This window comes from Eretmochelys imbricata, chromosome 3, assembly GCF_965152235.1.
Source record: "Eretmochelys imbricata isolate rEreImb1 chromosome 3, rEreImb1.hap1, whole genome shotgun sequence".
Classification (NCBI taxonomy): Eukaryota; Metazoa; Chordata; order Testudines; family Cheloniidae; genus Eretmochelys; species Eretmochelys imbricata.
In genome coordinates, this window is record NC_135574.1 from 168,211,964 (window position 1) to 168,500,321 (window position 288,358).

The 288,358-nt window shown below is 41.1% G+C and overlaps 2 protein-coding genes across 2 annotated transcripts; both read right to left on the reverse strand.

Moving 5' to 3' along the window:
* Window positions 1–11,836: 11,836 nt before the first annotated feature.
* Window positions 11,837–16,632, reverse strand: SERTAD4 (SERTA domain containing 4). The gene is made up of 3 exons (XM_077811959.1): window positions 16,467–16,632; window positions 15,099–15,214; window positions 11,837–12,592 (listed from the first exon to the last, which is right to left on the reverse strand). The coding sequence occupies exons 1-3, from the start codon at window positions 16,630–16,632 to the stop codon at window positions 11,837–11,839; spliced, it is 1,038 nt and encodes a 345-aa protein (XP_077668085.1).
* Window positions 16,633–54,832: 38,200 nt separating this feature from the next.
* SYT14 (synaptotagmin 14) lies at window positions 54,833–227,409 on the reverse strand. Its single transcript, XM_077811960.1, has 9 exons — window positions 227,348–227,409; window positions 211,016–211,063; window positions 163,439–163,603; window positions 151,144–151,362; window positions 87,262–87,530; window positions 83,831–84,280; window positions 60,091–60,280; window positions 56,328–56,384; window positions 54,833–55,146 (listed from the first exon to the last, which is right to left on the reverse strand). The coding sequence occupies exons 1-9, from the start codon at window positions 227,358–227,360 to the stop codon at window positions 54,833–54,835; spliced, it is 1,725 nt and encodes a 574-aa protein (XP_077668086.1). The 5' UTR covers window positions 227,361–227,409.
* Window positions 227,410–288,358: the final 60,949 nt, after the last annotated feature.

Here is a 288,358-nt window from a genome sequence, read left to right on the forward strand (position 1 = left end):
ATTAACGTTGCTTGGACGACCTTTACTGTCCTACTCCATACTTTCTAATCTTTAGGATATAACTTTAAACAAACTTCCTGGTTTTCTAATACTTGTTTTCTCAATATTGTCAACGTTCCTGTTAAGGTTGTACACCCTAAGGCTACTAAGAAGTACTCTCCACTTCAAAAGGAAGCAGTCAACTTCAAATCAAGTCAATTAAAAAAAAAGTTTAAAGCAATCTCATTCCCCTCTCCCACAGACCTCTGCCAAGTTGTGTGCTTTCACAATTATATTTTCCTTTTTAAAAAAAAAGAGAGAAGAAGATTCTCTCTCCTCTGTTGCCGTGTGAAAGACACAAACAAACAGAGGAAGCAGTGAAATCCACTGTATACAAAGTGCTGTCAAATGCACATTGTAAATAAAAAAATTTATGCAATTATTTCTCTCTAATCTCTTTCAGTTATAGTCATTTAAATAGTTACTTGTAAAGGAAGTAGGTAGAATAATTCCGATAGATGGGTGAATTTTAAGTTGAGTGTCCCATTAACACCAACTTAAATATTTACAAGGTAAATAAAAAATGTACTCCATTGTAATTCATAGGTGTAAAGCCTAAACACTAGGGTGTTTTCGATAATCAGTTATAATTGAACATGCCAAATAACTTCTAAAGTCTACTGCAAATGCTTTCTTAAGAACCATAACATCTTACTGCACTGTCTTTTCTTTGTCCTCACCTGCCCAGGAACAGCACATCTTCATCTGTATATATTGCAGTAATCTATTGCATTGATTCAACAATCCTCTTGTTTAACGCCCAATCAAGGCTGAGCCACATGATCCAGTATACTCTTTGCTTCAATAGTGCCTCTGTGTATCCCTGTTTGACTAGGTTATCCCTCCACAGAGCATCTTCCTGAAGTATATTCAGGTTTCACATGAATAAACAACACAAGTGGGTGACAGGGCTTACATAGCCCCCTGCTGCAAATACATACTGCCTCGGGGGTTGACAGAACTAGTCTCCTAATCTAGGATTTACTCTTCTGCCCTGTCAGGGACTCTTGATCCAGGGATAGGAAAGGAAAAAATCTCGTATGCGGTTTAGGTTTTAAATCCCTCAGTCTGAGAGCACGATGCATCTGTGCACTGCAAATATATCTGACAGCCATTGGACCCAGTGGAGGATCAGCTTCAAGAAGCCTTACCACTGATCCCCTGCTTTTCTTCCTTCACTCTCTGCTCCTACTCTAACTCCTGGTATATGTAATTTCCCACAACAGCCAGCTTGGCAGGGAACAACCTATACAGCCATCACAAGACACTAGCCAGGTAATGCCAGCACCCAACAGGGGAAACATAGCACAGTTATGATGAGAGGCCAGATTAAAATGAAATGGGGAACTGCGGTGCATGCTATACAAGGGTCACATGGCTTTAATAACTGACTCAATCCAGAATCCCAACCGCAGGCAAGAGGAGACATGTCAGACCTTGGCTATGAAACACAAGAGACAAAGAAGTGGTAGCAGTTCTGGTGAGTGTGCCAAAGTAGCTGGCGAAAATGTTTACAGGAGACCCAGGTTAAGAAAAAAGAAATCTAGTCTCTGGGGTTTCTGGTTTGTTTAGCCAAAATAACACAAAGCAACAAAATCTCTGGCCATATTCCCTGCATGCAATGTAACAGTTTGTTAAGTCCAAACCAAAGAATATTAAGAGGGCTGCTATTGCCTTCAGACTTTTGCTCAACAAACCCCTCTCTGTGGGGCAGATCCTGAGCTGTTGTCAGTTGTCACAGCTCCATCGTCAGTGAGAATGTTCAAATTGCTTTAGCTTTTAGGAAAGGGTTTAATAAATACATTTGTCTCGTACTACCTGGAATTCAGATTTATGTAACATCCCGAAATGTGTCAAGATATTTGAAAGCTGAGAAATGCACAGTGCAATGCTATAATATGGCTCTTTGTTATGCTAATGATTTCTTCCCTGCCGCTCTTGCGAAAAGAGCCAGCCAGCCCATCAAATAGGAATGAAACCAGTGGGCAACCTTTTTTTTTTTTTTTTTTTTTTTTAAACCTGCTGCTAAAGGTTTTCTTACCACTAAGCTTGAGGGGCAAAAACCGAGTCTTTCTTGGCACCTGTAAACAAAGCAGAGAGGACAGACAGAACAGTTTCCCATTACGCACCCACTGCCACATGGAGTGATCAGTGGGGATGAAAAATGAGGCCCGCCTTTCACCATGATGCTATAATTTACATTTTTTCTCTTCTCTTCCCCCCCTCCCCAATCTCTTTATTCCCCTTGTCAGCAGCACTGAGAAGAGGCAGTGTGGCAAAACCACTTATAAAACCTCATATAATCTAGGTACTTCCGTGGCCCCCCTCTGTGTGATTCATGAAGATTTATGATTTTTTTATACTCATAATAATCTTATCCAGGAGAATTTACAGTTGAAGGATTGAGGAAGAGAGGGATTAAGTGATTTCCCCAAGGTCACACAGGGAGTCATGGCAGAGCCAGGAACTGAATGCACATCGCCTGAGTCCCAGCCCCCTAAACAATCCTTCAAGACCCCAAATATTCCACAGCAACAGAGGCCTAAATTTTGCAGCAAGGTGCCTGACTCATGTAGCACTCCAGCAGATGACTGGAAATTCTGTGGTGACTTCAATTTAACTTAAAAATGTGAGGTTTTAAATAAATTCAAAACGTCAATAAATAATCCCTAGCCCATTTCGATATTAAATTAAATTTAGTTTATACAGTTCCCACGTCTTCAGTTTTTAACAAGATTTTTGTATCGACAACACAGAACTGCATGGTAAGGGTTGACAAAGGGAAAATGTAGGTTTTGGTAGCTGTGCAGGGCCCACCTGGGTCTTTTGGCACCTTGGGAGGCTTGAAGGACAATTGGGATGATGGGTAAACTCATCTGGGTGTCTCATTTATAATGATCAGCAGTGAAATAGTTAATGTTGACAAAAGATGGTCCTCTTTCGGTATCACACTTAAGTTATTGTCTTGAATAGGTAAGTTCAGATGACATAGTACCATTGGTTCTGGCTGTCTGCAACCTAAAGACGACATCCCTGCATTAGTTTATGCTCAGTTAAAGTTTTTAATGTTCTCATCTTCACAACTATGGGGACTAAAGACTTATTTTTAAATCTTTGCTACTGGAGCACTGGCCTATGGCAAGGGGACGAGGGCAGGATTCTATAGCAAATCCCATCACTGCAGAATCACCAAATACACTATTTTGAGTTGAGCATACAAAAGGGAACAGACCTCTTTACACTAATGAATCCCCCTGTAAAACTAAGCTATTTTGCAACAGGGAGGAATGGTCCAAAAGAAGGACTATCATTTACTCAGTCTTAATCCAAAATTAAAATCTATACAATTTAAGATTTCAGAAGTTATTCAAGTTAAGTTTACAGGAAAACATCATACAGTGGAGATGTTTGAAAAATGCAGATAGCTGTAGATACATGCACTGAAATCAATTTCAGAGAAGTGTGGGGCAAGCGCGTTATTGACCTTACATAACATTTACAAATGTAACATTCCCTGTGTATATCAGCTGGCTATTCACAAAGTAAAGGACCACTAAAGTTTTAAGTCAACTGCTGATCACCTTACTCACAGAAGTGAACTTGTGGTAGCCCGATGGCTAAGAAAATGATTTGTAGGCAGTAGATCTGGTCACATGATTAAGGTGAGCAAGAATTTGCCCTAAAATAATGAAGGCTAAAAGAATGACTGATGGTGGCAAAGAGTCTCATAAAGATGTTAGGGGTATACCTCAATGAGCGAATAGATCACAGCACAGATAGCCATCAATACCTACATATATACAGACAGGATTTTGAGGTTGAAAAATAAACCAGGTGATTTTGAAAAGAATCTGGTAACTTTTCTGAATTTCACAGCAAAAGAACACCAATAAATACAAAAACTGAGCTGAGACCTGCAGGAATCTGTCTCAGAAAGCAACGAAGGTGGCATTGGTCTATGGGCAGTGTCTTTTTTTTTTATTTGTACCATATGTCTGGTTAAGAGGAGGGGACAAAAATTATAACAAATGGGCCATCCTGTCAGCTGGTATGACTAGTATAGTTTTATCAAGGTCTATGGAGCTACATGGATTCACAGCTGAGGATTCAGCCCAATACATTAATTTATCTGAGAGTAATGAATGTCCTGGTCAAGCCTATGTGATTGGCATGTTGCTTGGAAAATGGCAGTGCCTTTAACTGCTTTAAGAGGCATATAGGGCACATGAAGCAGTTAAAAGAACAGGAGGACTTGTGGCACCTTAGAGACTAACCAATTTATTTGAACATAAGCTTTCGTGAGCTTCAGCTCATTTCTACAGCTAGTGCACTTCTACTACAGCTGTAGCTCACGAAAGCTTATGCTGAAATAAATTGGTTAGTCTCTGAGGTGCCACAAGTACTCCTTTTCTTTTTGCGAATACAGACTAACACGGTGGCTACTCCGAAATATGAAGCAGTTAGTATCACAGGGTTTACTACTTACTGCTATGGCTTATGGCTCATCTGGAGATTAGTTCTCAACTGGTCTGATGTCCCCTCCTTTGGTTGTTCACCCTGCGGTGTCTCTTGCTCTCTGGATTCAAGTTACTCCCTCTTCACAACTCAGCCCAGGTCACTATCGTACTCCCCTTCTGGGGTTACGAAGGCACACCAGCCAAATGATCTATCTGCAAGCTGAGGCGCTCTTCCCAGCCACTTCCCAGATTGTACCACTTTCCCAGTAACCAGGAGAGTAATCCAGGCCCATCTACTCTGGGTTCTAACCTACAGACACTATGTCCAGCAACCAGGGTCTACTCAAGCTCTGACCCTGTAATGATTTCCCTACACTCTTTCCTACCTTTCCACATACCCTCTCACCACCAACTTCCTCTCTTTATAAGCCTGGCCCAACTCCTCCCACAGCTGGGCTTCATCAGCCATTAGGCCTTATCAGTCCTTGGCTCCCCTCCAGGTGCAGCATGTTGGCTAATTGGCCTATTTTATCTATTCAGGGTTTGTGTGGGATAGACACCCCATCACAGATGGTCATTACCTTGCATTCCTCAAGGAAAATGCTGTGCTCAGAGAAAGAATGAAATGAACAGACCTCAAGGGGTTGGTTTGTCTTGTTTCTACATGCTTGGTACATCTGAAAAGATGTTCTCTGTTGCAAACTGGACAATGATGTGGTGCTGTCAGACAGGAGTAACTAGCAGGAGAGATAAGGTGGGTGCAGTAATATCTTTTATTGAACCAACTTCTGTTGGTGAGAGAGAAAAGCTTTAGCTTCAGGTCAAGATATTACCTCACCCACCTTGTCTAATATCCTTAGCCCAACACAGCTACAACAACACTGCATATAGCAGAAGAGATGTCATTTTCCAAGTAAAACAGCATTTCTCATTGATTTTTCCTAGTACCCTAACCTGAGATCTTACGCCTTTTCACTGAGTACATTGCCCTGTTCATTATGGATCTTGAATACAAGAGCTTTTGCACCAATTTATACAAACAAGCTTGCAAACTTGCACACATGGCTAATGGGCCCAGCTGAATTTGGTGGGAGAACTTTGCTTAGTTGCTGAGACTTATGAGAATAAAGTCTCCACCATCTTTCTGGAGACATTTGCAAAACTGGAGCATTAAAACACCTTCAGCCTCCAGGCTGCGTCTGCAGTATCATAAATTACCTACAGCATTCCATGGCATAAAAGCTTGAGAAAGCAACAAAAAGCTGCACAGTTCTGACTGCAGCAGTGTCTGCATAATCACTTAGCTGAGTTCACATGTCTGATCGGAGACATTCCATACCTTACCACAGGCTTCTCTGATACAGAAAGCCACAGACCCTCTGTGGTGAATTCAACCTGGCCCCACAGCTACAGCAGCTTTGTTTTACCCACTCTGTGGAGAGCCAAAAGGGGTGGGGTTTTCATTCCAACCCCCTAATGAGTCCCTCCACACCCAAAAGTGATCTTTGCTCAGTTCACCAGGGCTAAAACACTGCCTTACATGGCCTTTGAAACATATCTCACATTTTCAAAATTAATCTGTGCTGGATTAACTGATGCAGAAGCTCTGGGCACAATGCCGGAATGATGTTTACATTAGAGAAAATGGACCTCACAGAGATAGTTTGCAAACATCACAAGGCAAACTTGTGTAAACTCCCATAGTTTAGTCATCTTTTTCCATCTGTCATAGAATTTAAAAGTGATATTCAAAAACACAGGAAATTACTGTATATTCTAAGTGCTCTTGATTGGACTCATTGGCTGTTGTGAAAGATTCACATCTTTATAACCTCCCACATGATTCTTTGCAAGTACTTCTTTAATTGTGTTCTTCTAGCAGACATACTGTCTATACTGCTAGGAAATTTATTACTACTGTTTCACACCACTGTGAAATAACTTTATTACTAACTGAGTATACTGGATTTTGTCTTCATAAAATAAGGATTGCTCCACTTCTTATGAATTGCATGGAAATGAGTGGACAATACAAGAGAACAAATACATTTGAGATCTTTAGCATAACTGTGGTATTCATTTAATAAAAAACATCTGAGATTTCATAGCAGTTTAACTGTCCATTGAAATGAATCATTCATTTTGATAACATTTACCCAAGTTTCTATATCTGGACATTGGTCTAAGTAACGTAAACCTGTGTCAGACTGGAGGGATGTATTAGCTGACCTATGCTGTCCCTTCCAGCCCTATATTTCTATGATTGTAAACTAAAAATTGCTTTTAGTTACACCACTGGATTTCCTCTTTATTTCAGGAAGCCAATGAGATTGCATAGGTGTAACTGCGTGCAGAATTTAGCCTGGTTTCTCCACTTAAAATATTGGGCTAGATTTACCAATACTAGTTTCTACCTTTAGGTCATTCTGGTAACATAAATTAGCTGTAAACCCAGTTTAGCCAGATAGTGAAACGAGCTTTACAACTACTTTGTATTGCCAGATTGGCACAAAGCAACCAGAATGTCTGGGTGAATCTATCATATCAGTTTAATTCTCCTTTTAAACACTCTAGTCTTCCTGTATCTTTGAACTTGTTCATTGTCTCTGCTGTGCAGAACTGGATCTTCCAATAAGTATGGCAGCTAATAGCACCGCACTGACTAAAAGTTCAAGAGTTTGAATCAAAGGGAAATTTGGTAAGATGGAAAATATGGTAAAAGAGGAAAAGAAAGAAGAATGACCATGGGGTGATGAAACATAAGAACATAAGAGTGGCCATTCTGAGTCAGACCAATAGTCCATCTAGTCCAGTATCCTGTCTTCCACCAGTGGCTGGTGCCAGATGTTTCAAAGAGAATGAACAGAACAGAGCAATTATCGAGTGATCCATCCCTTGTCATCCAGTCCCAGCTTCTTGCAGTCAGATGTTTAGGGCCACACGGGGCATGGGGTTGTGTTCCTGACCATCTTGGCTAATAGCCATCCACAGACCTATCCTCCATGAACTTTCTAACTCTTTTTTGAACCCTGTTATACTTTTAGCCTTCATGACATCTCCTGGCAACGAGGTCCACAGGTTGCCTGTGAGTTGTGTAAAGAAGTACTTCCTTTTGTTTGTTTTAAACTTGCTGCCTATTAATTTAATTGGGTGACCCCCCTGGTTCTTGTGTTATGTGAAGGGGTAAATAACACTTCCCTCTTCACTTTTTCCGTAGATGAAAACAGCAGTTTCTCTCAATCTTTTGCTCTGGAGGAGATCATCTCTAGTGGTGAAAGCCTAGCTCAGCTTTCATGGCTCATTCAGCTTTTGCCCCCTCTGCTGAGACTGCCCTCCAGCTTACCAATTAGTGCCAGTTATGCTGGTGATTTCAGTGATATGGACACTTGTCCTCTGCCCATAATTAAATGCTCGCACTGCATGCACTTCAAACACCTAAACAACTTCCACTCTGACTATTTTTCCAAGTTATCCTCATAGAAGTTGTACAATGTAAACTCTTTAACAAATACAATAAGTATGAATGAAGCGCAATAGTGTTACTATGTATGTTTTAGAAAAGAAGTGCAGTACTTTTTGCAGCTGAAATATACTATACCTTTCAGTGGGAAATGTATAATCTATTGGGAAGTGATCCTGGAGGTAAAACAGCACTTTTATTCTTATCAACAGTAAAATAGACATAGCAACAGAAACACCTTGTTCCGTTTCTATTTTCTGTTGTATTCTAAGACTTGAGATATAAGCATAGAATTGCCTCAATGCTTTATAATATTATATTCTATGAGTAAAGTATCTTTTGGTGCAGAAGAAAACAATTCCTCAGTAGATAAGAAGTTCTGATCAGTTCTCTCAAGCAGATAGACTGGTATCAAGTTGGGGAAGATGCATTAAGCTCCACATAAAACATAAAAGAGAAGGGAATGAATATGATCTTGAAAAGAATCAATTGTTGGAAACTAGTGCTAGGAACAAAGGTGCCTTTGGTACTGAATAGTCACAGGGAAAAGACCCTGTCTCCTTAATATAACTTAAAGCACTACAAAACAAAAATGAAACTACAAAACTCACTATGAATCTCTAAGCTGAAACTCACAACAATAGCTATTATATTTTTGACAGTTTACCCAGGTTGCTTCAGATATACTTCTCTTTTTCTCTTTAACATAACAATAGTTTGTCCCTTTGAAAAACAAATAGGAATGTTTAGTACACTGTTGAGTTCTACATATTTCCTTTCAGCACTTGTTATAGTTTGTAAAGAAGGGTCAGGGGACAGACATAAAGGAACACTTAAATTCACATTGCTGTTCTCAGAGAACGGATAAAATAACACCATCTTTGTATAAATTCTGATAGGTCTTAATTTTGTCCAACATTTAGACATACCAAGATGGTAGGTGGCTTAGAAATACATTTTATATACAGAGATAATTATAGAATTGTTTCAGATAATTCCACATTTCAACAGAGTGTAAACAAGACCCATAAATTAATGCCATGGCATTATGGCTTCATACATTGGATGCAGTTTTCTCAAATGGGCCTGACTGTGCAGAGTGCAGAATACAATGGGACTTGATGGCATTCAGCACCTCACAAGTGGTCACCACTCTGCATGACTGGGCCCTAACAGAATATTGTAGTTTGCAACGTTTGGCCCAATTCTGTCCTTAGCTCTACCCGTACAATCCCAGATGTCAGCTCCTATGCCGCAAACAAATCTTTTACATTTGTCGGCATATCTTAAAATTCTGTTCCAAAGTGTTCTAAAAATGGACAGCTTAGACTTCTGTATTGGTCTGCATCTGTGGTAAAAGAACTGATTGTAATTTAAACCTTTTCAACAATGGAACAATTTGATTAAATGATATTTCCTTGGGGAGGGATTAGGGGACGAATCCAACAGCCATTAAAGATGTAAAATCAAAATGAATTTTGGTCATTTTAATAAATATATACCAAGGAAACCTCACTTTACTACAACAACACGTTAGCATACAAGAATCTAATATCTATGCTTAAAACATCAAATGTTTATCAAATACTGAAAAAAAGAGCAGATATTACTAGACTAACTGGGTATAATACAAGAAAATCAGCTTTTAAATAATTGGTCCTTGTGGACAAACATTTAAATGATGATCCTACTCATACACTGTATGAATGAGATCTATATTTTATATTATTATTAATAATAAAAAAGCTTCCGTCTTGGAGAAATCAGGCTTAATCAATATTTTCTCTATTTGTTGTTCGATTCCTATTACAGTGATAACCCTTACAAACATGGCAGTTTTGTCTTAGATCACTAAATAATGGTTATCTCAGTTTTTTTAAAAAATTCCCTAGGAATTCAATATGCTTCCTGTAGGAAAGACTGCAAATATTGAGGTAACTTTATTTAACTACATATCTAAAGCAGTTGGTGAGCTTCCAAGAATGACCAGTGGAGGTATTGATGAAAGATGCCCAATTTGTAATCTTGACTATGGGGTACACATATTACCTGCCATAATGAAAAATAATGGCAGAGGAGGATTAAGAGAGACTCTTTGGAATCCATGGCCTACATTCTAAGAGGAACCCAATGCAGCAGTGAATCAGAATCTGATTCTGCACTAATAAACTCCATAGATATGTCAATGACTTAAAAGAGTGCTGGTCTGTACACTTAAAGTGAAATTTATCCCTGTGCAGAGGCCATCACAGGTCTGGGCACTCCTTAAATCCCATTTACACCCAATTTGGAACTGGGCTGCTTCCGTTCACAGAGATGAATTTCACCCTTAGTGAACAATGGACAGCATGAGCACAGCTAATTGTTCCTAAGGCAAGAACCAACGAGAAAGCGCTATTGTTTGGATTCACAATGTCCCAGTCAAGAACAGGTAGCAATAAGGTGTCATCTATGGTTTGGATTTGGCTGGTATGCACAGCACATCCACAGTTGTTCAGGTGGGTGTGGAACCCAAAAATTAGATGGATCCAGGACCCAACATATTCTTAATCACCCCCTGAAAAATACAATGTGTATGTTTTTAAAAATGTGCATTTTAAAATGATGTACCTAAGTATGTCCAAATTTTTTGTCGTTAATCATTGAAAGTTCAAGCCCTGTTTCTCCAAAATCATCTTTTTTAAAATTAAAACATTTATTTAAGATCAAATCATATCGCCACGTTATTGATTAACATTGTGCTTTTTGTTTTGTTTTAAATCAACAGCAAAAGTTATATAAAACCCCCACATGCTTTTGCAGTCTAAAAGAGAGAAATTATGCGAAACAGAATAAAGTATAAAGCATGCCATTGGTTCATGAACTTCATTATATGGAAGAATTAAAAAAAAAAGGATCCTCAGCAACAGACAGTTGCCATAGAAATGCTCAAGCATCTAGTGCTTGTTTACAAGACACGTCTCTCTATTGTTTCTTAAATCCCTTCCTAAGGATAGCAAATCAAAAAGCAATCGAGCATCAAAAAGGAAGAATAGCGATGGTTGAATAAGAAGTTGAACTCAGTATTTCAAAGATTACAGGTTTCTAATACTATTGATCCATCCTGTTTTTCTCTGCTTAGGTTAATAAATCCCTGCTGTAGCTCAGATTTTATACTTAATTTTCACGCTGGCAAAAATTAAGATAAAAAGTAAGGCACCAAAAAAACCTGCCCTAGATAATAACAAACCACCATAAGCCTCATTAATTATTACGGCTGAGCTGAAAATGTGCAAGTGATTGAGCTGTAGGTGGTATTTCTGCTTAAGATCCCATAAATAGGTATTTCCTTACAATACACCCTATCTTTGTCAGTTGTACAAACCTGTTAAATACGTGAATTTAACAGTGTCAGTATGAGAGTGTAGAAACTGTTTAATCCCAGTCCATAGTATCCGGTCTTTTATCACAACAAATATTGTGTTACAAGAAGCAGAGCACCCTTGCTGGTAATATCAATCTGTTTACCAAACATCTAACTAATTGGTAAACATAATGGAGGTTCCTCTTAATTAATGGCAGACTCCATGTGGGAGGGCATATATAAAAGGGTATGTTTTCCCCATCTGGTTTATTGGTATTTTCAGTAACAAAAAGCTAAACGATAGTTGTAAGCAGTAATTCAACTGTGCTCTTTATGAAGTCTCCATCTTTATAACTAGCTCACTGATGCAGATCATACAGATGCTTTATGCAATCTGCTCTCCAGTCATTTAAAACTATCTGCAATGTCTGTGGCATGATTGTATCCGTTGTACAAAACTATAAAGAATCCATTCAAAATACAATTTTGATAGATAACATGCTGTGCATGCTCCAGAGTTACAGCCAAAGAGGTGGCTCATATTTTACTTCCTTTGCTGCAGCACATTTTATTACTTGGCAAAGATTCCTTTCCCCTTAAGGACTTTTTCCAAGATTCATTTATGTTGCTCTTGTCATTACATCCAGTCTCAAAATAATCATAAAATTTGCCTTTACATTCAAGAGCAAGGTCGCCTTTCATAGGTTCACAGTTTAGAGTGATACCATCTTGATCAGTTTTGTTACCTCCTTTCTCATCATTTAATTTTGCCTTTTCCTGATTACCATGAGACTCGGCATTAGTAATGAATATTTCGTTAGCAAGAACCTGGTCGTCACGCCTGTAAACAGGGGCGCTGCCGATGCCATAATCCACCTGGTGGGAACAACTTGGCAAAGATATAGGGGAGGAGGAGGAAGAGGAGGAGGAGGAAGAAGAGGAAGAAGAAGTCTCCCCATTAGTATTAACAGAGAAGGGTAAATTTAAATAGTGACTGCCACATTCTTGATAAAAGCAGCAAGTATGGAACTTTTCACACTCCTCTTTTGCCATCCGAAGACGTTTTCTATAAGGACAGTCTTGAGCCATAAACCACTCTTGCGATGAGGGACCACCAAAAGAGCAAGCAGAGAAGCACCAATTGTTTTGCATGACAATTTCTCCATGGATTCTCTTCATTAAATTGTTTATGAGGACGGATCTCCGTAGGTAGACTTCGGGATCATCGATAAATTTCAGTTTTTCCAAAGACATGTAAAGAATGTGTGCCCGCTCCTCAAAAACAGAAACTGTCTGAAAACGAAAGAGAAGAGGCAAAAAAAGGGGTTAGAGTGTTTTGCTTTATGCAATAAGAAGAATATTGAGCAGCCTATTGGCAGTATGTAAATCCAGCTAACATTTTGGATAGGCCAAATTTCCTCGGGGATCTCAGCTTGGCCTCTGAATTTGTGCACCCATGCATTTAGGGACCCTATTTTTCATGGCCAGAATGTCAGATGTGCACCCATACTGGGGAGACAAATAGCTAAGTGTTTGATATGTGTAGGCAAACATTATCTGCGTGCACAAATCCAGGTTTGACTGACCCAACATTGAATGTGAAAAGCTGGCTCTTTAGTTGCATCCTGTGTAAACTGTAAAGCTACTGTGCAATTTCTCTGAAATGTTTTAGCTGATGTGGTTTTTTATGTGAATGGAGCAGGGAGCAGGCCCTATCCACTGTTGGGCTTCACCAAAGCCACCAGACTGAAGGGAGGCTTCCTCCTGCATGCCCTCCATACCAAAGGCCTGCTAAGGAGAGCAAGGCCAGCCAGTAACAACAGTGCAGATGGAATGAATGTCAGAACTGCCAATGAAATAGGCCTCCACAAGGAGGAGTCTCTATTAGTCAAAACGCTTTTACCACGCTATTGTGTGGAAAAATGTTGGCCGTGTGGTAAAAACAATCAAATATCACTGCAGCATCTGGAGTGCAGCTGTTGAGCTGAGTACTACACCCAACAATCCCTGGGTCTAGTGGGAACAAGGTCAGGAAACTAGAAGAGGCTGGGGAATTATGGAAAACTCTGGCCACAAGCACACAGATTTGCTCTCCCTTCTAGGCTCCTGCCAGGATTTCCTTCTCAGCATTGGCAGCATGGTCAGGTTACTACTCCCAGGAGGCCATGGGCTCTGCTCTGTGACCTCTACAATGGGAATCAAAGTGCAGAGGGGTAGTGAATGTTACTCCCAGTAGTATTAACTAATTTCCATTTTTAGCACAGAATTTAATCTGCGTAGGAGTGAAGAAACACATCACACAGGCTGCTCTAATTCCCACCATCTGCAGGGGCAGCAAGTTATATGGGCCCATGGTGCCTGGACTCCAGCAAATTCAGGGCCCAGGGGCCCAGCTCCACCAATGTTCGGGGCTGGGTCTCCTCCCAGCCCTGGCTGCCACCCCAGCGCTTCCCCCGGAGTGTCCCCCGGCCCCGCCTGCTGCCCCCACGCACCTCCCCAGAGCATCCCTGCCACTGCCGGCGACAAGGGAGTGGCGCTGGGGGCAGGATGAGGCGGCTGCTACACCTGCAGAGGGAGGAGGCCCATATCATCCCTCCCACCCCTGCCCCAGCAGGCAACTCCGAGTCGACTCGGGTGGGGACTTTCCTGGCTGGACGTCCTGAGCAGCAGCCTGTGGGCGCTTGGGTGAGTGTCAGGCCAGGGAGGGAGGGCCCCGGGTCTCCCCCTCCCCCAGAGCTCACTGCGGCTGGCAGGAAGAGGGCTGGGGGAGTCCTCCTCTCTGGCCCCCCACCCCAGTCCCAGGGCAGCCTGCCTGCTACACCCCAAACTCCTCATCCCCAACCCAGCACCATGCCCCACACCCCCTCCTATACACCAACCCTCTGTCCCAGCCCAGAGCCCGCACCCAGCACCCCAGTGTTACACTTGCTTTAACTATTCTATAGACAGAGAGAGGGCTTCAATTTCCAGGACTGTCAAAGTGGTTCCTTTTACAAGCACTAATTCAAACAGATTTTACAATAAAAGAATATATTGGGGGAAGGTTTATCTATATCTCAGCTATTAAATGTACAATGTAGCACTGCCAGAGAAATCAGTCATGATCCAGCAAGGTGCAAGGCAGGGAGCTCAGTACCTTGCAGGACTGAGCGCTTAATAAGCAGGAGCATAAACAGTTTCCCATGAATTGCTAAATACCAATGTATGTGGTCACGTGTCAAATGTAATCTATAACCCCACCCAGGCCCCTTTCGAGAAAAAAAGATGCTGTCTGGGGTTTTAATTTGTTGTTTTGAATTAGGGTTTTTATTTTATAAGTAAGATTCAATTTTGGAGTAGAATATCCTCCCCTTTCCAATAATTCTGTTCCTGTGTAGGATTTACACACCCACCAGGGTATGCTGAGCCGAGCAATCCTGGAAAAAGAGTACTGAAAAAATGGGAGAGCCTGGAGCTTACTTTTGTTAAATTTACATTATGCATTTTTGGTGTGTAAGCTCTAGAGTAACCTCTGTAAACACAGTTTAACTGTTTTATGAATAAAACATGTGAGAAAAGTAAGTTATTCAGAGTGTTTATATTTACTGTTATTATAGCTGAACAAACCCCTTTGTTTCTTAAGCTATGTGATGACAATAATAAAATACAACCAAAAAAGTGTGAACTATTTGTTTCTATGCAAACAGCTGGATTATTCTCATCATTTGGGTGGAGTATGTCAACTTCTGGAAATGAGTCAAGCAAGTGTTACTAAGTATCTGAAATGCTCAGTACAAAAAAAGTCTATTAAAAAACATACTTTATGCGTACAGCTGCTGAGTGGTGGATGAAAATCCTCTTCTTCCACATATTTCCTTTTAAAGTATGTGATCTTGGATGTTGTTATAGGATTTGAAATTCCCCTGTAATGTGATCCTGTGGGTAATAGATCAGATATGACAAATGACATGTGGTTTGCCTGAAGTTCTCCAAACAAAATACTTTTCAATTCCTTTCTCACTACAGGATAAGTCTACCACGTTTGTTTATATATATTTGTAGTGATCACAAATAAACTTTTTACCTTACTAATAAATAACTTATGTGATGCAATAGCATGGGCAATTGAAGATAGACACTATAGATACATTCTGATAGACACTATAGGACATTAGTGCATTTGGCATACTTAGACATTCTCTGTATATTTTTCTTTAATAAAACTTTCATTCTGAATTTACAAGCAGTCCAACAAGTAGTGGCATTCTCCAGTGTATCATGTTCAGATTCCATGGACCGTGATTTACAGAAGAAATTTTATTTTACAGTTCCTAAATATATTCCATACACCTGGAAAAATATTTAGTAGCTTAAAATAATTTTTCAGAAGTTGATCGTTTTGTGTAAAGCCAGAAGTGGACATGTCAAATTACAACTGACTGTAGCATAGATCAGATCAACAAAAGGTAAGAGTCTGTTTCTACCTTTCATGAGAAAAAAGGTAACATATCTTCGGACAAATACATTTTATAGCATCACTCATCATTACTCAATAATTTATTAACTGGCACCCAGAATAGTTACAATCCAAATGTTTATAATATTTTATCTTCACAAAAATCTAAATAAAGATGGCCATGCTTGGACCCCCTTCTCTTCCCCCACCCCACACCAAAATAGACACCATCTCCATAGGAAGCCCAAGCCCTGTTTTGGCCAATACGAAATTTATTTATGACAAATGCCTTGTTATAATGACCAGTTATGTGCAGGGTTCCTTAAGATCCATAGACAAGAAATGACAACTAGCCAGAATGGCATGACTTTTATCCCTTTGGAGAGTGACTGTCGTATAATATTTCCTGGGCACCAGTCCTCCAATCTATGCATATGCTTCCACAGATGAAATTGAAATGACTGTCCGTTTAATGTAGCCATCTATTCCCCCCCACCCAGCCATTGCTTTAGGATGAATGAAGGCTTTGCCCGATAAATTGCTGCATGTGGAAGCTGGTTCGAGTGGATCCAGTTCTCTGCCAAAAAAGCCCTGGCTTCTTGAATATAGTCAATACCACACTAATGACATTCATTTTGCCCAGAGTACTTTTCCCGTCAGGGGACTGACAGCCCACCCCCACCGTTTGGCCACTAGCTCAGCTGCCACAGAGAGGCAGAAGGGGAGCCATACCTGCCGGAGAATGACATGGTGCCCTGTCTCCCTGCTGCTGAGGATCCGAGGGGCTAGTCTTGCTGCCACAGTGCGACCCCCACAGGGTCTGGTACTCTGCGATCTCGGCCGCTCCTCCCGAGACAATGGGCTCGCAGAATCTCTGCATGGACAGCACCAGAGTCATTGCTGAGCGCCCGAGACCTGCAAGCAGAACACAACAGCCCGGTCAGCCCGAGCAGCCCGGGGCATGGGCGAGTCCCCCGGCACCGCGGAGGGGGAGCACGGCTTTCCAGGAGGGACCGTCACTGCTTCGCCATCCTCTTCTTTCCCCCCACTTCGTCCTGCCCTCCCGCCACTGCCTAGCCGCTTGCTCTCCCGCCGCGTAATTTCGCAGCCCCCAAACTCTCTTGCTCGCACCAGTGTAGGCTCTATCTTGCTGCAGCGGGTACGTCTCTTTCTCCGGCTCTCTCTAGTCCATTGCTTATTGTTCTCCGACTCCCCTCCCCCCGGGCTCCGTTGATCCAGGTGCCTTTTAAAATTACATTTTTCATCCTTTAGCGGGGAAAAAAAAAAACCCGCTACTAAAAAGAGGGACCAGATCACACGCATCGAGGCTCCCTCCCTCCCCTCCCCGAGATCCCCCCATGCACCGATCCTTCCCTCCCACCCCCTTCCATGGAAATAAATCAAACGAGCAGATCCAAACGATGCTCACAGATTGTATGTAACAAATCAGTTCAATTCGCTTCCCATGCTCTCCTTCTCAGCAGCCCGGCCTCGGCAGCCACATCGCGCGCGGGCGCGTGTGTGTGTGTTGTGTGTGTGTGTTGTGTGTGTTGTGTGTGTGTGTGTGTGTGGTGGGTTTGTTTTCTGCTCCCCTGCTCCCAAGCGAAAGACACAGAAGAGACTTAGGTAGTTGTTTCCACTAGCCCCGATCGGACTGAACTGGATCTGCCTCCAGTCAAAACACTGTGAGATGAAGACAGAAAATTGGCTCCCGTTTCAAGCCGTGAGTTGCAGTCCCACAGGAGCCAAGCACAACAGCAGCGAAGCAGGCAGAATATTAAGCAGGAGCCGGGACTCCAGGGCCAGCGCCAGGCAGCGATCTGCCTCCCAGTGCAAACGCGAAGCGAGGGAGCAAACTTCCTGAAAGGGGCAACAGCTCAGCTCACTTTCCCCACTTCACCTACTTCTTGGCACAGGAGTACAGAACAATGCACTGAGACGCAGCCTGGCCCCTCCCCCTCCTCCTCTCTCCAAGAAACTGGAATTTAGTTTTCTCCTCCTGCGTGTCTCAGGTCGGTGCTACTGCAGGAAGACAAGGACCCAAGGGGAGGCCGGTGGGGAACGGGGAGAGGGCGGGATGTGGTCCCAGCAATTCAAAGTGCGAGCAATTAAACTCTGCCTGGCTGGAGAAAGATATCAGAAGCAGCAGAAGTGAGCGATTAAGAAAAATAAATCGTCAACATCTGTCAGATACCTCAAGAACGAATCCGGAGTGCCACTTTCTTCAGAAATGGGCGAGTGCTGGCTTGCTGGATAACACTGTGGCTCGATCCTGTAGCCCTTACTCAAGCAGCAAATGTACATTCACTTCACATTGAATAGTGGGAGTCAGGTGGGGTTTCAACTAAAGTCTCTGGGAGTTTTGGCTGAGGAAGGACTACAGAATCCAACCGTAAATGTGCAATTTCAACTTCCCGCTATGAAACCAAATTATTATTTGGCTTGGAACTCCCTCCGGCACGGGGAAACACAACATACAGAATACTTTTAGTCCGTATTCTCATTGGTAGCATATTAGTTAAGCCTTTCTTTTTCCTGGAGAAAGAAACAATGCCCCCGCGGGGAATTATGGCCCACGACCTACCAGCCTCGTCGATTATATTATAGCTGTGAGTTACTCTATCTTATGTATTTACCATTAGAGTGCTCCCACATGGCCAGAGTAAGAGTAGTTCAGTCTCACCCAGGACTGAGAACCAGCTAAAAATCAAATGTATGCGACCGAAAAAGATTATGCTGTCATTGGAAAGCACCCATGGACTGATCTACTCATTAATCTGCCCTGAGCAGTCACTCACAGTTAGACATCAGTCTCCTGATGCTGGCACCATGTCAAGACTTAGCATTTGTCCTTAGAGAAAAGAGGTTGGAAGAAACCCTCTGCTGCTTTGGAGAAGTCAGGATTTCTTTGCATTTAATAACGTCTTATAAATCAGCATCTCTCGCGGATGCCTTTTTCTGACAGATGTTTTTATTAGCATAAAATTTGGAATCAAAGTTTTCAGTCCTGCTTTTTTTTAAACAATATTTCATTTCAAAGGGGTCTTTCTGTGTTTGAGCACAAACACATAGACAGCACACATGGAAAGAAGAACGGGCTGGGATGCTTTCTGCGCAGTTCTCAGAGTAGAAACAGATTAATCTTGGAAAAATACAATTTTGCAGACTGTTTTTAAAGTAAATTAACTGTGCCTGCTATTTAGAACATATAAAATTAATAGAGGGAAGTTGGTTTAACTTTTATATACAGCTACTGTCCATGAACAAAATCTGTTCTCTGTAACGTTTTATAACATAATAAAAACATAAATAATCATCCATAGCATTTAATCTGTTGATCTCAAAGTACTTTACAAAGGTAAGTGTCCCTATCCCCAATTTTGCAGCAGAGAAACTAGTTTACATGCATAGAGGTTGAAGCCCAACATTTCAAAAGGGGCCTCTAATTTGGGGTGCCCTTACTTCCCACAAGTCCACTTGTCTTAAAAGAGAGTTTCGGGTACTCAGCACCTCTGAAAATCAGGCTCCAGGGGTCTAAAGTTGGATCCCAAATCAAAGGTAATTTCTGAAAAAAAAAAAAAGTTTCTAAGCATCACTTTCTGCCATGTTTACTCAAGATAAATAACACCTGACTGCCCACATAAGGACTTCAATGTGACTGCTTGCAGGTTAGGATACTATTCATCATGATTAAGGGTGACAGGATTTAGTCCAAGTGCTTTACCAGTCGGACAGCAAATCAGTGGCACAACGAGAAATAGAACCCAGGTCCCATTGTCTCTTAGTCACATTCGCAATCCATTTACACTACATTATTGTATGCAATATCTGGATTCAATCCAATTCGCACTTATTTCATTGAGACTTTTCAGAACAACATATGAATGGTGAGCTTCCATTAACGCGACTGGATATAAAAGGATAAAATATGTATACTGAGTGCACAGTACAGTCACTGTACAAAACTGCAGCAAAAGGTTGACATTTAGGGCTGAATTCAAATATTTTTAAATCCATTTTGGAGCCTTGTGTGGGCTTCAGTGGCAGTTTTTACTGAACCCAGCCCTTTATCCGTAGGCTACCACAACTTTTCCACGTTGTCAGCCAAATGCATGCAGCAGGAGGACACCCTGAGGCACCTACAGCAGCCTGAAGGTTAAAATGCCAAACTGTTTCTGCACTCAGTTTTATATCGTAAGACTACTATACATTGCTACTCGATTCCATTTGCTAGGATTCTCACTCACTATGCCTTCAGATTCATTATGATGTTAATGAGAGAACTCTAATGATGCCATTCACTTTACAACAAGTCTGATGCAATGTCAATGAAAAGGGCTCTTTGTACAGTTCTGGAATGCCTCTAAAAACAGAAGTTACATTTAAAATGCTTGTTACAATAATGCTGCAGGGTCTCGCTCAGATCAGTAAAGACAAAACGAAATAGACTTCCAGTGGCTACTCCATTCTTAACTCCTGAGCTTGTACTGCTCAGGTCTCACTATTTACCATATATTCTAGCAATCCCAAAGTACAAAGGCATGATTTAAGGACAGGAGGGCTTTCTAAACACTGTATCGCCTTGCTTTTCCTAGCTGGATTAAACAATTGTTGAGCCATGTACTCAGGAAATAAATTTGCCCAAATGTTCTGGCTGTACCTGGTTAATATTTACATCGCTGTGGCACCCAAAAGCCCTATTGTGCTGGGCACTGTCCAACCATCTGCAAACCACAGTCCCTGCCCAAGGGAGTTTACAATCTCAGAAAACAAGTGCCAGAAAAAGGGTGGGGGAAGAGAAATACAGTCAAATATATGCTATGTTTATATATACATTTACAAAAACTAGAAATAGTGTAAACGAGTCCCTCCCCTCTTCAGCCTCGCCATTATGAATTGGCTGCTTTTTTGTAAGCAGCAGAGGGGGGCATTGGAGAGAGGCTGAAGGAGGAAATGGAAGTGCCCTTACAGCTCAGGCAGGGAGGGCTTTCCATGTGTAATGGCAAGATGGGATGCTCATGTGAGAAGTTGGCACATGGGTAAAGCAATGCCGGCGTCATGGCTGGCGTGAGGGACGGACGACACCACACGAGAGGAGTGGGTCGGCAGGAGGCAGCAGAGTTGGGAAGGTCTTTGAAGGTGAAGCAAAGAAGCTTGAACTGGATGCAGGGAAAGAAGAAGGAGACAGTAGAGGGATTCCCTGTGGTCAGGGCAGTGAGCAAGGGAGATGATCCCTCAGCAGCTGTGTTTGAGCAGCTCAGACTGGAAGGATGTGGGTGTATGTCTGGACGGAAGCTACAGTAAGGAAGATGGGAGATGCTCAAGGCCTGGAGGACACAGCATGATGAGGATGGGTATTAGGAACGTCATGGCTGCAGCAGGAGCAAGATTTGTCCATAGCCTAGATGCAGCAAGAGAAAGGGAGGAGTCAAAGAAGATCCCTACGTTAAGGGTTTGGGTGACAGGGAGAATGGTTATGTTATCCCCAATGACCGAAAATGAGTCCAGCGCCCAGGGTTTGGTCATGTTAAGTTTGGTAACAGCGAGACTTCCAGGAGGAGAGAGCAGAGACACAAGTCAAGATGTGGGATTGCATTGGGTGGGGGAGGGGGACCCATCAGAGTGGGAAGGAATTTCTGTCGTACCTGCTCCTTCTTTGTGATTATTAAATAATATTAATATATAGTAGCATCACAAATGTACCCTGTTTTATACATACAGATTCAGAGCTGGTCCCTACACTGGCCAGCTTTCTGTCAAACAAACAAACAAAAAGGCACAAGGCAAAGTACTTGACAACGGTTAAGGTGTGGGGATTATTAATGAAGAGGAGTAAGCAGGAGTTGACTGAAGAGGTTAGTTTGAAAGAGAAGATGCTTCACAGATCAGAAGGGAGACTGTTTCAGACAGAGGCAGCCTGATAGAAGGTATGGAACAGAGTGTGGAACAAAAAGGTAAAGGGAGAAATAAAGTGAAAGGGGGGGAAAGTGCAAGGAGGAGAAGGGGAAGAAGGAGAAAATGAAACTAGGAATGTAGATGGGAACAAAATCATTCAGGGCCTTGCAGATGAGTGATTTTCCATTCATTCATATGCATGCTGCACTGGAAATGTAGATAAAAGCTACTGGGCATACATATGCATGTGCCAACAGCAGTGACAGAGTTAAGTCAGGTCTGAAATACCTAGACTGCCAGAACAACAGATCTACACGCCAACAGGGTCAATTCATCTCTTCATCCCTCTGAGGTAGATAAACTACAGACCTGCCAAGTCTAGTGTTTTTCCCTGTCGTTTTTGGCCCTTAATTCAGGGAAACTCAAGCAATCCACTATTTTTTTCTGATGCCAGACTCCCAGCTCAGTGCAGGGGGAATTCACATGAAATCAGAGAATGATTTGTGTGTTTTAAGAAATAGCTCTGGCATGAAAATGCTTCTAAATCATCATCTGCTTCCTTGATTTCTCTCCTAATTTAGATTATCCAAATCCAGATGCTCCAGCCTCTCTCACAAAACCTAATTCTAAGAATATTTTCTCCCATCTTTTTCAATGGACGCGTGCCTCAGATTTTTCATTTAATTCCCTTCCTCCTGGAATTTTCCTATGGCAACTTCTTGGGGCTACATTTTGGGGGTTTCTTGGGGGTATTGAGTTGTTCCCTGAGTTTAGACAGCAAACGGTTCCATAGGAGAAAAAATGCACTTTCTGGATTTTTGATTTTTCAGTGTATAACCTTAAGATCTTATTACCACTTATTTTCAGAAGCCAGAACACAACTGTTTTAAATGTTTTGACTTCCTGCATTTCCCTTTGATATTTTGGGATTAATTAAGTAGTATTAACAGATACTCCTCCCCATCTGTTTTCTTACTACTTGTCACCATTAAAGAGAAGAAGAATGGCAAGGACAGCTTTTTAAATTATTTAATTATTGGGATTTAAATAGAGTATATTGCACCTCTCAGGTGCTCCCTCCAATTGTGTGTAAATATCTTGCCACTGGGGTTCATTACAGCTAAACTTTAAAATGGGAAGGCATCTGTTTATGATGGTCTGTACCTGGATTTATGTAAATATATGACAATGTATGCAAATTTGTGATTTTTTTTGGTGAGAGGATTTTTCTTCACACAGCGCCCAGTCAACCCGTGGAACTCCTTGCCAGAGGATGTTGTGAAGGCCAAGACCATAACAGCGTTCAAAAAAGAACTAGATAAATTCATGGAGGATAGGTCCCTCAATGGCTATTAGGCAGAATGGGCAGGAATGGTGTCCCTAGCCTCTGTTTGCCAGAAGCTGGGAATGAGAGACAAGGGATGGATCACTTGATGATTACCTGTTCTGTTCATTCCCTGTGGGGCACCTGGCACTGGCCACTGTCAGAAGACAGAATACTGGACTAGATGGACCTTTGGTCTGACCCAGTAGGGCCATTCTTATGGTCTTATGATTTTAGCAGGTGTGAAACCAGATTCCATGAAGTCTATTATATACTTTTTTCCCAGATGAGCCCTTAAAAACCAGGGTCCTGCCTGTTCTATGGGAACAGTAAGATTCCATGGTACTTTGTTAAAAATAAGAATAGATGTTTCTTCCAGTGTTCTCAGCCAAAATGTCCACTGTCCTCTGCCATATGCCTCACCACCACCCCACTGGTGGCTGCGTGATTCTTCCAGGTCTATAGAACCCCTGCCTGCCTCCACTGAAGTCCAGGGAAGTTTAGTTCGCAAAACACTTTGGGATCCTGGGTGATGAAAGACGCTCCCGTACTGTAAACTATAATAAATGTTATTTTAACATAAGGTGGTTTTTTTTGTAATTAGTATTTCTAATTAGTTATCCTTTGTAAAGTCTGTTGTAGCTGGAAAAGTGCTAGACATTAATTATTATTATTATTACTGAAGTAACAGAAAGAAAAGGGGTCAAGCAAGTCTGGATGGGTTGACAAAGCGAAGCAGTTTAATATCACAGAGTTCCAAAATCACAATGCGGTTCTCTTTATTTTTTAAAGACGCACCAATTAAAATTGCTTTCCCAGTTCGCTTTTCACTCCAGTGCAGCAGTACACGAATGTCGCTGGCACCATAAATTAGATGTTTTATGGAATTAATTATATTGCCTTCTTCGCTTTTGTCCGCTGAAGAAAGTAAACAAAAACAAAAAAAGTGTTTTGGAACAAAGAGCAAGTTGTTTGCCACTGTACTGTGTGCCACTTTCCATGAAGAATAAGAGCTATTATTATTCTTTTACAAGTTTCCTTCTAAGGGAAATAAACACCAAAGGTAGGATTCCAAGGAAATGACTCACAAATATTGGCAACAGGCTTCGAAAATTGGATCCAGTCTTCGCAAAAGAATACTAACCCTTCTTATTTCAAAATAAACGTTTCAAATAGGAGATGAACATCAGCTGTGTGTGTGTAAGGAAATGGAGACAGGAACAGAACCCATTTTTCATGTCTCCCCCGCCTCCCCCTGGGGCATGGCTTCTGATGCCATTTTTAGCTGAAAGCTGGAAATTTTTAATGATTGACTGAGTCATCCTCGGGGAGGGGGGGGGGGGGAATGAGACTGAAGCTCACCTTCTTGCAACGTGTCATATATGAACACCTCCGACAAGTATTGCGGGATGGAGAGAGGGGTGCACAGTGGAATCGCTCTAAGTAGCATCCATCCAGCACTCAATACCTACCTCCGCGTGCGGTGAGTCAAGGGGAGAGCCTGGAGTCTCCGATTTGCCTTTCCTACCTGCTTTTAAGTCGGAGCCTTAATACTCCTGTTACATATTTTTGCTCTTTGTGTGAAATTCCCCGGGCAGTGTCTGAAGGGTGACAGGCTGGACCAATGGCTGGTGTAACTGCACAGCTGTATTTTAGAGCCTCAGAAGCGCTCTTCCCCCGAGATCTAGGTGCCTGTGTCCCCCCCCTTCCCCCTCCCCCCCAAGCCGCCGAGGGGCTGGGCTGTGATCAGAGAGTGGCCCGAGCTCTGCAGGGCTCCGTGGAGTCTCCCCTGCACGCGGCGCTCGCTAGGAGCCTGGTTCTGCTGAAATGCAACGACCTGCCGGGGCTGCACGATGAGGAGCTGGCAGGTCCCGCCCAGGTGGATGCCGAGCGCCCTTTGCCCCCCCCCAGACAAAGCGAGCCGCGGGAGGGAGGCAGAGGATGCCCCCAGCTCGGCGGGGCGCTGGGAGGGAGCCAGGCTCGCGCGCCTTTCCCCTCCCCCGGCTGCCCCTTGCAGCCGGTCTGCGGCCGGCGCGCCCGCCCCCGGGAGCTCGCCAGGCGCCGCGCGCCGTCCCCGCGCCCTGCTTACCCGCGCGGCCCGCCGGGCAGAGGCGGCGGCGGCGGCTCCCTCCCACAGGATCCCGACGGCCGCGAGGCGGGCCCCCGAGTGCCCTCCGCTGCGTGCGCCGCCCCCCGCCTCCCCGCCCGCGGCCGGCGGCTGCAGGCGGAGCGGCCGGGAGCGCGCGGAGCCCGGCAGCCCAGCTCGGCGCTGCCCGGGGGCCCCCAGGGCGGCAGCGGGGCCGTGACACGCAGGGCAGGGAGCCGGGCGAGGGCAAGGGGCTCGCAGCCTCCCCACCGCCCCCGCCCCCGCCAGCAGGGGGCGCCCGCACCCCCCCCCAGCAGGGGGCGCCCGCACGGGCTGCCTCGCCCCTTGCCGGAGTGCGGCCCGCCGGCCTCCCTGCCCCGCGCGCGGGCTTCGCGGGCAGCCTGGCCCCCGGGCGCGAGGGTGGAGAGAGAGACTTGGGGCCTCGCCCCGGCGGCTCCCTCCCCGCCCCGCGCGCTTGGCAGGTGCCGTTCAGCGCTAGACTGGTTGGGGCAGGGAGTGTCCGTGTTCCTACAGCGGGGCGGCAAATCATGGTGAGTCAAGCTGGAAATCTTGGTGTTGCTGGAAGTTAAATTGCAACTGGGGGGGACGGGCCCCAAGGGGAGAGGGAATCCAACCAAAGCTTCCTAAAGACACAACTTGGCCCCTTTCAAAAACCATTTCATGAGGAGACAAGGTGCAGGGTGGCAAGACTTTGCAAGTAAAACAATGATTTAGCCTTAGTTTTTAAATAAATAATCCATGCACACTACCCTCAGCTTAATCTATAGCAGGGAGGTAACTCCCACTGGGTTAGGTACATTGCTACATATTCCTTTTGACTTCAAGAGCTCACAGACAGAGATCTCGCTACCAAAGCACGGGTTACAGCACACAAATAAGTGGCTATAGTATTTCTTCATGAATATTATTTATTATTTGTATTTCTGTAGCACCTAGGAGCCTAAGTCACGGGCCAGGATACCACTGTGTTAGGTGAATGTACAAGCAGAGAACAAAAAGATGGACACTGTTACTGGTACTGTTGCTTACTACTTTTGTAAGTAGTACATCTATAAATCTCAAAGTGATTTACAAAAGAGGGTAAGTACCATTCTCCTACTTTCATAGAATGAGGGAAATTAAGAGTAGTGAGTTTTTAAGGGCCTGTTTTTTTTACCCATTAAAGTCACTGATAAAATGCCTACCCACTGAGTTCAGCTTTGCAGAGTCAGTCACCAAGTGACTTAACCAAGATCACAAAGTTACTACAGGTTTCAGAGTAACAGCCGTGTTAGTCTGTATTCGCAAAAAGAAAAGGAGTGCTTGTGGCACCTTAGAGATTAACAAATTTATTTGAGCATAAGCTTTCGTGAGCTACAGCTCACTTCATCGGATGCATACTGTGGAAACTGCAGAAGACATTATATACACAGAGACCATGAAACAAATGGTCTCTGTGTATATTATGTCTTCTGCAGTTTCCACAGTATGCATCCGATGAAGTGAGCAGTTTCCACAGTATGCATCCGATAAAGTGAGCTGTAGCTCACGAAAGCTTATGCTCAAATAAATTGGTTAGTCTCTAAGGTGCCACAAGTACTCCTTTTCTTTTAAAGTTACTACAGTTTCAGATGTGTAAAAGGCAACACTTCTCTAAAGCACCAAGACTCATTTTTCTTCTTAACCAGGTACCCCAGGAATCAGGAATACAGACCTTGAAAAAGTCAGACTGAGCAAAATCAAGGTAGAATTTCTAAAATTGTCTGATTTGCATAATTATTTCTCAGATGTTTAAAATATAGTATCATAAATGAGTTTTCTACACCACTTGTAATGCACACATTCTAAAATGTTGGTGCACTCTCATGTTGGTAAGTGGTTTTATTTTTTCTTAATGCAAATACAGTTAATTAGATAAAAGTAACAAAATTTGATAAGTTAAAATAATTTGTTTTGTATCATAGAATCATAGGGCTGGAAGGAATCTCAAGAAGTCATGAAGTCCAGCCCCCTGGACTGAAGCAGGAAAGTAAATCTAGACTATCTTCGACAGGTGTTTGTCCAGCCTGTTCTTAAAAACTTCTAGTGATAAGGATTCCACAACCTCCCTTGGAAGCCTATTCCCAAGCATAACTAGTTTGAAAGTTTTTCCTAATATCTGACCTAAATCTCCCTGCATATTAAGATCATTTCTTCTCCTACCTTCAGTGGCCACAGAGAACAATTGATCACAATCCTCTTTATAACTGCCCTTAACATATTTGATAGCTGTTAAACCCCTCCTCAATTTGCTTTTCTGAAGACTAAACATGCTCAGTTTTGTTAACCTTGCCTCATAGATCAGGTTGTCTAAACTTTTATCTATTTTTTTTTTTTTGCTCTCCTCTAGACTATCTCTGATTTGTTCACATCTTTCCTAAAGTGTGTGGCCAGAATTGGACACAGTAACCCAGTTGAGACCTCTCCAGTGCCGAGTAGAGTAGGACAGTTGTCTCCCATGTCTTATAAATGACACTCCTGTTAATATACCCCTCAGTGATATTAGCCTTTTTCTCATCTGCATCACACTGTTAACTCATATTTAATTTGTGATCCACTGTAACCCCCAGATCCTTTTCTGAAGTACTGCCACTTAGCCAGTTATTCCCCATTTTATAGCTGTGCATTTGATGTACTTGTAAGTGACGTGCTTCGCACTTTATTGAATTTCATCTTCATGGGCAGCTGGTGACCCGGCTGCCCAGGGAAGCTAACCCCTTCCCTTGTGCCCGAGGCCCCGGCCCTCCCCATCTGCCCCCCCTCCCCGTAGGAGCCCAAAGCATCCCCATCGCAGCCCCCTCTCCCCCGGGGACAGCCACACAGGCCGCTGCTGGAGCAGCTTTGCAGCCAGCTGCTCGGGCGGCCCTGCAGCCAGCCGCACCCATCAGCTTGGTGACACCTGGCCAGGGCATCAAGGAGGAAATTAGGTTGGTTTGGCATAATTTGTTCTTTCCAAATCCATGCTGGCTATTCCTTATAACCATATTGTCCTGTAGGTGCTTACAAACTGATTGTTTAATAATTTGTTCCAGTATCTTTCCAGGTATCAAAGTTAGGCTGACTGGTCTATAATTTTCCTCTTTTTTCCCCTTTTAAAGATAGGTACTATGTTTGCCCTTCTCCAGTCCTCTGGGACCTCACCTGTCCTCCATGAGTTCTCAAAGATAATTGCTAAAGGTTCTGAGATTGCTTCAAATAGTTCTTTAAGTACCCTAGGATGAATTTCATCAGGCCCTGCCAACCTGAATACATCTACCTTATCTAAATTTTCTTTAACCTGTTCTTTCCCTATTGTGGCTTGCATCCCTTCACCTCTGTTGTTAATATTAATTGTGTTGACTATCTGACCACCATTCACCTTTTTAATGGAAAACTGAAACAAAATAGAAATTAAACACCTCAGCCTTCTTGATGTCATCAGTTATTAGCTCTCCTTTCACGCTGAGGACCTTCACTTTCCTTCATTGTCTTTTGTTCCTAGTGTATTTAAAGAATCTCTTCTTATTGCCTGTTACGTTCATTCCTAGGTGTAACTCATGTTTTGCCTAAGCCTTTCTGATGTTGTCCATACATACTTGTGCTGTTATTTTGTATTCATCCTTTGCATTGTGACCTTGTTTCCACTTTTTGTAGGTTTCCCTTTTGATTTTCATGTCATTAAAGAGCTCCCGATGGAGCCATCTTGTTTTCTTACTATTCTTCCCATCTTTCCTTCGTATTGGGATAGTTTGCAGTTGTGCCTTTAATATTGTCTCCTTGAAAAACAGCCGGCTCTCCTGCACTCCTTTTTTCCTTAGATTTTCTTCCATTGGGACCTTATCTACCCATTCTCTGAACTTGCTAAAGTTTACTTTTTTTAAGTCCATTTTTCTTATTTTGCTGTTCTTACTCCTTCCTTTCCTTAGAGTTATGAAATCTGTCATTTCCTGATCTCCGATCAGTACAAGGTCTTGTGTTTTGAATATTTCCATTATTTGTTCTAAAAATTCCTCATCCACCTCCTCTTCCTGATTTGGTGATCTATAGTAGACATTACTATGCTGTCTCCCCGATTATCTTTACCCAGAGACTTTCAACTGGTCTTCCTCTTACCTCTTTCTGGACTGCAGAACAGGTGTCTATATTCTTGATATATAATGCAACACCTCCTCCCTATTTCTCTACCTGTCCTTTCTGAATAAGCTGTCGCCCTCTATACATATATTCCAGTCATGAGATTTTTCCTAACCAGTCTCAGTAATACCAGTAAAATCATAATTTGGCTTATGTATTAATACTTCCAGATCTTCCTGTTTATTCCCCATACTCCTTGCATTTGTGTATAGATGTTGAGCAGATTCCTCCACTGACTTCCCTCTTGTATTTCCTATGACCCAATTATAAATTTCCATATCCCCCTGCCACGGGGTCCACTCACCCTGCTAGTGATGCCTCCTGCTGATTGCTCTGGGGATTAGCTCCTTCCAGGTGCCGTGCCCTCCTATCACAGTCTCTTCACTTGTGTTCTCTCACCCTGCGGCCCTTCTTGCTCCAGGAGCTGCCGCTTCCTCTTCGTGACTTGGCCCTCCTGCCAGGTCACTATAGTCCTCCCGTTCCAGGGTATCAAAATCTTTTGAGGTGAACTGTCCCAGGCAGTCTGCTGTCCACTGTGTGGTCCGTGCCACTTCCCCAGTGGCTGACAGGGGAACCCGGACCTGCCCTCTACTCCATGTTCCAGCTCAGGGGCCCTCTCTTCGGCAGGCAAAGTCTGCCCTACTCCATAACTTGTTGCTTTTCCCCTGAGCCTTTCCTACCTTTTTGGGTCCCTCCCATGCTATGAGTGTGCCAGCCCAAACTCCCTCCTCCCAGGGAGTAACTGTAGGTTACCTATCCCAATAGCCCCAGACACACCTCCCTCCTTCCAGGGCGTGACTGCAGACTACTTCCCTGCAGCCCCCTTCTGCTCTCATCTTCTAGGCTTTATACAGGCCCCTCCTGTGCAGGTGCAGCAGAGCCTCATTTAATCTGGCCACCTGATCCCCTCCAAGTCTGGTGTGGAGTGGACACCCCATTTCACCCCCACAACATCTAGCCTCCTATTAAGGTTGTCTTTTTTTATGTTTACCTGTGGGCTTTTGTCACTTGACCCCTTTGAACCTAGTTTAAAGCTTTCCTCACTAGATGGGCAAGTCAGTGCACGAATATACTCTTCCCCTTCATGGTCAAGTGGACCCCATCTCTTGCTTCCTGGAACAGCATCCCATGGTCAAGGAAGCTGAAGCCCACCCATTGACATCATCTGCGCAGCCATGCATTCATCTTCAGGATGCATGTGTCCCTGCCTTGGCCCTTACCCTGAACTTGGAGGATGGATGAAATTCCTTTACCCTGCTCCCAGGGCCCTGTAGTCACTGCTGATCCATTCAGGGTCAGGCCTGGCAGAATCATTAGTGCCCATGTGGATGAGCAGCATGGGGTTGTGGTCTGAGGGATTGGTGAGCCTCTGAAATCTTTTTGTAATGTCTCAGATGTATGTTGCCTGCTGGGAGCCTGCTTCCTGGGATATCATATCAGGTCAGTGGATGCCTCCATCCCTCTCAGAAGGGAGTCCCTGGCCACCAGCACCTTATGCCTCCTCCCCTTGGGTATGGTGGCTGTGAGCCTCTCAGCCTTCGGGACAGGTGGCTCCCCCTCCTCAGCCACTGGCATCTGCTCCCCTCCTCATGTTGCCAGTACAGCATACTGGTTCTTGAATGCAATGGATGGAGGACTGACCTGTGGGTGGGGGGTGGAGCCCTTTCTACACCTTTAGCTGGCTAACATCCTGTCTCCTCCCCGTAGAGTAGTTAGTTGTCCTTCCTCCTCTGTTGCCTCTGTAGTTGGCTAGCATCCTGCATTCAAGATGTTTCCATGTGCACCCTATCAATGAAGTCCTCATGCTCTGGGGTGCTATGCAGACAAGACAGCTCTTCCTGCAGTTCTCTTACCTCTTCCTGACGGACTCCACCAACAGACCTCTCACCTGGGGTGGTTTCCCCCTGCCTGGCTTTCTCCGGCAGGGACATGCAGGCTGCAGTCACAGCAAGTCAGGACCAGGGCCTGGGTGGAAACCTCCCGTAGTTTTGTGAGTTAGCTTCCTCCAACAATGTTGTATAGCATTAAACTGTGAGCAGAGGCCACTCGAGACAATGTGCTGCCCTACACACAACTTCAGAGTGCCACCCACCTCCTCACAAGCCTAGGACAGCAGATTTGGCCCAGCCACCCCTGCATCATGACAGAAGAGGGGGTGGGCAAAATCTGCCACCCCAGGGAGCTGCCTACTTTGCCTATAGATAGCGCCACCCCTGATTCTGAGGAATTTATTCTTGCTGGGACTAAAATTGATAATCCTATGATCTACTGCAGTAGTTCTTCCTCTTGAATTGAAAAAGGGTCTTTGTTTGTTGTTTCTACCATTATTCAGGAATGCTGTCATTACCATGATATAGGCAAACATAAAGAGAGACTGTTGTATGCAGTGTTGTTGTAGCTGTGTGGGTCCCAGGATATTAGAGAGACAAGCTGGGTGAGGTAATCTCTTTTATTGGACCAACTTCTGTTGGTGTGAGAGCCAAGCTTTCAAGCTTACACAGAGTTCTTCTTCAGGTATTCAGGGTATCTCAGCTAAATACAAGGTGGTCCTGCAGAAAATCCTGGAGCAGCAGGACTAAGGATTTCCATTAGGCTGACCTTGCAGTTTCCTTTGCATGTTCTCACCAGAAAGAGAAGGGTGTAGGGATTTGTAAAAGAGGTAACTGACATGGACAGTCAAGCCTGAAGAACCCAATTATCTGCAGGGAATTCTGTTTCTTCTCTGTGGGTATGTCTATCCTGCAATAACACGCCCCCACACCCCACCCCGCAGTCTGGCCAATGCCAGCTGACTCAAGCTCTTGGAATGCTGGCATGGGGCTGTAAAACTGCAATGTAGTCAGGTTTGTGCTGGAGCCTGGGCTGTGGGACTCTCCCCCCACCTGGGGGTTCACTCAAAATGTAAAAGAATGGAAATAAGTCAAGGGGAAAGACTTGTCCATTGCTTTCCATCTTTATATTGCCAATGGGAGTTAATAATGCTCTCCAACACTCCATATGTCTTTCACTTCCATTTCCCACAGATGTCAAAAAGCAATACATAACCCATTTTCATCAAACTTGCGCTCCAGCGTAAAACCTACAGATGTATAACTGATAGTGGAGCAATCAACATGCCAGGAGCAACACTGTGGCCAAAGGACAGGTCCCAGGGTGCTTTAGATGTCTTGCAGGAGGGGTACAAAGATGATCCAGTGAAAAACTGCCAATGTGGCAATTTTTATAGTCGTGTTATTCTCTATCAATTCATTTTCATCAAATCACCAATTGACAACAGCACTCACCGTTTCTGTTCCATGGCTTTATTTTATAAAAATCCCAGTGACATGGCAAAAAGCAAGGTTTAGATCTTCAGTTAAAAACTGACCTCTAGCACAACTACAGTTCAGCTACTGCTGTATCACAATTAACTAAAGGTTCCAGTCCCTCCTAGCTCCACATATGATCACCCCACTCCCTTCTTCCATGGCCTCTGTTCTACACATGCTTCCCTATTTTTTCCCACAAAAGAGAGAGAGAGAGAGAAAAGTATTTCCTCTCTTCCTTTCCAAGGACCAGATTCTGCCAGCCCCATGGAATCGTTCCTCACGCCATCTCACTCGCTGAATAGTTCCAGTGACTACACTGGGACTACTCAACCGGAGTCAATCTGGCAGAATCTGTGCCCAGGAGTAAAAAGCCAGTGAGTCCAAAGACAAAACAGACAGTCAGGGTACAAGTCCATGGGGCACGAGCCCAATTTGAACACGGCTGAAAACTAGGTGCCAAGTTTCAGTCACAGGTTTGGGAGAGGTTTGTGCAAGGCTAGAGGAAGAATACTCAGAGCTGGCGAGGGGGATTGCAGTCGATTATGAGCTCAAGCAATTTGTTACTCTGCAATAGGACAATATACTCCATTTGTATTTAATGCGATGTACAGCTCTACTTCTGGTTTTTTCCCTTTAACTATTTATTTATTTAGAAAGTTTTAGCAAGTTTACAAATCCTTGCCATGTAAGTATCGGAAACAAAACAATAATTACAACAGTTAGCTTTTGTTTAAAGAGAGATTAGCCAGGAGTATAGTCATCAGATCTGTTTGTTTAATAGGGTGGTACCATATTACAGCCTGAGCATCATTACAACACCTATTGTTTACAATAGGGGTTTCAACCTTTTTCTCTCTGAGGCCCCCTTGACATGCTATAAAATTTCCAAGGTGGGGGGGGGAAGGGGTATCGCGGGGTGGGGCCCTTGGGCATAGATGAAGTTTGACTTCTATTTGGGGGGGGGGGGCACGGGCCAGCAGGGCTTGAGCCACCTCCACATGGCGGGGTCCAGGGAGGGTGCACCACCTGCTCCCCCGGACTCACCTCAGCAGGCCACCAGGCCTGTCTCAGTTGGCAGGGGGGAAGGGGGAGGGCACAACCAAAAATTATAACTCAAAGGTGCGGGGGGTGGGGGGGGCTTAGCTCAAAAAGTTTGAAAACAGCTTAGGGTGCAGGGAGGGGGTAGCTAGGAGCTGTTTGCATACAGGGGGTGACTGTGAGTGCAGGGAGGAGAGCAGCTAGGGACTATGTGTGGGCAGGGGGGGTAGCTCAGGGTGCAGGGAGGGGGGATAGCTGGGGCTGTGTGCAGACACGAGGTAGCTCCAGGTTGTAGGGAGAGGGGCATTAGGGGCTGTCTGCTGGGAGGACTCCCCTGCAATCCTTGTTCCCGAAGGGGTCTGCCAACCACGGAGCTGGGTCTCCCGACCCAGGCAGGCTCTTAGCGGCTGCCTCTGTGGGAGCAAAGGAGGCTGTGAGCTGAGGGGCAGCTTCAACCTGGGGCACCAGCAGGAGAAGAGGGAACGCTGCCGCTGCCTGCGCCATGGCACCAGCCAGTGCAGCAGTTGCCCCCCACTGCCTGGCTCCAGCTTCCTGCCTCCGACCTGGCCACGGGGGCGGGGAGAGGAGATGGGGGGAGGGAGGTGTGGAGCTGCCCCCCAGGACTGTCATGCTCTTGCACTGCAGTTTTTTTCCGGGGAGGGAGAAATGCCCTCCATGTCCCCCACTCTGCCCATGGGCTCAGAGCTTCTGCCCCACAGAGAGCACCAGGACTTGGGGCTCTGGGATTCAGCTTCACACCTCCCAGCTTCAGCCCCACATGGGGCACGGGGGTGGGTGGGTGGGGGGAACACCGAGGTTTGGAGCTTCAGCCCTGCAGGGGGCGCCGGCGATCGGGGCTTCAGCTGTGGGACCCCGTAGCAGCCATGAAAGAGCTTCCAGACCCCCGGGAGGCCGTGGACCCCCAGTTGAGAACCACTAGTACACAACACAGTTTCACAACAAACAGAGCCTCAAAGGCTAAAGATCTGTACTTTTAAAAGTACATCATTCTGTTGGAGAGTATATACGGAGTCTCTTGCAGTGTGTGTGGTGCCACTTTCAAAAAAACATCTGCACCTTCCTGCTGCCGCATAGCATCATTTGAAGAGGGCAATTTTTTACATAAAAATCCTGTTGTGTCTCAAAATGTATAGAAAGACGACTGACACTTAATAAAAAGAAAGTTTAGGAAACCATTTCTCAAGTGACCAAGACAGGAGGCGTGGGGTGGTGGTGGAGTGGATGGGGTAGGCAGGAAAGAAAGCATGATCAAGGCTGTGAAGTTAAAGCAAAATTAACATGAGAGCCAGAGCTGATCATAGTAAATATAAGGTGTAGGCTAGAGTTGTTGATGCAGTGGAAAAAATATAAGAAAAAAAGAGTTATTTTTACTTGGATCACAATTGCATGTCTTCTTGAATAATTTGACCATATGTACAGAATCCTTTCTGTGTGTATTCCTAGTATTCAAGGTAGAAAGAAAATGAATGGGAGGATTCATGTAGTAGTACAAGGCACATCTAAGCTGTGGAAAATTTGAACATTAGCCTTGTCCCAATTACAAAAACAGTGGCTGTTCTGCATTTCATAGTTTAAAAAGTGCTGAAATAAAAGTTTCATATGCAGTACATATACTATATGTGTTGTCAATCATGGTTGACTTTTACCCTCAGTATCTCACTCCTTGTAACATCTGATGTATCTTATGTTCTAACATACGTGGACAATAAATTACGTGATAGACGTCTGAAGTTAGATTAATGAATCTGAATATGAAATTTTGGATCTGGATCATATACACAGTGTTTCTATTTGCTATAAAAAGCGTGGAAATGAAAGGACAGTGGACTGTCTTCTACCTTGTGCTTATATAGTATCTAGAACTGTAAGGATAAGGCCTTTTCCTGTAGCCATATTGTATGGCCTAAGGCTTTCATCTGCAGCCATATTAGGAGAGCAGCAACCATGAGCTAAGAATCAGAAAGTCAGAGCCTCACATTCCATCTAAATTACATTAAAGCAATGTAATATTGGGCTGTTAAGAAGGAGATCCTGTCCTAACAGTACCCACCATTACCTAGCTTGACCAGATGTCCCGATTTTATAGGGACAGTCCTGGTATTAGGGGCTTTGTCTTATATAGGTGCCTATTACCCCCCACCCTGTCCCGATTTTTAACACTTGCTATCTGGTCACCCTACCATCACCAGATAGAGAAACAGATCTTAAGGTGGTTAAAGAAAACTTAGTTTGATTGCTTGCCAGACAGAATACTATCACTTATCAGTAATTGTGGTTGTAAAATCCCCATTTCTTTACTGTTTTGTCTTTATGGTCCTCACTTCTCTACTGTTTATCTGTATGGTGTCAGTCTGGTTCTTTGATTATGTAACAGACAGAAACAATTAATTTTGCTAGGTGTAAATTAATTAAGATAGTGGGGTAGGATTGGTTAGAGCATTTTGTTACACTATGTTAGGATTGGTTAGTAAAATTTCAGTAAAACAATTGGTTAAAGTACAGCTAAGCAGGACTCAAGTTTCACTATATAAACTGGGGTCCAAAAGGAAGTTCTTGGGAACCAACTCCAGGACACAGGCACACATTCCCAAGATCAGAGCTGCCAGATCTCAACACTGCCAATGACACTGTGCAGAAACTGGAGTTCCCCAGATGACCTGATCCTGACTGGCCATCAAGAAATGGGAGAGGTGAGCATTGTATGTTTAGCGTATGCATTTTTTTTGGGGGGGGGAGGGGGGGGGAATTGTTAATAAATAGAGGTTAAGTAGGATATTACTGTGTAAGGCTCTTTCACTGTTAAAGACCCCGCAGAGTGTAAAGTTATGCCCTGAGCCCACGGAAGGGTGAGGATGGGTGCCTAAATTAACAGGGTTACACCTGAGCCCTAGGAACTGGGTAAAGGTGGGTGCCCTAGAGTGTGGGAGTAACAGGGAATTTTGTGCGGGTAACAGAACAATGGAGCCCCATTCTTCGGTGGCCCTGATGCACTCCTATAATAAACATGATTATTATTATTATTTATTAATCATCATCGTGCAGAATAAAAAACATGGTGATGCATAGGTTGGACCTTAAAGTGGGTGTAAATCATTAAGGCTCTTTACACTGCCAGAATGGTGTAAAGGGCCCTTAGCATAACTGAGAATCAGCCCTTGTGTGTATATATTTTTTATTTTACCGGCTTATTGTCAGGTTAAAAATCGTGAAATCAATCAATTCCTGACCCCTGTTATTCTGCTAATTTAGATTAATAAAACTGATTTAAAAAATTTCATTTGAATTCGTTTACTTTTTGCACTTCACTCATTTTAGACAATGAAAACAGTCAAGTCAGTTTCACTCTACAGTCTTTCTGGCTCTCAGGAACTAGCACAGTGCTTCAGTTGCAAGTTCTACAGAGGAAGGTTTAAACACAATTAAAAAGTTATCATTAAATTATTAAAACCCCTTTTTAAAATACAAGATCATTTTAAAGTCTGACATTTTAAAGTCCGATGCTTTTAGGAAGGCTTTTGTTTCCATTAGTAAGGTTATCTTGTACTGCAGGTGGTGTTTAAATAAATAAAATAAAATGTAACTTACATTCTGGGCTTAGACAGCTTGCCAGAATCCTTTAAACCACAAGAAAGACAATTCCAGTACCAGTGGGACGCAATAAAATCAACTCTGTTCTGTTTTATGCTGGCAAGACCTCTTTCTTCAGCCACATGCTCTCCAAAGTTGGAAGTAATAATCTCAAATATACAGACAGTCTTTGGGGAGAGGAGCTTTATGGACATGGAAACAACATCATTCCTCCCAGAAGGGAAGCAGCAAGGCTAGAGAGATCTTTCCTGAGGTATACTCTGTCCGGGCAACAGCCTGATATAAAATCATTCTGGGAACAAACAGGGTTTCCAGGCTACAAAGGAAGCAAATTAACCATTCATCTGTGTCTGACCTATTAAGTTACTAAGTAGCTATTCCTCAGTATTAATAAGAGGGTTATTATTAAAGTACAGGCCCCAGCTACTCCTCCTAGAGGCCAATTCACATCTATGTTGGTGCTGCAGAAAGTGATACTGGGGACTCAGTAGGTCGCACTCGTCTTTCAGCCAGCCTGGAATCAGGGCTCTAGAATGATGATGATAGGGAAAACTGGAGGTGCCATCTTTTGAATAAGATGTAATACTAAGATCTTGGTTGCTTGTGTTCATTAAAGATTCCCTGGCGTGTTTTATAAGAGTAGACTTGTTAACTCCAATGCTCTGGCTAAATTCCAACTCCATTTACCAACCTATATTCCCCCTGAAATTTCAGTTGGTGTGATATGTGTCATCACTTCTTCCCCCAAACTGTTATGCAGAACTGCTGTATACTATTAGGAAGCTTCTATGGTCCAAACTAGAACTGGCTGCATTGTGGGGTGGGTGAAATGATCTTTGTATATTCATTATCTACTTCCCAGGGTGTTTTGAGGGTTAATTAGTGTTTGGAAAATGCTTAGAGATCCTCAGATGAAAAGCAATATAGAAATGAAAGCATTTTGTTTATTATTAAAGGGCACATTGTACCTAGCAGAGTAGCCAGAGGAGACTCTGCCCATGGTCTTGCTCAAAAATCCATAACAAACAGTAGCATAGATAGGTGAAAGTGAAGGAGATGCAAATACAGACCTTCATGACATTTTAAACTGAGGTTTTAAAAAAATGTGTAAAATATTTATATACTGTATCACTTCTACTTTTCATGCCCTCGATAAATGTTTGTCGTGCAGTGTTCCTGGAGATATGCATTGTAAATTTCATTGCATCATTTTATAGCTTTTGTTCTTTTGATTGCTGCATTTGCAAATTACATTTAATTTGGATTACCTAGAATGACAATGAACAGTTTAAGTGTATTCTGCACTTCACACTTTTGTTGTAATAGATCTTATGCAGCATATCTACCCTTTGAGAAAACTTACTGTGAAATTTTATGCATAATTAGATAGGGTAGGATATAGACCAAGAGAAAAATCTATTCCTTAAAATATTTCTGCCAGTAAAAGTCTTTGCCTCAGGCCAGATCACCCCATCCTGCAGAAGACACTTGGAAGGAGGCGGGGAGAAAATCTCTGTGAGAGATTAGCCAGTTTGGGCTCTAGCATATTTGGATCTGGAAGCTTCTGCCCTCAAATTAGCTTCAAAGTTCCCCTATCTCCTCCTGCTTCCCAGTAGTGCAGCTCCACTGGAGCCCCCACTCCATGCTGTATTACCCCCCAACTCCCAAAGTATTCTCCCTAGGATCCAAGCACAGGAAAGGGGAGAGCTCTGTGCAGACAGCCCTTCTGTGAAACAATTCTCACAGAACAGTCTAGCCCAGGGGTAGTCAATAGGTAAACCATGGGCCAATCCAGACTGCCAGGTGCTTTTTCTTTACTTATTATCATTAGTATTTTTTATTAGTTTCTCTGGAGTCTGGACCTTGACCAAGAAATTTGGACCTTTACAAAAAATAATTGACTATGCCTGATCTATCCCCATGAGAATAATCAGCAATTTTTATTTTTAATGTTTAAGGGTTGGAAGACCCCTTCTGAGGGAAGTCACATAGAATTTAATTAAAATGTTAATCATTGTATACACTCTTTGCAGCAGTGCGTAAAACTGAATAGAGAATTCTATCCCAGCTGTAGACATCCAAGTCAAAAACCTATAGAAAGAATGACAAGGTGGGTGAGAATAACTTCTGCTGGTAAGAGTCAAGTTTTCTAGCTTACACAGAGCTCTTCTTCAGGTCTGGGAAAAGCACCAGGCCACGCCATAACAACAGATGCAAAATCTGCAGAAATAGCTCCACTATTTCGATGTTCAATAAACCTTCCCCCAACTCGCCTCTCAAGATCCATGGGTCCTACACATGCCGATAGCAACATGTAGTGTACCTCATCCAGAGACCCAATAAAAGCCCAAACAACAACGAGGTGGGTGAAACCAACCACAACATTCTGAATGAATTCAGACAGAAAAACGATAAAAGACAAAAACACCAGATCACCTGTGGGTGAACACTTTTCCCAAAGCGATCTCTCCATATCTGACCTCCGAGTCCTCATCCTCCAAGGAGAGCTGCACAGCACCTTCAAAAGATGAGCCTGGGAGCTCACATTCCTGACTTTTTGTTAGACACTAAAAATCATGGCCTGAATAGAGACACTGGATTCATGCACAGGCACTGACTGTGTTCTTTCCTGGGGGGTGCGTGACCCCCACTCTTCCCCTTCCCCCAAGCCCCCACCCCGCCTCTGCCTGCCCCTGCTCTTCCCCTTAAACCAAGCGTGACCCACCCTTGCTCCTCCCACACACTGCGAAACAGCTGATCCACAGCGGGTGGGAGGTGCTGGGAGGGAGGGAAGATGCAGATCAGCAGGGCTTGCTGGTGGGAGGGAAGTGCTGGGGGAGGGGGAGGAGTTGATAGAGGAGCTGTCCATGGGTGCTGAGCACCCACCATTTTCCCCTGTGGGCGCTCCAGCTCCGGAGCACCCACGGAGTCAACGCCTATGGATTCATGGCTCATGGCAACAATTTATAACCCGCCAAACCTTTGTCCTGTCATTGCAGAGGCGTTAACTGCCCACTTCACCTGCAATGGTCTCTTACAACATGTTAATTCCTTATGCTAAACAATCTATTATTCCATTTGGTGTTTAGCTGTAAGACTCTGAATACCTTCCCAGATCTGAAGAGCAGCTCTGTGGGGCTCAAAAGCTTGTCTCTCTCACCAACAAAAGTTGGTCCCATAAAAGATATTACCTCACCCACCTTATTGGTCTAATATCCTGGGACCGACATGGCGACAACAACACTTGTCTTTCTATAGGTATTTAAGAGCAATTTCTGTCAAACCCAATTACATTTGTGTTGATTTTATCCCTATTTTTATAGGACCTTTCCATAAAGGTCTAGATGGATTCCTTACAGGCAGGAGGCTTCAAGGTAAAAACCTGTCCAAATTAACATGGTAGGAATCATACAGTAATTTTATTTATGATTCTTGATTATACTGAGGATTACTGAGAGATCCTATACTGATCTATTTAACATTTTGGAAATTAAGCTTACTTATATTGTGTCTTCTTAGGTATAAGTAAATGCAGGATATACACTACTTTTTTAAATAATAGCACTTATACATTAGCTTTCATGTACAAACACTTCACAGACTCTCTTGTTATTAACCTTTGAGATAGGAAAGTATAATTATTTCTGTTTTACAAATAAATACACTGAGGCAGGGAATTTAGGGTTGGCATTCTGTTCTCATTGACAAAATTCCCATTGCCGCCAATGGGATCAGAAGCAGGGCTAAAGCAATCTACCTGAGAGCCAGTCAGTGTCAGAGCTGGCATTAGAACTGAGGTGCTCCTATTCCCATTTCCATGCTCAAACTGACAGCCCACGCCACGCTCACATCATATCAGTATTCCTGAAGGAACTAGATTAGCATCTTCAAATCATTTTAAAGGATATACACAGCTTTTAGAAATTACAGTATATATTAGCTAGCAAGCCATCATGATGCTTGTTCCGATTTTCATAGTAAACTTTTGCTTTACTTCTGTGAAGTGCAGTTGAGTTCCTGCATGCTTGAAATAAGATGCTACATAAACCTGTCTATCCCCCGAATTCTCAACTTGGTTGTATTCACAGCAGAGGATGAGGACTGAATGGGCCATAGAGACTGAACTATTACAGCTCTAGAAGTGGTCACTCCCAAATAGGCGCAAGGCATATTGGCCCTAGGCTGTGTTAGGAACTACTCTGGATTTACACTGTCAAAATTGACAGGTTTCAGAGTAACAGCCGTCAAGTACTCCTTTTCTTACTGTCAAAATTGAGAGCAGAATATGGCCTTTTGCATAGTGTAATGAAATTATTTAAAAGGCAATATTCACTCCTGCCTTAAAAATGTACATCTTAGTGTCAATATGATCTTACCCACTTTGACAAGAGAATTTTTATTATTAATAAGATGAAATGTAAGGCTTCTAATTAAGTGGAAAACAAATCACTGTAAACTATGCTCACAACACATAACCCTATTAAGGTCTTGTTTTAATAAATAATTTATCTAATAGTCAATTTATTTATGATATGATTTTAGCTGATGACATTTGATTTCATCCACGCATCTTTTTTTAGTCTCATTTATTTCCTTCCATCATAATGTTTTTCATGCTGATCCAAAAATAAATTTGTTTTTAGGATTACCATGTTGAAAACTAGCTATTCAAAGTAATTAGGCAAGAAAATGTAGCATCTCCTTTATTATTTTTTGGGAAGGAGGGGTATAAATTTACAAGTAAAATTAAATATATAATATATATCAAGTGACAAGCATTAAAGTACAACTGCACCCAGTGGAGTGTAAAAATCCAAACACTAGAGAGAAAAGAGTATGCTACAAATTTGGACAGCAAGAAAATACTAAATAGCCCTTATTCACCAGAGTATCTGGAGCCAAGTAATTTGCTATTTTAAAAAGACTAACTTGGAATCCATCACATGAATAAAACTGTGTGACAGTTTAATCCTTTCCCAAATAGAAGGTATATCTGTAATTTTATCAGAAGTAAACGAAGTTGTGTCTGATAGGATCTGTGTATAGCTATCGCTAGTACTGTACACAGAGATATTCAATGATCATGAGCAGTACCATGTAATTCTGCTCTGTTACATCCATATAATCCCACTGTCCATAGGAGAATGCACAGATGTAACTGAGGGCAGAACTTGGTCCATGGAGAACAATACACACCCTATTCATGATCATCGCTCGCGGCAGTGATGAAGATATTTAAATTGAACACATGTAAACCAACAGCTTTCATACTGAATTTTTTATTCACTGCATCATGAAACTTTTCCAATTCTCCACCTTACATATTTTCAGAGCATCTTAAATTTTCTTTTTTCTTTATACTTAACTTACAGGAATATAATGGGTCACATGATCACATCATTGTAGATCTTATGTCACAGACTATGTTCAATTATGAACCCAAGGCCAAACTTTTATTAATAAATACAATAATGATAATAGTTTGTTCTTATACTGGATGGCTGGAGGCATGAGAAAGCTATGCTGCAATTTGAACCACCTGTCCTCTTTTCTTTCCATATGCCAAAAAGGAAGGGAGCCAATAAGCAATGCACAGTCCCATCCCATTCACATGTCCTACTGAGCACATTATCCCCCTGCCAGCTGTGAAAATTGGTTGATACACCAGCTGTGTGATCTAATAAAAACCACATTACTTACTGTATGTTTAGTATTTGTAATACTTTTTTCTACTACTAATTTTTCATACACTACTCACCTGCAACGTTGCCGACTATCATCCTCTATAATGGTCCAGGGCTACGTTCCCCCACTGGCTGCTGGTCTGCTTTCCAAGGTCCACCACCACCACTTGGTTCTATAACCCCCTCTTGCTCCTAAGCCCTCCTCATCCTCATTTGCTGGGGGAAAGCATTTACATTTGCCTTCTCTGGCAAAGGTATTGCATGTCTGATGGCTAGGTTGTGCAGAGGACTTGGGCAGGACTCATAGTCGTTCTGAAAAGCTCTTTATCCCAAAACATGCACCAAACTTCATGTGGAGTAACAGGCCACTTGCACTCACACAAGTTTTGGAAAATTTCAGCATTAACACTGACAAGATCAACATTAACATACTTGCAGAAGTCCTGTGGGCTGAGATGATGATGCTGTGGGGTCTGGGAAATGAGGAATGGTACAGCAGAGACGCTTTCCCCCTTCTGCACTCTCTCCTGGCCCAAGCTGCCAGGATTGTGCCATTTCCACCTGCAGAACTGGAGAGAATGACAGGGCTCCCTATATTAAGTTTTCCTATCTTTTGGGTAGGGAAAATTTTGTTTTTGTTTCATTTTAAACATTTTAACTAATCAATTGTTTTGTTTTATTTTTTGCATGTATGTAGTTTTGGTAGAACCCCATGATTAAAAAGTATGTACTCCCACACTTTCTAAAGCAGAGCTATCGTGATGGCTCCAGAAGTTTTGTTCTAATGTGCATAACAAAAATCACTAGAGAGAGTGCTGTAGAGCACTTGTGTGTGTGTGTTATTGAAAGTATAACCATCGGTAAAATGTTTGAGCCAAACCCCAACTAGCTTAGGTTATTTAACTCTGTCTTTTAAAAACTTCCTATAAGTTAAGCATACAGCTGTTCTGTGAAATCTGTAGGTAGAATAAATTCACAGACATCTAGATGAGGTCTACAAAATGCTATGGGAGCCTTTTTTGGAGGGCAATCAGAATAGTCACCTGAATGTCCCTTTATTTGCATTTGGAGGATATATGGTACCACTGGGCTTTAAAAATTCTGTAGTTAGAAGATTCAAGACACACGCAGAGCCTATGAGAGCTTCCAAAAGGAACTGAGGGAACTCTTTAAAAAGCTCAGAAATAGCACAAAAGGGGGTGCGTTGTGTCCAGATTCAGCTTCAGGAAATTAAGATCTCATCCTTTCCCTAAAACGCAGACTCCATAGAACTGTCAGCCTGCTAGTACTATTTGCTAAATAGTGGGGTTCTTTACACAAGACCCAGTGAATTCCAAGGTAAAAGAAACCTAATTAGCTTCTGCAACGCATTTTTCTTTCAAATATTTTCCAGCGATTAAGGTTCAGATGTGAAAGGTTGGATTCCTTGAATGCTTTTTAATTAACAAAGGATACCCATGCAAATCCAGGACTTCGCAAAAATGGTTTACATAGTGATCAATAGAAACACAAAGAGAGAGAGAGAAGGTAGACAAAAATTATAAATCCTTAATTACACAGTCTCAAGCATGTGAACAGCCGCCTTAAAGCTGTCGTATCTACACGAACTGTATCTTATGGCCCCGTTCACAGCTAATTGATGAGTTTGAGTTGTGTGTGTTTATGGGTACGGGTATACCTACAAATACATGATGGAAATTTTCCGTAAACCCTTTTTCTGAAACCAGGAAACGTCTATTTTAGCAGCAACAGACATGCTGGAACCTCTTCTGCTTTTTATAAAAAGACAACTTGACAGCAGTAACTTTTTATGCACATTGGAGAGGTTTAGGGTTACTGTAAGCAAGTATCAAATTGTAAAGTAGTTTTTAGCTCGCTAATGATAAGGAAAGGAAAACAAAACAAGAAATTTCTGACAACACTCAATTTGAGATACTGTGATACAGCGTGACGTTTAATTATAAATCCTTCTCCAACATAAAATATTACTAGCACCCCACAATTTGATACATGATATGCAGAGCTGCACATTCACTGCTAGAACTCCATTTTTGTCTACATCCAGCTGAAATGCTATGAGAAAAGGAGTCTTCATCTCGACAATATCTTTTTCAAAGTCCTAAATATCTAATAAATCATGTGAGTAGTTGAAAAAGGAGTCATTCATTTTTTGTTACTGTCAGAATATAAAACAAACTGATTTACAGAGAATGCTAATTTCTGTTTATTTGACCTAAAATATAACAAAGGAAAAGATGGGCAAGAAAGTTTGATAATAAAGGGCAAATTCAGTTTCAGGCGTCAGTTTAGAGTCCTTGTTTCTAACTGGAGATCAAAGCATAAAGATGAAGAGTTCTTTATGTTTCCATTTCTAGTGTCAAAAAAAAGATAGCCCTTTTTAGGAAGGGGGGAAAACCCCAAATCACTAATTGGGCATTGATGTTTCACTTCAAAAAAGTTAATCAAGAAGGCTTCTGGTTAATTCATGGAATTATGGGTTGAAAGGCTGTCAGTTTCTTGATCAGAATGTACTGATTTTAATTTCTGTCATTTTTATAGTCTGATATTTAAAATTCTTTTTCATGTGCTGAATAAGACTTGGAAAGTATGGTATGTTCTCTTAAATTGCTTTTGTTGTCGTAAGTCTTTGTTAAGGAAGTGCAAACAATTTGCAATGATAGAAGAAAATGGAAGATGAAAACCCTGTAACTTTATAGACGAATCATCTAATGAAAAGAATTTAAAAGGAAAACATAATGGTTGGAGGTTTTGTTATATTATGAATATTAACCAGATGTATGTTTAGTATGATATGGATTTGTCTTGGTAAGGGCAGTACAGGTATACAGCTACATTATGCTATCAGGGCTTCAGACAGGAATAGGCTTGAAATTACCAGGCTTCTTGAAGTTGTACACTCCTGACACAGGCATTAAATGGGTAAAATATGTCTGCACTGTTTATTTGTATTTTTGTTTGCTTTGTGGGCACATTTGATTAACACACACATACAGATACAATAATGTACAACTAGTCAGAAAAAAAAATCTATTCCCAGCGGTGAATCACATTTAGATATGTCAATTTTATATTAGTTCAATGAGATCCATATTGTCACTTCAGTAATTCTATGATATCAAGCCCCAAAGTTATTTGTCCAATGAATTAGAAACAGGGCTGGTTCTTTGGTTAACACCATGTGACTAACATCAGACACGACAGTCTGTTAAGTACAAACAATCATGTGAAGAAGTTTCTTGGGATGCAGCTGAGAAAGGAAGAGGGACAACTTTTAACCTCTCAAGAAAATGTGCTATGTTAAACTGACCTGCCATTTAAAACCTTCTGTACTAGAAATAATCTGGTTAAGACATTTCTCAAATTACAGTGACATTGTTTATACATGATAACATCAGTTTCTCTACATATTAGTTTTATACAAAAGAAACAAGGCATCGAGTGTAACAGTGGTATACAAGCAGTATAAAAGTATGTGAATAAAATGCTACATACTATATATTTAATACACTCATATAAAATTTGGTGGCGGTGTGCTCTCTCCATACAAATACTCATTCACAAGCCCATATTTTTATATATTTTAATGAAAGAACGAATTACAATGTGAAATAAACACATTTTAATAATCTGGCTAACAGCATAATTCAATACAGTATTTGAATTCACTAAGAAAGATTAATTATTAGTTTATAGTCACCAGCAAACAAGTTTGATATCATTTAAGATGAAGGGAACTATAATCTATAACCACAATTACGGGGCAGACCCTGCATCCCTTATTTGTGGGAGAAGTCCCATTGAAGTCAATAGGACTGCTCACTGAGGGCTCAGTTCTGCCACTGTTAGTCATGCACCTTGCTCTGTGAGTGGTCTCGCTGAAACCGGTGGAAGTACTTGTGCAGTAAGGTTCTACTCAACATGAAGAAGTGTGGCAGAATCAGACCGTGAGTAGGGGCAGTGGGTTCCAGCCCTTAATCATTAGTACAGCACTTTAGATTGGTTAACAGAGATGTAGCTTTGCTCATAGAGCATTTAACTTTACATTGTTAGATCAATTTTTATAAAAATAGATAAGAAAGCTCTGTAAGAAAGTATATATACTGTATAGGGAAAAGCCTCTCCTTAAAACAAGCAAAGAAAGGAAAAAAGTAAATAAAAGATTTCCCTAATTACACTTGGTCAGGAAAATTACATTAAAAACAGTTGTAATAAATGAAACAGTTCCAAGCATTAATGAACCTTGTGGTTTACAGGAAAGGACAGCAAACTAGCTGTATTGTAATAAAAGAGCGTTGCTTTTTATTTTTTTAATATTTCTTAAAACATTCAAACTGCTTTAGAAATTTTCTTAAAATATCATAATGAACCATAGCAAAACTGACTATCAAAACTTGTTCAAAGTTCAGCTCCTGACTGTACCATGTCTTAGAAATTTCCCTGTATCCCAATGCCACACTAATGTTTCTAGCTCATTTGGCAGATTCTTACAAGTTTGTATAAGTTTATATTTTGGAAATCAATCAAAAGTTATAAATCAATCCACTCTAGGTATATAATGGCTGGATGTAGGATTTTGGACAGCACACTGCAACAGTTAACTGGATGCAGTGGGCCAGATTCATCTCCTTGGACACAAGAGGAAAGGGGAGGTACAAATTACATCCCCCCCTGCACCCAGGAGCTACTCATCCTTGTTGGAGGGCAGGTGATAGTCCTGCTGCCATTCTCCCTCCAACAGATTTCTGCCATGGCTGGGCAGCTTTAGTTGATGGCTGGAGCTCCCTAGGAACTCACAGTCTGGGTTGCACTAACAGAAGCTAGCACTGTTCATGGAGGGACTCAGACACAATATTTATATAGGGCCAAGTTATGCACTCAGTCACACCATTTTAAATAAGAAGTAACTTCATTGAAGGCCATATTTACAAGGCTGTAACCTAGATCTAAATAGTAGCTGAGCCTGAAGAGGTTCTACAGGGCCTATGGCAGGGAAGAATTCCAGCTCCTAGGGTACAGAGGGGTAGCAGTAAGGCTGTAAAGTTGCAGTAATCCCCACCAGTCAAGAGGAGGCAACAGCCAGTGGTACACACTACAGCAAGTCCATGACCTCTACCCCTCCCACATCCCTTAAATAGGGTGTGTTGGGACCCATAGAGCAAAGTGTGCCTTTTAAGTAGTGTAGCCCCCACAAATCCTGCCCCCACTGCACATCAACACGGCATTGGTTTTCCTATGTCTGGGATCCAGGGACTAGACTTTCTTCTGAGAGCAGAATTTGACCCATACAACAAAAGGCTGTTTAATGCTGTCAAACTTATTTTTAATTCTCATACTCTTTGCTGACATCATTTTATCAGGCATTCATTCAGTGACAAGGAAATGCTTCCATGGATCTTCCCCACAAAAAATACCACCAAAAACAAAACAAAACATCTACCTACAGTATGTTACAAAACCTGGTAACAGATTTAAGAGATTACAAGATATAATACATTCCTGGGGCAGTTTACTTTAGCACTGTACTTTTCTGAATGCTACAGTTAAAACAATCAAAATATATGTGGACCATTTTTATTAAATGTGAAGTTAATGCTAAAGTAAAAGAAAGAATCCAGAAGTTGGAACAAATAGAACCAAAGAGGGGAGAAAAAGATTCTTTAAATACTTAAATTTGAGACTCAAACGGTCTCCTATAATTGGCTTTTACCTCCATTCATAATTGAAATCACATTTGGTTGTGTTGCAGGTACCATGGTATATCAGTGCTCTAATCTGATGATCTTATTACTCTTTTGGGTTTGGGTCTATTCTCCCATTAATGTCTGTGAGTTCCTCTCATTAACATTAATAGGAGTTAGGCATGCATTTCAATAGGCAAATAGAACCCTTAGAGTATATAAATGTCTAGCTCTTACTGAAAATTCAACATAAGGAGAGAGGATAGTCTGCTTTACTTACTCCTGGGGAATTCTGCGCCAAAAAATTAAAAATTCTGCACATAATATTTTAAAATTCTGCAAATTTTATTGGTCAAAATAACACTATATAATCATGCCAGTTTCAATTATTTTGGTAATTTATTTCAAAATACCTGTCAGCAAATATGGCTGTCACAATACAGACACACAAAAAACTCCCCCAGGAATACAGAGTTAAAGAAACCCCTATGACAATTCCCAGTTCCTGCTTCTCTGCCCCCTTCCCTCCCCCAGAGCCTAGTCAGGGGGCCAGACACGCACACCCCCTACACCCCAGAGCCCAGCCATGGCCCACCCAGCCCAGATATTCATATCCCCTTCCTCGCAGCTGCAGCCCCCCCAACCAGATGACTCACACACCCTCTCCCCCCAGACGCCCGCTGCGGGGCCTCCCCAGCCCAAACACTCACACTCCCTCTCTCCCAGAGACCAGCTGCTAGCTCCCTGCCCTTGACCCAGACACTCACAGACCCTACCCTCTTAGAGCCCAGGGATCCAGAGGGAGAAACAGCTTGATGCTGGGTCCTGGGCTTGCATGGAGTTTCCTGTGCACTGCCATCTCCTTCCTTCAGGCTGTGCTGGGAACTGCAACTGCTGGGAACCCTCCAGGTCCCTCTCCCTCCCCTCCCCTGGCCTTGTCTTCTATTTGTGAGCAGGGTTCTGCCAGGTCCTGTGGCCCCTAGTGGCAGCCAACATTTCTGCAGCCCATTTCGGGAGGGGGGGGAGAGCAAAGAAAATTCTGCATGCACAACATTAATTTATGCAACATTCTGCATTGCACAGTGGCACAGAATTCCCCCAGGAGTATTTACTGACATGCCATAATATTAGAGAGCTGCTTTAGACAAGACTGCATTCCTACAGACAAGTGTGATGGATAGGTAAAGAGTCTGATCCTTCTCTCAATTAAGTCAATGGGAGTTTTTATTGTATTAAAAGATAGAGTTTTTCCAAATTCCATCCTTTCATCTCTTTGAAGCTCTCATGACTTTGTATTTCACCAGCAGTAAGCTACAAGGGTAGTATATATAAAAGAAAGGGAAATTCACAACAATAATCTAGAAGGTAGTCATAATGTAGGGGGATGACTGAATCATAGTAACAGGGATTATTTGGTTTTAGTTTGGGAGACAATTTTTGAAAACATAATGTTTGTTGAGTACAGGTCGTCTACCGACTCTAATGCTGCAAGGCACCCAAAATTGAGTCAATTGCCTTATTTTGCACTCCACTTCAGTGCCTTGTGATGAGAGGTGCCGAGTGCCCTCGTTGTCAAAGGCCAGTGGCTGAGGACAACAGAAGTTGAGGGTGCCTATCATCTCACAGGACCAGGCCCCTAAGTGAAGGCAGAGAACGGACAGACTAATACAGAAACACAAAGTGGCGGAGGTAGGAAAAAAAAGAACCCCCCCCAAAAGTGTCAGGCGGGAAAATAATAAAAACAGGCACTATTGTAGCCAATAAGAATGATTGCAAGAGTTTATGGGTGAAAGTCTCTAGAGTGCCGAAAAACTGTCCTCTTCTATAGTACCTGCAATAAAACCAGTCGGTGGTCTGGGTACTCTCGCCGACTCCATTATAGCCTATGGACTTGTTCAGCTGATATAGAGCCTGACACACCAGTAAAAGGGCATGCCTTAATTTCCAGTAATCACTGTATTTTGAACCTTCATTTTATTAATATGCTCTGAGGATTTTAATTATGTTTAGCAACTATGCTCAGTATCTGTCAAGTAGCTGAATCCATAGCTCTTGCATGCCAGCAAATCCTCAGCTGCAGCTCAGCCAAGAAGCTAGACTCTACTTTAAGGCTGAATTGTGGCTTTGCCACAAGCCCAGCCCAAGGGGCAGCATGTAGATGTGCTGCCGCAGGAGCAGCCTGGGAACCAGACGGTGACTGCACGTGCCATGTCCCCTCTTGCTCAGGGCGAAGTTCTCTGCACCTGGCACAGATTCACTCTCCCCAGAGCATGTTCTGGCTGGCAAATGGGGGAATGGAGCCAAGGCTCCCCTCTCTCCACTCCCCACCTACCTGCACAGGAGGCTGTTCTCCCTCTTGCACTGCTATATTACTGGCCAGTGCAGGGGAGTAATAGGGCACCTGGTAACTTCATATTCCCTCGTATTGGCCGGTTATGTCACAATCTGGCCCTTAATCTTTTGTGAAAATTCAAGTATGGAGCCAATCATTCTCTTTCACTTTTGTAATCCTATTTGTAAGGAGCCATATATAGTATGGAAGATTTTAATCCTTTTTTCAAATATGTAGGTATATATATTGCAGAAAAGATAGAAAACCATTTTAAGGGTAGGTTTCAGAGGAACAGCCGTGTTAGTCTGTATTCGCAAAAAGAAAAGGAGTACTTGTGGCATCTTAGAGACTAACCAATTTATTTGAGCATGAGCTTTCATGAGCTGTAGTCTCTAAGGTGCCACAAATACTCCTTTCCTTTTAAGTGTAGTTTCTCCAAGAAACCTTGCTGTTTTATGTCAACCCAAGGGGTAAAAAACCATTGCGGTGTTGTAACAAAAACCAGTATCAGTTCAAGGATTGTAATCTCTGTGGAATCCTGATATACAGGAGAAAAATAGTTTAATCATTTGATAAATTCTTATAAGGGCTGACTGTATCTTTAAAGCAGAAGTCCGAAGGGTAAACAACAACAGAAAAAGTCAAGAGAAAATAGAATCATGCACAATTTTGAGGCCAGCACAAAGCCCCTGTTCTGATTTCTTTCTCCTACATACCAGGGTTTTTGTTCTTTGGATTGTCTGTTCCTTGGTTGAGGTTTGTTCTATCTGAATGCATACAAAAGACTCTGTGCATCAGCCACTGGGGTAAGGTTTGCACAAAGCTTTTTCTAAAGGCAGATTTAGAATATGGGAGTGTAGATTCACATTAAGCAATTAACAAAACAAAAACCCCAGCAAAACCACAAGTCATAACACTGACCTGGGAATAAAGAACAACATAGCAGTTACCAGAGCTACCACCAATTTATAAAAATTCCCATGTGAATTTCAGTGGATGATGATGTGATTAGTTTTGAAAGACAAAAACACCTGACCACATTCTATTACCTGTATATGATGTCCATGTAAAATTAGAAATTCCTTTAAGCTCTTCATATACATTTATACTGCATGAGCCTAAATAAGTAAGACCTTTAACTTTGTGATACACTTGTTGAATCTGGAGTCTATGAAAATCATATATGAAAATCTTGGAAAAGCATCACGATCTAACAAAAATAATCTGGTTAGATTATTAGTACTCAACATGCATCTAGACATGTTTTGTCTAAATTAATATGTTAATGTCTTATATGTCAGAATTGTTAATATATGAAAATGTCATTCCTAAACAATATCACTTTTCCAAAGGAATTTGATTGCTCACATTGTTTAGTGTAGTTTGGGTTCCTTTTCCAGGTTATAGACTCACCAAGTTTAATTTGTAATATAGTCTGTGGTGACCTGAGATCTTCCATGCTCTGCAATGGAATTATCTTGTTCAGTAGTTACTGTGAAATACTGTACACCACTTTATACAGTGAAACCTGTACAAGAGACAACCCTTGACAGACAATATTTGATCTTAGAAAACTGCTTGAAAATATTCACAAATATAAGTGGTTCATGACCCTTGAGAGGTTACGTATGACATATTTCCTGGTAGTAACTCAGTAAATAAGTTTGTCTATTGTAAGTGAAACCAAAATGAGCTGGGAAAATTGAGGTGGTTTTTCTTATTTACATAAAATTAACGTATTTTTTATTTAAACATTTAAGAGTTTGAAGTTGCACCTCACAAACTGAGCAACAAACAGAACTGGAAGGAACACTTTATACTGTACTGCTACTTACAATGTTTCTGGCTAATCAAAGTTCTTGGATGTTTGAATTACCAAAATGAAATTTATTGTGCCTTACATAAAAAACAACATGCAAGACAGGAAAGAAAATTCCTGTGGCAATGTTCTGAGAAATCCTTAAGCCAATAAAAATTGAAGGCCCAGTTCTGCAAATATAACCATCCGTTTGTATTAGCAGCTTCAACTAGTGTGATATGAAAGGCACGAAATAACATCAATTCAAAACTATAACTGGAGATTTCTTAGGAAAGGGGTTATGAAATCATTTAAGTATTGTGAGTATCTGAGAGTCACATGATGTATCTTTAAGTTTATACACTTGCTGTATGCAATCACACAGTACCTGACGGTCTTTGTATCCCAAAGGTTGAACTGTTCAGAGGTAACAAGAAAGAGTTTCTTTCTTTACCCAAATTCACTACAACATCAATAATTCTCACCAAAAATAATACAGCGATCGCACCCTCCTTCTCAGTGAATGCTGCACTGGGGGGGGTCTCACATTAGTAAGACTTAATTACTTTTAAGAAATAAACTTTGGTATGTTTGCTCACATATGGTAGAGTAGCAATTAAGATGAAATGAAAATTATCGTAATAAATAAAAAAATACATTTTGAGAATCCTGACTTTTTTTTTTTTTTTTTAAAACCGGTGTCATTACTGACTCAATAATCCACAATATTTAGTAATCTGAATTGGATGTGGCCGTCAGTGTGAATTAGTGATACTCTACTGTACTTACGGTACTTAGGCCCAAACCTCAGCTCTACACACACACACACACACCTCTTTGATGTCAGTGGAAGTTGTGGGTACATATCCAAAGGCAAAATTTGTCCATTATGCTGCAGCTTTTTCTTTTTTTACCATGATGTTGCTATGAAGCCAACCGTGCCAGCCTTAAATACATGCAGAGCAAATGGACCCATACATTTGGGAGTTCAATGTTCCATGCAAGCCCTGACAACTCAGGGGTTAGCCCTATTTCTCTCTGCCTCCTGGAAAATAGAGAGGAAATAACTCTCTTCTAGATCCCCGGTATTCGTCCTCCAACAAGACTAGAAATTATGGTTCTTGAAACTCTGCAATTCACATGACCAGCCATGGAAACAAAAATATCTTTCTTTTCCCCAAAGTCATAGAATTGGTCCTTTACCTTAGCAGTTTAACTACTACTGTTTCTTCTGTGATCTTTCAACATAATCTTCACAATATTGACATTTTAAAGAAATGCATATCAATTGGTTTAATGAAAAGATATTTTTAGTAAACTCACGCTCTAGGAGCTTCCTATATTGGAATACATGAATACAGGAAGTGCTTTCAACAGAAAGTTACATAGTTTTACAGTACAACCTGTCTCAACAGACTTGCAAGGGACCAGAACAGTGATCTGGTCTCTTTGGGTTAGGCACCAGCACAGGCAAATGGGGAAAAACCCAATTTATGCCACAATGTGGAGCTTGTTCCTATCACAGATTGAAGAAACATTTATTTTATGTCAAAGTTCACCTGATTCCACTGAGTGCTAGAGTTTTTCAAACTAATTTCACATCAGAAATGAAAAGTTAATGCAACTAAGTGCGTAAAAAACAAAATCAATCTAAAATAGCAATATATTCCCTATTAAGCTTTCTTTCCAAGTCGTGGTGATTTTTTGTTGTTGTTTTGTTTACTTGTGTCATAGTTTAATAATTTGTTTCTTGTATTAAAGGCCGATGTCTCTAAATTGGGATGTTTGCAGGTCAGAAACTAAAATATAAGAGCACTAAAAAAATCCAAGATGATAGGAGGATTTTATAATAATTTGGGAATTTTTACATAAGATATATTTGAATTGCTAAATTGAAAATAATCCCAAACCAAACAGTACTGAAAGCATCAAGGGGATGGAGCGATTGCTATCTCATCTGTGTACAGAAAGGTTTAATGTGACACTAGTGAGGTGTCTGACAAATTAATTGAAGAAAATGTGTAAAATGTTCCGCTCCATCGCACACTGTGCATTCTTTAAGGTGGAATGTTGAATTTGTTACTTCCATAACAGATCTCTTAGTGGTGACTAAGGGACAGTCTTGTTAAACATGGAACTCCCTGGAACCACAACTGACCCTTGGTACTACCTATTAAGACTCTAGTAATGAGTGCCATCTACATATTTGTTGTCCTTTGGATTCCTTCATTTCAGTCCAGTGATTTAGTTCCTCTTCTCCTGAGCTGTTGAGACCTAGAGAAATCCAGCCTATCATCTCTTTTCGTTTCATGCTGCGTTTATTATACACAGACAGTATGAGTGTCACATCTGAAAGCTGAAATAGTGCCACTTGAAAAATGAAGGTTTCTTTGTATACTGGATTTGGCTGCCCTCGGCGGATGGACGTCTTGCACTTGGACATCTCCTGACCCATGGAATTCAGCAGTGTTAACTTAACATATGTATCTACAAAATAAATAACATTTTGGAATGTTAACTGTTAGACTAGGACTTTTTGCTAACAAGATATAGAACGACATACTACATAAGGATACGGTGTATACCATGTTGACTGAACATAGCTCAGTTTGGACATACATAGTTATAATGTGAAGAGGATGATAAGTAAGCAAAAATATTTTTATTGCACTAATGACATAGCTGGTATTTTCACTATGTTAATGAGTTTAGTTAACGGTATTCCTCATAATCCTTCTCTTTCACACCACCCCCAACGTCTGTACACAAAGCAGACTGGTATAGCATTAACACTTAGCAAGCTTCAACTAGCCACAACACTGAAAAGCATATCACTGAGTTTTCAGAAAATAAGAACAAACAAGTGGAATGAAGACAACTAATGAAGAGGAAAAACGAATGTTGGTGTGCAGCAATGACATCAAAACAGCTAAGGATGAAATGCTTTAAAAAAAAATCTCTGCATGGATGTGGTTTCTTACTTAAGACTTTTTGATTTTGTTTACATTTAAAGACCAAAATGTAGCCAAATGTATTAAATGGTGGATATTTACAAAACAGATTACATCTCTTTTGTAGTTCCTAGTTTCATGCAAGATTACATTTAATGTGTTTTTGGAGAGAAAAATAAATAATCTTTGCACAATTTAACATGGTTCTTTAAGATGTGGCTTGCCTAGTGCTTTAGGAAATACTTTCAAAATGCTGATGTAATGTTTAAAATGTATACTGTAAAATGCATTTAACACACCATGAGTTTTAGTATTTGAGTGATAAGCCTTTTATTTTTAAAATTGTATTTTTTTGTTTGTCATGACACCTGCATACTGTATAAGCATTTGTATTTCATAAAGTTATTACTCATTTTAAGAAGTATATAATTGTCTGAAAAAATCTGCTTTTTTATTCCTATCGTATATATGACAAGAAGATTATTAAAAGATTAGAGCTTGGTAGAGCATGCTCATTGCATGTTTTCACTTTTTAGATACTCTGAATACCATCATCCATAATCAGAGATATGTGCTACCACTATTTTTAACAGTGCCACAGATAATAAATGTACATTTTGGAAACTACATGGTGGACAGCCGTGGACAGCTTTACTGCTGGCAAGTTTCCTTTTGCATGAAAAAGACAACATCCAATTAGTCTCTACAGGAACTCACCTCGGATTATATAAACCTGTCCACCTATCAAGTGTTTTAGACAACAGAACAGTCCGTCTGACAACAGGGGGTGGAAAGCAGTAAAAGAAATAATGACCAGATGTCAATAGTTTGGTGAGAGAGGGTCAAAGGTTAAAGTTTAAGAGGAAACACTGTTCACTGGAGCGGAAGAACACAAAACCTTAGCAGTTCTGTTCAGATAGAGGATGGAACAACAGGATTGTTGGGTAAAATTTAATGAAACGAGAATTTTGTACATTCATTGTGTAATCTTTACCAAAAAAATTACACTTAAATAGTGGGAGATCTTAATATTAATAGTTATTGGATTTAAAGCACATTGAACATAGAAAGAATCATGCATGTGATCAGGTTATAAAAGACTAGGTTGATATCACTGTATCTTCTTTATCAAACCTTATGCTTTTTCATGCAAACTCCAGCATATTAAGTAAGACTACACACAGTAATTATGCTCCGTATATTACAAATAATAGAATGAAAGATTATTGACCTGAAAAGTTAATCCTAGAAATGTATAATGATCTTGATCAGTCATTATATTTAATGTTACTTTGCGACTGAAGCAGAGATGAAGTTGAATCACAAAGTGAAACTGATCTAAACTTCCGCAAAGTTCACAGATGCTCAGACCTGGGATTCAAATGTGGATCCATCTCTAGTTTAAAATTTAAACAACTCATTAATTAAAACTAATGCATACAATTATTATATGAAAGTTTATGCACTACTTTATAATTTTAAATTATAATGGAATTTTAAAAATACATAAAAGTTCATCAGGATTAGTACACTCATCTTCATCACACTATAGTGATAATTATACTATAGATACTATATCAGATCAAATTCCAAACTCTGATTGTTAGTATAGGTCAGTCTGTAGCTTGATAAATTCACTACAACTCTTATAACAGTAATAGAGATGCAGGAACCCTTCCAGGTTTGGTTTGCAAGGACTTTGACAAATTTACATGAGTTCACAATCCCTAATCTATGAAAAGGGTCATGTCTGAACAAAACCTTACTTTTCACAGTTGAATCTCATTGTGATCCATGGGTGAAACTGGGATTCTATGGGATCATGAGTGTTTTAGCACTCACATCAGAACTAGAAATTAGATTACATCTCAGCTTCATGGAAACAACAGAACTCTGATCTCATGTTTGCACATATAGAATTAGGCCCTCATTATTATACTAATCACAACATAAAATAATAAGGTAATTCCCGATAACTGGGAAATGAATGAAAGTAAAGTATTAGGGCACTGCCAGACTTGCCAGAAATAAAACCCCCCAAGATCTAATCTGCATAAAATTTGTACACTAATGTATTATAGGAAACTGTAGCTTATTCCCTCTCTCCAACACCTTCAGGGGCAGCTACCTATTCTTTCTTCCCTAAGGGAACCCAGGGTCATCTCTCCCCTACCTTGATTCTCACATCTCCACCTCCATCCCCTCACTCAAACTTCCATTGTCCCTCTCCACACTCATCTCTCTTGCCTGTGAGATCCCCATCTCTCCATGCATCTTCTGGTCTTCTCCCTCATCTGGGGTCTTTGGGTCCTTCATGTTTCCCCATCTCTCTCTCTCGCTCTCTCTTTCTCCAGCCTTTCCTGTCTCTCTAATCCCCAATCTCTATTAGTTTTTGACTCCAAAGAGATGTCTCTGGAGCTGCTGCTTGGCAACACAAAGGCAGCTAAGATTACGTCATACCCTTCTCCATCCATGACCACCAAGCTCAGCTCCATCCCTGCAGAAAGATATTCAGAGAAGGAGATGGAGGAGAAGGCTGAGACAAAGGTAATGAATGGGATAAGTAAAGAGCCAGGGAAGGGAGAGGAGAGAGTCTCAAGCCTTAGTGTCCCACTTATGACTCAGCTGCTAAAGAAGAGAACAATCCCAGAGATGGATAGGATATGAACACAGCTTTTTTAATGTTGGCAGCCTGCCAGATAAGCCTGCAAAATGGTAGGAAAATTGCGGACTGGGAACAGTGTTCCCTCCAATTTTCTCCACCCATGTGTGGGATGAATTTTGTTATGTGCACCAATATGGAGGTGATGGCATGACACATTTCCACATTGGTGCACATAACAAAATTCATGTGACAGGGTGGGACCGAGGGATTCGGAGTGTGGGAGGGGGCTCAGGGTGGGGCAGAAGGTTGGGGTGAAGGGGGTGAGGGCTCTGGCTGGGGGTTGTGGGCTCTGGGGTGGGGCCAGGGATGAGGGGCTCAGAGCTGGGGCAGAAGGTTGGGCGGGGCAGATGAGAGCTCCGGCTGGGGGTGCAGGCTTTGCAGTGGGGCTGGGGATTAGGGGTTTGGGGTGCAGTGGGGCTCCCTGGGGTAACGATGGGGAGAGAGGACTCCCCCCGCAGCTCTCTCTCTCCCTGCAGCAGCACCTGGGCTGGAGGGGAGAGGCGCCTCTTCGCAGCTGCTGCAGGTCTGGGGCTGGGCTGGGCCAGGCCGGGGGAGGAGCTCCTGTCCCCTGGCTGCAGCAGGTCTGGGGCTGGGCTGGGCTGGGGTGCCTCTCCACCATCCTAAGCAGGTTTGGGACTGGGCTGGGTCAGGGCTTGGGGAGAGGCATCTCTCCCCGCTGCAGCCCTGAGAGCCTGCACAGTGCTTAATAAGCAGCTGTGTGGCCACGCAGCTTAGAGGGAACTTAGATTGGGGAATAATGTGGCCAAGGTCGGAGCATCCAGACATATCTTGCTATAACCTGCTTGAGTCAGACAGACACCTACTGAATTTTGCCAAGTCAGATCAGAGAATTAGAATGGAATCACATAGGAACCAAATAAAAATGGATTCTGATTAGCTGGGCTTATTCTCCACATCACATGAGAAGGAGCAACCAGTCAGGGATGGAGGTACGGTTGCCAACCCTCTGGGATTGTCCTGGAGTCTCCAGGAATTTAAGATTAATTTGTAATTAAAGATTATGTCATGCGAGGAAGCCTCCAGGAATACATCCAACCAAAATCTGGAACACTAGACGGAGGAAAAATACCATCTGACTTATTCCATGTGTCTTATTTCAGGAAATTATGCTCAAACTCAAAATACAAATTTAGAAAGTTTGGAGATATTTTTAGACACAGGTTCATCTCAAACCAAGGTTGATTTTGAGTCAATTTTGCAGAATAAGTTAAAATAAAAAAAGTTTTCCCAGCTCCATCCAGTGATGAATTTTCCAAGTTAAGTGGTGATCTGTACTGCATCACATGGCAAAGGCTAGAATTTGCCTTAGAGTGTCTTCTCTGAGATTTCAAAAGTTAAATATAACTTTTCCAAATATATCACATATATACACAAGTCCATACACAATTAAAGACTGTAGCATCAGTTCCCTAGTAACAGCAACAGCTTCACCATATTTACACTAGTGTTAGTTGGCACATACTGTTTCTTTAAAAACGGTAACTTTTTATTCCTGGCCTGTGATGTGAGGCATTAATAGTTCAGCAATTAATCATTATAATAAAGGTAATTTATTAGTCAGTCATCATGAAAAATTAAAACAGTCTTGTCAACTTATAACTAATATTTTGAATTTTAGATTTTTGCTATTTCCCAACGGACTAGAAATAAAAACATGAAACAGATTAGTTGATGATTGCTCTATTTCATTTGGACTGGGTAAGACTAAATGATAGGATTGACGTTCCCACCACTGAGAGCCCCACAAGTGCAGAAGTATTAGGATGATTAAAAAAAAAAAAGATTATCACTCACTGGGTGGTCTGTTTGCTGCCAAGTTTTTGAAGTGGCTGCCTTTTATCACTTCTGCTGATAGTCTTCCAGTTGTGGCATTATAAAGTAGGCCGATGAGGATTTCTGGAGCTGAGCCATGTACTAGGGACTGACAAGAGGAGGTACTTTCACTGCAGGACATTTCTGACATGCTTATTTGAGAGTCACAGCCCTGTAAACAGAAATGAAATATTTTAAAGTATTTTACAGAGTGAAGCTACTTGAGATCAATTTTTAGTGTAGCACTTAGGGAATTAGGCAAGCAACTTTACCAATAACAGGAATTGCATGCCTAAAACCCTTATGCACCAGATGAGAAATGTAGTCCTTTAGTGTATTTAGTGTAGTGTGTTTATATATACACCTGAGGTAACAAAGAACAAAGCAATCTGGAGACGAAGTTATTAATATTGTGTTTTCATTATTAAATAGTCAGGAAAAATAAAAGGACCAAGTCAAACACAGCATTTAGGGTCTTTACTTACTTGAATTGATAAGGTGAGACATACAGTGTAGTTTGCTGGCATCTTAGAGCCTACTAAACTTAGGATATTTGCTGTTTTTCCATAGATATAAATCACCATTTGAACTTGGAACACAATAAAATACAGGGAATTTTTATTTCTCCTTTGTAAAGGTTATTCGCCAGATTGAAAACTCATGAGCATACAGTTAAAGACACAAGGAGAAACACAAACACACACTGCCAAGAACCAGTTTGTTTAGTAGGGCAGATTAATTGAGCCAGGCATATGGAATGTAACAGGCCTCTGTGCCCTGAGTGGCAAGGAGGGAAAGTCACGTCAAGGGTGGGCAGGCAGTGATATAGTGTTTTCCACCTGGTTCCCGCTGGGAGGAAGCTTTAATTTCCACCATGGGAGCCTCTAAGAGGATGCACATCTCCCAGCCATTATGACTGTGTTGCCTCCTGATCCAGGCTGCTCACACCCACCTTGGCCCCTTTCAGCCCCTCCCCCCGGCAAAGGAAAGGTTACAGCTACTTTACGCTACCACATTTATTGCCCCAGTGGACTTCCTACTCTGGGGACTATATGCATATAGTAACTCTAGTGCAAACAAGGCTCTGGGTTATATTTGGCCCAACTGCTATTTGCTTGGAAGCTGTGGAGAGAATTTAAAATGCCCAATTTACTCCTTTAAATTCCTCCCTCAAAGATCCTAAGGGTCTGTCTACACTGCAGCTGGAAGTGAGCCTTCCAGCCTGCGTAGACTGACTTGCACTCGCAGGACTGAAGCCCACACACTAAAAATAGCAGTATGGACACTGCCCCTTGGGTGGAGATTTGGGCTAGCCACCTAAGATCATGCCCCCGGCCACACACCTTTGGGTCTGAGCTCAGGTAGCTAGCCCAAGTCTCCATCAGAGCCATAATATCTACACTGCTATTTACGGGGTGCTAACTTGAGCCCTACTAGCACAAATCTGTCTACCTAGGCTGGGAGGCCTGTTAGTTGTACCCATCTTTTCATCGGTCAAAGAGAATTTGGGGTGGCTCCTTTCAGACTCAACATTATTTAAAGGAGTTGCTGGGGGACGGATGGAAGGAGGGGGATTGGATCCATTGTTCTTTAAGGTGGCTGCTTCTCCAGTGTTCAACACATCCACACCCTTTCTAGAAATTGGTGATAAGGGACAGTGAGATCAAGCCTCGGACCATCCCAGGCCAAGGTCAATCTTAAAGCAAATGAAAATTTTACTTTACTCGTAAAGCATGAATGAAATACAGAAGACCAAATTATAGCACAGGTATTACTTTAGTCTATGAGATTGCATTTGAAATTGAATCCTTGTCCTAATTCTCGTCAACAGAAACAATACGTCCAAATAAATGTAAGCATGATACAAGCTTCCCAAAGCTTATTCCAAGAATTCCAGTCCTTATATGTGAATGCATAATGGTGTTACCAAATACATTCCTGCTGGAGAAGGTCCTAACCCAAATCCTCAGATCCCAGTCCTCTGAACCATCCCAATTTGCATTTTCAGCTTTTGATAATTCTTCCCAATGCTCATTATTTAGGGCTGAAAATGAGCTATGAAGTATTTTTTAATTGCATTTACTCTCTGCTTCTTTGGTATACAGCAAATAAAACCCCCACATTCCTCAACCTAAACTATGAAGTACAAAGTGGAATGCTGAAAAGGAACATGACTCAGCTCCAGCAAGCATTGTGTACACTGTGCATTCCAAAAGCGCCGGCTGTCATGAAATGGATAAAATCAAGGGTTGGCCAGTCTGTTTTTATAATGTGTTTTCACAACTGCAGGTATGGCATACAACAACATTTTTTCACAGCTGTTAAAACTATATAAAACTCTCTCTTATTCAGATTGTCTACTTAAGCTGGAATTACACCCCATGATTGCACAATACCCACGATCAGTCAGTATAATAGACAGTAGTGTGAGCCTATCAGCAGCCTAACCGTTGACAAGTTTTTGTAGGCATCAGGGCAATGGAGAGTTTTAAGGAGGGATCTGAAGGAGGATAATGAGGTAGCTGTGCGCATATTTTCCAGAGCCCCTTTCAAATGGTGGGATGCCAGTGGTAAAAATGATGGGGTAGGAAAATGTTTTTGCAGCAGCATTCTTAAAGGGTATGAGTGGGGCAAGTCTGCATTTGTCAGAGCCAGAGACAAGGATGTTGCAGTAATTGAGATGGCAGATGATGAGAGCCTCGATGAGAGTTTAGCTGTGTGGATGGATAGGTATGGCCATATCTTAGAGATATTACTCAGAAAAAATCGGCAAGATTTAGACATAACCTGGATATGAGTACCTAGAGAGAGGTCCAAGTCGAAGATTACTGAGTGACAGGCAGAATGGTGTTGTTGTTGACAGTGATTGAGAAAGAGTGGGGAGAGAACTTGCGGGGCAGAAGATAAAGAGCTCTGTTTAGCCATGTTGAGCTTGGGCACACAGCTAGACATCCATGAGGAGATGTCAGAGAGACAGGTCAAGATTTTAGTTTGGACAGAAGGAGATAGGTCTGGGAGTAGAGAGATAGATCTGTGAGTCATCAGAATAGAGATGGTAGGTGAATTTGTGTTTACAGATGAGATTACCAGAGATAAGATATAGATGGAGAAGAGAAGGGGACCAAGGACAGAGCCTTACAGAACACCCATAGGAAGTTGGAGGGTGATGAAGAGGATCCTCCGAAGAACACACTGAAGGAGCAATTAGAGAGACAGAAGGAGAATCAGGAGAGGACAGAGACATGGAAACCAAGGGAGAACAAACTGTCAAGAAGGCGGCCATGGTCATTAGTACGAAAGGCAGCTGACAGGTTGAGGAAGACAAGGAGGGAGTACTAGTTCTGAGATTTGACTAGGAAGAGGTCATTAGAGACTTTACCAAGAGCCATTTCAATGGAGTGCAAGAAGCAAAAATGAATGGTAGGGGATCTAGGATAGAACTGGAGGAAAGGGACTCCAGACAGTGATTGCAGAGAATGCATTCAATGAGATTAGAGATGAAAAGGAGAGGGGGCAGTAGCTGGAGGTAAGTGAGGTCAAGGATGACTTTGCTTTAAGAAGGGAAAGATTAAAGAATGTTTATGTTGTGAGGGAAAAGAGCCAGAGGAGAGTGAGAGATTAAAAGAGAAGAGTAATGCAGGGTATGAGAGTGGGAGCAAGGGAGATCAGGAGATGAGATGGGATGGGATGGGATGGACTCACTGAGGCAAGTGGAAGTGTTAGAAGAGGAGGAGAGCAGATGAAAAACCATTGCATCTGTTACTGTGGAGGAGGAAGAGAGTTGTAGGAGGGAAAGGGAAGGGAAACCAAGGGGAGAGAGAATCATGTCATAGGTTGTCAGTTTTCTCTTTGAAGAAATTAATGAGATTCTGTGCAGAGAGAGACATGGAGACATGAGGAGGGGAGGGTTTGAGGAGTGAATCAAAGATAGCAAAAAGTGTCTGGGATTGCGGGCATGGGATTAAATTATGTTGGAGAAGTAGGGCTGCTTATCTAGCAAGATGGCAGAACTGATAAAGAGAACAAATCTGTAGTGGAGGAAATCAGCCTGGTCACAGGATTTCCATAGAAACATTCTGCAGTGTGAGAGCAGAAGTGAAGGAAGCAGATGTTGGGGGGTGAGCCAAGGCAGGATGGACCTTGTGATGGGAGAGAGAGGCCAAAGAGTCAAAGGTGGAGGAGAGTGGAGCATGGAGATAATCAACAACCACATCAGTAGAAGCAAGAGAACAGAGGACAGGGAGGAGAGAGCTGAGAGCAGATGAAAAATCATCAAAGCTGATGGACTGGAAACCATGGAAAGGTTGAGTGACAGGACAAGGGGAGGGGCTGATGGGTGATGTTGAAAGGGACCAGGTGATGCTCAGAGAGGGAAAATTCAGCAACAGAGATCAGCGAGAGAGAGAGCAGTGCTTGGTGAAGACTTTCTACACATATCTAGCAGCACGGAAAATATCACAGACTAAGGACTGGAAGCGTTTTCATATATGGCAATGGCAATTGTCCACCACAATAACCATTATGAAAAAGTCCCACAAAACACTATAGTAAAAAACTCAAGAATAGTCTATATTAGCAGGATTTCTTCTCTACAGTATTTTCCCCAGTGTATGCTGCCCTATTTGAGTGTTGATGTAGAGATCTACATTGAAACAGATCCATTTATTGCCTTTCAAGTGAAGCTCTTCTTGGTAGCAATGGCTACTGCTATTTACTCTGACTTAGTCCCTAGTCTGTACATTGCATGAAGATTTTAAAATGTAACAGTATCACTGGGCTCCTTTCCAAGTCCTATCTTGTTTTTACTCTGTGCACATGGTAGAAAATCCAAAAAGAGGTCACCAGTCTTTTCAAGAAAGAGTGCGGAAAGAAATGATATTGTATTTACCGGCCTTCGGATGGTACTGATATTTTGATAAATAAAAGCACAATGATCAAGTGCCAACTTTTAAAATATTCATTATGAAATTGTTAACCAATACAACATGAATATAAAGATAGACACAATAAAGCTTTAATCTTATGACAATAATGGAGTGCTATTTCTGCTTTTCGTTGCCATCTAAACCTGCCTTGAACCTACCTATAAATCAGCGTGGAGGCCATTTCATTGCAGCAGTTTCCTTGTGAGTAAGATAAAATAAATTAATAATAATACCTAGTGCTTTTTATCCACAGATCTCAAAGCACTTTACAAAAGAGGGCAGTATCCTTATTCCCATTTTGGGGATAACGGTGGCACTGGGAAATAAAGTGGTATGCCCAAGGTCATCCAGCAGGCCGGTAGCAGAGCTGAGAATAGAACACAGGTCACCTGAGTCTCAGTCTAATGCTCTATCCTTAAAACCTGTCAAAACAAGTTTATCTACACTGACCTATTCAGAAAGGTGTTTGTTTGCATAAGATAATTACATTTTTCCTACATTAACTGTGACAACAAATATATTTTTAGTACACTAAATACAAAATAAAAAATGCTAAGTGGTAAAACCTTTTCCAAGCATTTAGTCAGAACGGCAATATCTTTACATTAAAATGCCCAGATTTCTAGCTCTCTGGCTTTATACGTCAGAGCTATCATCCCCTGTTGATCTTTAAATCTTTTCTGCATACACCACAAGGCTGGTACTTTACTGGAAGGTCTCTCAGAATTGATTTGATCAACATCATTAGAATGGGTGAATTTACATCTGATTACAAGATTAAAATGTACTGTGTATGTACACATTTGAGATTAAGACACTGTCTCTGTTAACTTCTTTGTGTGTATCAAATAGAAAACAAAATTGAACCTTTTAAAAAGAATCCCTAAAGGAATATATCAGGTATAGGAATGTTTCTATTAAACACATTATAACTGGTTCCTACTGCACAACAAACAATAAACCAAAAGAAATACAAGACCTTTTTTCCTCATATAGAGGAAAATACGTATAGTGCTCAGTGCTGGCATGCTGAACTGCTGAGGAACGTTTTCTTACTATCTGAACCTTAGCCCTGTGGCACATGAGAAGTGACTCCCTACTCCTGGGGGTTCAGTCCCATCTTTTTTCCTAGGTTTTTTCCCCATCAGCAAACAGAGCTAACTGGATCAAATTAAACAGCAGACATTTATCCCTAGAAAGCATTAAAAAAACCTGGTATTTCTTTTGTATAACTTGTGATATCCTGGGTCTCAAACTCAGGCCTGGGAGTCGCCAGGCAGGCACCACATCCTGGCCTCCACCCAACGTGTTCTGAAACCTGGTGGGCCAAAAAGCTGGTAGGACTATAGCCTCAGCCAAGGCATCACCGACAGAAGCCCCAGTTGGAGGATTGCCCTGCTCCAACCATGCTATTTAAGCCAGAAGTCAGCACTGGAAGTTTGTCTGAGCAACAAGCTAAGTTCCTATTGTGGCTGCATTGGCCCCTGCTTGTGCTGCCTCTTGCATCCAACTCTCTTCCTGATTTCTCCTCTACTTCTGGCTCCTACTTCACCCTTACCTTCACTCCTGTTCCCACTATGCTCCTGTTCCATGCTTGATTCTTGCCTCTCCTCCAATTCTTGATCTTACACCTCGTCTCCAATCATCAGTTACTAGTCCTGGCTCTGACCCTGGGCACCAACTTCTCACCCTGACTCTGGCTTGACCCTGGGCTCTGGCATTTGGCATCTGACTTCGACTCTGTGACACTCCACTTTGATTCCTAGTTCTGATTCTGGCTTGCCCCCTGGCTCTGGTAATTGGCAGTTGACTGTGGTGCTGACCCTGGGCTTCGTTCCCCAACCTGGACACCTGCTCTGCTCACTAGACCTGACTCCTGCTCTGACTACTAGGCCAGACTGCCTACATCCCAGTCCATAGCATAACTTCATCTGTCTTTCTTCATTTTTTATTATTAATCACAATTTCATGGAAATAGCATGTTTGTTTCTTACATGTTCATCTCTTCCTGTGACTTATTCTGGACTTGTAGTCATAGAGATCAATTCTGCTCTCAATTCATTTGAGGTCACACCATAAGTGCAAGTACCGGGGAAGGGATATTCTCCTTCCCAATATTTTAGGTAGGTCATTTGTCACAACTCTTACCAGGGCTCATTTGTCATATAAAATGCTAATCCTGATCTGCAAGAGTGAAAGAGGTGCTGAAGTCTCCTGGCTGCCCAATATTCTAAAGAAAGAAATCTCTTTTGCTTTGCTAAACCTGAAGTAGGCTGTGTGGGGAAGAAGCTTTGAAGAAGGCTGCGTTTGGGGTGAATCTTACATGGGTTCTACTTCCCCATATTGCTGTTTTGTTTTTTCCTTGGCTTTGTTAATGGTGAATATTTCATAGAATCATAGAATATCCTGGGATCAACATGGCTACAACAACACTGCATGTAACTATTGTAGGTTATCACCAGAAAAATAAATGTATACACCTCTATTTTATTTAGATTTAAAAAAAAAAAAAAAGATCTTGAGTAATGAATTGGCGGATTAGTGGGTCATCAATGGGATGATTTAGTTGGGGATTGGTCCTGCTTTGAGCAGGGGGTTGGACTAGATGACCTCCAGAGGTCTCTTCCAACCCTAAACTTCTATGATTCTATGAAATGTAGGGCTGGAAGGGACCTCCACAGCTCGTCTCATCTAGCCCCCTGCCTGAGGAAGGACCAAGTAAACCTAGACCATTCCTGATAGGCATTTGTCTAACCTGTTCTTAAAAAACTCCAACGATGGAGATTCCACAACCTCTCTTGGAACCCTATTCCAGAGATTAATTGGTTAAAGTTTTTCCTAATACCTAACCTAAATCTCCTTTGCTGCAGCTTCAGCCCATTACTTCTTGTCCTACTTTCAATGGACGGAGAACAATTGGTCACAGTCTTCTTTATAACTGCCCTTAGCATATCTAAAGACTTATCAGGCCCCCCTGCGGTCTTCTTTTCTCAGAATAAATACGCCTAGTTTTGTCAACCTTCCTCATATGTCAAGTTTTCTAAACCTTTTATCTTTTTTTGCTCTCCTTTGGACTCACTCCAATTTATCCAGTCTTTCCTAATGTGGCATCCAGAACTAGTCCCAGTACTCCAGCTGAGGCCTCCCCAATGCCTAGTAGAGCAGGACAATTACTCCCCATGTCTGACATACGACATTTCCGTCAATACTGCTGTGAATAATAATAGCTTTTTTTGCAACTGCATCACATTGTTGTCCCATATTCACTATAACCCCCAGACCATTTTCTGCAGTACTACTGCCTGGCCGGTTATTCTCCATTTTGTAGTTGTGCATTTGATTTTTTTTCTTCCTAACTGCAGTACTTTCCACTTGTCTTTTACTGAATTTCATCTTGTTGATTTCAGACCAATTATCCATTGTGTCAAGGTCATTTTGAATTCTAATCCTGTCCTCCAAAGAGGTAGCAATCCCTCCCAGCTTGGTGTCATCTGTAAATTTTATAAGCATACTCTCCACCCCATTATCCAAATCATTAATGAAACTATTGAATAGTACCAGACCTAGGGCACATCCCTGTGGAATCCTGTTAGATACATGCTCCCAGTTTGACAGCGAACCATTGATAATTACTCTTTTTCTGCACCCACTGATAGTAACTTCACCTAGACCAGTGATTCTCAAAGCCAGTCCGCCACTTGTTTAGAGAAAGCCCATGGCTAAGCTAACATGATTCACAGCATGTTAGTTGTGGAAATGTCTAATATTAAAACCACTTAACATATATTGAATTGTTTGGGACAGCTTTTGATTTTTATTAGTATTGTATCAATATAATGTATTGAAATACCAGCCTCAGTGACTAGCTCAACTGAATTTGATATTGTAACTTTCATTTGTTTCAAGCATTCAGCTCTATATGTACTATTATTGTATGCTTTAATAGAGTTAAGTTGGACAATGCTACTCCAAACAGTCATAGATACTCTCTCAAGACCTGTATGTGGTATACACATTTCTTGCAAGCTTTGTTTGGGCAGGGAAGAGAAAAGTGGAAAACATGAAGTTGTGTTTTTTTTTTCCAAAGGCGAAACTGTTCAAGTAAACACAATGTTTTTCAAACTTTTGCAATGTACCAGCAACTCACAATTAGCACAATAACATGGTCTCTATTTGATACTAAATCTCCAAATTCACCAAACACTACAGATTTAGGAAGGAAATTTAAATTCCTCATTCCCCTTGATCTCTCAATAGTCTTCTGTGCCCAAAAGAGGATGATCTGCTTTTTCTCAGTGGCAAAGAGGAAAATTTTAGAGCACATGACAGTTCAGGAAATCTGCTAGATGGTACAATATACATCACTTCATCATCATATATTTTATAGGGCTAGCTCCCAGGAAACCAATTTAACCTAATGATAATGAATGGCACTGACGGCTACTTAACTGGGCCAGTATTAGCATAAATTCTGCTTAGTGGGAACATATTCAGCAGATCCAAAGAGTTAAGTGATGCTTATATCCTCATGTTAAATATGCATGAAATAATAAGCTTCACTCTGTTAGTAAAGATGTTGCCAAATAGCAGTTAAATGAAGAAATAAAGATTAAATGTAATGAATACTCTTTTTAGTCTAGGTGTGCTTTTTTTTTTTTTTTGGCTAGTACAGCATTTTGTCATTTTACAACTTTCAAAACTTTTTAAAAAATGCTCTCTCTTAGCTGACTGTCCTTTTGCTTATCTACAAATGGACACTCACAAAAGTTAATTGAAATTAACTAAAGGTGTGAATTTAAACTGGATTAATAAAACCACATTAAACCCCTGTTTGGATACACTTATTCAGAATTAAAATGATATTAATTTGATTTAGTTTAATTCTCTTTAAAAGTAAATTAAGCTAAATCACATTAAGGCCAGTTTAATTCTGAATGGGAGTGTCTACAAAGGGGTTTAATGAGGTTTAATCCACTTCAAAAAATTACTTGGATTAATTTTCCTAAGTATCCTGATTAGACAAGCCCTAATACTTTTGAAACCTCCCAACACATTGTGGGGGAAATCTTAACCCTACTGAAGTCAATGGGCATTTTGCCATTGACTTCAGTAGGACCAGGATTCCATTCTACGTGTGAGCAAAAAGCTCAGGAGTTAAATTTCCAAAGCCTATGTCCCACTGATTTTCACTTTGGTGTCAAGCTGCTGCTCCCCAGAAATTAGTAGACTAGCTCATGTGAAAACCAGCCTCTACAGGGTGCAAACCATGAGCGCACTAGGAAAAGTCAAGGTTGGATGCCAAGCACTGAAATTTATCAATCTTCAGGGACTGAAGTTGGACCAGAAGCTGGAAGTTGTCAAGTACAGGCAAGTTCCCAGTACAAGATTCACATCTGGACAAAGTGACACAGGAACTGGGGACAAGACAGGCTGGGGATTTAAGCACATAACCTTAGACAGATCTGCATGCAGATAAACCACTATATCTGGCAGAATAGGACTGTACGCCTTGCTGTCCAACATTATTCATTTTGGAACTATTCATGTTATAAGAGACCTTTTTAACAGGATATTCTATTTGTAAAGTAGATGTAAAGTTAAGATTAAGGTTAATAATATTCAGAAATTACACACGGAATTAATCTCTAATATTCTGTGGTGTTTGTTTACATGAATAATGTTTTTCAGTGGCAAAAGATGTTAATGAAGGCCCCAATCCTGAAAACATTTAACCACATGCTTAACTCAAGCACCAGAATTGTCCCATTGATTTCAGTATATACAAGTAAGAAAATTTACTAAATTGCAGTTACAGTATGGTAAATTAGTAGAACATATGGTATCACTCTTGTGATTCAAGTTGTTTTAGATTATACGCCTGCTAACATGTATAAAAACTTTAATCACCTGACAAGGCTCCAATTCAAGACAGCATTCCTGATCAGGAAGCGTGCTTAAGCACATGCTTTAACTGGTTTCCTGAATCAGGGCCTAACTAAGCATACTGCATAGTCCTATTCATGTGCTTAAAGCTAAGCTTGCAGAGTTAAGTCCTGAATCAACTTAAATCACTGGAGAAATATCAAATGTTTTACAAATGTTACCATTGTGTAACTTCAGTTTATGAAACAACATTCTCATTTGTGTAAAATTTAATACTTTAAATGCTGGCATGTTTTCTGTTTGCAAATCCCAAAATAAGACTTTATATCAACTACTATTCCACATTAATATTCACATTAAATGTACAATTGTTTTGATGGTTATTAAATTATCATCAATGTGGTTATAATCAGATTGCCTCAAAAACTGCTAAAATGATAACTTTTCATCAAAACCTTTTCCCTTTGCTTTGTTTTTTGCTCTCAGGAGAACAAACTACTGAATGTACTATTCAAAAAAGCTCATTTTATCATGGGCAAAACATTTGGAAAGGGAAATCAAATGAAAAATATAATTCTTTCATTTGTTATAGTCAAGGGACTAAAACTCTCATGTACAGCCTTAATTTATCACTATGGAGGCTATAAAGTTATATAAAATGTCCTTACTTGTATTTTAAACAGTTAGAAAAATATGCACAGCCAAATTAATGAAACCAGAAAAATGCCATATTATTCAAAGTTTAGTTTTGTTTCCAAACTCAAGATATCATGAATAAATTAGCCATAAAATGAAATGACAAAATAGAATGTATGTTCTCAAAACTGGCAAAACAGCATTCTGTCTTCCTGAAAGACTTTGAACAAGCCAAGTAAGAGCCCTGTGAAGCTTTTCATATTTTGAGAACACTATTAGTGCTCAGTGTACAGTAAATTTGTAAGTCTCATAAAAGATTTTTCATACTAAATCCTAAAGAACAAAATGTTAATATGTACAGAAATAGTTAAACATTTTATTTCATTTGGCCATAATGTGCATCTGTTTAGACTAAATATTTAAATGATATCTTTACCTTTCTACCAGAGTACAGAACAGCATCTAGTTGCTCCAGAGTTAAGGATCTAGCTAAATTTCTATTTAAAGCTGAATTTCATAGCTCCTCTAAAATCCAGAAGAAAACTCAGATTAGCTTGTAAATTTGTAGGGCATATCTGGGAAAGGGAATTTAGAGTCATTTGCACTAGAGATTTCAGAGAGAGAGAACACTCCAAAAAATATCTGTTTGTAAAGTTGCAAAAGTCTTAACACATTTTCCACAGACCTAGAAATAAAAAGAGCAAAAGAGACATAAAATGTATATCACTCAACTCTCCTTGCCGAGTCTAGCGTATAGTGCCCCAAAGATGTGTAATTTAAACTACTAAATGCTATTAGACCTTCTTTTTAGAATTACTTAGTGGAACCATGAAGTATTGCTGATCCACTTATGGACTGCCAGCACAATGCACAGACTTCTCAGCTACATTCCTGACAAAGCTAGAGCTACCAACTCCCCCACGCTTCTTTATCCCTCTGAAGATAACAGGAAACGTGGGAGGGATGTTGGAGAGAGACCTGGGAGCTGAAATTCTGTTGAGAGTGCAGGTAACAAGCTCATCTCTCCCAGCAGATTTCCCAAATAGCAAACTTCCTATAGATGACCAGCTCATAACCTGAATCTGATGAACCAAAGCTGGGTCCTCAAGCCAGGACTAGAGCTCTACAATCTACTCCAGCTGCTCCTCTCCCTATCTCCTTGTCCCTAGGTAAGAAGAGACAGGGAGAAGGCAAAGAGGGGACAAGAAGATGGAATATTTGTGGAGCAGACACACAAATTCCACTCCTGCTGCTCCTACCTGTCCCCCCAACCCCCGTTCTCAGTAGATGGAAGGTGGATTATTTAAGGTTGCTGGGGGCTGATGGGTACTTCTGTCCCATCATCAGACTCACTGCAGTGCCTGTAACTTTGTCAACCAACATGGCATCTGACACAGGCAGAATGGGTCCAGCAGTGGAGTTCCTGTTTCAGCTGCACAATTTGGTCCAGTTGCTTTCCTCCCCATTTCTCTGCTCTGTCCTTGCTCGGCCTGACCCTTGGGATCAGGGCCAGCTCCAGTGTTTTTGCTGCCCCAAGCGGCAAAAAAAAAAACCCAAAAAACTTGCCGCCGAACAGGGAGGCGGAATCCTGCCCGCCAAACACGGAGGTGGACTGATGGCGCGGCCGCTGAATTGGTGCCAGCGACCGAAGAACAGTCGCGTCCCCGCCACTGAATTCCCGCTGCTGCCGAGGGCAGATTGGTGCCTCAGAGCCTGACCTCCTGCTACCCCTTTATATTTGCTGCCCCAAGCACTTGCTTGGTTCGCTGGTGCCTGGAGCCAGCCCTGCTTGAGACAGTGAGGATGGGAGAGGAAAGTGGGAAGGGAAGTACCTGGAGTTGGTTGTAAGGCCCAACCTCAAATTCCACTGCTGGGCCTGTTCCCGAAAAAGGCAGGGAAGGGAGGACAGTGGCTTTTAAATTGGCTCGGGAGCAATGATAGCAGCTCCATCACTGACACAACTTTTCCCCTTAAAGATCCAGGTCTTGGCCAGTGGGTGCACTGTGCCAGTGGGAAGTCACATGTCGTTAAAAAATTGGAATTCAGAAACAATTGAACATTTCTATTTCTGACAAAGCAAGGAAAGTTTGGCCCAGGGCTGCCACTGGCTGCCATTCTGAGGCTGGGAAAGTCAGGATGAACTAGAGAGAGAGTGCATTGCCTAGAATGTCCTTGATCCATGCAACATAGATTTTGTCTAGGTCTAGGACTCGGGTTTCAGCTTGGCTAGAATTGGTCTCTCTGAGCCAGATGACGACCCGTGTGGACTTCAACTAGATATGTTCATTTTTTTTCTGAATTCCAATTTTTTCAGCAAAATTTGACTTCCTCAGCTCAGTGCCCCCACTGGCCAAGATCTGGATCTTTTTTAAGGGAAAAAGTTGCTTCAGTGATGGAACTGCTGTTACTGCTCCCAAGCCAATTTAAAAGCCACTGCCTTCCCCTCCCTGCCTTTTCCCACCATCTGCCCGCTCACTGCTGCCTGTTGTGGGTAGAGGAGGTAGATAAAATGTCCACAGAGCTCCTTAATCATGCTGGCCAAGCCACTCTTAACGCCACAAATTGCTCCCATCCTCAACTGAGAGAATCCAAAACCCAGTGATTTTATCATATCCTCACTCCCTTTCTAACAGATACATTCATTCACTCATGGAACAGAAACAATACTGAGTGACTAGGTTACAACTGAACCCAGTTTGGGAGTAATCTATCGGCTAAAATTTGTTTGTATAAAATATTCATTGAATCATTCTGGATAATGAACACACTTGCAATATTAAAAATCTGTTCACAATACAGAAAAGGAGGCAACGTCTGTCAATTAGATTGTTTGCTCTGAATAGTTCACCCAACACTAAAAAAGGCTGCTAGTGGTGTCCCACATGATTTGTTCAGGTCATGTTAAATCTCCTGGACAGAGGATCCCGGATGTTTTGCAGTTTGGAAATTATCTGCTTTAGTCTTACAGCTATCAAGTAAACTATAGAGAAGGGTAAGAAGTGAAGATAAGATGGATTCTCTTGGAATCCAGCTGCCAGTTGATTAAGCACATCAGAAAGACAGGAAGTGTAGTGTGAAATACACAGCTCAAGGTCAGAATTAGCTGAGAGCCAACACTGACAAGAGGCTAACCTGCTACGGCTATAAGGATCCTTCTTAAAGGGGTTGTATACATGGAAATGTTTAATCTAAAACAGGATGAAGACTGCAGGAATAGAAAAAAGGAATGAAAATCCTGAGGTCTGAAATGAAGAAAATAACCCGTAGTTTTTATGTTAAAATGTACGATCCAAGGAAAGGAGAAGTGCCCAGAAAGCCACAGAGGACAGAGCATGTAAACTGAAAATTGAAATCACAACACAAGAAAGACATAAATCAATTAGTTGAAAGGCAAAAAGAAAAGAGGATGCATATAGACAATTTATTTTGTTTGATTAGTGTCACTGTTAATTCCTCACTCCAGAGCTACCCCTCTAGGCACAAAGACTAGGGGCAGGGAGTTCAGGTGCTTTGGCTGGGAAATCCAACCCTAAATTCCACCCACTTGGCTTCCTGCTAGAAGAATACTCCTGAAGTTGCAAAAGATAATAACTTGTTCCAAGTTAAACAAGCATTAGCTGTGAAACTTTTGGGGGGCAGCCAGCAAAGGGGAAGGAACATACATACACCAAGCTTTGGAAGAGGGCAGAAATGAAAAAAAGATGTCACTAACTGCTGAGTTTATGGATGGTTTCAGATTAGTGGAAACAATAATCAAAGAAAGAAAATAATCAATTAACAGTGTTCCAATTCTTCATGTCTCCATTGCTGTGGGAAGTAGCAAGCAGTGAGAGAAAATAAAATAGAAGTTGGGAAATTGAGATTATCAGCATCCCTAAGGGAAATGGAAATTTATCTTGGAACCATGGACTGGAGAATATGCTTCCTTTGGAAGATATGCCTGAAGAAGTCTTAAGGGTCAGTTTGTTGTCTTTGAAAGTAGAAATTTTGTCTGGTGTTGACCTTGCAAATCTTCAGCTAAAGCTCTATCAGGATGTTGTTGGTAATTTTAGGTATGGCTTACCAGCTGCTCTATATGGTTCTTTGATACATCATTTAATCCACCCAGCCCTGATTTTGTGGATTTAACCCCTATGCAATCTGAGTAGAAGAAAATAAAGAAGGCTGAAGATCTTCTGAAATCCTTGGTGCATTTTAAATACATCTTGACTGCTCTTAGCCTGATTCTTCATTCCAATACACCGGTTTTATGGGGTTTAACTCCACTTACTTCTCCACTGATGTAGGTCAATAAAACATTTTCTAGACCGAAAGCTTCTGTGATTGAAGTAAAAATTTACATTCTGAAGTGTGATTTTTTTTTTTATATATCCTCACATGAAGGTGCAATGGAATCATTCGTGAATTTTACGAATCAGATGGATTCAATTTGCTCCAAATAGGCTATATAAGGGGTGGGCCTTTCTCAAGGCCAGAGGGAGCAGGTGACTGGGATACAGGAGGGAAAATCCTAGTTTAAGGTTTGATAGCTTTTAATTGATTTATCAGTAAAACCTAACTCACAGTAAAAGGGTAAATTTTCACTTTGTATAGTACACATGTGCTTTGTTCATAGTGTGGGAATTCCATCTCCTTTCATCCCCTCTTGGAAGTGTCTCACCAAATACTTTGGCTCCTGAGCATTTTGAAGAAATTCTTTGTCTTTTGAGTACCCATGGTTTTTAAGGATGCTTGGAAGACAGCTGAAGGAATGTTTGAAATCTCATTTCTGAGTTCCTTCAATGTTTCCAGCTTCAAATTCTTTTGGGGAAAAAAAAAACACCTTCCAATAAAATAACCGTATCTATGGTTAATGAAGCCACAATAGTATCAATTTTAGGAAGAGAGATTAAACTAGATTTTGGCCCCGATTCTATATTTTCATGAGATGGTAGCTGATTTTTTTTAAACATTGTCTAGCTTTTCCCTGTCATAGGTTAGTCCTTCCTTACTTAGAAGTGGAAGATAGGCAACCATACATCAAGTAATGTCCCTTAATACTGAAGCACTTATCCATGGTCAGTTGTACCAAAAGGTCCTAAGAAGGCCAGAATGCTCAAAATAGCCAACTGACTCTAATCTAAAACAGGCAGATCATCATTCATAATCATGACAACCAGGGTTTAAATTAAAAAGGAAGGCTAGAAATCCAAATTTAAATCCCTCCCAGAGTACCAGTGATGTCTAAGAATGCTGGGCCTGTTTGAATCCTGGGGAGGGATGGACCTAAATCTTCACAAAAAAAGGTGAAATTTAAGACCGAACCGTAACTGATAAGTAGTCTGATATTAGAAGATGATTTCTTGATAAGGGAGTATACCTCAGCTAGTAGCTCAAAAATTGTAAAGAAAGAATGTTTCGTTTCTGGAACACCCAAAGCCATATACAGACTATGTTCTATAACTCTTCAAAACAACCCTGTATTTCAGAAGTTTCAAATAATCTCCTCTATAGTATGATGTGGACTCGAGACGAAAGCTTCCTTTGTTAACCTTTATATAGGGGTTTCATAGACCATGAGACAAATTCACACTGACAAACAGTTGGCAACTCCACTGAATAAGGTTGCCAACTTTCTAATCGAACAAAACTGAAGTCTCTTGCCCCTCCCATTCCCGGCCCATGCCCTGAGGCCCTGCCCCGCCCTACCCCTTCTCTGAGGGAATGATTTAATGGAGATACACCTTCTTTCTGACCTCCAGCATCCTTGGCATTTGAGTTAAGAGCCAAAAATGCCGCATGTCCTACATCGTGTAATTGTTTTGTGACATGGAGAAACTACTACTAGATATTGTTGCAGTCTGAGACCACTAAACTCAATTAGAGTGAAATTCAGTTCAGCATATAACCTAAGTAATCAAGCTTTATGCAAGAGAAAGGCACTCTAAGATGGAGTCAGGATACAGAACTGCAGCACCACCGTACGCATCTACTGCCCCATGGAGTGGGATAGTGGCTGAATGCCTTCCACATGATTCTACTGGATCTGAATAATCATTGCTCCCATTGATCTACTGCCAGTCTTCAAAGCTGACTTACATGCTGCAGAACACAGAATTAGTACAGAGGTCCCCTGATGCTCTGCCCCATGTTGTCTTACCACGGAATTTAAGTGGTGTCGAGAACTGTGCACTAACTGTCCACACCAGGAAGAATTTCACCCTAAATTTTTGACTAAAATCAAACACGAACCAAGGCCTTCAGACCTGAAAGATCAGTGTCTTACGTCCATGCACAGCATGCATATATCTCCCAAGAGCTCCATCATCAGAACCTTACCCAGTATGCAGAGACTGTTCTTATACCTTATAATAGCCTAAATGCACAGTATCATCTTTTCTTTGCAGATCAACACATTTTAAAATTTCCTAACTAGATCTATTCAGTTTTCCTGGTTACAGTCAATACCATTTTGAACAACCTAGAGCTGAGCTGCCTTTTCATATAGTACATGACAAAGTTCTGTCAAATTAACACAGCCTTAGCTAAAGATCACAAAATCTTTGGTTAAAATTTGGAATCTGAAAGTCTGCTTTTCGTCAGGTATGATGCAAAACTGCCATTTCTTTTGCTTTCTTTCCTTTGATTCATCTTAACTATATCTTATTGTAAGGCTCACTTTAGACCCAGATTTATCTACATATCAACAAACTCTGTCTACAAAATACCAGTAAGCACCAGTAATATGAAATTTTGAAACTGATATTAAAGATGACAACCTCTCATTATCCCAAGCTTCTGATATTCCTTGTCGCACCACTGTTTTAGGCTTTTGTCGTGCACATTAAAAAGATCAGTGTCTCACAGGAAGCTCAAGGAGAGCTCACAGCCCTATATGTTTGATTTAGCTCAGTCCTGTTAACGTTTGGTCTGTTTTAATCCTCTATTAAACCTTGTCAAAGAAACGACAAGAGTTTCATCGCTGCATTATGAACTTCCATGCCTGATTCTACTCCTTCATATTTTATACCAAGATAACTGAATTAATTGAGTTATTCCTGATTTACTCCAGTTTAACAGAGATGAGAATCAAGCTGTAACAATCATAGTATCTTACACTGGAATCTGATTTTCTATTTTCAGGATTTCCTTCAGCAACTGGATAATTAACAATTGGAATCTTACACTCTTTTCATACAGATCTCTCAATCTCATTGACACCAGTTCTCCCAATGACATGTTATGTATTTGGAGTTGCCTATAATAATAATAATTATGTGTTGAACTCATTAGTGTAAAGTTTACTATACGCATATATTGAGATTATTCAGTAGAAAGACTGAGATAATTCAGTAGTAAGGAAGTGCATCCAGGAAGGGGGGAGTGGATCCAGATATATACTTGAGGGATAATGCAAGAGCCATGTGCTTTGAGGCTGTGGTGCAACCCCCCTGATGGACTTGCCAGATTGGTCCTGGAGAAACCTATCAGTCTCCGTGAAGGGTGAGGTGTATCAACGGAACTGGGGGGGGGAGGAGCGGGCACGGAGTTTAGAGAGATACATAAGCCTTCAAAGACAGAGACAGGGTTTTGAGACTGAGAACCCGAAGTTTTCTGCATGCTGGTCTGTGAGAAGTCAGACCTACCAGGGTCCCTGTCAGAAGGCTGGATAGAGCATATAGGTAAGACAGACATGTGTATAGGTCTTAAGATCCTTTTCTCTGGAATGCTTTGTTTGTATGGCTAAACGAACAATACTTTTGTTTTGAGAAGTCTGATTTGGGTCATGATAATCTGTTGGTCACAGGCTCCCACAGGGAAGAACCATAGATACCAAACCTAGCCAGACCTGAAGGGTAAGCACTGTTGATCCACAGGGCAGTGGGACCTGTATGAGTACAGAACTGAATTACATGTTTACAGCACACAGCTTTCTGTGCAATTTTGAATTATTATCCATTCTCAAAAAGTGATTATTAGAGAAAAATCTGTTGGATAAAGTAGACTTTGTGGTCCTAAATCAAAAATACAAAAATATATTTTTGAATTGTTCAGTGTTTAGTGATAACTGAATCTTACTTTGGTAGACATGATTATATAAACTACATTAATGTATTTATGCAATGTACCATAAAGTTATTGATACTTAGATTAATTTAATTTTAGACAGAACTTAAATTATATAAAATATTATGAACAAGATCTTTCATTTGAAGTTGGTTCATTTACTGTAAATTGAAATGGCTTAGTTGTTTTCCCCCTTTTAATCTATTAAGCTAGGCGGCCACCTGCTAATAATTAAGATAAATCTGTGTGTTCAAATTTTAATATTCAACTCCAGATTTCTAAAATAGGACAATTAATGCAATGTATTAGGGCAGGGGTTCTCAAACTGGGGGTCGGGACCCCTGAGCGGGTCGCAAGGTTATTACATGGGGGGTCGCGAGCTGTCAACCTCCACCCAAACCCCGCTTTGCCTCCAGCATTTATAATGGTGTTAAATATATAAAAAAGTGTTTTTAATTTATAAGGGGGGGAGGTCGCACTCAGAGGCTTACTATGTGAAAGGGGTCACGAGTATAACAGTTTGAGAACCACTGATTAGGGGAAGACTTAGTATGGGAGTACAGTCATCCACAGGTCTAAGACACAACCATTTTTATTAGGGCTGTCGATTAATCACAGTTAACTCACGCGATTAACTAAAAAAAATTAATCATGATTAAAAACATTAATTGCAATTAATCACAGTTTTAATTGCACTGTTAAACAATAGAATACCAACTGAAGTTTAGTAAATATTTTAGGATGTTTTACTACATTTTCAAATATATTCATTTAAATTACTGTACAGTGCACACTTTATATTACTTTTGATTACAAATATTTCCACTGTAAAAGTGACAAAAGAAATAGTATTTTTCAATTCACTTCATACAAGTACTGCAGAGCAATCTCTTTATCGTGAAAGTGCAAGTTACAAATGTAGATTTTTTTTTTTTGGTACATAACTGCACCCAATAACAAAAAAATGTAAAACTTTAGTGCCTACAAGTCCACGCAGTCCTACTTCTTGTTCAGCCTATTGCTAAGAGAAACAAGTCTGTTTACATTTACGGGAGACAATGCTGCTCGCGTCTTAATTACAACGTCACCTAAAAGTGAGAAAAGGCATTCACATGGCACTTCTGTAGCCAGCATTGCAAGATATGCTAAACATTCACGTGCCTCTTCATGCTTGGACCACCATTCCAGAGGACATGCTTCCACGCTGATGATGCTTGTTTTAAAAAATGTGTTAATTTATGACTGAACTCCTTGGGGGAGAATTGTATGTCTCCTACTCCATGGTTTTACCCACATTCTGCCATATATTTTGTGTTATGATAGTCTAGGATGACAACCCAGCATATGTTGTTTGACTTAAGAACACTTTCACTGCACATTTGACAAAACACAAAGAAGGTTCAAATATCAGATTTCTAAAGATAGCTACAGCACTCAACCCAAGATTTAAGAATCTGAAGTGCCTTCCAAAATCTGAGAGGGATGAGGTGTGGAGCATACTTTCCAAAGTCTTAAAGAGCAACACTCTGATGCAGAAACTACAGAACCCAAACCATCAAAAAAGAAAAGCAACCTTTTGTTGGTGGCATCTGACTCAGATGATGAAAATGAACATGCATTGGTCCGCACTGCTTTGGATCATTATCGAGCAGAATCCGGCATCAGCATGGATGAATGTCCTCTGGAATGGTGGTTGAAGCATGAAGGGACATAAGAATCTTTAGCACATCTGGCACATAAATATCTTGCAATGCCAGCTACAACAATGCCATGCAAACGCCTGTTCTCACTTTCAGGTGACATTGTAAGTAAGAAGAGGGCAGCATTATCTCCTGCAGATGTAAAAATCTCGTTTGTCTGAGCAATTGGCTGAAGAAGAAGTAGGACTGAGTGGACTTGTAGGCTCTAAAGTTTTACATTGTTTTATTTTTGAATGCAGGTTTTGTTTGTACAGAATTTTAAATTTGTAAGTTCAAATTTCATGGTAAACAGATTGCACTACAGTATTTGTATTAGGTGAATTGAAAAATACTATTTCTTTTGTTTTTTACAGTGCAAATATTTGTAATCAAAAATAAATATAAAGTGAGCACTGTACACTTTGTATTTTGTGTTGTAATTCAAATCAATATATTTGAAAATGTAGAAAACATCCAAAAATATTTAAATAAATAGTATTCTATTATTGTTTAAACAGTGCGATTAATCGCGATAAATTTTTTTAATCGCTTGACAGCCCTAATTTATATAAAACTTGTCAGCCTCAGTCCCCAGTGGCCATGAATCCTATGACTGTGATGAAGTTTAAAAGTTTTAGTTTTAGAATGCTTTTCTGAAAAGGTAATGAGTTGACAAATGTAGCCCTACTATATCCTGCAGGATTGCTATATAATGTGTGCTACAGGTAAAGAGCAACATGAAACAAAGGCACAATGCATGAAGAAATGTATAATAAATGAATAAACATCAGCTTCTAAACTGATAAATATGAATGCCTTACTGCACTAAAAATAACTCGAACTAAAATGTTTCTTGCACTATTCCAGAGGCCAAATTAAACATCTTTTCACAGATGTTTGATGCACATACACCTGCCCAGTGTCTAGTCACTACCACTGGGATCGCATCCAGTATATCCAAGGATGGAGAGTGAGAAACTTAAATTGAATTCTTCACAGCGAAATGACTAGCACAGGGATGTAAGGTGGAAGATCATTAGGCCTACGCATTAAAAGGCACAACAGGTATACACACAAGGAAAGTCATTTGTAAAGTACTGCAAGTGCTGTCACCTCTTTCTCTGTAGAGAGTTTTAAAAAGTGATTTGGATTGCAAAGTTGGATTAGGTAGCTCAATAGTCAAAAAGGTGCTCAAGTGTACTCATATAGGTTTGCAGCAAGTTGAATCTGAACACCAACCCTTCCTCCACCTCCAAGCTTAGGTCAATTTACCATGGTGTCAACAGGAGATGCTCTCCTGCCAACTTACCTTACTCTTCTCAGGGAGCTGGAGTACCAGAGTCAACGGGAGATCCTCTGCCATTGACTTAGCAAGTCTTCACCAGACCCACTAAACCAACACTGCTGCATCGATCGCAGCAGTGCCGATCTACTGGTTAGTGTAGACTGGCCTTAGAAAATACGTCAAAATTACTTCTGATGAGCACATGAGGTATATGCTCATCTGGGACCTGATCCACTGCCTTCAATGAACTTTGAATCAGACCCATAATCAGAATTTCAGCCATGTGAAAAAACCCAACCCAGTTTAAAAATCAAAACCTCATCACAAGAAAGCTCTTGTTGACATCCAAACGGCATGGGGGAGCGGAAGGAATTCAACCTCAGCACAATTTTCACGGACACAAAAATGTTGCAAAACATATTTCATTGTTGCAGGACCTTCAAGAACTTGAAAAATAGTAAATTTAGAGTATTTTCAATTGTGTTTCAATTTTCATTGCTCTTGTATTAAGCACTTCAATAGTAGGAAAGTTTACTTAAGGTAAATGAACAGTATTTGTCCTCAGAAGGCACTACCCAGGATTCCCTTGTGTTCCTTACAGAATCATAAAAAATGGGAGATGATAAAGTCCTCTATCATCACCTGTTCCATCACCAGGACTCCATATTATATTTTTTTAGCTGATCCTCATTTCAAATCCCAACAGATTATTGTCCTTTATAGATTAATGCAACTAAAAAGAAATTAAACATTTTATTTTGCTTGTCCTCTGAAGTCCTTAAATAAGGGTTTCAGCACCTTCAGGTTTCCTATTTCCATTATTCCTGGGAAAGCAAAGCATGTGTATTATATTACAAACTGGATTTTATTACAAAAGACAAAAATCACCGACTAATATAGATATTTTAATATGAAAGCACAATGGTTAACAGGTTGATAAATCAAAGCTGCAAAACTAAGCTCAATATAGTAAGTTTATCCTCCTACTACTATTATAATATTTTATAGTGGAAATACCAAAGTAATCAAAACGAAAAAGTGTAGGCAGCTTCTACACATGAGAAATAAATGTACCTAACAGTAGCTAATTGGATCTTTGAGCTGTAATGACCCCCTCCCCCAAACTATTATTTTGCATAAAGTGTGCATGACAATGGGGAGGGGAGGCGTCAGTGGAAGTGCTGTCTCTATAAATATATAAACTATTCCTAATAAATTCAGGACAATTTATATAATTACATTCTTATTCTGCTTTGTACAATACTCACAGAAAGACTGTAAGAAGGCTCCATTATCACTGGTACTGACATCTTCCCTTGAAGATTCAATTTGGTTAAGTAAAAAATCTTTTCCCCCACAATCCTCTCTTTTTTCATGCGACGTACACCATACAGTCTAAAGCGAACTGCATAATTCCCAATCATCTCAGATTCAACATGATTAAATTTGAATGTCTCTGCGAAGACAGGGCATGGTCCCCGCTGGATGCTCGTTTTTGCTCTCTGTTTCTTTATAGGTAGGAGAACTAGACGTACTTGCCATGAGTTTCCGCCTGTCCTGTTATATGCTGGGATGTCTGTGACAGCTGTCACTGTTACTAGAAGCTTCTGTTCTTGTGAGTCATAGTCAAAAGTCACATCTAGCGTGCCATATTTAGCTACTGGCTCAGGATCAAAAGGTTTAGGAAGCTGTGAAGATGATCCTCGAGCTGACATATCCTAAGGAAGGAAATATAAATACTTTTATTTAAATTTATTTATTTATTTTTGGTATTCTATTATTAAATCTAGCATGGAAATGCATGGTTTTCTCTAAGCAGCATGATGGGACTGTGATCTTTTTGTTCACTTCATAAACAAGGTAATTAAACACTGAAGAATGAAGAGGTGGCTGACTGGCAACCAAAGAAAATCAAAAGCTACTTCCAGCTGGTCAAAATAGACAAACCCAGGCACCAACTGGAAAAGAAAAAGCTAGAACTAATAAAGTGATATTAATGACTTAATTTTTTCAGTTCCACATAAGCTGAGATAAACTGTCATTCATTGTGAGGTGCAATCCAAATATCTGAGTCAAGTGAGGCGTTCTGCAGAATTAAAAAAAAAAAATCAATACTCAGGTTTAACATATTTAACACATTAATACCTGATTTGATGGTAACAGAATAGTGTGAAATATATATGACTAGAGCAAGTAATGGGCCGAATGCTGCAGTTGGTTGCACAAACAACTCCCACTGCAGTCAGTGAGAGTTGTGCACATGCAGCAGATGGCTAATAGAGCCTGGTATATGTAACTTCCTTAGAAGTATACAAAAAACATACCTATGTCAGAAATGTCTTCTGTACTTGCCATATACAGTATATCAGTTCTTAAATCAATTATTGCTAATGCTTAATTTCTAAAATCTTCAGTGTTCTCATTAGGTGTGCACTTATAAATTTAATAGCTAATAAAATGGTGAGGATATGCTGTTACTTTCTGTTTCAATTAAAATTGCTTTGTTTGCACAATGAACCCTTCTTTAATATGGGTTGATTTTTCTCCCTTACAATATAAATAGTTTACTACAAATTTACTCCATTTACATGGTATTGGTAGTTTAGTGAAAGTTAACCTAGCTGTACCTACAAATATATTCTAATCATGGGGCATGATTAAGGCTGTATTTTTAAAGAAAATAAGTGCTATTTTGCGTGAAGCAATGTGTCAGATTTCATAGCACAACTTTAAATTTCATAAATACAGTGAGTGCTGAATATAGTGCTAGAAATGTTTCAGTATATATCTATCTATCTAAAGAAACAAATAATTTCTACTCACTATTTGACAAAATAATTTTATTTTTAAAAAGTCATGTATAAAGAAATAATTTGTGTGCCTCCCATTCAAACATACAACAATATTTCAGTAAAACCAACAATCTGGAACTCCTACTATAGAAAGTGTTTTTTTCAGTGGTATTCATTCAGACATAGCATGATGTATAGATGAAAATTCTCTGGCATTTACAATTCAGCAGAACATGAAAAGAATCTTTTAACACATGCACTGTGGGCTGACCCAAAAGATGACTGACTACTAGGGTGACCAGATGTCCCAATTTTATAGGGACAGTCCTGGGGCTTTTTCTTATATAGGCACCTATTACTCTCCACCCCAATACCGATTTTTCACATTTGCTTTCTAGTTCCCCTTCTGACTACAATATTTGTCAATCTGTACTTTTTTTTTTCCCATTTGGGAAAGCCAGGTTGCCCATCTATGCACCTATGTTTTCTTTTCCTGTGATTGTCCAGCGATCGCTGGTCTGTGTCAGCAGGCTCAACACAAGTAAGCCCAAAGAACAGGCCAGCTATTTCCAACAAAGCCCTCCCCAGCTACCTCCTGTATTCACAGCCCTTTGTCAGCAATATTGTTTGTTCAGTAACAATCCACATCTCTCAGGTTTTTCCTCTCTGCATTAGCACTATGTTTTTAAAAAGGGGGGCATAAAGTTTCCATGCATGTTTTACACAGCAAATTGCCAACTCCACATTTTCCATTAGATCTGTGATTACCATGAAAATAATACAGTCATAGTCAAGATCAATGACCTATTTCTAAGAAGACATCAGGAGTGAGCAACAGGTCCTCAAATCTCCTGGATATCATTAAAATTACATTCATCCCCATTTATTTATTAAGGAATGGGAAAATTCTAGATCACGGAGGGAGCCATTTGACCAAAGGTTGGGCCTGAATCGAATTTATAATACAAAATAGTTTTGATCAAGATAAAGCAATGGTTCCATATGCTTGCATACTGTACCTCAATAACCTGAGTCCAAGGACTGATACAATTAGCAGCTAAAGAAATGCAATGGCTAGTGTGGCAAAAAGGTACTGTATGAATAAGAAATTTTTGAAGTATAATATAGATCATTGTATTATTCATATAAGATGTATTTATTCCAAACATGTAAAACCTCAATGTAAATCCTGAGGTCCTTTCATATGGCTAAAGATATTACTTGTTCATATCAATGATAATGTAGCTTTTTTTTTTAAATCTAAAAATTGTTTGCTTCTGGTTTAAGAATTGATACTATGGATTGTCTTTACACATTTTAGACATCTACATATTAAAAATATTAAAAATTCTGTTTAGGAAGAATAATCATTACAAATTACAAAGGGAAAAATGAGAAAGTAAGTGTATCATAAATCTATTACATTATCCATAATAAAAATATTTCTTTAATCTTAAAACAACAAGGATTTTTAATCAAGATTTTTCTTCAGTTCTCTAGGGAGTTTAATATGAAAGGCACTAAGAGAAATATAATTTTGATTGATTTATTACTAAATTATTAATTGAAAATTGTTGTGAGAAGCGAATTGTTAATATATAGTTCCCCATGATAATGTATATCATAGCTTTTACTGGTTTAAAAAATAAATCATTCCTGCTGGGCTGTTGTTTTAAAATGAAGTGTCATTGAGGTCATTATACAGAGCAAGTTAAAATCTTATTGCTATATTATTTGGCAATATACATTTTTCTTCTTTATAACAGACCATTGAAGTTAACGTACACAGTCTCTGTAAGATGTAAATTAGAAACAAGATATTTATAAGATCTACAAGAGAAGTTAAAATACTATTGTGTCACATCCAAGATACCTACAAGTGTAGTGCTAGGCTGTATTTCATTTACCTCTGGGCTAAGGACAGCAGTACTATCACTGGGTACATCCTCTTCATATCCTTTGTTATGGAAGCTTTCTATTTCATGTCCAGTGCTTCCCTCACTTGGGCACTTGTATGAACATCTTGGACTGTTGCTACAGTGGGAAAATTCACATTTACTGTCATCAACTTCAGAGGGTGTACAAGAGAGGTGAGGAGAACCACTATCATCCTGATACGGCGGAGGCTGCAGTTCATCCAGTGGAGGTGTTCTTCTCATTCTTTGAATACAGTTTGCTGTGAATAAGTGATAGATCTTTACTTATACACTTTCTGAACTGAAAATATATGGAGCATTTGGTTATTAACTGCTCAAATATTTCTTTGGAAAGTGACTGAATTCAAACATCTGGACACAACATTTAACTACAATTATCTTCAATTTCTTGATGTTTCAAATTAAATAGGATACTCCTGAAGAAACACTATATTAATAAACAAATAACTCATCTATCTCTTTTCAATACAGTGTATAGGAGGGAAAAGCAAATTACTTGAATACATTAATTGTATGTGCATGACATTAATATTTTATACAATATAAAAACTCTGGCCCTGATTGTGAGATGTGCTGGGCCCCTACAACTCTATTAGGTGCAATTCACAAAGTCAGAGTTTTGGGAGCGTGAAGCAGATGGGCAAATGAAACCACTCCCAACCCACAGTGGAAGATTGCCGAGTAGCTCCTATGTGGCTGCTATTCCAACATGCTGAAATAGCGACTACAACTCCTCCATGTCAGTTGTGTGAAGTATCAGGGACAATGGATCCATGTAAATGAAGATCTGCAGCCCCTCTCCTTGCCTACTGGCAGTGTGGCTTAGTATACCATCTTATGTACGGTTGGCACAAAGGCCTTTTTTCCATGGCTTGTAGGGAGTGCATTGGCACCCCCTGAGCAGGTGCTCAGTCAGTGGACTAACTGTTCAGCCTTTACATAGAGTTTAAGTAATGCAAAAGACTAGCAACATGCCCCTTCACATAGGTGAATTTCACCCACTGAATTTAACAAACTTAATGGTTTCTCGGGATCATATCCTCCATTAGTTATTAAAATCAAAGGGCTCAACATTTGGGTACCTGGAAATTAGACACTGGTGCCTACTCACTGAAGCCATTGGAAACACTACTACTGACTTTAGTGAGCTTTAGATCAATCGCCAAAGAGACTTGATTTTCCAAGGGGCTGAACATCTTCAGCTTCCACTGACACCAGCTGGACAGATGGATCTGTGTCTACTCAGCACCATGGAAAATCAAGGTGCCTGAATAAAAACTGTAGACGCCTGACTTAATGCACTCATTTCAAATTTTAGCTTATTGCTTTACTACTTGGCACTACAAAATTAACTGCAGATGGGAAAATAAAATATGGTCTGTGTTAGCAGAAGCAACAGAAATTCCAAAGACATAGGTAAAATATGTACCATAGAATCATAGAACTATAGGGTTAGAAGGGACCGCCAGGGTCATCTAGTCTAACCCCCTGCCAAGATGCAGGGCTTCCAGGCCTATTGATGGGTCTTGGTAAGGTTGTTGAAGAACTGGCTGGTACATAACATCAGTTTTCATTCAGCTGATGGTAAGGGCAAAGTTATGAGCTGTTGCAGTTTGTAGGATCTTGTTTGACACAGCCAAAGCCACGGCAACACAAAAACTTCTGACAATGAAGATAGGCCATAATCATATTCTTACAAGAATTCGTCAAACCAAAAGATTAGTGAAAGTACAACTGTTAAACAGTATGAGATTTTATTTCAGCAGTGATTATCTGAGAGACTGTATCTCCACCCTGTGTAGGGTTGAAGTTGGCTTTAGCCCACGAAAGCTTATGCTCAAATAAATTTGTTAGTCTCTAAGGTGCCACAAGTACTCCTCATTCTTTCTGCTGATACACACTAACACGGCTACCACTCTGAAACCTGATATTATGTGAGTTTCCCAAGTTTACACCTTCTTATTTGACATGCAGATGCTGGAGGCTGGATGTTTTCAGTGAGAGATTCTCAAAGTGTGGAATACTCTTCCTGCCTTAGTTCACCAAAACCTGAATTTGCTGACCTCCAGGTCACACTGTAAAGCAATTTGCTCTACATTTCTACCTGTCTTCTGTTGTCAGGGGATTATTAATGGAGTACATGATGGGAAAGTTTTGATTGTGAAGGGACCATGCAGAACCTGGGAAGGCTCCATTTGTTGAACATTAGACAAATTTTTGTTGTTTCTATAGTAAGCACATGTACTTAGAGAACTGGATGGATACATTATTTAAAATCTAATGCTTTTGCAGTATCACTCAACTATCTTTATTATGTAAGTAGGGCTTCCATTTTGCAAGCAATGACCGCACCACACCTAAAGTGGGGGGGATATTGTCCAATCTTGCTGGAGGAAGGCAGAAGTGCTTTATGGTGGGGGGGAACAAGGTCAAACTGCTGCAAAAAGGTGGGTGGTGGTCGGATTTGCAGCACTGACTCACCCCTGGGAATGTAAGAGTGAAAGGCTTTAAAGGTGCAAGCCCTGGTGTTGGAAACCTCTTTCTCCATGCAGCAGGCAAGGTAGCACCCACCCTCCCCACCCTTGAGGTGTGATTATCAGGTGGGGTTTGAACCTTCTGTGGGCATTGCGCTAGTCACTCCTTTTTAGGGGGGCTGGGAAGGAATTTTTCCCTCACCACCATATTGGCTTTGGTGGAGTGGGGTTTTTTTGGCTTCCCCACAGTGGGTGGCAGGGAAGACCTATTATGGTGGGCACAGAAGGTGGTAGGCTTTATGTCGCAATTTATTTTGTAAGTGTGGGGCGGACGTCTAGTGCAGGTACTCCATAGGTAAGGTATTCAGTGACCAGATAAATGGCCTGGTAAAGGATTTTAAAAGGAGGTGCTGGTTAAAGGAACAGAATGGTGTGGAGTTTGGGGCTCCTATGGCTGGAACAGCAGGGAGCCAACCCCCCCCCCCTTTTTCTGATAGCTCACCTTACCCCTCCTATGGGGGGGAGGGGTGGATGGTAGGGTTCTGGCAATAGATTTGCTGGAGGGACCTGGATGGAAAAAGAGGGGTAGCTGGTGGAAGTCCCTTGGCTAAGAATGGAATAAACATGGGGTTATGTGCATTGTACACTTTTATCTGCTGGGTAGTCCCAGACATCTAATAATAAAGTTGTGGCCTGATTAAATCCATATGAAGTATCTCCTTCTTTTGGTATAGCCGGACAATGTCACTAATGTTATTTCAAATCTAAAGCAATAGTTTCTGCTCAAAATGGCAAAATGCCCACAAACAACATTAACTGAGACAATTACTACCATACAGCTATGCCTCAGTTTTTTAAAAAGTTGCAATCTACAATGACAATTTTTTTCCAGTAATTTGTGCACAATTTAGAAAAACGAAAGTATGTCCGGATAGCTATTAGCGCCATTATTGTCTTACATGAGTAAATAAAATGACTATGTGATTCATTTTTTTTTCACTTTGATGAACCCTCTCATATGTCCCTATGGGAAACCTGCATAAGGCTGTGTGACAGAAAAGGTGCTCTTAACGTAGGTGGAGTAAAAGTGAAGAGAAGAAAATTCCTTTTAAGCAGCTAGAGTGATCCATAAATGTCAGAAAAGCAGAAACATAAATGCAAGTTTTTAACTATTTATTTTTGAAAACTTACTTAGCAAAGAGAACTACAATGTAAACTATTAAAAACAGGTTTTGAATGTCGATATTAAGGATCTAAATACACATTTGTATAATCAGTGTAAACAGGCACAAACCATTTCAGAATCAAAAAAGCCCTTAACTCAACATAAAGAGGTAACAAAGTTTTTAAAGGAATTAGACTGAAAATGGTTTTTGAGGTAAAGTATTTTTCTTTTAAATAGTAACAGTGGACCTTTTTGTACTAAGAACCATCTAATATTAGATAGACCTTTCTTCGGGTTAACTTTTATTTCCCCTATGTGCACACACAGATGTAAATGATCAGTGCTGCAGAATACATATCCATACCTCTTGTCCAACTCTTAATCAGAGAGGGCAGAATTTTCTGAGATACTGAGCAACTGCTACTCCTCTGACTTGAGTTGGAACAGCAAGTAATCCAGCACTTCTGAAAATCAGGCCCATTATCTCACAGCTGCCTAAACTCTTTCTGAGCAATTGTGCCTGTTCTCAATTTGTTTAAACCCTTGCCCCAAAGTTCAAAGTCAAGCAAACAGAAGTATACATTAGTAACAGCCCAGCATTGTAGGTCTAATTCATTCTGGATGCAATTCCACTGAATTCAATGGAGTTACACCACAGATTAATTTGGTCCTGCATATTTCTACTGCAAGAAGCCCCTCCTTTACAAACCAGTGGTATAGAAGCATTGCCAATATATGCCTTTCCAATCCTACATATGTTTGTATTCCAAATAACACTTCAGTAGTCACTGAAATGAAGTAATATGGGTACTTTCCTCAGACAATGCAGGTCACACAGAAGTAGGAATGTTAGAAGACCATTTCAGAGAAGGAATTCAAATATAGCAGAAGCCATTAAAAATTTACACTTGCCAACTGGTACCACACAGTTACCATGGATCTCCCCCACCCTAACGATAAGATACTGTGGTAGCACAGAAACCATTGTGTGTTAATTTGGCAAATGATGGTTTATAAATGGCTATCACTGTTGATGTATCACTGCATGCACTAAATGCACAGCAGGAACTCTGTGAAAAGACAATCTAATTGTTGATGGGCATCAGAAATCAGTGAAATCACATGGAATCGTCGATCAAAGATCAAATAAGAAGTTGGGCATTTTCCATAAGAATTTAACTAGTAAGAAGCAAAATTATATAACCAAAAAAAATTTGTATTTGATCAACTTGTGTATAGATCGAAAAGTTCTATAAAAATTAAAAAAACAATGTTTGTACATGTCGGCCCTTTCTGAGAGATTCTATTGATTAAGCATGATAAGAACTATGGATAAGAATCTATGAACACAAGCAGATGATGGACTGCTGGTACAATCAGCAGTCACACTGAGTAAATGGCCATTAGTGGACTAAAGTCAGAAGTAAAGATTTTCTTTAAACTCTGTCCGTCAAAAGAAGGATGTTAGTCTATTTTCAAGAGTCCCTCTCTCTGGGCTTGATTCAAAGCCCACTGAAGTCAACAGAAGTCTTCCACTGACTTCAATGGGATTTCCATAAGTCCCCATAGAAACAACCTATGCCAGGCTGATTACAATAAACATCCCGTTTATAATTACATGAACTATGTGAAAATTTTCACAGACCTTTTTCAGAGAGGAATCATGCTTTAAGGTTTCAACAGCTTGCTGAATAGAATGCTTTTCTTCTCACATTTTTTGTTGTTTTTTAAAATGCTTCACTCCCAATTTTGTTAATTTTTTCCACTTTATTCTGGTCCATTACCTTCCACTTTCGTCCCAACAAAAGTATCCTTTTATTGGTAAAGCTTCTTTCTGTGTTTGCAAATGTAGGATCTTAATATTTCAACTATTTCCCCCCAAACGGTCATCATCTCCACAATCCTATCATTCTTTTATTCAAATTTTTCAGTCCACTTCCAAGAATGACTCTCTCATTAACATTTGGAAACTACAACCTTATTCCTGTGGTTGTAATTCCCTAGACATATAAACAAACAACCACCAAAACACACTTTTGTAAGTTAGCTTTGAACATTTCTTGTACATTTTTTCTTTAAATATTCACAATACTGTGGGAGACAATCTTTACTGCAAACTTCATAACGAACGTGGTTCTGAGTTTCTTTAAAACAATAAACTTTATATAAATCCAGACTTTTTGCAAGTCATGTTTTGTAGTTTCCATGAATATCTTTACACACAGTGGCATCTTTCCTTCCTCTGCAATTTTGCTGCATACAGTATTTTTCATACTTCATTTTTTAATCTAATATAAATTTCAAGTTTTAATCCTTCAAGGGGTTCTATGCAAATGTTAAGACAATTTTAATAAAACATAAAATGAAATACATGTTTAAAAATTAAAGAAATCCTTTTTTCATTCTGAATGATTAAGCACCCTTAGCTGTTTCTGGTATGCAGCTCAGACAGTTCAAATGTAATTTTCACATTTCAATATTTTGGATGGGAGGAAAGTTCAACTGACTGAATAACCCTACATCATAAGGAGAGGATAAAATATAAATATATAATATTGAATGAAGGGCTTATCTTCCCTTTAAAATGAAGAAATTATGTGTGTGTGAGAAAAAATGTTATTTTACTATGAAGCAGATTTCTTGGCATTTTAATTTTTACAAAGGAAATTAGGTACATGTGGATTCAACTACCAAAATGTGGGGAATCTAAGGTCAACATGGAATGTATCTGCACATTGGGACGCAACCCCCCTTTTAACAATCTTTTTCCAAAGGCCATATATTTTGGTTTTTATTCACCATACAGTCATCTCTGATTATCTTTTCAAATTTAGAGGTTCTTAAAGTAAGCTGGAATTGACAGAACCAGTATTTAATCTACTATACATGCTGTACCAGAACATATGAATTATTTTGTTAATGGTACCTTTTCTTTGCTCCCAAATATTTAAAACATCTTATGTTCATACTCATTATGGGCTTGATCCTCTGCCAGTGGAAATGTTGTTGGCATTCACTTCCTTTTCAGGATCGAATCCTATATCACTACACTGCATTTTCATTACATTCCAAGAATAGTTTTATTAATCACAGATTAATATATTCAATATTGATTGCCATGTGATAGCACAATTACTTTGTGTTATTAATACACATGATTAGAGTATAATTTTTATCTGATAGAATATGAGATTCCCTAGAAGTGTTAAATGTCATTTATGTACATTCTTTAGAGCTACTTCCAAAATTTTCTCTCAGGAGAAGTAAAAACTCCCACAACTGAGACTATTGTTGCTGGTATAGTAAATTCCATTAAGCTTGTGCTTGTTTACATTGTGAGCCAATAAAACTGTAGTTTGTTTTGGTTTGCTGACAAAATGTGGCAACCTGCAGAGTCTACTGTACTTTTCTGTTAACTGCTGGAACTGCTGCTTATTATTCTGCTGCAACTGTTTTTGACCTGAAAACTATTCCATTAGTTTGACCAGAAATGCATCCCTTGTGTAAGAGATAAACAATGATCAGTGCTGAATTAGGGAAGTGATTCCAAGCTTTTGGGTGCCAAAATGGACTAAAAATAGAATATTGTTAAAAATAGAAGTACATTATAAAAATGAAGGAACTAAGAATGGCTATCTACTCCTTATTTTAAAAATTACATTTATCATTGTCCTGTTTCTCACTGTCTCTCTCCATCCCTCCTCCCTTCATCAGAAATGAATCTTGGTATGTGTCTTGAACTCATCTGCCTTCTACTTGAATAGCATTCCCTGATAACTTACTCTGTCTTTATTAACTTGTGTATGCAATGTTTGAGTTCCCATTTTATTCTTATTTTCTTAAATAATATTTAACAATTATCCTGTATAGTGCTTTATATTGTCAAAAGTCTACCCAAATACTTCTTGGATGTACTTATTTAAATATCTAATCTTATTAGTGTAACCATTTATATTGATTAATTTTAGCAAACTCTCTCAAGTGTTTTAAAATTTCTGTTACATGAGCTCAAAACCTCCTCTTTTTCAGTGAGATTATGCACAAATCTCTAAAACTGTTCCTTGTAACAGAGATTCTAGAGACTTGAAATGATATTAGTTGTCTTACACTGTACCCTTAATAATATACATCCTTGGGGATAGTAACGTGTACTGTATATAGTTCTTCAGATAGTGTTGCCTTATGCAGTAGTACTTCTTGTTTTGTATTCTCTTCTTCAGTGGATACAATCTAGACTCTGGCTTCACCTTTTTAACTAGGGTTGTGCACAGCGTCAATAACATTAACTATTTGCACATATTGCTTTCCAGAATTGTGTACTAAGTTGACTAATTAGTATGTATTCCTTGGGTTGCATCTTTGTTCTACTACTAAATTGCGTTTTCAATTTAGCAAAGTTTCTAGATGCTAGTTTGAGAGAGAGAGTTTTGTTTCTGAAACAAAAGATGGACAAATCAAAGATATTCACAAATTGGCACAAAACGCTCATGATGGCCAATAAAGCCGCTCAGTTTCTAGAGTACAAACAGGGTAAGTACAGAACTATTGGTGGTACTGGTTGCACTGCCTATGAATAACATTGCCCAGCATTCCCCCATTATATGATCCTGTTTTCAGTTGTTTATAGTTTTGCCAAACTTTTACTATTTGTCTGAAATTTTCCATACTGGGTGCTTACTTTTGCCTGAATTGCATTTGACAAATTTCAGCCAAACACAAGTGAAATTCAGCCAAAATTTTGGAAAACAGTTTTGCCATTTCTAAGAATGAAGTTGGGGAAAAATATGTTGTTTTGCCCATGTTAAAAAATTCTAGCCTTTTCTTTTAAATGGTTTAGTACCCCAGGCTTTGGAACAGGGACTTGAAGTTAAGCAAAAACTTATTCACGTTTAACTTTGCACACTCTGAATAGTTCCAATGACTTCAGTGCATAAAGCCAAATTCGCGTGTTATGTCTGCAACATCAGGGGCTTGGTGTGTCTTATTTTAGTACCACATACGTAACATTGCTGTATGTTGCCGAAATTATTGATGTGTGTCCCTACATAGAGATATCTATCTCAAGACTGATCTCTCTCTCTCTTATTCATACCTGGAATGCAATATCCTTTGATAAATCAAATGAGATACACATAAATCAATTATTTGGTAAGAGATGGATCAGTTATATTCCAGGAATGAAATAAAGCAAATTTTAAGGTCAATGTTGATGGAGATATTATTTATAATTTATTTTAAATTGCATGTAATTTCTTATTAGAGAAAGACTTCAATGAAATTTTTTAAGTGTTTAGAATTCTAGAAAGACAGAATTCTTAGAGAAATCTTCACATTCACAAAAGAGTTTTTTTGTAATTTGCTTTTCCCTTAAAGCAAGCAAGTTTTTCATCCAACAGTTCTCTGGCAGCATCAAAGTCCCAAAATAGAGACTTTGTGCCATATAACATGAGGCTTAATTTAACTGTATAAAGTGCTGGAATGTAAAAAGGCTATCTATGGGTCCAAAATCTTATTTCAGCAATGCAAAATGGCACTCTCTCTACTGATTACTCCAGCATAGTCTGAAAACCCATGAATGAACTATACAGCAATGCCCATTTTTTGTCACTGCATTTGCTCCAAAACTTGGTCTCAAAGACAAGGAAAAGCAGATATGACAATTAATGTATATAACTTGGTTCTTAAATATTTTAAAATGTGGAGCTTGTTTCAGAAATGTTAACATGCAACTTGACAAACATTATCAGGATAAAAATCTTTTCCAGATGTCACAGAGGAGTTAAACTTATTTTTCAGTAATTGAAATTAATAAAAATATATTAATATGTAATAAATACAATCCAGACAGCAGTTCAAATAGCCACACTTTCCTTAATTCCAGAATTCCACTATTCTTACATTTTAGCTGATTTTCCATATCTTCAATTTAACAAGACATGTAAGTGTTGTCTTTAAGAAGAGCTGTTGTTACAGTTTAATATATAATTTCCCTTTTTATAGTTTCTTGGGAACAACTCCAGTTTATGCATTTAAGACTGTTACCATGGCAGCTAAATCCTGAAGTTGTATTGTGAAAAGTAACTCTCAAAATGGCAATGTGAAGTTCCACATATATTACACCCCATTCATCATTGCCTTGAGATTCCTTTGCACCAGACAGACTGGAGCAAAGCGACTGTAAAACAGCTGTAAGCCCCCCATATTCGCCTTCCGAGGTGGGGGCTTCAGTGCCAGATGCAAAAGCCTCAGGTGCAGGGGGCAGTCTTTGGCAAGACGGGAAGAAAATGAACATGGACCAAAGGAGAGTTGGGGTGTGCCTGGAGTGGACATATGTTCCCATGATTCAATAGCCCTAGAGTGACCATTACACTAGAGCAAAAGTTAGGTTTTCTAGCTGTCTACTAAGATACTTATATAGTCCCAATTTCCACAGTATCTGAACACCTCACAGTCTATAACACAGCTAATGCCACACCACCCCAATTATTCCCATTTTACTGACAGGGAACTGAGGCATAGATAGACTAAGTCTTTGTCTACACTAGCACTTTTGTTGGTATCATTTATGTCACTCAGGGGTGTGAAAAAACACCCATATGAGTGACAAAATACTCCAAAAGAAGTGCTGGTATGGACAGCACTATGTCAGCAGGATATGCTCTCCTGCTGACATAGCTACCCCCTCTTGTTGGGGGTGGTTTAATTATGTCAATGGGACAGCTCTCTCCTGTTGGCATAAAGCGGCTAAATGAGTGATTTTACAGCGGCACAGCTGCATTGGTACAACTGTGCCACTGTAAGCTTGTTAGTGTAGACATGGCTTAAGTGACTTACCCAAGGTCACACAGGAAGTCTGTGGTGGAATAGTGAATTGAATCCAGTTTTCCAAATTCAGAATAGCACCCTAACCACTGGACCATTCTTCTTGAGGGTAGTCCTCCAGGGAATTTTTCTCCGCTTTTTGTCTCATGCCTTCCAAAAACCAAATAATCTCAAATTCACCAGAATGTCCATAGAACTGTGTATCCATGGGGGCCTGGGGCCCTCTAGGCTCCTAGCTACTTTATGAGATTTGCTGCAGCAGAATTTCCCAGGTTGTCGGCTATCCACTGAAGGAGCGGGGAAGAAAAAATATAGAGTGAAACCAAGGGAGCAGATTAGGGGGAAAGAAAGAGGGAGGGACTGGAAGAGACAAAAGGAAAGGGGAAGAGAGAGAGATATGCTGAGTGATTTGGAAGAGAAGGTGAAGAACCAGGACGGAAGGTGACTGGGTTGAGAGAGACTGAGAAGTGGGAGACAACTTTGACAAAGAAGTGAGTAGTGCAGAATTCAGAGAGGCAGAGGAAGGAAGGTGCAAACTGGGAGAAAGAAGAAAGAGGTAAGAATCAGAATTTTTAAAAATGGAAAATTAAATATACACATAGCAAAGAAAAAAGAGAAAGATACAGAAAAAGGAGGGAGGAAGAATGGACATAAACCAGATGAGATGCATCAATGACACACAGGGATGCCTATGGCCACCCAGATCTGCCATAGGTGACGCCTCCAACATAGGAAAGTTTGGAACCACTCACATACAGGTGCATGTATGCCATGACTTCTGCCAATCATATTGTGAAAATAATTGATACCAACACTAACAGAAATCTGAGTTACTTCTTATGGGTGTCAGCAAAATCGAGAGAGCACAGCTAGTTGCCTTCCACTAGAAGAAGCAGGATGGTTCTCAGACTGATCATCTGGAATTTTTCTTTGACAAAATATTAATTTAGCAAACTGAAATTCCAGATGGGTTTGAACTCTCTTGCCTACTAAAGTATCAGGAAGTACCTGAAATAAAACCCTTTAACTCTTTCACCTGGTGGCACAGGCTCGATAGATGTCTTTACCAAGAGGAAATTAATTTCCTGAAACATCTCTTCGTAAAAATGGGCCTGAAAGCATTCTGGAGAAAAGCAAAGTGAAGGGCTCGATTCTGTTTTATAAACCAGATCTTGTAGCCTCACTGACCAATAGTCAGGACCCATGTGTCAGAGGTCATAGGGACCATCAGAGTAAAAACTCTCCTGATCTCCTCCTAACCGGGTGTTCCTGGTAGGCTAGTAACTATGGCAGACTAGTTATAAGCTTCAGAGCCCTTCAAAATCTTTACAAATATTAATTCCTGCTAAAAGGGGGCTTAGGAACCCATGGCTTTTGGGGCCACTGTTAATGTCAAGTGTCCAGAGAGAGAAATGGGCAGCAGACACCTTTAAATCCAAAGGAAAACACATATCTTGACATCAAAGATAGTACCTTTCCTTCCTATTAAACTAAAAAGAGTGGGAAAGGGAGGGACAAGACGTTGAAGGTGGCATTAGTCTACTCTGCTTTCTCCAAAATGGCCCCAACCTGGTTCCAAAAATGTGTTCTCCTACTTTGAGCTTTTTTCTGGTGAGAGAAAGCAGCAGATTGGGTATTCTCCCTTTCTCTATCTCCTTCCTGTGTCTCCTCATAATCGGATTTTTTGCACTTTCCTCTGATTTATATGATACTTGCCATCGTCAGAGACAGAATGTTTGATTAGATGGACCACTGGTAAATCCTACGTTCCAGCATTCCCCACATACCTCAGAAGCCAGTGATAACCTGAACCTTGACAAGAGTAGATGAAATTGAGTCTGCATAGTGAAGACAAGTACACTAAACTGCTGCAGCTGCCATCAGGGTGCAAGGCTATATGCATGTTAGGTTGGTGAGAACATGGGAGAGGTGGGGGAGCTAAAGATAAGAGCATGTGGTGTTTACACATGCTACAAGAATGCTACCTCAGCCTTGTTCATACTATAGGGGATTCAGTGAAACAGGAATGCCCTTGATAATCAGGGGGTCATACTACAGCCTTTTCACTTGCCATCTATTTAACTCATGTAGTTTAACTCACAAAAATAAGAGTTGGTGAGTACATTAGTCAAGAGGTGATGATGTATTTACTTATCAGGCTGTGTGACAGACTAAATGTATACACACACATAAAAAGATTTTGCTGAAGGAGCATCTAAATTACCAAGATGTTATAGACCTAATTTGAAATTACTGTTTGGTACTGCTTGTTAAATAAGAGATTTGAAGGTGGTGCACAAGCAGGTAATTAGTAATCAAAGTCTGACAGCTACAGTTGCAAAATATTTGTATGATAATTTCAAAATTGAAAATGGCTTATTGCACTCCACCTGACATTAATGTACACCCATTCAAAAGCTAAATAATTATCTGGAGAAATACCAGTAAAACATTTCAGTACTTTGCTGCAAGTCTAGCAGCATAACATCATTTTGGTTCAATCAGTGCAGATCAGGCCTATCCATGTTCTACCAATACTATTTGGCTGTGTAGATGAGTCTTCAAATCATATTAGCCAGAATTATATTAACACTGGTTTCAAATCTCAGTGTAAAGTGAGCCTAACTACCTTATCAAATGGTTTACAAAACCAACATTACATATTATATATTGTGTAATACAGTATAGGGATCTCAAAATGTCTGTACAGCATGTGTTTAAAAACACTTGAGATAGTTCAGCTCCCCATGCAGTTAACTATGCAGCTCATTTCTGATCTGCAGTAGTTCTATTCTATTCCTGAACCTCATCTGAATCTACAAGTCATGCTATATTCTACAAATCAAACATATTGGTAGTTCTGTCATATGAAAAAAAAACAGGGACTAAAAAAAGACACCTACTTCATTAATATTTATGATATAACCTAGGGATTTTTACAAGGTCAAGCGCTACTACGATAATTCTTGCTGTGAACTATTTTCAGACTGAACATAATATCACTGAGAATTTGTATTGTCCAAATTAATAAAAGACATATGGATTTCAGATAACAAATTTAATAACTCTGTAGTTTTATACTTAATATAACTAAGTCACCATATAGCCAAGCGCTTCATAAATAAAACTCAGTATTAAGAACAATTTAGGGTCTATGAAGTATTAACATCAAATATAACTAAGATTAGATTTATGAAGTTGCAACTATTACACCATGCTGATATTGGATAGCAATTTATAATTCAGCAAATAAAAAAGCCTTAAATTTCTTGTAATTCAAATTTCTACGATAAGTATGGTAGCTTAGGCTACAGAAAGTGATGAATGCAAAAAAAAACCAAAAAACCAACCAACCTCACATTAACATTTTGACCAGTCAGCAATTCACCAGTGTTGAAATGTGTAGCTTAACTCAAAATCAGATGAAGCAATTTAATAACTTAAAATAAGAAATAAGTACTGAAATGTTAGAATGCTGATAAGTGATCACAGCTGCACCAGAATTAGTTGCTATAGCAACAGAGAAGAAATAATGTGATGAATTGCACCGCAATACAAAATGAATTCTTTACAAACAATGTAATTCAAACAGAAAACTTTAAAGAATTCACTTTATTAAAAAATATTAATATTATTATTGAAGTATATAATATCTTACACTTCTTTATCCTTTCTATTTTGTTTTTCCTGGAACCAATTCTAACCCATCCATTCAAATTTCCAATGACATTTCCTACCCATCATTGCCACATGCACCCTTTTAAAAAAGAAGTTAAAGTCATATTAATCTAAAAATATGGATTTTTAACCTTAGGCTGATCTGCATTTTTCAACCATATCTCTTGTATTATTCCTGCTTAGAGGCACATATTAAATGTACCTTTCCAGTAATACATTTGTAAAACACAAAGGAAAGCTTTAAAGATGATATTCATAAGAAGCTGCGTCATAGCTATGGGAATTAACATTGATATCCAACTTCTAAAACTTGCAGTCATGAGAAGTACGCTCTCTCATGTCCTAAGCATGATTAACAAACCGTAACAAATCTATTAGTATTCATAGTCTGCATACCCTTAAGATGGTAAGAGAAAAGCTAAGCACATCTTTATATTTCAAATGTTGCCATTTCTAAGAGTTATATTGTTTCACTGCATCTTTTCTGTTTCTAGCTATTTTTGGAAACTAATTAAAAGCATATACCTGAACCTTTTATGTATTTTGCCCTTATAATGAGACCTATTACTGTGGCTTACTCTATCCCTCTGAGTTCCAAAGTATCTCTGAGTTACCATGGATACGAATGAGATGCTTTCTCTCACAACTGCTTTGTGTGTCTTATCAAACATGAGAAAACTGACACACTAGGAAACTGAGACATCTATACAGCATGAATATCTAATCTCTTCATAGCACTCCTCATGCTTTCAAAAATAAGAATACACCATTCTTTAAATTTTTAATGAAACATACCAGTAGGTTGTTTCCTACTTTAAAAACAGTACTGTAGTAGATTTAAAGAGAACTGAAGTGAAAGTGTTGTACATACAAAACTAAAACTAACCTGATCAACTCTAACATAGAGTTATAAATGGTGTCCAATGGAAAATCAATTACTTTAAACAATTTTGGGTTTGCTGTTCATTTAGAGTGGAGAGAGTTTAAGCGATACCCAATGTTTCTTGTGAAATACAATGTGATGCAAGTTTCAGAACTCATCACAGGAATGGAGACTCATTGGGCCAAATTCAGAGATGATATATAAGGTGAGGTAAGTTAGTTTCCTTTAAAACATAGATTAATACTTTTAGACCTCTTCACAGCCTCTTACTAGGTGTATATGTGTTCAAGGGAGTCCAAACTAGTGTAATTCACATTTCAAGGAGTCAGAAGAATGTGTAAAAAGCTGTATATTAACATAGTGAATGGTCTGTTAGTTGATTTTCTTGTTACACTCCTGTCTTCTGACCCCTCTTCATGTTAGTTACACCAATTTAGACTCCCTCACACAGGGCCGTCCCTAGCAATTCTGGGACCCTACGTGTATAGGTAAGGGCAGCCCTGCCCTCACACTCAGGCAACCAAATTCAGAGGTGATGTAAAGGCAGAGGGTAACCTAGTCTAAGACGATGTAATGTACTTGGGTGGAGGGGAGGGGAAAACAGAAGAAAATGTTAGTTACACTAATTTAGACTCACTAAAGGCTGATTCAGAATCACCTCTAATTTTGACCCACTGAACTCAAGATTATGGTAAGGTGTTGGCTGCAAAGTGAGTATAGCAAACACAACAACTATAAAGTCAAAAAGGAAGGGAGGACACTACTGTGAAACATTTCAGAGTAACAGCCGTGTTAGTCTGTATTCGCAAAAAGAAAAGGAGTACTTGTGGCACCTTAGAGACTAACCAATTTATTTGAGCATAAGCTTTCGTGAGCTACAGCTCACTTCATCGGATGCATATGAGTTGTAGCTCACGAAAGCTTATGCTCAAATAAATTGGTTAGTCTCTAAGGTGCCACAAGTACTCCTTTTCTTACTGTGAAACAGGCATTCCAAAGCAGAATAACTGGGTGACAGCTTTAAGGCATATATTCAAAGCGGATAACTATTGCCTAATCACGCTTCAGAATGGCCCTTTTAGCCTTCTCCTCTTTATGAATCTGGGGAACTAAAGATTTTGTAAAAATAACTGGAAGTAAATATTTTAGACTTCAACTTTTAATCACACAGGATAGATAGAGTTTTAGAAAGTTTCATTTCTTTTTTTCCTATTAGAACTCTTTGGCAAATGGAACTTCTGTCCAGCAAGAAATTCTGATATTTTGACATTTGTTTTCATCATGAAGCAGGACAAAAGTCAAAATATCAAAAAAGTTTCCAGGACAGAAAGTTTTAAAATTGTATGTTAAAGTATCAAAATGAAAATAATTGACATTTTTGATCAAAATGAAATATTTTGTTTCAAAATGTTGATCTGAAATAAAATGTTTCCTTAAATTTTCCTATCAAAAATTAAAATATTTTGTCAAAATTGAAATTTTTCTGTGAAAACTGATTGTGAAAAACTGCAGATTTCATTGGGAATTTTTTTCAGCTGAAAAATGTCAGCCAGCTGTAGTTCACATACATACACTCTTATTATTCGTATTAGCTTCCCAGGTTTTTTCTCCCATGCTTTGGTTGAAGGCTGTGGGGGATGACAGAGCATTAGTACATGTGATGCCACAGTCACTGCAGTGTTTTTTTTATTTAACAATAAGAACTATAATGATATTATAAACAAAGAGAACATACACCAAATAGGGCTTTTCTGCACACAAAGTGAATTTAGATCTAATGTTTACATACAATAATTCATTGTATATGCAATGGCCAGGTGCAAGCTGGCTCTCCGAGCTGGGGAGCACGAAGTGGGAAAAGATCAGATTTAATAAAATAGCTACACTGGAGGCAGCAATGGCTAAATCTGTTAAAACAGTAAAGCAAATGACACCTTCTCCTGCATTCCCTAAGAGCCTCTTGAAGTATTATACTTTTAAAGGCTAAACAACTTCAGGGAATGCAGCCCTACCAGTTCATCTCCCCAGGCTTTGAAGGCGCACCCAAAGAACCTTAACTCTGCTCTGCTATAGTGACATTATACAAAAACCATACAATTATGATTAATGCATATTAGTGTTTGTGCCCGGACCTTGGAGGAAACTAATTTTAAAGATATATTCATGTTATCTCCTTTCCCCTGCCCCCACCGGTGTCACTATAGGTCAGAGTTAATAAAAGTCGAATTTACAAGTAAATCAGTCCTTCAACATGGATAGAAGGATAAACTTTCAGTTATCAAGAATAAGGGGTAAAATGACGAAGTGCTAAACTTCTTAAATGATCCATTTTAAAATTAATATTGATAGCATAAATTAACTGATTTACTTGTAAATTCTCATTCAATTCATGCTATACTCAAAGAATAAATATTATAATTTTGGAGAAAATACACTGAATTCTTCACACATAACACAGTAGTTAAATACTTACCTTACATGAAAAAGTCAATTTGACCTTAAGTATGAAGCTACAAGTAGGCATCTACATATTAAAGTAATTTTCACTGGGTGGTTTTAAGTTCAGACAAAATTTGGAATCTTTCGACTTTTATTAGCCATTAGACCAGGACCTATGAAAGCAAAGAAACTCAGGAGTCTTCATAGAGATTTTTTACATTCTGAACATCACTGTCTTGAAGGATTGTTAGTCATTCCACCTTTCAGGCTATTCAGGTGCAATGAAAATGACATGAACACTTAAAAGTTTTTATGAAAAGTGACTTTAAACATTTAAGTATATAGTATAGTATTCTTCATTTTTGACTAGTCACCTATAAAATTTTGTTTTTAAAATTTAACTATGTATTTGAGTTACAAGAACACACACAAAATTCTCTTCACAACAATATCTCAAAAATTACTTATTTTAAATGATACTAAAAACTGTGTTCTCAATGCTGAGACCTTCAACACAAAGTTTCAGATTGTGTCATACTTTTACTGTCAAGTTGGGGATGTTTACAATACAAGAGTTTACTGGGAGAAAACACACTGATCATTAAGTATAATGAGGCAAATGGAACCACTGAAATACATTTCTTAAATAAAACAGCAAGTATCAGGACCTGTGAGCCGAAGCAATCTTGAGTATATTCAAATATCAATTTTAAACAATTCCTTGAGGATCAAGAGAATTTCCATTCAAGTCAATGGAGTTACTCTTGATTTACACACTGAGAGAGCAGAATCTGGCCTTCTGTCTGCAAAAAGGTAACTACTTCTTTCTGATCTATTACAAGTTTTATAATCTAGTGCTGAATAATCAACCAGTTATGATAAACAACAGTAACCTTTCCCCCTGTTCAGGTAGTAGGCTTACACATAAGTCGTAACTGTTTCAGCTGAGTAACAGCAACAAATAAAGAAAAATAAATTACAAAAAAAAAAAGTTATTATACACAAGAGTCTGACTTCAGGTGTATCTACACAACATTTTGGAGCGAGTCTCCCAGCCCAGGTTGATGACTCAGGCTAGTGTGGCTCAGGTCTTCACGACTGGGGTAAGTCGACCTAAGTTAATGCTACTCCAGCTATGTGAATAACGTAGCTGGAGTTGATGTAGCTTAGGTCAACTTACCCCAGTGTCTCCACTGCACTGCATCAACAGGAGATGCTCTCTAGTCAACTTACCTTACTCTTCTCGGGGAGCTGGAGCACTGGAGAGCGCTCTGCTGTCAATGTAGCGGGTCTTCACCAGACCTGCTAAATCAACACCTGCTGCATCGATTGCAGCAACATTGATCTCCCTGGTAGCGAAGACAAGCCCTCATTCTAGTGCTCTAAAAACAGCTATACAGACAGCGCTTTGAAGATGCGGCTCAGGCTACAGCTGGGCTTCTGAAGCCCCCAGCCTGAGACACAGCTTTGAAGTGCTGTCTATATAACATTTTCAGAGTGCTAGCACAAGCCCAGCTGGCTTGACTCTGTTGACCTGGGCTAGGAGGCTCCCTCCAAAATGCTGTGTAGACCTACCTTTAGAGAGATCATCCTTGTATAGTTTTATTCCGCAGGATTCACATTTTCCAGATATTCACTCTCTTATTAGCTCTATTTTTAACCTGCTGCTTATATAGTATACTTAACATTCAGAACATGTTTACATTACCCATCCAGCAGGCTAATGGAACTGCACACCAGACAGTTATGAATAATTCAAATCAATATCCTCAGGCTTGCAACTCTAAGTCAAAGCTGCCTTTAAATAAGCTAGGGTGTGACTTTAACATGAATAAAGTGTATCTAATTTTTAACTTTATCTGACAAATTGATACACTTTGCAAAGGCATGTCATAAATGTGCTGCATCTGTATAATAATGCATTTGTAAACTACTGAAAAAAGGATAAATAACAAAAAATAAGATACCTGTAAAATAATCTTAGAAAATGAGCTCTAAATGTAACAATGTAGAGTGGTTCAACAAGATTCAAATACTAAAAGACAAAAGAAGATAATAGACAAGTTTTTACAAAATGGTCTGTTAATATGCATAAAAGTTAGTGTCAGAAGTTTAGGTGGTATAGAGGGTGATTTCTCCTTTACAGACCAGGAATGAAATGTGTTCCATTTAATTGGCATCAAAACCCTATGCCCAAATTCATATGACTAGGATAGGCTGAGAATTAGAATACCGGAGGTGAAATCCTGGCACCACTGAAATCAATAGGAGTTTTGCCATTGATTTCCATGAGGCCAGGATTTCACTCCAGGAGCCAGATCCTCAGGGTAAAATGACAATTCATAAAAATGAGGCTCTGCCCCCAGATGTCTTACAAATCATGGAGGTCCCATGTTGCCACTAGGAAAACAACCCTGAAGTTCTTAAAGTAAGGTAAATTTCTAAAACACAAGAAGTATTGCACCCAAATTGGAGCAATTATATATTACACCTCATTCTGACAGATAAAGATGAATTGATCACTGATCTAAAAATTGATGGTTACCTAGATGCAAGTGATTATAACCCAATTTCATTTGTTATTTGCAAACACAACATAGTCCCAACCAGTAAAACAAGCACTAAAAATATCAATGGAAATAAGCTGTGGCCAGTAAAGATAAGGAGAGTAAGAAGGAATTATTTAAATATCAGGAACAAATGAAATCCTAGTGACAATATAGGTCTGATACTAGACAGCAAAGTTGTCAATCATGATGTAGAAAAGGCAGAAGTATTCAATAAATGTTTCTGTTCTGTATTTGTAAAGAAGCACGTTGATGTAGTCATATCTGACAGTGATAATGAAATACTTTATTACATCAATAACTAGTTACCTATTGAAGTTACACATTTTTAAATCTGCAGGACTGGATCAATTGTACCCATGAGCATAGAAAGAATTGGTCAAGAGAGCTCTCTGAATCATTAATGTTGATTTTTAAAGATATCTTGGAGCACTGGTAAAAAACGAATATAGTACCAACATATAAAAAGAGTAAAAGGGATGACCCAGGTATATAAGCTAGTTAGCTTGACATTGATCCCAGGTAAAATCACGCAAAAGCTGATTTGGGACATAATCACTAAAAAATTAAAAGATAATGTAATTAATGCCAATCACCATGATTTTATGGAAAGCAGGCCTCATCAAACTTGCTATTTTTTGATGAGATCACAAGTTTGGCTGATAAAGGAAATTGTGTTGATATAACATACTTAGACTTCTGTAACGCATTTTGCCTTAGTACTTGTCTACACGGAGAAGTCGGTGCGCAGTAACATAGGGTTTAAATTTAAAGTGTACTAACCACTTCGCATTCACTCCCCGTATTGGTAGCTTTACTGCACACTGAAAGTACCATCAGGTGATTTAACTTAATGCACTTCTAAAATATATTAAGGCAGAACTATTGTACACAAAGGCACTTTTAGGGCTTCTCTATACAAGGACACTCAGGAAAGTTAATCCAAATTAACTTTTAAAGTGAATGAATATAGATCAAATTAAGGCCACTTTAATTCTGAATAAAAGCATCTGCACAGGGATTTAATGTGGTTTAACTAATCCACTTTAAATGTACACCTTTAGTTAATTTGGATTAATTTTCTTGAGTGTCCCTGTATAGACAAATCTTTATTGTGCAGTAAGAGTGTTCACAAGAGGTGGTGCGTACCAGTTAGTGCAATCTTTTGCCCTGTGTAGAAAAGCCCTTAGTCTCACACATCATGAAAAAATAATTAGCACTATACAAAATCAATGTACCCTACATTAAATTGCTTAAATGCTGGCTAAGTGTTAGACCTCAAAAAGTAACTGTAAATGGGGTATAGTCATCCAATAGGGGCATATCTAGTGGTGTTCTTGGCTGTGTGCTACTCAATATCTTTATCGATTATTTGGAAGTATTAAATTGTTATTGGTAAAATTTGTGGACAACACAAAAATTGGAGGAGCGGTAAAAAAAGATGGAAACAGGTCAGCTGAACAGGCAAACTTGGATTACTTGGTAAGGTAAAGCTCATTTTAATAAACACAAATGAAAGCTCATACATCTAGGAACAATAGCAGAGGACACACTTACAAAATTACAAATTGGAAAGAGTTCAAAAAAGAGCTACAAGAATGATTCAAGATCTGGAAAAACATACCTTATCATAATGACACCTCAATCTATATGGATCTCAATTTATTTAGTTTATCCAAGGGAAAGTTAAGAGGTGACTTGATTATGGTCTACAAGTATTTATGTGGGAAAGAGTTTTCTGATAGTTTTGATAGATCTTTAATGTAGCAGAAAAAGGCATAATGAGATGGAATAGCTGGAAGCTGAAGCCAGACAAGGTCAGACTCAAAACCGGCTCTTTTTTTTTTTTTTTTTTTAAACAGTGAGGATAATTAACCTTTGGAATAACTTACTCAGGGATCTGGTGGTTTCTCCATCACTTCAAGTCTTTAAATCAAGATTGGATAAATCTCTCTAAAAGATAAGCTACAGGTCAAACACAAATTATGGGTTTGATGCAAATTTTACTGGGTGAGGTTCTTTGGCCTGAGTTATAAAGGAGGACTGTCTATATACTGATCCCTTCTAGCCTTAAATCCTATTGGCAGAGGTGTGTAGGAATATTGTATAGGACCTCATACGACACTTGATTCTAGCTTCTTACTTTCATGAGCAATAACTATGCACTATTAATAAAGGTAAACAGGTCTAAAGCTTGATGCTTGAAACAAATTAACGTTTCTTCGGATCTCCTGAGAGATGATTTTGCTGTTTTAAAACCACGCATCATGCCTAAAATCAAAGGATAAATTGGGACAATCTAATTAACCCCTTTTCCCCATAATATTATAAGATTTTTCAACCCAAGCCTGGACCTGAGCAACAGAAATGAAGATCATCATCAATCTGGCATTTCGACATTATTTAGGAAACTCCATACTAGTGTTGCTTTAAATTAAAGAAAAATAGGATCACTGTTAGATACTACTTTAAATCTATTAAAGAGGGTCACCAACTTGTCCATTAAAAATAGAACATATAAAAAAGTTTTAAGAAAAACTACTACTACTGCTCAGATTTCAAGATGAAAACTTAAACACCAACATTGTGCACTTATGAAAGGTTGATGTACAGCAGAACTGTTTTGGTGGTGCATTTTCCCCCCTCCCTTGAGGTACTGTCAACCCTGAAAAATGTGAAAAAGACTCCAGGTAAGACTGTGGTCTAGACATCAGAATCAATCTGGTTCAAGTGACTGGCTAAAAGAAAAAACAGAAAAGATGCATTGTTTTTTATAATGTTGACCAGAGACTAACTTTTTAATTTTTCATCTTATGGTAACAGAGACTGTATTCTTCTGATAATACCATACAGTGGTTTGGAAATGCAGAAACAGTGAAAGCACCAGAAAAATATGCAGAAGAGACTGTTGCAGGACAAGTGAGGGTATCTACTCTATTCTCTAAATCTATAAACCCAAGTAACATGGCTGTATTCTGCGGAGGTACATGGGGAAGTGGGTATATGCAGGGGATTGAAATCACAGTCAAATGAAGTAAAAATCTTAAATGAACCAAACTGTACCACAGAATCTCTGTGGATAGTAATTCCATGCTTGAATAATAAGAATATAGCGATAGGGATATACTACCGACCACTTGACCAGGACAGTGATAGTGACTGTGAAATGCTCAGGGAGATTAGAGAGTTTATAAAGATAAAAAACTCAATAATAATGGGGGATTTCAACTATCCCCATATTGACTGGGTATATGTCATCTCAGGATGGGATGCAGAGATAAAGTTTCTTGACACCTTAAATGACTGCTTCTTGCAGCAGCTAGTCATGGAACCCACAAGAGGAGACGAAATCCTTGATTTAGTCCCAAGTGGAGCACAGGATCTGGTTGAAGAGGTGAATATAGATGAACTCCTTGGTAATAGTGACCATAATATAATTACATTTAATATCCCTGTGGTATGGAAAACACCACTGCAGCCCACCACTGTAGCATTTAATTTCAGAAAGGGGAACTACACAAAAATTGGAAGTTAGTTAAACAGAAATTAAAAGGTACAGTGCCAAAAGTGAAATCCCTGCAAGTGACATAGAAAGTTTTTAAAGACACCATAATAGAGGCTCAACTTAAATGTATACCCCAAATTAAAAAACATAGTAAGAGACCCCAAAAAGTAACACCGTGACTAAACAACAAAGTAAAAGAAGCTGTGAGAGGCAAAAAGGCATCCTTTCAAAAGTGGAAGTTAAATCCTATTGAGGAAAATAGGAAGGAGGATAAACTCTAACAAATGAAGTATACCAATATAATTAGGAAGGCCAAAAAAGAATTTGAACAGCCAGCCAAAGATTCAAAAAGTAATGAAAACAATTTTAAGTACATCAGAAGCAGGAAGCCTGCTAAACCACCACTGGGGCCACTACATGATTGAGATGCTAAAGGAGCACTCAAGGACAATAAGGACATTGCAGAGAAACTAAATGAATTCTTTGCATTGGTCTTCACCGATGAGGATGTGAGGGAGATTCCCAAAACAGAGCCATTCTCTTTAGGTGACAAATCTGAGGAACTTTCCCAGCTTGAGGTGTCATTAGAAGAGGTTTGGAACAAACTGATAAACTAAACAGTAATAAGTCACCAGGACAAGATGGTATTCACCCAAGAGTTCTGAAGGAACTCAAATGTGAAACTGCAGAATTACTAACTGTGGTATGTAACCAATCATTTAAATCAGCTTCTGTACCAGATGACTGGAGGATAGCTAATGTGACACCAATTTTTTTAAAAAGGCTCCAGAGGTGATCCCGGCAATTATAGCCCCATAAGCCTAACTTTGGTACCAGGCAAACTGGTTGAAACTATAATAAAGAACAGAGTTATCAGACACGTAGACAAATGTGATTTGTTGGGGAAGAGTCAACACAGTTTTTGTAAAGGGAAATCATGCTTCACCTATCCACTAGATTCTTTGAGAGGGTCAACAAGCATGTGGACAAGGGGGATCCAGTGGATACACTGTACTTAAGATTTTCAGAAAGCCTTTGACAAAGTGCCTCACCAAAGGCTCTTAAGCTAAGTAAGATGTCATGGGATAACAGGGAAGGTCCTCTCATGGACCAGTAACTGGTTAAAAGATAGGAAACAAAGGGTAGGAATAAATGGTCAGTATTCAGAATGAAAAGAGGTAAATAGTGGAGTCCCACAGAGTTCTGTACAGACACTGTTCAAAATATTCATAAACAACCTAGAAAAAGGAGTAAACAGTGAGGTGGCAAAATTTGCAGATGGTAAAAAACTACTCAAGATAGTTAAGTCCAAAGCAGATTGCGAAGAGTTACAAAGGGATCTCACAAAACGGAGTGAGTGGGCAACAAAACGGCAGACAAAATTCAATGTTGATAAATGCAAAGTAAGGCATATTGCAAAACATAATCCCAACTATTCATATAAAATGATGGGGTCTAAATTAGCTGTTACCACTCAAGAAAGATCTTGGAGTCACTGTGGCTAGTTCTCTGAAAACATCCACTCAATGTGCAGAGGCAACCAAAAAAGCTAAAAGAATGTTGGGAATCATTAAGAAAGGGATAAATAATAAGACAGAAAATATCATATTGCCTCCACATAAATCCATGGTATGTCTACATCTTGAATACTGAGTGCAGATGTGGTCGCCCCATCTCAAAAAAGATATACTGGAATTGGAAAAAGGTTCAGAAAATGGCAACAAAAATGATTAAGGGTATGGAACAACTTCCATATGAGGAGAGATTAATAAGACTGGGACTTTTCATCTTGGAAAAGAGACGGCTAAGGGGGGATATGATAGAGGTTATAAAATCATGACTGGTGTGGAGAAAGTAAGGAAGTGTTATTTACTCCTTCTCATAACACAAGAACTAGGGTCACCAAATTAAATTAATAGGCAGCAGGTTTAAAACAAACAAAAGGAAGTATTTTCTTCAGACAACACACAGTTAACCTGTGGAACTCTTTGCCAGAGGATGTTGTGAAAACCAAGAATATAACAGGGTTCAAAAAGAACTAGATAAATTCATGGAGAATAGGTCCATCAATGGCTATTAGCCAAGATGGGCAGGGATGGTGTCCCTAGCCTCTGTTTGCCAGAAGCTGGGAATGGGCAACAGGGGATGGATCACTTGATCCACCCCTGTTGACCTGTTCTGTATCACTTGATCCATCCCCTGTTGACCTGATCTGTTCATTCTCTCTGAAGCACCTGGCATTGACCACTGTCGGAAGACAGGATACTGGGCTAGATGGACCTTTTGTATGACCCAGTATGGCTGTTCTTATGTTCTTACTCTCTGCATACAGACAATGGAAGTCTGTAATTAGGGTTAAAGAAAATGATGCTTCCTTTTTCCCATCCTTTGTCTTATTTTGACTACAAGCTCTTCAGGGCAAGGACAGTCTTTTACTACATGTATTGTGGCAAATTGCTGGTACGATTATGATGGGAACTGCGCTTCCTCTTCTTGGCGGGGGTTCAGGGCACAGTTTCCTGCCCCTGAACTAGAGTATTTATTGTCCCACTAGTAACCCAGAGAAGGTTAGTGGAGAGGGAGGGACCCAGGCCCGCCCTCTACTCCGGGTCCCAGCCCAGCAGCCCTAGGGATAGTGGTAAACCACTTGAACTAGTGCTTCCTTCCCCTGGGCTACTTCCCTCTTCTGCTCTTCAGCTTGTGGGGCTTCCTGCCCTCTCTCTCTCTGCACAAGCTGGGTGTCTCTTTACCTAGGGTCTTGGTCTTCTAGCCTGCCATGGCACTTCTCCAAAATCTCTTCTACTTCAACTCCTTCAAACTGCACTCTACTCCAACTCCTTCCCCAGGCTAACTGAAGCAGGGGGGTTTTATAAGGTGACTACCTTCAGGTGCTCTAATTAGCTTCAGTGCTTTTAATTAATCTATAGAAACCTTTCTTCCCTCTACAGGGAATAAGGCTTCTTCTCATCCTGGGACTTACATATCTCTCCTATATCACTCTCCTGCTGCCTTCTGGCCATGCTGTATCACAGTATGCACAGTGCTTACCACAATGAGTCCCTGATCTCATTTGTGGCCTCTCAGCAGTACCATAATAATAATAATAATAAACAGCCTCAAATATTGCACACAGAGGGGTGCCCTCTCCTCCACAGCTCATACAGAATATGGCTTCTCCAGGGATCAGGTGATGATGTGTTCATAGGGTATGTCTACACTGAAAAAATTTGGTGGCAGTAAGCCTCGGAGTCTGAGTCAACTGACTCAGACTTGCGCCAACGATCTAAAAATAGTAGCAGACGTTCCCACTTGGGCTGGAACTAAGACTCTGAAACCCAGTGAGTGGGGTGGGTCTCAGAGCCTGAGCTCCAGCCTGAACCTGAATGTCTACACTGCTATTTTTAGGCCCATAGTGTGAGCCCAGGGATCCTGAGCAAGTTGAACCAGGCTCTAAGACTTGCTGCCAGTGTAGACATATCCTATGAATATATCAGGCCTGTGCTCAAGTCCCTCCACTAGCTCCCAGTCAGCTTCCAAAGTCAGTTCGGGCCTTAGTCCCAATTTTCAAAGCAATTAATGCATCAAGCTCCAGCTACCCCAAAGACAAAAATTTAATCTATGAACTCCTGCGACAGCTACACTCATTTGGGAAAATGCTGATCACAAAGCCCAGGACTAAGCAGCAATAGCTAAGGACAAAGTACTCTCACGAAAATCCAGCTACGGAACAATCTTCCAGAGGAAATCAGGCAAATCCAAAATCTGACAATTTTTAGGAAACTTTTCCAAGGCTTCCTCTTTTCACTATAAAGGATACCCACAATTTCTACAACTCTTTTAGTCCCAGAACTCTCTACTCCCCCCGCCCCGCCCTGAAAAAAAAGCCCTACCTCAAGCAGAGTTCTGACCCAGTAAAGGAAGAAGTGCCAGAGACTCCATGAAGACCACTAAGGACTTTGCTATTGACTTTAAGTGGAAGATGCTCAGATATTACAGTGATGGGTGGCAGAATACAACGGATTATAGATTAGAGAGATCTATTAGATACTGTCACTTGTCTTGCAACAATCTCTTCTGCAGATTGTTCTGTTTCTAGATTTTCAAACCACTGTATGGTATTTTCACTAGATATGATGAACTAGGATTCAGGGTAATATTTTCCAAAAGTCAATACACTTGTATTTTAAGAACAAAATGTTGAAACATACATACATCTTTCTATTTCATGTAGAATAAGGTGTTCAAGAGAATGATTGGACATTTATATTACACCTAAAGTTTCAAGGTTAGGTTTTGCAGGGCCCTTATATGAACAAACATTTTAACATTTCTGCAACACTGACAATCATTACAAGCTTTTATGTTACACAAGTGAAAGAAATACATCTAGTTTTCAGTGTAAACAACATATCAACAAAATTCTTGGTTCTTCAAGAATGTGTTCTTTTACACTGATATAGTATTACATCTGTGTTTGTATTGCATCTGATTTCTGTGCCTTTTTAATGTTAAATGCTCACATATAGTATGATATTAACATTTTCCACTTTAGTCCAATTATTCACATAGGCTTTGCCCAGTTACTTACAGAAATCACAAAATGATCTCATTCTCAACCCTTTGAGAAATCCCCCGATCCAGATGAGAGACTTATTAAATGAATAAGTTTTAAATTAAATGAAAACCTTCCTGTAATTATTAATGCATGGTTTCCATCATTTCAGGGACATCCCATTGCTAGGGGTGTATTTCTTCAAAGACTCCACATCATTGCAAAGGCTATTTCTTCAAAGACTTCAGAATGCTGGCAGGGGTAGCCTATTTTGGGAGATCACTTTGCTCACTTGCATCCATCAGAAACAAAAACTTTACATCAGAGTGGGTATCTCTTCTGAGATTGTTGTGTTGGGAAGGAGGATTCTCTTGTTGACAATTTTCATATCACCATCACGAAACTTTGAGCTTGATTACTACTTTTTCTTTGATGATCATCTATTGTACATATTGTTCAATACTTTAAAATGACACCATCTACCATCTCTGCTGTTCATGACCAAGTAAATGTGTGGCTTCGGGGTAAAGTTTTGCGTTTATCTGAATTTCCTTCACATGTATCAACAACAGACATGCTACTCTTCTCCAACAAGAGATTTTTTCAGTCATTTTTCAACTAAGACATCTCTATTTACCTGTACTATCTTCAAACTTGATACTAACCTGACCTTGGATTCTCTTCCTCCCACCACCATCTCCCATGTCTGCAACTCTGCCTACTGCTATCTCCACAATATTACCTAGGTATTCTACTGTGTAATTTCATCTCTGCTGCAGTATTCATCTTTGCTTTCAATTTCTCTCCATTTAATTACTTAATTTCAACTCCTGTCTATGGACTTTATACATTACAGAATTCCAGATTCCAATGTGTGTGGCAAGCCTGTATGCTACTCACTCATGCATAGATGTGCAACCACATCATGACAGTATCACACAATTTGAGTGGCTTTCTATTCATTTCAGAATCCATTTCAAAATTGCCCCTGCCCCTTTAAAACAAAACAAAAAGATCACCGTCTGTGGACTTGCTCCAGCCTGCCTCACAGCTCATTTTATTTCACTTATCTCTTGGATCAGTGCACTCATCTAGCTCTAACCTCTTTTTCTTTCCTCTATAGCCGTGTTTCCCAAACTTGGGATGCCCCTTGTGCAGGGAAAGCCCCTGGCGGGCCCGGCCGGTTTGTTTACCTGCCACGTCCGCAGGTTTGGCTGATCGGGGCTCCCACTGGCTGTGGTTCACTGTGCCTGACCCATGGGGGCTGTGGGAAGCGACGGCCAGTACATCCCTCAGCCTGCGCCACTTCCTGCAGCCCCCATGGGCCGGGACAGCAAACCGCTGTCAGTGGGAGCCGCGATCGGCCAAACCTGCGGACGCAGCAGGTAAACAAACCAGCTAGGCCTGCCAAGGGCTTTCCCTGAACAAGCGGCATCCCAAGTTTGGGAAACACTGCTCTATAGTTCATATCACTGCTGGCCTGAGAAGTTTGTCCACTGGAGTTCTTGCAACCTGAAGCAGACTTCTCATCTCTTTGCTTCAGGCTCTCTCCATTTCAGATCTCAACTGTAAAGAGAAAATTACCTGTTTGTAATTCAGCTTCCCTAAAGATCTCTGGTGGCTGGATCCCTACTCTTGAAGATTGTGCTTTTTATGTAGGACAAATGAGCTCTAGCTCTCAAAGTTTTTTGGCCCTTGGAGGCACCAGAAACTATGTGTTTTATTCTGACCAACTGCTAGTGCCTCAGTATCCTCCTTAATGAGTGGGAAGCAAAGTGGCTTTCTAACGGCTTCACAAAATTTGTGTCAGAAAAATATATCTATATCATCGGATGACCACAAATCCAGTCACTGGAAAATATTGTACCTCCCAACTCTGAAAGGAAGGAGAAAGGATGAGTAGAAAGCCAGTAAAATGATACCTTCACAGAAATCAAATTACAAATTAGGAATTTCACTTTTTCTAAAGATACCGTATTGACAGTATTTAAACTTCTGGAGACTAAAAATCTCAAAGAAAACCTCAAAACAATCGTACTTTTTTGAATGCTAAAGAACAAGAAGCCATCTGTGGTGGTTTCATATATTTTGGATAATTGTAAGTGCCTCCCAAAATGCATTCCCCCAAACAAAAGGTTGGACAGTTAGGGAGAAAATACTGAAGACAAAGTCCAATTTCAAAAAAACTCTTGCAGAATCAACATCTCCAGACATTTTGAGCCATGATGTTCAATGGACTTCTGGAACTTACTCTTGGAAAGGTTTATTGCTCTTCAACTGGATAACTCAGGTTCAACTTTAAAGAGTACGGTTAGGGTCTGTCAGCATCTATCTAGCCATTCCTTTTTATTTGCTATGCAGAAAGACATCTGTCTGAATCACTGATTGTTACACATAATAGGACAGCAGCAAGCGACGCAGTAGACTTTGAAGGGATCTCATAGAAATTCCAGCATGACCTGCCAAGAGTCTAGCTGGAAAATGTGTACCTCTGTTTGGCTGTTTACCACATTACACAACTACAAGCTAACATTGGGGTGGTTGTTATAAGTGCACATTTCTGAACATATATACAATGGAAATGACATATTGTATCATCAAATTTAAATAAATTAATGAATTACCTGACCCTTTAGAATGAAGGATTACCAACTTTTCTGCAATATGGGGAATGGGGAACAATTGTAAACGTACGAAAACCTAGCATTCTAATTAGAAAAGTGCTGAAAGTATAGGTTATGCTATTATGAGGTTATGGAGAATATTTTCTGTATGGATATGGAGATATAATCAGATGAATATCAGAATGTTATCACTGTATTTGCACATATTTTATTAAAGAACAGGAATAAGTAATCTAATTTGTCAAATATAATTTTATCCAATACAATTTCACTATTGCTACCCAGTGTTCCCTCATTATTTTCCTGTATGCAGAATAATCAGCACGGACAGAGCCGGCCCACAACATTTTGGCACTTGAGGCGGGGAGCTCAAATGATGCCCCTATGCCCTCTCGCTTGGGCCAAAACTTTGAAAGGTCTCAATTCTGCCTTCTTCCTGTTCTATTCCTCTTGTGGTTCTGCTCTGCTACCTACCCCAATAAAGGAGAACTAACAACTTAAAATGCCTTGTTCAAAAATTTTAAGTAACACTTAACTTTCAAACGCCTGAACAGCAAATGTAACTTTTCTTGTCTGCATAGTAAACACTGGCATTTTTATCTGTTTGAATAACCAAAGTGGTGCTTTCCGTACCTTCTTGATTGCTAAGATTTGAACTGCTTCCTGAAGGTCCACAGTCTGGGCCAGCTCATGCTCTATTGAGATGGTTGCAAGGACAATCAGCCTCTCCTGTGTCATTGTGGAGCATAGATGTGTCACACTGGCAACTGTCACAGGAAGTGTTAGAAGTATTCACAGAGCAACAAAAGTATTTGGAAATAGGGTGGTCATCTTATTTGTGCACACATATTCCAGAACAGCCTTTGGAGTTGATCCTGCTGAAATGTATCTTGAGAGCGCTTTCAGTTCATCACCTAAATCACTCGCATCAATATCGCGCATGTCATCATGTGTCAACACTGTCTCTAGTGACCTGCATTGCTGGTGTAGGTCTTTTTTGGGTATAGTGGGGAGTTTTGGAATATCATACAACATCTCAAATATACTGCTGTGTTCCTTGAGCTGCATGAAACGTTCTTCAACTGACTGTATTGAACAGTCTAGCACCTGGTTAAAGAATTCAACTTTGAATTGTTGTTTGGAGTCTCTTACGGGATTATCCCATGCCTCGTAATCAAAATGTCATCTTCTTCGGTGACTCTTGAATTATTGAATGGATGGGAAAATAGCTTCAGTGTGAAGTTCCTCTGCCAACTTCTGTGCACTCTTCAGAATGTTTTGAAATCCCTCATCTGACTGGTAAGACTGTAGGTATGACTTTGCTTTGTCCGGTTGTTCCATTGCTCCAGATATATCAAGGTCAACACCTTGAAGTCTCTTGTTTACAACATTTATTTCAAACAGTATGGCATGCCACAATACTAAGCCACACAGAAATTTGAAGTTATGTATGTTTCTGGTGATTCCATTTTCCTCTGCCACTGTTCTGCCACGAATAGTTCCTGTCATAGCATTATCCTCCATAATTGCAACTATGGCATCATCTATCTTCCCAATTTGGCGTTTGATAGGCTTTATCGCCTCCACTCGACTTTCCCATCATGTGGCACTCAGTGGTTTCAGAGTCAGAGAGGATGGTCCCAGATGTTGCTTCAAAATTTGCCATCAATGAGTTGATGCAGAGAAAAATACATAGATGCTTTGAATTACATTAAAAAAATTCAGCAGCCTCACTAGATGCTGATGCTGCATCACTGACCACCAAGTTCAATGAATGAGAATTGCATGGGTCAAACAAAACTCGAGGGTTTAACTCTCGGATCCATGTCTACACTCCTCTGTTCTTTCCTCTCATGTTGGCACCATTATTGTAGCCCTGACCTCTCATGTCAGTTATCGCAATTCCCGTATCTTCCAGCTTTTTAAGAAGCACATTTGTCACACCAGCTCCTGTAGTTTCATCAATGTCAGTAAATTCTAGAAAATGCTCTCTGACAGTCACCACTGCAGGGACATTTTCTGTTGTTGTTACAAAATGCACCATTAAAGTAATTTGTTCTGTATGGCTGATGTCAGGTGTGCAGTCCAGAATAACAGAGTAATATCTTGCTGACTTCAGATCTGCCACAGTCTTCTGTTTGACTTTTGTTGCCAGTAACTGTCTGATCTCATTTTGAATTGTTTTTCCAAGGTAGAGGTGTGTGTACATTTCTTGCGTGGTGACTCTTCTTAGATGCTCCTGGAGTACAGCATCAAACTCAGCCATCAGCTCCACAGTTTTAAGGAAGTTTCCATTGTTTGAAACTTATATAGTATAACAATAATACAAGAGCTGATCTGAAGTGCCACACAGTGCTAGTTTTGGGTAGCAAGCATTCTCACAATGGCAACGAGCCTTTTCAGAACATTTTGCCAGTAAAGAGACTCTGATGCAAGCTTCTCTTGATGCTGATCATCTATGGTGGCCTTTAACCTTAGTCTCATCTCAAGCTCTTTCCAGTCTAATGTTCCAGTCCTTTGTGCCTGTAGAACCCATTAGACTGGAAGAGTTTGCAACAAAAACAGTATGCAGCATTCTGGGTTTTTTGAGTACATAAGCCATGGCCTCGCCACTTCGTCACAACTGGGGATTTCATGCCAGTAATGTGTTGGATGGAAACTTCTGTTTTCACTGTCTTTGGGGAACATGAAGTTTTTCATTTGCTGTGGCCCATGCAATACAAGGAAGTCCCTCAGGCTACGCTCAAGTGGGTCCACAGTCCTGGATCGTCTAGACTTAAGGAACTAAACTCAGCAGCAGCTGTTTCTTGCGCCTCCACCGCACTCTTCTCTGATCTACACTTTTCTTCAGGAATGTGCATGGTTACATCCATTTGAGATGGAGATATGGATGCTGCAGTAGCTGCCAGGTCACCTGCACTCTAACTCGAAGATCAGGCATCTCCTCAACAGTCACATCCTCACTGGAGCCGGAAGGCTCACCGTGAACATTTGTGTCTATGTATCTCAGGAGAGCTCCTTCCTGCTTAGATAGAAAAGCTCCCTTTGCTTTCTTTCTTTTTCTGAATGCTGTCCCAGAAGGCATTTTCTTCTTTCACTCATGACTGCTGTTCTCTGTTAGCTATAGTGGCTCTCCACGCTCAGCTGAAGGGGACAAATAAGCAGGCTGGTAGCAGGGCCTGAGTGAGGGAAGAGATCAGCGTCTTAGGGGCCTAACTGGCTCCTACTACTTCAGTTGACTGCCTGTTCTCCTCAAGTGGGTTCAGGGAAGCAGCAGGAAACAGGAAGCTCCCTGAAAAGCGGGTGTTAATCAGTCCAGGCTCCTGGGGGTGCTAGAGAGGTACATAAGACACTCCTCCTCCTCCTCCTCTCTACCTGCAGCTCCTGCTGCTTTCTGTTATTCCCTTTCACCTTTTCTTCTCCCTACCTGTTATGTCTCTTGTGCCCTCCTTCCTCCAGCACAGCACTCCACCATCTCTGTGCATCTAGAGCAGAGAGCATACATATGCACCAGCAGCAGACACAATTTTCTACACTCTGGGTCCTAGTGGCACCCCTCCACAGCCTGGCACCTGAGGCGGCTGCCTCAGTTCTCCTCATGGCCAACTCTGAACACTGAGAGCACAATTTTAATACCTATGAACACTTTGTGCATCACAAGAAATAAAAAGCTGTTCATACATTCGCTCTTGGTACAGGTGCTCCTTTTCCACTGGAGATAGAAAAGGGCATCCCTACTGCCACTTTCCCCTCGTGGCCAGTAGCAAGATGAACAGAAGAAGAGGGGGAACCCTGGGTGCATTTTTCCCCTTCTGACAGGAGCTGAAGGAAGAGGAGGCTGCTCACAAATCTTTACCACATGGAGCAGAGTGGCAGGTTCAGAACTCTGCATGATGCCTGCCAGTAGGGAGCAGGGCTTAGCGGGAACACGGTTCACCACATGATCCTATCCTCATATCAAAACACACAAAATATGGTAGAAAACATTTTTCAGGCAGTCTTAGCTAAATATAAATATACTACAGACTTTAGACTTCTCCAGGAGCAGAGAGTCTATTGCTGCTTTTAACTTGGCAGCTTATACTCAGAAGGCAGTGGAGTTTTTGAAATAGAAGCAGTTGGGGAAGAAGAGAAGACATTAAGTTATCACAAAAGCTTTTTATTTTTATGGCTCCTTTTTTCTTGTTTTCAAGACTGCGCTGACAAGAAAACTGCCTTTAAAAAAATACACTCTGTTTTCTTCCAACTATGTCAATTTCACACACTCATTAAAATCAGAGCCTTTCTACCTGAAGCTGTTCCTAGGCTAAAAGCTTCTACATACTCCAGACTTCTGAAGGATTCTAACACTGCTGTGAACCTACACTAAGTTAAACTAAAAACTAAAATAAAAATAGTAAAGAAATAAATACAAATACATAAATTTACTGCACCATATATAACTATTTTCCCTCATCATTTTCTAACTGCGAGACCCAGTAGACAATGGAGTAAACTCATAAGGAAGACCGCTAAGGCAACATCACTGATGTGTTCACATACAGAACAAATGAAACATTACGGCCAGAATGTTGTCATTTTTATGCCATTCACTTTAGTGGAACTGCATCAGGGATTAATTTGATCCTAAAAGCCACTTTCTAACCTTCTGGAGATTTGTTTATGTAAATACAAAATTTCAGCACATCTCTGTACATTGCTAGCTTCTAGCAGACTGAAAAGGAGTACTTGTGGCACCTTAGAGACTAACCAATTTATTTGAGCATAAGCTTTCGTGAGCTACAGCTCACTTCATCGGATGCATACAGATTCCTAAATAGAGCTGATTCTGTTGTATCACCTGTTCTTTTCACTGAAGCTCATGGGACCTTAGGCATCCATGGTTGACTGTGCTGTCCCGAAGAACTAGAAGATGAGCTCTCCCAAGACTGTATGGCTCAGTAAAGTTCTGGTTAAGTTGATTGCAGGTGACATGCAGCCAGAAAGCAGATTTGAAAGCATTTTGGCAGGGATGATCCTTTTATTCTGTGTTTCGCAGTGCCTGGCACAATGGGACCTTGGGTCCAGGATTAGGTGATAAATGTTTATCTCTCCACAGAGTCTCCCTCTATGTCAGCTGCCAGAAGCTATGTAGGGAGATAGGCTGACACAGAGGGAGACTCTGTGGAGAGATTGTAAGGAAGCTGGGCCTGGAGCTGTCTGGTCACAGATTACCAGTCATTGGCTCAGTCCCTGCAGTTCGGTTCTCTCCTGGAGCAAAGTCACTCCTGCGAAGATAATCATTTATCACCTAGTCCTGGACCCAAGGTCCCATTGTGCCAGGCACTGCGAAACACAGAATAAAAGGATCATCCCAGCCAAAATGCTTTCAATCCGCTTTCTGGCTGCATATCACCTGCAATCAACTTAACCAGAACTTTACTGAGCCATATAGTCTTGGGAGAGCTCATCTTCTAGTTCTTCGGGACAGCGCAGTCAACCATGGATGCCTAAGGTCCCATGAGCTTCAAATATACTATACTAGGACACTGCATCTATACAGGCCCAATATAAGACTCTGGCTCAGAAAGCAATGTATTCTTAGCAGCATGACCCTGGTTGTGGAATGATTTTAGATGTAACCTGACCATACTATGATCTAAGTTAAAGAATTACTTCTTTCAAAAGGCTTTCCCCCAGTAAAGTCATCTCCTCACAATATTTTTCAGAAGAAAGTAACCAGACAAGAGAAGGAAGAAGAGGAGGAAGAGAAATAGGATGAAAAGGAAGAAGAAAATTGCCTAGAACATGAAAAGACTGGGAACTAACTCCCCTTTGGGCACAATTATACTACTTTTTGTATTTTGAGCACATAGATATTGAAGAGATGTGCAACTTAGAAATACCACAGATAAATTAGGCATTTGTGTGTATATTATGAGCCTCATTCCATCTCACCAATGCAGACCATGCTTCCCATGATTTTTTTTTTTAAATATATTCACTGTAACATAGACATAGAGCTGTGTACTGGTAACCTATTTATTAGGTCTGGACACTAAATCCCACTGGGAGTCTCAGACATCTGCATTTTCTGTTAGTGCCAGATTTTGTATTTAGATCTCTTATTTAACTGAAAGACATTTATAAATTCATACACACAGACGGCTTTCTAATGCCCCTATATTAAGAAGCTCAAGAGCATAAACTGCTCTCAAAAATCCATAGTATGGAAATGTACATTCTATTTCTCTCACTGGCACAGGAATAAACATTTTTTGCCTTAAAAAATACACCCCTAGTTATCAAAAATAAGGTGGATCTGAAAAACCACACCAAGCAAGTCATTTCCTGCTCTCTGATTTAAGAACACACACATTAAAAATATAAGCAAAAGTCTTATAAAATGAGCATACAGTATCAGACAATTAAACCACTAAGAAAACAATGAATAATATTCTACAATTTCTAAATTTACAGAGAACAATGTACTCTAATTTCTCTCTCGCACTTGTTTCAACCAAATAAAACAAAAATCAGAACCAACTCACTCTTCATGTAGCAGCCACTTGATATTTATTCTGGATGACAAAAGCAAATTCAGACTAATCAAATTCTGCATGTCTATCTCTTCCAACCAGCAATACCTGAAGCTGGGAATCCCTATTCACCATTCACTGTAGATATCTTTATACAATTTTCTCCATTTAACTCCTGAATAGGGAATTTGCAAAAGAAATATACTAGCATCAGAATTATTTTTATTCATGAAAATGACAATTGATGTAGCTCCACTGAAGTCACTAGAGCTCAGCTAATTTACACAAACTAAAGATCTGGCTCCAAGCATCTTTAAATGAAAAAAAAATGAAATAAATATACTAATTTAATACAGATGCATCCAGTTTAAACTTCACGTGTCCACTTCGGACAGCTTTGAGATGAAAAGCAGAGCAAAGCAAGGATGTGTTCTTGCCCCTACACTCTTTGGAATCTTCTTCTCAGTACTCATGAACTGTGCATTTAAGGCCATGCAAGACAGAGTGTATCTCCACACAAGATCAGATAGGAAACTCTTCAACCTGTCCCAACTTAAGTCAAAGACCAAAGTCAAAAAGGTGCTAATCGGAGAACTTCTATTCGCTGATGATGCTGCCCTCATAGCCCAGAATGAAGATCTACTACAAGAACTCATGGACCACCTTTCAAGTGCTTGTCAGGCATTTGCTCTCACATCAGCATCAAGAAAATGGTTGTATTGAGGATGGAGCTAGGCTATTCTAAGTGGTGGCAGATGACAAAACAAGGAGCAATGGTCTCAAGTTGCAGTGGGGGAGGTCTTGGTTGGATATTAGGAAAAACTATTTCACTAGGAGGGTGGTGAAGCACTGGAATGGGTTACCTACGGAGGTGGTGGAATCTCAATCCTTAGGGGTTTTTAAGGCCCAGCTTGACAAAGCCCTGGCTGGGATGATTTAGTTGGGGTTGGTCCTGCTTTGAGCAGGGGGTTCGACTAGATGACCTTCTGAGGTCTCTTCCAACTCTAATCCTCTATGATTCCATGTATTAGGATGGGGGTTCCACAAGATCCTTCAATTACCTTAAATGTAAACTGGCTAGAAGTAGTCCAACAGTTCAGCTATTTAGGTTCTACAGTGACCACCAACCTCTCACTGGATGAAGAACTAAATGTTCGCATTGAAAAGGCTGCCACCACCTTTAGCAGATGAACTAAAAGAGCAACTCAACTCAAAGCTTACCTTCAAGACCAAAATGCTAGTGTCCCAAGCTTGCATCCTCAGCGCTCTCATGTATGGTGGGAAAACACGGACAACTTATGTTCATCAGAAGAAAAGGTCAAACAGAGACATTGTTCTAGAGACATTGTTACGCCACATACTCAGCACCAAATGGCAGGATAAAATCACCAATGCAGAGATTCTTCCAAGGGCTAACTAACCAAGTGTGACAGCTCTGTTCAAGCAAAGACAACTGCGCTGGCTGCGCCATCTGAGTAGGTTGGAAGACGGACACATACCCAAGGACATGCTACATGGGAAGCTATCAGAGGGAACAAACAACAGGACATCCCAGGCTTCGCTGTAAAGACATATGCAAGCAAGATATGAAGGAATCTGGAATTGATCCTGACCAATAGGAAATCTTTGCAAGTGATCATAACAAGTGTCACCATTGTCTCCATCAGGGTATCAGAGTCCATGACAGAAGCTGGCTCCTACATCTTGAAGAGAAAAGGGTCCGCAGGAAGCAAGCAGCTCCCAACCAAGAGACAAACATTTGCAATAACTAAAGATCATGAAAATCTTGGATTGGACTATTCAATCACATGAAACATTGCAAACCAACTACATCATAGGCTGCAATTCCAACCGTCTCTTGCAGACGAAAGAATGCCAACAGCTATCCAGTTTAAAATTCAAGAACTACCATACACACTCTCCATGAACAGATGGAAAACTTAAATGAGTGCTCTATGAGTTTACAAGATTAAAGACATTTTTGTTTCATTTCAGCATGGCATGCTTATACTGAACAATGAGACCACCATTTACAGTAACAGGAATCACATGCTAAACTGAAGCAATACCCATAAATTTAATGAAGCCTTATAAGAGCACATTAAAACATTTTGCCACTTTTTTCTGCTACTCAGGGAGATGGTCAAGCAAAGGAAGTCTCCAGTAGAGTTGGCTGCAAAATGACGACTCCACTTCATGGCAACTATTGAGGTTTCAAAATTTGTTTTTGTTCCACTTTGAGTAACACCAAAACCCTTTGAACCTTTCAATGAAAACAGAATTCTGGGTGTGGTCTGGTGGATAGGACACTGGCCTATGAGAGACACTGGAGTATGAGAGACCTGCTTTCAAGTCCTTGCTCTCTTGTCTGATTCAGAGCAGAATTTTTCATCCCTGATCACTCTGAATTAGGCAGCAATGATTCAAACCTCATCCTCACATCCCAGGCCAGTGCCCTAACCACCAGGCTATAGGGTGCAAGTCTCTCTTGTGCTTTCTCAAACACTATCAAAACTGATATGCCTCCACAAAACATTTTGGCATTGGTAAAAAAATATATAATTTCAGCAAAATTTCATTCCAACAAAAATGTTCCGAACAAGCTCATCTCCAGGCCTAAAGGTGGAATTGATATCAGGTCATGAGGGCCTGATAACTGACCGTATGAATCCCCAATGTACCTGAGAACATTTTTCAGCCCAAGAAACCAATTGTTCTGGCATCTTTATCTGATGGCTGAGAGCAAACATGAGCCCTTAGATGTTTCACCAACTAAATCAACAGATAACTAGGACTAAAGTGCAAGAAGAAACATTGAAATCCATATTGTAGAAACTAGTATACAACCCATCTCATCTCTCTTGACAGCAGGTACCAGACAGACATCCCTAGCTATGTCAAACAATCTTAGTGAGACCCTGAATGATTTAGTTCTATCCAGGCAGAAAAAGGGAGTTCTGAGTACATGTGCGTCTTGCCTCCCCTTCATCAGAGTGAGACTTAGTAAAGAAAACAGGTGAGAATATGATCTGGTCTGGGCAAATGTTAGAGATCATCTGGGGCAGAAATTTTGCATGGGGATCAGGTGTAACCTTGACTTGTGGAAAACCTGTATGGTGAGCCCATGAATGCCTGCAATTCTCACACCCTGCAGGCTGACATGACCACTACTAAGAAGGCTGTCTTCAATGAAAGATAATATGAAAAGCATAATGCCAAAAGTTCAAAGTGGGGAACCATCAACCCAGCTAGAATGACATGGAGATCCAAGGAGGAAGAGGGGTCCCACACAGGGGAAATACATGCATTAAAGCCTTTAAGGAAGGAACCCAACCATTGTAAGGATGCAAGAATACAGCATGATCCTGTATAGGGGGGATGGTGAGCTCATACAGTTGCCAACTAACAGAAAGTCCTCAGATTTTCAGTGACAGAAAATAGTCTAAAAGAGGAGGAATCTAAAAAACTCTGTGGGAGAGAGGTGACACTGCTATATCCAAATGGAGCATTTTTTCCGCTTGGCTGCACAAATCCTTCTTGTAGTCTTTCCTGCTTTGGATCAGAATGTTCTGGATAATTCTAGAACAAGTTTTCTGCAGCCAGCATCCAGGCTGTGAGGTGCAGAGTCTGGATCTGGAGAGATTGTCCTGCTCTTGAAAATTATGTCTGAATTCAGGGGCTACGTTACTGGAGATCAAACAGAAAAACTGCATAACAGAACTGTGTGGGCTACCCTGATGCTATCAGGATCATTACTGCAGCTTCTTGCCTGAGCTTCCTCAAAACCCTCAGTATCAGAGGGACTGATGGGTAAGCATGCATCACTCTTGGAGTTCAACAGATGAGGAATGTGTCTGACTGTAAACTGGGGCTCAGACCCCCTCCATGTATGACACATTCTATTCAACTTAACTGCCACAGAATTTATAGATGACTCCACTTGTCACCTGAATGAAGAGTCCTTTACTGGCTGCTCATAGCTGCATGAAATCTGCTCAGGAGTTTTGTAATCCCAGAGGTGTATAGTACTCTTGAGGTGAACTGATGGTGGATGCACCGATTCCTCTGACAGACCAGATTCGCAGCATAAAAGGCTCCTCCTTTTCTGATCACATAAAACATCACCATGGCATTGTCTATCATTATCTCAATTATTTTGCCTGACTGAGAGGTGCAAATGTTACAAAACCAAATGTATTGCCTTGATTTCTAAGACATATGTGGTGCAGAGTCTTCTCACGTAACCATAAATCCAGAGTCTGGTGTTGGTCCAAGTGATGCTCCCCATCCAAGGTTGAAAGCATAATGTTACTACAGCCTATGTAGGCAGAGATGGGGCAAATGGAACTTCTCTGCATACCTATCAGAATTCTTCCACCAATTTAATGATATACACTTTCATCAGGAATTTGTACTGTTATGTCCATGTGGTGTTTGTTTGGGAGGTAGACGCACTTCAACCAACCTTGCCTACAAAGTAGGTGAACTCTGGCCAACATGTATGAGACCACGTGACTTAGCAATCTCAGACACATCCTTAGTGTTGTCTGATATAACTTATAACTCAGTTAGACTAAGTTGTAACTGAGTTATAAATTCTGCCATGACCTCAAACGTCCTCTATGGTAAGTATACTCTTACTGTTGTACAGTCTAGAAGTTACACTATAAACTCTATCTTTTGGGTTCACACAAAAGATGACTTTTCCTTGTTGATCCTAAGCCCCAAGGTGGTGAAGAGCTACAGGAGGTGATGAATGTTGTCTGTGACCTGTTGAGTTAAGCTCCGTTGAATGTGCCAGTCGTCAAGGTAAGGGTAACCTTGTATCCCATTTCCTTAAATGTGCCACTACTACAGCAAAACACTTGGTGAAGAATCTTGGGGCTGCCAATAATCCGAATGGCAGGACTCTGTACTGAGTATGTGAGATACCCGCTAGAAAACTTAGGTATTTCCTATGTGCTGTAGGCATTGATATCTGGACATACATGTCTTGGAGGTCAAGAGCTGCAAACCAGTACTGTGCATCTAGGAATGGGTTTACTGAGGCGAGGGCTTCCATTCTGAATTTGAATTGACTAGCAAATGCTTTGGGGTTTCTCGTGTCCAGAATCAGGTGCCATCCTCCTTTTATTGACAGTTAGAAAATAATGGGAATAAGCCTGCATCCTCTGTATTAAAGAGGACCTTCTTCTATTGCTGTAACACAGAAGGGTCCCTTAAAAGATATGGGGCAGGCAGGTGGCGGTAGGGAGAGGATGGAACTGTATAGAATACTCCACCTGGATGATATCCAGGACCCAGCAGTCCAAGGTGATTTGCTTCAGGCCCCTTGAAAATAAAACAAATGGTCCCCAAACAGGGTGGAAAAGGGATATAGAACCTTCAGATGTGGTCCCAGGTGGCCCTCGAATTAACATCAAACCAGCTCTCAACATGTTCACAGGTTGCACTGCTGCTGAAGTATTAGTAGCTGAGGGCCTTCCTCTACAGAATCTTTGTTTCTTCTTCAGTGGCTCTGATGGCTTTTGGTATAACTCACAGTAAGAAAAAGGTGTCTGCCTTGAATAGGTCTGGTGTTTTGTCTGTCCTAATAAGCATGGCCAAAGAGTCTTTTAAGGAAAGTAAGACATGATCAATTTTACTGATGAACATATCATAGCCCTCAAAAAGAGATCCCCTACTGTAGTCTGCACTTCCCTGGGGATCCTTGAGGATTGCAATTATGACATTCACTTCACAGTCAAAGCCATACCGCAGTGTCATCAGGCAATGATGAAGAAATGGCAGCTGAGACAAGTTCAGCATGATGATGGTGTTCATCATCAGAAGCTTGTAACTGGTGAGGTTCAGCATGGGAAACCTCGGGTAGTTGACACCATTGAGCCTTCAGGGACTGTACCAGGGAGGTGATCTAATCCAGTAAATGGCAGAGGAAGAGGGCCTTCTAGCATGTTGATGACCCCCTGGCATCCAGCAGTGAGCCAGAAGCAAAATGAGTAGGATGCATGGTAGGGAGTCCCTCCCTATATCCCCTGTGACTATGATGGTAGTTTTGGGTTCTGAAATCCCTATCAAAAGGCTTACGTTTCATATGAGCGTGAAGTATGTAGATGAACTCTCCTACTATGCTGTGAAACTGATTCCAGTGGTGGAATAGACTTGGCAGAGGGTATCAGGGCATGACCTGAGAAGATTCCTTGCCAATACCAAAGATGCACCTGGTTCCACGGCTGTTGGGTGGATGATGCTGATGGTAGTATCTTCAGTAGCAAAGATTACAGTAGTGACTTGGGAAGGACAAATACCACTAAATCACCCACCACTATCAATCTTGATACTGAAAAGCGTCAGTACCCTGAGCAAGTTAGAACCTGTCAGCATCAAAGAAGATGGTCGGAGAGGGGTCTTGACCTGAGAGTTTGGTCAGTAACCTGCTGGAGCATGTGATGAGAAAGTTTTCTTTGCAATTAAAATAGTTATTTTTAAGTAGATATTAGTACGCATTTTAACTTTCTTTTTCTTGTAACCATTAATTACTTTTATGCCTTATTACTTATACTCACTTAAAATCTCACTCTTTGTAGATAATAAACCTGTTTTATTGTTTAATCTAATCTACTGTGTTTAAATTGGAGTGTCTAGTCAGGCTATTTAAAATAGCAAACTGGTATATTATTCCCTTAAAGAAATAATGGACTTGATATATCTGTGCTGTCCAGGAGAGGGCAGGCAGTACAGGACATACATTTCTGGAGGAAGATCCAGGACTAGGGGTGTGTTGGGGGTTACTCTGCAGTAAACCCAAGGCTGGTGAGAGCCAGGGTACAGCTGGCAGGTTGCAGTTACACACAGACACTCAGGGTATGGCTTGCATGCTGGAAGGCTGGTTGTGAGCATCCCAGGTGGGAGCTACTAAAGCAAGGTATTGTAAGGTACCCAAGGTTGCAGGAAAGAGGTAACACAGCCTCTCACTGGTCTGGGCTGTACCTCTGGTATGTTACAGCTAGTACTTAAAGCCCTGAATACAGTACCGCATAGTCTGTGCAAGAGACAGCATGCAGAAGCTTTTTAGCAGGCACTGAAGCACAGAGGCCGGGGCCTTTTTTGGGTGCCAGAGGGACCTATATGAGGCTTTGTTCTACTTTTAGATGCTGCAGAATAAGGTGATCTCTGCCTCTTTCTTATTAGTTAACTGTTTTTGTGATCTGTAGAATACTGCTGTGTCCTATCTCTATCAATTGATGATGACTTCAGGGCAGGAACAGCTGAGTGTTTTGAGGAAGCAGGAACCTGGGAATTAGCCCCAGAGCCAACACTCACATGTGTACTTCTGCAGGAAGGCTGATCTAGGACAGCCTTTCTGGAGGAAGCCTGATCTAGGCTGGACCTTGTTTACCTGGATCAGAAGCAGGTCTCATGGAGTGGTCCCAAAGAAAATGTTTTAGGTGAGCCTCTCTTGTTTTTGTGTCTATTTAGAAAATAAATGGCTAATCAAACACTTCTCAGGGAGATGTCCATCGCCAAAGCAAACTAAATACCTTGAATGACCATTACTGAGGGCTACAACTACTTCATATGAGGGCCAATATTTAAACCTTGGATGTTTTTGCTCAGTCGTAAGGACTGAAGCCTGGAACTCAATAACTAAAAACACAGAATAAAAATACTTGAACAGAAGTATCGCAATCCCATGCTAACAACTAAAAGCTACACTAAAGGGATACCTATATACAATTAAATTTGTTTAGATATGCAGGTGTGCTCACAGTTCAAGCTTGCAATCCTGGGCAATAACTGAGGAACAGTTGGCCACACTCCATCTCTCAAGTCCTCGGAAAGAGAGAGGGGACATGTGGGCACAACAGCACTCAACGTGCAGGCCTGGTCCCATTGGGCACTGCTGGCCAAAGGAGTCCAATCTCAAGGGCATGGCGCAAACACACATCAAGAGTGGAATATGTATGGACACGCTTTTGGGATTATCTCCTAAAAATCTTCTGCAGTATAAATTTCTGCAAGTTCATCTCACTTTCATTGGCTGCATGTGTTTCAAGGGTTTTTGTGTGGTCTGAGACCAGAGACTTCAGTATTCTAGGCCATAGGAGAAAATTCCTCAATCTCAGAATACAAGACAAAACGTCTGTCTAGAGAAATGTACTGAAGCATAAAAGCTCTGTTGAACTCCTCAAGGTGCTTCCTTGATTTATACATCAAAGATATCAACAAACCAGTTTTTCTCTTCAAAGCAGAGGATTCCCAGGCAATTAATTTTGTGTCAGGAGTTCTACAAATCTTAGAGCTCTGTAGCCAAGTCCTGACTCAATCTGATAAAACTAGTACTCCGTTTTAGGAAAAAACATTTAGAAAAGACTGATAGTTTTGTTTGTGGTTAGGTGTCACACTCACTTCCAAGACCTGATATCATGGTGATGAGTGCAGCATAAACATTTAGGTTGATTGCCAGACCCGAATGCTCAAAACATCATATTTAAAGATAGCCACATCTACACTAAGAGTGTGTTACCAGTACATGAATACCGGTACACCAGTGATTCCCAAATTATTTATCTTTATTGGCCGCATATGTGTTACATGGACCACAGGTTGAGAACCACAGTGTCCCCCCAAAGCCACCCACAGCCCAGCACACCCCGCCCAGAGACCCCTCCACAGAGTGGGGCCAGGAGTGGAGCCCTGAGCATGGGACCGGGCAGCCAGACCCTGCACCTCGCATAGCAGGGCTGGGCAGCTGTACCTCACACCCCATCCTATAAGGCCGGGCAGCTCAGAGCCAGGACCCGGACCCTGCCACATGGGGCCGGGCAGCCTAAAAGTCCTGCCGCGTGGGGCCGGGAAGCCTAAAACTTGGGGGTGCTGTAGCACCCCTAATACCCCTAGGTCCTAATGCCCCCCCCCACACTCACTGCCTAGAGCGTCCCCCCTCCCCACAAACCTGCCCAGAGACCCACCCTCCCGCACCCTACCCCACTACATCACCTACATCACCAACCCCCTACTGGCAGGACCACTCCAGAAGGCTGCCAGATGCTATCTCCCCCTCAGCTAACACCATCCCCTTTCTGATCAGAGCGGCAAATTTTGATTTTTTTTTTTTTTAGCACACAGCTGGGCCACAGCAATACACCATACTGGGAAAGCTCTCCTAGTGCAGATGGAGCCCTACTGGCAAAGCTGCATTTTATACCTACATAATACATGGATGTGTGTATATACCTACCAAATAGAACACGAGGCAGTTTGGAACATTTGACAACTGCTCCTCTAGGGCCTCTCTGAAAAATTTCACCCTATCAAATGTGTGTGGATGAGGTTATTGATAGAAGCGGTATCTGTATGCAGAGCCTGAAGCCACATATGGAATTTCTTCATGCTAGGATGTTATACAAGAGATGGATGATCTTAGGTTATCACAAAATATATCAGTAGGGAAATCTAATAAGTTATTGATAAAGCCTAGCTTTTTCTTAGATATCTCTGATACTATCTGGGATCTCTTCTGGGAGCATAATAGCGATGAATAGAGTTACAGGGACAAACCATCCCGATGTGTAGAAAGAATAGTAAATATGGCAGGTGACCAGCTTGGCTTAACAGTGAAATCCTTGCTGATCTTAAACACAAAAAAGAAGCTTACCACAAGTGGAAGATTGGACAAATGACCAGGGAGGAGTATAAAAATATTGCTCAGGCATGCAGGAGTGAAATCAAGAAGGCCAAATCACACTTGGAGTTGCAGCTAGCAAGAGATGTTAAGAGTAACAAGAAGGGTTTCTTCAGGAATGTTAGCAACAAGAAGAAAGTCAAGGAAAGTGTGGACCCCTTACTGAATGAGGGAGGCAACCTAGTGACAGAGGATGTGGAAAAAGCTAATGTACTCCATGCTTTTTTTGCCTCTGTCTTCACGAACGAGGTCAGCTCCCAGACTACTGCACTGGACAGCACAGGGAGGAGGTAACCAGGCCTCTGTGGAGAAAGAAGTGGTTCGGGACTATTTAGAAAAGCTGGACGAGCACAAGTCCATGGGGCCGGATGTGCTGCATGCAAGAGTGCTAAATTAGTTGGCAGATGTGATTGCAGAGCCATTGGCCATTATCTTTGAAAACTCATGTCCAACAGGGGAGGTCCCGGACGACTGGAAAGAGGTTAATGTAGTGCCCATCTTTAAAAAAGGGAGGATCCAGGGAACTACAGGCGAGTCAGCCTCACCTTGTTGGATCATATTAAAGAAGTTCTGTATTAAAATCACAAATGAGTTTGATTCCCCATAGTTTAAATTCCAGGGTATTACTAATTAAGAGGTCTCTTGGTTTTTGGTACTGTTTCTCTCCCTCTATGTGTGAAACTTGCAAGCTGCTAATTGCGTTAGTACATTCTAAGACAGAGTCTGTTCTCAAAGCAATTCACACAGAGAGAGACTCAAAGCAATACTCTAACAACAGAAACAGCACCCAGAGACTGCCCGCCCTTTTGTTGTATTAACAATTGTGATTAAAATAGAGATAGAGGATGTATGTGGATGGATGCTTGGTGTGGATAACAACTGTATGATCAGGGAGGTGCCAGCCTAAGAATCCAGTGTTCATCGGCTGAAGAAGGCGTCAAGTGGAAATAATCAGAGCACCCCCCGGAGGGCAGACTGGAATCCACCCAACAGCCTCAAGAATGGGAGAACCAAAGAACAAGATAATATCTGGCAGCACGGAGCCATCAGGAATGTGCTATCTGCTGATTGATTCAGCAACAGCATGACGAAGCAATTCCCATAGACTGGCATAGGAAGAAATTCCTGTAAAAATAGACTCTAGAAAGTGAGAACTTTGAGGTCTGATTCTGCAAACCAACTTCCAGGAGCATCAGATGAGCATCTGACAAGGCCCTGCTCCCTCCTCATGTCCAGGCCACCTGGCCAGTGGCTTGGCACGAGCAACTCTAAGGCTGGTAACTATGAAAACAACCTTGCAGAACGTGTGTGTGTGTGTGTGTGAATAAATATGAGACTGAATGGAATGTTATAACTATAACTAACTGCTTATTATGATTCTTTCTGTATTCACAATAAATGTGGTATTTTGCCTTTTTCCCTTTAATAAGATCCTGCTGGTTTTTAATTTATTGGTATAACAACCTCAGTCCCTGGAAAAATTATGAAGCAGGTCCTCAAGGAATCAATTCTGAAGAACTTAGAGAAGGGGAAAGTGATCAGAAACAGTCAGCATGGATCCACCAAGGGCAAGTCATGCCTGACTAATCTAATTGCCTTCTATGACGAGATAACTGGCTCTGTGATGAGGGGAAAGCAGTGGTCATGTTATTCCTTGACTTTAGCAAAGCTTTTGACACGGTCTCCCACAGTATTCTTGCCAGCAAGTTAAAGAAATATGGGCTGGATGAATGGACTATAAGGTGGATAGCAAGCTGGCTAGATTGTTAGGCTCAACGAGTAGTGATCAATGGCTCCATGTCTAGTTGGCAGCCAGTATCAAGCGGAGTACCCCAAGGGTCAGTCCTGGGGCCGGTTTTGTTCAATATCTTCATTAATGATCTGGAGGATGGCGTGGATTGCACCCTCAGCAAGTTTGCAGATGACACTAAACTGGGAGGAGAGGTAGATACGCTGGAGGGTAGGGATAGGATACAGAGAGACCTAGACAAATTAGAAGATTGGGCCAAAAGAAATCTGATGAGGTTCAACAAGGACAAGTGCAGAGTCCCATGCACCGCTACAGACTAGGGACCGAATGGCTAGGCAGCAGTTCTGCAGAAAAGGACCTAGGGGTTACAGTGGACAAGAAGCTGGATATGAGTCAGTGTGCCCTTGTTGCCAAGAAGGCCAATGACATTTTGGCCTGTATAAGTGGAGGCATTGCCAACAGATCATGGGACATGATCGTTTCCCTCTATTCGACATTGGTGAGGCCTCATCTGGAGTACTGTGTCCAGTTTTGGGCCCCACACTACAAGAAGGATGTGGAAAAATTGGAAAGAGTCCAGCGGAGGGCAACAAAAATGATTAGGGGACTGGAACACATGACTTATGAGGAGAAGCTGAGGGAACTGGGATTGTTTAGTCTGTGGAAGAGAAGAATGAGGGGGGATTTGATAGCTGCTTTCACCTACTTGAAAGGGGGTTCCCAAGAGGATGGATCTAGACTGTTCTCAGTGGTAGCTGATGACAGAACAAGGAGTAATGGTCTCAAGTTACAGTGGGGGAAGTTTAGGTTGGATATTAGGAAAAACTTTTTCACTAGGAGGGTGGGGAAGCACTGGAATGCATTACCTAGGGAGGTGGTGGAATCTCCTTCCTTTGAGGTTTTTAAGGTCAGGCTTGACAAAGCCCTGGCTGGGATGATTTAGTTGGGGACTGATCCTGCTTTGAGCAGGGGGTTGGACTAAATGACCTCCTGAGGTCCCTTCCAACCCTGATATTCTATGATTCTATGAAAGACTAGAAAGAACCATTCAAGCTAACATCACAACGTGCTAAAGTGACATGTAAAGTAATGAAAAAGGATGCATATAAAGCAGCTTTCAATCTTCTGGTCTAAAAAATAATTTACAGCTCCTGCTCCACTCACTGGGATCAATATCTTCTTTGGCTGCAACAATCTGGGCTGTAGCATAGAAAGGATCAATCAATTTTTGGTATGGAGAATAATTTAGTGGCCTTGTTCTCCAGAAGTTGCTCCAGTTTCTGAGAGGTCCTACAAATGGAAATCTTTTCTTGCTGGGTTCAATTATTCACAGTCTTCTAACACAACTAGAGGTTTTCACAGCACTGCGCTTTCTTCACTGTATCTTGAAAGGATCCTGGGCTGGTGGAAGCTAAATTGCTGGAGGGTGAGTCAAACAGATCTGCTACACTAAGACCTCCATGCCATCTTTTTGAAATGGTGCATTCTGAGTCAAAACTCAGAGTGGTCTGAAAGGAAGGACATAGGAACATAATTCTGGAAGGGACCTCCCGAGTCATCGATTCCAGTTCTGTGCTATCCCAGTCATATAATCCTGTTCATGAATTTATCCAATTCCTTCTTAAAACTAGTTTGGTTGTTTGCCTCCACCACTCCTACTTGAAGGCTGTTCCAGAACTTCATTCCTCTGACAGAAGTCTTCTAACTTCCAACCTAAATTTCTTCCCCCTGTCTAATCTGAGTCTTGGTTCTAGTTTAAATGGTACTCAAAGGGTGAAAAAAACCTGGAACTCTGTTGAACATGTATCTGCTCAGGAAAAGCCCCAAAACATTGTTTCAGCAAGCTGGGAAAATGAATAGGATTGCCAGATTGAGGTGCTGTGAAAAGGAGCTTTTTGACATTAGCACTGGGGAGACAGTGCTAGGCAAAGGGAATTTCCAGCTGTTCTCCGGGTGCTCCAATGAAGGCACTCTCCCTATAATATGGATGCTTAGCTAAAGGAAGAGGAAGAAAGTGCAAGAAGAAATAGTTACTTACCCTTGTGCAGTAACTGTGGTTCTTTGAGATGCGTCCCCCTCTTGGTGTTCCACACTAGGTGTGCTAGCACCCCCTGCACCTTCAGTCAGAGATTTCTCATAGCAGTGTCTGTTTAGCCCACGCATACATGTCAGTCAGCCTCGTGCCCTGTGCCATTGTTATATAGCACTGCGCGTGTGAACCGAGATGTGAATACACATCTCGAAGAACCACAGTTACTGCACAAGGTGACTAACCATTTCTTCTTTTTCCAAGTACTGTCCGCGCAGGTGCTTCACTCTATGTGACTACCAAGCAGAACCCTGTAAGGTGGAGGGGACTTCAGAGTTGAGTCCAATACAGAGAAGAGTACCAACAAGCAGAACACAGTATCAGAAGCAGAATCATGAGTTATAGCACAGTGTTCGATGAACGAAAGTACAGGTGCTCAAGTAGCGGGTTTACAGATATCAATAATGGGCACGTTCTTGGGGAAGGCATTAGAAGTGGCAACAGATCTTGCAGAATGAGAGCATATATTTGAAAGTAGTTGAATATTGCAAGACTTGTAACAAGAGTTAATGCAGCCTGATATCCACTTGGAAAGCTTCTGGTGAGACATTGCTGACCCTTTTAATCTATCTGCTAGCGAGACAGACAACCTGTGCGTCTTTCTGAAGGACTCTGTCCGACCGAGATAAAAGTCCAGGGCTCTCCTGACATCAAGAGTGCCTCCTGGTAGCAATGCCTCCTGGTAATCTAGATGTGATTTGGGGTGGAAGACAGGCAGGTGAATTGTCTGATTGATATGGAACTCGGAAGAAATTTTGGTAAGAATTTGGGGTGGAGTTGCAGTGTGACCTTGATCTTAAAAATGAAGAAGGGTGCCATCAGAGCCACTATTTCTCCAACCTGTTGTGCCAGTGTAATAGCTATCAGAAAGCAGGTAACCATTGGTTCAAACGGTGGTCTTGTGAGGCACTTAAGGACCAGATTAAGATCCCATTCCAGAGTAGGGCATCGGATCGGTGAATAGAGGTTTCCAAGCCCTCTGAGAAACTCACTTTGGTTGGTGAGCAAAGATGGAATAACCCTCTAACGGGGGGTGGAAAGCCATGATGGCTGCCAGGTGGACTCTTGTGGAGTTCACTGACAGTCCCAAGGTTTTTTAGAGTTAGGAGGTATATCTGGAAGTGATGAGGTTATTGATGAAACATGCTGGAGGTCACACCAACTGTCAAACCTTGTCCATTTTTAAGAGTACATGTAACAAGTAGATTGTTTCCTGCTGTATAATAGTAACATTTTATGCCATCTGTGCAGGTTGCCTCTGATCCCGTGAATTATTGAAGAATTTGAAGAAGAGACCTATGGCCTCAGAGGTTGCTCAAAACGTCTGTTCCAGGGAACAGCTCTTCAGCAACCAATCGTCCAGGTAAGGGAATACTAAGATACCTTTCCTGCGGAGCTGTGCTGCTACTACCGACATGACTTTCAATAAGACCCTCAGGGCAGATGACAGGCCGAAGGGGAGCACTTGTATTGAAAGTGGTCATCGCCAACAATGAAATGTAGGAATCATTTGTGGGATGGGTGAATAGCAATATGGAAATACAAATCCTGAAGGTCGAGGGCTGAGAACCAATCCCCTTACTCTACTGATGGAATTATTGCTGCAAGTGTCACCATTTTGAATTTCTGTGCTTTCACGTAGGTATTGATAATCTCAGTCTAGGATGGGTCTCTAACCTCCACTCTTTTTTGGTACCAGAAAGTACCTTGAATAAAACCCCTTCCCTCTGTGCAGCTGGGGACTGATTCTATGGCTCCTTCTCTTTCTTGATAAAGCAAGCTCTCATACGAGAAGTCCCTGAAGAGTGACAAGCAAGGGGTGGGGTTCATTGGTGGATGTGCAGTAAAGTGGATGGTGTATCCTGGGAAAATCATGTCCAAAACTCACTAGTCCATAGTGATCAACTCTCAGGAGCACCTGAAGTGGTGAAGGTGTAGCCAAAGGGAGAAAAGATGGTGAATTGGTGCAGCTGAAGAGGTTGAGAATAGCAATTAGAGCCTTCAACCAACCCATCAAAATTGCTGCTTGGAAGTGGGTGTGTGCGTGAGGAGGAAGGCTGAGAGGCAGAAAGTTTCCTTCTCTGGAATCTCTGCCTCTTTCGATGACATTCATACAACCTCTGAGAGGTAAAGAATTGAGCAGGGCAGGATATCTGGGCCATCTGGAACTTACCGTGCTCCCTCTTGTAGGTGGGTGTGTAAATGACAAGAGAAGGTAAGGTAGTTCTAGAGTCCTTTAATGTTCGCAGAGACTCATCCGTGCTATCTGCAAACAACTTAGACCCATAAAAAGGAAAGTCCTCTTCTGTATTCTGGACCTCTTTTGCTAATCCAGGAAGTTAGAGCCAGGAAGCGTTGAATGGGTGGCAGTATCAGCGGCATCAAGGAAGGCTTGTGTGAAGTTATCTGATTAAAATATAACCATGTATATCCTTGTTGCTACCATTGTTGTATAATTGCAACAAGTATGTCAAGCAAGGTGTCTATGGAAAAGTTATGATTTGCTGAATATAATTATGGTATTTGTATGCATGTATCATTTTTGTATTTGAAGTTATGAGTATTGGCTCTATATCTGTATTTCAAATATGTGGTAACGCCCACAAGGTATTTAGCCTGCACATCTTGAAGGGCCTTTTCAAGTTAAATGGCTCATCAACGAACACAACTCACAATGGACCATGGGAGACACCTATCTATACTGAATCAACTTTCCTGTGTACATTCCATCTGGAGTATAGGTAATGGCTTCTGCTATGACTAAGCAAAATCATGCATGGACATGTGACTTGCCCGTGTGACCCCAAACACCATCTTGTTCCCTGTAATTTTCCCACAGTGAGAACAATGGGTTTCTCTTCACTTGGCAGAGGCTATGAAAGGTGCTGGAAACATATCCATTTTGCCTCTTTCCTGCTCAAACCTCTGGACTATAAACTTATACTAATGGGAGCATTCTAACCTTCCAGTGATTTGGAACCAACCAGAGACTTAACAAGCGAGCAGTTTATTCCATCACTTCTACAAACCTGATCCAAGAATTTTGCAATTATTATATGTATTTAATTCCTTTAACCAATTTTAACTCTCACCTTTCTTTCTTTCTATAAATAAACCTTTAGATATTAGATACTAAAGTACTGGCAACAGAATGATTATTGGGTAAGATCTGAGTTATATATTGACCTGGGTATGTGGGTGGTCCTTTGGGATCAGAACCACCCTTTTGTTTGATGAAATAGGTTTTAAATAACCCCTCATCATGAAGTCTAGTGTTTTTGGTGGTGACACAAGAACTGGAATGCCTCAGGAAACTGCTTTTCTGACTTCTTGTTAGCCAGTGTGGTGAAACAGAAGTTTACGTTTGTTGCTGATTTGGTATATCTTATGGGAGAATAACTACCAGTTTTGGGGTGTTTCTGCCCTATTTCTCAGAAGTTTGTCCTGAATCTGGTATTCTCAGTTGTGACCCACAGAGGCACCATGACAGCTTGCAGAGTTGTTCTGGCAAGGAATTGGCCCTCCATAATAATTGCCTGGAACTGTTCCCTGTGCTCTGTTGGTAGGTGGTCCACAACAGGGTTCAGTTTGGTATAATTGACATAGTTATATTTTGCCGTAGACATCTGATAATTGGGGATTCTAAATTTTAAGGAGGCCAAGAAATAAGACTTCCTCCCCAGTAAATCTAGATGCTTATGATCTTTTTCTTGAAGCATGATTTTAGCATGGTGCTGCCTTCCACTTTCATTAACTGAGTCAACTACCAAGAAGTTAAGTGAGGGACGGGAAAATAAGAGCACAGTCCTTTGCCGGGATGTAATACTTCTTATCTTCTCTTTTCCATGTAGTTGGAATAGAAGCTGGGCTGTGCCAGATGATCTTTGCTGGGTCCAGAAGAGCTTTGTTAACAGGCAAAGCTATGTGGGCCAATATGGGTGAACAGAGAATATCAAGCAGCTTATGATGAGGCCCTTCCACGTCCTCAAGAGGAATCTGCAAGGAGTCTGCAACTCTCTTGATCAGATCCTGGAAGTGTTTAAAATCATCTGCCAGGGATGGAGGAGGAGGCATGACTGCTTCATTTGGAAATGAAGAGGAGATGTTGGCCGTAGAAGAAACCTCTTTATCAGCTCTAGCTTCCTGCTCCTCAAAAGATTTATTTTGAGGGTCAGGTCTCCTGGAACGAGCAGGTGAAGCAGGATGCCCCTTTTTATGATGGGTGGTTCTGGATGCTCTGGAAAATTGTTGGTGATAAGCCTCCCAAGGGTCCCAATATGGGCAAGGAGGAGGTGCATAAGGCATAGGAGGTGACACCCAAGGGTGCTCAAACCAATGAGGTGTTGGTGGTAATCATGAGCCACAAGTAGTTACAGCTTCAGTTGAGGCTTCTGGAAAGGCGCCTCTACAGGAGTGAGGGGGAGAACGCAGTACTGACACCTGAGACACCAAGGCAAGGTCTTCGTCCAAATCCTCTTCCTTAAGCTAACTCTGGAATGGTGGAGTGCCTGGAGAGATCTGAAATGAAAACATCAGTACAAGGCGAATTTCAGACAATCTTGATGTTCTTGGTACCAACAGCACATCGGAGCCAAACAGCAAAGAATCAGGCATCTCAGATACAGCCAGGTCCCAGGGGAAATGGAACTCCTGTCATACCGAGGGTGTTATCAGTACTGTCAAGGTTCCTCCCCCACTCTGAACTCTAGGGTACAGATGTGGGGACCTGCATGAAAAACCTCCTAAGCTTATCTTTACCAGCTTAGGTCAAAACTTCCCCAAGGTACAAAATATTCCACCCGTCGTCCTTGGATTGGCCGCTACCACCACCAAACTAATACTGGTTACTGGGGAAGAGCTGTTTGGACGCGTCTTTCCCCCAAAAATACTTCCCAAAACCTTGCACCCCACTTCCTGGACAAGGTTTGGTAAAAAGCCTCACCAATTTGCCTAGGTGACTACAGACCCAGACCCTTGGATCTTAAGAACAATGAACAATCCTCCCAACACTTGCACCCCCCCTTTCCTGGGAAATGTTGGATAAAAAGCCTCACCAATTTGCATAGGTGACCACAGACCTAAACACTTGGATCTGAGAACAATGAAAAAGCATTCAGTTTTCTTACAAGAAGACTTTTAATAAAAATAGAAGTAAATAGAAATAAAGAAATCCCCCCTGTAAAATCAGGATGGTAGATATCTTACAGGGTAATTAGATTCAAAAACATAGAGAACCCCTCTAGGCAAAACCTTAAGTTACAAAAAAGATACACAGACAGAAATAGTTATTCTATTCAGCACAATTCTTTTCTCAGCCATTTAAAGAAAGCATAATCTAACACATACCTAGCTAGATTACTTACTAAAAGTTCTAAGACTCCATTCCTGGTCTATCCCCGGCAGAAAACAGCATATAGACAGACACACAGACCCTTTGTTTCTCTCCCTCCTCCCAGCTTTTGAAAGTATCTTGTCTCCTCATTGGTCATTTTGGTCAGGTGCCAGCGAGGTTACCTTTAGCTTCTTAACCCTTTACAGGTGAGAGGAGATTTCCTCTGGCCAGGAGGGATTTCAAAGGGGTTTACCCTTCCCTTTATATTTATGACAAGTACCAAGCCTGCAGTCTGCACTGAGGTGATCATAGCTGACTGTGGTGACAGTACTGGAGATCTCGGGCACTCAGCGGGAAGCACGGTTGCTGATGGTACCAAAGGTCTCGAGAGCTCCAATGAAAACACAATCGGAGCCTGAGCAGACTTCTTCAGTACTGAGGAAGCTGAGGAAGAGCCCTTCTTGCTGCTTCGGTCAGTTAACAATACCTCTCGGGGCCCAAGGCTTTGCCATCTTTCGGTGTAGTCATGCCCTGGTTCCCTGAGGAGCCAGCAGCCTTGTGAGTACATGATTGGCGAGCTGGTGATGTTGGGGTAGCTGATGATACCAACAATTTTGGCTTTTTAGAGGTAGATTCTCTACCTTGTGAGCCAGGGACATGTTCCACTGAGGATTTACAGAAAGAGTCCTGTGTCTTCCTCTTAGATGCCCTGGAGGTGTGGGGCATAAAGGTCATGGAGGCAGCAGATTTGCTTGGAGACCGGCACACCTGAAGGGGTGGGGGAGAAAGGGGCAGGAGTGTCCATTGGCCTGGGTCAGAAGATAGGCATAAAGTTCTCCATCATGAGCTTTATCTCTCTGTTTTTTCTGGCTCTTGATTTCATTGCCAGACAAAAGTTACACTTCTGGACAACATGTGATTTCCCGAGACAACGGATGTAGTGGGAGTGCCCGTCGCTGACCAGGATTGCCTCCCATCATGACAGACAGCATCTGAAGCTGGGAGAACTGGGCCTAACCTCCCAGTAAAAGAAAAAGCTACCCACTTGCTAATATCTATCTAAATATAAAGAAAATTAAATATTATTTTAAGAAAAAATAAGCTAAAAAATTACTATTTACTAAGTATAGAAACTAATGCTAATACTACTACTGACTATTAATAAAAGAAGTGGAAAGTTGAGGAAATCTCAACGAGACAACCGCCAGAGCTCTGTCTCAGGCAGAGGTGGTTGAGAAGGAACTAAAGGTAGTTCACCTATGCAGTGCTATATAACAACGGCACAGGGCACGAGACTGATGGACACACACACACAGGCTGAACGGACACTGCTATGAGAAATCTCCAATCAAAGGCACACGGGGTGCTAGCACACCTAGAGTGGAGCACCCATAGGGACACTACTGGAAGAAGAATCAGAGGTCTCAGAGTTCCAGAGAAACCTCTGCCTTCCTATTCAGAGACAAGAAACTGAGCAGCAATGTGGCTGCAGTCCAACAGATATGTAAAAATGCCATGCTGATAGCCTAGCTGGGGAAAAGAGAAGGAGAAGCAAGAGACCCTCTTGCTCTACCTTCACAATGTACAAAAGGCCAATAAAAGCCAGTACCATACGCCTGACAGAGCAGCAGATCCTCATTTAAGAGAACTTCTGTTTTCTTGCTGTAATCTTTTAGTACTTCCATATGTTTCCAAAAACCCTTGTGAAGAGTAAGACACAAATTAATCTTACAGACCAAATCTTTGAACAACCTAGTCTTTAGCCACAGGACTATTGACTGCAGTGTTGTTAAAAATACTTTAAAATAGGATGGAGATGGAATCAACGGTTGTACTGCACTGGTAAGTGTAGCTAACTTGAGAACACCTAAATATTCCTTAAAGCTTTCTTTCTTTTTCTTTATGTTGCCACTGACTTTGTCTCATAATTCAAACTATGTTACCACATATCAAGTGGTACTGAGGATTTCCCGATACAGGCAACAACAGCAGTGTCAATTTTGGGAACTATGCCCCAGATTTACTGGCTATCATCTGGAATTAAAGCTGATCAAGAGATTTGGGAAAGTATGCTTAGTCAGGGGCATCCAAGGTGTACTTAGACATTTTTGCAGTTCTCATGAACATAAAAAGCAAAATCCTTTTCACTCTTTTGGGTAACTCGGATTTAGAGAATTTCTTGCTTTAGAAACATGGAAAAATCTAGGGCTTTTGACATCTGTCTGCAATGTCTCAGTTTCACCACGTTTTTCTTAATATTATCAACTTCAAAAACTTATCTTCAGGAACCTCAGGGGACTGTTTCTCTAAAGAAAAAATGCTGCCCTCTTCTGTAGAACTGTTAGAAGAGGGCAAAGGCATGACAATTTTTAGATTTAATAAGGAGCTACGACAGAATATATTAAAAGGGCCACTGTGACAGATTAGATAATGTTTGATGAGAAATCATATTTCCGGTGAATTGGAACTAAGAAAGTAGGGTCACTTTAAAATTATGACAGAGAGATACTGACAAATTGCCTTAGGTTTAAACACATAAAAGGACAGTCAATTTAAAACTAATTGTTGTAAACAAACAATTCTTTATTTATATTAATAATTAGCTGCTTGGATTATAAGAAATGAAATAATTTATTTACTTTTTTTAAAAAGAATTTTAATGAAGTATGAAATATTCACTCTTTGTGCTGAAATAAAGAATTTTTCACATGTAAAAGTGGACCAGATCCTGCAAATCAGATAACATTGTGTAAGGAAGATTACTTTATATGTAACAGGATCATAGCTGCATTTGAAATGCTAGGAAAAATAATTATACGTACAGTAAAGAGAGGATATAATTAAAAGTGATATGGCAATCATATTGGTATAGGAACAAGGAACAGAGATTACTTCACTCTCCCTGAGAAAACATTATTGTCAAGATGTTAATGCCACAGATACTTTCTTGGTTAATATGATGAGTAAGTAGACACCTGACCACATAAAAAGAGGGTATAACAGTATGGCAAAAAAAAGGAAACTGACATTGGGATCTGAATAGATATCTAATATGTCATGGAGAATGGCATATGTCCAAATCCTGGTGAAACTGACAGAGGTCTAGAAATGTAGGCATTAAATTTGCTTATCTCTTTTCTGTGACTTCAACAATTTGGGCCTATCTGTGCAATGTGAGGGAGTTTCAGGCCTAGGTACATCTTCTGTGCCTTTTAACTTGCTTTGACTTGATCTTTTCTTAATTTTGTAATAATCTAGGGTTTATTTAAAGACACATTTGTATCTTAGACTGAGGTAGTTCACTACAGCTTGGCAGACGAGAGGTAAAATTATCATTTGGCCTATGCAGAAAAGCGTGAATCTAAACCCAGCTCAGGTCAAACTTCCATTACAAAAGGTAAATTTTGATTCTGCAGAATCTTAATATATCATATTTGCTACAGAAATACAAGAAACAAGACAGATCCAGCTCATAAGCTGTGTTTGACCTCCTGGAATTAGAAGAACACTATTTTTCTAACTAAAATTCTTAACGAAAGATTCATGGAGCAAATTAAAATGGAGTCATAAAACAATGCAGGTAAAAACAAAACCAAAAGTAATGTTACAAAAATATTGATAAGTTGTTATTACTGGTTTTCTCCATTTGAAGATTATTAGACATTCTATATAATGATAATATGTCATTTCTACACAGTACTTCTAGGTGGAAAGAAAGATTAATATGCCACCTAGAGGACAAAAGAATGATAACAAAATATGCCACATTCTCTTATGTTTCCAAGCTTCAAAATAACAACTTTTCAGAATATATGCATCCTGTAAATGTGAAATTAAATACAATATACTGGTCAAGTATTGATACATGTTTTATAATTAATGTCAGTATTATATTAATAGTGTAAGAAGATTTTAGGATATTATCATTGAATTTTTACACTTTGGGATTACAAAAATCAGGTAATATATCAAGCAGTGCAACCTTACTTAACCTCATGTGTTAAACACAAGATTCTGTTTCTTGCCTGTCCTGTTGTAAGATTGTGTGTACATCATGTTGTTTTTTAAACAAATAAGAGCACGACTAGCCAAACAAAAAAGTAAACAAAAATATAAGTAATTGTAAAAGTGCAGAAAAGACAGCTATTGGTAAAAACACATATATGGGTCCCTTCTTTGAAAATATATAGTAGGGCATATACAGTCTGAAAGAACTACTGATTAATTGCTTCCCCAAAAAATAGCACACATTTCTAAAAATGGAAAACCCCTGTAGTTTTATCAGATCACATTGCTCCTGACCTATGGTGGAATTCCTGTTGATTTCAGTAGGAGTTATGCACAGGGATTGAAGGCTTTAATGTTCTGAAAGTGGGACTAAAATATCTAGGGTGTAGAAGTAGAAAAGATTACACATTTGTGAAATTCTAAAAAGATGGGGAGCGAAGATGTTACTAAGTACTAAAACTGTTTATTTCTTATGACATTTTCCTTAAGTACACAGAGTAATGTTCCTTTTTCCAAAGAATTAAGAAATTTCTCTATTATTTGTCTTTACATCATCTATATTTATAGTTTAACACAAAGTTATATCAAATAAACTAAAACTAAACTATTTATTGAAAACTATCAGTTAGGATTGCTGTGATGCCTCATAGCATTAAGGATTCATGTCCAGGTTTCAGAAACAGTAAGACTTGGCATTGCATAATTTACACTGAAACAAAATGACTAAAAAGTTCCTTGATGTTCTTCACTTTTAATCTGACACTGTAACTTCAAATGTTTAAACATATTGTTCTCTGAACATGTCTGAACTGGCTGGTTGTACGCTCCAGCCTCTTTTTATGAGCTGCCGGTGTTCTTTATCAGGTTCCCACTTTCTTTGTCACTAAAGCTCTAGGATGTGAAGCTTGCCTTTCTTGGTGAACAAAACGCAACCATGCATACTCTTCCTTGTCTTTTCCTGTATTCAGAGCAAATTTGTATGGAACATATTTTAATAATAATGCAAGGAATTTGCTGTTGTGTTTGAAATTGTTTTGGAAGAACTACAAAGTATCAGCAAAATATATACTGTAGTGTACCACCTTCAGGTCATAACATATTACAAAGAACACTATGATAATTTTTTTTGTTAACTTGTGTAACATTATTGAGCAGCATCTCATGGAGACTAATGGCTACAGAAATAATTATAAAACATGGCCCTGATTCTACAAATGCTTTGCTCATAACTGTAACACAACTGCAGGTTTTCTGGCAGACAACACTACTGGAGCTCAGCTCTTGATGACAGCAAATGCAAAATAAGTATTCAGAAAACTCTGATAATTACTTTGACATTTTTTCTGTAAATTAAAATGTAGAACATATATGCAAATAACCTGAAATTGAACATATTTTAAATCAAACTTTTTAATATTTCCTTTTTTTTCTGCAAACATTTCCATTATAATAAATTAGTCAATTTACCACTTAAGTTGTTGACAGTTTTTTTTGTGATAATTATCCCATTTCTTGAATGGAGACACTGTCTGGAAGCATGGGCACTGATGATATCTGCAGCAGGCTGGCAGACTCCTAGCTGCTGTGCTTAGAACCTGCCAAAGATGGCCCATCTGTCATGGACTCCAGTCATGTTCTAAATTTCCAGCTTGAGGAATAAGGACTCCTGCTCAGGGGGAAGCCAGCACAAGCCCCAGCTTTTTGCCCCAGGACACAAAAGAAGGTGGCTGGTAAAATCTCACTGCCCCTGCAAGACAAGCTCAGGAGCAGGGAAGGGGGGGAAAAAATTTTAGGAGATGGGTTCAGATTCAAATCTCAGAAACTTTGAGGTAGGAGGAAGTGGGCAAGTGGGAGCCACTTGAACGGAAAGAGGCAAACAGCATTGAGGCTGCATTAGATTCTGTATCTTTCTTCTCCTATTTGCTGATGGTAACATCTCCCTTTCCCACCCCCAGCAAGTATCCCCTATAATTCTCCCTTCAAGTAGCTCCAGGTGAAGCTCGCTCCCCACATAGCATGGAGTACATAGGTGTTGGGGGGAAAGGCAGCAGGGTAGGAGAGGGAATGTAGATGCTGCTGTTGGCAGGTTTAAGTAGATAAAAGGAACTGAAACAGAAAACACATCCTTCTACCCTTACTCATCTTTGCCTTTCTCCCAGGACTTCCTGAGCAAACAATAACCATCACTTCTCCTTTTTCCTCCCTAAATGCTGAGACTCAAGCTCGCCGATCTCCTAAGATGTGGTTTTGAAGCAGAAGGACTGAGGAATTTAGATGAAGACTAAAAGAGAATTATCTTACTCTGGTGCGAGCTTCAAGTATGGTGTACCTGTTCTATCTCTGTGTCCTGCCATAGGAATCAGAGTACCCATCCAGGCCCTGTTTCCAACGTAAGAAGTGGAAGAAAGGGTCACAAAAATAACATCTCTTTTAGCTGAAGTGGTAAATGGACATTTTTCCAAAACAAAAACAAATTGGCTCTCGCATTATGAAAAGAATTTCCAAATTTGTAAGGATGTTTTTAGGTTGCAAGCTACACTTAAATGTAAACCCTAGTACATGAGATGTATTGCTGTTTGCTAGGAAAAATTATTTAATTTTTAAAAATATAGTGTCTATTAAAATACACTTGTATTTTATTACATATACAATTAAAATGTCTAATTACTCCATCAAGAAAGTCTTACCATTGCACCCACATGAAAAATACAACCTGGTTTGTTTTGTTTTGTTTTTTTAAACTGGACCTCAGCCAGAGCTCCATTTTTATGCTTCGAAATGCTTACAGATACAATTTTGCACCTGGAACTATTTCCAGATGCAAATGATATAATTTTGACATCTCAGTGACTGTGTACTTAGCTATTTACATGGCAATCATGCGGGATGATTGCAGCTTGTGTAGACATACCTTAGCTAGCGTTAATCTAGCAAGTTTGGATACCAGTAAAGCCGTAGCAGCACAAGCTTCAGCACGGCTATACAAGCCCACTCAGAACCCTGGGTAATTATTCAGCTGGCTAGCCTGAGCTGAAGCCCAGGCTGCCATGGCTTCACTGCTAAGAGTACCTGAACTAGCTAAATTAAAGCTAGTTCGGGTATGTCTACTCAAGCTGCAGTTACACCTCAGAATTGCAGTGTAGGCACACCCTAACTGACATGAACTGAAGATTCAAAAATATGCCACAAAAAGGATCTATTTTCAAAATTTGACTTTTAGGTATTTTTATTAACAAAACAACTTTTTTTGGTTCTTAACTCCTGTGATTTAAAAGACATGAGACATTCCTGTCATTTACGTGCTAATAACATAATAGAATAAATTCCACTGAATGATAAGCTATACTTTAGAGCTATAAAAGTCAACATATGTATAAAGTATACCTCTGTACAAAGGATCCAGCAAGTCTGTCTTGTAATTTTGTACCTATACTACTTCATCAGGAGCCACCATGTTTCCCTCTTAAACCCCACAAAAATCAGCTTAAAAGGAGTTCTTCCAAGAAAAATGTTACTGTTGGTAAAGCTGCATGATATTAATTCCTCCCATATTAAATTCCATATGCAGTGCTTTTGGAAAGGACATGAAAACATGTTGGTACCCATCTTTTGTAATGAATGCAGATATAGAAAAATATTTTAGAGTTACTAGCAGATAGTGACTATTCCTAAGCCAGACTGTCTTTAACTGCAACATTCTTATCCACAGTGTAACCTGAAGGTGAGGAATGACGGGAGAAATATTGTAAATCACATCTTACCTTCGTCTATTGAGGCTTCACTACTGTACCCATCATACTCTGCAGACAGAGGGCTATATTTTTGTCTAGTTTCCCAAATGTAATTTTTTTGCTGTCTGCTATCTACCATTGGTGGCCTGGAACTTTGTGTTCTGGACAAGGCCTCATGGTATTTACCCACTGCCTCGTCTTCACTTTCAGAGGAGGAACCATTCTGGTCTTTATTCATGTACGAGTTGTCTGTTTGAAGAAAACAGAACAGTAAATGACAGATGATAGCTTGAGAGAGTGAAACAAATTAATCAATACAATTTAAATATTTTCAATGTTTACTGAAATTTTTTGAGGAAAACAAAATATATGTAACCAACTTTTGTCATCATTTTACATAGGTACTAGATTGAACCGCAATACCTCACAAATTTTTATTATTTTTTACAAATGCAGAAAAATTACAAATTCCTAAATATTATACAGTATATTTAATGGGAAATAAGCTATGGGGGTTTTTGAGGAAGCACACTTACCCAATTTCTTGAATCTCCTTATTTAAAAAACAAAATTCCCAAAGATTTTATGTAATCACAGACAACATAATTTAATGTCATATTTTAGATTACTGACTCATATTAGAAATTCAACTCCTGATTCTCTCCTGTCAAGGGGCTTATGGTGTAGAATATGGTATATATAAAATTCTGATGTCAAAATAAAACAGATGACAAAATTACATAAAATATTTCAGGTTAATAACACCTAAGGGAAACAATGGTACAGTAATACCGTTGCTATGTTTTAAAAGAAAATCTAACAAGTTGACCAATATGTTCATAGCTAAAAACAGAAGTTTTACAATACAGGCACATACCAATAGTTGTGAAGGATGTAGAAAAGTACTCAGTTAAATGAAAATCAAAATGGACATACAGAATCTTATTTTACTTGAAACAACTGACTATTTTCCTCAAACCTGAAATTAATACAGATTCTCATAGCAGCCACTTGGCAATAGTTAAGGTTGCATAAAAGTTTATATTCTAACCTCTGTTTTTATCCAGTCATAAATTCTGAAATCATCACATTTGTGTTTAAAATTAGTGTCTTAAGGTTTTTTGTTTGTTTTTTAAAAGTTTAAACAAAGATTCAGCTGTTTTCAGAATGGAGTGAAAAATGAACATTTTCCATTTTAAAAAACCTACAAGGTTTTTAGTTTGTTTGTTTCTTAAAAAATCCTCCACTTGAAATGGCTACAGTTTAAAAGTTGAAATTTAACAGGAAAATAGCTCAGTTTAGATGGCCAGTACAAGGTCTATACTATCTTTAAGTTCCACTTAACCCCTGTACAGAAATATAACACCAAGTAACTATGAGGCCTTAAACAGAAATTATGTAGTGCATTATGTAGTGCACTCTACCCCAAGTGAATATCCAAAAATAATAAGCTGGATAAGTACTTCTCAAACAGACTTAGTTTCACATTGAACTGGCTAGTAACATAAATTGTTGCATATTAATCGGAATAATTAGGGCTGAGACTTTGTATGGTGTGCAAGGGCCGGGGAAAGACTCCTGCAGTTTGCTGCGGGCCGGCACCTCCTATGGTGTGCAAAAGGATTAAGGCAGGGTTCTGACCAATTTTGTAAACTACACAGTAGCTGAAGCAAAGGTTTGTGTGGATCTTAAGGTCTGAGAGGGATAAGGACGGGCTACCGAGAACCTGATAAAGGTCAGCAGGATCACTGCCTGCAACTCCAATGAACTGCATGCGGTGAGCAGAAGCCGTTGCCCCCTCCTCACTTTGGTAGCTCCACAGATGGGGAAGGCATTTCGCTGAAGGAAATCCTGAACAGCTCTTTTCCAATGGAGTTTAGGAACGTAGCCAGACTAGAATGAAGTCTTCCCCAAGTGTGGAGTTCTTAAATTGCACAGGAAAGCCGCTCTCTCCTGTACATTTTAGCATACCCACCTGAGCTGCACAAATAGGTTGGTTGGGGCTACATGCATTACTAACTTAAGTGCACACTAGCCTCCTCAACTATGATTACAATTTAAGCCAAAGTTTATCATTTAAATTGGTGTACGTGGGCAGTGACTAATTTGAGCAAATCTCATAAACAAAGGAGAGGGGCATTCTAGTGGTATAAGTATGGCCATACTGGATCAGACCAAAGGTCCATCTAGCCCAGTATCCTGTCTTCCGACAGTGACAAATACCAGGTCCTCCAGAACGAATTAACAAAACAGGTAATCATCAAGTGATCCATCCCCCTGTTGCCCATTCCCAGCTTTTGGCAAATGGAGGCAAGGAACACCATCCCCGCCCATCCTGGCTGATAGCCATTGATGGACCTATCCTCCATGAATTTACTAGTTCTTTGTTGAACCCTGTTATAGTCTTGGCCTTCACAACAACCTTTGACATGGAGTCCACACATACTTCCTTTTGTTTGTTTTAAACCTGCTGCCTATTAATATCATTTGGTGACCCCAAGTCCTTGTGTTATGAGAAGTAGTAAATAACACTTCCTTATTTACTTTATCCAGACCAGTCATGATTTTATTGACCTCTACCATACCCCCCTTACTCGTCTATTTTCCAAGATGAAAAGTTCCAGTCTTATTAATCTCTCCTCTTATGGAAGACGTTTCATACCCCTAATCATTTTTGTTGCCCTTTTCTGAACCTTTTCCAATTCCAATATTTTTTTTTTTTTTTTAAGATGGGGCGACCACAGCTGCACACAGTATTCAAGATGTGGATGTTCCATGGATTTATATAGAGGCAATATGATGTTTTCTGTCTTATTATCTACCCTTTTCTTAATGATTCCCAACATTCTGTTCACTTTTTTGGCTGCCACTGCACACTGAATGTTTTCAGAGAACTATCCTCAATGACTCCAAGATCTCCTTCTTGAGTGGTAACAGCTAATTTAGATCCCATTATTTTATGTGTAGTTTCCAATGTGAATTATTTTGCATTTATTAACATTGAATTTCATCTGCCATTTTGTTGCCAAGTTACCCAGTTTTGTGAGATTCTTTTGTAGCTCTTCGCAGTCTGCTTGGCACTTAACTATCTTGAATAGTTTTGTATCATCTGCAAATTTTGCCACCTCCCCATTTATCCCTTTTTCCAGATCATTTATGAATATGTTGAATAGGACTGGTCCCAGTATAGACCCCTGGGGGACACCACTATTTACCTCTCTCCAATCTAGCCAAGAAATTCCATATTACAAAGTCCCTGCCTCATTCACCACACACCATCCAATTTCTGCAACAAATGAGGCAGAAGTACTAAAGGCCTCTTTCACTAAACAACCCTGCATGGCCCATCCTGTGCTCTGAATCAAACAGCGCTTGTGGAAAAAAATAGCACGTGACCATCTAATTAAAGACTGTATCACAATGCATATGCACAAGGGAGCCAGATTAAGGTTGCACAGACAACTTTAATACTGACATTTCCTACATTTTTTGCAATCTTAACGTTTTTTTCTACATAAGGTTTTTTTATGTGCAACTTCCCAGGTTTCTGAAAAAGTAACCTGAAATAACAAATTCCACCCTGTGGAATCATACTGACACCCACATGAGTCATCAGCAGAACTGAAATCCTTAGATTCACAGCACAGACCTTTGCCAGTGTAGCTAACAGAGTTATGGTGGCAGCAGCAGAAGGTTCCCATCCTCTGTGCGGACCAGCCACTAGAGGAGGAGGAGACACACACTTTGCCAGTGGATTTCACATACATTTGTGACATTCTAGGTTCTGAAGAGGAGTGTGTTCTAGTGATCACAGACCCTTCTCCCCACTTTTCCCCAAGCCTGACCCCGTCCACCCCATTCCCTCTACTCTGTCCCTCTCTTGCCTCTTCCCTGCCCCCATCTCTTCATCCCAATTCCCACCACTAGCCCCTTGCCCTAACCGAGGTCTTACTGCTTAGCCAACCCCCATTCCAGCCATGAGCTCCTCATCCCAGTCCCATTCTCCCTACCCAGTCAGTCTCCCTACCTGGGCTTCCCATCTGAGTCTCTGTATTCCCTCCACCTCAACTCCTAGTTCCAGTCAACTGCCATGGCCTCCTTCTCTCCTCAGTTTCTTTGCCCACCCATTCCTGGAACTCACACCCCAGCTCCACGTTCAATCTCAGTCTCTATAACCCAGCCCCTAGCTCCCAGTCTTCCTAGTCTAGTCATTTCCCATTCCCACCCCTACACCGCTCCCAATCCCAGTCAGCTTCATCCAGTGGTCTCTGCATTACGCTCAGGCAGTTTCTTCATCTACAAAATCTGAGAATCAGCAGAGGGAACACTGAAAACACAGGGGAGAGAATCTCCCAATTGTTAGTTGTGATGCCTGACCCCAAAATAGCCCACAGAACTCAGAAGCAGCAACGGCTCAGAAAGTCCTGTTTGGCCTCTACAGCCCTGGAATGGAGCATGCCCAGTGCAGACAGAGTCTTACGAGAATTTAGCTCACAGACTATAACAAGCTGTGATGTTATCTGATTAAAATATGACCATATAGGTAATTGTTGCAACCACTGTTATATATTTGCAGCAAATCTTGTACAAAGGTTGTCAAGTGAGGTGTCTATGAAAAGGTTATGATTTGCTGGTTATGCTTATGTTATCTGTATACATGTAACAGTTTTGTATTTGAAGGTATAAGTATTGGCTCTATACCTGGATTTCAAATGTTTGCTCCTGGGGTACTGCCCACAAGGTAGCTCGCCAGCACATCTTGGAGGGACTATTCAAGTTAAGTGATTCATCACTTGGTTGACAATGGACCACGGGAGACGCCCATCTACACTGAGTGGACGGTCATGTAAATGTGCTTCCCGCTTTCCCGACTAGGGAAATTGGGTGTGAACATGTGACTTGCCAATGTGACTCCAAACTCCATCTTGTTGCTGTAATTTTCCACAGTAAGAACAATGGAACGCCCTCCACATGGCAAAAGCTATAAAAGGCCCTGGAAACTCCTCCACTTTTCAATTCTGCTTATTACCTCTGGAGGAACTTTGTGACAAACTGAAGCTCTGAACAAAGGACAATGACCCATCCAAGCTGTGGATGTACTCCAGAGACTTGACTTAAGCCAGCAGTTTATTCCATCACCGGTACAAGCCTGAACCAACAACTTTGCCATTACTTTATGTAATTGATTCCTTTAACCAATTTTAACTCTCACCTTTTTTCTTTTTATAAATAAACCTTTAGATTTTAGATAATAAAGGATTGGCATCAGCATGATTTTTGGGTAAGATCTAAGTTACATATTGACCTGGGTGTATGGTTGGTCCTTTGGGATCAGAAGAACCTATTATTTGATGAGACTGGTTGTAAAGAACCACTTATCTCTGAAACCAGTGTTTTTGGTGGTGATATAAGAACTCGAATGCCTGAGGAAACTGCCTTTATATTTTCTTGTTAACCAGTGTGGTGAAATGGGAGTTTACTTTTGTGGCTGGTTTGGTATATCTTATAAAAGAATAACCATCAGTTTTGGGTTGTGATTGCCCTATTTCTCAGCAATTCGTCCTGAATTTGGCATCCTCAGTTGTGACCCACTAAGGCATGGTTACAAAAGCCTCTATTGAGTACCTACAAATTGCAATTTTCCCAGAGGTTTATAACTTAGTCTAATTTGGGCAGTTTTTCCACAGAAACAGCAAAAGGCACTTCCCATATACCAGAACAACCTCCCCCCCGCCAAATTTCAAGCTCTTGCTCCATAGCAGGGAGGTGCAAAAGCATCTCAGTGAAATTGTGATAAGATTTTTTTTTTTTTAACACGGGCCAATTTATTTTTCCCTAATCTCATTCCTGGAACCAGCTGAAGTGTTTTAGCTGAAACTTAAACAAAACTATACCAAGGAGGCATGGCTTCCCTCTGAGACTGACAGGGAGGGACCACAACCTGCCCTTTGGTGGGCTGAGCCGGGAAGGTCACGCCCAGCCCACCAGAAGCACAGGGGCAGGACAGGAATCAAAAGTATAAAAGGCAGGGCCTTCAGCTCAGTTGGGCTGGAGCTGCCAAGGGAGACAGATGCAACTCATATGAGGCTGGAACCTGAAAAGGATTTCAGCCATACTGAGAACTTGCTATAGCAACCGGCCAATCAAGATGCCGAGGGGTTGCTGTGGCTACCACTGGCCACCTGCCCTAGGAAGACAGAGGACACCCACAAAATGGAGGTACCACATAAAAAGGATGTAGGAAGTAGCACAGGCAAACTAGACTACAGTCTGGTTGAGTCTTGGCTTGATTCTAGATCAGTGTGTTGTGGGCAGATCCCCACTGACCCAGTGGCGGAACAGTCCGCCACTAGTATTGCCCTGGACTAGGACCCAGTAGAGTAGAGTGGGCCTGGGTCCCCCTGCCCACCCACCTCTGGGATGACAACCTCTCCATCTTTAGGCCAGTTCTAGGTTTTTTGGCCATCTGCTAGAGTAAGGACGCCTGACTATTTGATGCCCCACCCTGCCTGAGGGCCTGGGCCCCTAGACTTCTTTGCTGTTCTGCCCTCACTACAGACCAGAGCACTAGATTGTTTGGTGCTCCACCCTACCTGGGGGCCTGGGCTCCAAGACTCTGTATTGCTCTACCCAGACTGATTGTTGCTCAGCCCAGCTTAGAAGGCCCAAGTATCACAAACTGCTAATTTCCTCCTTTGATAGACTGCCACTCTAAGGGTGTGACAGTGAGGAGGTGTGGCCTCCCTCTCAGACTGACAGGGAGGGATGGCCATACACGCCAACAAAAAACAAAAATCTGACTAAAACAGACACACAGCATGGAAAATTTTGGCCTAAACAGTAGAAGTCTGGCAAAGTTATAAGCAACTGAAAACAGAATCTCATAATGGGAATTGTCAGGCAACTATCCTATCAGTGCTATCAGCTCCATTTACGATATGTATCTATGACCATCTCTTAAGTTAGCATTTATTGGGTGAGTTGATGCCTTAGGATATTGCTAATGAGCTACAGCATCTTTAATCTGTAGATCACTAGTTTGAATCCAGTCAAGCTCAAATAGCTTCAAATACCCCACCCCTTCCTACAGGCTCCACCCATTCCCTGCCCTTCTCTGAGGCCCTGCCCCCACTCGCTCCATCCCCCCTCCCTCTGTCGCTTGCTCTCCGCCACCCTCACTCATTTTTAGCGGCCTGGGGCAGAGGTTCAAGTGTGGGGGGGGGGGGGGCGCGAGGGCTCCAGCTGGAAGTGCAGGCTCTCGGGTGGGGCCGGGGATGAAGGGTTTGGGGTGCAGGAGAGGGCTCCGGGCTGGGGTCAAGGGGTTGGGGTGCAGGAGGGGATGTGGGCTCTGGGGTGGGGTCAAGGATGAGGGGTTTGGGATGCAAGAGAGCTGGGACACGGGGTTGCGGGGGTGCAGGCTCCAGGAGGAAGTCTGGGTGCAGGAAGGGACTCCAGGCTGGGGCAGGAGGTTGGGCTGCAGGAGGGGGTTTGGGGTCCTGGTGGCGGTTACCGTGGCTCCTGGGATGTGGCCGCCAGGTCCCTGCAGCCCATAGATGCATGAACAGCCAGGGAGGCTCCACGTGCTGCCCTCGCACCTGCAGGTGCTGCCCCCACAGCTCCCATTGGCTGTGGTTCCCAGCCAATGGGAGCTGCGGAGCCAGCCCTCGGGGCGGGGGGCAGCGTGCGGAACCTCCCTGGCCATCCATGTGTCTAGAGGCTGCAGGGAGCTTGCCTTAGCCCCGGGCCCCCACTGCGCTGCTGACCGGACTTATAACGGCCAGGTCAGCAGTGCCGGCCGAAGCTGCGAGGGTCCCTTTTCGACTGGGCATTTCAGTCAAAAATCAGACACCTGGCAACCTTACCTATATGAAATCAGTTTTGTAGGTTCCAATTCCATCTCCCACATCATAAACTCACCAGTATGCTTTGTGCTAACTGGCAGATACAGTAGAGAACTGATGACCTGCACAGGACATAGAGAAGGACCCTCTGCTATCTCTAAAGAAAGTCCTTGCCTGCCCCTCCCCCAGATCAGGGTTGAAATATGCTGGCAGAATAATATGTGTAGGACATTTGCCCAGCTGCTCCCCTGTAGATAAACATAGATCTTCATTTATCAGGCTGCCACAATCTAATGCCTTTCACCAGCAATGAATCCACATACTTATAAGTATAAACTTCATCTTAAAAATTAAGTTACTTGCAAATATGAAAATTAGCTCATTAAATAATTTGCATCGTGTCACATATGTACATATTTATAAGCTTAGTATGTTAAAAACATATCACAAAGCATATTTACCAACAGCACATATAAAATCTCTCTGTGTCAGACTGTAATCTTCCTTAAGACAAGCCGAAGAAACAATTTAGTAAAGTGCCCAGCTTTTATGTCTACAGGCTTCTTAATTACCTCATCAGTGATTATTCTATCCTAAAATTACTGTGTTATTCAACCGGACAACAAACTCGTGGTAGAAAATTTCCCAAGTACAAATATATCAAAAATTCAGTTTTTTATCGTATGCCTTCAAAATCCCATCCTGAATGTTTTCTGCAGACCTTAAACTGTTTTCTAGATAGTCTTAAAAAGTGCACATAGAATTTAAACTGCTTTCAAAGAATACATGGAAAATTAATTTTGGATTTTTGTTGTTGAGAGAATATTGTAATTGCAAATAAAGTGTCAGAAAAATAAATTCAAATCTTAAACTCATATATATGTGCCCTGATCCACATGCAGTAAGGGCAACACAGATGCTTTGAACCTGTTCCTAGACAATATAGTACAGCTTGCTGCACTAAGTGTTCTCTTACACATTCTGACCAGGACCACTGAAACAAACAGATTTTTAGTAACATTCTAGAGCCAAACAAAGACTAGAGAAAAATTCCCAGTACCCAACAGAAACCACACAAAGCACTTCAGAAAATGCAAAATAGTGTTTATTTGGAAAATAGAAAATTTAGAACAAATGTCAGAGATTTAATCATGAGTACTAGCATAGCCTCAAACTTGAGGGTCAGAGGTGACCATCATGGTCATCTAATCCAACCTCCTACATACCCACTCATTCCAATAATAGACCCCTAACCTCTAGCTGAGTTTCTGAAGTCCTCAAATCATAGTTTAAAGACTTCAACTTACACAGCATCCACCATTTACACTAGTTTAAACCTGCAAGTGCCCCATGTTGCAGAGGAAGGTGAAAAAACCCCAGAGACTCTGCCAATCTGACCGGAGGAAAATTCCTTCCCGACCCCAACTATGGCGATCAGTTAGACCCTGAGCATATGAGCAAGACCCACCAGCCAGACACCCGAGAAGGAATTCTCTGTAGTAACTGAGAGCCTTCCCAATCTAATGTCCCCTCGTCGGCCACTGGAGATATTTGCTGCTGGCAGTCGCAGATCGGCTACATGTCATTGTAGACAGTCTTATCATACCATCCCCCCCATAAACTTATCAAACTCAGTCTTGAAGCCAGTTATGTTTTTGCCCCCACTGTTTCCCTTCGAAGACTGTTAACAGAACTTCACTCCTCTGATGGTTAACAACCTTCACCTAATTTCAAGCCTAAACTTGTTGATCGTCAGTTTATATCCATTTGTTCTTGTGTCCACACTGGTACTTAACTTTAACTCCTCTTCTACCCTGGTATTCATCCCTCTGATGTATTTATAGAAAGCAATCATATCTCCCCTCAGCTTTCTTTTGGTTAGGCTAAACGAGCCAAACTCTTTGAGTCTCCAATTATAGAAAAATATTAACTGGTTTTCAATAAATATTGCAATTAGAGAATAAATTTCCTAGAAAATAAAATACACTGTAAAGTGATCTCATTTAAAAGGAAAAATTGTTCTAGTGAATTCTGTAAATTAGGAGGTAAAAGTAGTATGTAGAAAAAGATGCAGGAAAGGCCTAATGGAGAAAATTTGATGAAAGACACCTCACCTTTTTCTGGTGTCTTCTTGCTACTTACTTCTCTTGAAATCTTTTCTGATTCCTTATAGTTTCTCTTTTTACCTTCTTTAGAAAATGTGGTTGTTGCATTTTCTTCATGTTTCACTATGGTTTGTTCGTTACCATCAGAAAAAGTTTTGTATTTCTTTGTTTTTACTTCATTAGCACAATCAGGATGATCACTCGGTGCCTTTTTAAAATTTGACTCTGATAATCTCTGCTTTGGTACCTCATTTGCTTTTGCTTCTGAATCCTTGGATCCATCTGTACAGGGCTGCTCTTTGGGGTCCTGAAAATCAATCACTGAAGACCTGGATTTGGCTTTTCTATGCAAGTGATCCTTAGAATTCTCCAATACTGCACGTAACCCATTGCCTGGATCTTTAATAATAGATTCATCTGTTACAAATTTATTACTAGTCAAATTATTATCCTTTGAAAACTTTTCGTTTTCCAAGTATTTATTTCCAGTGGCTCCTTTGCTTTTAACATGTCGTCCTACTTTTTTCATGTCTCCAGACACTTCCATATTATTAAAATGTTTGTTAGCATTTTCCTTTTTTAATTGATTGTTTCTTTTGTCCTGGACATGAACTGACATTCTAACTTGATTGAACTCTTGTTTTACAGAATCTGATGAATCAGAATAATGAGTCTGCTTATGTTTATATTCAACACATCTTTTTTCCTTCATATTAGTTTCCTTAGAATCTGCTAATGATATTATATTTTCCTCTTTAATAGGCATAGATTTATCCTCTTGCATTTGAGAGTTTTCATCTTCTGTGCGAAGGCCATTTATCATGCTCGTTACCTGTTCTGTGACCGAATCAGCTACAGTATAGCTGACCTCTCCAACAGCACTGGTTAGATCATCTACAGCATTACTAAGAGCGTCAACCAGAGAAGACACAGAAGGAAGGCTCAGATTTTGTTGAAAGTTTTTGAAAAATGCCATTTCTCCAATCTTAAACAAATTATTTCTGGTAGAAAGGTCTTCAGTTTTGTGAATTTGTCACCCACCCAAGAGACTCAATTTTACATTTATCTAGTTTTGCTGTCCAAAAACCTACTATATAACCTGCAGCCACTGCAGCTTCGTTCTTGCCCAAAACTCTATATGTACTGAAGGAAATAATAAATTGAAGTAAAAAATCTTTGAAATGAAGCCAAGATCAACTAGCTCAAAACAATATTTTTCCATTGCAAAATAAGTAGTCTTTCATCAAAGTTCAGTATCAACTAGCCATAATACGAGTATTTGTTTTCAAAAATACAACTAAAGAAGGGGAAATGTGTATTTTATTCAACACCTGCAAAGAAGAAGTTTTAAACACTTTAAAATTATGTACTTTTACTAAATTAATTCATACTGCAAAGAATTACTGTAGATTAACATAATAGCTGCACAATAGCACATACCCCAAAGGGTTTCCTCAGCTCAAAACATTTGTTGCTTTTTAAGCAATGAGAGATACTTTGGGCCACAGACAGTTGTTCCACAGCTGGAAGGAGAGAAAAAAGCCCTAGCCCCTGTCCCAGAAAACAAAGCCTGCTCCTCCCTTTTGGGAAGCAACTTTCAAGAAGGCAGGAAAGAAGAACAGCCCAAAGTAAAATAAACGTACTATCTCCCACACTTTATAGCTCCTTATCTCAGGCCTGTCTCTTCTTTACAAGAGAGCCAACAAAGCCAGCTGGAATTCTTCCAGCCCAAAGGCCATTTTACCAAACTCCATTCCCAGAGAAATACGAAGTTCATAACCCTGATCCCTTTGGAAATTTGATAAAGTAGTTCCCCTAATTATTTTTTGACAGTCTGGATACTATCTTTGGCTTACTGGATCCTATCTTCCATATAGGCAAGTTCTAGAAATGAATTATTAGCCACCGAAGAGAAACCCTTATGTTTTCTGGTGAGTGATTTTTTTGAAAATTCTTCCCTAACTGAACGAGCCACCTCCTGTGCAAGGACACTGGAGGACTAACTCAGCATGCTGAGTGCAATCTTCAGCAATGTGGTTCACCTACATCTATTTGAGAAGGGCAATTATAGACAACCATGCAATATTTCAATTGGCATTATACATCCAATATTAAGGAGCACAGGGAGGGAAAAGTATCTTCTCATAAACAAAGATAATCTCTTTAGCTATATAGCCATTGAGACCTGTAGAGTTTCTGGGGGCAAGCAGTCACAGAGGCTGCCTTTCCTCCAAATAGGTCCCAATCATCATAAATTTTTATACATATAACAGGTCTTTCTCATTTGGTCCAAGTATTTGTATATTTTGTGTTACTCTGTGAAAGTCTCTATTAACTTTTACAGAATTAAATTGAGTAGAATATATTTCAGATACTTACAAAGTTTGTCTTGTGAAATCTTCCTTGCATTGTATCCTGAATCAAGGTCTGGGAAGCCACCAACATTTTCAAAACACATCTTCTTATTAATATATAGAAAAAGAAGCAACATGAGGATAATGACCACTCCAACAGCTGACAGAAATCCAACTGCCTCAGGAGATACTAAAAGAAATAAAAAGAGAAAAATCTAAAAATCGACAATAGATTTCAGAATATGACGGTTCAATAATCAATACCCACACTGTCTGTAATTTATGTGAAAGATATTACTAAAATAAAATTATACTACTTCAGTTTGCATGTATTTTGGACACGGTGTTAAATTTAAAAGTGACCAGCTGACTGACCTACAAAAATATTTTCTTATAGTCACCCAACACGTTCTAAATTAGTTCTTATGTCAGAGATGTCACATAGATTTGCCAAAAATAAAGTTATTTAACATCTCTGGCATCACTTTGAATATTTGCCTTACCATGTCATGTTATACAGTTTTTCTTCACATCTTGATGAACTTCAACTAGTCTACCAGAAATTGAAAACAGAATCATCAGCTCCTTTCACATTGATCACTGTGTGCACAAACATGATTTTTTTAATTGGAAATAAAAATACAGGTTGTCACTAAAAAGGTACATCCGTACTGTGGAAATTCCAGAACAATGTACATGTAGAAAAGAGACCTGAATTCTGTAATGATTATATTGAATAGGAATGAAGGAAATGCTGAACTTCAAGAAACCCAGCTCATACCTACCAACAGCCAAGGTATGCTGAATCAGAATGTTTGATTGATTAACCTAATGAAAACGTTACAAAACATATGAGCTCTTTTCTGAGAGGAGAGCTTACTTACCTGTGCCGTAACTGGAGTCCATCAAGGTGCGCATGTACCCAAATCATCTTCAATCAGAGATTTTTTGTTGTTGTTGCCGGAACTGTCTGCTTAATCCACGCATGTGCCTTAAATATCCTCAATCACTTTATCAAGGGTACATAGGCTAGTGTGGGACCAACTGCCAATCCAGTTCCTTTTCTACCATGGAACCCAGCCCAAACTAGGGACTTTGAAGCAGATGGGAGGGAGTGTGGGTTGTAGAGCACGATAAGGATAAGTAACCACTCCTCTGCTTGTTCCTGTGGGTGCTCTATTCTAGGTGCCTCCCACGCAGTGATTCAACTATGAAGGTAGGTGTTTCAGAGTTCTATGCAAGATAGACTATAATACAGCCACCTCAGATGAAGCATCTGCTCTAGCAGCCTGTACACGTAGTTGCCTTACAGATGTCAACAACAGGAGTTTTTCCTCAACAAGGCTGTTGAAGTGGACTGAGCTTGTTGAAAGGGCTCCAAGGTTAGGAGGGGAATCTAGGTCATGATCTTGTAACATGTCTTATACACCCTGAAATTTACTTAGACAGTCTCTGTGTGGAGATAGGGACATCCCTAATCCTTTCCACAAAGAAAATTAAAAAGCCTCACTGAGTTTCTGAAGGGTCTGTTCTTTGAGGATAAAAAGCCAACACAGAACGTCTAATATATGTAACCTAGCTTCCTCATGACTGAGGTGAGGTTTGGGAAAATATTGGTAACTGAGAGCATGTCTAGACTATCAAATTTTGCTGACACAAGTTATGTCAGCATAAAGTCACCACGGTCAGCAGATCGCTTTTGTGCATGCATAGTTGGCTCCTTGCATCAGCGCTGAACTTTCTCACCAGAAGTGCTTGTGCCAGTGCATAGCGCAGTGCACCATGGGTAAGTATCGCCGTGTGCAAGCCACCGCCATCATGTGCATGGTCTTTTGGGAAGCTTTGGCAATGCATGGTGAGGCACTGGCAGAAACAAATGGCGCAGGGATGACTGAGCAAGAGGTCAATTTCCCAGCATGCAAAGAATGGTCTCAAGAGCGCCAAAAGGACCAGATTAAGCTCCCAAACCAGCAAGGACTCCGAAATAGGTAGAGAAAAATATAATCACCTCTTAAGAAAACTAGATGTTGTACGTAAGAAAATATGGCAAAGCTTTCCAATGGATGGTGAAAGACATGCCAAATATACCCTTATGAAATGTGTGTATGAAGAGTTCTTCTGCTGTCTTGATGTAAAAGACTGGACAGTGCTGTTAACTACATCAATAGTCACTCGGAGACCAAAGGATTATAGTAAAGATATGGGCCAATTTAGCCTATATAACTGCTATACTAGTTGTACTTAATGCTAATTTATACTTAATGCATACTAAATGTATATATGGTGCAGATATTGATTTTTAGTTTATATATAGCTATATATATGCTAGTCAGCATATATTGGTCACCAGGCCCCCACTTGTCACCTTACTAATTGTTATAGCAAAGGTGACACCTTTGCAAAATTAATATGTGAAACAGTGGGGAGGGCCTTTAAACATCATTTAAAATGTTTTACCCCTGCATAAGTGGCAATACGTAATTAACACAGCTAAAATTAATACACCTTGAACCACAAGTAAAGCTTTAAATGCAACTTCTATCCAAATGAGAAATTAGTATTTTAAGATCCCCATCATGGATAAGATCATTCAAGACTTGTTCCAGCTTGTGCATGTCATTGCTAATTTAAATAATGTGTATGTCTTTTGTGTCTAATAATGTTTTTAAATTTAAATGAGTGAATTAATATGCATGTTAAAGATTCACTTTTGATAAGTTTTATTTTGAAAAATTGGGATAGGCATTATTACAGTGTCCCCCACAGTGCTACATACATGAAGAGTAAAACAGAAATTTGTAGTAGTAACATTACAAGTCAGGCCTCCATACTGTCCATCCATCTTACAGAGTACCCTTATTGCTGGTTGTCGGCATCTGGTAAGCTTCACTGGACAGGAGACAGGAGCAGCTACCTTCTCTGTTGCATTGGACCGGCCTGAACCATTATGGCCCCATACTGGAGTTGCAATGTCAAAAACATTGCATCGACACATGTAGTGGTATCTCTTAGTGGAACACGCAATGTGTGGTGCTCTCCAGGTTTGTGTTGCTGTGTGATACCACCCATAGCGAAGGTAAATCCAATCACCCCTCGTAGATGTCATCTTTTAGGTAACCTACTGAATGGACAGTAACCAATTTATCAAATATTGTAGTGATAATGTAAAAAAAAAAAAAATACATGGAATCAGACACTGAGCAACACTGTTTTGAGTAACATGTGCCTTGATTAGGATGTGATGTCACTGACATCAAATTACAAATAGGCTTTTACCCAACCATTGAGTCTAGTACATGTTCCTGATAAGATGCTATGTTAATTAACAAAGAATACAGTAATGGTACATTTGCTTTTACACAATAGCGAAATTCAGTCACATTCCACTAAGAAAGGGAATTTGCCTACATGATTCAACGTACTACCAATTTACCATAGTTTTTGTTATACGCTGAGGGAAATAGCAGTTAGCTAACTGTTCATCACTAAGGTCAGGCAGTTTTCCTTTCTCAATATTCCCTAATGAATTGATTATGGTAGTTAACATGCAATTCCCATAAGCAGTACAAATATTTCTTTACCTTCCTGATTTTCCTTTACATTTTTATTATTTGTTGGAATTAATTAAGTTTTGCTTGTGTTACGTTAAACAGGTTATCAATGTTATGCATATTGTATACCACATATGGTTCTTTTTGTTTTTAGTAGCTACACCTCAGTGCCAGGAATTATGGGTTTAGAGATAGTTTCCAATTCTTGATGCTCAAAACCACTAATGTGGGTGGGGTTTATACATACATATTTTCCATATTACCCCTGTTCCAAATAGATATTCCAGATTCAAATAATCTTGAAATGTAAACAATAATTCGATCTAGATTGTGGAGTCTCATATTTTGAAAGATACTAGACTGCTGAACAGTCTTTTGCCCAGCCATTGAGTCTTGTTCACCTTCCTGATAATATGCCATTATATAATTATCGAAGGATACAGTCATAATCCATTTGCTTTTCCACAATAATCAAATTCATCCATATTCCACTGAGAATGATTTAAAACTACAGGTATATGCATAAACTCACTTTGCTTAACAATATACAGTTTAAACAACAGTTAGACCTGGCTGGGCTAGTGGTCTTTGTAACGTCTCTAAAGTCTATTGCATACTCAGTTGTCCATATACAGTATGTTGAAGTGTAGTTGATCAGTCTTATTTATAACACACTATCTTTTCTTCTTCCAATGCCTAGGGCATCTTCACTAATATCTTCTGGTGTCTTCTGGCAGTGGGATGTTGGTTAACATGTTTTATTTTTTAAAATTTACATTTCCCTTGTTTTCAGTAAACCAAATTTATATGCAGATTAATTTAGTTCATTTACAATGTAATAGGGATCAAGTCATTTATAACACAAACTACGCTTTGGTACAGCATATGACAGAAGAATGACCTGGTTATGTTAGTCTAATTTTTTTTCCCAATTATTAAAATATATTTCAGCTTTTTATTCTGATTTTTTCCAATTCTTTAGCACATATTAAACATGTTTTAGATGCTTTTTCAGTTTTTGCATAAAAACATTAATTATTACTTCCTCAATAGGTGCATTACTAGTTTTTAACAACAGATATAGTGCTTGACTGCTAAAATAGATGATCACCATCTTCTGTGAGAACATGTATTGCTCTCCCCTGTTGAGCACTCCGTTTTAGCAAGGGAGTTCGCCACAGAATTTTTACCCAAGCTTTTTAGAATTAATCTGTTTGTGGTGGCAATTTAATTTTTGTTAAATATTTGAAAGTATAAACCTTATAACCAATACTTTTTCTAAGCATAACACAAAATAGTATAAAAATTAAAGCAAAATGAAGTTTAAATGCAGGTTTATGCAAGCACTTCAGGGTATTAAACTTTCATGACATTTGCTCGTGCTTAGAAGACAAAGTTAGAAACCTCCTGAAATTGTTTGGTTAGCTCTAACATTTCATAACATAATCAGACATAGCCACAATGTTGAACAATATCTATTATTAAATATTAAAATATAGATATAAATGTGATAAAGGGCCTAATAAGTTTATAAAAGCTTTCTTAAAATATGATTGTATTAATATTACCTTTACATTAATGTTGAGGTTTTTCCCCTACAGCAGCATTTCTCAGACTGGGGTCCGTGGACTTCTGGGAGTGCCCAAGGGTACTCCAAAGGGTCCACGGACCCCGCTTATCAACTCCCCCCCCCCCCTTCATCTCCCGGAGGCTCCTGAAGCCAAACCAGGAGGTTTTAGGTGCTAAAAGTCCGGCAGCACAGTGGGGCTAAGGCAGGCTCCCTACCTGCCCTGGTTCCACTCTGCGCCATTCCCGGAAGCAGCCACCAGGTCCCTTCGGCCCTCTGGCCCCTGCCCCCACCCCGAGTGCCAACTCTGCAGTCCCCATTGGCCAGGAACGGGGGGGGGGGCAGTGCCTGCAGGCAGGGGCAGTGCATGGAGACCCCATGCCTAGGAGCTGCTGCCAGGGAGATGCGTCAGTCGCTTTCAGGAGCCGTCTGGGGTAAGCACCACCCAGCCCAAGCCTGCAGTTCTCACCCCCTCCCGCATCCCAACCCCCTGCCCCAACCCAGATCCCACACCCAAACTCCCTCCCACAGGCTGCACCCCAAACCCCCTCCTGCACCCAAACTCCCTCCCAGAGCCTACACCTCTCACCCCCTTCTGCAACCCAACCCCCGACCCCAGCATGGTGAAAGTGAGCGAGGGTGTGGGAGAGCAAGCAATGGAGGGAGGGGGGATGGAGTGAGCAGGGGGTGGGAAAAGGTGGGGTGGGGCCGGGGCCTGGGGTTCAGCGGCAGGACTTGGGGGTCCCCAAAACATTTTAAATCAGAATGGAGGTCCTTGGGTTGCTAAAGTTTGAGAACTGCTGCCCTGCAGGGTTTTTTTTCCTTTGATCTAAAAGCCTTTGATTAATTAAAAAACCCTTTTTGTTTGCAATTGCATTATTTATTAAGGCTGAAATAAATATATATTAGCTATATATGTACATATATCACTGAGGCTTTTCTGAGCTTTGCAGAAAAATTTAAATGTAATGATGGTTATGATCCAGCCTTAATATTAAATAGTATGATACCACTTACGTTAATTTTTTAAACTATGAGTATAACATTGGCTTTTGTTGCAACAAAACAAAAATTAGTCATGTGACACACAACATAGGACAATATACATGACAAAGGGCAAACTTACAATTAAATACGAATGGTGCCAAAACTATTTATAACAATGCAAGAGAAGGCATTAAAACTTACAGGTATTAAGACAACTCATTTCGGAAAGCAAAAACGGTAAATGAAAGAACTAAATATTTAACCAGGCAAGTTTTTATTTAAACTTGTAATAAGCATTAATAAGAATCTCTATTAAGCTATTTGCCCACTTTGTTGTACAGTACTAATTTAGTTAACTTAAGGCAATTTCCATTACTTGTTACTTTTATCTTAAGAATACTGCTATACAAAAATATGGAAAACCCATGTTTCTTATATTAGTGGCTAGGATTTCAAGCAGAGTTAGCATTTCTGTTGCTTGGCAACTATATCTTCAAGAAGGTTGAGTACCTTCAGCTGCTGCATCCTTGAAGGGCTAAAATTATTTACTGGACTTACAAAATTTTTACCTTAACCATTTTGATTGTTTCTTTGGGTTTTTTTCAGCTTCTGCATCTCTTTGTGCAACAAGGATTTCTGTAATAACTATAATTTTTAACAGAAAGGGAGGGCAGAAATGAGGAGAAAGCAATGTAGGAAGGGAGAGTGACATCCGCCAAAAGAGATTAAGTGAGGGCATTTCCAAGTACAGGCAGCAGCACCAAGTTTAGCAAACTGAGAAAGGACAAAAGAAAAATTGGACCTGTATTGAAAAATATTGGAGATAAAAGTTTATTACTAGCTCTAATGTATGTCTACACTATGAAATTAGGTCGAATTTATAGAAGTCAATATTTTAGAAAGCTATTTTATACAGTCGATTCCGGGTGTCCCCACACTAATGCACTAAGCGCATTAAGTCAGCGGAGTGCGTCCATAGTACTGAGGCTAGTGTCAACTTTCGGAGCGTTGCACTGTGGGTAGCTATCCCACAGTTCCTGCAGTCTCTGCCGCCCATTGGTATTCTGGGTTAAGCTCCCAATGCCTGATGGGGCAAATATATTGTCGCGTGTGGTTTTGGGTACATGTTGTCAGTCGACCCCCCCTCCGTGAAAGCAACAGCAGACAATCATTTCGCACCTTTTTTCCCATGCGGGCGCCATACTGCTTTCAGCAGATGGTGCAGTAGGACTGCTAACCGTCGTCATCCACCGCTTCCGCTGCCACTCTGCTTTCCTGCTCTCCTGGTGGTCTCACAGGGCTGCTTCCGCTGCAACTCTGCTCAGCTGCTCTTGTCTCACCATGCCACGGCAAGCATGCAGCCCGCTCAGCAGTTGTGTCCTGGCAGCAGACGGTGCAGTAGGTCTGCAAAACTGGTCATCTAACCTCCACTTCCCCTGCAACTCTGTGCTCCTGCAGACACCATATCATGGCAAACATGGAGCCCGCTCAGATCACCATGGCAGTTATGAGCATTGTAAACACCTCATGCATTATCATGCAGAACCAGAACTTGCAAAAGCAGGCGAGGAGGCGATGGCAACACGGTACAAGAGTGATGAGGACATGGACACAGACTTCTCTCAAAGCATGGGCCCCGGCAATTTGGCAATCCTGGTGGCAATGGGGCAGGCTCATGCCATGGAACACCGATTCTGGGCCTGGGAAACAAGCACAGACTGGCGGGATCGCATAGTGTTGTGGGTCTGGGATGATTCCCGGTGGCTGCAAAACTTTTGCATGCATAAGGGCACTTGCATGGAACTTTGTGACTTGCTTTCCCCTGCCCTGAAGCTCCAGAATACCAAGATGAGAGGAGCCTTCACAGTTCACAAGCGAGTGGCGATAGCCCTCTGGAAGCTTGCAATGCCAGACAGCTACCGGTCAGTTGGAAATCAATTTGGAGCAGGCAAATCTACTGTGGGGGCTGCTGTGATCCAAATAGCCAATGCAATCACTGAGCTGCTGCTATCAAGGGTAGTGACTCTGGGAAATGTGCAGGTCATAGCGGATAGCTTTGCTACAATGGGATTCCCTAACTGTGGTGGGGCGATAGATGAAACGCATATCCCTATCTTGGGACTGGACCACCTTGGCAGCCAGTACACAAACTGAAAGGGGTACTTTTCAATGGTGCTGCAAGCACTGGTGGATCACAAGGGATGTTTCACCAACATCAACGTGGGATGACCGGGAAAGGTACATGACGCTTCCATCTTCAGGAACTCTGGTCTGTATGAACAGCTACAGCAAAGGACTTACTTTCCAGACCAGAAAAACAACTGTTGGGGATGTTGAAATGCCTATAGTTATCCTTGGGGACCCTTAATGCCATGGCTCATGAAGCCATACACAGGCACCCTGGACAGTCGTCAGGAGCTGTTCATCTATAGGCTGAGCAAGTGCAGAATGGTGGTAGAATGTGCATTTGGACGTTTAAAAGCGCACTGGTGTAGTTTACTGACTCGGTTAAACCTCAGCGAAACCAGTATTCCCATTGTTATTACTGCTTGCTGCGCGCTCCACAATATCCGTGAAAGTAAGGGGGAGACGTTTATGGCGGGGCGGGAGGTTGAGGCAAATTGCCTGGCCGCTGATTACACGCAGCCGGACACCAGGGCAGTTAGATGAGCACAGCAAGGCGCGCTATGCATCAGAGAAGCTTTGAAAACCAGTTTCATGGCTGACCAGGCTACGGTGTGACAGTTCTGTTTGTTTCTCCTTGATGAAAACCCGCCCCCTTGGTTCACTCTACTTCCCTGTAAGCCAACCGCCCTCCCCTCCCGCCTTCGAACACCACTTGCAGAGGCAATAAAGTCGTTGTTGTTTCAAATTCATGCATTCTTTATTAATTTGTCACACAAATAGGGGATTAACTGCCAAGGTAGCCCGGGAGGGATGGGGGAGGAGGGAAGCACCAGGTGGGGTGCGGGAGAAGGACAAGGCCACACTGCACTTCAAAAAACTTATTGAATGCCAGCCTTCTGTTGCTTGGGCAGTCCTCTGGGGTGGAGTGGTTGGGTGCCCGGAGGCCCCCCCTGCATTCTTGGGCATCTGGGTGAGGAGAGCGGCTGGTTACACAAGGGCTGCAGTGGCGGTCTGTGCCTTTCCTGCACCTCAACCATACGCCGGAGCATATCAGTTTGATCCTCCAGTAGCCTCAGCATTGCATCCTGCCTCCTCTCATCATGCTGCCGCCACTTTTCCTCTTGATCCCGCCACCTCTCCTGTTGCTCCCGCCTCCTGTCCTCGAGGTCATTTTGTGCTTTCCTGGACTCTGCCATTGTCTGCCTCCACGCATTCTGCCGGGCTCTTTCAGTTTGGGTGGACTGCATGAGCTCAGAGAGCATTTCATCGCAAGAGCGTTTTTTTCGCCTTCTTATCTGCACTAGCCTCTGGGACGGAGATGCTAGTGGCAGCATTGAAACATTTGCAGCTGCGGGAGGAAAAAAAGGGAGAGTAAAATTGGAAAAAAAGACACATTGGCCATTTAAAAGGAGGGGCTGATGATTTCGGCTTAACATGCAGCACAAACCCAACTAACCCTCCCGCACACCCAATTCTCTGGGATGATCACTCTCCCCACCCCGTGGTAACGGTGGGGATGATTTCTTTTCAGCCACAGGCAAAGAGCCCAGCAGGAACGGCCACCTCTGAATGTCCCCTTAATAAAATTCCCCTATTTCAACCAGGTGACCATGAACGATAGCACTCTGAGGATAACACAGAGAGATAAAGAATGTATATTACTTGAATGCCAGCAAATACCGGGACCACACACTGCCATGCTTTCTTATGCAATGATTCCAGACTACGTGCTATTGGTCTGCCATGGTAAAGTGTCCTACCATGGATGACACGATAAGGCTGCCCTTCCCAGAAACCTTTTGCAAAGGTTTTGGGAGTACCTCCAGGACTGCTTCATTGAGATGTCCCTGGAGAATTTCCGCTCCATCCCCAGACAGGTTAACAGACTTTTGCAGTAGCTGTACTGGTTGCGAATGCATCCCAAGTCTTCAGGGCAAATTAATCATTAAACACGCTTGCTTTTAAACCGTGTATTATATTTACAAAAAGGTACACTCACCAGAGGTGCCTTCTTTGCCTTCAAGGTCCAGGAGCCCAGATTGGGAGGGTACTGTCTCCAGGGTGATAAACAGTTCCTGGCTATCGAGGAGAACCGTTTCTCCACTTGCCTGGTGTGCGCTATCATCTTCCTCGTCCCCAAAATCCTCATCCCTGTTGCGTGAGACTTCCCTCTTGCAGGAATCCACAAGTCCTCACCTTGCAGGGGTGAGGTAGTTGTAGGGCACCCCCTACAATTGCATGCAGCTCATCGTAGAAGTGGCTCTGACCCCGAGCGGGCGTTTGCCTCTTGAGTTTTTTGGTAGGCTTGCCTGAGCTCCTTAAGTTTCACACGGCACTGCTGCGGGTCCCTGTGATAGCCTCTGTCCTTCATGCCCTTGGAGGTATTTTCAAATATTTTGGCATTTCGTCTTTTGGAATGGAGTTCCGATACCACGGATTTGTCTCCCCATACAGCGATCAGATCCAGTACCTCCTGTTCGGTCCATGCTGGAGCTCTTTTGCGATTCTGGGACTCCATGGTCACCTCTGCTGATGAGATCTGCACGGTCACCTGTGCTGATCAGCTTGCCATGCTGGCCCAACAGGAAATGAAATTCAAAAGTTTGCGGGGCTTTTCCTATCTACCTGGCCAGTGCATCTGAGTTGTGAATGCTGTCCAGAGCAGTCACAATGGAGCACTGTGGGATAGCTCCCAGAGGCCAATACCGTTGAATTACGTCCATACTAACCCAGATTTGATCCAGCGATGTCGATTTCAGAGCTAATCCCCTCATCAGGGAGGAGTACAGAAACTGATTTTAAGAGCCCATTAAGTTGACAAAAATGGCTTAGTTGTGTGGAGAGGTGCAGGATTAAATCGATCTAACGCTGCTAAATTCGACCTAAACTCCTAGTGTAGACCAGGGCTAAGAAGGGAGTGGGGGTTCTGTGGGTTAGAGTAGGGGGTAGAAAGGAGGACCTCTCATTTTTAAACCCCCTCTGGTGAAGAGTGGGGCTTGCTACCTGTTCCCACAAAATATGAAATTGTTCCCCAAGTGCCTGTTGCTTTTGTCTGCACTTTTAATGGATTACAGAAGTGCTCTGCTCCTTACTGTGATTAACTGATTTTGGGCAACTCAGTACAGCTTTAAGATTTTTAGTCCGTCTTCAACAGCCTGATTTTCCACCTTTTTGTTGGCTGCATCTGGTCTGACAATTTCCTTGTCTTCCCTGCATTTCTTGTGAACTGTGAGCAAGAGGGGTATTACAGATGCTTATACCTTCCTCTTGCTGTTCTAATTTCCTATTTTGATCTTTTTCTAGTTTTAACCCTTCTCTTAGTTCTTTGATTTGTTTTACTTCATCTAATGAATCCTGGGGATCATTTATGTGCCTCATGTCATTCATAAACGAACTGCCCCTATATTTAGTTACATTTTGTTTTACAAAAATTTTAGTAGCTCATTATTATTTATAGCTATCATAATTGCTAATTCTTGGGCTTTGGCACTTCACCATTTTAGCCTTTGCTGTATCTGGGTGTTTTGCCCAGAAAATTTCACTTGTAATTAATCTTTATATATTCTTAAAGAATGACTTCTTGCCCAGGAATTCTTAAAGTATTGGCGTTTTGCCTAGACTGCTTTATCATGCACTTTCTATAAAACCAGTTACTTTTGAATAGGCGTTCCACAGAAATAGCACTTATTATATATTTTGTAAAATCACAGTAGCACCTCCTGTGCGTACTGGAATTGTGGGAGCACTTAGCATTCATCGGCCCGGCCAGGGCTGGCTCCATCAGTGTACGTGAGATTCATTAACACTAGAGTTCCACGTCTCACTGAACGTTATCCCCCTCCAAGCAGTTAGATCATGACCTTGCACTGCTTGGTTCGACTGACTAGATTTTGGCTAGATTGTTTCTGGCTAGGTTCACCACTTTGTTGATAAACTGTATAATCAATTGCTTGAACACACTTTGGTTCAGTATGAAATATACTCAAGAGACAAATAAATCAAGGTTAGTCAGGTTTATTGCTATAAGCCAATAATAATACAATACAGGGAAAAGGTTCTATACGATACCAGTCTTCAAGAAGCCATCGCCTGCAGCTATGTTACTCTCACCTTATTCTGAAAATATGCTCCCAAAAGTACACAGTTCATCTGGTATTATTTATGATGATTTTGCAAGTTATACATCTCTTTACACATCACTAAAATCCAACCCATCAGTTTGTCCCAGTTCCCTAGCTTGCTGTTTCATTCCTTCCTTATCTTTGTTTTGGATACTAGCATTCCAGGTACTGGTTTGTGTAGGTATTTCCCTAGCTTGTATAAAGACATAGAATGAATTTATCTTGATTTTGACATGTTTCCTATCTGCTTGTGCCAAAACTTACTTCAGCTAATGCAAGGTGTTATGGGATATTTAACATAAGAGAACAGGATTGTAGCAAAGGTATAGGCTAATTGTAGGCCTTGCTTTATAACTGCTATGCTATTTGTGCTTAATGCAAACTAACATATATATGCTGTTTATATATAACATATATTGGTCATCACTGCAATGCAAAAGGGACAAATGCCCTAAGTCAAAAAGCTTACCAACACTCAGGTTATTGATAAAAAGCAACAAGGAGTTGAAGTGAGGTTTTTACCCATGAAAGCTTATGTGCAAATAAATCTGTTACTCTTTAAGGTGCCATCGTACTCCTTTTTGTTTTTGTGGATACAGACTAACACGGCTACCCCCTGATACTTGACAGGTTATTGATAGCTTTGCACGCAGGGGGTTCCTAAATTGTACTGGGGCAACTAACGGGACCCATGTGCCTACCATTTGCTCCCCACCCCTCCACCAGGCCTCAAGTCTATAAACAGAAAGGGATATTTCTCTACAGTGCTACAAGGCTTGGTTGGTCACTGTGGCAGGTTCACAAACATTAATGCAGAGTGGTCTGGAAAGGTTCATTATGTTAGGATCTTTTCAGAACTCCCAACTGTTTGCCTTAATGAATAATGGAGGATTTGTCCCCAGAATCACTACCAACATTAATTATGTTGAGATTATCTCTATCATTCTGGAAGACCCCGCTTATCCTCTGCGTCCCTTGCTGATGAAGCCATATAGGATAGAAGAAAGGAACAGTTCAACTATACCTTGAGCAGTTGCAGGATGACAGCATGCATTTGGCACATTGAAAGGCAGGTGGTGCTCTCTCATGACAAGGTTAGAGGCTGCAGAGCAAGACTTGCCTCAGATTACACATGCATGCTGTATTTTGTACAAAAGAGAGAGCAAGTGGCAGAGCCTCAAGAGTAGGTGAGAGGCAATGGTGCAGAGGTTTTCTAGGCAGTCTGAGCAGCCAGTAAGGCATCTATTGCAAAGTGAGAATTGCCACAGCACAATATCAGGCATGTCTTTTGCTTTTTCTTTAAGGTTGGGGTTTGAAAACATTCTGCTGTGCCCTCAGTAGTAATTTAGGGGAGGGGAAGCATTGTAGGTTTGTTGAGTACTGGAGAGGATTTTATGAATTTTTATAAAGTCATACAGTGCTGGTGTGGCACATTTAGGTTTTATCATATATTTCACATTTTGAGGAGGCTCCTATGATTTTTTAAAACCAAATATAGTGCTCTTATGTGGAAACTGGGAGTCTTGGTGTATTCCATGCATTGTAGTTTCTTTAAGGTACATTTAATGGTCGTTATTGTATAAATTGTGCCAGTACAAAAATATAGAAAAATAAAATTTGGATAACATTTCAAATTTACAAACAAACTAACATAATATACAACTTGAAAGTGACAATGTGTGACTAGTGAACATTTACAAACAGTGCAGTGGGAAGGAGTCATCAGATAGCAATGGGAAAGAGGTAGCACACACTCCTGGTCACAGGCATATGAAGGTCTTAATTCTCCTTCTGATCACCCTGCCTTAAGGGCTAGAGTGGTGTGGGAGAACAGTCTCTGTTGCAGTGGAGAGTTCAAATAAGCTTGGCTCTCATGCACTGCTGTTCTTGCCACCCAGTGCTGGGACTTGAGAAGGAATGGCCACCGACTACAAGCTTGTGGGGCAACCACAGGGTATATCTGCTGCTGATCCCAGTAATCAGTGTTATCTAAGGGTTGGAGAACATGACAACGTCCTGCTTGAGGATCCTGCATTGCCTGTTGGCCTAGCAGTAATAATATGTTCCAGCAAAGTATTTTGCCTGTTATTTGCCTCCAGGAGCTGCCTCTGCGTGTCTCAATCCTTCTCTACAGCATCCTTGGTCAGGGCAATGCTAATCTGGGTCAGGTCCATGCTGTCTCTGGCCAGCTGCCTATCCTTCTCCTACTCGACCAGCAAAACACCCTTCTGGTGTGTAGTGGCTTTGCACTCGTTCTACACTGAAAATTTATATCTATATAGCTACATCTCCCAGGGGTGTGAAAAATCCACACCCCTCAAAGACATAGCTATGCCAACCTAACCCCGGTGTGGACAGTGCTAGGTTGACAGAAGAATTCTTCTGTTGACCTAGATACTGCCTCTCAGGAATATGGATTAACTACAGTAAGGAAAACCCCTCCTGTTGCTGTAGTGAGCGTTCACACTGAAGCACTGCCACTGCAGCATTTTAAATGAAGACATACCCTACGAGTCCATCAGGAGAACTCCAAACGTCTCCTCCTCTGACATCCATTTCTTCCCTCTCAAATTTGCCAGATGTTGATAAATGCCCTGTCCTTGAAGGTCTCACCAAATCAGGTGCAATAGCTGGGGGAAGGGATTAATAAAAAAAAACACACAAATAGTTATTGTTCAGATTAGTACTACTTCAAAAGAAGGAAAGCATTCCCTCCATTTCTGAATTTCATCTCAGTTTTGGAAGACATCAGAGAGGGTAAGTCATGTTCATCCTTGTTCCTCTTATGCATATGTGTCCTACTGTACATGTCATAGTTTTGAGGATGTTTGGGGAGGCGACTGGGTGTGTGTGTTTCCTGGGTTAAGTCTTATAGTTCATGCTGAAGCTTTGCAATAAGCGTATGGATGGGTGATGTAGATGAGTAGGGTACGCGTGTATCCTAGGTTGGGTCTTACAGCGTATGCTGTAACTTTATGTTAAATGTCTGGATGGTGGGTGTAGACAACAAGGGTGGGAATGGCTAGGGTGTAAGAAGGGACTGGGCAGTAATCCCCTTTCAAGGCAATCTTGACTCTTGGTGACGTTACATTGACGTAGGTGACTAGAAGGCAGAGAAGGAACTTATTCAAAAAGGCAAAGGGCAGACCAGCAATATGGTGATGTTATTCACCAAGATGGACCCCCTAGAAGTGCTGCAAGAATGGAAGGGCAACCATGGAATGTCCGTACCAATAGAGAGCACCTCTTTGCCTTTAATTCTGCTTTAACTCCTCTGCAGACATGAAGAACGTGCAGCAAGAAATAGATTGGGGTTTGCATTGATTGTCTGAAACCTTAATGGCTCCCAGTCTTTCTATACAATGTTATGAAATGTCATTATGTAACATTTGCCTAATTGATTACAGTGAGGAAAAGGTACTTGATATACCGGAGCTAGTGGCCTCAAAAGCTGTAAATCTATGCAATCCCTTTACCTACATATTCTTCTTGTACACTAACTAAGCTAAACTGAAAACAAAACTAACCTAAACTTCTTTCCTGTATGAAATGCTGGTTGCAATGTTGAAAAGGGTATTTGATGTGCCTCAGCTGGAAGTAATAGCCTAAATAGCTGTATAGGTGTGTAATCCCATATACCCCTCATGTAAATTGTGAAACCTAACCTACCCTTTTTTCCTGCACTGATTGTTTCAGTAAACTTTTAAAACTTTGTACAACTACAAGGTTTCATTATTTGAATCTACTGCCCAAGGGGAGACGGGTTAGGGCCACAGTATGTGGGTGCCAGTTTGGGCATGCAAATAGGGCTGCTGGGTAGGGGCAGGGGGGGAGGAAATCAGCATTCACCACGCAGGAGAGAGGCAGGCAGGGAAAAGGAAATAAGTAGATGGATATATGCCCTCCATGCCATGGGTATGTAAACAATCAATGTTTGGGATGTCAGTATGAGTTAAAGGCTGAATACCTGGCCCAGTTGCCATTTTCAAAATGTGTTTGGTGGGAAGGGGGAAGAAAGGGAGACACCGCTGGGTGAGGGAGAGAGGGAAGCAGCAGCTAGAAGCTCAGAAAGGCTCCCAGCTCATATCCATTATAAATGGCAGCAGCCACCAGGTACAATAAGTTACTACCGCTGAAAAGCATAATAAAATAAAACAAACAAAAACAACAATAATAAATTATAATGATAGATACTTACATGCTGAGGTCCCTTCAAAAAGGATTATCATCCTGTGTCCTGGTTTGAGTATCTGGCTGGGGTATCTGGCTGGACACCCTTAGGGTTCTGTTGGAGAAGAGAGCCTTTGCTGTTTGGGAAGATCTCCTCATTCTCTTCTGAATCTTGGTCTTTCTTGGGATTCAGTCTCCTTGCTGGTGGCAGTGACAGTGTCAGCACTGTCCACACATGAGCTGAGTTTGATAGTGGTGTGCCTAAAAAAAAACATCTTGTCCACCTCCCCATAAAATGGACAGGATACAGGGGTATTACTGGAGATTTGATTTGCATCCCTGGTTTTCTCGTAAAGGATTCTAAGCTCTTTGCTCTTCGCTCTTCAGATTACACGGATTAGTGTCCCAGCTGTGACCCTTCACAGCCAGCTACTTCACAAAAATCTATGGACATGTCTTTATTGTGGTGGTTGATGGCAAGAAATGGCTGCACTATTGCGTCTCCCCAGATGGCAAGATCTCTGCATGGCTCTGAGTGGATGCATAAGATATTGTGTAGCACTGCTGTAATAATACCACTGTAATACTGATGTATTCAAATCCAGGAACAAACGTACAAATCCTGGCCCCATGCCAGATTTTAAAACAGGGAAGGGGAGATCAATTTGACCCCGGAGCAGTGGAGGGCACACAGGTGAACAGACAGGTTGGTCACAGCAGCACGCAAAACAGTGTGGGATAGCACTTGGAGGACTGATAAAGTAGTGTGAAGGAGCATTCAGTGCACTCAAACACTTAATTTGCACTAACTCAATTTGCAAAGAACTTACTACACTTTCAAAGTGTATTACTGATTGCACAGTTAGGGAGTTACTGTGCTTTTCAAGGGTTTGTGTTGTGTACATAAAGGCCATTTCAATGTGCACAAACTCAGGTTAGTGTGTAGTAACCCCCCGTCCCCCACCTATATAGACAAGGCCATAGAGTACTAGCTTAATATGGTCATGAAATGACACATCACTTAACAAGAGGACTACTGAATTTTGCATTAGTTGCAGTTTCTAGACGGATTTAATATGTAGCCCCATGTAGAATACATTGCACTAGTCTAATCCCAAGGTGACTAATGCATGGAATACATAAGTGTACGCTTCTGGACAGCAGAGATGAAAAAAGCCAACCTAACTGTAGCTGATCCTCTTCTTCTAGCAGAGGTTGGGAGTTTAAACCTGACTCTCAGCTTGCAAACTCAATCTACAAAATAGTACACATACTTCAACCAAAGAAGGCTGATATTATTTCCTGCCATATCTTCTGGCTGCTTCCCTCAACCAACCAAAATCATTTTCATTTTGACTGGACTGAGTCTCAGCCAGCTTTCCCTCTTCCATATTTCAGTCTGTCTTCCACAGACAGTTAGTAATGCATCTGACCATTACGGAGCTGAGGTGGAGACAAAGTTGTACATCAGAATACTGAATACAATACAATCCATGTCTCCATACTAACCCTCCTAATGACCTAGTCCACTTTTTTAAGCATGTGATGACAAGATGGATCCCCTGAAGATCCACACAGGAGAGCACATTCATATTGGAGAAGTAGCCTACCACCACCCTGTGAGAGTACCCACTAAACAACTCAAAAGCAGCCTTCTCCACCCCACTTTAGTTCACAAATAAGCCAACAAAACCTCGTGGTTAATTGTACTGAAGAAAACTAACAGATGTAACAACATCAGCAGGGATACCTGACCTTCATCCACCACTAGGAGAAGATCATCAAACACACACAACCATAGCCACCTCTGTTGTACCCAGGTCATTAACCAGACTGACAAAGATCAAGATCCAGAGGAGGTCAGAAGACCGCTTACATTTCAGGCTGGATGCATACAGCACAGTAATACACCCTCTATGCTGATACTTCTTTGGCTCACGCCACACCAAGCACCCAGCCACAACCAACCGTACTAAAACTGGTTCAGCAGCATCGTTCAATCATGTCTCTGATCCATTATACATACAAAGTCAGGGGCCTCATGTTTTGCCAAGTTATAAATTGTTGTTACCTTACATTAATCAATCCTCTGGTATGCTGCTATCTATTTGTTTAGTCTGCTTTTTTTTTTTAAACTTCTCATCAGAAAGCTACAAAAAGGGAAGGAGACTGGGCAAGCAGAGTGAAAAGGGCAAATGGCCGAAAATTACACAGGCCTTGGGTAACTGGCCAGCTACATTTTTATTATTTTTTTTTTAAAAGCATCCTGCATGAAAAGCACATAAGCAAGTGTCTTGTGTCTTTCAATGTTTAAATATGCAGACAGCACATGGATGTCACCAGCAGAAGGAAAATGGACTCTTATTTGCCAAGTCTGCAATTGTTTTTCTGCTGGTTAGTGGGTTTCTGATCAGTGCCCCCACATGGGAGAGAGGGTATGAAATAGTTTGTTGTTTTTATTTTTAAATTAGAACTCTAACCATCCAAGCTAACTACAATTATTTCATCCTAAAAGCAAAGCATATTTTCAAGTATTATGCACCCTGCTATTTAAAATTAAAACAAAACAACTGGAAGTGCTTGTATCAAACACATTTATAATGCACAGACCTATTCCCGTCAACCTCAAAGGTGATTCTGATCTATTCAACATGAACCCTGAAACAGAAGTGAACCTATAATAAAGCGGTTTATTCCACAATACAGTAGGCCTAGTATTAAATGAATTAGTCAAGCAGTACTCAAGAAAGAAAATAAAAAACGCTGTAAGTGAGCTATGCCGCTCTCTATGGATATACAGTACCTGATGACATCATTCTGAAGTGAAGAAAGCACAGTATCTAACCTTACAAAAAGACTGAAACTTTAGCTCCAGAAAGACTAATTATTAATGTAATTTAATACCACCATTGGACTTTGATACGAAAAAGATAATTTCCAATTTGCATACATGTAGGATCTTAAACTGCTTGTACGTGGACTGAATATATTATCGAGTTAAAATATTTTTACTTTTTAATGCTATTATAAAAGCCATAATAAAATAAGTAAAACTGTATTGCGTTAAAACTGTATTTGATCTTCAATACTTTTGTGAAGGTATGATCACTAACAGTGTAGTATATTACGAATAATGATGACTGGATAAATCCCTAAATTAGTTTCTCATAGTTCAAGTGTTAACCAGTTGTGCTCCCTGGACAGAAAACAATAAGAAGCATCTTACTATGTGTAAGAGATGGTCTTTAGCATATCTATGCATTAAATTCTTTTCATTCAGAATATGTATTCACATAAATTCTAACTAACAATCCAAATGGACATTCACTGAACCATTAAAAGTGTAAAAGAAATAAAATTGAGAGTTTCCAGTGACTATCAAACTAGAGCAGAAAGATGGTATTTTTTTTTAAATCAAAATACTTTCTGTAAACTGATCAAATTCACATATTTTATTTCACTAACTTGATAATCATCCTCCTCTTATATGCTAGACAATATAAAATAATGGCTGAAAAAATGGTATATGGTAATTAACGTAATAACGCTCTTTCAACGTATTAAAAAAAACTCAAATGCCTTACCACAAAGTTGGTATTATGACTAATGTATTCACTGGCTGTGAAAATTAATGTTATAGAAAGTATACTTAGTTTACAATAATATTATGGAAATATTACATTAATACATTTTGATTACTAATTAGCACTAAATCAGAGTACAAACTTACCTTATTTTAGCTGAGCTGTCTTAAAACATGAAAATTAGTGCCGCTCTCTCAAATCTAATGTCTATTAAAATATGTTACAACAAGCAGTTTCAAATGTACTATACAATTCTCCTTATCAAAAAAACATAATCATCTTTAAATATATCTTGAAGTCAAATAAAAATGTAGATCTTCAGATATATAAAATACAAAACAAAACATTTTTTTTTAAAAAATGGATTAATTTAGAATGTGTAATTTAAGGCAAATTATTTTTGGAGCTCATGCAATGTAGTGTAGTTCTCACCTGTCCAGTAATGTATGAAGCCATATGGTAACCTAACTCTATGTTAATGAAGCTTTAATTATTTATTTCACAGATGAAATCTTACCTGCTCTTTGCACAAATTAAGTAACTGTGGGCTTGATCCAAAGCCCATTGAAATCCATGGGAGTTCAATGGGCTTTGAATCAGGCCATATGTGAAAAGCAACTTGAACAGAAAAAAGTATACCTGCTTTCTACTTTAGATACTGGATTTTTTTGCAGCAACTTTTATCTAACAGGTTCTAGCCTTTGTTTTCTTCATTACTTTAAATTTAAGTGCTAAAATATCTGTTCTGAATCAGTTCTTAGAAAAATCATATTAATTTTTACATGTGTATATTGACATTTTTAAAATGTAATTGTCTAGCTGATACTATTCTAGTGCAAAGATTACTCATTGTAGTGTCATTTTAATCAACTGTCTTTCTGAAGTTACATGTGAACTTTCCCTCTTGCCATACAAAATGCATACAATGAATGACAAAGTGATTCAGATCAAGATTCATCCTATCCATCCTTTATTCTCCTCCACATACTGGATATATATTTCTTGCCAACAACCCATATCACAATGAAACTCCATCAGAGTTAGTTTTTAAGTGAAATGTCAAGATTGATTAGATAGCAATAAAAGCTATAATTTTCTATGTTTGTATCAATAAAGTAGTTTACAGATAATAAAAATATCTTCTTTTACAGTTAATTATAACACCAATGATATTGATCACTTCTCTAATACCACGCAACTGACCCTGAAGGCTATCTTAGTATTTTAGTCTCTTTAAAAGATAAATTGTTGGTTGAGAAAAGCAAGTTAAATACACAGGGCTTCAAAATATGGAATTATTATTCACCTGGGTAATACTGTACTTGTAGCAAGCTACTATACAACAACATCTTTAGTTTACCATAAATAAAATACCATAATTAAAATGGTAAGGTTTTATTCAGCCTTCTGCTCTAATGTTTCCAAAGTGAAAAAATAGATCCACTGTTACTCCAACAGTTTTAATATTCTGGATTAAAATATATGATAGAACACACTCTGTATTTTAATAATATTCAGGTGTCACCTACTCACCCATAGAAAAACAAAAGTGTCAAACAGATATTGAGTTCAGGGCCGTCCCTAGACATTTTGGTGCCCTACACAGCCCCCAGGCCTCTGCGGGGGGACAGGAGCAGGTTTGGGCAGTAGGGGGAAACCACCCCCCCCCGCACAAGCCAGCAGAGCGGCTTGGGGCCGGGTCGCTCCACTTCCTGCCGCCCAGTGAGTGCAGGGCAGGCCCGACCCCACACTCACGGAGCAGCGGGAAGTGGAGTGACCCGGCCCCAGCCCGCTCCACTCTGCTCTCCTGGCTCCTAGCCCTGGGGAGCAGGGGAACCACCCCCCCCCAGCACTCACCAGTGGCGCAGAGCGGGCTGGGGCTGGGTCACTCGACTTCCTGCCACCCCATGAAAGCGGAGTACGCCCAACCCCTGCTGCAGTCCCCTGGGATGTTGCTCAGGGGAAGAGGTGGAGCAGGGCAGGGGTGGGAAGAGGCGGGGACAATGGGGAAGAGGCAGAGCAGGAGCAGGGGCAGGGGCAACTTTCCTGGGCAGCTCAGCCGGCCGGGGGAATCGGGCTGGCCATTGGAGCAGCACGCAGCTGTGTAGTGCACAAGGAAATTTGGGGCAATTTGGTGCCCCAAATTTCTTGGTGCCCTACGCAACTGCATACTTTGCACATGGGTAAGGATGACCCTGATTGAGTTGTTTTGCTTCCACTTAAGTCAGTGGGAGATCTGTGAATAACTTTAGGGAGAGCTCTTTCTAAAAAAGTTTTGCTAACCTTTAAAAAAAAAATTATAAAGAAACATAAAAATTTGCAAACATTTTCTTATATTTTGTCTCCCTACTTTACAGTTCCTTCCTCACATTTAATTGGAAATCGTGATATTAAGCAACAGGACAAAAGTTTTAATCCTTGCTGTTTTACTAACACATATAAAAACTTCAGCTGTAAGAACAAGCATTCAAAACTCAGGAGCTCCCACACTGAAGGTTCTGGATGCAATCTTAGGTCCTTGTGCTTCATCCACAGGCTAATTATATAATCACATATTATTACTCACTTTTTTTCCCCTAAGAAACACAATATATATTTAAAAAGAAAAGGAGGACTTGTGGCACCTTAGAGACTAACCAATTTATTTGAGCATGAGCTTTCGTGAGCCACAGCTCACTTCATCTGATGAAGTGAGCTGTGGCTCACGAAAGCTCATGCTCAAATAAATTGGTTAGTCTCTAAGGTGCCACAAGTCCTCCTTTTCTTTTTGCGAATACAGACTAACACGGCTGTTACTCTGAAACCTGTCAATATATATTTAGCAACTTGTAACATTTTCCCAATTGTTGGACCCTTATACTGAGCTATTAGGCAATGAAAATCAGGATAAGGGACAAATTCTGGCCCAGACAGTATGTGACAGATATTGCAACCAAGAGTAGTATCTTTGGGGAGCATATTGTATTATATCTGCAGCCTCCCCGCTCCACTCAAGCTTATTCAAAACACGGCTGCTAGGATCATCTTCCTGGTTCATCATTCTGCCCAAGTCACTTTCTTTGAAAATTTCCACTGACTATCCCTTTCTCCATTGCATGAAATATAAGCTTCTTGTCAATACCTTGTAAGCTCTTCAAGATTGAGACCAGATGTACTTATCAGCTCTACTGTCTATCATGACAGTTGATCTCCTGCCTTCATTTTACCAATAATGCCCACCTTGATTGGCTAGTCATTCGCTTCTCTCATAAATGCCTCCACAATTTTTCCACTTATCCCTTTCCATGCCACCCTTTATGTGTGGGGGAAAAAAAAAAAAAAAAAAAAAAATCTATAAAGCCACTATTTTATCTTTCTTAAAATTTAACTCTGCCATGAAGCTTTCTGGATACTGCTAGATAATAATGGCTCAGTATGAGGTGAGCCGTGACTACAGCCTACTATGCAAAATATATTCGTTCTATGTAAAAATGTAAAGCTCTACAGCACAGGAACTATGTTCTTGTTATTTGTTTAACTAGTACCTAGCGTAATGTTCTTTGACAAGGGCTATGTGCTATTGTAGTACAAATAATAAATATAAAAGAATAATATTAAGTCCCATTCTCAACTTGTATACAGTGCTCTAGGTTAAGAGGGAATTTTGGTGGGGAAAGAAGCAGCAGCAAGTTTTTTGGGGGGTTTTTTGTTTAAAAAAGGTTTAGCATTTCTCAGAAACATTTAGAAATTTGGTTTGGATGCTTTGGAATATTTCGGGGGACTAACTAAAGTAACCAAGCATACACAGCAGAGCCAAGGTGTATTTATAATATTAAACATTTGTATCAACTATATTGCTCAGGAGTGAAGTATAATTTTCAAATGGATACAACCGTCAAGAACAAATTTCACCATAAATAGGACTACTACCATGCCAAATTTCAGCTCTATATTCTCTACTGTTTTAGCAATTACAGCTATTAAAGTCACAACTTTTTCTCCTTCATTTTTCTTTAATAAATGAGAAAATGGATTTCCCCATGCACATAAACTACTTTCAAAGTTCTGTTGTTTTTTAATTGCTCAAGCTTAAGAAGAAAACAAAACCTTCAGACAGAGACTCAGGCTAAAAAATTTCAGCCCAAAAAGTTAAAAATTTGGAAAGTTATGATAGATTGAAAACATGGCATCAGAACAGAGCTTATTCAACCTTAACTATCAACTCCCCTATAATTAACAGCACTAACAGTTAAACATGTTGTTTGGATCAATTAGTGTGTTCAATAAACAAAGTGAAGACAACATGCATGAGGGACAGTCTATACTATATTACACTGAAAAAAAATATAATACTCTAATAATGCTTTATGAACACTGAAAATATTCAATTACTACTATATTACTATATATTGCAATACTACTGACAAATATCACTAAGGAAATAGGTCTTACTTCATTCAATCACTTAGAGCTTGCCTACACAGGGAAATTTACTGGCATTACTATACAGGTATAATTATTCCACGATAGTTATACCGATCAATTCCCCACTGTGGATATTCTTATTCAGAATAACAGTGGCCTTTTTTCAGTTTAGTTCAGAGGTTCTCAAACTGTGGGTCGGGACTTGCTGAGGCCCGGGGCTGAAGCCTGAGCCCCACTGCCTGGGGACAAACCTGGGCAGTAGGGCTCAGGTTACATGCCCCCTGCCCGGGGCTGAAGCCCTTTGACTTGGGCTTTGGCACCCTCACCTGAGGTGGTGGGGCTTGGGGCCCCCCCCCAACCTGGGGCAGCAGACTCAGGCTTCGGTCCCCACTCCTGACAACAAAAATTACAACACGACCCTAGAAGGGGGTCGCAGTGCAATGAATTTTGAGAACCGCTGGTTTAGTTTATGTTGTTTTCAAAGTACAAAAAAGGAAAATGTAAATATAGAATTTGATATGAAGTTACCTTACCTAATAGACGGTGCCATCTAATGGCTAACTTATAAAACATGTACAATATGTCTAACATGTCACTAAATAAAACCAAAATCTAAAGGCTTGTCCACACAGGGAAATTTACTGGCATTACTATATTGGTATAACTGCACCGTGTGCTCTTATTTGGAATAACAGCAGCCTTTTTTCAGTTTATCTTATGTCACTTCATGTTGGCTCAGTGACTCCCTGTTACTGCTGTGAAGATAAATCAGATATAGGATTTATAAAATGAAAAATCTTGCAACTACAGCCGAGAGAGTATTAAGATAGCAGAAAAAACAAAGTTGGCTGCTCTTCTTACACATCATGAACAATATCTAAAAGGGCAAAAAGTGAGGAGGATTACCCATGATTTAACTTTGCCTGGATTCTCGTTGCATCCACTTTGCACTTAATAAATACAAACAACATTTTGCATTAATATAGTGATCTTCAACAATCTAGCCTTGCTCCACCCCAAGACTTTCACTAGAAACCATCAGAGACAACTGCAAACAATTGAAACCACCTGGAGATGAAAAAGGAACATTACGACAGAGAATCGCCATGACTATGAATAAAGATAAATGACTTTCAGTGTAACACAAGGTGAGGAAAGGTACTCTATCCTTTTACTGAGGAGACATCTTGTGGTGTTTTCATGAAAAATTTGATCCTGGTTCCTGTGAAGCCAGCCAGCTCTGTAACAGACTGAACTTTGGGTGGGGAGAGGGGAAAACCTACTTTACTAGGCTGAAAAGACAAGTGTAGACCCAAGTGTGTGTTTTATGATTTTGTTTGTATTGTAACCAGTTTTTTCCAATCACTCCTTCTTATTTCTAATATAATGTCTATCCTTTTTTAAATAAATTTTCTTTTGTTTTATTAGTGCTCACTGTTATGAGCAGGGGTTTAAGGTAAAAGTGGAGTACACTCTTATCAAGGTTCCTTCCCCACTCTGAACTCTAGGGTTCAGATGTGGGGACCTGCATGAAACACCCCCTAAGCTTATTCTTATCAGTTTAGGTTAAAAACTTCCTCAAACTTTGCCTTGTCCTTGAATCCTATGCTGCCACCACCAAGCGTGTTAAACAAAGAACAGGGAAAGAGCCCACTTGGAGACGTCTTTCCCCCAAAATATCCCCCACAAGCCCTAGACCCCCTTTCCTGTGGAAGGTTTGATAAAAATCCTCATCAATTTGCATAGGTGCACACAGACCCAAACCCTTGGATCTTAAGAACAATGAAAAAGCAATCAGGATCTTAAAAGAATTTTAATTAAAGTAAAAAAATCACCTCTGTAAAATCAGGATTACAGGGTAATCAGATTAAAAACAGAGAATCCTTCTACGCAAAACCTTAAGTTACAAAAAGACATAAAAACAGGAATATTCACTCCATTCAGCACAGCTTATTTACCAGCCATTTAAACAAAAGGAAATCTAACGCATTTCTAGCTAGATTACTTACTAACAAGTTCTAATACTCCATTCCTGTTCTGTTCCCGGCAAAAGCATCACACAGACAGACACACTCTTTGTTCCCCCACCCCAGCTTTGAAAGTAACTTGTCTCCTCATTGGTCATTTTGGTCAGGTGCCAGCGAGGTTATCTTAGATTCTTAATCCTTTACAGGTGAAAGGGTTTTGCCTCTGGCCAGGAGAGATTTTATAGTTGTGTATACAGAAACATGGTTACCCTTCCCTTTATATTTATGACAACTCTCCTTTGGGGGCAGAGTATCTGGGATTTCTGTGAGCAGCCAATGTTAGAGTTTGGATGTCACAGGGGAACACTTCAAAGGCACTCAGTTACTGGGGTGCACCTATCGTTAACCTGCATATTGAAGTCAGGGATGGAGGAGAGCAGTCAAGTGGCTGATAGCTCCCTAACACCACCAACCTAACACCCAGCCACCACAGGCGAGATTCCCTCACGCTGGAGGCGGGAGGTAGCAAGGTGACCCCAGTCCTGGATGCCCTGAGAACCATCACAATTGTCTACTGGAATTCTCCTTCTAAAAGGAACAGAAGAATTCCATGACTGCTACTGTAGCCTTCAGACTGGAGCAGCACACAGATGAGGTACACACCCTATAATGTACACAGGATATGGGAATGAGGAAAAAAGCCAGCAGAGCCATGTAGTGATTAATCCATTGGCCTCCTCCATCAAAACTCATGTAGTCTGAGGGACAGCAAATCCCAGCTGAGTTGTTCAGTTGCAGACTGGTGTGGACTTCCTCATGAACTCTAAGGACTCGCTCCTCCCTAACATAAAAATTCACAACATCTAGGACCTTCTGCACCCACTGACAAAGGGGTGAGGACTGGGTATAATCGTTATATGAATTAATTTTCATTAAGATTGCAAACAGATCAAAACCAGAATTTTTACTCCATTACATTTTCTGTCAAAGCATTTATTATAGTTTATCATATGGCTCAGTCATAAGTACAAATCTATGACAAAAAAGCTAAACTAGTTCCTAAATTAATTTTATGAACTATTCACTAAAAGTTATTTGGTTTATATATTGTATAGAATTTATACAAATTATTACAAAGTAAAAGTCTTTCTAGGAACTGAGGTTCATAACTCAATGTACATCAGTTTACACCCTTAGTACCAAGTGTTTAGTATACAGCAGTAAGTAATTCTGTCACAGAAATTCAAATAAATAAGCTTTCTAGGGAATCAGCAAGGAGAGAAACATTTTTTAGAAAGTGTTACAATATTAATCTACTGTGTGCTTGCAAATTTAAGTCATCATTATCTATGCCAGATTAGATTTAAACATATTTAAAAAAAAATCAAGAAGGAAAAAAAAAATCACCTGTGATTTTGATCTTTTATATTTGCTTTAAGAGAACACTGCCCATTAAATTGGGGCTGATATCTGACCCATTCTAAAATTATTATAATCTGGAGGGAATTTCCCTCCATTTTAAAATATTTTGTTTTTAAATCCACCACTCATTTTTATTTTGCACTCCTTTGTGATATTTTTCAATAAATTTTATAGGCTGCATGTGACTATTGTTATTGTTAATACATACCTCAATATGAAACTGAAGTAAGAGTGTAAACTTTCTATATAAGAAAGAAAAATTACTTGCCTATATAGCAACTGAAGTTCTTCAAGGTGTGCTCATATATATTTTCCATTCTTGGTGCACACATGGACAGCAATGCCCATTGGGGCTGCTCATGCATTGACTGTCCTCCTGTACAGAGGACTTAAGGAAAGAGCAGGCCCAATCACTACTCAGTTACTTTACCACCACAGAATCCAAGCATTATAGGCCTCCATAGTAGTAGGGAAAGAGGAAGGGTCACGGAATATATAAGGACAATACATGTTGAAGAACCCCCAATTACTTTAAATTTAAATAACTTTACCTCTTCAAGCACCCATCCATATGTATTCCACTCTTGTTGACTCCCAAACAATGACCTGCTATGAGGAGCCAGGTGTTTGGAGTCTACTTAAACAATGTTTGCAGTAGAGTTCTGCAAGAGAGGCATGAGACTTCAAGGCTTCTACTACGGAATAATGTTTAGTAAAAGTATGGACTAATCCCAAATGGCTGCCTTACAGAGATTTGAAGTTGGTATGCTTCAGAAGAAAGCTTTAGAGGCTGCCATGAGTCCTAGTAGATTGGAGCCCTAATGTTAGCAGAGTGTTCTAAACCAGTGGTTCTCAACCTGTAATCCACGGACCCTGGGGGTCCGCAAACTATGCCTAAGGGGTCTGCAAAAGAAATATTGAAAACTGACTGAACAGAAATTTTTTATATATATATTAGATAGATATAGTGATGGGGCAAGGCCAGATGGCCATAGAAAAGTAGTGGGAGATAGATATATTAGCTCAGGGCTAAACAAATCCCTGGTACCAGGATAAGTGAAATGGCAGCTGCTCCAGGTCAATTAAGACACCTCGGGCCAATTAAGAACTTTCCAGAAGGCAGGGAGAATGCTAGGTTGATTGGGACACCTGAAGCCAATCAGGGGCTGGCTGAAACTAGTTAAAAGCCTCCCAGTTAGTCAAGTGGCTGTGCATGTCAGAAGCTGTGGGAGGAAGTTGTGCTGTTGGAGAGACTGAGTAGTACACACTGTATCAGGCACAAGGAAGGAGGCCCTGAGGTAAGGGTGAAGTGGAGCTTGAGGAAGTGAGGGCTGCTGTGGGGGAAGTAGCCCAGGGAATTGTACATGTCATGTTTCTAAAAGGTCAGCTACCATAGCTGATACTATTAGGGTCCCTGGGCTGGAGCCTGGAGTAGAGGGTGGGCCCGGCTTGCCCCCCCCCCCACCTTTGCCCCCTGATTAATCACTGAGACTGGGAGACAGAGACTGTGCAAGGAAGGATAACTTCTCCTCATCTCCCTTGCTGGCTTATGATGAAAATGGCTCAGTAGATTGTGACCCTCGTCTCTAGAGAGAGAAGAGTTACGTGGAGGGTCACAGTGAGCCTCTGAGGCTAGCGATATCCGCCAGGAAACGCGGGACCCACAGAGGCAAGGACGGAGCTTTGTCACATACATACACACACGATTTCCAAAGGGGTCCACATCTCCATTTAAAAATTTTAGGGGTCCACATATGAAAAAAAAAGGGGGTGAGAACCACTGTTCTAGACTAACTCATGAAACACTAATACACCCTGATAATCTCTGGGCTGGAACAGGTTGAACCTTCATTCTTTCAGCAAATACTATACAACAGTTATGAGGAAGCCCTGACGGGTTTGGTTCTTTGCACATAAGAACAGCCATACTGGGTCAGCCAATGATCCATCTGGCCCAGTATTCTGTCTTCCAGCAGTGGCCAATGCCAGGTGATTCAGAGGGAATGAACAGAACAGGCAATCATTGAGTGATCCATCCCCTGTTGTCCACTCTCAGCTTCTGGAAATCAGAATTTAGAGACACCCAGACCATGGGGTTGCATCCCTGACCATCTGGCTAATAGCCATTGATAGACTGACCTATCCACCATAAAAAGCTAGGGCCCTATAACCATCTAGAGTCTCCTTGATTAGAATGGGTTTGGGAAACAATAGAGGCAGATGGGTCATTTCATTTAAGGAAGGTCACAGACTTCATTGGGTAGGAGTTTGGCGTGGGGATTGAGAGCCTTTATCTGCATGGAATACAGTATAGGGAGGTCCTGCCATGAGAGCCTGTATCTTCCCAATTCTTCTAGCTGACATAATTGCTACAAAAAGAGATCACTGTAGTACAGAACAAGTTGCTAGGAGGTTCAAATGGGGGACCCATTAAACCTGCCAGAACCACATTAAGGTTCTGGGTGCTAGAAGCAGGAGGTTCTCTCACTGGTGAGAAAACCTGAGTAAGGCCCTCAGGAATTTAGTCATAGTGGAAAAGTCCTGGAAAAGACTGTGTAGCTTTGGTGGTAGGGTGATATGCAGAAATGTTCTTCAACAGAGCTAATCAAGAGTCCAGGTTTTTTTAAAGAGGAAATAGTCCAAGATAATAAGAATCTGTGAGTCAATAAGATATAACTGATGTTGTTCATATCAAGATACAAAACTTCTCCACTTAACAGTATATGTTTGTCTGGTGGAATCCTTCCTCCTATTAGTCAAAACGTTCTGGATATCTGAGGAGCATGACCTCTCTATGGTCTGACATCCATACAGTAGCCAGGCAGCAAGATGGAGAGAGACTAGGTTCAGAAATCAGATCCTGTTTGTCCTGGGATGTCAAGTCTGGTAGTAGGGGTAAGGGTCTTGGAGGATGAATCACTAAGAGCATCAACTCCAGGTACCAAAACTGCCTTGGGCAGGCAGTCTCATGATGAGCCAGACAGCAACTGGTCTCATCTTTCCGAGTACCTTAGGAATCAGATAAATTGGTATGCATACATTCAGTACTGAGGCCTAGTGAATGAGAATGCATGGGATAAGAATCCTGGACTCTGACCCCATCTGGAACAAAAACTAACACACGTGTTGCTTTCATCTGTCACAAACAGATCTTTTGAAGGATTACCTAAATCCTGGAGAAAAAAAAACCACACACACACACATTATGGGTGAATCACAGAATCTTTCATTGTCCACTTGTGGTCTGCTGCAAAATGCCTGCTCAGACGGTCTGCTAGGGCATTCTGGAGACCTAAAAGGTGAATCTCGTGAAAGATACCTGATGTCATATGTACCAGTTCCACAGCCAAAGTCTGCATACGGAATTTTAACTTTCTGATATAACTCTTCAGTTTCTTCAGCATATGATGGGGTGAAGGCTTTTGGGATGAATACCTTGAGTGGTACTCTTCCTCTATGCTGCTTTAGCATTTTTTTGTCGGTTCCCAGCCTTAATAAAGGAACCCATCTCTTCTCTGAGCAGTCTCTCTCAGTATTTCAGAGAGATATGAAAAGTAACAGGAAGGTGGGTTGTGTGTGGCTTGGAGTGGAACCAGGATCATATAATCAAATTGGATTATTTCCGAAATCCAACAATTACATGTCACATTGCAAGGAAATGAACCAATAGTCCCCTAATGGAGGGAAAAAACAAGTAGTAACTGGAGTGAAGACTCCTAATGGTCTCTTGCTAAACCTGCCAAATCTGATGGCATCAGGGCACTGAAGAACCTGTCTCTATGGGCTTGTGGCATAAGCGCCCACCATATCAAGCACTGACCTGGAGAATGGCCTTCCCTGAAGCAAATTAGACAAGTGTGTATATTGGACTGTGGAGAGATGTAGGGGTACTATGAAAATCATTTAAAATCAGCCTTCTTGGAAGCTGGGTCAGCCATGACATCCAGAACTGAACCTGAAAAACTCTAGGAACTAATTCTGCAATGGCTCAAATGCTACCTAAAATTTATCTAAAACTAATTCTAATAACTATTTACACAAATATATTCGGGGGGGGGAGCAAGCAGGCAGGAGGTTAGACTTGGGATACGGCAACATTCCTATACCTGTAGCTTGCTGTAGAGAATAAGGAACTGAAATGATTGTGGCTGCATGGCCACAACAGGGACTACTTACTGGAAGGTTCAAAAGCTCCGCAGCCTCAGCAAGAATGCACCTCATATGTGGGATATGCAAGAATGCCCCTCAAAGAACAGTATGTGTGTGTTTCAGGTCACTATTTCACTGGTCCAAAAATATTTGGATATAGATTAGTTGTTCCATAGCGTCATATTAAAACAGTCAACAGCAAAACAGAATTTAATATCTTAATATTTTTAAATCCAAAAACTAATCTTCAATTTTCTAAAGGTTTAGTGATATTCTCTGAACAACATCAAAACCTGAATTGTAGGTTTGCTACTCATGGGATAATAGTTATAGATTTTTATACAGGACATTTATTACAAAGACAAATCTAGGATAGATTTCTGCTTTGCAATCATCTAATGAACCAATTACTGCTGGCTTCTAAAAGTGTTAAGATTATTATTTCGAAAATTGTATTTTGTTTTTAGTTCAGGGGTTTTTATCCATACTTAAAGCAACAGAAGAAAGCTGGTAACCTTTGTATCTTCAATATTTATGAACTACAGACTGAACAGTAACGTGAGATAATTACATTTTGTTTCACGTTTTAGTCATGTTACCTAAGTTAAAGAAGCTTGTCATGCTCTGCAGTCTCCTCTTTCTCTTGAGCTCTAACTATAAGCGCCAACTGAATGAGAGGGAGGGGAAACAAAAGGAAGAATTACTTTAAAAAAGTCTTTTTTTAAATGTAGACTGTGTCAAAAATAAAATGCTTTTTGAGTTTCATAAGTAGTTTAATTCTTTCACTCAATAAATGAAAGTCTCTAGTAATAAAGTGAGATTCACAAAGAAGTGTGAATGGATTTTTTCTGTACATGTTATATATGAATGAGATGAAACAGAGATACATCTTGGTAACTTAAACAACCAAAAAGGATAAAAATCAGCAAATAATATTGCCTTGAATATTTAAAGGGACAATGACTACTTAAAAACAAAATCATGCTTCAGTTGGATTTTATTTCAAACAGATATTGTTAAGTGACATTTAGGATTATGTTACTTGAGTGAAAGAAATTAGTCTTTCAGTCTTTTCCCAGCTTCTTTATGTTGTGCATTTGACAGCAGTGTGTGTCTATCATCAGTTTCACGGTTTCTGCTCTACATACAGTTTGCCGAAGTTTCTCCCACTTGTGAAGGTCTCCCACAGCAACAGAAAAGGCCAAAAAATAAAAAAAAAAAAAAAAAAAAACCCACCACCACCACCACCACCCCCACACACACACACACCCCCAACAAAAAAGGGTACTAAAACCACAAAAATTCGCCAAGGTACTCAAGACCTGGTGACAGACCCAAACTACTTTTACCTCATTCATTAAAAATTGACTACATTTCAGAATTGATAGTGTTCCTTTAAATCTTGGAGAAAAAGTCATGAAAAAAATCTATGATGGTCACACATTGTTTGTTTTTAGAATAACTTTCATGGGGTAAAGTAATAGTTTGTAAAATATATTTATCATTTTATTTATTTACAATCCAGTAAAAACAAAACAGCTTGAATTTCACACACAGTGAAAAAAGTGTATGAAAGAGAGAGTTCAATGCTTAATTAAAATACCAGTGTGTCTTTGTCACATACCTTGGGGGAGCATCCTGTAACCCCCATATTTCTCATTTATATATAATCGTGATATTGCATATAAAACAGGCCATGTGAGGTATCAGGCGAAAGGTTATGATCTGCTGAAAGTCACTGTTCTATCTTAATATGTATATCAGTGTATATGAAGTTATGAGAATTGTGTTATACGGTAGTCACTAAAATATGCTGTGGGTTTGGGAAGCGCCCAGATACTAGCTCCCCAGAGATAATGCCAAGGAAAGTAACCAACGCCCAGGCGGGTGTCAAACAACCCATCAACAGCCATTGTCCATCAAGGGAGCTACAATTCAACTACTCACCTGCATAAGACCACACCAGGCAAATTGCTCAACCTTGCCTGGGGACTCAGCAATGCCCCCAGACATGCCTGGACTTGTGTTCTCCAAGCATATGGACTAAGGGTATAAAACAAAACACAGGGGCCCCATACTTCACCCTTCTCCTTCCACCACCTATGCTACAAGCAAAAAAAAAAAACAACAAAACAAAAACAAAAAACAACAGGACTGAAGACTCCAACAGAGGAGACTGGCCCAGGTTTAAAGGACAAACCTGTATATTAACGACTGCAATATCCAATGGGGTGAGAAAAACTGCTTAATCTAGATGCCCAGCCTAATAGGGTTGAGAGTTTAGACTGCGTGCTTATATTTTCTTTTGGTAACTAACTAACTTTTTGCCTATCACTTATAATTACTTAAAATCTCTCTTTTGTAATCAAACTTCTTTTACTGTTTATCTTTACCAGCGAGTTTGCCTGAAGTGTGTGACAAATCTGCTCCGGTTCGCAAAGACTGGTGTATATCCACTTTCCATTGATGAAATGGTGAACCAATTAATAAATTTGCACTGCTCATCTTGAGCAGCGCAAGACGGTATATTCCTGAGGTGCAAGGCTGGGAGCTGGGGGGGGATTTGGCTGGTGCCTTTCTCTAATTAGTGAGTGGCTCTGGGAGCATTCATGCAATCTAGCTTGGTGTGGGGCTCCACATGCTGTTATACTGAGTGATCACAAAGCCTGGAGGAGTTTGCTGCTTGTCATTAGCAAAGCATTGTGAGAGACAGCCCAGGCTAGAGAGGTAAGGGGGCACAGTGGTCCCACAGTCCCAGGCTGCACCCAGGGATCCGGTCACAGTCTAATAATAGTTAACTAAAAATTGGCCAAACAGCCGTGCTGCAATGCAGCATACAGCCAAGTAAATATCCAAGTTCTTCTCAACCTTAGTCTTGAGTTCCCTGAACAGGTAACGTGCTTGGGACCTAGACGAAGGCAGCATCTTGCATAATTCTCAAGCAACCACCTATGAAAATCCCAGAAGCCATATTGCTGGCCTCTGGAGGGTGTTGGGAACATAAACCATCTAAAACAAAAAGGAGGGAGGATTGGATGGATTAAAAGGCAGAAAACATTTCCAACAACACACAAAAAAACCACAACCTGTAATATCACCTCTGTTAGCTCAAGAACCCCAATTAATTTTGAAAAGAAGCTGTACCACCATTCTTCAATGTCTAACTTAAGCCACGGTATCCCTCTGTATTATAAATTGTATTACCATGGCAACAAAACACTACTGATCAAAAATAATTGATTTAATGGAATTATGTCTTGAAAGTGAATATAAACCAAAGCTATATATTTAACATTTATTTAAAGTAAAAAAAAAAGTTTTACACCGTTTTGTTAAGTTCCAGACACAACTGTACAGCTACAATAATATACACTGCTGTATTTTACCAACCTCCCCCAGGCTCTCTCATCATCACTATCCCTGGCCTGCTATTCTGCTCCTCAGGCTGGTCAGTTCTGGACTGCTGCTTGGCCCTCAGCTTCTTGTCTGTCTCTACAATTCTGTTTTTTCTTCCTCAGCCTCCCCTAAGAACCTGATCTTCCTGGTGCTGGAAGTACAGAGAGAATGATACTTTGAGGGCCTGACCTATGGGTTATTGGACCCCACTTCTATTACCTGCACACGTCAGAAGCTTGACCTTTAACCAGTTTTTCTTTTCTGTTCTCTCACTTCCTAGAGATTAAAACAATTTTATTACACCTGTTACCTAACCAAAACAAATCCCACCACTATTATAATTAAACATATCAACCAACTGGGAGGCTCTTGCCTGGAATGAAATAAATCGACCTATTCACATACAGTACCTCCTAGCCTTGTTCACCCTTGGGGGCTTCACAGCTTCCCGCCACAGCCTGCGTTGCAGCATGTCCAACCATACAACTTTCACTCCTGGGAAAAGTTCCAGGATCTGCCCCAAGTCCCTCTTAGCTTTGATCATTAAATCTACCCATTCTAAGAGTGATATCAAGTCTGCTTTTTGACAGCTCCAGTGCATCCTTCGGACTTAAATCCAAAAAGATGCTCTTTTAAGGGACAATTTTATTTTGATAAAGCTATGCCCATGGGATGTGCAATATTCTGTTCAGCATTTGAGAAATTAAGTACAATGCTTCACTGTTGCAGCGGTGCAGAAAGTAGTTTACAGCAAGTAGTTCATTACTCAAAGAACTTTTTGTTTGCAGGCAGGGTGAATTTGGATGAGTGCATTAACCTGATGGAACACCTTTCAGGCCCTTGTTTAAAGAACCGGTGGTACCCTAGTGGAGGAAGAAAACAGAGGGACCTTCCATTATACTAATCTTCCTGGGGATTTAGATAGACGCACTGGCAGGTTTATCGCTACTCCCTAAGGATAAGATTCAGGAACTACTGGTCTTGATTAGGAGAGGTAGAGGGGCCTGTGACAGGCGGGGCCTGGCAGGTCGAGCTGGCGTGCCCCCATCAGTCCAGTATGTGGGTGGCCCACTCCACCACTTGGACATGGACTTCCCCGTTAAGCAGGTGATCTCTGCCAAGTGTGTCCTGGCCTCTGGACGGGGTCACCTGAACAGGTGGCCTGTGGATTCCAAGCGGCAAAACCATCAGTCTGTTGGATTAGCCCCCTGGGCAGGGTGAAGCAGCAGAAAGCAGGCTGCATCCCCAGGGAGGGGCCAAAGTAAGAAGTCTCTATAGCCCAGCAGCCTCCTGCCTGGGGCGGCATACAATCCAATTGTCTGGGGAATTAGCCCCCTGGCCAGGGCGAAGCAGCAAGCAGGCTGCAATCCTGGGGCAGGGCAAGGTAAGCAACAAAAACAATCTATAGACCTCCTGTTTCTTGGGACTGGGGCAAAGTTTAGGCAGCTTCCTCAGTGGGCAGGGGCTCGGCTTCCACGGCAATCTCCAAGGCCAGCAGGTCATCTGGCGGGTAGTCCAGGTCCCCAGGCTTTACTGCCAGGGCGCTACAGGTACCCCTGCAGGAGCCAGTAGTGTGCTCCCTTCCTCCCTCCCCTTGACTGGCTTGGGCTGCCTCCTTTTATGAGTTCTCTGCTGCACATGCTCCAAATGGAGGAGAGGGTGTGGCCTCCTGGATCCACAATGATTGGTGCACCCCTGGTGGCCCAGTGTGAGGCTGGTATATCCCATCACAGGGCCAAAAAGGAATACTCTGTGAGCTGCAATTATTGAGCATCTTAACTTTACCTGAGGGGTAGTAGCCCCAGCGCAGGCATTCTGTGCTTGGGTTGCAGCAGTCACTGCAGGCATAGCAAGATCTCTCCATTTTATATGAGTTACTGGAGAAATGAAGGATTTGGGGGTGTAGGAACTGTTTGAGCCATTTTAATGGAGGGAAGAATGACCAGACCTTCAGATCACACAGGGTTATGAAGTTGGTGAGGACATTTGCACTACAAATGTTTAAACTTTAAACATCCGTTTCTCTTCCAAGCACATGCCACAGGTGATAGCTGGGTTTCAGTGGTGAAGCAGTCCTGAGCTGGCATGGGAGGAGGGGCATGTTATGGGACCAGCTGATGCCCCTTCTGTACACTGTGGAAGCGTGTGAGCAGACACCACATATAACAAACTATAGCTCAGCTTGGGGAAAAATGATTTGGGAATGCGTAAAGTGGTAGACTTAATCAGAGCTAAGAGGGACTTGGGGCAGACCCTGAAACTTTTCCCCGTTGTAAAAATTGTGTTCTTGGACATGCTGCAACGCAGCGTGTGGTGGGCAGCTGTGAAGCCCCCACAGGTTAACAAGGCTCAGAGGTATGGGAGTAGGCATGTGGCCAAATTCATGGGTGTCAAAGGAGTCAACATTTTAGATATGGTCATAGCATTTGGAGCACCAGAATTATTCGGAGAGGATGGGATCCACCTGTCAGACTTGGGAGCTGACAAATTTTTGGCGAATATTAAAAGGGGGCATTAGGAGATGTCTGGGAACACAGCCAAGCTAACTGCTGGCACCTCTTTGTGATGGCTGTCCAGTGCAGGTACTCCATAAGGAAAGGATACAGGGATCAGATAAAATTGATTGATAAAGGATTTAAAGCAGGGGAGGGCAAACTACGGGATCACTGCTGGAAGGAAACACCCGTGCAGAGGTTTTCTAGTCTTTTCCACCAGTGTAGGGAAGCTAGAACGTTGGGAGGAGGAGTCTGCAGCATCCCTAAGGTATGTCTGTTGGGTTTGAAGTTGGAGTTGAGCCAGCCCTGAAGACATCTCATGTGTAGCCTGGCGAACTGGACCATGGAAGCGGTGGCTGCCATGTGACCAAGGAGCTGTAGACAGATTCTTGCCTGTGTCCTAGGACGACTAGAGAGCGTGCGTATAAGTTGTGGGATACCGAGGAATCTGTGATTTGGGAGCGAGGCTCTGCTTCGGATTGAGTCCAGATGAGCTCCAATGAACTCTGTTGTGTAGGCATCAGGGTGGATTTTTGGATGTTTGTTTGGAGGCCTAGGCTGTGAAAGAGGGAGATGGCGAAATGGGTAGCTTGAAGTGTCTCGCCCTAGGAGTTGCCCTTGATGAGGCCATCGTCCAGGCAGGGGAAAAGCATGATCCCATGTCTGTGGAGGTGAGCCACGACCACGGCTAGAGTCTTGGAAAAGACTCTCGGCACTGTGGAGAGTCTGAAAGGAAGAACTCTGTATTGAAAATGGCTGTGACTGATGGTGAATCGTAGGAAGCATCTGTGAGCTGGATGAATGGATATATGAAAATAAGTGTCCTGTACGTCGAGGGCTGTGAACCAGTCCTCTTGAGCCAGTGCAGGAATTATTGTGCCCAGTGTGACCATCTTGAATTTTTGTACCCTCACGAATTTGTTCAGTCGGCATAGGTCTAGTATAGGCCTCCATCCCCTGGTCTTTTTCTGGGTCAGAAAGTAATGGGAGTAGAACCCTTTCCCTCAATGTTGCGTCAGCACAGGTTCAACTGTGCCTAGTTGTAGAAGGTGCGCCACTTCTGCACAAAGTGTTCGTGAGAAGGGTCCCTGAAGAGGGAAGGGGAAGAGTAGGATTTAAATGAGATAAACTAACCGGACTGAACTATTTCGAGGACCCAGCGGTCCTGTGTAATCCACTGCCAGGCATGTTGGAAACTCTGGAGGTAGTGGCCAAATGGGCAAGTAGGCGATAGAATCAAGGGGTAGTCGTGCAGACCCTCAACTAATGTTTCAAAATTGTTAATTCCCCGACGGGTAGGGGGTGGTTGCTTGAGCTTGGTTTTGTCTGTGCTTAGGGAAGGTCTAGCGTGATTCTTAGGTATGTTGTATGGTTTGGGTTGAGGCCGATAATACTGTTGTGTCCATGGTCTCTGGTGGGGTTGGTTTGTCTCCTGGGAAGAGATGGGTGAATGCCCAGGCTGTGCAGTGTCACTCTAGGATCTTTCATGGTGTGGAGTTTATCCGTTTTTGAGGGAAAAAAAAGTTTCTTTGTCAAAGGGGAGGTCCTCCGCTTCGGTCTGCAGATCTTTAGGGATGCCAGATACAGAAAGCCATGAAGATCTGCATATAACCACAACAGCTGCAGTAGTACGGGCTGCTGTGTCCGCCGTGTCTAGAGATGCTTGTAGGGCTGTTCTGGAAATCAGTTGGCCCTCAATCAGGATTGATTTGAAGTCTGTTCTCCTATCATCTGGAATGTAGGAGGCAAATTCAAAAAGTTTATTGTAATTATTGAAGTTGTAGCTAGAGAGGAGGGCAGAATAGCTCACAATTCTGAACTGAAGAGTGGACGATGAATAAACCTTGCAACCCAATACGTCAAGACATTTAAGGTCCCTGTCTTGCAGGTTGGGCCGATATTGTGGCTGTTCCGTCCTTTGTGCAACTGCATCCATGACAAGAGAGTTCGGTTTCGATGACAAAATAGGAAGTCAGCATCCTTAGCAGGAACATAGTATTTACGTTCGGCCTCTTTGCAAGTTGGTAATAAAGAAGCTGGAGTTTACCAGAGAGCATAAGCTCGTTCCAGGAGTGCTTTGTTTATGGGGAGCACAATCTTTGAGGGTGCAGATGGTTGAAAGATTGAGGGGTCTGTGTTGTGTCTCTTGAACCTCTTCTAAGGGGATGTCTTGACTGAGTTCCACCTTCCTGAAAAGTTCTTGAAATTGTTTACAGTCATCCACGTTCTGTAGGAACGGATGGAGAGTTAGGGGTCTGAGAGTCAGGGTATGGTGCATAGCTCACATTCTCAGGAGGGGGTTCAGGTACTCTAGAAGTGGACAGAGCTGGAGATCAAGGCACGAAGGAGGTAGTGTTTTGGTGAAAGGGGTCTGAGGATGAGTGGTAGAAGGATGTAGTCAAGGGCACCACTGAGGCCAAGGCATAGGGTAGGAGAACCCAGGTGCTGCCTGGGGCGGGGAGGAGTGGGGGGGGCGGCAAAGTAGGGAAACTGAGGCTGGTGGCTGTGAGCTGTGACCTGATGTGGAAGAGGTGCTGGTGGAGGAGAGGCAGGTGGGGAGAACTCTGCCTGCTGCTGTATATTGAGTTCACTGTCAGTAAAAGTGGACAGTTCAGGTCGGAGAGCGGCTGTTCAAAAAGTGAACCCTGTGTATCCAGGAGTAGGGAGTTAGGCTCAGGTGGCACTGAGAGGTCACATGGAGTGAGAAACTGTTGCTCCTGCTCCCTGGGCTGCGCTGAGCCTGCTCTGTGCTCTAGCGCGTTATCAAGTGAAAGTGTCAGCGGTGCTGCGGAGCGCTTGGAGGTGCTTTGCAGGGGATCTGCTGCTGGTGCCAGGGTGGGAGGCAGGCTCGGTGCCGACGTTCTTCTCGGCACTGGGGTCGTGCGCGCTGTTGGCACCGCATCTGTTTTCGGTGCGGAGGGGACAGGTGCCGTGGAAACCTTCCCGGAGCGGGAGGTCAGGTCCCTGCCTCTGCACTCTCCGGGAGCCGTGGCTGAGGCGTTAGAAAATGCTGAGGTGCCTGCCTTTGGCGCTGTCAGCACAGAAGGTAAGGCTCTTGCGGGAGACCCTTTTCCCTAGTTAAAGTCTCTCCTTTGAGATGGTTGTGCTTCTTGCCTCTGCTCCAGAGAGGGTGAAGAAATGCTCCCAACTGGTTCGGATCTGGCTGGGGAGCATGTGGGAGCAGGTTTAACTTTCCCCGTCTCCAAAAGCAGCTGCAGGGATTAGAAGCATTTTAAGCCGCAGGTCCCTGTCGCGCTGAGCTCTTGACTTGAGGCTCATACAGTGGAGGCACTTTGCGGGGACATGAGTTTCCCTGGGGCTCTTCACACAACATCAGTGCCCATCCAACCGTGGCACGGAGTCCTGACAGGAAACACACTTTTTGAATCCTGAAGCCTCTGGTATTATGAATTAGAAAAGGCAGAGGAGAGTGTCTCAGCGGGAGACAAGCGTGAAGCCAAAAAAAGTTGTTTTGGGGGAGGGGTGGGAGGGGTTGGTTGTTGGTTTTTTTTAAAAATTAAGTAACTAACTATGCAACTACACTAAAAGAAGGGAAACAACTGGGATGTAACTAATAAATATTTCTATGTTCTTTGTTACTGTTTCCTACAGAGACCAGGGAAGAAAAGTAGCACTGCCCCAAGTCCCGTCTTCAGCAGAGGACGGTTGAGAAGGAACTGAGGAGGGTGCGGGATGCACGTGCTCAGGAAGATTCCAACAAGATGGGAAATACCAACTGAGTGCGTGCATCCCGACCAGGCACTGCTACCAAAAATCTCTGATTAGGTGTTGGTGTGTCCCAGTGCCGTTAGAGTGGAGCACCCACAGGGACAGCACTCTAAAAAGAATGACTATTCCTCAAAATGTTGAGAAACACAAAGCAAACAAACTAAAACTGAGAATTTTCTTTCATCTCTTAGTTATAATTTATCAGAGCAGTGGATAAAATATTTTCACAATCATGTGCATATCGATTTTTAAGTTGATGGTATTTTATGGCCCTGATCCAATTTCTAGTCAAGTCAGAGGAAAGACTACTATCAAATTCAATGGTATTGGATAGGTTCTTAAAGAAACACAGATGGTATTTCACTATGTATCTCCATTTACTTTTAGCATATCTGCTTTATTTCTTATGTGCTGGCTGTAAAGCAAAGCAACATAACAGGTTCCCTTTAATATCAGTTCCCCGCATACCCTCAAAAATATCAACTGAATTCACAGGAAGAAGAGGGGTAGAGGTGGGTGGGTGTGTGTGTGAGAGATACACACACACACAAAATTATAAGCATCTGCAAATATTTCCATTACAAAAAGTATAATGATAAAGGAGTAAAACCTGAGCTCTGCACTAAACTACAGGCTTTCTATTGGGTACCAGGGAGACAAATTTCTGACACACATTCATAGATTTCAGAACACCAGCAGGGCTGCTTAGTGACTACTAATTTAATCACAGGACTGCAATGGCGTTCTGTCTGTCCATCTAAGGTACTTATCACCGTGTCATACAAGAACTTCCAGCCCACAACACTTTTCTCCAGTTTTATTCAGTGAATTCACATAGTGGTGGGGCAACTGGCCATACTCATCCTGCTTCTCCACCAGCCTGTCTCTGCCAGTAAAATCCCCTCTATAGTGGCACAGAGAAAGATGCCATGCAACAGAGTTCTGTAGGATGATGGAGAACAATTATTCTTTGCGGTGACTCTAGGGCTAGTCAGAAAGCTCTCCAAGTTGTACATCTGTCATCCAATGAAACTAAAAAACAGCATGTTTAAAACAAACAACACACAGTCAACATGGGGAACTCATTGCTGGGGATGTAGTGAAGCCCAAAAGTATAACTGGATTAAAAAATAATTAAGTTCACGGAGAATAGGTGCGTCAATGGCTATTAGTCAAGACGGTCAAAGATGCAACCCCATGCTTCAGGTGTCCCTAAACCTCCAACTGCCAGAAGCTGGAAGTGGACAACAGGATGGATCACTTGAAACCGCCTTATTCTTTCCCCCTGAAGCATCTGGTACTAGCTACTGTCAGAGACGGGACACTGAGCTAGAGGGACCACTTGTCTGAACCAGTATGGCCATTCTTATGTTCTTATCTGCCTAAGACTGTGCAGAAACTAGTGCACATACACCAATGGACAATAAGAGACTTGGCCAGTTCAGATTAGGGGGAAATAGTAGTAAGTAGTGGCAAATAGCGCCCCTGAATGTCCCCTCTAGCTATAGAAATGAGTAAAGGTTTATGGATAAAAATGCAGAGAAAAACAGTACCAAATCATAAATATATTTTGAAATATGGTCTATGAAGTTAATAGAAAATCTGTGTGCCCACTGTGCCAAAACACTTAACTGTGTTTAACAGGAAAATATCTAACCTGCAATACCATTAAAAAACATGCCATCCTAATGTTTGCATATTTTAATAGTGTACAGTGATAAATGTGTGTACATGGTGTATATATATTTGCCTCCTGTATTTTGTCTAGGTATCTTTGATAGCCACATAAATTTGCAGCACCATTTGATAAAAAGCAGTTTTGATACAAAGATTTTTCTTTTTAAAACAAGTAGAACTTCACACACCGGGGGAGAGGGGGGTTTGAATCACATGCTTCTCCCCAAAGACAAAATTTCCTGCCAAAACCACACTTGTCTGAGACACATGATGGGCAACATTCAACTTTGGATCAATGACATGTGTAAGATTTAGTAGCTCACAAACTACAAGAGGTAAAACCAGATATTTTTGTACCACCAGAATAAGAGCTCTCACTTTCCAGTGGTATGCAGCATTTGTTTCAAGCTCTAGTAGGTGTTATGAATTATACCTCACAGGTCACGCACACAAACTGCTGCAAATTGTACCTCAGCTCTAGTAGGTCATGAAGTATTAAATCTTACTTCAAGTTGAGAGCTTTCATTATGAAATTCTGTTTTCAATAAACTTTGGAGGTTTTGAAAATTTACTAAATTATAATGTTTCTCTTTCTCTGAGGTTTGAATGGTTACGTCATGTCATGGTAATGAAGGTTGCCTGATGTCTTGCATAGAGCTTTGTTGTTTATAGGGCTTTTCTTCAAACTGAAAAAATGTTCATGCACTTAGAGAATGTCAGATGTGCACACTACATAAATAAAATAAGTTTGCAAGCATGATAATATGAAAAACAGTATCAATAAGTATGGTCATAAGGACACCAGATTAAGAACTAGACTTAGGGTATGTCTACACAGCACAGTTATTGCCAAAACTTTTTTCTTTTGCAGATACTTAAAAAAAGCCCCCCCCGCAAAAGACAAAAGTTTTGCCGACGCAAGCAGCAGTGCGAATGCAGCTTTGTTAGCAGGAGTGCTCTCCTGCTGATAAAGCTTATGTTGCTCGGGGGGGGGGGGGGGGGGGGACTGGAAGTATTTTGTCGGCAAAAGTGCCAGGAAAATAACGCAGAAGAGCATTCACACTCGCTGACTTTTAGCGACTAAGCTGTGTTGACACAGCCTCATCGCTAAAAGCTGCATAGCGTAGACAAGCCCTAAGATCACCTGCACAGTGCACCCACAAGCCAAAATACAAAACACAACTTCCAATGACTATTAAACTAAATGGAACAACATATTTCAATACAGAAATAAAACCACCTCTGACCCATACCCCTAGTTGGCACCTACCACCCAACACTGGAACCCAGATAGGGTTGCATCATACAAATACAACTCCTCCTTGATGGTGACTCCATCCTGAAATATCCTTTCCTGAACCCCTCTTCGGTCCTTCGAAGAACCTCACAACCTCTCCAAGTTAATCACCAGAAGGAAGCTACCCACAGACCAGGACACACTAACTCAAAGCGGCACCAGACCCTGCCAGAACAGATACAAAACCTGCAGACATATCTCCACTAGGGATGTAAAATATTAAATGGCTAACCGATAAGCATTAATCTTAACGTTAACCCACCCTAAACATTAACCCCCCAGCCCTGGGCCATGCCAGCCGGAGCAGCCCCAGCCCCAGCCCCGCCAACCCCAGCCACAACCCCACAGGCCGGCCGGAGCAGCCCCAGACCCAGCCTCTGACCCCAGCCCCTCTCCCTTTAATCAGTTAAACTATATAATTTTAATTGTTTAAATGGTTAACTTTTTAAATATTTACATCCCTAAACACATCTTTCAAAATCCAGGGGTCCTACACATGCCTATCACAACGTATGGTATCCAGTGCACTAAATGCTCAAACAGCAACTATGCTGGTGAAACCAGACAATCACTACACTCTCAAAATGAACTCACACGAAAATGATAAAAGACAAAAACACCACATCACCCGCTGAACACTTTTCATAAAGCAATCACTCTATATCGGACAGTAGTAGAAAGAGAGAGCCTGACACATGACGCTTGGTATAAGAGGCCTGAACTAAAACAGTGGTCAAGCCTTATACACAGAAGCCAAAGTTAGCAAAAGTCAGCTGTGAGTAGAAATCAGGCCCTGTTACAAAACATGCCTGCTTTCAAGTTCATAGAACCTGGCAAGAACTGGGCTGGCATTGCAAAAAACACATATTCTTAAGTAGTGCTAGGCACAGGACACTCATGGAAACACATTCCAGAAGGGTGTTACCAGAACACTCCGATACAGGGTTATGGTGTAAACACACTCCCCGAAGATGACACAAGGACACACTAACGCTCTCTTAAAGAAAAGGTTACGATGACAGGGTGATGAATAGAGATGTTTGATTGAACCAACATGTATAAGGTAAAAGGTGGTAACTAATCACCTCAATACATCAAGTTGGCAACATGTAACTTGTTTGCATCAGTATATAAAAGAAAGGTCACAGAGGGTGCGTCTTTGGCCAGCCAAGAAGGGAATGGAAAGTCCCACCATTCACCAAGCTGCGTCCAGTGCAATGGGCATGCATGTGCTAGTATAACTGTAGACACTGATCCGGGGAACTAGGACCATGCTTCATTGACAATAAACCTGGCTAGGTGCCTTCGTTACCAAACCAAGTCTTGTGGTCTGATTGAGAAGTTGGATCACAGTCTTCTGTATGGCCTATCTGGCCAGAGCCAGTGCAGCATGCAGAGAGAATACACAAGCAGCCTAAGACTTACTACACAGACTTATCAGTCCTCATCCTCAAAGGAAACCTGCACAACACTGTCAAAAGATGAGCCTGGGAGTTTAAATTTATAAGTTTGCTAGATACCAAAAAACATGGACTGAATAGACACACTGGATTTGTGGCTTATTACAACAATCTATAATTCATTAGCAACTAGCCCCAGCTATTTCCCCTGACCCTCTCCTTTCTTCCTATGACTGGAGGGGTTTTAAAAGGCCACTTCACCTTGAATGGTCCCTTGAAATATGTGTTAACTACTTATGCTAAACAATCTGTTCCATCTTGTATTTAGTTGTGACACTAAGGAAGGCTATGTCTACGCCGCCATTAACGTTGGTCCAACTTATGTCGTTTGTAATAGAATGCTAGGCAAGAGCAGCTGGGCACACACTTTGGTCATGGCAGCTCCACTCAAACAATCCAGAATGGAGCTGGTTAAACAGAGTGTGCCTAATTGTTTGGGGAAATAGAGCTGGAAGGCTAATTAAGCCATTAAGCAGAGGCTATAAATAGGCATAGGAAGAAAGTAGAAGGTGGCGAAAGCAGACAGTAGGAGGAGTAGAGAATTTGCTCTTCCCTGCTTGTTGCAGGAGCTAGGGACTCCCTAGGACAGTTGGAGCAGAGCCATATGTGGTATGAAGCAGTGGGGAACCCACATTGTAAACAAACTACTCAAGGTGTCGGACCAGCACAAAGGTCTGAGCGGTTTGTGGACCAGAGCAGAGGCAGGAGTCAGAGGATCCAGTTACATTGCTCAGGGATGTAAATAAACCACACCCCTGAGCACCATAAGCTTCACCAACAGAAGCACCAGTGTGGTCAGCACAAACTGCTGCTGTTCGTTGGGGGTGGATTAACCTCCCATCGTCTTAGAGTGGCTACACTAGATAACTCCCAGTAGCGCAGCTGCATCAGTGCAGCAGCACTACTGAAAGCTCTCTAGTATAGCCATAGCCTAAGGCTATATCTACACGAGCACTTTTGTCAGTAAAACTTTTGTTGGTCAGGAACACCCACACACACCTGAGCGACATAAATTTCTTCGACAGAAGTGCCGATGTGGACAGTACTAGGTCAATGGAAGAGCTTCTCCCACCAACATAGCTACCGCCGCTCATTGGGGGTGGATTAATTACGTCAATGGGAGAGCTCTCTCCCCCATCAGCATAGAGCAGCTACATGGGACACCTTACAGTGGTGCAGCTGCAGCGGTACAGCTGTGACGCTATAAGGTATGTAGTTTAGACATAGCCTAAGTTTCCCAGACCTGAAGAAGAGCTCTATGTAAGCTCCAAAGCTTGTCTCTCACCATCAGACATTGGTCCAATAAAAGATATTACCTCACCCACCTCGCCTCTCTAATATCCTGGGACTGACATAGCTTCAACAAACACTGCATACAAATTAAACAGAAGTAATTTTACAGCAATTTGAAAGTATAGCATAAATAACCAATTTAAAATATTTCATTGTTCCCAAAAGTTAGCCTTAAAATTAAACACCCATTTTAAAAAATTGTGTACCTTTTCTAATGCAGATTAGCTCATGTACACCACAGGTTCGTTCTCCACCTATTTGAGAAAAACAACATTAGAAAATAGGAAATAGATATTATGAAATGTATTCTAATATTTAATGAGTTTTACAAACTGCAAAAAAGATAAAGGGGGAAAACTGAGTGTCACTTAATGAGGACATTCCAAAAGAATAAAACAAGTTCCTTTTTTCAGAGGATATTATATGTAAATAGGAAATATGAAAACTCAAACAGTTCTTTGGCATTACTATTCTACTAAAGATGTAATTATTCATGCACTGGATTCAATGTATTAAACTGAATATTAAATTATCCCTAAACTTTTCATGTGGACTTTACACATAGAAATCTGTGAGCTAGTCACCCCAAACCTTTTCCTAACTATAAACCAAGTCCTCTAGTTCTGAAAAGTTGGTGAGCCACTTGATCAGCACATGGAGTTTCAGAAAGCCAGTTTTAGAACATCACGTTGACACTCTGTTGCAATGTCTAATTGATAAGTTGTACAAAACAGGTTTTATCCCCTCAGGAAAAAAACATAGAGGTTATTGGTGTTGTTCCCATCATCCCCAGTTTTATCAAGTTTTTCCATTTGGCGAGGGTTTTTTTAAACTTATGTTACTTTAAAGTACTTAAATGGGCATAACATATACAGTACTTGAAAGCTCTTTGTTACTAGAAAAATTAGGCTGTAATTTCAGACTGTGAATGAAAACTAACTATTCCAAAACGTTCAAAGGGAAGCAATGAGAACAAACTTGTTATGCCTACTAGGGAAAGTTAAGAATTGTCTAGAAGCCTAGAGAAAAAGAATGGGATTAGTTATTGGTGATGAGAGAAAGGCTTGGTTATTGGGTGAAATAAAGTGCCATTAAGTGTTAAAAAGAGGGGGGTGTGTGTATATATATATATATATATATATATATATAGTGGCAAGATAGCCAATACTAGTATGGTGGGTCCTGTGCTTTTCTTGGCAGGGGGCTAAGATGCCAGCCCTTGCCCCTACTCTTGGGATGCTGAGGTCCCTGATAGTGGGCCAAGAAGGTGGTAGAGAAGGGAAGCGGGGGAGGGGTCTGGGTTTGCTCCTCACTCTGAGCCCCAGCCCCTCTCAACCCCTGCAGGTTCCTACCCTCTTCCCCCTTCAGTGGGGAACCTTTGGTCCTTAGATGTTGAGGGAGGAAGTCTCCCTCCCCTGCTGGGGCAGGGTCTCCCCTACTTCGGTTCTCTGGTTTATCAAATCTTACAACACACCTCCAAGCTGCAGTCCTCTTTCCTTCCTCCTCCTCCCCAACCGCCTGAAGCAGGGGGTTTTATTAGGTTCCTGACAGGGCTTAATTGACTACAGGTGCTCCAATCAACCTGTAGCAACCCTCCCTAGTCTACAGGGAGCCATGCTTTAATTAGCCTAAGGCTTATATATTTCCCCTGTACCCCTGCTCCCTGACTATGTCTCTCCCTCCGAGGGAGAGCGCTGGTGCTTAACCAACTAGTCCTGTTCATGCTCTGGTACCGGCTCAACACCCTGGTCCTGGCCCCGGGTTTCCTGACCAACCTCCGGACATCGATTCGAGTTCTTTTGGTCAGGAATGCACTGGGCCCCTGTTGGGGTTCTTCATCTAGCCCTGAAGGAAGGAAGACAGGGACTGAAGTGTCTGCACACTGAGGTCCGTGTCTTCCGCCTCCAGGCCCTGCAGAGGCTCCTCTATAGTGCAGGTAGTTCGACGTGGAGCAAACTAGCACACTCCTTCCTGCGCCGCTTCCAAGGGCTCCGATACGACCGGCAGCTCTTTTATCTCTGTCCGAGAGGCCTTCCGCGAGACCTCTCCAGGCTGCCGGTCTTCTGCCAGGACCTCCTCCTGACCTGGAAACTGTTTTCAACTACCACGTCTGCAGCGGCCACTGTGGGAGCGGCTCTCCTCGCGGAGCCCCTGCTACACAACCCCCAGCTCCATCTGCAGGTGGCGGAGTCCCGCTCTGTGCACCAGAGTTTGGTCCTGGCAGAAGTGACGAGAGTCGGAGACCTCCTGGACTACGACCAGGGAGACTGGCTGGATCCCCTGACACTCACTCAGCGCATGGGGCTCTCCAGACCTCGTACCCCGCAGCGCATACTTCAGGAGGTGAAGGCTGTTTTGACGCCTGCTGCTCAGGCTTATCTCAGCCGAGCCCTGCGTGAGGGCGCACCCTGCCCACCCTCTACCCTAGGCCCGCCGGACCTTTCAATTGGGCCCCTACCCCGTAGATCCCAACAAACCCCTCACCCTTTCACTGTGAGCGGGCTGCATGAACTGCAGCCGGTCAGCTTCCAAACTGCGCCAAGGAAACATCTATACACACTCACGCTTCACACCCTCACACTGGTGTCCCACCCCAATACAAAGTGGCAGGACCTCCTGCCACCTTTGGAGGGTGAGCAGCCCTGGTGGGCCAGCCTGTATTCCACCTTGGTCCTGAGGCCCATTGGGGACATTAGTTGGAGGCTCCTTCACGGAGCTGTGAGCACGGGTGTGTTTTTGACGCAGTTCACCCCCAGCCCGGATACTTGCCCTTTTTGCAACGTGAGGGAAACCCTGGCACATGTATATTTAGAGTGTGCCAGGCTGCAGCCCCTTTTCCGGCTCCTCACGAATATTTTATTACGCTTTTGGCTGCGCTTTTCCCCTCACCTTTTTATTTACACTCCTCATCCATGGCCCCACAAAGTTGCAGGATCTCCTGGTTAACCTCCTCCTAGCCCTAGCTAAAACAGCCATCTATAAAACTAGAGAGAGAGGAGGTTGGCCAATGAAGTGTCCTGCAACTGTAGGGCAGTTTTCCGATCCTCAGTACATTCACGTATCCGGGCGGAGTTCCTCTGGGAGACGTCCACCGACTCCCTTGACGCCTTCGAGAAGCGGTGGGCGCTGTCCGAGGTTCTCTGCTCGGTGACCCTGTCCGGTTCCCTCCATCTGACCCTTTGATTGAGGGGAAGAGTGAGAGGCCCCAGCTACTGCCGCTGTGGATACCATCATCACCATCACCTAGGAGGGGTCCTATCACACGTGGGTGTGCGTTTCCCTCCCCCCCCCAAACTGCCCACCCTGCAGCCATGCCCATCTTGTTGGGCACTCTCAGGAGAGGAATAATTGGTGACACTGGGTGTGGTACTAGGTAACTCGAGGGGGTGGAAGACCACGAGTGTCAAGAAAGCCCCCCTGCTCTGGGCCCAGGCTAGCCTGAACACTTCTCCCTCCTGAAGGCTGCTGTGTTATACCTTACGTTTGCTTTGTTTTAGTGCATAGTTTTGTTTTTTCCTTTTTGGTGATTCTTTGTAAGTGTTATGCAAATAAATTTTTTTTTCTTTTTTTGAAGCAAAAACCACTGCTCCCTGGCCCTCCTGTATCACAATATACTCGCTCCATTTTAAACAAAGTTTTTATTTGAGTTTGACATCATCCAAACTCAAACACTTAAACTCAGGGTAATACTAAGTTACAGGACATCTCTTAACCATATCTTAATACCCATTAAACATGTTTCCACTCAACAGACTGTGTATTCACAATGAACTTCTTTCTGACTGCAAATGATAAGGAAATATACATAGAATACATTAATCTCCCTCACAGCATAATGCAAAACCTTAATTAGACCCTCAGCAAACATTTAGTGTTGACAGAAAGTGTACAGGTTAAGCGTGTGGTGTGTTAAGTGTTTAAGGGGGAAGAGTGCATGAGACTGTAATTAATGTTACCTTCTAAGGGAAATTAATGTGTTGTACATAGTACATTTTCTTATATATTGGAGACAAAATATTCCTTACGAAAACAGAGTCTGTTCCTGTCAGTGTACAGATGCTGTGCAAACATTAAGGTATGGTAAAGAGATATCCCATTAGTAGGCATTTTCTTGAATTTTAGAGCTTGAGTTGGAGGGACCACTAACCTCAAGACCTTTTAAACAAAGTTTCTGTTTATGGAATTTCCCAGATTTTTAATACAGCAAGTATACGAGAGAGGTTTTGTTTATTTTTTAAGGGGGGGGGGGGGGAGGCCCTCGACTTCCCCTATGGCATAGTCTACAGAGGGAGGGGGAACATTTGCTGTTGGGGAAGGGGGAGACAGCATGCATGGTGAGGAAAGGACTAACTGTGTTAAGAAAGGTGGGAGAGAGAGGGGACAAAGAAGGCCTTTCTCTACACTTCCAACTCCAATACAATAGCTCCCGTATTCCTGAAAGTAGGGTAGGAGATCTTGTCCCATTCTGGATTTGCTCACACTAGAGCTCTAAAAATAGCCGTGTATACAGTGCTTTGAAGCAATGACTTGGGGTAGCCCAAGTCTGTCGACCAGGGATCGGAAGCTCACTTCCATAGGCTGTGCAGACATACCCATAGTCAGAGGTACAAAGCTTTAACATGGCTGGAGAGATCTCAGAACTGGAGCTCCAAATTCCTCTCCCCCGGAAATGCTAGTCACTGCTCCCCAGTTGTGCCAAAGTTACGGTATACACCTTCTCCTCACAGTTTCCCAAATGTAGACCACAGGGAAGGACCCTTTTCCCTGAGGATAGTTTGGGGCTTGTTTCTGGTGGGACTGAAAAGACCCAAGAGATGGCAATTTTGACTAGAGGCAGCCTCGTTTTCACATGGCAAGTGAGCACTTAAGTATACTAGATTACAGGTGAAGTAGATTCCCAGTTTTCTGGGGGATGGAAAGGTAAGGAAAAGCTCTCCATCAAATTATTATTCAGCCCTGTGAAAGATGTACAGAGCTGGGAGCCAGAAGACCATGAGTTCAAATCTCATCTATTCCATTCACTCCAAAGACCTTATTATTGAGCAACATCTCATATCCCTATATTATGAGGTGGCAAAAATCATCCATGCTTTTCACATATGAAATAACTGAGAGGTTGCACAAGGTCATCTCTAGCAGAGCTGGGACAGACACCAGGTGAGAGTCTCTCCCCTGCTCTTGCCACTTTATGCTGGGCAAGAGGGCTGGGAAACAGCCTAAAAAGTCTCTAAAAAGATCCATTTCCTTCCAGGAGATATTCATCTTGATGCAGGGACTGAAGAAGACAGCTGCAGGCCATCTTCCAAAGACCCCCTTCAAAGTCCTTGCATAGGGGCATGCCAGAGATAATATGGCTGTGTGTGGGAGGAGTACATCAGAAGTGGGGCTGAAACATGTAGCACTGCAGAGATTCAGGGCAGCACTGCTGCCCATGGGCAGCCAAAGGCAGGCTAATATAACTTAGATGCAACCCCCTCCTGGCTTTAAAGCCACCTGAATGCCTCTTCCTCCTAGCCTGTTGATTCTGTGCTGCACCTCTCAATTCCTGTCATTGATTCTACCCCTCAAAAAGCATTTGCCAAATCTATGTGCTTGGCTATGCTATCAGTAACCATGGTTCTAACCACAAGACTATGCACCTCTCAGAATTAGAAACAGAACCCAGAATTCCTTACTCCCAATCCCCTGCACTACTCTAACCTGAAGACCATTATCCCCTCCCAGCTGGGAACAGAATCCAAGAATCCTGATTCCTAGCATTATATTGCTGTCTAGCAAATAACCAACCCACTGGTTAAGTGCCACTTCTCCTTTTGGGGACATCTCTTCCACAAATAAAGTAGTGGCCATCTTTACTGAGGCCATGAGTAATTTCATACCCAATAGGTAGTTTCAGTCCCACTGTAAATTATGGAACATGGTGGCCATTTTTAGTAGTGGAAAATTGTGAATGTGATGGGAAAGACAAGAAAATACAATGGTTAGAACTTTGCTTAGTTACAATCTATTTTTATTAAATGTACATTCAAGGAATGCTGGCAATAACTATATAGAAAGTGTGAATGATGATAAAACCACCATTTGTTAGCAAAAGGGATATGAAGAAAAGTCAAACACTAAAAGTGTTTCAATGTCCCATTTAATTTTAACTCAAAGTAAAAGATTTAGTTTAAAACACCTCTGAAAATGCAGGCTTTACTCAGACTCTGTGCTTGAAGCTTGGGGAAGATACAATGTATTTTTCATGCAAATCAAAGAATGAATCCTTCCCAAATTAAAAAAAAATGGAACCCAATCTTAATTTAGAGGTGATGCCACTCCTCTGTAGAAGGGTATCTAGCTCATCGATCTTCAGTCTCAACAGGGTAATTTATTACGTGGTCATTTCTCATTTTAAGTGTAGTATATGCTTATACTGCTGCTGATCAATACGCTAAAACAATTACTGTTAATGATTCCTTCATATCGGCATAAGAATTTATCTACTCGACATGAATGAAGATGAAAGAAATGGTAGAATACGAAGGATCAAATAGATCAAAGGAATAAAACCAGATAACTTTCACACTAAAATGCAAAAACGGTCAAGAATTGTTAAGTAGCAAGTTAGAAAGGGGCCATGCTCATCTTAAAGTGCAGACAATCTATTTCTTCTGATTCATCAAGCTCAAATGTGCCACTGACTGGCAATTCATCTACTGAATGGGAAAGATAAAATATTGATGAGTTTGATGATCCTGCAAGAAAGATTTTTTTCAAGGTCACCGCTGTTATCAAAATGTAGCTAGAACGATCATTTAAGTCCCTGTTCCAGGTTTTCCAGAAGCTTTTCAACTTTAGCTTAGTTTAGGAATTGTATTTTTGTCCTTGACACACAAAAAACTGAAAGAATAATGAGAGATTTGGCTGTTTTTATGGCATAAAGGCTCAAACCAGAAATCGTTAAGATAAGCATAGGCAGAAATACTTCTCCCTAGATAGATTTCAACTCACTGGTGAAGAAAGAAAATTATGGAAAGAGCTAAAAGAATCAACATTGACATTAGATGGTAGGTTGAAAATGAGAAGTCATTCAATAATTACCACAAACATTTAGTCAAGAAAAGGAGTACTTGTGGCACCTTAGAGAGACTAGCAAATTTATTAGAGCATAAGCTTTTGTGAGTGAGCTGTAGCTCACGAAAGCGTATGTCCTAACAAATTTGTTAGTCTCTAAGATGCCACAAGTCCTCCTTTTCTTTTTACGGATACAGACTAACACGGCTGCTACTCTGAAACCTGTCATTTAGTCAAGGAAATGTATTCTTGTTTAATGCTATTGATTCTACACATGAAAATAAAAAACAGAATACCATGTCCAAATTGCTGAAAATCCCATCCAGAAATCCAGAGAAAAAATTAAACAAAAAGAGGTCTTCACCAATTTTCAAAAAATGAAAATAAATTGAAAAAAAGATGAGAACTGAAATCATCCTGAAGCAACATACTCATATTCAACACACTACTTGACGCTTGTTGAGAATAAAGTATCAACTAACACAGTTCAAAAGCATTAACGCAAAAATCACCATCACTCTCCTGGTTGATTGGATGAAACTGGAAGACTGATGTCCTAACTTCTCAATTAAATTTAGTAGAACTGAGAAAAACTGTGTCTCTACAGCCAACTACCATAAGTATGCTGAAATTTGCACTGAGCACAAGGAAAACAAAACATATTTTATACAAGAAACTCTAGAAAGCCACTAAATCTATTTTTAAAAAAAAGTGAAGAATTTACAGAAACTTCATAGATATGAGGGAGAGACCTCAATATTGATGCAAAATTATATTAATAAAAATTTGTTTTTATTAGATTATAAATTTGTCTGCATCTTTACTGAATATTAAGATACAGCTACAAATGTATTATAGCCAGAATGCTTGAAAGATATCTGTGGTATGTTTTAGTTAATTATGTTATAAAAATTTCAGGCTGGCTAAAGAAATTACAAGAGGTTTCTGCTTTCTGTCTCCCAAGAACAAGCAAATGGCCTCAGAAGATTATTGTACCTTAGCCATAGAGCCATGAGTGTTATACAAACTAAGAAAAGCTGCATTTTAAACATTACCTTGCTTTAACTTTTATACTATGTATTTTCTTTTGTTCTATGTTTAAAAGATATATTGGTTATTTAAATTTATGCTTTGTACAAAATATCCGAGACATTTAATTGATATACCAGATAGACTGTAACTCTAAGGACATTGGGTAAAGAGACAAACACCTGGCTGCATATTCAGAAGCTGAAGGTAGCACCTAAGCCAACCCCAATGGCATGAAGCCAATGAAAAGATGACAGCAACAAACTTGGAATCTAAACAAGCCTGAAAAAGATGTCTTCCTAACTTCACGGAAACAAAAAGGAAGAGTATTTTAAAAAAAAAAAAAAAAAAAAAAAAACAAAGAAAACCCTCAGAGGTGACACACACACACAAATCCTGTGCTACCCTACTTAAACAGCAAGCATTCATCAACTTATCTTTTCCATCTCTATAAGAAAGCTGACAACAACAACTAAGGAAAAACAGAGAAGGCTCAAGGGAAAAAAAAACAAAACAAAAAAACCCCAAAGGATAGCTCCTCAAGATTTCAACATGGATTGGTGAAAGAAAGTTAACTAAGACACTGCCAAGAGATTAAATTTAAAACTCTTCTAATGATTTTATTGGGATATGAAAATGCTGTTATAAATTAAACCATTAATAGTTGCTGCTGTTAATCATCAAATGGTTAGACCACATACACCTGAAGAGGAGTCAGGGGCTTTACACTGGAAACAAAGGAAAAGAGGGATTTAATTGGATCTAAGATTCTTAATATTGGTCAATTGCCATGTTTCAAGGCAGCTCTTTAAATGGCTTCTGCTCTATATCACCGATTTGAATACCTCCTTCAGTTTCATAGGATTGAGTTAAGATTGCTTACTTTTCCCAGTTATAAACGAGCTGATTATTAATAACTAGACAAGTTCTATCTACCCTTAAACAAATTATTTTGTCCATACATAAACAGCTTCTAAGTATCTAATAGATACTAAGACTGGGTTCTTAATAATTTGGGAAAACAAAATACTTTGGTTTTAACTTATCAAATGAAGAGCATCCCCAGTGGTGGTCCACTCTCAAAGGTAAATACATCTGTAAAAGCTCTCCATAGACAGATATACAGAAGAGATTGTAATGAAAGTAGCCAATCACTTGTGTTTTATCGTTTGTGTTTTAATATTTTCTTTTACTTTCTTCAATAATAAAATATCCATGGTTAATAATTCTGATTATTTTACCGGTTTTAATCCTGGTGTCCCCTAAGGTATGTAAAAGAACCCCTTTGAGTAAAATAGTGGGAGTCAGAATGATTGATGCAGGTTATTCATTACCCTATCTTTTGATTTTGGGTTTCCCTGATTTGTCAGTAAGACAAAGGAGCTGGTCTACCACTTCTTGTTTCTCTAGACTACATTTTTCAGTAATTTTTAAAATAAAATTACTCTGTTTCCAACAATTTACAATTATCCCTTTCTACCCCACCCAGATTACAGGCTGGTGATACTACTGCTGAAATGCTGTTAGAAATTTGGCTTGATCTAACTAATAAAGAACTGGAACCACACAAGAACAAAATCAAAACATGATTCAGAGAAGCTATGGAACCTTTCCATTATTTAGCCAACATGACTGATCGCAAATATAAAGATCACATGTTGAATCCAGCACACGAAGAGGTAGCTGAAACATGGCTGATGGAATATAATCCTCTCTCGTCATTTTAAATTGAAGATCTAGATTTCTACCACAAATCTGTGTGTCTGAGTTTGTATTCACAGTTCTGACTGCATCAAAAAGTAGAAAATTGTCCAAATAAAGTCACAGGAGACAGGACAGTTGAATTTTATCAATTTTTAAAATCTCTGCATTCCCAGCCTATAAACTTTGCATCATATGATCAAGTTTAGCTCATTCAGATAGATTTAGCTGAAACCTTATAATAGACTAGATGTTGAAAAAAGAAAGTTGGGAAACATCACTCTTCATCTTGTATGTACAACCTTAGTTCTGTGTCCATGCATTACAATAGCCTTTAGTTATATGGCCAAATGCTATTGCTCAAAGTACAATATATCATACAATTTCCTCTACATCATTGGTTATACATCATAATCAACTAATATCTTTCCTGACAGACTTTTTATATGATAAATTTTGTTCTCTGTGAGGGATGTATTTTAATAATTAAGGTTTTACCTTACAAACCATCACCTACAATATATAACTTCACTCACTTGTGGACCATATGAATGGATGGACTGTGAATGGCAGACAGTCAAGGAAATACCATTATACAAAAACAACATATATACTACATATTAAATCTAAAACAACAATAGTGAAAATCTTCAGGTTTCTATAGGACTCCAAAGCCTACTTCAGAGCAAACCACTTCATCCCCTTAACTGTACAAGGAAGACTTTAATACTGGATTTTAAAACATACAGATGCAAAATATCCAATACAAATGCAAACCTCTAGATTTACTTGCTTGTGTAAGATATCTCAGAGCAATGTGCCCTCCTGCAAACTTCATATACAACACAGAAGCCCTCCCATACATTTATATGAAAAGCATATTGAAAGTGTAAAGAAGCTAAGCATTCCTCTGGTATCCCTTTTATGGATGGGGGGGGGAAATCAGTGCAAAATGTGCATGCAGAGCATGACATTTTCAAGGGTAATAAATCCATCAAATAAAAAAAATAGAGTTTACAAGAACTCACAAAAGGCATTTATCCTTACAGAGGATTACTCAAATGCCAATTTCAGTGTTTTCCAACCATTTTGGCTACAAAGCTGTGAAAAACATGGCAAGATTTTATTATGGGAAAGCATAACTGATTTACTCTTTTAGTAAAATCAGATGAATTGTTTTTGCTCAAATAAAAAACAAAATCCCTTTTGGGCTGAAAATAAGCCTGGAAAATTTCAGCTTATGAAGGTAAAAGTTTCATAAAATAAAAAAAAAGCAACTGGCAAGGGGCTTGGTATTGAACTCATTAGTTATCCTTAACAGTATATATTTAAAATTATTACTGGTTATTAATTTAAGGATCCACACTTTTCTCTTCTCTCTGTCTTCATTTCATCTTATCAATGGTTGACTTGCAACTTCCATGTTCTTTTAATGTAGTTTTTTTGGCTATCACTATACTGTTCACCATTTGCTGGTATTTGTTTGATATTTTGATAAACTTGGTAATCTACTACACAATTCAGTTCTTCTCTTCCAACTCTTGAATGCAACAGTAGCTTAGTGTGTCAACCCCCTTCTAATGTATGAAAGCCTCTGCTTCCTATAGAATCCAAAACATTAGGGTCAGAAGAGACAACTTGAATAACCCAAATTAATCTCTTGCATTTTGCAGAACTATTCTCTGTATCATTCCCATTAGGTTTCAGCTACACTAAGATTTTTCTGAAAATCTTTTCTTGGCACTCATGTTGTTGTATTCATGCAGCTCTGTAAGTGGTACCACTAATACAGAGTGGCTCCTAACTTTTTTAAGCACCTTGTCATCCAACCCTGCAGGGTGGTAACGTGAGCATTTGATCTATGTTAGTACTCCAACTATTGCTAGCACCAGTGGAACTAAAACCAATTCCACAGTAATGTTGGGAGATTTGAAGAAAAAACGCAGTGTAGGGAAGGGCCAGTATATGTAGTCTAACCTGATCTTAAGTACTCACAAACATGGAAATTCAACCATCTCCCATGATAATCTAGATCCCTGACAGACTGCTCCTTATCGTTAATAACATTTTCTGAATGCCCAGTGTAAACTTTTCCTTCCTAACCTTCAGGACATTTGTCCTCGTCCTGCCATCATCAGTAATTGATTTATTCCTTCCTTCATTTATACTGTTACACAGAAGCCATACATGAAACTAAGTTGTACCCTGTCCAAGCCTTCTTTTAAAGTAAGCAAATTTACCTCTAAGCACTTCCTCATATGCCCTTGAACCAAATTATTTGTTCTTACTCTAGTTTTAGATTTATCCTTCCTATTTTATGGGGAGCAAAACTGGACACAATAATCCAAGTATAGTCTCACCAAAGCTATGCAAAGAAGCACTATTATCCCTCTGGCTCCTTACATCAAAGAAAAATACTGTTATTTGGTTAGTATTTTGTAAAAAGCACTGCAAGCTCAGATTGAGTTTGCTATTTCTCTGCTAGATTTACTGTCTACTGTCCTACAAAAGGTGTTTCTCAGACTTACTAGTTTCTAACCAATGATCCCTCAATTTGAATCTGTGCTATTTACTTCCTTTTCATGTTGCATAGTATACCTTCATAATTATTAATATTAAACAACCTCCACTCCTCCCAGCAAAACCTGCAAGAGTCAGTATAAATTTAAGGTTTCAGAGTAACAGCCGTGTTAGTCTGTATTTGCAAAAAGAAAAGGAGGACTTGTGGCACCTTAGAGACTAACCAATTTATTTGAGCATGAGCTTTTGTTATCTACCCCTCCTCCCACCAGCAGGACAGTGGGGTGGGAGGAGGTATTGTTTCATATTCTCTGTGTATATATAAAGTCTGCTGCAGTTTCCACGGTATGCATCCGATGAAGTGAGCTGTAGCTCACAAAAGCTCATGCTCAAATAAATTGGTTAGTCTCTAAGGTGCCACAAGTACTCCTTTTCTTTTTATAAATGTAAGAACTCAGTGAGTTTGAACTGGTGAATTTCTAGCTGCAGTCTCACCTTGGGGAAATCAGGTGTACAACTTTAGAGAGTGAACAAGAGGGGAAGGCCCAGAAGGGTGGCAGAAGTAGAGGATTTACAGAGCTATCCAAATGCATCATCTCAGATCATAAAGCATCCATTCTGTCCCTGTACTTTTCCCTCCATACTTCATGCAGCATGGCTAAAGAGATGCTATCATCAGCTTCTCAACTGGGTCCTGTTTCACCAAAGCTCTTTAGCATATGTCTGAGCTTAGCCCTTTCTCCAAGGGGGGGAGAAGGGAGTGCAGGTGTGAAAATGAAATTAATGCTGCTATAAGCAACATTAACTTATGCTGTGAGAGTATGAAAGAAGCATTGCTCCTCCGTGGTGCACTCTCCACCCACCCCAGCACACTGCCTGAAATCCCAGAGTCCCAAACCCCAGTGACCTGTGGGAAAGCAACCCTAATAGAGTCACAGAGTGCAGTTAATAGGATACATTCCTTTCAACTGCTACTTTTGGTGACTTACTGCTCCATTTTGCTTCCAATTTTCCCCTCTGATGCAGCCCACTGTTCCAATCTTTCAGTCACTTTTCCATTTGATACCATCATTGATTGAGTTTGCCACTCCTCCAATTTTTGTGTTGTCTGAAATTTTTATTAGTTGAAACTTTAACTTCTTCTATTATTAGTGGAAATATTAAACAATGTGCTTCCTGTATCTACCCCTCCAACGTATCTTACACTTGACACTCTGCCTTACTTGTTTTGTCTGAGGAGTGAGAAACATACGACAGATAAGGTTGTCAAAGTAATTCTGTAGTCCCATTTCAGCCTGCCCCTTTCCTAGTTGTCCTCTGCTGTTTCCTGGTACTTCTGGAGTTGCTCAAGCCAAACCTAAACTATCTACCTGATATTTAAAAAATATGTTAATGTATTTTTTAAAAATTACTATCTCCACAATGACTGGAATTTCAGCTTCATATTGACTTTAAATGATTTTATAACAATATGTTTATTTTGAGAAATCATCTCAGCAAGTTTTATAATGGTAGCTACTAGTAGAAAATGTGACTTCCCAAACTTCACCTCATGAAGTACTACTTCATTTTAAAAGCTTTGTCAGTAACCAAAATTTCCACACTGTACAAATGTAGCTATAAATAATTTCACTGATCAAAATAAATTGCACTTGCTTTCTTCCTTACAACTCTTAATATAAAGAGCTTTACATGAGAAAAACAACTTAGGTTTTTCAGTTAGCACTGATGTAAACTGGCGTATATTAACATGACTGACATAGAAAATATCTAAAATTATTTTAAATACATTAAAAGTACTTCTTTACTAGAGCTAATAAATACTATTTTTAAGTTGATATTTTAATTGTGTAGATTTCAAATGCTACTATAATTACTTTGTTTCAAATGTTTTAAAAAAAAACAAACCCTTTGATATTTATTCTAAATGCTGAAATTTTTAACCTTGCAGATTCCCTGCTACATCTAGTAGATTTGCTACATCTATAGCAGGGGTTGGCAACCTTTCAGAAGTGATGTGCCAAGTCTTCATTTATTCACTCTAATTTAAGTTTTCGCATGCCAGTAACACATTTTAACGTTTTTAGAAGGTCTTTCTACAAGTCTATAATATATAACTAAACTACTGTTGTATGTAAAGTAAATAAGGTTTTTTTAATTTAAATTAAAATGTAGAGCCTCCCGGACCGGTTGCCAGGATTGGGGCAGTGTGAGTGCCACTGAAAATCAGCTCACATGCCACCTTTGACACACATGCCATAGGTTGCCTACCCCTTGCCTATAGTAATGAAATTCATTTCAACTCCTGCCTTCACCAAGAGAATTAAATCAATACTTAGCTGCTCAATTTCATAATGGGATTTGCATCAGATTTTCAGGAGATCTCAGCTCCTGTTTAGGCCACTTTATTTAAGTGTCCAAGTGGAAACTGAGCTCTTTTGAAACACTGGCCCCGCACTGCAGATAGTGAGCACTTTTGAAAGTCTGAATCTTTGGGTTTTTTAACATTTTTAGTAGTATTCTTCTTTCTACCACTCATCTTTCAAAAATAGATTTCAAATACAGAATTCAAAGGGTGATAAAAAAATATCTTCAGATCCAATAAGCTCTGATGCATTTGGAGGAGATTCTCCATTTTAGGGATAAAAGTTAAGGCACTGTTTTAAAGGACACTGTCAACTTGATTTTTTTTTTGAATGACTAATTTAAAAGATTCCAATTAATGATAGCACATCCTTTATATTATATAGGAAGTCCTGTCTCTCCCCCCCATAGACACCTGAGAAGGGATTTTTGTCTACCTCTGTTTAAAGGGGGCTTTTCAGCATGGGAGAATTCTACTGACCAATTCTGGTTCCTATGTTGCAAGCTACTCCATGTGGGTGAACCCCTGCACGCACACAGGGCCCCCTGACTCTGTGTGGGGACTGGAATCTGCTTGCATAAAGCAACTTCCACAGTTATAGGAAGCCAAGCCCCTACCTTTCACAGTGAAACTGACTAAAGTGCTGGCAAATGTACAAAATAACCAAACTAATAAATAGTTTTGGAATTTTTTAAATGATAGCTTATTTCAGCTACAGTAAGGGAAAAAAATTTTGACAAACGTTCTGAAATTGACAGTGTACCTTTACAGTCTCCTTCACCGGAAATTACAGTTTGGGGGTTTGTGAGTTTTTAATTATATTTATATTTTTTTTTCTCAAGATTGAATGAGGTTTCAAAACAAACTGTGCGGATTCAGGAGTGGCACCCCTTTCAAAACAGATGGTCATCTTCCAACACTACAACAAGTGTCTATCATCCCTTGTCCTCCCAAGTGCCCACTCCATTTAAAAAAAAAAAAAAAAAGCAAGTGATGGTGTAAAGAACCTGGAGCAGACACAGACAGCCCTGCAAGTCTCACTCCCTGGGCAGTAGAGAGAAAGAGGGAGACTCCATCCTTTGGGGAAGGAGTTTTAAAGCAACTGATGAAGTCTCCCCAGGGAGGAAGAAGGAGGGGGGAGGTTGTGCTGCGTGGGTTTCGATGCGATCCACAATCTCTGTGACTGAAACCTGAGCCTCTCTTTCCAATGGGCTTGCAAACAGCGGCAGCCCCCCCAGCAGGCTGCGTCCTGGGCTCCGCCTAGCACCTATTGGAAAACCAGGGAGGTGGGCGGGCGCAAGACAAACCCCACTGGCGCCCCGCCCCGGGCCCCTGCCCCGCGGCAGCCCCGCACCACGGTGGGGGGCGCTCAGACCCTGGGCTAGTCTCCGTCTTCTCACAGCCAGCAACCGGCGAGAGGGGAGCGTGCAGCGAGGGGAGGCTTCACCCCACCCCAGGCGGAGTCCTCGGCAACACCCGCCCGGTGGCAGCCGCCTGGCACCCCCGGGGATTATTTATTTACCTACTCAGACTCCTCGGCGCAACCACAACAGGGTGGGGAGAGGCCCGGGAGCGAACAGCACCCCCCCCCCCGCGTCCCCACCCACCTCTAGGGTAGCTGCCCTGCTGCAGCCACAGACGCCGGGCACCATAGGCTGCAGCCAGCCAACCCCACGGCGCAGCCGGCCACCCGGGTACCACCGCGACCGCTCGGCGCCACAGTCCCGCTTTGCCAGGGATTATTTACCTGAGTGGGGAGTGAGCCCCTCCGCCCCGCTGGTCCCTCGCCCAGGGGAGCCCCCTGCTCCCCATGCCCGCTGGGAGGAGGATGTTCAGGAGGAGGGGAGCCCGTTATTGGCCTACTTACCATCAATCGCCATGATCTTCCAGGTGGGCCGTACCAAGTGCAGCGCACGCAGGAGACACACCGACAGGCAGAGGCTAGAAGAAAGAAGCAACGGGAGAGGGGGGCCTAACAGGGGAGGGAGAATGGCGCGTGCCAGGGCAGTGGAGCTGCGCGTGACGCCGCCCCCTTTCCCCGGGCCAGAGGCGCGCCCAGATTCGAAAGGGCGGCAGTTGGGTGGCGGTGGTCGACGCCGTCCCGACTCCGAGGCCAACGGCCGTCGGTGCCCTGGGTCCCGACCGCTGCTGTCAGCGGCCGCCAGCGACCCCGGGCTGCGTTCCATCCTGCTGCTGCTCCAAGCCTTGCGCGCGCTCTTCCGCCCCCTGCTAAGTCCCGGCTGCCTGAGCCCAGGGAAGTCCGTGAGGTTCGTGCCTGTGACTCCAATGGAAGCAGGATTTGGCCCTGTTAGGGGGTATAATGGTCATTTCTGCTGCGCAGCCAAGGAATCGGGGCCCAAATCCCTGAACGCACTACAGCTTGTTGGGAATTTTGCCCTAGCGTTCAGTAGGATCAGGATTTGGTCCATTTAAAATTCGGCATAAAGTGCACATTCTTGCCCAACTGCCAAAAACAGTTGATTTTTTTTTTTTCCAGCAAAGACAGAACTTTTCCCATCCAAAATAGGCAGAATTTTGAAATTTTGCTCATCTGGTATCAATAGCTGATCATCCTTGAAATTTTAAGACCGTTCCAGCTATTGTTAAAAATTGTATCTTTTCAAATGGGGGGTGGGGCATACAGTTGTCCAGGTTTTGGAAGTTTTATTTGTTTAAAAAACTATGCATTGATTCATATAGAAGACTTAAAATGTAAATACATTCCCAATTTTACATACACCACGGTAACTTTAAGCATGTGAGCACATGAGCTTTATGCAGTAGGTAAAGGTATGTCTGTGGGATCAGGGCAAAAAAAGTGAATGAGGTGGTCTTAATTCTGGCATTTCCTTAACTTTAAGGTGCCTCATTTTCCAACATTAAGATTACATAAACAGTACAGTAGAAGGTTAATTTTTAAAAATGTAAAAGTCAAAATAAAATCAATTATGTAGAATCATACTGACTCTTCCCCCCTCCCCCCCATATGGGCCATCAGCAGGGTTTGACTGCATCTGGCAGTCAGAGGCTTAGGGACACCCAGAGCATGGGGTTGCATCCCTGATCATCTTGGCTAATAGCCATTGATAGATAAATTCACGGAGGGATAGGTCTATTTCTTTTGTGACTCCATTATACTTTTGTCTTTCACAACATCCCCTGGCAATAAGTGCCACAGGTTGACTGTGTTGCGGGAAGTAGTATTTCCTTATGTTTGTTTTAAACATGCTGTCTATTAACTTCATTGGGTGACCCCTGGTTCCTGTGTTATGTGAAAGGGTAAACAACACTTCCTTTTTCACTTTCTCCACAAAATTCATGATTTTATAGACTGCTATTATATCCCCCGTTAGTCATTTCTTTTCCAAGCTGAATAGTCCCAGTCTTTTTAATCTCTCTTCATATGGAAGATATTCCATATCCCTAATCATTTTTGTTGCTCTCTCTGTACCTTGTCCATGTCTAATATAGGTGAGATGGGGTAACCAAAACTGCATGCAGTATTCTAGGTGTGGGTGTACTATAGATATATGTACTGGCATTAGGATATGTACTATCTTATTATCTATCCACTTTCCTAATGGTTCTTAACATTCTTTTAGCTTTTTTTTTTTTTTTTTTGACTGCCACTGCACAGTGAGCAGATGTTTTCAGAGAACTATCGACAGTGACTCCAAGATCTTTCTTGATCAGTAACAGCTAATTTAGATCTCATCTTTTTGTATGTATAGTTGAGATTATGTTTTCCAATGTGCATTACTTTGCATTTACCGGCATTGAATTTCATCTGCCATTTTGTTTCCCAGTCAACCAGTTTTGTGAAATCCCTTTGTAACTTTGTACTCCTCACTATTTTGAGTAATTTTGTATCATCTGCAAACTTTGCCACTTCACTTTTTACCCCCTTTTCAGCAGAGGGTGTATTGAGAACAAAAAGAGATACAGTCTCTCTGCTCTCCCTTCCTGTGCCTGGTAGCAGACAGAAGGAGTAACTGCAGGCAAAGTCCTGCTCAGCTCCTACAGCCCAAGGCCAGAGTATATTCAGTTGCTATGTAGGGATGGCACATGTATAGTCTGGTTGAGGTGTATGAAGGGAGGGAACATGCCCATTGCAGATGGATGTTCAGAGACTGTACCTGCCAAAATCTGAGTCTCTGAGCATGTGAGAACTGAGATTTTTAGTGGTTTATAATTTGGGGAAATTTTCACAGGGGCACACCCCGGCACAAGTATACCCCAGTCAAATTTCAAGTCCCTGCTCTCAATCATGGAAGCACTAGATCTTCGCAGCTAAACCATTCTAAGAATTTTTTTAAACGAAGGCAAAACATAATTTCCCCTAACGTCACTCTCTGAAATGGCTGAACCATGTTAGCTTAAATTAAAAAAAAGCCTGAGGCAGACACCCAACAAGTAAAATTTCAACTCAAATGATTTACATTTAGCCAAGTTATCAGCAACTGTAAACAGGGTCTTATAATGGAAAGTGTCAGGGAACCTTAATTATAGGTGTCACCACCTGAACTGTTTATAATATTTACCTCAATTCTCCTAATCACAGACACAACAGGAGACATAAGGAAAAATTCATAACTCCTCATCCATTCACCGTTCTATATTGACCCTCAGTTAGCTTTCCATATATCTATCAATGTTAACTTATTTCCTCTCTAAATTTATTTTTTTGCCTTTTTAAAAACTGGAACACACACACACAAATAACAAAAAACAGATAATGTTGACTAATGGTTATCACCAAACAGTGCTACATACACTTTCTTCCTGAATATTTCCTGTTTTAATCACACCACACTGTCTCCATGCCTTCTTTCATTTGAACGGTTAGCCTGGGTACTATTTTTATCTGAGTTTGATCCTAGGAGAGACTGAATTTATATCTGATAATAATTTGTTGTTTTGAACTTTCAGAAAATCCTTAAAAAGAGGCTGTGAGGGGTTTGGTTTGGTGCTGTAGGAAGACTAGAGTATATGCTATCCCTAAAAACTTCCATGCAATTTGACTTTGGTTGTTAAGAACCATCTTGTTTGACTATATTGTACGGCTGGTTCTGAGTAGTGGGTTAAGGAATCTATTGGATCCAAGTATCTTTCACCTCTGTTAACGTTGTTATTCATATTTTTTTCTAGCAGTATCTCCATTTTGTTGGGGTAATGTCATGTCACATAACCCACAGTGGGGCTCCCGCTGGGTATAGGAGTCTATCCCCACAGGTCTGGGCTCCAGTTTGAAAGACATTAATCAATCATCCCAAATTTGTGGGTGGCCTGCAAAAAGTTATCCCATTGTCACATGCTTGCACACCATTAACGTGTTGTGACACACAAGTTTGTCTCGTTGGACAAACGCCGATAAGTGGCAATCCTTGTGGAGGCTGTGAGTTAATTGTTGCTTGAGTCACAAGTAAAATGGTGATTGGAAATCTCATCCCAGTCCCCATTTTTTCACATCAGAAAATCTCCACACACTTAATCCCAATTAGCTGTTTGCTCAGGAAAGAGTTCCAGGACTAAAATAATAGGTGTCACTCCAGGTCAGCAAAGAGTTATATTGGCAGAGATGTGTGAGGAAGCATGAACACTGCTTGCCAGCACTATCCCTGGCTCAAGTCAAAATTAATACAGTCACATGTACTATGTTTACATTTTTTAATCTTTATACTAAATCAACAGACCATAGAATAATGTAGTGGTGGTCAGCAATGTCCTATTTTTTCAATTGCAATGTTACTAAAAGAGGGACAAAACTTTAAATCAAATTGCAAAATTAATTCTTTGTTTGGGCCGTATAAATCAGTTTTCTTTTAAAAATAACGTGGATGCTTGTGACAAACCGAACTTTGTCTGAATACATATTTCCCTTTATAAAAGTAATATAAAGGATCTGCTGATGTGTAAAATTCTCTCTGCCAAATCCAAGGAGCCAATCATTTTGTTGAGAGTATTACTAATTATTATTATTAAGGCTACGATTATGTCACAGAAGTCATGGAATCCATGACTTCCAGAGACTGCCATGACGTTTTCTGCTTCAGCCCTGGAGCCGCAGGGCTGGAGCTGTCAGCCAGTGGGGGCGCCAGAGCTCTCAGCTGCAGAGGCCCCGCAGCTCCCAGCCCTGGAGCCCCGCACAGCTCCCACAGGTGATAGAGGGTCTGCAGCACCCAGGTGCCTGCCTGAAGCTCCAAGCCATGTAGGGGGGCCCCTGGAGCTTTGAGCTGCAGCAGGGGGCCCCTGGTGGGGGGCCCCTGGCAACTCCTAGCCGCCACTCCTGGAGTGCCAAGCCTCCATGGGCAGTCAGGGCCAGCAGCTCCCAGCTGCTGTGAGCGGCAGCAGTGGTGGGTGCTAGACCCCCATACACCCCTTTTTATCAGGGTTATTTTTAATAAAAGTCATGGACGGGTCACACGCTTCCATGAATGTTTGTTTATTGCCAGTGACCTGTCCGTGACTTCTACTAAAAGTTACTGTGACAAAATCTTAGCCTTTTTTTATATATGATGATGTTGGTCTCTTATTTGTACAGGAGGGCATTAATATACAAATGTGCAGCCAATTTCTTATATAGATTATAAGATTACAATTATTATAAGATTTTCAGCAACTATGTGAGAAAACAGCACAGTGACCCACAAATGCACTAAGTGAAAGCTGATTCATAGGTTAGCAATAGGTTTAATACTGAAAGAATAAACATGTGTGTGACTAATCCTTCACTCACACTAACCTGCCACAATGATTCAAATAACTGGCAAATTATAGAGCACTTTTTAATCCCATAAGTCCCAATGCATTTAACAAAACTATCTACATAGGGATCACTTCACCCATTATTGAAACAGCCAATTCTGGGATGAAAAAAGCCTTTGGAAAGTGCACAACAGAACTGCATGGTAATCTTTCAGTTTCCATTCCAGATCTCTACAAAAGGGAATTTTTGATAATCAGAATGCAGTTACCTAATTGGAGTTGAGGCCTGTACTTGAAAAATGGTCCAGGAGATTTTTAAAATGAGTATTAAATGGACAGAACCTAAATTCACATTGCTTATGAAAGATGACGTCTCAACAGCACAGAGCCCCTTATCAGACTGGGTCATTGGTTAAATAGGAAAGAATGCCACTTACTGTATCACAACGTTTCCTGCACCAAATAGATTTTCCTTACAGGTTACCCATCCAAGTAATAAACCCTACCGAAGTCTGCTTAGTTTGTGAGATCTGTTGAGATCATAGCACAAGGAGGTATGGATGAGAGATAAGTAAAAGGTAAAACAGCAGAGGAAGGATTGTCCAGTGGTTAGGACACTAGTCTAGGACTTAGGAGATCTGAGTTTAAATCCTTGCTCCACCACAGACCTCCTGTGAGACCTTGAGCAAATCACTTAGCTGGCCTGTAGGAGGCTATTTAATTGACTACACCACCTGAGTGGTACCACAGGCACCGGCTTCTAATTTTCCCCAGGGGTGCTCAACCCCTGCTCAGGCCCTGCCCCCACCCCACCCCCCAAGGCCCCTCCTCTTCCCACCCCCACCCCTTCCCTGCCTCTTTCTGCCTCCTTCCCCCAAGCACACCCCATCCCCGCTCCTCCCCCTCCCTCCCAGCACCTCCTACATGCTGCAGAACAGCTGATCTGTGGTGGGTGGGAGGCGGAGGCGCTGGGAGGGAGGGGGATGAGTTGATCAGCTGGGCAGCCAGTAGGGGGGAGAGAGGGGAGCTTGGCTGCCAGTGAGTGCTAAGCACCCACTAATGTTTATCTGTGGGTGCTCCAGAGCTGGAGTCGGCGCCTAGGAGTGGTACCAGCTCAGCAGACTGGCTTTTAAGCCCAGCTGCAGCAGTTCAATGGGTGGTCAAAGCATTTACCCATGGCTATGCTAGTTCCTGCCCTACTCTACTCCGTTCCCCTCCACTCCAGGTAACCCAGTTCTGACCCTCAGCTTGGATTTCTGACTTTGGCTCTGACCCTTTGCTCTTGCATCAGGCCTCTGATTTCTGGGCCCTTAAACTAGCTCTAACGACTGGGCTCAATGCCTGCTCTCACCACTAGATACAACCACCCACCTCCCAGGCACTGACAGATTGTGTCACTTTCACCTAATTTTTGTTTTAAAAGAAAAACAAAAAACCCCACATTTTGATAAAGTCAAAACATTCCATTCTAAAATGTAGTATTGACTGTTTCATTTCAAAGTGACTTTGTTTTGAAAATTTCTTTATATTATAAAAAAATTAAATATCAAAATTGAAATGAGATGTTTTGATTTTTATCAAAACTAAAATTTGGTTTGGGTCAAATGTTTCTTCAGAAATTTCATCTTGCAGGAAATTTCAAAATTTTATTTTTGTTCTCAATCAAAAAAAAACCAAAACAAAACAAACAAGTTTCAAATCTGCAGAATCTCCTGCAATATAGAAATTCTGGTTCCCACACAGCTCTAGTCTTCCAGAGTCCCAGCAAGAAGCAGAACAACGTACTGTACAATACCTTTCTGAACTCTCCCACTATGGGGAAATGGGTTGTTCATGGGGACTTGAAAAATATCAGACTTTAGCAATACCATCATAAATAACATACTAACAAAGAAAACACCAGACCTGTTCAAGACAAAACCTATCTTCTTCCTGTGACAGAGCCAGACCAGTGGGGTAGAGGAGTCTGATAGAAGGCAAATATACTAGCCACTGGATGAATTGTTTTCTGTTCTCTGAGTGACCAGATCAGAGGCTGCTCTAGAACAATCAGGAACCTGCTAGAACCAATTAAGACAGGCAAGCTAATTAAGACACCTGGAGCCAATTAAGAACTTACTAGAATCAATTATGGCAGGCAGGCTAATCAGGACACCTGGTTTAAAAAAGACCTCCCAGGCCTGGGGGGCAGGCATGCAGGGAGTGAGAAGGCGTGTTGCTGGAGGGCTGAAGAGTACAAGTGTGATCAGGAGAAAGATCCTATAGTGAGGATAAAGAAGGTGCTGGGGAAAGGCCATGGGGAAGTAGCCCAAGGAGTTGTAGCTGTCACGCAGCTGATACAGGGGATATTGTAGACAGCTGCTATCCACAGGGCCCTGGGCTGGAACCTGGTGATTGGACACAGGAGGAGTTGACCTGGTCTGTGAGAAACCCCAGAAGGGAAGGTCTAATTTGGAAAGGGATCTGGCCTGTCCCTGACCCACTAGGTGGGACACAGAGACTGCAGGGATTGTTCTCCATTTCCCCCATGCTGGCCAGTGATGAGGTTAGCTGAGTGAATGGCAGGTTTGAGCCTCTAGCTGAAGCAGCCAGACTGAGGGCTGCCATGAACCTCTGAGATTAGCAAATCTACCAAAAAGCGCAGGACCTACCAAGGCAGAAGAAGAACTTTGTCACATTCCATATCTTCAGAAAAATTTCCTCCCAGGGACATTATTGCACTAGCAAATGAAGAGATGGTTGAAACAATTATGATACAGTGCTATGCCCAAATTGATTTGGAATCTCAGTTTACATCTTTCACTAAGAATTTTTGGCAGCGATGTTGTGAACACTGCCAACTGGAGCTGAAATTGATGTCCATTCAGATTAGTTTCCCATGAAAAATGTCCCTATTAGGGCATTAACAACTTACCTTCTAATTTGAGGGTTTGCATAATCATTTTGTTGCTACCAAAGAAAGTTTGAGTGAATATCTGTGGCTCTTAGTCTTTGTCCCTTATGGTTTCTGAAAGCTTCCCTCTACTGACGAAAATTGTTTAGCTCCCTTTGGTGAGAACAATCTACCAGCCACCATTAAGAATGAAATAATTTGATCAGTGCTCAAAAAGATTACTCTTGAAGCAAATGCTGTGGTCAACTATGCCCAGTGTCTAACTTAGCATTAATGAATAAATTGATTGAGAAAATAAAAGGAGAGCATTTCTAATAACACTTAACTTCTACCATCATCCTAGACTCCATATGGTCAGGTTTTCAGTGAGGATCTGGTACTGGTCAACAATCGCCTATAAGCTATGGCAATGAACAAACAGTTATGATCAGGGTTCCTATTGCTAAATCTTTCAGTATCATTTACCTTCCACACATATATGAACTAAAACATTTATGCATTTTATTTTATTTAGTGCTCCATTATCCAAGTCCTGTAACAAAGCACTCTTCTGTCCCAGATAGAAAGGATAATTAAACTTACTGGTATACTCATAAAAAGCCAGACCTGCTCAAGTTACCAAAGTAAACCTTACTCCACAGTGTATACTATACTTTACATTATAGAGTTCCAAAACAAAGAATTAAGTTACAGTTAAAGTTTTTAAGTGCAATTCAAGAGAAAATATACCAGTAAATACATACTTTTTACACACGTGGGCACATGCATGTACACACACACACACACAATGATTATGTAAACAATTCTGGCACAAAATTAACACAAAATTCATGCACACCCATACCACTGAACAAAACATATCTCCGTGGCCACCTGCAAACAGCCATAACTCCATCCTGTAACAAAATATCCACAGTACTTATAGTCTAAATGAACCATTCATCTCAACTTTCAAAATTATGCATAAAATTTAATACAATCTCTACATGAGTAAGAATAAGGTAATAGGTCTGGCATGTCCACAACTATAAGTCACAGTCACATCCCTTATAGTATGTAAGCACATCCAAATAATAATAGTTTCTTGCTGAGAAGAATAATTCGGTGTACTTTTAATTAGACAGATATTAGAGATTAGCAATTGTGTGACTGATGTACTATATAAACACACATCAGATCATAAAACCATGTCCATTATTTAAAAAAACAAACTGCTCTTGTCATAAAAAGCCATCACACTTGACACCATAGAACAAATGTATGTGCTTATTCAATTAAGCATTTAGAAAATGTTAAGAAGGTATGTAAGGGCATTGTCCAACTCACATTAATTGATCAGTATTAAAATCAAAAGAAAGGCTACCATTGCCTTTCACAGAAGCTGAAACAGGCCCTAAGATAGTAGTATATATATAAGATAGATGTATATATATACAATCATAGCTCTGTCCCTATATATATAGGGCTTTCCACTTAGACTTTCAAAAGTGTAGGAGAAAAATTTTATTTTTTCTCCTCCCTTAGAATAATGAAACCATGTTATTACTAATAGTTCTTTGTTATGAAAAATTAAAAAGGTGGAGGGAGAGTCAAAATATTCCTTTAAGAATTTTCAGTGCATCTCTAGAATATATTTAATCAATGGGTTTTTATGGTTCTTACCATTTCTCATTTTATGCCTCATGTTACATAATTTTCCAGAGTACATGGAGAGTAATGGGGAAGGTATTGGAAGTGGACTACTGAGGTTGGTCCACGGGGGGAGAGTGGTGCTGGTGCCCATGTCCACCAACCCCTAAAGCCTAGGGCTTGTCAAGGGGATGTTTTCAAGGGCAGTAGTGGGGTTGCTGTGGAATAATTTGGAAGTGAAATTGATAACAGTCTCAAGGTATTTTCTAGTGTTAGTAATTTACAACTGTGCAAATCCTGTTTACCTTGAACAGCATTGGGCAAATATAGACACAGTTTTCTACTTGTCCAAACCCCAGTTAAGACACCACTTGGTCAGCCCTGATTGTCAAGAAACAGCTCCCTTCATTCTCACTCTTGGTGTCTGTCTCATTGCTTTTAGTGCCCTGTCTCTTTGTATATTCTGCCTCCCCCTCGTCCCACCCTGATAACTCATCAGCTCAAAGCCAAAAACTTTGGACAACATGGGTGAGCTTTGTGTAGCTGCTCTGCACATAAAGGAACCTCACAAAGATTTGTCCACAGAGACCAATTCCTCTGATAGTCTGTATTAGACAGAATTTACCCACTGAATCCCCTTAGCAGCCATCTGGGTGCAGTTGCAGCTGCCAGACCTTAGAGTAAATACTTGTATGCTTAAAGCATTTTAAGCAATAAGAGGTGTATATGCAAATGAAATGTCAACTGTGTTATGTGATTGAGTTACTTTTGATGCTGTAGTCCCAACAATGCTAATTTGGCATCTGTAAATGGTTTAAAGGAAAACATTGCCTATCAAGCTGACCAGTATTGTCTCATTGTTTTCTTGTACTCCCTATCTTTGTATCAGACTGTAAACTTTGGGGCAGGGACTGTCTTTTTGTTCCATGTTTGTATAGTGCCTACCACAAAAGGGTCTTGGTCCATGACTGGGTCTCCTAGGCACTACCACAATACAAATAAATAAAATTATCTGTATACTGTCAACTCTCACATTGACAGAAACTAACCCTTGGGATGGAATGGAACTTTGAGACAGAATGTTTGCTGGTGTAACTGAGAGGCAGTCAGACAGAAAGAGCAGCAGGGCTGACAGGAGAAGCAGCACTGTGGAATTGAAAGTCATAAGGAAATTTGGCCCTTTCTTTACGGGATGCACTTTTCATGTAACAGAATTATTCTGTGGTTTGTATGTGTTTATACTGCCAGAATGCCCTTTTCATTACAAAGGCTATATAGCATAAATTCTACACTGGAGGCATGTTATGAAATTACTGTACAGGATTGAAGTAAAAACTTAATGTACTTGATGCAGTAAAATATATAGTTTGATAGAGTTGTAACATAGGAAAGCCATGCAGTTACAGTTTGAGATTGAATTAACTATTTCAGATTAATGTATATAAAGCTGCCCTGCTGATTTGAGTTAACAAATGTGTAATTCTGTGTCTTGTTATTAAAATGTTATTAAAATACTCAATTATCAGTTTTGTTTATACTGAGACACATCTTATAGACAGAGACACGTGTTATGCTGATGGGGAATATTTAAAAAACCACAACCAAACCTATTCAGGTATTTCTAATGCAAGGTTCCTAATGCTTATGAAAAGGTGTGATTACCAAATTAATTTTTCAAAATATTGATAATAATACCTAACTCTTCTATGCACTTTTCTTCAGTAGATTTCAAAGTACTTTACAAAGAAGGTACTAATTCCCCCATTTTTAGGATGGGAAAATAAAGGTAAAGAGAGGTGACATGACTTACCCAAGGTGACCCAGCACGACAGTTGAACAGTTGGGAATAGAATCAAGTGTCCTGAATCCCAGTTTGGTGCTATATCCACTTGGTCACATTGCCTCCAAACAAAACATTGAAAAATATTGCTGTTTCTTTCACCAGTTCTAGCTAATATGTAATTATTTTAAAGTAGGAGAGCCATATTTCCAACATATTTATACCATTAATGCTCTCAACTAGGATAAATAAAAAACATTTTAAAATTAAAGAAATGCATTAGTCCTCAAAGAACACTATAAAACCTGTCTGAGACAAACTTCAGCAACTTTTGCTGTGGCCCTGTTTCTTTTTCTGCAATACTGTTCACAAAATGTTTTTTTACAGTGAGAATTGTCTGATTTGTTTCAGTTCTCCCATAACTCAAAAATAGCTGATGGGATTCTGCTCAAAATTTCCACCAAAAATTGCCACTGACTAAGATCAATCATGGAAAATTTCAGTTCAAAATGTGAATGTTCCAAAAAGTTATGAGGATCTAAAAATTGTGGATTATAGTAGAGCTTACTAGCTATAGCAGGCAGAGGCACTCACTATAATTGCTCTTTGTGTTAACAATATAGGGTTCTATTCAGTTAAAACAATTTATCATCCACCATGTAAGAAGTCAGCTGCACCAAAAAAGGCAATTTTTTAAAAATGACTTATTTTATCTGGCAAAGAATGGACCAGTAAAGCATAATTCAGTTGGAACTGGGCAACAAGGCTCTTCTGAAAATCCCACCAGGAACCTAAAATCCTTTATAAATCTAGCTCTAAGCTACGTGCCCAAGGTTACACAGGAATTCTGTGAAAGAGAAGGAAATTGAACTCAAGTCTCTCAAGTCCTAGGCTAGTTCTCTGGATAATCCATCCTCTCTCAGGCATCTAGGGAAGATCACTTCTAGGAATGAGAGGGCTGTTCAGTTTCTGTGCCAATTCATTCCTGGGCAGCTCAGGCTGAGACTGCTAATACGGGTGCAATTTGGTACCAACTGTGGTGGTGGTTTTTATGATGAGAACAGAACCAAAAGAAAAATGCCAGATGTATTTTGTAATGAAATTAGTAACAAACTGATCAGAAGTTTAGACTGAAGCCACTTTGTAATAAAGCTCCATGTACAGGTCAAGTATTTTAAAGTATTTAGGGCCAAATACAAACCAAAATGAAATTTCATTTACATTAACAAGGTCTAAATATGGATTTTGGTATCTGCTATACTTTATTTAATACGAGCAAAACGCCATAAAAAACCCTACCAATCTCCTGCATAAGAAGCACAGCAAAGTAGTATACATACCAGAGATTGACACATCCACAATGCTAACACTACATTGCTCAAAGATCCTCAGAGATAGAAACATTGACTAATAACACATTATAGTTCACAATTCTAATATTACAAACATATATTTGTTGTGATGGGTGAAGGTTCCTAAGGGGAAATAATTCCAGACTCAAAAATCACAAACAGCGGGAAATAAAGATTAATCCCATGGGAGGGCATAGTTAAAATTTTTGGACAAGATCTTAGCAATAATGCTTGAGTAAGCTTGATTTGGTAGGGGAATGGATGGTGTGTGTTTGTTAGCATCTGGCTAATAGTATATGAGGGAGAATGTAATGCACATAGCTTTAATTTGTATTTTCTGGGTATTCTGTGGTTTTGAGTATGGCATAATTGTCCTTTAGGAACCTTAACTAGTTTTCACAAAGTATCTTTTATATCTGAATTTTCCTATTTTGATTTTTTAAATAAACATTATTGTTTGGCTTCATTTCAAAGTTTCAATTTTTGTTTTAATTTCCACCTGATACAAACAATTTGTTCCCATTTCTACAAAAGGCAAACAAACCTGCATCTTTAGAAAAAACTTTTTTTTAAAGAACAGACAAACCATGTAAAATGGGAAAAACATACTCTGACTCCATTATAGAAGTTGAAAATTATCCAAAGAACCAATTACTAGGTTTAGATTTTGTTGCAATATTAGATGCAAATTAGACATTTTTCAACAGTTGTCATCAGTGGTTCTAGCACTTTGCCTCTCTCATATTCAAGCTTGTTTGATTCTTTCCAGCTGCATATTGTCCCCAACTGGAAACTCTACTCCTGATAACAATCTGTTTAACTTCTCTGCCTTGGCAATCCCTGTTGGCTCCTATAGCTGTTTGCGAGTCCAAAAGGTGATCCAGATGAAAGCTGTGTTCTCCATCACTGTCCTCTGGTACAATTCTCCCCAAGTTGTTGGTTCCCTGTGTGACACTGCATCCCATATTCTTCATAGTGATATTATTATGCTATGGTTATAGCATAATTATGATGCATTTTATGCAAGATGGGTCATGTGAGATGTCATTCAAAAAGTTATGATTTGCTGAATATGATTATCCTATTTGTATGCATGTATCATTTTTGCATCTGAAGTTATAAATACTGACTATGTATCTGTACTTCAACTGTAGTTACACCTGAGTAACACCCATTAGACAAGATGCTTTCAGTCCAGAGAGCTGGTTGGGAAGGGCCTATTCAGGGATTCAGCCATTAGGGAAAACAATAGGCCTTAGGAGAAGCTTATCTCCCACCTGGGGAGCCTTCCTGAGAAGCTACAGACAGCCTGTGAGTGACAGCTGCTGTGACTCTACAAGGACATGTGACCAGGCCACATGATGCTGGACTCCATCTTGTATGTCAGTATTTTTTCACAGACTGGTCTGGGAACCAAGCTGTGGAACAATATTATTGCCCACTTCCTCAGGGCTGTGTTGCCCAATGGCCAATGGGGAGTAGTGAGCTGCCACCTAGGGGTGGGTGGCAGCCGGGGTAGGAGGACCCAGGCTGTCCCTGCTCCACCAGGTCCCAGCCCAGGGCCCTATCAGTGGTGGGAGTATTCACCACAGATTCAGCAGGGACCCTACTGAAACACACTGACATCCCTCAGCACAGTGGCTAGTCCCCCCAGGCTACTTCCTGTGGAGGTCTGTGGAGGTCTATTTTTGTGGAGGTCTATTTTTTTTTTTTAATTTCAAAGGCAGTTTTTGTTGTCATTGAAATATAACTAACTATCCAGTCTCTAGAAACTCCTTTATGTACATCCTAAATTTTTATATATATGTGTGTGTGAGGATGTTGCATTTTCATCATTTTAAAAAGAATCTGTAATGGGCTGCAAAAGAAAGTTACAAAGACTAGCTCTTTTAACAAAAAAGATACACATTGATTCTCCAGTATTTTCTATTTGGGAAGATTAAATTCTATTTAAAAAAACGCAGTTGGGAAAAAAAGACTGTGATGAGTTCTTTTGAAAAAAAAAAAAACAAATCAAATCAAGTTGTCAAGACTCAAAGTATGTTAGTAAGGGTAAATCACATAGGGCAGTGATGTAAATGGTGCTGCAAGTTACACATGGTGTAGATTGGTCAGAAAATAGACCTCAGCTGCAAGGAGCAAAGTAGCATAACTTGTAACAGTTTGGCATTCAGTGGGGGTGCACAGTGAGTGAAACTTACATGGGGGAGGGAGTTGTTACATTTAAAGCAATTAACATAAGGGGGTAGGCTAAAGTGTGTTCCCCCCAAACATCATGATATGCACCTACCATAGAACCTCAGAGTTACAAACACTTTGGGAATGAAGGTTCTTCGTAACTCTGAACAAAACATTATGGTTGTTCTTTCAAGAGTTTACAACTGAACATTGACTTAAGACAGCTTTGAAACTTTATTTTTTTAGTAGTTTCTAAGTTTAACACAGTACTGCACTGAATTACTTTTTTTTATTTATTTGTTTATTTTTGGTCTCTGCTCCTGCCTGATTGGATACTTCTGGTTCCAAATGAGGTGTGTGGTTGACCAGTCACTTCGTAACTCTGAAATTCTAGTGTACCTCTCTATCTTAGGTACTTATACAGCCCCCCTTACCGTAATATTCAAGGGCCTCAATCTTTAATGCATTTATCTTTTCAACACCCCTATGAGGTAGGGAAGTATAATTTTCCCCATTTAATAGGTGTGGAACTAAGGCAGAGAGAGACTACACAATTTGCCCAAGATCACACAAGCAATCTGCTGCAAGCAGGGAACTGAGCCCAGGTCACTGTCTACCACCTGCGACATTGGAACATCTTTCCTCACCTACCTTATCTTAACATATGCCTATTATTTGTTTTTCCTGACTCACCACCCCCTTCTGTGCTCTGCGCATGAATATTGGTTCATGGAACATTGCTTGGTTTTACACACACACGGCCAAATGCCATGCTCTATCCTGCTTACACTAGCTGAAGTAACTCCACTCAAGTCAGTAGAATTACCGCAGATTCGCATTGGTGGAACCGAGCAGAATCTGATCTAATGTCACTCATGGAAAACATCCTGAAAAGAGCCATTAGTTAAAATGCGATTTCCTGTCTGAATAGGTAACAACTATGTAAAATAAATGTATACTTAACTAACTACACCAGTAGTTCACAAGCTTTTGGAAACTGAGGATCTCTCTTCCCCCAAGCAGGGATTTGAATCCCTAAATAAATCTATTGAACGGTCTAAATGTGCTGGGTTCATCAGTTTGCCACCATGGTGAAAATCCAACAGTCAGCTTCATCTGCACTAGTTAAGTGCATCATACATAGACAGATCATCTCTAGAATGTAAACTTGGCCATGAAAGTTCAAATCTCAGGAATGTTGCTGCTACAATGACACCCTGATAAAAGGCAATTCATACTCTGGAAAAGGACAGTGTCTTAAAACAATTTGCCTTTGTTCATTCTCTCTGTAGAAATGTGACTTTCATATACCATTAGGATTTTTATTTCCAAACATATCTCATTTTAGGCAGTATTTCTTTGATTAGCTGAATTTTAGAGACTTAATGTTCCTTGAATAAATAATTTTTGTGAAATGTGGTTTGCTTTTTGGAATACAAATTCCTAGCTTGAGGTTCTTAGTTTTAACAGAAATAGATATACACAATAATCATATAGGTATTAAAAAGTAAGCTGTGGGATTCACAACTATATGAAATATGTGGTTCTGTTAATGATAGATTCCAGCAGGAGTTAATATATTGAAATTATTGTTGTATGGACACATTCTAATACTCAGCTGTATTTCAGCAATGATGGCAAAAAAACATTTACTGCTGGAGCAAACCAGTATGATTCATTATGTCCATCCAGATGAATAATAGTACTAGATATTTTCGTTGACACAGACAGAGTGCCATTCCCTTAGGTGGGGCTAATCTGGCAAGTCTAGGCAGCCAACATTAAAGTGGAACCTTTCACTACAGTTCCATTTAGTGTGATATAGGTCACAGCTTGTGTCCTAACAAGATGATGGATGATAGACTACAAAATACTGTTATTTGATACAAAAAAAGTTAGTTCCTAGCTATGGGTGCATGATAAAAACATACTTCAGATGATTCACAGGCTCGTCATACAACTGTACTTGTTGTCAATCAATGGTTAGTCATTAATCTACATAAAAATTTCCTGCATTAATTACTAATCTATTTGATGCCTCTGCTTAATACTCTGCCTTAAACTGGAGATTTCCACTTTACCTCAATAGCAGTTATTTCACTTCTGGTCAGGGCAAGAACCATTTCTTTCCGTTTGCTTTTTTGGTTTTGGTTTTGGTTTTTTGTACACTTCTTAGTACAATGGGGCCAGACTGGAGCCCTCATACTGATAAATTACATCTAATTTAGTGACATGGTTAAAATCATAGTAAGAAGACTGCGAGGGCTGTTTTTAGACAGAGGGATTAGGCATAATGAAAGCTGAAGTGTGCTGTGTATTCATAGCCCACATACGCTATAGAACAGAGGTGGGCAAACTTCTTAGCCTGAGGGCCGCATCAGGTTTTGGAAATTGTATGGAGGGCTGATTAGGGGAGGCTGTGCCTCCCCAAACACCCAGGTGTGGCCCGGCCCCGCCCCCCTGCTTCTCGCCCCCTGACGGCCTCCCCCCCCCGCACTCCTGCCCCATCCAACTCGCCCTGTTCCCTGTCGGCCCCCCCAGGACCCATCCACCACCCCCCGCTCACTGTCCCCTGACCACCACTGGAACCCCCGCCCCTGAATACCCCCCACCGTCTCATCCAACCCCACTCTCCTTCCTGACTGCCCCCCCTGGGACCCCTGCCCCATCCAACCACCCCTTCTCCCTGTCCCCTGACTGCCCCCAGAATCCCTGCCCCTGACACCCCCCCGCCGCCCCATCCAACTCTCCTCTCCTTCCTGACTGCCCCCCCCCAGGACCCCTGCCCCAATTCAACCCCCCTGTTCCCCGCCTTCTGACTGTCCTGACCCCTATCCACAGCCCCGCCCCCCTGACCACCACCACCCCCCGAATTCCCCTGCCCTCTATCCAACGCTCCCCGCCCCCTTACCGCGCTGCCTGGAGCACCGGTGGCTGGCGGTGCTAGAGCCACGCCGCCCGGCTGGAGCCGGCCACGCCACCGCGCAGCACAGAGACCGGGTCAGGCCAGGCCCTGCAGCTGCGCTGCCCCAGGAACTCGCCGCCCCACCGCCCAGAGCATTGCGCCAGTGGCGCAGTGAGCTGAGGCTGCGGGGGAGAGGGAATAGCGGGGGAGGGGCCGGGGGACAGCCTCCCGGGCCGGGAGCTCAGGGGCCAGGCAGGACGGTCCCGCGGGCCGGATGTGGCCTGCAGGCCATAGTTTGCCCACCTCTGCTATAGAAGGACAAACACTGCACCATTTTCATCCTCTCATCCTTCCTACAACCGGACCCTTTCTAGGAATGAGAAGTTATGTTACTACCTGTTATTTCTTGGATGACTAGGTTTATAAAAGGTACACTACTAATGCTAACAGCAAACTAAAATTACAGAAAGCAGAAGTCAGTGGAGTTGCCCCTCACAGAAATTATGCTGGGCTACATACTGCTTGTTGTGATGCAGATGCATCAGGATACAAGCATGTCAAGAAATCAGCAGCTTTCAGACAAACAGCAATGCACAGGGAGCTGGAGAGGAGAGATGTATGTGTATACATGCAGTAATCTTAATCCGGGACACGAAATACAGTCCTCACAAATGGATGCAATTCCCATTGAACAAGAATTGTGTCTGCTTATGACATGGCTGAAATTGGATCAAGGGTGTGGAAGGTTAGGCAAGCATAACACCAAAGGCGGCAGAAATCCGAGAAATGGGCGTGAAGACAGCCAATAACCCAGCAGTTGCCTCTGTAGCCATGTGACAGATGGGCGAGATGGCCACACAGGCGGGATCAAGAGGCAGTGTATTGGGCTGCCCCAATATACCCTCCTGCCCTGCACCACCAAGATTTATTTTGGACAAGAGGAACCTGCTGCCCCATGAGCTGCAAAAAATAATAATGGTAAATGAGTGACGGTCAGTGCCTCATTCATGAAAGAAGACCAGAAATGTTTTGGGAAAAAATGTAGCCACGTAAATAGATCAACTGTGATCACCAGGTACTGCTAGTGACATGCTGCATGACCACGAGCAACTTATTAGAGCGCTCTGTGCCTCAGTTTCTCTAACTGTAAAATGGAGACATGGATAATTAGCCAACTTTGGAGAGAGCTTTGAGACCTATGGCTAAAATGTGCTGTGTATGTGAAAAAGATAGTTTATTTTTATTTCTACTCAGGAGAGCGTTGTAGTTTGCGGCACTCCTTTATGCTTTGTTTCAGCATATTTCATAGTAAATATCTTGGATCATCTCTCATCACAAAATCCAGTCATACTATTAAGAATGAACGAGAATGAGCTATTTACATCTCTTCATGAGCCTGTTTTCCACACTTTATTCCATATTAATAGGAATATTCTGAAGAAACAAAAGAGCCATTACTTTAAAGAAATTGTTGAATCTGAACAGCAGCTTGTTCGTTAAATAAAACAAATTTAAAATGCAATCACAAACTGAGGTGCTTGAACTGGATTAGTATTTACTATGCATAGTGTACAACCAGCTTAGAGATATTGTCTGCTTTGGAAATTTTAGCAAATGATATTGCATGTAATATGGCTAAAGACAATGGGATTGGAGGGAGCCCAGCATTTTGTATGATCAGATCCATAGTGTGCAACTCCCACTCAAAAGATTCTGCAAGAAAATACAGTGTTCTGCTACAAGCTTGCATTTGCTTCATGCCAGCACATAACAGCCATGGCAGTACAATCAGCCAAATGAATCTCATTCATCTTCAAAGTTAATGACCTGAGCTTTATTTTGATAGATAATAGTCTATATTATGTTGAGAAGTGAGCCAGCAATATGTAATCGACCAGAATATGTGTGTTTATATACCAATGTCCAGCAGGCATAGACTAGTACTGTATGTGTCAAATTCCACAATTCCAAATGCATATTTGGAATAAATGTATAATACATTGAACTATACAATCAAAATTTAAGTCAAACTTTTAAAAACTTTCTGTTTCTACATGGCCACAAGTAAACATTTCCCACAAGCTTTTGAAGTTTAGTGTCTGCCTTTTTGGTGATCATTCTAATGGGATGATCTTTTTAATAAATATTTACTCTATTATTAATATTGCCTAACCCATTATAACCTTCTGTTTTCAATTGCTGATAATATTGACAAATTTTAAGCATTTGGCCAAAATTTTCTTTGTTTAGTCTCTGCCTTAAGTGGAATATTTTGAAAAATTTCAACAAAAATGGTTTAGTTGTTTCTGGGAATGAAGTGGCAGGGAGGTTGTTTTAACAAGGTTAAACCTTTGCTCATAAACTCTGAACATTTTACTGTGAATGTTCCTGCATCCCGGAGCAGCCACAGAAGCCAGAACACATAGGGTACAGAAGAATGATTCCTCCTCCTTTTGAGTGTGTGTGTGCGGCGGGGTGGTGGTGGTGGTGTAATTGTAGAGCTGGCTGGTAAAGAAAGAAGCCAATTTCCACAATAAATTTTGAAAAAAGAATTCAGGGTTGAAAGTAGACCAAGTTGTCATTTGTTATTTAGATTTTTAATAGAATGTTTTTTTCCAAAAGCTTTCCCATTTCTGAATATGATTTTTTTCATGAATGAAAATGACAGGAAATGTAGATAGGTTTTTCAGCTATTTTTGAAAGGAGAGAAATAAGCCCCAAAGCTTTTCTTCTTTAGAAGCACAAATTAAGGTCATAGGGTAAAATGTTCAGAGGTACCTAAATGACTGTGGAGCTCATGTCCCATGAACCTCAATGGGACCTAGACTCCTAACTCACTTTCATCCTATGCCCTTTCAAAAGAAAATTCTGCCCAAGGAAACAGGTGTGATTCTGCTGCATGGAGGCAAGATTTGGGAAGTCTGCTCTTAGGGGTCTGCGAGCAACCTGTGCACTGTGAAGCTGAGTTTCATAGGTTTATCCACAAGAGCACAGAGGGTACGTAGCAGGCAAAAGTAGGTGTGTGGTTTATGAATCCATGCATGCGTCATTTGGCTATACCCTCCCACACAAGGGGTGAAGCTTTGGAGAAGCTATCGCAAGGCTGATGCTGCTGTAGTGGCCGTAAAGTACCTCTGCTAATCTTTCACAGCCTGGAGGGGGGGATTTTGTCTTCATGGAGAACCCTGTATTTCAGCTGGCCTCACCACCGTGGAAGGGATTTGACCTTAAGTACAGGATCTATTGGCATAAATGGAGAAAGAGCCAGTGCCTTGATTTGTCAGAGCTTAGAGACAGCAGTATTTTTCCGTTGGCCTGTAATGTACTGTTGCCATAGTAGGGATAAAGAGGCCTGTTTCTGTTCCCTGAAGAGTATATCTTTGAGAAGTTACAGAATAGCGGTTCAGGAAAGGAGACAAAGGCAATTACAGAAGCTGCTGGGAAACAAGATTACCTTTCAATCCATTTATGGCAATGCTTTGCAAATTTCATTTTAAGGCTGGGGAAACAATGATAAATACTGAGCAAAGAAAGTTAATCTATATCTAAAGAATTATATTAAAAAAAATCAGCTCAGACCCTTTGGCTCTTGCCCAAACCTAGGTGACAGAAGAACCCGAAGCAGCAACTGCTATGCTGGGGAAGAAAGTAAAATGGCGCCCAGTCAGGGCCACCCCGTCTCCCAGCACCCTAGACCCAGAACAGACCCCACCCACCTGCCCACAGACTTTGGGGTCACTAGGACCCAGACAGTCCCTCTGCCTCCACCCCCGACCCCTGCCATGCATCATTAGGGTAAAATTGCAACTAGCAGCCAATCACACTCCACCCACTAAAAAACCTGAAACAGCCAAAACAGTAGCCTCTGGACATTCCAGTCAAAACTGTGAAAAGTTCTGATTTTCCCTGCCCTGTGATGATTGTGCTGATTGCTCCAACTCTCTCCCTCCCCTCATAGTCTCTCCATTTCAGATTTACTCCAGACCTCCCCATTTACCCTTTCTGTCCTGCTTGTCTCTTATGCCCCTCCCTTCCCTTTTCTTTCCATGTAGCTGATCCGCCTCCTACTAAATCCACCCAAATAAATAAATAAATTGTTGAATTACCATGCCATTTGCTGCCAGCCCCTTGTTCACTCTGGGTTTGTATTCTACCCCTTCCCCCACCCCCACCTGAGTCTGTCTTGTCCATTTAGATTGTAAGCTCTTCGGGGCAGGAACCATGTATTATTCTGTTTGTGCAGCAACTTGGCCAACAGGACCCTGGACCATGACTGGGGCCTCTAGGCAGTACAATAATACAAATAACAGGTATTCTCAAAATCAATTTACCTCTTACTATTATATTGTTCATAGTTGAGAACTATCATATGGATTTTACTCCAGGATCTCTAGTTTCCAGCATTCCAAAAATCTATGTATCTAAGGACAAATCTACACTACAAAATTAAGTCAACCCAAGTTACGTCAACATACAGCCACCGCAGTAATTAAATCACTTTTGCATGACCAAACTGTGCTCTGTGTGTTAGTGGAGCACGTCCTCACCAGGAGCACTTACACTGATTTAACTGTCAGTGTGGGGCATTGTGGAATGGCTTCTGAAAGGCAGCAACAGTGTTTACTCTCACACTGTGTCGACCTAACTACATCAACCTAAGCATTACACCTTTCACAGAGGTGGAGTTATTAAGTTGGTGTGTTGGGTGAGTTACATCAGTGGGAGGAACATTTAAGTGTAGACGCTTACAAAGTCAGGTTGACATAAGGCCTAATTCTTTACAAAGAAAGAGAAATATGGGTTAAATCTATCTGCCACTGAATTCTTGTTAAAGGTAATTAAATGCATGCACAGAGGGGCATGGATCAGCGTTCATGTCGCATTCTCCATCAGAACCTGGCCCAAGCCGGGGAAGCTAATGATCCAACCAGTGGACCAAATTTGGTGATGAATTCTGATCACATTCCACCTGAGGTACCTTGTGCATATGCTAAGAAAAACACATGCACACACACAATGATACAATGTTTTCTCATATCCCTTTCCCTTGGATTTCTCAATGATAAAGATTTATGGAGTAATATTCAAGGCCTATCATGCATTCAAGCTTGAAGAAAATGCTCTTTCTGCAACTCTCTTGTTGGTTTTAGAAAACTCAGGCATAGTCATCATGTTCACAAAGTTAAATGGTGTGTAACTGTCCAAGTTCTGATACAGGGAAGCACACTTATAAAACATTTATGCAAAACTACCTTTGATTTAACTTTTTAAGATTTCATATTTAGAGCCCAGTCCTACAGTCTTTGCACACTCAGAACTCCCCCTAAATTTTGACTGCACAACAAAAGCAGGATGGGACTCGTAGTGTATAAACATTTAAGAGACGGGGCCCTGTCAGCAGCTGCCACCCTTAGAGTGCCCGGATATGAGCGTAGGGGCCATCACCAAGGCAGAAATTTACCCATATAAGCACATGGAGAGACCATACCTCTATAGCTCCGGTCATGTAGGCTTGTAGAATGAGCTCTCAATTAGGTTTGTTTGTTTGTTTGTTGTGGGGGGGAAGCCATAGTAATGGTCAGCTTCCAGCCTGTATTATAGTGGATAGACACCGGTCTTCTATGCATAGTAATTGCTTGCATTTGACCCATAGGGAAAAGTTGGCTATTGTAGTCTACTGTAGAATAACTACTTAAAAATAGATAAACCTTTTGTACACTTTCTCTTAAATCCACTGTACCAGATCACCACCACCTGAGACATTAGCTTCAGCAAATTAGCATAAGGCTTGAGGCCTATTAACTTTGCACAGATAAATGGCCCAACAGAAAACCCCAAGTATGTGGGGAGCTAAAAATAGAGTTTAAGGGAAAGTTCTGACCACAGGTACATGACCACAGAAGTGTCCTGGCAGTGAACTGATGTACATAACAGGTACATGAGATACATCTAATGCTAGCCTACTTGCTTGCCTATATATCTTTTCTTATAAGTTTCTTATTTTCTTATGGGTTTGATTATTTGTTTTATTATAATAGGTTTATATTAAAATATATTTTGGCTGTAATGCAAGGGACCTATGGACCATATCCTGTACGTTGAGCGAGGGTAAGATTAGCATACATATGTTTGGGACCTTTCACCTAGAGAGATGGTGATGAGCTAAAGCATAAGGTCCATATATGGCTGCCACCTTTAACACAGAGGATGCATTGAAGTAGGTTGGCATAGGGGGCTTCCTAAGTTCATACCCTTTTAAACTTAACAGGCCACCACAACTTGGAATTTGGAAAGAACCAAAATAACCGGTTAGGACAGAAATAACAAATGTGATACCTAACCATAAAAGGGCCATTGTAACGAATTGACATATATAATAATCAGTTGAGATCATTGATATACTATACAAAAAAGACACTCCAACATTATACGGTAAAGAGGGAAGGTAAGAGAAGGAGAAGTAGTCCTTGAGAGGTGCCAGAACGATGGCCACTGGTGATGAGGGGGAAGGTGATGGTGACGAGGAAGATGATGGCTAACATTTCAGGTTGTTCTACAAGGGAAGGTGTGAATATGTGGATGTGCAGATGTACATTCTGTAGTATCTCTATCTACCTTACTGAGTTGGGGGGTTTGTGACTGTGCTAAATGTATCAATAAACTATATTTGTAAACATAAAAGAGAGTTTCTATAGTGTAAGGGTCGCAACTGTGCACAACGGAGTACCCAACTATATAATAATTTAAATAATACTGGGTCTGATCTTGGGGCAAGAACCTGTCAACCTTTAAAGTGATAACTAGGGATTCTTAAGTAATCAATATAATTAATACATAATCTAAAGATTGGTCAACAGTAGAAAAATTGCAAGGAACTTTCCTTCTGGTGCCAACTATTCTGATGGGAAGTTTTAGGGTGTGTGGAGATTTCGAGGCTGTGACATTACCCAGGGTACAATCTGGACAGTTTAACAGCTGTGTTCCCCTTGACTTTCTAGCCTAGGGTGCCTTTTACACTGCTTTGCTGTCAGAACAGCCATGCATAGCCTGCTCATGCAGGCTTCAGCATGAAAATTTACTCCCAGCTAAATACATGAGCCCTCTGACCAGTCACTCATGAATTACATACAGGGTAACTCCCACAAATTCTTAGTCCCAGCCTTGTTCCCCAAGAAATGTGCATCTTGTACGTCCAGCACACTGCTTACCAATGCAAGCTCATAGAAAGTCTGTTATTTCATCAAAGGAAAATGATATATGCACCAGTTTTGTTATCCCAAATGGAGTTTCCCCATATGCTCTAATCCAAACATGCTGGTTAAGATAATAAACTTATCTTATTGTTTTAACTACAGAAAGATAGTTTACAAGTGATGATGCACAAATGTCAGGATTGGGTACAAAGGAAAATAAAAGTGATATGGAAGCTAATACCTAACATAAGCCAAGTGAGCTTAAAAGCAAAGGTTTTGTCTCACCATATGCTGTTGTAAATTTCACAGGCTGGGTCTCTTTTTCAGTCTGGGCTCACTCCCCCTAGTTCAGTTCTTTGAGAGTTGGTGATGTCATGAGCTGAGAGATGGGAGGAGGAGCGGTGAAATGGAAGCCACTGTCTCTCTCTTATACCACCCTCCCCTCTTTGATGATTACCCCAACTGGGGTGCGGACGACAAGTGAGTCTCCTGTGGATGTGAGGGTTGGACTGTCTCTGTGAAGAAATGTAAATTTCTTGTTTACACCTTCCCATTGCTGAGGAATGGCTGCTTAAACTGGTGCTAGCTCTTTAACACCTGACTTGGACCAGTGTGTCTTTGTCTCTGAAAAACTGGTTTGTGGTTTTACAGAATTACAACATAGTTCACTAACAATCATACAGTAGAATCTTATAACCTCACATATAGTGTAGCTACACATATTTTACCAGGACAATATGCTCAGCAGATTGTAGTGTTTCAAATGATACCTCACAAGGAATACTTTGTACAAAATTTATCAGTGTCTTGTAAAAGTGATGATCACAATAGTATTGTTACCCCAAAAAATATATTTTGGGATGCTGCTATAATAACCTGCCTATTTCCCCCTTAGTGTGTCCTTCCCAAGGAAAAAGTTCCTGGGCTGCAAAGGAAAACACCAAAGAACACAGATATAACCTTCCAATAAAGTAATTGAGACAGGCAGTATTCTTTCTAATAAAAAGATACTTTGTTTTGAAGTGTCAAATAATCCCTACTACAATCTGATCTAAAAATCCTAAATAAGGCAAAAATTCCCTTATTGCAAGTTAAAGAGCATTCAAACTACAATAGCATATAGTTCAAATGATACTAAGGGAAGCAATTTGTTGCAAGTGCCCAGTTTGCAACAAATTGCTGACAGCAGATCATAAATTCCTTTAAAGTTTACATAAGTAAAATAGAATTAAACATACACATTTCAACACACATGTTAAATGCTATATACTATCCTAAACTATACTTATTCTAAATTAAAATTGAAAGAATATTAAGCTTACTCAAAAATCCATGGCTTTCTTTTAAAAATCAAATCACTGTTGTTGCTGTTCAGCTCCTGGTCAGCCAGCTCCACTCTGCTCCAGCTTTCTTTTCTTTCTCTGCAGCAGTTCTTCTTCAGCTTCTCTTTCTGGCTTTCCAACTCTTCCTGCATGCCTCTCTCCTTCTCAGATGCAGCCTCCAGACTCTGAAAGTGCTGCTGGCAGCTGGCCTTGTATGCTAAATTGTAGCTCTTTCTTTAAATACCTCCCTATTCTTAGCAATAGTTTCCTCACTCACACATGCTCAGTCCTGACCATTATCTCAGAATTCCGATTGACAGCTCTGACCTTTAAAACAAGTTATGACCAGTATGAGTAGGTTCTGACCAGCTAGCTGCTTAATTGACTGACCTCTCTGTCACCCCTTACTGTTGTCCTTTACCTCAGAACTGTGATTCTGCCAAGCCTCACCCACAAACACTTGGCTCTTTGCCAGCCCCCTGCCCCCTTTTTTTAAGAAATCCGAAGTTCTTACTGAGCATGTGCAGGGTCCGCAGAGTCCATCTCAGGGTGGAGTAATTTTTGCTTATTCAGAACGGAGATCAGAAATACAAAGTAGAGACTGGAGAATTTTCTCTGGGAATAGTATAGACTGTCACAAAGGCCTTGCTCACTCCCAGCCCCATGAATCCTAGGAGCCAGAGAGGAAGTGATTTCCTTGCCACATGGAGAAAGGAACCCTCATTTAGCAGCAATGCTTGGCTTTGCTAGTCTTCCCACTTTCTGATAGCGCTGCTAGGAGCTGTACTGCCATTGGCTTCATCCCACTGAGGCTGCTCATTAACAGAAAGACCCAGTGGAAGGTGAATTACCCCAGTCCACATTTCTGCACTAAAACCTGGATGCGGGACAAATGATGAAGCTGAAGGGAGCAGCATCTCCCCTATTTCACCCTTTTGTGTTCCCACAGGGCTCCTTCTATGTGAAGCATCCATGCAGAGTCAAAGTGGAAGTTGTTCTGTAGAGGTTGCACCCTCTCACCTCTGCATTAAAAGGGACAGGCCCCCAGATATAGAAGCCCCCTCAGTGAGCAGATCTCCAGAGGATAAGGTGGGCCAGGCTTTGGAAGGAGGAGCTTTATTCTACAGCTTCACTAACTATTCATATTAGGCAAAGAAGTAAAAGCAAAGGCACACCAACCCATCTGAGCAAAACCAAGCTTCTTACAAACCATACATGGGCAAAACATCTTTAAATATGCCCATTCTGGCTCTTCTTAAACATCCTCTTTTTTCCCCACCCTGTAAACTATTCATAACTAATTGAAACACATGCACGATCCATCTGAATTACTTAGATGGAGGTTCTACTTGGGAAATCCTGACACAGTGTAATAAGAAGTGTTGTTGATATTGTTCATTCTCACTCTTGACAAAATTAATTGAATTTTAAATGTGTGATTAATTTTAATACTTTAGTCCATTAATAATGTTTGTATTCTAATTATCAGATTTAACCTACTTAGTGACCAAGATAATTACCAGGCAAAACACTTAATTAAATTGGAGTTAAGACTGTAAACATAATTTCCTTAATAGAAAAACCTTGAAGGGAATGCTCAAGATCTCGAAAAATACAAATTTACAAGAACCTGGAAAGTCAAAGCTAAAACATATATTTGAATGTAACTGTAAGTTATAAACTTTGGAAGTTAAATATTAAAGTTATCCAACCAATTTCAACTCTGTCCCTTTTCTGTCTCCTGTATTCTTCCCCCTGCCCAGCCACTGCATCTTGTATGAGAAATACTGATATTTTGATGAAAGGTTTAAGAAGTTCACTCTCTGTGGCTTTGATATTTGAGATCTACTTTATTTAAGAATCAAGGTGCTCTGAAGCACATCTTTGGTTTTACAAGCTTGTCAGGACAGGCACCATCTTTCTATTATGTTTGTACAATGCAGAATGGGTTCCCAATCCCTAAGTGGAGACTCTAAACAATACTGCAATAGTAAAACACCTACACAATGGAAATAATAAATAAAATGATAAGAATAATAATAATATATACATGACTATGAGATGAGAAGTCTGTTCCTATCGTCATGCAACTGTGGCACGTAAGCCACATAATTTTTGATCCAACTCCTTAGAGATTCAGAGCCCTAAACACAGTAGACTTTCCCCAGCATGTATCTCTTCCTCCCATTCACCTCTGGGCAATCCCTTCATGATTATTTTTCCCCCACCCTAGGCAAGAGCAACCTCTTCCACTCCCTCATGCAACTCCTACCCAAATTGAAGTCATTGTAATAAAGCAAAATTGAGCTCAATGTGCTTATTACTCACTTCTCTTATCGTGTATTGTGAAGCTGCAATTAAAATATTTATTTAAGATTAAATCTTTGCATATTGTGTCAGGAATCACTCTTTCACTTGACATATTAGTATTGTTACACACGTTCTTAGCCATGTCTCCTCTCAATACTCTCACCTTCACTTGCAGCTCCAACAGAATGAGACTTCCCCAGACACTCAGAAATTGTACTTGCAAATACAATTCCCAGTTTTTATGAAGCTTCTGGATGAGTAATGCAGACACTAATGCTCTTGTTACCTACCAGCTCTCAGTTAGACAATTTCTCTCAGTTAACACTTAACGGACGTACTCACAGAGTACCAGAAATGTACCAAGTCGCTATTAGATCATATAAATGATGGATTGTCTATGGAGAAAATACAAGTCTAAAATGTACAACAGGAAAAAAAAAGGGGGGGGGGGAACATTTACCCAGAATTGCATTGTCATATCTATGCATTAGATAAGGTTTCAGAGACCAACAATTTTCCCTAGGCCAGTTTCTCTTTGTCGTTATATACTTTCCTAACAGCTCTTTTCCAAGTAAGCAATTGCTACAGTTGCCAAGGGATTATATATGATTATGAACAAGAGAACTGCTCCATTCAACAGTGAATGGGAGAGGAGGTATGCAGGAGAAGGAGATACACTTCCCAGTAACATGCAGATTTGCACTATGAAAAAATTTGAGAAACCCTGTTGTGTTCATTATCCCTGTACACCTGATCCCCTGCAATTAAGCCCAGATTCTTAGTTTATTACTTCTTTGCATATGCATCATTTTACCATTTAGCTGTCTATAGTTGAACTTCTCTGTCTTCTGTAGTGAGTTCTTCTAAGCATTTCATAGTAATAGTGAAGGGGAGTTTAAATTATGTATATTCAGGAATGGATAACTGTGTTCCCCCATATACAATGGGCTGTTTGCTGTTCTGTCATTCATGCCACTGCTCTAAATTCATCATGACAGTATACCAGTGCTGATAGTGTTATGACAGCGCTGGCCTGAACTGAATATGATCTATAGTAAATGCTTTTGGAAAGGCAACAAACAAGTTTGACAAGGGTCTTTAAGTTGCACAATCTTGGGGACAGATTTCTTAAAATTCTACCCATTTTCTAAGTCCCACAGGCTCCATAAATATGCTTCAGTTTGCATAGCCTTCCATAGCATGAATGTGAATGGAATTTATTGACTGACTTTTAGGAAATAAACGTTAAGATCAATACTTTGCAAAAGCTGATTTACATTGACACTAAAAGCTTGTTTTTCAACAAGTCAGACCTGCAATATGATGCTCAAAAACACACATGAAGTGTATAGTTAATTTGTGCATATAGTTATTGTAATTGAATGCAAATGCCCGTGTCCTGCATGCTGTCACGGTGCATGAAAGTTAAGCATGCAATTGAACATGCATTTTTTGCGCTCCTGACATTTTGAAGTTAGCCCAGTGAGGTCAGTGGTAATTTTTTAAAAGGAATTTTCAAGTTAATGTTTTGACTGATGCAGTGAATTTAATGAAGTTTTTATTGCTACAAATTTAAATTTGATGAGACCACCATGAAAATATTATAAATCTAATGTATGACTAAATTTCAATTCCATGTTAGATAATGCTATCCCTTCAAACTTTGGGCTTTCTCTCTTGATCATACTCCTTTAGTACAACCATCAGACTAGATCTGGATATATATTTGGACTTCAACACCACCACTGGAACCTTCAAAAAAGCATCAATCTAGAATATAACCTCTAAAGTCCTATAAGGAAATTGTTTTATGCTTGCAGCCAAGTATACATTATTGATCAAGATTGCATTTAAGATGTTAGCTATAAGTACATCCTAGAAAAGTAATTGTATTCTATCAATTTTGATATTACTTATCACAATTAAATTTATCTCTTTTCATACAGCATAACCACAAATGGCCTACTGTCTAGAGGTCAGCTGTTTTTTTAATTCAATTTAAGTGTAAAAATTGTGTTTATCACATTAAATGATGCACATTTAAATACACAGAAGTCAGAAAACTGAACAGTTTAAGCTCTTAAAGTAATACTAAAACAAATTACACGTGTGAAGTGGGGCCCTAAACTGCAGTCTTTATTCAAGCAAAACTTCCATTGACTCCCTCTTCAGGAAGTATGGCTATTAAAAATAAATATACACAGGGGCCTCAAAGTGTATACTTTCTCTGTGCACCAATAGGTTTCTTACGATGCATTAAAATGGGCCTGCATTTGCCTGTGCACCACTGGTAGAGACTTTTGCCCCCAAACCCAGCATAACCATAGCCAAAGGATGATCACACCAGTTAGTAGGGACCTCCAGTGACAGAGAGCTGCTAGCATAATGGCTCCTGTGCTAACCCACCACTCTGCCAGCAGAGAGGTAGTGACTGGAGAAAGGGGACTTGGCCAGGGCTTCCCTACAACGCATACATGCCTAGCTGCCACTTGGGCTCTTTGGGGCAGTGGCAGCGAGAATAATTTAGAGCATCTCTAAATTATTCTGGGACATAGCCAGCCCAAGACTGGGGAGTGTAAAGGCCACTTTTGCAAGCCTTCCTGAGCAGTGCTGTGAGCTCTTTGGCTGTAGCTACTGATTTAGACCATCAGATCTGATCCTACTCCCACTGAAGTCAACAGCAAATTTCCAAAGGGAGCAGGGTTCTTTGCCAAATAAGAATATCACCAAAAACATTTTTCTATCTTTTAAAATTATAGCATTGAGAAGGCATGTTTTGACTTGAGAATTTTAGAATTATTTATATTGGCTAATACCAAGGAAACGCAACTCAGTTCAAGAAACTTTTGAATATTTATATTCTTTAGTCCAGAATGATGCAGCAGCAGTTAAGTTAGTTCCACCATTATTTGGAACAATCCCAAACAAATATAACTGTATATATAATTCATCTTTGAATCAGCATCTTGTTGTTCAGCACTTCTGGCCACAGTGTCTCTCAGAACATCATCTATATACTGAATGTATATCTTTTACCCTCTCAATAAATCAGAAGACAGATGCTAAGAGCCAGAACACAAGTATTTTTACATAAAAAGTCCTTTATTTCTTCCCCTTTTTTATATTAATACTCTGGCATATTTCTCAGCAGGAGATTGGAAAGTACCTTTTATAATTCAGACAGCTTATTCATTGGAAATAAGAAAGAAAGAGAGAAATCTCAAAGCAAAGAACAATATCCATGGCTAATTAAGGATACTATAAACCACTAGCTAAAAATAAAATAGATGTAGGTACAGTTAAAATGAAATATAAGTAAAACTGCTTTAACACTAACTAGTACATCCTATGGGAGATGGAAGTACCATATGAGGTCTAATATGACAGACTTTCTTGAAGCAAAGCTCTCATTGAAGCCATTGCTGCTGAGGCCAGTGGAAGTTTTGCCTGAGAAATGACAGCAAGAAAAGGCCTACAGTAAAGCACCTGGATTTACAACACAGTCTTGAGAAGTGTTGATCCCTCTGAAGTGAACTGAGGATGGCTTGTCTATAAAATGGATATTTTAACTGACATCCATAGTAACTGGCTTTGAATATTCTTTTCAATTTACTGGAGGGCATTTACCAAAGCGTAAGAAATTTCATGCAGCACATGACTTTTTCCTTCTTTTTCTACCAAATTCATTTATACTTATCAATAACATGGAACATTCTCCCAAGCTAAACGTGATCCCTAATAGACACTATCCCAGCTATTCAAGGTTAAATTAGGTGACAACACTATACGTTCAAACAAACATTGGGTAAAACAGTCACCTTGCAACTTTTGAAGTAGGCAAAAGAAGGAGGAATGTAGGACTCTGGATAAAGTTTTCAACCCAGGAAGTAAGAATGGCCCTTTCAAAGATAAACACAATTTGCAAATATCTGGGTTCCTAAGACTTACTTCCTACCGTATTGCCCCTGTGCATACAGTTTCACCTATCACGAGCTTTAACTTTGTTATCATAACTCTCAAGCTTCCTCTTTCAAGAGATGTCATTCATTCTAGTCCTAAAAATCACCTGCATCTCACAAAATATGATGTCCCCTCACCGTTGTTGCTGAAAATTATTTACAGCATAACACAGACTCATGAAATTGATATTACAGGAAGAGTTTTTTACACTAAAGGAGGAAATTTTACAGCATTGTAAGTCTCCTGCATGCATCATTATACCATCACCCATCCAATCAGTCCACGTAATGAAGTTCTGTTCATTTGCAGTTTATGACTGACCCAAAGAGATGCTAGTTTTGAATTGTTTGTTCTCTTCCAGTCCAACTACACTCCACGGGGTTCTTTATTTGACATTGTAGGTCTACCTGGATTAAATGTATACATTTTTAAAACAGGTGCATTTTATAAATAAAACAAATACATAAACACATACATATGTGATGTGTCCCATGACTCAAGCTAGTGCAAACTTTGAAATGAAAGTTGTAAGCTTGGACTTCAGATCGGAGAAAATGGACTTCACCTCATTACTCCTTCAAGACCAGTCACGAGATGGCCAAAATTGGTGCCAATCCTACTCTCCCAGCCAGAAGTTAACAACAATGATAATTTAATAACAGTAGTAATTGCACTCTTGTAGTCACCTTCATTAGTGGATCTTTAATGGCTGTACAGTTATTAGCTGATTAAGTTGTACATTACTCAGTTAGACATTCCAGGGATATATTATAACCATTTCTCCCAACAATTAAATGCAACCACTTCTGGTGCAGAGTACAGCACTGTTTAACACCACACAGCAATACTACAGAACAGTTTAGGACAGGAAATAAAGAACATCATTTTCAACTAAAGTTACATGTTGAATTTCTGTAGGTAGAATTTAGCTACAAAAATGGAAGTTGGCCTGGACACCAGGCATTTTTGAGCACCCAAGAGTCTCATTGACTTCAGAGGGAGCACAAAAAGTTGGGGATTGGGACACAGATTTCCAAGCAGAACAATATGCAGGAGCTTTTATATTAAAAAGGGTGGTTTCCTCCTGCCCCATATGCATTTGTAAGTTGCGCTTACAATACCTTTTCTGCAAGGTAACAACACTATGCTCATCCACAGAAACAATATATTTCTTCTAACAACATATTTTAGATTAAAAAATCTTTATGGAGAGTTTTAGATATCCCAGATGGATCATTTGAACATTTTTCAATCGTTTTTCCCAAAAAATGTCACATGCATCACAGAATCCTATACATTTGATTTTCATATGCAACCTCTGGGGGGGGAAATACATTAACTTAAACATCATTGAATAAAACTATCTTGTACCTGTCAGTGTTATGGATTTTTTTCAATACTTTCTGTTTGAAGTGGAAAAGTGAAACATTTCCTCCTCAAACATACAAACCATATAGTTTTCCTTCCTCCTCTGGAGTTCTTAACATTCCCGGCGAGTATCATTGCTCTACTCCTTCATAATAATAACCCACCTTCCAATAGGTACGAAATTCCAAGACGCTGCCTCTGGACAAGCTCATCAGGACTAGTCCACAATGTGATGGTCAGAAGGCCATTTCTGAAGCACTTGCAGCCACTGACGTCAGCTAAGGAAAACAAATAATTTTTAAATAAGAAAATAAGATTTGACAGCAACGCTGGGAATCTTCTTCAGCACTGACAGATACTACAGCTGCAGTACCAGGGAGACCCAGAATATCCACAGAAATCTATTCTAGCTTTCCTGGTCATTCACTTTTTTAAGTGAATACAAAGCTAATATAACAGAAGAAAAACTGACTAACTATACCTGAACCAGTAAATCTTCCTGATTAAAACAAAAATCCTGCCCTAAGTAAACATGTCTGCAAACCAGTTGTCTACCTAGAGTAGTTTTCTTCCACATGCCACACCTACCTCTGACACTAAGAAAGAAAGGTTGTCCTAATTTGAAGGCCCCAGGTCCCACCTCCTTCCTAGGTCACTTCCTGTCAGGACAATCCTCAGTCAATTAACCTAGGTCTGTCTATCTCCATACTTATATGTCCCCCACCACTGAACTATATGAACAATTTCCAAGCATTGAAAAATAAGAACAACAATAATTATAGATCACTTCCTTCCTTCCCAGCTTGTATAAGAAATAGCTTGGTATGTGTGTCTATAGATGTTATTGAAGGAAAGCCAGGTCAGAGATTAGGGGTTTTGCATTTAGTTCTGAAAGAGGTAAAGTCTACTGTCATTCTTTTCTCTTGAGAGAGCAAGTTCTGTAGTGTAAGTCTAGCTTCTGTGATCTTTCATTCTCCTGTGCTCACAAACCTGAGACTGCTGGCTGACAGCATTGTTGTTCTATTGAAATATAGCTGTCTCAGGAGCCAATCTCTCAGACAGGTTAAGCCAGTCACATGAAGGGCTTGAATATCAGGATACAGACCTTTATTGTACTCTGTAGTCATTTGGGAGCTAGTGCAGAGAGAGCAGAGCCCAAGGGTAATGTGCTCACAATGACCTGGGCTGCTGCCTTTTGTACATCTGGGGTTTTTCGGGATGTGTGGCTTCATTTCTAGGAGTGTCATTTCCTAGATTTATCTTAGAGGATGATTTTGTCCACTATGTATTTATGAGAGAGAAGTTTGTGACTTCCAGGCCAGATAGAGGATAGATAGATATAGATATATCCCTCCTCTGTTTTCTTTCAAAATACCCACTTATACCACTGGCACATATCTAAATAAAGTGCCGACAGTCTGTGTCCTTTTTCTGCGAGACCAAACTAGGGGAACTTTGTGGTTGCTTCGGGTGTGCACCTCTAAGCAGCTGGCCCCCGCACCACAATCTGGCCCTAGCAGCTAAGTTAAGGGGAGCTTATAGAGAAACAGAGCTAGCAGCAGCAGCTGTGCTGCACACATTTTGGTTGTTCCATAAGCCAAGCAGGAGACAGTGAGTGACAGAATATTCCCAAAGCAGACAGGAATTTATCAAGTTCTGTCCTACATTTTCTCTGTGCTGCTATGCTGAAGAAGTCAATTATACAGTGTACAGAATGAGGCACATTCACAGCTGACATATGCAGTTGCAACATCAGTGAAGATAAAAGTGGATTCAGAATCTCATCAGTGAAATCTAAACCATCAGGCTCTTTATTATGCACTTTATGTTGCTCACAAAACAATATGTAAAGCTAAATTCATCAATGGCATAAGTGGACACAAATCCATTGACATGGGAGAGAACAAACTATCTTATATGAAAGATAATGGTCTTTTGCCAGCATTTCATCCAGTGATCTTAATGGGACCCGGATTCTTCTCTTTACGAGAGTTAATTCACTGATTTGCCTAATCCTAGAAGCTATCTACCTATCTATTGTACTTACATAAGAGACTATGCAGTGCTCAGGTATTTATTTTCACAACACCCTTGTGAGGTAGGGGAGTGCTGTTATCCCCATTTTATAGACAGGGAACTTAGGCACAGAGAGACTAAGTAACTTACCCAAAGTCACACAGGAAATCTGTAACACAGTAGGAAATTGAACCCTATTTTCCTAAGCCCAAGGCCAGCAATCTAACCATTCAACCCAGCTTCCTAACTGACTCGAGAACTCAGTGGGGATTTTGCCTGTAGATTCAGGCCCAGTGGTTGTACATTTCTTTGTGATCCTTGGATACAGGGTATTGTAATAGCACAAAATATGTTTATTATTCATATTACCATCATCAGAAACTTTTAGATCATGTTGCTGACAAATTAAAACTAATACCTGCTTATGGTTGACTAAGACATGATAAACACAAGTTAAAGACTAGATTTGTATGTAATAAATTATGTTCTGAACTGATTCAGGATTCATGTAGCAACAGCTTGCTATTAAAAAAAACAACAACATTCCATTCAAGGGAAATTAATTGCCATGGGTTTCTTAAATTAGAAATTAATGGGCCAAATCATCAACTTCTGGACAATAGAAATATGAAAAAGGTATAACAAACTTGATTTTAATATTACCTGATGTATTTATAGCCATGATTTTTTAATGTGATATCCTCTAATTGAGCCAAGACTTCAGATTTTGGCCCTGTCAAATCTCCCAATGACTTCACTGAGGTCTTGTCTAGCAGAGCCTTGCCTTTATCCCTAAAATTTCCCGCTTTTGCTACCACCAGGTCAATTCCAGTGGTGTAGACAACGTGCAGGCATTTTTATCAATATATCACCTATAGGAGATGCTAGGTTGGTAGTGAATTATGACTCTGAAGTTTGCTACTATAGGCAAGGCCAAAAGGGGTCAGTGTAATTTGGGAAAGTTAATTAACCTGGCAGAAATTTTATTTCAGCATAAACCAACAGAAAGGAAGAAAGAAATCATAATGTTTAATCTGGGCCTTCCCTGCTCCATGGCGCCCCATAACATGTCTCCCCACTGGCCAAGGCCCAAATGTAGGGCACAATGTGGGAGACAGACACAAAATAAAAATCCTAAGTCCACTGAGATCAAAAAGGAATTTTGCTTGTGACTTCAGTGGAGCCAAGATTTTACCACTGATGTTTAGGGCTGGATCATCTGAGGGGTAAGGTTGCTAGGTGTCCGGTTTTCGACAGCTCTGGTCGGCCCCCTGCCTGCCCTGTCTCCGCGCGGGTCCCAGAAGCAGCCACCATGTCCCTGAGGCCCCTAAGCGCATGGGCGGCCAGGGAGGTCTGTGTGTACCCCACCCCCAGAGACAGCTGCACAGTTCCCATTGGCCGGGAACCATAACCAATGGGAGCTGTAGGGGCAGCAGCTGCGGGCACAAGAGTAGCGCACGGCGTGTCCCTGGATGCCCACGCACTTAGGGGCCTCAGGAACCTGGCGGCCACTTCTTGGGAGCTGTAGTAAGCACCACCGGGACCTGGAACCCTGAACCCTTCCCACATCGCAACCCCCTGCCCAGAGTCCCCTCTCATACTTCAAACCCCTCATCCCCGGTCCCACCCCAAAGCCCACACCCCCAGCTGGAGCCTGCACCCCCTTCCACACTCCAAACCCTTTGGCCCCAGCTCAGAGCCCCCTCCTGCACTCCAAACCCCTCATCCTTTGCCCTACCCCAGAGCCTGCACCCCCCAGAGCCCATACCCCCCCCCCGCTGCACTCCCACCCCCCAGCCAGAGCCCTCAGCCCCCTCCCACGCCCCAACCTCCTGCCCCAGCCTGGTGAAAGTGAGTGAGGGTGGGGGACAGCAAGGAAGAGAAGGAGGGGGGATGTAGCAAGCGGGGGCGGGGCCTCAGAGAAGGTGTGGGGCGGGGCTGTTTGGTTTTGTGCAATTAGAAAGTTGGCAACCCTACTGAGGTACCAAGTGCATCCTGGAAGGATGTGAGCACACTCACCTCCCCATGACTTCATGGGAGTCAAGGTGCTCATCACCCCCCAGGAGGCATTAACGCTTTACAAGACTGGTTTATTAGTAGGCCAAATCCTGCCATCCTTACTCAGGGAGAATGCCACAGACTCAATAAGAACTTCAGGATTTGAAGAAATGCAAGAGCTGTATGTTCTATTTAATCTGATAACATTGAGGTAACAACAACTTTCTGACATAAATGGATATATTGGCCATTTCATAGTTAAGCTATGTTTATTCCTGAATTGACAAGAAACATAAGAACATAAGAGCGGCCATACTGGGTCAGACCAAAGGTCCATCTAGCCCAGTTTCCTGTCTTCTGACAGTGGCCAATGCCAGGTGCCCCAGAGGAAATGAACAGAACAGGTAATCATCAAGTGATCCATCCCCTGTCACCCATTCCCAGCTTCTGGCAAACAGAGGCTAGGGACACTATCCCTGCCCGTCCTGGCTAATAGCCATTGATGGACCTATCTTCCATGAACTTATCTAGTTCTTTTTTGAACCCTGTTATAGTCTTGGCCTTCACAACATCCTCTGGCAAAGAGTTCCACAGACAGACTGTGCGTTGTGTAAATAAATACTTCCTTTTGTTTGTTTTAAACCTGTTGCCTATTAATTTCATTTGGTGTCTTGTGTTATGAGAAGGAGTAAATAACACTTCCTTATTTACTTTCTCCACACCATGATTTTATAGACCTCAATCATATTCCCCTCTCCCCTCAGTCGTCTCTTTTCCAAGCTGAAAAGTCCCAGTCTTATTAATCTCTCCTCGTATGGCAGCCGTTCCATACCCCTAATCATTTTTGTTGCCTTTTTCTGAACTCCTTCTATTTCCAATATATCTTTTTTGAGATGGGCAACCCCATCTGCACACAGTATTCAAGGTTTGGGCAACATGATATTTTCTGTCTTATTATTATCTATCCCTTCCTTAATGATTCCCAACATTCTGTTTGCTTTTTTGACTGCCGCTGCATGTTGAGTGGATGTTTTCAGAGAACTATCCACAATGACTCCAAGATCTCTTTCTTGGGTGGTAACTGCTAATTTAGACCCCATTATTTATATGTATAGTTGGGATTATGTTTTCCAGTGTACATTACTTTCCATTTATCAACACTGAATTTCATCTACCATTTTTATAGTGAAATGTTTCTGACACATAATTGAGCTAAAGTTGATAAGGTCAGATCACCAGGTTTATTGTGGACATATGAATGTTGAATTATCAGAGCAACAGCCAATCAGAGTGCAAGGACTTGTATACTGGACGGTGACTGAAAGCTAGCCTCCAGTCCTTATGGCGTTGGCTTCTTGAGACCATCCATTTAATTGTAACAAAGAAGCAAAGCAGTAATTTGTGCTGCATATTAAGTTTTTGTTTGTAACCACGGTTGAGTAGGTAGCACATTGTGCATGACTGGTTGCCTAGCAACTTCAGTTTATTTAGCAAAATTTAATTTCTATGTATTCTTATTTCATGTCAGGTACAGGTGAGTAATAAATTCTTCCATTTTGCTACTTGTTGTGTTTAAACTTTCCCTCAGAGCTAAAACAAGCAGGATCCTGGAATCAAATCAGGGGCAGGAGAGGAGAGGGTAGAATTGAGGAAAGGCATGCCAAAATGTGACAACTTTAGATTAAAATTAAGCAGAGGAATGTCACAGGGAATCTAAACTATTCAAGTACAAAAATCCTCTGCTTTTTTCCTGGAAAACAATCATCACTGTTCATGCATCATCATCACCATCCATTGAACACTATCTGCATTTACAAATAAAGAGGAAGATATGGTCCCTTTCTTAAGGACCTTACAAGGTAAAGGACAATCATTTTTAAGTTATCCTTAGAAAACCACTGGGAGGTAGAGAAGTAAGTATTTTCCCCATATTACAGAAGGCAAATGGAGGGAGAGACAGAGGATCTTGGGGCACGAAAAGGAGCTCAGGAGCTCCCTGACTCTTCACCTCTCCCCTAGAGAACAAATGCATTTTATTACAATCCTACAGCACAAATACTCAATACAGATGCATTCTTTGGAAAGTGTCATTCCCCTTTAACAAGCAGCTGCAGTTACCCTGCAAGGTGCAGGGCCATAGCAATAGGAAGGACAGGAACTTGCAGTTCAGGCTATTTTGTGCGTCTTTCAAGTGAGGAAAGAGAATTTTTGCTACAAGTATCTCACAGCTAGTCTATAGCTGGCTTGAGGCTCTAGCCCACCCTTGTTTAGGGTGCCACCTAGTGTTTCACACACTACAAAATATTGACAAGGATACTTATTTCAGTGTGATACAGATGCTGGTTGGAGAGAAGGCTCTGTTACATAATGGAGGTCTGTTACCCAAGGGGAAAGAACTATTTTTTGCATCTATTTTATAACACTATGGGTAAACTTCCATTCCAAAAGGGAGAATAGTTTGCTGTGTAAATTATACCGTGGTAGAGGTCTCTATAGAAAGGATCGTGGGGAAAGTTGTCTGATGAGTTTGGATTGTAGGGGTGAGTTCTGTCCTGAATAGTTAAGAGAAATAGAGGCTAAGATGTGCCAGAAGTAGGTGGTATTATTTAAACTCATTTGAGTCTGTGACAGCGCATTTGAACCCGCGCTCTGAACACAGTGGGCTATTAAAGAAAGATAGCCACAGAGATGAACAGAAAGGCTGGTCTACATATAAATGTGCAATGTGAATTAACATCAGTTCAGTTATTTTGGTGCAGGTGTGGGTGTGGTAGGACACTCTTATTTCAGAATACATGTGGCTACAATCAATTTAGCTAAAGTCAGTAACAAAACCGAATTAAGCTAATTTGATTTAGCCACTTTTCTTCTGAAATTAAGGTGTCCACACAGACTGGCTTTGAAATAAATTTGTTTTGGTTCACAGCTCTTGTTATTTTGTGCCAGTTTGTGTACAGATCCTTTCTAAACAAGAACGTAAACTACTGAAAGATAAGACATCATCATCTGTGGCTATACTATAACTGCGATGTGCAGTGTGTCTGTCTGTCTGTCTATGGGATGCTCTGTGAGGCACGAGCCACTGCTTTAGGCAAACACTCCAGTCTAGGTAGACTGATGATTGGATCCAGTGTGGTAACTGCTATGTTTTTAATGCATGAAGTACTGAATTACTAGATGCACCAGATGGACAAATACAGCTGAATATGATAAGCAGATGAAGTGAGAATTTCAAAACAGTTACTTCACAGACTTAAATCAGCACTAAGAAACTAAGCTGAACAACAACAAGTGAATAGGTATAAATATTATGTATGCCATTAGAAATGTCAGCAGTAGGGACAGGAAAAGTATATTTATGTGCATTTTGAAAACAGAAACTTTGGAATAACATGATAGACCAGCCTGGTCTTTGATTGCAACATGTAATCCAACAATAGAGGTTAGATTTTGGGCACCGCAAAAAAAAAAAAAAAAAAAAGTGTGTTGTGTGACTCATCTGATTGTCCTGTGATTTTATACGCGTTGGAGGGGGTTCTTTACATTCTAGTGAACATGTATTACTATTTATGTAAAAATGTATTAATTGGATCATGCTTCTTTGTGGCTGGGGTGCCTTGTGGAGGGAACCTACTGGACCCAGCCAAACTCACTTTCAGTTATTGTGGAACCCTTTTAAGGATCACTCAAAGAACAGACTAGACATTAAAAACCATTTAATAAACATGCATGTATGCCTCACTTTGGCGATCTATACCTCCTCTTGGTGTACAGATACCAATATACAACATTAATATATACTCTGTACTGTTGTTGCATAATTTCCAAATGAAATCTGTGTTATTTGTATGTGTAATTTACTAACCCCACACATATTCTTAAGACAGTGAAAGGTCTACTAAGTGAGCACTCCAGGGCCTGACAAAAGTAGGTCACAGCTGTAGCTCACGAAAGCTTATGCTCAAATAAATTGGTTAGTCTCTAAGGTGCCACAAGTACTCCTTTTCTTTTTGCGAATACAGACTAACACGGCTGTTACTCTGAAACCTGTCTTTATTGTATAACAGACTCTTGCCTAGATTGGAATGGCAAAAATGATTGATTTAGCCAGGCAAGATCTACAAGGGATAGTTCAGGGAGTTGGAAACCCCTGAATTTAACTTCACCGGAGGTTGACCTTCCATGGCTTTGTTGCCCATAGAATCCATAGTTTCAGGAGAGTTCTCTGTTGTTATTTGTGAGCTTCCTGTTCTTCTCAGGCTGGAAGGGTGCTCTGCAGAAGGACCTCCTCCTCAGAGGAAGTTGAGGGCCAGGGGTGGGAGTATTGATTGTGACCTATGGAAAACATTCTGCCACCCTTTCTCAACGGAACTACTCAAGTCCTAAATTCTCACAGATTATTTCCTGGAGCCCTCCACATTCTCCCCCTTCCCCCATTCAGGGCTCCAGGATTCAGCTGTGGGGTTGGAGGTCTCTGGGTTTTAGCTCCATGGAGCAGAGGAGAACAAACATTACCTGTGACAACTATAACCACAGAACTCCACCAGGACAAACATTTCTTTCTATATTTATTCTTAATTTTAGCCTTTTCTGCTGACTTAGAAGATTTCACAATGAGCTGGCAAGCCAAGATTGTGTCACCAAGCAAGCAGCAGGTTTTGTCTCCCTGGTTCTCTAGTGAGGCAGAATTCAACTGGGAAGCTGAGGAAGAACTATCAGGGGTTGAGGGAAAATACAGAAATGCTTCAGTTTGATGGATTAGTTCCTATCCTGTCTCTTGCAGCTTGTTACTTCAGCTTCTTTTGTCAAGTATCTTACAACCCTTCCACAGATTGGTAGTAGGGTGGGACAGAGGGATAACTTTTTAAAACAAATGTAATCAAGACAGAGAAGTCACAGACCATGATTTGATTGTAAACAGTTTGGTGTTAGAGCAAAGTAATAGGACAGCAAATGTGGCAAAAGCAAGAGAATTCTCATCCAAAGTAAACAGATATTATAATACAATAAAATATACATATTCATCAGATCCCCTGGTTGTTTTGTAGTGTCATTTTGTTCATAAACTAAGGATTGCAGCCAACTCATAAAAAATGGGTCATCTCTGTTTTCTCATCATCTTTTAATTGGTCCATAATTAATATGTCCCATATCCTTTGAAACCAAGCAATACCATCTGGGAGAGCTTTCCTTTCCCAATATTCAGAAAGTGAGTAGCTGGCTGAGACCAAAATATATTCTATATTGTATAACCAACAGATAACCTTATGAGGAAATTTAATGATACCATCTGAGACTGTGGCACACTGGGCCAAATTCATCCCTGTCACTTTATAGAAGTCAGTGGAATGACACCAGGAATGAGTTTGGCCTAGTGTTTTTGCTCTGGTAGGTGGAGCTGTCAATGTTTTCATTACAAGTTCTTTTAGTGGAATGTGGGACGTTGCTCTGAGATCGCTAGTTATGCTACCAGCTGGTAAATGCCTGTGAATACAAGTGCTGTGTTTCATTTCCATGTTTGTATGTGTGAGTGTGACCTTTGTTTTCACAGCTGTTAGCCCATTTGGAAAGGTTCCGTTCCTTTACAATTAGGGATTTGCTGCCATATATTAACAAGGGCTCCCTTGCAAATTCTAAGGGAAGCAAGTACAGCTCTTCCATACCCCAAGTGGTTGGAGGAAGGGTCAGCAATGGTGCTTACAGAGAGCATGGGACCTGAACTGGAACATCTATTAATGTATTGCCCATTTTAGCAAACAAACAAACAAAAAAATGCTTTTCAGGAGGAAGAAGACACATAGCAAAGAAACTAACAGGAACTGCACTTTTCTGGAAAGGTTTACACTTTCCCTGAAAAACGGAGTGAGCTCCCTGGTCGTATAGTGCAGTGTTGACAGAAAATGCATTCTTGAATTTGAAAGGCACTCCACTCCTGCAGCATCCACCTCTTTTTGTGACTCAGCCCCTAGTTGGCTCATGTTCCAATCCCACCCCTAATAGAAGGTCCAGCAAAAACAGATGTCCAATATGTCCATCCCTCTTCCCTCAGTTCTGGCCCAGTGGTTCATACACCCTTCTCCTCAGGCTCTCAGTCTTCCTTAGCCCCTTCTCAGGGGCTTCATGGTGTTGGTAAGGGAACCCAGGCCCACCATCTACACATCCAGAGATTCTAAAACAGGCAGTCAACATTCACTCTGCCAGACTTTTCGCTGCCACCTCCCTGGACTCCTTTCTACTAAGCCTGTCAGCGGGCTCCTTCTGCAACCTTTCCAAGTTCACCCTTTTCTCAGGGCCAGGACTCACAGGGCTCTCCCCTGCAATCCCCTAACAAAATCTCAAATGTGCTTCTGCCCTCCTCCAGTTTGACCTTTCATCCTTCTTTGTTCCTCAGGTGAATGCCTCCCAGAGATCTTTCCCTGAAAGTCCAGATCCAGCCCTATTAGGGCTCACCACTGGAGCTTGTTCCAACCCACTGACTGCTCTGTGTGCCTCTTGCCAGATTTAGCTACTCAGAAGAGGAGTGCAGGGCCTACTTTCCTCAAGGCTTCCCCCTTGATCCCCTCAACCTCTCTACTCTAGTCCCAGAGAGCGGGTGCAAATTTATCCCTGCAACCTCTGCTGCTCCAGACTTCCTGCCTTTATAGTTACCATCAAGCTCCTCTCCCAGCTGGAACTGATCTTTAATGGGGCTTGGCCCACCCTTCAGGTGAAGCAAGGGTGTTAACTGGCACCTAAGGCCCACATTAACCCTTTTAAAGCCAGGATAGGATATATACCCCACCACACACCTTTTAGTCTTGGGATGGAATAAAAAAAAAAAAAAAAAGAAGAGAGTGAACCAAATCCCTTTTAGTTCTGTAACCCTTCTGCCCGTCAGAGTTGGCAGCAACAAGGGCCGGGTTCAGTATCTAGGCGTTCCATTTCAATAACACAATGCAAAACTGGCTCAAGCCCCTACCCAGTGACCTGGGACAAATATATATCACCCCCGCTGGGCGCCTCCAAGAGGCAATACTTCCCCTCTCGCAAGCACAGAGTCTGAGTGTAGCAAAAAGCCTTTTAATAACAGAGAGAAACAATGTGGCATTATGTTGGGGAAACACCACCAACAGGATTCATAACACAACCCATGAGCAAAAACCCACCCCAAGCAAATTGGGGCATGCCTTTCCCTTTGGTTCTTGAGTCCAGCAACCCCAAATCACCCAAAGTCCCAAAAGTCCAATGACCCAAAAGTCTCTGTCCCTGGTCAGGGCAGCCCCAGAGTTCAAAAGTTTATCTGCAGAGCTTTACCTCCCAACCTGGGTGGAGATGGGGGGAGGGGGTGGGAGAGAGAGGTAAGGGGCACCTTACATGATCTGAAGCTGACCGCCCCGCAGCTCCATAGGGCTCCGCTCTGCTCCACCAGCTGCCCCACGAACTGCTTTGCTCAGCTCCGCTCCGCGGCCCACAAACAGCTCCCGCCATCCCATGAACTGCTCCACTCTGCGTCCCACAAGCAGCTCCTGCTGTCCCATGAACTGCTCCACCAGCCGGTCCACAAACTGCTCCGCTCCGCATCCCGCAAGCGGCTCCCGCCATCCCATGAACTGCTCCACCAGCCAGTCCACAAGGCGCTCCAGCCATCCCACAAACTGCTCCACAATATCTTCAGGCTCCCCCACTACTTAACACAACACTCAGTGATTTCAGCTCTTAGTGATTTCAGCTCTTTTGTGAATTCAGCTTGTAGTAGGGGAGCCTCAGTGCTGGTGCACCATTAGCCCAAAATGAGCTTAGCAGCCTTTAACTAGACTCCTAACAGAATCAAAATCAGCTCTGATATTCCACAGTGGAGAAAGTGCAATTAGCATGTAAGACCCTCACCAGGAGGTCCATGCCACCAAGTATTAATACCTGTTCCCAGCCCTTCTCCATTCACAGAGTTTTGGAACCCATGACCCTTGCCTAGCGAGTGCTACTTAGTTGATAGTGAGTCCCTCCATCATAACAAAAGGCCAAGTACAGTTACAAGCACAGTTCCCATAATTAGGGTAATAACAATTTATTCTTTCTGCTCCAATAACAGAGACACTGGGGATCCCACAGCAGCCAAAGTGACCATTTGGGCAGCTATGACCTCATTCTAGGCAGGGTGGGTGTGCCTATGCAAATGAGATCAGCCCCTGAAGTCCTTTTCCACAACTTGCCACACCTCACCACCAGGTGTCAGGGTGGAGCTCATCCTGACTCTGCTTACAGTTCCTTGTAAGGGACTTGATGCCACACTGAGCGCAATACAAAGGACCAGACAGATTAGATTCCTGCCTTCTATCAGGGTTAGTGGTGGCATTTTAAAAGGCTCACAGCCAGTACAATTTTATTTTTATTCAGAATTTGGAAACCTAACTGTGGAGGGGTCACTCGCCAGCCAGTGTACCCCCTTATGGCCTGGAATGGTACAGCAGCCTCTGAGGCTCCAGAAGCCCCTGTCAACAGCCCCACCAAAATTGTGGTGATTGGCCTCGTCTCATGGCTCAGCCCTTTGGCCAGGTTGCTTATAGCAGTGGTTCTCAACTCGGACAGTGACTTATCTATACTCTTCTATATACTATATCAGCAGTCCTTAACCTATGGGTGAGTTCATTTTAATGGGGTCGCTAGGCCCAGTGTTGGACTCGCTGTGGCCCAGGGCTGAAGCCAAAGCCCGAGTTTAAGTGAGGTGAAACCCAGGGTATGCAAGACAAAGACTCATGAAAGGGTTACAGTGGTCTGGAACCACTGATGTAGAACAATCTTTAGTTGTGTACCCACACCCCCTACTGGTATGTTTTGTGGAGCTTTAACTACCCATGATATTTTTTGTATAGAACTATGAACAGTTTTTACTACAAACAAAATTTAAGCTGTATTGTCTTAAAAAACACGGGAGCAGGAGCAACTTCACATAGTTTTTCTGGCAAGCTGAGGTGACAACTGTAATCAAAACATACAGACTAAAACAAAACTGGTGCTTCTCAGCTGAATAAACACTGACACCTGTCCGCATCAAACTACTTTTTCTAACATCTGCTGTTAAATCGTTCAAGCCTGATTCTCCTTTCACTTATACTTGTGTAATTCTGGAGTAACTCAGTTCAAATCAATAGTTAACAGAGGTGTCAAACTGGCGTGATAGGAGAATCAGGCTCAAACTTGACCATTTCATGCTAATAAGGCAACTCTGACCAATCAGCTAAATTACTTTGCCAGATTTAGTTTCAATGTAATGTTAATTATGTTGTCCTACTACAGGAGCTATAGAGCTTCTGTTTTTTTATTTTATTTTTAACTGATAAACACAGATTAAAACAAACCAATACCAAAAATAAAATGAAATTGGCGTTTATCCAACAAACATTGGAAATGGTTACTTGTGTCTAAGGGCTTCCCTAGACAGAACAGCAATGCAGACTACTGGGGAGTGATTTCTAAAGCACACTAATGTATTGGGCATTACGTAGTCCGTGTAGACACTGCTGGTGCACACTAAAGGTTCTCTTGTGTGCTTTAACGAAGTGCTGTTTGAAAAGCACTATGTTAAAGCACACTGGGGGACATCAGAAAGACATTACTCATGACAGCATATACTACTGTTGTCTAGCCTCATTCCCCACTCTGGCACTTTGAGTGCAGGTGGGAGTCCGCAAGGATTCTGAAAATTGATACTGGCCACTCCAGCCTTGTATTAAACTTCCAAGGTTACAGCTTCTCTCTGACCTTGGGTGGGTAGATGCTGCCACCACCCAAGTTCAAAAACCCCTTTGAGAACCCAGGAACACGCACTTGGGAATTCCTTCCTGTGGGGTACCATCAAGCCCTTTCATGCCCCCTCCAGGGAAGAACTGAGAAAGAAAACAAAGGAAATCAGCTGTTGCCACCAGCTAATTAAACAACATGTGCACAAACCTTTTAGGACAGAAAATCCAATCCAGTTTTTTTAAAAAGGTAAATTTTATCAAAAACAAAAAGAAAGAAAATACGTTTGAAAACTCAGGCTATTGCTAGATTTTAAAAACCCACTTACAAGAATTAAGCATCAAGAATAACCTGAGGTCCAGCTTAAAGGTTACAAGTAAAACAAAAGCATTTGGGGTTAGCACAGAGGAGTCCACAAGCCATAAAGAAATAAACCTAATTGCATCATCCTAGACATTTCCCAATCTACTTATATATCTGGGGGTTTCAAGTGAGTAGTTTCTAGTTTGGTAAAAAAATAAACCCTGAAAAATTGAATTAATAAACCTTAATAAACAGAAGCCCAGTTTATACGGCAGATTTGGTACATGAAAATACATTTCATTTTTATACAAGTCATTGTGGACAAACTGTATGATAGTTCAAGGGCACAGCCAGTTTGCATTATATGCCTTTATTGTAGCTCCCCTATAACTTTGAATTTTAAAATCATCCCATTTACTCTGAAGGCAAAGGAAAACCATTTTGTAAAGTTTGAAGAAAACTCATAAAAAACAGTGTTAGCTAAAACTCATTAAAATATTACTAAATATTACAAATATTTGAAATTTTGACTCTTTTCTAATTGTTTTTGCCCTGTTACCTCAAAAATGGTTGCCCCTTCAAACTTACAGCTCAGTTTCCTCATATAGTGGTTCTATTTGAGGAAAATAGTTTATGATCAAGCAAATAATTACATTTGATAGAGATTTTTTTTTCTGTGATTAGTTTTGGGTCCAACCCTGCTCCTTTTGACAGCAAGCAATTGAAGGTTTTTGCCATTGACTTCAGTGGGAGCCGGAGCAGGCACTGTCCGTGCAGGAGTATGTTGCTACAACAGACTAGGCACTCTGGGAATTGTAATTCAATAGTGGATCATGTGACCACAGGCTGTAAGCATGGCCTGTTGGGGCCAAAGGCCAGGGCCCAGGACTATGTAAGAGGCACCTAGCTTTTTATTGTGTGAGACCAGCGATGAGGCAGGTGTTTGTAAGGGGCTTGAATGCTGTGGAGGAAGAGCTCAGTAGGGATCTAGGGTTTGAACTGAGATTGGCAATGGGTGCCTGTTTAGATGGAGCTAGGAATGGAGTCTGGGAGAGGTTACTTGATACATCCTGTAACATAATGTCCATCACTTCCTGGGCAGGGAAGTAGCCAATAAATTGTCAGGACAGTTTGGCAACTGGCCATAGCTGGAGCAGGAACAGCCTCAGAACAGTAAGACACAACGAATGGCTCATCATATAAACAAGGAGTCCAGTGACCCTATACTAGGTCTTCAGTCCAACCCTAATCTCAGGAATCCTTGACTCTCACATCAGGATGGCTTTTACATCCCTTTGAGAGAGAAGACATGGGAGAACCCAGATCTTCTCTCTGTTCTGGGATCTAGCGCACAAGCCCTGTATTAAGGAAAATTTCAATTTTGCTGGAAAATTTTGATTTTATATTGTAAAATCATTCCCAGCTCTGGGGCTCCCCTGGTCCTCTGTCACTCACCAGATTGGCTACCAGGAAGCTCAGGCTTCCAGGTTCTTTGGCAGCCCACCAGGGGCTTACAGGACTTCCAGGATCTGGGCTTCCCAGCAGTCTTGGCTTCCAAGCTACCAGGATCCCTGAGCTGCCCAGCTCCCCTCTTGGTGGGCTGCTGGTGCTCTGGGAAGTTCAGGGAGCATCAGAAACATTTTGAAAAGGTAAAAACAAAATGTCTTTTTCACTTTTTTAAACAAAACTTCAGAACTCCTGTTCTGTGTGAAACTTTGATTTTGTTGAAAGTGCAGTATTTCTCATGGATTGGGAAGTCCAATTTCTGGTCAGCTGTAATCATAATAAATGACAATAAAATTTTTGGAAGTGATTAAATCTTATACTTCAGAATATAAACCAATCTTTAACTATTAGAGACCAGGATGAGACCTCTGAGAGGGAGGGGCGGGGGGGGCAATTGTCCCATATCTGCCAACAGCATGGGTCTTATACTTCTGAAACATCTGGTACTGGCCACTTTTGAAGACAGGGTACTGAACTAGACAGACCTCCAGTCTGATCCATTATGGCAATTCCTACGTTCATGTTCAATGTGATTTCTTCATACCATAGTACATTTGATTGGTAGCACTCCATCCAACATCAATGCTATTGGAAAGGATGTCACCATTTCTGCCAACTATCAGTTCTGGAAAGTGAGTCCACTTCTGTAAGGATTGCTAATAGAGTTGCAGTGCTAGCTACACCTCTGACCCCTCTCTCTGAGAGCCACCCCTCAGGCCTCGTGCCTTAGTCTCCCCTGGGGTGGAATCACACAAACCTCCCACTCCTAGACTGAGCCCTGGGCTACGATACCCTGTGGATCAGCCATGCTTATCCCATCAGTTTGACTGTGATCAGCACCTGCGGATCTTCCCTTTGGCAGGCTGTGACCAATGGATTACAATGACCCAGAACAGCCTTCTTAAAACAAAAGTATTGTTTATTTAGCCATAGGAACAAAGCATTCCAGAGAAAAGGATCTTAAACCAACCAAAGATCTACACACACATGTATCTTTCCTAGAGTCTAACCATTCTACTGGTGGGGACCTGGTAGATTTAACTTCCTCCAAACTTCCACACAGAAGGCTTTGGGTTCTCAGTCTCAAAAACCTGTGTCTCCTTGAGAGAGAGAGTGTCTCTTTAAACCTCCCTTGTCTTTTGATTCCTCCTTCACTGGGACTGATTCATCCCTGGAGAAACTTGTCTGGCAAGCCCAGATAGGGGTAGTACCAGAGCAAATAGCTCTTATGTTGTCCCTCAGATGTTTGCTGAGAAGTGTATATCTGGATCCATCTCCCCCTCCCTGGGTGCATTTCCTGATAGTCCTGCTATTGAATTAACTCAATAGATGCATACAGTAAACATCACAGGTCAACACAGAACATTCATAAATTATTACAGGCAACTAAATCCATCACAATTGCTTTGACAATTAGCAACTCCTATGGTATCACGCTTCAAGATTGAACCAATATCTGCCATAAGATTGGGGCTGAGACACGGAAAGCACAGTCCTTCCATATATGGAGCTACTGAACATTTCTGAATTGGCCATGGCCATCTCTAACTGCCAATCTAAAGGGAGACTATGTCCTGAGTCTCTCAGTTCAAGGGAGAATTTCATAGAGATGGACAGGACAATGGAAAGCCAAAGGTTGGATAAAGTGGACCTGACCCTGGAAGGTGTTGAGTGCCTCCAACTCCCAATGATGTCACTCATTAGGCGAGTAGAAGGTTGAAGGTGTTCCGAACACTGCAAGTTCAGCCTCAACGTGGAGTTGCAACCCTAGCCTCAATTTCACTTCTCCTCAGTCACTGCCAGAAGGCAGAAATCTTTGGCCCAGGCTCTGAGCCAGGTGAGCACGGGAAAGAGTGTGTTCTAAAGATTAGAGGAGAGAGGGGCAAAGAGCCATTCCTGAACTTTCCTTAGTGTCAATGCGCCGTTTCTTTCCCAGAGAAAGCTAACTGCTGCTCTTGACATGTTTGATGTCAGCTGGAGGAACAGATGGCTCAATGGTTCATTTCAAATTGTTCACTCAGCCAAACAGCACAGCACAAATTGCATTAATTGCCTCACAGTATGAACAAAGAACTAAGCGCTCCACATGTCCACAGCTGTGAATCACTGAGACGTCTTCTCATTATTCTAACTTGACAGATAAGTTAGGAACTCATCCATTTGCAGGGAGGGGGACAGAGTAAAGGAGTAAAGCACATAGCAGGAAAGATGATGTCCGTGATGGGTACTCTGCAAGTGACAAGACATTCAATAGGGTCAATTGCTCCTTCAACACTTGGTTGAGCCTTAAAGTGGTTTTATCAGCAAAATGCCACTTTGTGAACTAGTTTGTCTAATAATGTAAAAGTCATGCAATAATACACTTACTGAAATATCGAGGGCGGGGTAGGGACAAGAAAGAAGCATTACCCATCTTACCTAAAACCAAATTGAGACCCATGACTTTCTAAATATCTTGTATATACTCTGATCAGATTTCCATAGCCCATGTCTTACCACACACCCCGCCTTACCCAGGTATGTTCTTCCCTCCCTTGATTGTCCAATTCATTACTTAGAACAAAATTCTGATACTCTCAATATACTCCAATGGGGCTATTTGTGGAATAAATTACTATTTGACAAGAATAGAGGTATCAGAATCTGCCCCTTAACTTGTAAGTTTAGCCAAACATTAAAATACTTCACATCTTTGTGGCTACTATATTGTATATAAAATATTTAAGTAAAATCTTTAGTCGCATAAAAATTTGGGGCCAGGGTGGGAAGATGGCAGCAGTACAATTGAATTTTTATACATTAATGCCCAGTTTATTTAATTTTTGTGGCACCGGTTGTAGCGAATTTCTGTTCTTGGGCTTGTAGGTTATATGGGGTATTTTTATGCCAGGTCAGTCTTAGAGATTCTTTGGGTTCAAGCACTAAGGAAATAAAAATGTATTATTGCTAAATTTAGCAATTTCACAAGGTACAAAGGTTACACAAAAATTTTTTTTTTTTTTTAAATACAGCATTTATTTTAATTTCATCAGTGGGCTCCTAAGAAACAGATTAAGGACAAACCAGCCAGGCAGTCTCTTATGTGAGAGGAGCAGTCTCTTATTTCTCTTATGTGTGAGGAATAATTTATTTGGCAATATAGACCCAAGTGGGTTTCATCTTGACAGGTTTTCAAGTAACTTTCCTCTATCAAAATAAAGATTCCAAGATAAGCTGTTTGACCATTCAAAAATAGAAATATTACTGTAAATGCCTCATTTCCATGAGAAAGAACTGGAGGTAATTATACTGAACATAAGTTTGAACTTATTTTTAATTTTGCTGATGGATCAATGTTGAGTGACTGGATGTTGCCTTTTGTCAATCAACCATTTTTATACTGAACTTTCAGAAACTGGTGACACAATGTCATCTCAAGACCTTTTCACCAGGATAAAATCATGCCAGCTTCCTCAAAAGTGATCTCATGCATCCAGATATTTGATCTTTTGGGGCGGGGAGAATCACAGACTTGCAGTCTCTGCGATACTTAAAACACCATTTTTTTTAATTGCTGATTTAAGCAGGACTTTTCCAAGTTGATGATCACTAAAAGGTGACCTAACTAGAGCTTGCTTGGACCAAGTTACATGTCTTCAAGGTATGCCTCACATCCGAGGTGTCTGAAGAGCTTGGAGGGAGGTACTGCAAGGTAGAGTATGGGAAGTACAAAAACTGTAGGAATCAAGTCTCACCTTTTAGAGTGAGACTTGATCAACAAGCCGCTGAGAGAAGACTGACGTTCCAGAATCTCCCAGACTGGTTACTTCAGGGAGAGGAAGTCACAACATCAACAAACGGGCTTTGCCAGCCTTTGACCAGACTCCCTGTACCCAAAAGAAGGTCTGCTAATAAAAAGTGCTGTGCCAATAGAACATCACCATCTGGCTCGTTAACTGCAGTTCCAGCGCCTAAGCTACGAGTCCATCAGACTGCTAGAGCTGAAGAGTATGCAACTCTGCTGTTGTCTGAATGGTCTGATTTTTCCTTTCTCTATTTTTATTAGCTGGGAGATGTCTCAGTGTGACACAGAGGCCCCCTGGTGGTTCACTACTCTGTGAACTCTACTCATGCAGAGGCAACGCATGGGAGGAAGGGCACATGAGGGGGAGAAGAATAGTATAGCATGTACTCCAGATAGCATGGAGACTATACCCAGCAGGGAAAACACGCATTGTCTAGGCTTACTTTTCAAAGAATACTTTTCAAAGATTTACTGGACTATAAAAAGAAAGGGGAGAGAACCCCATAGGCATCCTTTACTAGGCAGATACAAGAGGCCAGGGATCTTGTACATCTGAGAAAAGTGGATCATTCAACAAAGGGAATTGTAGCCAGTGATTTTAGTTTATTCTCTATTTATTGTGTGATGGTATAATTAACTAACATGTTTTGTCATATATAATAATTGTATGCTAAATAGAGTTAAGTTGTAGGATTACAGAAGTATAAGGTTGATCAGTACGTAGAGGGGAAAAATCATGTATTAATTATCTAAGTAAGTAGAGTTGAAATGCAAGGCCTACAGGCTAAGGCCTGTAAGATTTTAGCTTAGCCATACTAGGCCTTGGAGGTAAGGAATGCTAACACAAGTAAGTGATCGAAGAATAACCCTATGCCCTAAGATTATGGGAAAAGAGGTACCAAGTGGTAATATTGTGAAAAATTAGCCAGAAGATTAATTTTAAATCATAAAAATGCTGTAAAGGCACATCTGTTTCCAACACGTCTTAACCACAGGATACAGGTTGTGCGTCAATGCTTAAGAGAATAAAGAGAACCTATACAACCTATAGGGTCCCTTAAGTTTCTAGGGGACATCAGACCAATACGGAAAAAGAGGGTTGACACTTTTATGGACATGCACAGAATGTAGGTATAGACAGAATCACATTATAAAATGAAAGTGCCCACAGTGGGAAAATTGAGCTCCCTATGGGAAACTCCAGCAGGAACCTCTACTGATGATCAATCCATGAGACACATCAGACCTAACGCTATTGTTAAGGATGTGAATATAACTATATTTGTAACTTATGCATAGGTCTGTATAGAATTTCTATATGCTTGGGTAATTATAACTAACTTTAATAAAACTTGTAAAATAGACTAGACCTTGTACTAGTGAATGTACATGTGGTCACTACACTTGGTCTTTGTGTTCCTAGAGACTCTAAATCTGAAGCAAGTAGCAAAAGTAACTTTCACTCTGTTAGACTTGAAACTGTAGCAACCAGAGCTGAACCCACAATGGTGTAATACCACATAACAAAATTCACTTTAAAGAAAATAAAAGGCTATAGAGTTGAATGCTCTAGGAACTGACCTGCTTAGCCAATAATTATAACTTGCCAAAGTTCAGATTTAGTCTTAAAAGCATATTTTTTATTTTTGAAGTTCGTAACAATTTCTATCTTTCAGCCTTGTACTTGGTATCACTCAAACCTATGACTTTTTGTTTAATAAACTTGTTTTACTATAAACTTATTCAATACTGTGATTGGAATAAGAGTATGTCAAACACCTGTTAATGAGCTGCAGTGTATTGACTCTTTAAAGGAGCAACAAACTTAATGATGTCCGAGAACGTTCCAGGAGAAGACGCTACAGAGGGAGACAGTTTGGGGAAAATTTGGGTGTTGGGGGTCACGCAGCAAAAAGTAACTGGGTGGTGGAAGCCAGGGTTGATCTTTATGCAGATTGCTGGTGTCAGGCCTGTGAGCCACAGCAGCATAGTATTGAAGGCACCCAGAGTTACAGGACAGGTGGTAACACAACCCTTTACTGGTCTGGGCTGAATCCCAGTGTCCCACCAGCCTTTTTATATTTTTGTAGTGTTAGGGTGTGGAAGTGTGGGTACGTGCATGTATGTCTGTCTGAGCACCCATAAAGTCCACATATGGAAGGCACCACAAAGAATATAAACAGGCATAAACAGGTATATCCCCAGGTGTAAACAATCCTAAATATTGCCCCTCAGAATTATTCATTAGACAAAGTTCTGTGTTCTGTTAAAGTCCTGAGAGAATTGAAATGGTCAGTTATAATTTCTGGTAAATAAGAGTTGTCAAACTTTTATCAAGAGTATTTTGTTAAAGCTTGTATTCTAATATCTCTGTTGTGGGGGAGGGTGGAAAGGGATAGCCCCACAAAATAACAGAATACTGAGGAGGCGGCTTTATGATGGGCTGAGGTTGTGGTTTTGATATTAGGGGCATGAGCCATGTAGGGATTTAGATATTGCAATGTTAAGCATCATGGCACCTGATTTTTAGAGGCCCAGAAAATCACAAGAAAAATATTGCAATTTCCAAAGCCGGATCTAGGTGCCTAGGCTCCCTATACAATGAATGGGGAGAGACAGGAGCCTTAGAATGCGATCCACAAAACCTAGCATGCTAGCTGAGGAGCCACGTAAGCTAGCACATGGGAGATGCTGACCGGAGGGGTGTGTGCTATGCCCTGCCCCTCTCACAGAGATAGGCACCTAAGTCCAGGCTCCAGGGAGGCGTCTCACTCTGCTATTTAAATGTTCACAGTTGTGGAAAATTATGGCAGGGTGCCAGACAGGAGGATCAGACAATAATTATTCAACAACAGTAGATGTTGAGATTCGAAAACTAAAGATTTATAACTGTTCAAACACAAACTGTCAACATCACATGCCAAAATGTACAAAGTAAATGTCCTTAAAACAAACTCTAAGGTCTCAAGCAGCATTTTTCTTACTTTGCCTATCCTGAGTTGACAGAGTTAATTCAGAATGCTGTAAGGTGTAGGAGTAGTTTAAATTTTCCCCTCCAATGTGCATTGCTTTGTATTTATAGAACATGCAATTTAATTTGCTGTCATACTACCTATTCCCCTAGCTTATTTAGGTTCCTCTGAAGTTCCTCACAGTCCTTTCTGGACTAAACACCCCTTTACTACCCCACCCTTTCCAGATCATTAATAAATATATTAAACATATATCCTAGAGGACAGAGGGACCTAGACAAATTGGAGGATCCTGGGAACTACAGGCCAGTCAGCCTCACCTCAGTCCCCGGAAAAATCATGGAGCAGATCCTCAAAGAATCAATCCTGAAGCACTTACATGAGAGGAAAGTGATCAGGAACAGTCAGCATGGATTCACCAAAGGAAGGTCATGCCTGACTAATCTAATTGCCTTCTATGATGAGAGTACTGGTTCTGTGGATGAAGGGAAAGCAGTGGATGTATTGTTTCTTGACTTTAGCAAAGCTTTTGACACGGTCTCCCACAGTATTCTTGTCAGCAAGTTAAAGAAGTATGGGCTGGATGAATGCACTATAGGGTGGGTAGAAAGCTGGCTAGATTGTCGGGCTCAACGGGTAGTGATCAATGGCTCCATGTCTAGTTGGCAGCCGGTGTCAAGTGACTCGAGTGCCTCAAGGGTCGGTCCTGGGCCGGTTTTGTTCAATATCTTCATAAATGATCTGGAGGATGGTGTGGTTTGCACTCTCAGCAAATTTGCGGATGATACTAAACTGGGAGGAGTGGTAGATACGCTGGAGGGCAGGGATAGGATACAGAGGAACCTAGACAAATTGGAGGATTGGGCCAAAAGAAATCTGATGAGGTTCAATAAGGATAACTGCAGAGTCCTGCACTTAGGACGGAAGAACCCAATGCACAGTTACAGACTAGGGACCGAATGGCTAGGCAGCAGTTCTGCGGAAAAGGCCCTAGGGGTGACAGTGGACGAGAAGCTGGATATGAGTCAGCACTGTGCCCTTGTTGCCAAGAAGGCCAATGGCATTTTGGGATGTATAAGTAGGGGCATAGCGAGCAGAGCGAGGGACGTGATCATCCCCCTCTATTCGATATTGGTGAGGCCTCATCTGGAGTACTGTGTCCAGTTTTGGGCCCCACACTACAAGAAGGATGTGGATAAATTGGAGAGAGTCCAGCAAAGGGTAACAAAAATGATTAGGGGTCTGGAACACATGACTTATGAGGAGAGGCTGAGGGAACTGGGATTGTTTAGTCTGCAGAAGAGAAGAATGAGGGGGGATTTGATAGCTGCTTTCAACTGCCTGAGAGGTGGTTCCAGAGAGGATGGTTCTAGACTATTCTCAGTGGTAGAAGAGGACAGGACAAGGAGTAATGGTCTCAAGTTGCAGTGGGGGAGGTTTAGGTTGGATATTAGGAAAAACTTTTTCACTAGGAGGGTGGTGAAACACTGGAATGCGTTACCTAGGGAGGTGGTAGAATCTCCTTCCTTAGAAGTTTTTAAGGTCAGGCTTGACAAAGCCCTGGCTGGGATGATTTAATTGGGGATTGGTCCTGCTTTGAGCAGGGGGTTGGACTAGATAACCTCCTGAGGTCCCTTCCAACCCTGATATTCTATGATTCTATGATCTATGATTCTATGAGATCTGCTCTGAAACTTGGGGTATCACACAGTTAACCTTGTTATTATGAAAACTTACCAGTTATTGCTAACTTTGGTTCCGGTCTCTTAGCCAGTTTTCACTGTATCACACTACTTTGCATCTCATCTCATGACTGCAGAGTTTCTTTAGTAGCCTCTTGTGAGTGATCTTTTCAAAGGCCTTTTGAAAGTCTAAATAAATTAGAGAGACAAGGTGGGTGAGGCAATATAATTTATTGGACCAACTTCACCTAAAGAAGAGCTCTGGGTAGGTCGAAAACTTGTCTCTTGGTCCAATAAAAGATATCACCTCACCCACCTTGTCTCTCTAATATCCCGGGGCCCACAGGGCTACACCACCACTAAAACTATGTCAACCAGTTCTCATTTATCCATAGCTTTACTGGTATGTTCAACATGAGTTACTACATCTTGGTGACATAATTAATAGCTATAGTATCTATTTAAAACTGTGACTCAGTTCCTTTCTTGATTAAAAGTATCTTTCATCCGTTCAGCTAAAGTCAAATGTTCTTGGTTTCTTTGTTAACCTATTAATTAAATGAAGATAAGGTCTTTCTATATCTACCACCTACTACAAGTAAATGACATGGAGAGAACTGCCTAGTACATTGTAATATTATGGTACAGCAACAATTATTCAATTTTAGCCCATGGAACTACTGTCATATGGATGTAAATGTAGAGTAAACTACTGAAGTTACAGAATTCTGACAATATTCAGTTTTAAAAGACAGTGGTGTTATTCCAGATTTATACCAGTGTAACTGACAATAATTTGGCCCAAATTTTAGTATCCATGTACAGTAGGTAAGACTTTGGTGTGTGTTTACTGTTTCATCTGAAAGTCTAGGGGCCAACCTGTACTCTCTGTTACAGTGTCATGTTTATGCCTTCAATTGCTCCCAGGTTAATGTCCTGTTTCTGTCCCATGTGTTGTCCTTTCCCTGCCCTTTATCTCTTTCCCTGACACTTGCTCTACTAAAGATTCCTCAATTCCTTTTACGTGAATCAAATCTTCACTATTTTCCCAGCTCTCTCAATGCTATAACCACTTTAACATTTCCTCTCTAGTTTTCTGGTTCAAATTCAGCAGTAATCAAATCCATCAGCTGTTAATCACCTCTATAAAAGGAGTTAGTGGTCTCAGTCCAATTCCTGGACAGCTGTCCACATCACAGATACCTAACTCAGTTGAAACTAATGGGCCATTTCTATATAGGCCTTTAAAACACCCATCACTGTAGTAATTGCCTTTTTCTTTCTGGCTCAACACAGTGGACAAAGATTTAAAGGGCAATGGGACTATGTTCTCACCCAACTTATGACTGAGGCATATTAGTGACACAGGGTGAGAATCACACTATGATAATATAATCAATTCTGTGGTGCACCAGTATTTATTATAGATCTATGGGTATGTCTATACTGCAATGTAAGCCTGGACTCAGACCCTAAACCAGCTTCTGTCTACAGAGCTCCAGGACTCAGGCTCAGACCCAGGGTCCTAGATCCCCAAGGGGGTGGAGAGTCCAAACCCATGTCCAGCTGAGACCCAGGGTTCAAGCCCTATCATTCTGCTGTATGGATGCAGCCACAACAGAGACAGGGCTTGGGAATCCGCTAACGCTCTCCATCAAACCCATGGGCCGGTGTTTTGTCCTCTCCCCACAAGTCGCCAATTGACTCCCAGAGAACGAAGGTAACCCCCTTTATTAAAGAGAAGCTCAGCTTTTAACCCTTGTATTTTATCGTGACTGCTGAGCAGCAAACGCAGTGACCCTTCTGTTGCATTGGCAATGGCCACCGCCCAGAAGTCCTTTGCCAAGAGCACTGCTTCCTTGTTGCAGGAGCATAGCCAGATTTGGTGACTCTATGGTGTGAAGTGAGCAAAACATTCCATTTTAGTAAGAGTGCCATGAATGACAATGCCCAACAGCAAATAGCAAAGAAGCTGGCAGAGTTAGAAATTTACTGGACCAGTGACCAGCGCAGGGAGCAGATTAAGCAGCTCAAGACTGAGTACCACAAAGCCAGGGACCAGAAGAGCACCTCTGCAAACTTGCCATCATCCTTCCCGTTTTATGAGGACTTTGACCAGGGGCTGGATACTGCGCCTAGCATGGAACCAACAGTGAGCACAACGACCTGGTCAAGTGGGAGAGTGCCCTGCTGTCCCCAGAATCTAGCATGTGAATGGACAGGAACCAGCAGCAGGGGCCCGATGTGGCCACTAAAATGACTCTGGTGATGAAACCATTCCCGAGGAGACTTTGTTGCAAATGTAGCTGCAGCACATCTTTGAGTTGTACTAGGAGGAACTTTTCGAGGTCCCCCCAGAGGAGCGGCCCACCGCGGAACTGGCAGCAGGAACAGAAAAGGCAGAAATCACCCTAGAACCGGTAAGTTTCTGGCTCCATACTATGGGAGGGATTTCCAGTTTATGAACCAATGTAAAGGTTATTACAGGCCTCGGATAGCAGTGTGTACCCGTGAATGGCGGATTGCATGCCAGCACCTTGGCATCTACCCAACCATATGGAATTCAAAATGGAGATGGTGAAGTACAAGCAGTGAAACAAGCTTCGACAGAAAAGCACAAATTTTTGCTAGGACAGGTAAGTTTGTTAGAAATAAGAACCCTATATATTGCCTTCACTGCAAGCACACTGCTCTGAACCAATCCAATGGTGTAACAAACCCCCTGCAAACAGTAAACTGTAGCAGGGGGAGGCTGACATGTAGTCCTTTTACAGCTGTAGACTATTTCAGATCAATGTAGTCCACAGCGGATGAAATCATGTGTCTGAAACACATCTGGGAGTTTGAATGAAGTCCAGAAACTGGTGGTGTGGGGCAGGTAAGGGGGATGCCGGTGGAGATTTGTGTGTTTGCAGGCAGTCATAACAGGCTGTATCAGAAGCAGTGGGGAGGGACCAACCCATGCAGGCATTAACACAGCATCCTATTGAAGTTTGACCCAATCTCGGGTGCCGATAGCTGCAAAATTTTCCTGTAGCAGAAACTCCAGACAGGTAGGCACATTTTGGGGAAGGGCGTATTTTTCCAGGGCCGCCTCGGTAGCTGACCAGCCCACTCCACTCACAGATGTGCCGTTCACTCACCACACGTTTGAATACTTCTGTGCCATACAGGGCTGGCTTCCTGTCAGCAGCTTGGCATAAAACCTCTCTGCCACTCGGGAACCACAAGAACGGTTACGCCCTCCGAAATGCGGAATGCCTGCCATGATAGAGGCTTATTTAGAACACGGTCACAACTGCCCT

What these genes read in the sequence shown, in the direction of transcription:
- SERTAD4 (XM_077811959.1), bottom strand. Translation starts at nt 16,632, where the DNA reads ATGACTCTGGTGCTGTCCATGCAGAGATTCTGCGAGCCCATTGTCTCG. An exon ending in ACCATGTCATTCTCCGGCAG is followed by an intron (nt 15,215 to 16,466) that starts GTATGGCTCCCC and finishes TATTACCCACAG; the next exon opens with GATCACATTACAGGGGAATT. An exon ending in TCAGCAGCTGTACGCATAAA is followed by an intron (nt 12,593 to 15,098) that starts GTATGTTTTTTA and finishes TTTCGTTTTCAG; the next exon opens with ACAGTTTCTGTTTTTGAGGA.
- SYT14 (XM_077811960.1), bottom strand. An exon ending in TGAAGCCTCAATAGACGAAG is followed by an intron (nt 87,531 to 151,143) that starts GTAAGATGTGAT and finishes ACTTATTCACAG; the next exon opens with CAAACTGTATTCAAAGAATG. An exon ending in CTGCTGTCCTTAGCCCAGAG is followed by an intron (nt 84,281 to 87,261) that starts GTAAATGAAATA and finishes TTCCTTCCTTAG; the next exon opens with GATATGTCAGCTCGAGGATC.